Source organism: Crotalus tigris, unplaced genomic scaffold, assembly GCF_016545835.1.
Source record: "Crotalus tigris isolate CLP2741 ecotype Arizona unplaced genomic scaffold, ASM1654583v1 scf7180000017568.12009008, whole genome shotgun sequence".
Lineage (NCBI taxonomy): Eukaryota > Metazoa > Chordata > Lepidosauria > Squamata > Viperidae > Crotalus > Crotalus tigris.
This window is the reverse complement of record NW_024096478.1, coordinates 1482295-1770652: the sequence shown is the minus strand read 5'-3', so window position 1 is coordinate 1770652 and position 288358 is coordinate 1482295. Positions and strand designations below refer to the sequence as shown.

The 288358-nt window shown below is 38.7% G+C and overlaps 2 protein-coding genes across 2 annotated transcripts in view; one reads left to right on the top strand and one right to left on the bottom strand.

The window, feature by feature from the left end:
* Window positions 1-51361: 51361 nt before the first annotated feature.
* Window positions 51362-280061, bottom strand: KCTD16 (potassium channel tetramerization domain containing 16). Its single transcript, XM_039351516.1, has 4 exons — window positions 279804-280061; window positions 267243-267338; window positions 265854-267004; window positions 51362-57557 (listed from the first exon to the last, which is right to left on the bottom strand). Exons 3-4 carry the CDS (start codon window positions 266683-266685, stop codon window positions 57106-57108), a joined length of 1284 nt encoding a protein of 427 aa, XP_039207450.1. The 5' UTR covers window positions 266686-267004; window positions 267243-267338; window positions 279804-280061; the 3' UTR covers window positions 51362-57105.
* A 4393-nt stretch (window positions 280062-284454) lies between these two features.
* Window positions 284455-288358, top strand: part of YIPF5 (Yip1 domain family member 5) — a 9156-nt gene continuing 5252 nt past the window's right edge. Inside the window, exons 1-4 of the mRNA XM_039351502.1 lie at window positions 284455-284602; window positions 285928-286043; window positions 287238-287410; window positions 288032-288177. Coding sequence (XP_039207436.1) covers window positions 285934-286043; window positions 287238-287410; window positions 288032-288177 — 429 coding nt within the window. The 5' untranslated portion in view covers window positions 284455-284602; window positions 285928-285933. The remainder of the gene's footprint in view (window positions 284603-285927; window positions 286044-287237; window positions 287411-288031; window positions 288178-288358) is intronic.

The following is a 288358-nucleotide window of genomic DNA, read 5'->3' as shown; positions in this document are numbered from 1 at the left end:
TACGCAATCATCCTAGAAAAGTGGTAGCGGGGGAGGGGAATGAGCTGAACTGGTGGCAGCACCACACAAGCCTGAGCGAGAGATGGCTGGAACTGCAGGGCTGTCAGGGCTCAGCGGAAGTGCCAGGATCAGTGCCACTTTCCAGCTGATTGGCGCTTCTTCGGGGCTGTCAGGGCTCAGTGGAAGCACCAGGATCAGCGCCAGGCTCCAGCTGGAGCTCAGCGCTGATCCTGGCGCTTCTGCTGAGCCCAGAAGAAGCATCGATCAGCTGGAATGTTGCAGCATCATCTCCAAGGTCTTGTGATTTACATTCAGATGCTTGGCAACTGATTCATATTTATGAATTGGAATTGGATTCAGAAACAGAATTAGTTAAAGATTGTATGGTTAAATGGGCTCAAAATTTTGAAGAGCCGATTTTATTAGATACATGGGAGATAATTTGGGTGAGGAATGTTAAATTTACACAAGCTCAAAATTTACGAGAAAATTTTTATAAAATGTTTTATAGGTGGCACCTTGATCCACAAAAGATGTCTCGTATGTATTCAAATCTGCAGCCTAAATGTTGGAGATGTGGTTGTTTGGATGCAATGTATTATCATATTTGGTAGTCACGTAAAAATATAAAGGCTTTTTGGATTAAGATTTGGTGGAACATTCAAAAAATTTTTAATAGAAAGATAAATTTTACACCACAATTGTTTTTGTTAGGCATTATTGTTGATTGTGATGATAAAGAAATTATTTTAATGTTGAATTTAATTACAGCGGCAAGGCTGCTGATAGGGCAATACTGGAAGAAGGAGTTTTTGCCTACTTTAGAGGAATGGTTTCTTAAAGTTTCTTATTTATCTGAAATGGCAAAAATTTCGGCTTATTTGAAAGATCAATCGCAAGAGAAATATTTTTGGGTGTGGAAAAGATGGGTGGATTTTATACAGCACAAATATGAGATTAAAAAGTATTATTTAGCTTTTGAATAATTTATGTTTAAGGTAACGATTAGAACTATTGTTTTGTTTTTATATATTGGAGTTAAAGTATTTAAAATTTTGTTTTTTGAATGTATTTATAATTCTTTGATGTTTATTTAAGTCGTAAGGTTTTTTCTAGTTTTTATTAACCCTGTATTCAGCTCTGGGAAGGAGGGGGGAGGGTGATGGGGGGGAAACGGGGGGTGGGAGAAGGGGATTATTTTATTGTAAAACTGTAAAAATTTTCAATAAAAAGACAAAAACAAAAACTGATTCATATTTATGATGGTCACAGTGTCTCAGGGTCACGTGAAGTGACCAAAACCTGCTGCAACCACCCAGCAGATCGGGGGAATAAAAACCAAACACTCCCCCACCCCACCCCTGCTGCCAATCCTAGCAGAAATGCTCACAATAATGAAAACCATGGACAGGAGGAAGAGCACCGCCAGGTGGGCAGGCAGATGTCTTGCTTGGCTGTAGCTTGTGGGGCACTTTTTTCAGTGCTGTTGTAATTTTGAACAGTCACTAAGGGAACTATTGTAAGTTGAGGACTACCTGTACTTTATCACTTTTTTCCTTTTTTTTTTTTTTGGTTTGGTCATCAAGTATTTGACACCTTGCTAGGCGACTGGTGGTACTCAGATGTTGCCATATCCTAAAAGTGATATAATGGGTGAAAATGTTGAAAAGCCCTGCCCTAAATCATCTTGCACTTCCCTGAATCAGAAAAAAAAAACTATATCCAAGAAAAATTAAAAGGGCTTTACCGTGCGGTAAAGGGCTAGAGAGGGGATAGTGACAGACCCTTTTGAAAACATTTCTGCTAATGTTTGTTGGGATCCATCAAAGGTGAGGGTAAGTACAAAGTGATTATTGTGAATTTTCTAAAACAGGAATAGCATGGACAATTCAACATCACACAATAGTATCAGATGTTGCTTCAAATGACACTCCAACACCATGCTTTGAAGACCAGTACAGGTAGTCCTCGACTTACAACAGTTTGTTTAGTGACCATTCAAAGTTACAATGGAAAAAGTGACATTTGCACATGTACGACCTTTACAGCATCCCCATAGTCACATGATCAAAATTCGGACCCTGGGCAACTGACTCGTATTTATGGTGGTTTCAGGGTCCCAGGGTCATGAGACCACCTTTTGTGACCTCCTGACAAGCAAAGTCAATGGGGGAAGCCAGATTTATTTAACAACGGTGTTACTAACTTAACAATTGCAGTGATTCACTTAACAACTATGTCAAGAATGGTCGTAAAATGGAGCAAAATTCACTTAATAAATGTCTAGCTTAGCAACAGAAATTTGGGGCTCAATTGTGGTCGTAAATTGAATACCACCTGTACTCGTTTTAATAAAATAAATGTATCACAAGCCTATAAATATGTGGAGAACATATGAATTAATAATTCTATCTTTGAAGCTTGAAAACTGCTGGAGAAAAATATAGTTTCTCTGCCTGGCATTAGTCTAGATCAGTGGTTCTCAACCTATGGGTTGCGACCCCATTTGGGGTCGAATGACCATTTTACAGGGGTCGCCAAACAACGCAATCGGCCATTTCCCCCCCAGGGGGCGCCGCCGCGCATGCGCACCACGCATGGGGGTACCGCTGCGCATGCGTGCCGCGCATGGGGACGCTGCTGCACATGCGCATGCGAGCCACACGTGGGCGGCCCGCACATGCGCATGTGCATTGCGCATGGGGGTGCTGCGCATGTGCGCCACGCATGCATGGCACGTCCGTGTGGCCGGAGGTCGCCGTATGAAAAGGTTGAGAACCGCTGGTCTAGATGGTGTGGAGCAGAATGTGTGAGGTTGTGATAGCGCTTCAGTTGCATATGTATCATACAGTTTAGTGGAAGAGGGCATTAGTGCAAGAGCTCTTGATGATTCTGTGGGAATAGGTACAATCATTGCCTCTTACACTTATTCTGCTAGGGTATGCTGGATCATCTATTGTCCAAGCAAAGCTTATAGTGACTATTGATTCGCACGTCAGGTAAATTTCCAAGTGAAGATGCTATAAAATAATAGCCTATTACATAGTGAAATAGATTATAAAAAAATTATAAAAGGCACCTATGGATAAAAGGAAGAAAAACAAATAGCAGGCATAGAAAATGCATAAATATTCCTTAATTTTCTGCAAAACTAGAAGATCCATTATCCTTAGTTAACACAGCTATGAAACATGGCAGTGGAGATTATAATCTCTGATACATCCATTATATCCCAAAATTCCAGGGAAGAAAAAACTGTTTTATATTATTTAACCAGTTCTTATTCTTTCTTCTTTCATTATCCAGGTTCCAAACAGGAAGATTAGGAAGTCCCTAAATCTAGGTATCAGTCTGCCATGAACCCCTGGAGAGTGTGAGAAGGAGAGGGAGTGCTTGGGTGGGGGGAAGTGAAAGTTACATTTTTGCATTTCAAGGTCACCTCACACTGAGAAGAATGCAGCTGCGAGCCAGCCTACAATCAGAGTGGCCATTTCAAAAACATCAGAATAGAATAGAATAGAATAGAATAGAATAGAATAGAATAGAACAGAACAGAACAGAACAGAACAGAACAGAATAGAATAGAATAGAATAGAATAGAATAGAATAGAATATTGTTATTTTAAATGTACACATTTAAGTATACATTAAAATAAAATTTCATTGCATTCAGCTCTCAAAAATATACATATATAACACAAAGAAACATCACAGTCTAGTTTGAATGTACACATATACATGGGGGGGAAAGAATCCTACAAATTTACAAGATGGATGGCGTAAGGAACAAAGTTGTTATCGAATCTAGTAGTCCTGCTATAAATACTTTGAATCCTCCTCCCAGAAGGGAGCAACAGAAACTGATTGTGAAGTGGGTGTGTGGGGTTTCTAACAAAGCTCTGAGTTCTAAACACATAGCACTTATAAGCAGTATCTTGAATAATGCGAAGCAAGCTTCCTATAATCTTCTCAGCTGTCCTTACCACTCTCTGTATGGACCTTCTATCTGAGGCACTGCTATACCAAACCAAACAGTGATGCAATTTGTTAAAACACTCTCAATGGTGCCTCTGTAAAAAGTGGCCAGGACAGAAGGAGAAAGATGTGCTGTCCTCATCCAATGCAGGAAATGCAAATGCTGGTTTGCATGCTTCACTAAAGATGACGTATGAAGAGACCACGTCAGATTGTTAGTTATCTGCACCCCCAGGTGCTCAATACTATTGATCACCTTCACAGCTGCAGCCTTGATACAAAGTGGAATATGACTATGCGAGCTCTTTCTAAAATCAGCAATGATCTCCTTTGTTTTATTAACATTCAAAACCAGGTTATTTTTATTGTACCAGTCCACAAAGCCTTCACCTCATCCCTATAAAATTGATTGGACAATGAGGTGGGGGGGCAGCAATGGGAAGTGCCTAAGGGGAAAAGGTTTTCACTTGGGGAATTGGCGCGCAAATGTTAGTTCTGGCTTTGCTTTACTCTCAATTCTCTTGACTTCTAATAAAACTGTACCTTTTGCAACAAATGGAGCCAAGGATTGTTTTTACTTAGAAGTGCAAGCTGAGGCAGGGCTAACACTGTATATATTAAACAAATAATTTTAAGTACCAAATGTCAAAGGGAAAAACATGACTATTTTTTTAATTTCCTCATCTATAACATGAAAGACTTGGCAACAATTATTTTAGGAAACTAACAAAATATATGCACTTTATTGTATATTTGTCTTATCCAATGATGCTCATATGTACTGAACCTTGCTCTTCATATTACCATTCTCCATCTACCATCTACACCAATACAAATACAAATTGTTACCACCAGCTGTTCTTCCTAAGAAGCATAAGCCTACTTAAAATTGTGGGAGCATTAGAATTCACAACACTGATGCAACTCACTTCTCAGCACCAAAAATACTGAAAAATTGATTTGTTGCCAAGGCAGGTTGAAAGGGAGTGTAAGGAAAGACAATTTAATTGTCCTGGAAGAACAGCTCTTTCCTTTCCTTCCTATTCTTATTCCTTAGAAAATCAAGTGCCAAATTCCATGGAGCAGCATTGTGCTAATCTGTCTTGACATGTTTTTGGTGCACTCCAAGCAAAAAAAAAAAAAAAAAAAAAGGAATGCTAAGATCCAAATGGGTTGTTTAATACTACTCTTGCTCCGTATGTGATGTAAATGGTTTGGGGGTCATGCAATACAAGAAAAATTTACTTAAGATGACTCTGAACTTGTTCTTAGGAATACTGAAAAGCCAGGTTTTTATCATAGATTGCTCCAGAGAGCTAATGGAGACTGCATAAAAAGAAAGATTAATTTAAAAATTACATCAAATCTTTGTTCTTAGGATCCAGGTCTGGTACTATATCTAAAAATAAGACTAAACTGCGAAGGGCAAGAATAGTGCAGAGTGTACTAGAGCAGGGGTCTTCAAACTTGGCCCTTTTATGAGTGTGTCTGGCTGAGGAATTCTGGGAATTGAAGTCCACAAGTCATAAAAGGGCCAAGTTTGAAGACCCCTGTACTAAAGTGTGCTACATATAGTTATTTATTTTATTAGTTATCCCTTCCCTAGATTGACAGTTAATTTCAGCTAATTTATACCTCAAGATTTCATATTCTTAATTTGATTTTAGTTGTTCTATATTTTTTCTGTAAAAATAAAGTAAAACTATATGAAACAGAGAAAATATAGAACAACTAAAATCAAATTAAGAACATGAAATCTTGAGGTATAAATTAGCTGAAATTAGCTGTCAATCTAGGGAAGGGATAACTAATAAAATAATTTTGGCTTTTGGAATCAAATTCCTTTATTGGATAGTGTAGATCAAATTCAATCTTTCAGATGGAGTCTTAGAAACTCTCTAAGACTGAACATTAAAAGTAAAATAATAAATTGCTAGTATAACTATATGTCAATCAAGCAAAACAGATTTATGTCAGCTGATATATAACTAACTGTTATTAATGTGGAACATTTGCTATTAGCTATTCAAAGCTAATGCTAACTTTCATTTGCTGAGGCTTGATTAAATGGTCGTTATGTCACTGTATTCATTGTGTCTGGAAGTCAAATTTATAAAATATCATTGTTTCTGTCTACCACTGTATGTTTGATTCAACAAAGCATTGCACTGTAACAGACTATGTGAGAAAACTAATAACACCCCAACAATTACATAACATTAAGTGTATATAAGCATCATGAATGTACATTTACATTATGTCTATATATTACTTGTTAAGATCCAATATATTTCTATGTGATCATTTTTGGGGATGTTGTTGTTAATTGCGAAGTCGTGTCTGACCCATCGCGACCCCATGGACAACATTCCTCCAGGTCTTCCTGTCCTCTACCATCTTCTGGAGTCCATTTAAGTTCACACCTACTGATTCAGTGACTCCATCCAGCCATCTCATTCTCTGTCGTCCCCTTCTTCTATTGCCCTCAATCTTTCCCAGCATTAGGCCCTTTTCCAGTGAGTCCTTCCTTCTCATTACGTGGCCAAAGTATTTGAGTTTCAACTTCAGGATCTGGCCTTCTAAAGAGCAGTCAGGGTTGATCTCTTCTAGGACTGACCGGTTTGAACGCCTTGCAGTCCAAGGGACTCACAGAAGTCTTCTCCAGCACCATAGTTCAAAAGCCTCAATTCTTTGGCGCTCAGCCTTTCTTATGGTCCAACTTTCACAGCCATACATTGCAACTGGGAAAACCATGGCCTGACTATACGCACTTTTGTTGGCAGGGTGATGTCTCTGCTTTTTAGTATGCTGTCTAGATTTGCCATAGCTTTCCTCCCCAGGAGCAAGCGTCTTTTAATTTCTTGGCTGCAGTCCCCATCTGAGGTAATCTTGGAGCCCAGAAAAATAAAGTCTGTCACTACCTCCATTTCTTCCCCATCTATTTGCCAGGAATTGAGAGGGCCGGATGCAATGATTTTGGTTTTCTTAATGTTGAGTTTCAAGCCAACTTTTGCACTCTCCTTCTTCACCCGCATCAAGAGGCTCTTTAGTTCCTCTTCACTTTCTGCCATTAGAGTGGTATCATCCGCATATCTTAGGTTGTTGATATTTCTCCCAGCAATCTTAATTCCAACTTTTGTTTCATCTAGCCCTGCCTTTCTCATGATGTGCTCTGCATATAAGTTAAATAGGCAGGGCGACAGTATACAGCCTTGCCGGACTCCTTTTCTAATTTTGAACCAATCAGTGGTTCCGTGTCCAGTTCTCACTGTTGCTTCTTGACCTGCATATAAGTTTCTCAAGAGACAAATGAGATGGTCTGGTACTCCCATCTCTTTAAGAACTTGCCACAATTTGTTGTGATCAAGGCTTTAGCATAGTCAATGAAGCAGAAGTAGATGTTTTTCTGCAGCTCCCTAGCTTTCTCCATGATCCAGCGTATGTTGGCAATTTGATCTCTAGTTCCTCTGCCTCTTTGAAATCCTGCCTGTACTTCTAGTAGTTCTCGATCTACATACTGCTGGAGTCTAGCTTGTAGGATTTTAAGCATAACTTTACTAGCATGTGAAATGAGTGCAATGGTGCGAACATTCTTTGGCATTGCCTTTTTTTGGAATTGGAATGTAAACTGACCTTTTCCAATCCTGTGGCCACTGTTGAGTTTTCCAAATTTGCTGGCAAATTGAGTGTAGCACTTTTACTGCATCGTCTTTTAAGATTTTGAATAGCTCAGCTGGAATACTGTCACCTCCACTAGCTTTGTTGTTGCTCAGATTTTCTAAGATTTTCTATTTTTGGGGATAGGGCTACTGTAAAAAATTAAAAGCTTTATTTTTAATTGCTCGTTTTACTTATGCCAACCCTCAGGTAGAATAGAATATCCCACAATGTATGAATTGTTTTTCTATGGAACTTATTCCTATGTCAACGTTTATTCTCCCAGCTGTGCATTTTATAGCTGAATAGAGAGAAAAGCTCAGTGTAGCTTCTTAAAGCATTTTTTAATTCAGGTCACAGCTCTTCAAAGTAACATTTTGGGGCCCATTTAAAACAAGCTTTGGTTACAACCATTGTTACAGGCAATCATTTCTAAGTCACAGCTAAGACTAATTGTTGTGACAAATTCTGGCTTCTAGTACATCTGGAAGCATGTAGCATCCTGCAAGCATACATTGTGTTTAGGTTTTACTCAATATAGAATTCAATTGACCCTTGTCATTGAGGGTGTTCTTTATCACAGCATCAAAAAGTGACCAGAATAACAATACTGGCTATTAGAATGCATAGCAGGCTGATTGCACTGATGTAGTAGTTCAAATTTTTGCTCTGATAGAGTTGTTTTACAAGCTGGATATTCCTGATAACAAATGTCCAGTAGGGCACCCAATTCTTTGATGTACTGTAGCCTCATCAAAATTAGCCAGTGCAAGCAATAACATGGAAGATCATCTGTTGAGGAGATTAAAGGCATCATAGCCAAAATCAAAGAGAAATTTCATTTTTCATTTTATATTTAAACTCAGTTGCTACATATATTAATGTTACTATTACAGCAGGTGAATTGTTTGTTAACAAACTAGTCACTTTCCCTGGCTATATATTCCTATGCTATTTATTATATATTCCACTTTTATTTCATTGTAATACCTGCATTTGCATTCAATACAATAAATAGTTTCCTGTTTTGTAAGTGTGGAAATGCAGATAGTTAGATGCTTCTATTATTTTTATATTTAATCAATAGCCCATTAGAAATTCTGGACAGGAATTTCTACAAGAATATAGACTGCTAAATGCTCCAAGCCATCCAAATATTATAAGGGATTTAGCTTTCCAAATTGTATAGTTTGATATGTCCAAATAATTTTTGGAACTTGTAACTGCAATTCCTTCCCCTATACCATGGTGTTTTAGACTGGCCAGGAATTATACTTTAAATCCATATGTGTAGAAATAAGTCCTACTGAAATCAAGAACATTGAAAGAAATGTGTACTCCAAAATATTGATCAATTTCCAAAGATTGATATCAGATTGGAGATAGGACTGGAATTAAAAACCTGTAAGTAGTCTTTCAGAGACAGCAACAACATATTTAGGTCTTGGTTTGTGACACACCACACTGTAGAACAGAGGTGTCAAACTGACAGCTCACAGGCTGGATGCATCATCTGGAAGCTGCACCATTGCCGGCAATGGCAAAACCCTCCCGATATATTGCGTGACATCACGTGACGTCGCGAGTTTGATATGTCTGCTGTAGAAAGTTATGAAAAAAATTACTAAGATTATTCATAAAAGTGAACAAACTTGTTTGTGTCTACAAACAAATCCATAAAGCAAGTTTATCTCTCTTGGTAATTCTACCACAATGTCCCAGAAATAAACAGATGAGTGATGAAATACCATTTGCTTCCTTGTTTTATGCTGTGCCTATGCTGGACTGTGTGCCTGGCTCTTCACGTTTTAACGACCTCTTTTCTTAGTTGGTTGGCTGGTTGGTTGGTTGGTTGGTTGGATAGATAGATAGATAGATAGATAGATAGATAGATAGATAGATAGATAGATAGATAGATAGATAGATAGATAGATAGATGCTATCATATTAGGTTAACTCCTGGTAGCTTTCTGAACAATGTTCAACCTCTTGTTCTATCTTTAGTAATAATTCATAGCCCTTCCAAGGACAGTCCAGTTATTTCTTTGACTTGTTCATCTACCTTGTCCATTGCTTTCTTGTTCTTAGACTTTACTTAAACTTGCCAAATGCAATTACGGTATGTATCAAGTCTGTTATCCATTTGCATTTCATCTCCAAATCTGCTTCCTGATCCTTGCTTCAAGAAAAGAGCAATAAACAATGATTTGGTCCAAGACTGGCTGATTGGTTATTACTGTATATCTTACAGATGTGGGAAGAATTAGTATTGGGAGCAAAGTCTGGACATAGAAAAATTAACTTCTTCACTGTGGATGATTCATAGGAGATATCTTTCTGCTTCATTCTATAATTCTGCCTAAATCTGCTTTTACTCATCACCATGATAGAGACTCAAAATGTAATGCATGTGAGACTGCAAACTTAGAAAATAGGGTTTGAAAGGTATGCCTTACAGGTGATACAGGGCATGATTCATTTCAAGCTATTCAACTTAGCCCTAAACATATTTCTTTCCATTCCCTGATAGGTTTTGACATACAAGGCTAATGATTACATGGGAAACATTTTTTAATGTGTAAAATACTCCTGCTAGTTACATCTTTAAGTAATATACCCAAATGGATTGTGACATTTCCTATAAAGTGTATACTAGATTAATTTATATCAATGACATCTGATTTATAGAGTAGATAAGATTCCATTTCTGTGAGACTGTTACGGAAATAATACTGTCTTTTGTTTTAGATTCGTTCGTTCGTTCGTTCGTTCATCATCACCTTCTTAAATAATAGTAATCTACAAACCTCTATAAACCACTCTCCTGACTTCAGATATTCTATGTTTTTACATGTTTATGTGAATCATTAACTGACTATGAATATTCTTCTTTATACTGCTACTGTATTGTAAAGCTGTAGCACAAGACATCCTGCAAAGAATTGTAGGTATTATTTTACAATGCAGAAAATATATTATTGTATATTCAAAGAATCGAGCTTGCTCCATCTCTGATGGCAGAAAGTAAAACTTTTCATTGGTTGTGTTAAATTTGCCACCCTTATATATTAGTCTAGCCTAGGTTAGTCACTCTATATATCTGATAACGTGAACTGCAGATCACAAAAACTTTTAATAGCATTTATTAGTCAGTAAAAGAGCCACCAGATGTCCTGATTTTTGTCTCCATAGATCAACAAGACTTTCTTCCTATAATCATTTATATCTGCTTACTAGTTTAAGGAGCCTCTTTTTCTGGTGATAGTTTGTGGCTCCTATAATAGATGTTGCCAACAGTTTTAGTATCCATTACAGCATTATTTTTTGGCAAATTCTTTAAAAGGAGATTTACTATTATTGCGCACTGATTTCCCTTCTGGTGCTTGTGTGATGGGAAATTATTTGGCACATCGGTAGCATAGATCACACCAAAACATGCTTTAGGGACATAAACAGGAAATAGGTCTCCAAGGAAAGAGTAGATGTCCACAAGTTAGAGATCAAGACAATTCAAGATTTCTAACATTAATGTTTGACATTATCTCAACAGATTTGGTTAGGGATCTGGTTGAAATTTTAACTCAGTATGGGAAGGTCTCTGGTTTCAAGGTAAATAATAATACTAAAATATTATCGAAAAATATGTCTATGAAGGAAAAGGATATCTTGGCTAAATTCACAGGTTTTGAAATAGTGAGGAAGGTTAAATATTTAGGAGTATATATTACAGCTTCTAATGTTAAATTGTATAAAAATAATTATGAGACATTATGGGTTAAAGTGCAAAAGGATTTAAATGATTGGAAAAAATTACAGTTATTTTTATTGGGGAGAATCTCAGCAGTTAAAATGATTATTCTTCCAAAGTTTCTTTTCTTGTTTCAAACGATACCATTTTTGAAAAAAGATGTTAATTTGGAGGAATGGCAGAAGGGGTTTAATGTTTATTTGGACAGGCAAAAAACCAAGAGTTAAGTTTAAGATTATACAAGATGCACGGGAAAGAGGAGGACTTAAGGTGCCTAATTTAAAATTGTATTATGATGCAGTGGCTTTAACGCTGAATAGTGATTGGCTCAACTTAACAAATAAAAATGTCCTTTCTCTTGAGGGATGGGATTTAGTATATGGATGGCATGCATATTTAATTTATGACAAAAAAGTAGATCAGGTTTTTAAATCCCATATTTTGAGAAGTGCTTTGTTTCGTGTCTGGAAGAAGTATTATTATAGGTTAAATTATAAGATTCCAATTTGGGGGATTCCTGGACACGCGATAGAGGGAATATCTAGGGGAGTGAATTTGGATAGGATTTCTTATAAGGAATTACTTAGTTTGGTAGGGAAGGATTGGCGACTAAAGTCTTTAACTGAGCTGAAGCAAGAAAATATTGTACACTCTTGGTTTCAGTATAATCAATTGTTAGTTAGGTGGAGTTTAGATCAAAAGGTTGGTATTACTTTAGAGGATGTGAATTTGGTAAAACAGATTAAAGATCAAACTCGAGCCCATATAAAGAGAATTTATAATGTTTTAATAGAATTGGATTCTGAAATGGAATTAGTTAAAGATTGTATGGTTAAATGGGCTCAAAATATTCAAGAGCCGATTTTATTGGATACATGGGAGACAATTTGGGTTAGAAATGTTAAATTTACCCAAGCGCAAAATTTAAGAGAAAATTTTTATAAAATGTTTTATAGATGGCATTTGGATCCCCAAACGTTGTCCCACATGTATCCTAATTTACAGCCCAAATGTTGGAGATGTGGAAATTTAGATGCAACCTATTTTCATATTTGGTGGACTTGTAGAGATATAAAAGTTTTTGGGATTAAGATTTGGTGGAATATTCAAAAGATTTTTATGAGAAAGATAAAATTTACTCCGCAATTATTTTTGTTGGGTATTATGGTTGATTTTGATGTTAAAGAAATTAATTTGATACTGAATCTTATAACAGCTGCAAGATTATTGGTGGGGCAATATTGGAAGAAAAAGTCTTTGCCTACTATGGAAGAATGGATACTTAAGGTGTCTAATTTAGCAGAAATGGCGAAAATCTCCGCCTATTTGAAGGACCATTCACAAGAAAAATATATTTCGGTCTGGAGAAGATGGATTGATTATATTCAAAAGAAATATGAGACTGAAAAGTATTATCTTGCTTATGAGTAGATTTTAGATTATTATTGATAGTTTAATATGGTTGAATTTATATTATTTTTAGTGTTATGGTTTAATTATATTATTATTTTTGTTTTTAATTAGTTAACATTTGCTTTGAAAAGGAGTTAAAATATGTTGTAGATTGATTGATAGTACAGTTGGGTAATGCTTGTTAGATTATGATTGTTTATTTGTTACCCTGCAATCAGCTCTGGGAAGTGGGGGAGGGGGAAGGGGTGGGAGGGGTTTGGGTTATATTGTATTAAATTTGTAAAACTTTTAATAAAAAAAAGATTTCTAACTAAACGTACAAATTTGTCAGCTCTGCCAAGAATTTAATAGTCATTAGGCTTAGACTAGAAATATGAAAAACTGCTCAGAAGGAGGCATAGAAACTATTTCCAGATTGCATAAATGTTTCAATGTAAGTCAGTAGGAGTTAAGCTTGACTTGATTACTTTTTTGGAGGGGGATAGATCGGGAAATAAATGTCCAGACCATGCTTGCAGCCTGGTCCCATTTGTTAGATTTTATTCAAAATTACAGTCTGCACAATAGACCCACAGTAATTCCATCGTATCTTTTTGGAAGCAAATAATAAATCAAATCACTTTCAGCAATCTATCAATCAGAATGACCTTGAAATTACTTACATTCAGACAGCTCATCATAGCTTCCTGGGGAGCAATTTCTCAGCAAAATAAAACTAGTTTCATATGGAAGAAGAAAAAAAACACTCAAAAGGTGGTGTTGCTTTTTTTGTTGTAAAACTATTACTTAACTGGGAATTGATTGTAAAGATTAATTTGAAAACCAGCATTAATATAAGAATATATATATATATATATATATATATATATATATATATATATATATATATATATATTCTTAAGAATATTAAAAATAAAAAGGTGATTCCTGGGTAAACTCATGTTTAGTTAGCAATAAATGCAAGAACATCAGGAAATTATAAAACTATAAAAAGTTTTAATAAATTTAAAACACCAAGCTTTCGCCGGCAACTGCTGGCATCATCAGAGTGGTTTCCAGTCGATGGGAGAGGCTATTTATGGCTGTGGCATTCTTTGCACCCAGCTCATGGATCTCGTCATGGGCCCCAGCCAATCCATCTGCACTTTGATCCTAGTTTCCGTGTTACTGATCATTGTTTTCTTGCTTTCCTTTGTACCAACATTCTCATCCTTTTTCTCCTCATGTGGTCGTGGGTTGGGGGAGCTTGCACGTTTTCGTTGTTTGTTTTCCTTATCCTCCTTGTTAACAGGAAGGAGGATAAGGAAAACAAACAATGAAAACGTGCAAGCTCCCCCAACCCACGACCACATGAGGAGAAAAAGGATGAGAATGTTGGTACAAAGAAAGCAAGAAAACAACGATCAGTAACACGGAAACTAGGATCAAAGTACAGATGGATTGGCTGAGGCCCATGATGAAAACATGAGCTGGGCGCAAAGAAAGCCACAGCCATAAATAGCCTCTCCCATCGACTGGAAACCACCCTGATGATGCCGGCAGTTGCCAGCGAAAGCTTGGTGTTTTAAATTTATTAAAACTTTTTATAGTTTTATAATTTCCTGGTGTTTTTGCATTTATTGTTAGCTAAACATATATATATATATATATATCCCTCTTCACCCAAGTGCCTATCAAAGAAGCCTTGACAGCTATCCAAAACAAATATAACCCCCCCCCCCCAAACACATCTTAGATCTGACCAACCACTGCCTATCCAACACATACTTCATCTATAATGGACAAAAATACAAACAAACAGAAGGACCACCCATGGGATCACTCCTCTCACTTGTCATTGCAAACCTCTACATGGAACACTTTGAAACCCAAGCTCTAGAAAAATCGGATCACAAACCCAAACTCTGGCTCAGATACGTAGACGACACCTTCATAATCTGGCCACATGGGAAAGAAAAACTGGACAACTTCCTCACACACCTCAACAGCCTACACCCCAAAATACAGTTCACCATGGAAACATAAGCTAACAACCAACTTCCCTTCCTGGATGTCTTAGTCTACAACAAATCCAATGGCTCCCTAGGACACACCATCTACCAGAAGAAAACACACACAAACCGCTATCTGCACGCTCTCTCACACCACCACCCAGCACAGATCAACTCTGTAGCCAAGACACTCATCTCCAGAACAAAACGCTTAGCTGACGAACAACACCTAAAAACCGAACTACACACTCTCACCAATGTACTAACATCCAATGGATTCCATAGAAATAAGATTACAAACCTAATCCAAAAAGAAACCCCCACTAAAATCCAAGACAAAGAACAAGAAAACGGCAAAGCCCTCCTCCCATACATAAAAGGCACCACAGACAGAATCAGTAAGATCCTCCATAAACACAACATCAAAACAGCATTCTGCACAAACAGAAAAATATCCACCATCCTTAGAAACCCCAAAGATAAAATTGAATTAGAAAATCAAGGAGTATACGAAATCCCATGCACCACTTGTCCCACCACATACATCGGACAAACCAACAGAAGAATAAGTGCACGCATTGAAGAACATAAGAACTCAGTCAAAAAAGAGGAACCAACATCTTCCCTGGTCCAACACCTTAAAGCCACAGGACATGAAATTGACTTTAAAAATACCAGAACCATTGCCAAAAGTGAACATTTTAATAACAGAATAATCAGAGAAGCCATCGAGATAGAAAAACGCCCACACAGCATGAACAAGCGAGATGATACCTCCCGCCTACCAGCCATTTGGAAACCCGCCCTTATTGACAAACGACTCCCTAACATAAAAAATGATACCAGACCCACACTCACAAAAACCACACAGGATGTCACCACCACACATCCACGCAAAAAACAAACCCAAAGCCACACCGATGATGAGGCACGACCACAAACCAGAAGCCAGACCACAGCTGCATCATTAGCCACTTTAAACCCCTCCAATCCATACATGAAGCAAACTGACACCCTCCATGAAGATGAGGCACGACCACGAACGCGAAGCCAAAAAATAGCAAGGCAGCCCAAAATCTTAAACCCCCCTGCAATTCAGACTAACCTGAGCACAACCAAACAGAACACTCCCCCAGCCAATCCAGCCAACCCCAGCCAATCAGAGCACAACCAACCCCCCAGCCAATCAGAGCACAGCCAAGCCCCTAACCAATCAGAACACACCTCCACCCAATCAGAACACAGCCAAGCTCCCACCCAATCAGTTCATACCCCCACTGGCAGTTAAAAGGAAGAAACAGCTAAGACCACACATTGCTGCTCGAAGCACGAAGCTGAAAACACCAGCCTGAAGATGACGAATGGGACTTCGTCGAAACATCGCCAAGACACTTCCAATTTTACGCGGGAGAAAACCCGAACAACCAAAGACCTACATATATAATTATATATATATAATTAATATAGCCGACATGGCTTCACATTTCAAAAAAAGTAAAACTTTTTAAAGAATGTCTACATAAATCTTTAGAAAATGCACATTAACAATAGATCATTAACTTCAAGTTAAGAGTGTGCTAGACTAAACAATTTTAGAATTCTTGAAAAGAACATTGAGTAGACTCGTGAAGAACAAGGTTCTTGGTGGCTACTTGTTATGTCCATAGTTGGCTAGAATCATAAGCAAATTATATTTAAATATAGCTTGTGAGGAACAAGAGTGGAGTGTTTTCATGCCGTACTTCATGTCAGATGCAAGCAACCAGATCCACATATATTGAGTTCAGGCTAACTGTTTTCTTATATTCTGCCTATAATACAGGAATCTCCTAAGACTGCTTGCTTTCCCTTAGGAAGAGATAGATAAGGACCTATGGAGCTTGGAGGAGGGTGAGGATGTCAGTCCTGGATCTCTTGAGACTGTGCAATGATCCCAGATTAATTTACACCTTGATTCTTTCTCCCTACCTGCCTGGGCATTCCCCATCATCCAGGACTTTCCATGGTCATTCATTCACTATGGATGTCTTATTATGGATCCTACCAAAGAACTGCACTTACTATCCTGATTCTCTTAGGAACTTTTGCAATGAAGATTGTTTGGTAATATACAAATAATGGAAATCGCAAGAAAACAAACTATCTCATTTTATTCCAATCTGAATTAAGGCTTAATTATGGGCCTGAATCTGTTTTGATCACCTTGAGAACAAGGAAGAGGAACAGAATATTTGTTAGATTTTGTACAGGTAATCCCCCAGGTATAAACATTTTTTTAGCAAATTTTCACAAAAATGAATTTATTCAGAATTTAAAACTGTATACAAAAAGAGGCCTCTGTAGCCATGTGTCTTGGATTCAGTCACTGCTGCAGCGGTACCCATTTTTAACTCTGTGACTTGCCTGGGCCTTCTTGGGTTACAAATACAATTTCCTGAAGCCAGCAGGGTTTTTTGTTTTTTGTCTCTGGTCACATGGCCAAACAAGAGCTGGTGATTTTTGCAGCCAGTGCCAAGTTGATTTTTGCTTTTTGGTGCTGTGTGAAGGATCTGCTACCTCGGCTTGAGGAATGGAGTGCTAGAATTGCTTCTGTAAGTATTTGAAAATATTCTTTTTTGTTACTCTATAGCAGTGATGGCGAACCTTTTAGATACTGAGTGCCCAAAAACTGCCCCACCCCTGCCCCATCCCTGCACTGCCCTGCCCTGCTTCAACCCTGCCCCGCCTCCACTCACCTGCAGGGCCACCAACCACCTCCACGGCCCATCAAAGATTGCCCAGACAGCCCAGCAGCACCACGGCGACCACACCCTCCACCTGTGCCCCATAGTACCATCTGTTTGCGACGGGGCATAAGGGTGGAGTCTTGTCCCCACTGCCTGGCTGCCATGTCCTTGGGTGCGCTGCTACAGGTGGGGCATGCCTGGGGGGATGATTCTCCTCTGGGGGGACTGCTAGTGTGGAGGGACCATGGGGCTGGGATGACAGCATGTGTGCCCACAAAGAGGGCTCCGAGTTCCGCATCTGGCACTCATTGTCAACGCTGCTAATATTGGATATTCTTGCTTTGACAAAATATGCAGAACTGGTATTTTTAAAGTTAATTTAGATGATGCTGGGAGGGTAGGAGAAAGAATGTGTGTAGAGAGTAATTATGCGGGCTTCAGAATGGAAGTGAACCTTTGCCCCCAAGCTGATTGGGGAACGTGATTTATGACAGCAAAATAAGGGAGGGAAAATGCTAGCAAAATAACTGCTCAGGGGAGGAGATTTCAGATCTTGGCATCCCATTCATGGCGTGCCGACATTCTGTTAGACAGATTAGAGACTTTTTAGAAAAACAATGCCTGGAAGTTCTTTGAAGTGTTTCATTAGTTGGAACCTTGACACTCGTGCCATAGGTTCACCACCATTGCTCTATAGTACTGTACTGTTTGTTTGTAATCACTTTGGGAACTGCTCTGCTTTTTAACTACTGTACTTTGTAAACTTTGTAAGTACAGTACTTTGCAAAGATAAAGTTTGTTTGCATTTGCCTTGAAACTGCTTGTAGGAATGCTAGCCAGCATCTACCCAAAGCATTCTGCACATTGTGTTTCCTTGCTTTTATTTTAGAGACTATTGTATATTATTGGATAGGTATTTATTAGAAATACTCTCTTGTGAGACCAGTGGGTTAGACTAGTTTCTTTCCATCTCTATTACTGAGAGTAACTCTGTTATTCTATTCTATTCTGTTCTGTTCCATTCTATTCTGTTCTGTTCTATTCTAGTCTAGTCTATTAACAAATTGGAGGAAATACAGGTAGTCCTCAAGTTACAAGTGTAATGGAGCCTGCCCATTACACTCGTAAATCGAAAACTCATACAGTGAATCTCGTTCAAGGTATGAGATCACTCCATTGCTTGTTAAAACGCACATGGCTCATTAAGCAAACATGAGGTATATCAAGGTGGGGAAGGCCATGGGAGGCCGAGTGCTAGAACAGGCCCTCAAGGCCTCCTCGACCCACTAAGATACCGCATGCTTCCCCCTCCTTTCCTGCCATGCCAAACTCACCTGGAAAATATCTGTCTCCTCTCTGCTGTGGTTCCTGCTGCCACCCGCATTTGAGGCTGGGGAATGCTTTGGCACATCCCACGTGGCCCGATCTGGGCTCTGGAGGCCCAATCCAAGCCTTGGATGCATTTTCCTAGCCGTTTGCACCAGGAATGGAGGTTGGGGGGGACTTCTGCACGCATCCTTGGAAGCTCCATTCCAGGCAGCAGCAGCTTGGAGCAGGGCTGGATCCAGCCTCGGGAAGCATGCAGAAGTCCCTCCCAACCTCTGTTCCTGGTGCAAACGGCTAGGAAAACCCCTTCGAGGCTTGGATCCGGCCCTTGGAAGCTCTGTTTTTGGCAGCAGCAGCTTGGAGCAGTCCTCTGAGGGGTGGATCCAGCCTCTGGAGGCATGCAAACATGTCCCCCAACCTTAGTTCCTGGCGCAAACACTAGGAAAACCCCTCTGAGGCTTGGATATGTCCCTTGGAAATTCCATTCCAGGTGGCAGCAACTTGAAGCAGTCCTCTGAGGGCTGGATCCAGCCGCCGGAGGCATGCAGAAATTCCCCCAATCTCCATTCCAGGCTGCTTGGAGGAAGGCTCTGGGACAATGGGGTCACTTTCTTTCCCAGCGCAGCGAGCTCCAGCGGGCTGGAGGTGGGTGCAAAGGGCCTGGCCTTCTCCCTCAGTTGAAGGCTTCGGGCTTGCTGTCAGACAGAAAGGAGTTGGGGGCAGGAGCAGGAGACAGGCACCTTTTGCATAGAGAATGAAAGTTTCTGAGGTTCGTGATTTAGTGCAACTTCAAACACTCGTGCAAGATCACAGACTCCAGAAACTTCCATTCTCAGTGGAAAAAACATTTCAAAGCTGGCTCTCCTCTCCTTCAAAGGGAAAGAAATCACAGCAGAGAGGTGAGTCCAACGTGGCAGGAAGGGAGGGGGAAGCAATTGGGAAGAGTGGGGGGATAATAGGGTGAATGTTGCAATACCACTGAAGTAGCTCGTAAGAGCAAACGACTGCCATGGTGCTGCAATATTTGAAACCTCGGGACTTGCTCGCAAGCAATAGGGGGCGCTCATCATGTAACTTTGAACGAGTGTTAAGTGAACACTTGTAACTTGGGGATTACCTGTGGTAAGTCACATCTTCATTCATTTAGTGACCCATTTGATTCAATTAATGAATTTTATTTTAAAAATTTGTAAAATTGAGTTTGATTCATTTAACAATTTTTTTGACTTTTTGGCAGGCTCCATTAGGTTCCTACCTTGAGGACTACATGTATTGAAATTAGATCAAAGAGTCAACTCAATCAGATAGGCACATGTCTAAGCACACATTCAGCCAGATTGTTCAATTCATTGAATAACTTTACTGACTTTGTTTACTCAATTCAAAGGTATGAAATGAAGAAATCTTTCTCAAAGCAATTCAAATTAGAATAGTTGTGCAGCTCTTTTAATAGGTAAATAATTTTCATTTAATTGAAGTATATATAAATAGAGTTACCTAGAAGAAAATACATATTGGGATAGTCACAAAAATTCCACAGAAAAGTTGCTTGAATTGCAAAAAATAGATATAAAATATGGAAGATAACAAATCTGAGGGCGGGGAAGTATTTTTTTTAAAAAAAAACAATTGTCAAATCTTCAAATGCTCTGAATTCAGCCATGTTTTTTTTGCTTTTCGATTGCCACAGAAATGGGAGGGGGGAGATGCATTCTTTTAGTTTAGTCAAAACAATAGCTTTCTTGTGGGAACCAAGGCCAAGCAGTCTAAATGTTTGGTGGGCTGGAGCTACCGTTAGGAAGGTGTTAATTGGGGATTGTGATTTATGACATATTAAGAGGTGGGGAGTTCAACTTTTACTTTGTAACCTTTTTGGGAGGTAACTTTCAGTCTTGGTTTCACCTATATTCATGCTGATATTATGTAGCCATTAAAAGTGTTCTTTGAGGAAAGCAATTGCCTCAGAGTTCTTATTTCTACTGGTCTCATTTATTGGAATCATGACATCAATTTACTGGAAAAAAATATACAAAATGATTAATTTTGAATATGTAGAAAAACATTTCCTAATGTTTTCATCACAATCTATTAATAGTATCAATTCTAGAATTTTCAAGCCAGACATGACCTTGAATGATATGAACCTGGGAAGATGCACATTCAGATCTTCCGGAGTGGCCCTCAACATATCAAAAGTTAGCCAAATTATCTCCATGATTTTCCAAAAGTTCAGCATTATTGTTTTGTCCTCAACAACTTTTCACTTTTCTAGAGAAGGATTCGATGGCATATATTGCTTATTTAACTTGGTCATAGCCCTGCTAAGATTATGGAATTTCTGTAGCATGTTTAAATAATTTTATGTTATGAGATAGTGCTTCGAGTTGGAAGAGAATATTGTTGTTCTTTTTAAGGAAAAGCAATTGACAAATTATAAAAACAGTGTAATCTATGTGTGCCACATTGCTTCCAAGAAGTCCTTATTTTTATATATTAGTGGATGATATCAAAGGGAGTATTGTAACGTACATAATGATAGCCTTTTCATGTCATTTTTGTTTTCAGTATAGTATATTTATTATTCATATCAATCTGTCCTTTAAATCATCTCTCTCAGACTTTCAAGATTAAATTTTCTTCATTATCATTACAGAACTAGATGAATAAGTGGCACATCTGTTCATGAAGTGGTTTATTATCTGTTTTGATGAGATTTGAGATGAAAAGTAGGAAGATCTAAAATACAGAGAAGATAAAGGCACACAGTTTTAAGTACAATCACAAATTCACAAGTGACTATGCTAACCTGTGATATCTGATAGAACAGTGGGAAATAATTATTAACCAACAATCTGAGCTCAGCTACATAAAATCAAACAATGCTGCAAAAGCTCAGAGAAATTGAAGGGCAACTGATGAAATAGAATAAATAAATTGCATTTATCATGTCATCAATGTAAAATATATTCCAAAATAGCATATAAAATATGGGTTTTTTCCCCACTGATGGACCATATAAATCTAAAATGCATCCAGAATTCCATTTATTTAATCAAGAAACTGAATGAATTAACCACTGCACATTCATTTCTCATGGGTGTTGGCTATTATTTAGCAAAGTAGTAAAATGAAGATGACTCTACTTTAAGAATTTGGCTTTCCCAGAAAAGTTCTCCATATACACATTGATATTCCTCTGGAGAACTGAACTGAACAAACAAGCATTGCCATCAGACTTGGGTAAGGAGGAGGCATGGCTTCCTACCCCTAATGCTTTTACATAGGGAGCACTTCTACAGATGTTCCTGCTGTAAGATAAATTTGGGATATTTTTTTTCTCCTTTGCAGCTATTCCGGTCTTCTGAACAGGATTCAGCAGTCAATGTAAAGTCTCTCATGAGTTAAGGTTTAAAAGTTCAAGAAAATACATCCTTCACCTTCCTGATTTTGAAGTTAAATTCCTATGAAGGATATCATGATGTAGCTTGAATTACAGGGCCATCCTACATGTGTCTAAATAAATGGTACCTCATTGAATGGATCTGGGATTACAGCTTTCATTCAATCATTTATTGACTCCCTCCATATGCTAAAATGTAATCTAACCCTTTACCTCAACCAGATTGAATTAATAAAATATACAGTTTAGACGGAGCTTTCCACTTCATCATCAGAAGGATCTGAAAGAAATTAATAAAACTCTCCATTTGAATTACGGCTTTCTCCTTAAATAGGGATGCTAATATGAAGCAAGATTAGCTATGTCAAGCCCACTAACCCGCCTTTAGCAAATCAAGAACTCTAATATGATTCGCAGTTCATATGTTGGGATATTGAATATGTGGGAGAGCCTCATGGTTGCCATAGTGACTGTGACATTCTCAAGCAAAATCTGATGAGTGTTCTTATCTCAGATGCTCAGCCGTGCTTTGCTAAATGATCAGGAAGTCTTGTTATAGAATAGGAGTAGCAAAACAACTGTATGTCCTAAATGCTCTGGCAGTGAACGCTACAGAGAAGATTTGCTAAACCAGGTTGACAGCAGTCACAACATAATAAAATGACAATGCCACCATTTCTACACCAAGTGATACCAAGGCAGGTGAGAATGTTGCAAACAACACCATCCACTTGTTATTTTCTTACTGGATAACATGCTCTGAGGAGATGCAGCCATCCAGACAGTGTTAACGCTGGTTCTTGACAGAGATCTCTAATGGTAAGATTGCATACCCAGTGAATTGCTACCTACTTTTCAAAAACAAATGGCCTTAGTAGTTGCCGTTACCCTTGGAACATCAAACTTCAAAACTGAATAAATGCATTGTGTACTGTCTAGATAATAGATAGCTAAATAAATGATAGATAATTTTAGTCAATTAGATTGATGCAAAAAAAATATTCATATTTCCCATAGTACACATTCTGTATAGAAACCTCTTGATATTCTAATCTTACCCATATGATTCTCCTAATAATGGCATAGTACAACATCTTCTGAAAGAAATTAACTTTAAGCAGCATTTATCTTGTACTACAAGCAATGGCACAAAGATGACATTGTATTGGAAAGTCTGGCTGTCAAATGCATATAATTCAACTGCTCTGTCTTGCAAGGTCCTTAAATAGGCATAAGAAAAGTGCAATATATATACATACATACATACATACATACATACATACATATATATATGACAGAGAAGAAGAAGAAGAAGAAGAAGAAGAAGAAGAAGAAGAAGAAGAAGAAGAAGAAGAAGAAGAAGAAGAAGAAGAAGAAGAAGAAGAAGAAGAAGAAGAAGAAGAAGAAGAATAGCACTTAGACTTATATGCCTCTTCACAGTGCTTTACAGCCCTCTCTAAGAGGTTTACAGAGTCAGCATATCACCCCCAACAATCTGGCTTTGAACCAGTGAGAATTCAACTGCTGGCAGCTGGCAGTCAGCAGAATTAGCTTGAAGTACTGCATTCTAACCACTGTGCCACCAAGAAGAGGAAGAATTGTGTTTTCTATATCTCTCCTTCCACAGCTCCCGTTTTGTATCTATCTCCTTGCCTCCAGCATTGAAAACTAGGCTCAAAAGCAGGGCCCTTGGCCAATACAGGAGAGAAGTCTGGAAGGAGCCTTGACCTGAGGTAGATTGATGCCATTTAAACAGCGTCATTCAGATGATTTGAATGGCCTTTTCCCTTTGGAAAAACAAACTGCATCATCATAGCAAAATGACTTTGATTCTCACTGAGCTAATTTACACATTTTGAATACCAACTGTACTGGATCCCTTCATGAGTAAAAATATAAATATTTCCTTGAAAAAACACCATGGGGTGGTGCTATCCAATATCTAATCAGAATAAATTCAAAACCATCATCCTTATCAGCAATTCAATTGCATGGTACAAAATCTTTGCAGAACTTAAAGTAAGAAGTCATCTGGATAACATTTCCATTCATTCTTTTGATTTAATTGGAGCTGAATTTGCAAAAGCTGTGAATTCCACAAGACTTTTAAAAAATATCTCAGATGATAAAGCTGCTCTTCCTGAAATCATGACTGTCAACTTTGATTACATGGAGGGAGGCAGTTTCTAGGATACACACACACTCACCTATGCAAAGTGAATCCTATTTGCAGTACACATATTCTTGGCCAGCCAATCTTCACAAATATATCTCCATGTTGTATATTCTTTCTCTTCTGTAGTTGGAGACTAAAGTCAAAGATGAAAATTGAGTCATGAAGTCAGAAAAAAGAGCACAACAGTTTATAAATGATAATAAAATCCAAGTGATTTTTAGGACAGAATTCCTCAAATTGAGAGCCTGGATGAAATATAGTTTCAAATTGTTTGCTATCTGTAAATATAACAGGAAAAAAATCACATTTGTGGATAAAATTGTGAAAAATGTACTGTGATAAAAGTTCCTTTTAAAATGCTAGTGGCAAATCAGTAAGATAACCTGAGCTGTTACAAAACCCATGGCAACTGAAACAATAATCGAAATGACAACCTTGTATTACATACCTGTTCATCTGTGATTCTGGAAATAAGGTTCTACCAAAAGTCTAAGGGGGAAATAATATGGCCTATATTTTTAAAACACAGTTTGAAATAGCAATAATACTTCTATTATGGGTCATTTAAAAATGGCTTCTATTGGTCACATTTGGCCAAAGGATTAGTGGTTTTATTCAGTATGTTTGTTGTTTTGACTGTGGTAACAAATAGGTTAGTAATCAATGTTATCTGTTATCTTCTCAGCAGCAATTATATTAGAGAGGTGTATGGCGTAAGTGATATAATGTTAAAAATGCAGACCAAGAGGCCAACTGTGGAAAGACTGGAAAGTTCAAGTTTCGTGTTTGATCTAATATTGTTAAGCAATAGTAATATTGGGGTTTCCAACATTAACAATTTATTGCTCCCTCTTAAATTACAAATAGGTATGTCTTTATTCCATACCTCACCCATTTTCTATAAAGACATCTATAAAGCTTATTTACATCCCCTTATTAATCAACAAAAGTCCAGTAAAAAGTAACAAAAATATCTAACAACATATTATATAATCTCCCTTTACACTAGTGCAAATCCCTGTCACCCCTCTCTTAGCAGTTAAACATTACAAAATAATAATATTGATAAAATCACCATCAGTCAACTGCAAAAGGCAGCTTTACTTAGAACTGCTTACATCCTGAGACAGTACATTTAATACCATCAATACTATGTTTATCTGTTGGACTCAATAGGTGGACAAAAATGCCAAATCCAGCCTAAACATCTGGCTGACTGGGCAACCAACCATAACAATAATAATAATAATATTGAAACATTTTATTTTGATATCCAAAAATGATACTATAAATATTACAACAAATATTACAATCCATTGAATATTTCCAAAACAGAAACTATCCAGTCCAGACAACCATTAAACATCACCAAAGATAGCACCTCATTATTTAATCAGTCAAATAAACCAATTTTGTAGGGTTTTTTTCCTTCTCCCTCCTAATCATGCATATATCCTATAGATAACAATCTGACCCCTGTTTTCTTAGTCTCATTGCCTGTTTTCTTGAAGTTCTTATCATCTTTTTCCAAGCCCATTTGTACTTTACATAAAGCAACTCCAATACATTTTAAATATTTTGATTTTAAAGGGTAGCCCACAATGCTCTGGGTACATTGTTCGTATGCCTTATTTGGTTTTTAAATGATCATCCAATTCCACTTGTTGATCCAATATTTCAGTCTCTTTCTTGTAAGTTGTAATTTTTAAGTCCACCTTAGAATGTATTTTGGTTGTCTTCAAAGAAGTTGTTCATCTTCAGTAACATTTAGTTCCAGTAAAAAGTTAAACAGCTCGAGCACTTCATATTCCCACAGATAAAAAAAAATTCCTTTAAAGCAGCCATTGTGTGTTTTAATACTTTAACCAAAGTATGCAAAGAAACTGTTCCACACACAGAAAGTAAGCCTAAACTCTTAAATTGCTGGGCAAAGTTACTAAACAAAAAACAAAATATTGGAGAAATCCAATTGGAAATCCACCTCAAATTGGAACTTACCTGTATCTGTTCCTTCTAAGTTCACTCAAATATTTGATACTGTTTTTTTGTCTTGGTCTGAAATAAAGCAAATGATCTCTGTGATAATGTTTTGTTTTATCTTTTGAGCAAAGCATGAAAAGAGCAATTGAGGTCAGCTATTTCACAGGCAGCACATTAAGACCTCATGGAAATGGGTCTGCTTTCACTTTGCTAAAATCAAGCAAATCCATTACTGACATGGTAAAATATTAGTAGAAACTTGTTAGTAAAGCTTCAGAACATTTTAATAAAAATTTGAGTGCCCTAAGGTAACACTGCAAAGTACTGTAAAACAATATATTTTTTTCTGCAAATATATATACTTTGTGGTCTGAGAGAAAATATGAAGGCACAGCTTTAATCACACTAAATCAAGGAATCTGATTTATGATTTTTTCAAAACAAATAAACAAACATAGGAAAGCAGCAGATCATTTATTTCTTTGAAAGTTTGGTTTGTTTGTTCTGCATTAGTGCAAAATGACAGTGGATGCAGACATATGTGGAGATAGCTGGCAGCAGTTTTTAAAGCAGTCATGCAATTCCGGGGGGGGGGGGGGGAATGGCTTTTTTAACAACTTGAAAACAAGATAGGCTTTGATGATTTTTGTGCATTGGTTTCTTTTAAAATTCTAAGAATCATTATGATTACATTACAAGTAACAACAGAACACATAATAGCTTTTACATTAACTCAGTGTTTATCATACTTGGCAAGTTCAAGATGTGTAGAGTTCTACTCTCAGAATGTCTCAGTTTTGAGAGTTGAACACATATCTTAAAGTTGCAAGTTTTGGAAAAAAAAATGCTGCATTAACTAATTTTAAATCAAGTCATTTACATTTCCTTATCTCCAGTCATTTATTACAAGGAGGCATTTTGGATGTCCTCTCCATGTTCAAAGCCCTTCTTTCAAGGATGTGCACAGCCCTTCTATCCACAGACGGTTGTCTACCAGAGGAACAGCCATCACGGTTAAATTGATAAGCCCAAATCATTCACAAAAAAGTGTTTATTTATTTAGAAAATTTATATGGTTGCCCAACTTACTCACAGTAACTCTGGGTTGCTTGCAGAAATCAAACCCCAATAAAAATCCAATAACCCTCACCCTCCTGGCAACAACAATCAAACTAACACTTGATGGGTCCAGACCCACTGACAAAACGTGTCTTCTGGGTCTTTCAAAAAAGTGTCAAGATGAGAACCAACCTTATTTACAAAGAGATGATGTTCCACAGGGAGAAAACCACCTCTGAGAACATCCTCCTTGTTGGTTCCACTAGATGGACCTCCTTAAGAGAAAGATACACTCTGCATCCCGGTTTGGTGGGTTGGGTAACTGTACTTGGGAAAAGATGTTCCTGCAAGAGAGGGTTGCAATGGAGAGGGTTATTTCTTTCCTCTATGATTTCAGCTTACCTTTCTTTTTTCTCCATTTGTAAATAAAAGAACAAATGCAAAAAGGGGAGAAATCTAACGATTAGTGTTGGTATTTTTATTTCTTTTTCCAATCGACATGCACCTCTCTTAAACAAAATCTAAATCTGTGGCAGCTTCATCTATCTTTCTCTTTTGGGGTTTTGCTGATGGAGACAATTATCTTCTGTTATTTTTCTCAGTGATTAAGCTGATTGACCAGTGAAAAATAAAGAAATCTCACCAGCTGCATAAAAGGTCCAGTGCCCTATATTGATCACCCATCTGTTGAGCTATATATAGATTTCAGGTCACAGAGTAAGAAAGCAACAGCTGCTGGTGAATAGCTTTGAGATTATGGGTGAAAGAGAAAGTTCATATGCAAGAAAACATTCCCATGGAAGCTGCCAGCCACTTGTCTGATTTGGATGTATATTTTTTAAAAAACAGATTTAGATATGGCTGTCTATTAGCATTGTTATGATTGCCATGGCTATATTTTCATGTACTGCATCTTTGTGCTCTCTGCATAAAGAAATATTTGATTTTTGCTGCATTACTACACAAGGAGTTCAATGCTTCCCTCTAGAAGCTAGGAGGTGGCTTATCATTCAGGCATAAAATGAGTTTATCTGGTTTAGCCCTGTCTGCTTTCCCTTCCTCCCCTTTCCTTCCTTCCTTCTTCCCTCCCTCCCTCCCTCCCTCCCTCCCTCCCTCCCTCCCTCCCTTCCTTCCTTCCTTCCTTTCTTCCTTCTTTCCTTCCTCTCTCCCTCCCTCCCTCCCTCCCTCATTCTACCTTTCTGTCTAGTCTTTGTGACAGAAATCTTTCCCAGCCTGTCCTAAGAATAGCCAGAGACCAAACAGGAAGTTTTGGTTTGCGAGAATTTCCTCCATTACTGAGCCAAACACATTGTAATGTATTCATTCTAAAATGCATACTTAACTGAAGATGCCATAGTACAAGTAATAATACAATAAGAAATGCAATGACATGGTAAAAACACAGTCAACAAGAGAATGTAAGATGTTGTTTATGCCAATTGATGTAAATCTAGCATAGGGGCTTCCAGTTTCTGCTCTTGTTTTGAAACCAACATTTGCTCTTTTTGTCATGCCTGTTTTACAATATCCATCACAAATCATTCTGAATCGAACCGCACCAGAAAATTTCCGTGAGAAGAACAGGAATTGTCTTAAAAATGAAACGTATCTTCACTATCTAGTGCACTCAGAACTGTTTAATATTTAAGTTTCTAAAAGATATATTTTTTGTGGAGTCCTTTGTTCTTGGCAGGCCTTCTCAGGGGCTACAGAATATTGAAAACTTGTCCCTGAGGTGAAAAGGAAGATTCACGAATAGAGAAGGTGGTCTATCATTTGAGATTTCTTTATTGTAGCAGCTGACATTTCTCTTTTTATCACTTGTCTGCCAATTGAGAAAAACAGGATGTTGGATCAAGGGAAGACTTGGTCACAGGGCCCAGAAAAGCCCCTTTCAATTTCCTTATGTGCCCAGACATGGCCTAGAAAATAAATCACATCTCTATACTGGACATGTATTACAGTACATTTTCTACCCTGGTTGCATGGATTTTATCTTTCCTCCTCTTAGAGCCACTTTTTCTGGAAGATCCAAAGAAAAGTAAGTAAACTTATGAAAAAGAAGGATAGGGTTAGACAGTTAATTATCAAAGCCTATCCTTTTACATTTTTTGATAATATATTCGTCAATTTAAAATGTATAACCTAGATAAATGTTTAGAGAATTAATATTGTTAATTGTTGTAATGAATCTTTGATGGTGCCATTTTTTACAAACTTATCTTGAAGTCTAGCTGTCATATTGATGAAGTTAAATTAAACTGTACTTTATTTGATCCAATGAACTTTAAAGATGTTATCTGTATCCATTAATACTTGCATCCATTATCTATGTATATGGTTTGGCACACTATTTCAAATACAATGTGTTTGATCCTTCACCATTTATGTAGCTAATGGACACTTTTGAATGATTGTAACTAGCTTTAGAATGTTCATTTTTATATGTCTAGAAGTGTGAAGATTGAAACTACAAAAAAGCATCAAGAATATAATGTATTTGATGTGCTAAGAAGAAACACCTCTGAACATGGGAATTGCATATAACTGTATTACTACTTGTATCTGTGTATCATAAATATCTTTAGAAAGGTGGAGAGTTTATTTTCTTTGGTTAAACATTGAAAATAAAATTCATAAATTGTTGTTGGAACATGAATTTCTACCTAATCTATGAAGAGCTGAGCCAATCCCATTTTCATGTATTGTAAATTATGGTCTCTCCATCACTGGAGATTTTTAAAAAGAGGCTAGACTGTCACTTGTTTGAGATGGTATAGATTCTCCTGCTTGAGCAGGGGGCCGTGGGGTTGGATAATGACCAGATGGGGGTGGCGTCTGTGGATAGGGGAATGCATTGCAAAAAGGAGGCGGCATACCCCGGTCACACTTACAAGGGACGGATAAATTTGATGGTAGGATCAAGGCGTATGGTGGGATTAAGGGAGAACTTTGTTGTTGTTAATTGCGAAGTCATGTTCGACCCATCGCGACCCCATGGACAATGTTCCTCCAGGTCTTCCTGTCCTCTACCATCTTCTGGAGTCCATTTAAGTTCACACCTACTGCTTCAGTGACTCCATCCAGCCATCTCATTCTCTGTCGTCCCCTTCTTCTATTGCCCTCAATCTTTCCCAGCATTAGGCCCTTCTCCAGTGAGTCCTTCCTTCTCATTAGGTGGCCAAAGTATTTGAGTTTCAACTTCAGGATCTGGCCTTCTAAAGAGCAGTCGGGGTTGATCTCTTCTAGGACTGACCGGTTTGAACGCCTTGCAGTCCAAGGGACTCGCAGGAGTCTTCTCCAGCACCATAGTTCAAAGGCCTCAATTCTTTGGCGCTCAGCCTTTCTTATGGTCCAACTTTCACAGCCATACATTGCAACTGGGAAAACCATGGCCTGGACTATACGCACTTTTGTTGGCAGGGTGATGTCTCTGCTTTTTAGTATGCTGTCTAGATTTGCCATAGCTTTCCTCCCCAGGAGCAAGCGTCTTTTAATTTCTTGGCTGCAGTCCCCATCTGAGGTGAGATCTGTCACTACCTCCATTTCTTCCCCATCTATTTGCCAGGAATTGAGAGGGCCGGATGCCATGATTTTGGTTTTCTTAATGTTGAGTTTCAAGCCAACTTTTGCACTCTCCTTCTTCACCCGCATCAAGAGGATCTTTAGTTCCTCTTCACTTTCTGCCATTAGCGTGGTATCATCTGCATATCTTAGGTTGTTGATATTTCTCCCGGCAATCTTAATTCCAACTTTTGTTTCATCTAGCCCTGCCGTTCTCATGATGTGCTCTGCATATAAGTTAAATAGGCAGGGCGACAGTATACAGCCTTGCCGGACTCCTTTTCCAATTTTGAACCAATCAGTGGTTCCGTGTCCAGTTCTCATTGTTGCTTCTTGACCCGCATATAGGTTTCTCAAGAGGCAAATACGATGGTCTGGTATTCCCATCTCTTTAAGAACTTGACACAATTTGTTATGATCCACACAATCAAAGGCTTTAGCATAGTCAATGAAGCAGAAGTAGATGTTTTTCTGGAACTCCCTAGCTTTCTCCATGATCCAGCGTATGTTGGCAATTTGATCTCTAGTTCCTCTGCGTCTTCGAAATCCTGCCTGTACTTCTGGTAGTTCTCGATCCACATACTGCTGGAGTCTAGCTTGTAGGATTTTAAGCATAACTTTACTAGCATGTGAAATGAGTGCAATGGTGCGATAGTTTGAACATTCTTTGGCATTGCATTTCTTTGGAATTGGAATGTAAACTGACCTTTTCCAATCCTGTAGCCACTGTTGAGTTTTCCAAATTTGCTGGCAAATTGAGTGTAGCACTTTTACTGCATCGTCTTTTAAGATTTTGAATAGCTCAGCTGGAATACTGTCACATCCACTAGCTTTGTTGTTGCTCAAATTTTCTAAGGCCCATTTCACTTCACATTCTAGGATGTCTGGTTCGAGGTCAGTGACCATTTCATTGTGGTTATCTGGGACATTAAGCTCATTCTTGTATAGTTCTTCTGTGTAGTTTTGCCATCTCTTCTTAATCTGCCTCTGTTAGGTCCCTGCCATTTTGGTCCTTTATCATGCCCATCTTTGCATGAAACATTCCCTTCATATCTCCAATTTTCTTGAAGAGATCTCTGGTCCTCCCTATTCTATTGTTTTCTTCTATTTCTTTGCACTGTTCATTTAAGAAGGCATTCTTATTTCTTCTAGCTACTCTCTAGAATTCTGCATTCAATTGGGTGTATCTTTCTCTTTCTCCTTTGCCTTTCGCTTCCCTTCTTTCCTCAGCTATTTGCAAAGCTTCCTCAGACAGCCATTTTGCTTTCTTGCATTTCTTTTTCTTGGGATGGTTTTAGTTGCTACCTCTTGTACAATGTTGCGAACTTCCATCCATAGTTCTTCAGGCACTCTGTCTATCAGATCTAATTCCTTAAATCTATTTGTCACCTCTACTGTATATTCATCAGGAATATGATTTAGTTCATACCTGAGTGGCCTAGTGCTTTTCCCCACTTTTTTCAATTTAAGCCTAAATTTTGCAATGAGAAGCTTATGATCTGAGCCACAGACAGCTCCTGGTCTTGTTTTTACTGACTGTATAGAGCTTCTCCATCTTTGGCTGTAGAGCACATAGTCAATCTGATTTCTATGTTGACTGTCTGGTGATGTCCAGGTGTAGAGCCGTCTCTTGGGTTGTTGGAAAAGAGTGTTTGTTATGACCATCGTATTCTCTTGACAAAATTCTATTAGCCTGTGCCCTGCTTCATTTTGTACTCCAAGGCCAAACTTGCCTGTTATTCCGGTTATCTTTTGGCTTCATACCTTAGCATTCCAATCCCCCATGATGATAAGGACATCATTTTTTGGTGTTAATTCTATAAGGTGCTATAGGGCTTCATAGAACCGGTCAATTTCATCCTCTTCAGCACCAGTGGTTGGGGCATAGATTTGGACTACTGTGATATTGAATGGTTTGCCTTGGATTCAAATTGAGATCATTCTGTCATTTTGGGGATTGTATCCCAGTATTGCTTTTCCTATTCTTTTATTGACTATGAAGGCTACTCCATTTCTTCTGAGGGATTCTTGCCCACATTAGTATACCTGATGGTCATCTGAGTTAAATTCACCCATTCCTGTCCATTTTAGTTCGCTGATTCCTAAGATGTCGATGTTCAGTCTTGTCATCTCTTTTTTGACTACGTCTAGCTTGCCTTGATTCATGGATCTTACATTCCAGGTTCCTATGGAGAAAAAATCTTTACAGCATCGGACTTTCCTTTCACCACCAGAAAGGAGAGAACTACCCCCCCCAAAGAATGGTGCCATATACAGGAGGATGAGGGGGAAGGGGGACAATCACCATTGGCAAGTAAAGGGAAAAGAACCTCCTCTGGTCTCGGAATCAACAAGGAGAACACTTACAGCAGAGTACGGAGGAGGCATGGGAAAACGCCATGCATTGACGTAGGTGGTGTATCTGAGATATGGCACGATCAGCTGAGTCCAATAACATGTTCTAGAAGCTGGATACAGGCTACTAACATCGTATAAAAGCTCCTTCCCGATGACTACTTTTAGAAACCCTGATGATGTTGGGTGGTCCCAACGAAAGCTTGGTTCATTAAAATTTTTTACTACTTTCCCTCTTGGTGATTGATATTTATTGACTGTATTTATATCTATATATACATGTCTACAAATAAACTTTGGAAAGTTTAATAAAAGGTACACAAGAAATTGTTTCCAGGTGGAAAAAAAAATCCAATCTTACATGTCCAGCAGTCTTTAGAGCAATTTATGATAACATCAATGAAATCCAATAATTAACTGTGTGCAAAAAATTACTTGCATGACATCACAGTAACCTTGGATCCTTTTTGGGCCATGATTATATTTATACTTACTTGCTAAACTGAGTTGCACTATTTCAACAGAACAATGTCTCATCATCCAAAAAGATTTAAAATGGAAACTTGGAAGAAAATTTTATTACACATTTTTCACCCACTTACGTTTTTTGCTTTAGTCATTGCCATGTTTTGGATGGTTCAGAAGTTCTGTTATAAAACATATGACATTTACAGTGAAGAAGCTTGTTTTCAATTTGTTAGCAAACCAGAAAGCAATGGAAACACCTGCACTAAATTTAAATATGTTGTAAATTGTCAGCTTTTTGCCTAATATAGCTTGAGATTTCATATATATTTTTAATGGTCAGCCAGCTAGATACCCAGTTTTGGCTGTGCCTGACAAATTACCAAGAACTCTTCTCTGAATTTGCTGTGGACAAGTAATAGTTGGAAAAGACACAATGTTCTTCATGACTTAAGACAGAGTCTTGTGGTACCTCACTGCTTTCTACTCTTCATGTGGATGTAGTACCATTAAGGACTACTCGTTGAGTATGGTTTGTCAGCCAGCTACAAATCCATCTGGTGATGATGTTGTCTATCCCACCTTTTTGTAGTTTACTAAGCTAGATGCCTTACTGCAGTGGTTCTCAACCTGTTGGTCGGGACTCCATTTGGGGTTGAACGACCATTTCACGGGGGTCGCCAAACAACGCAGTCCGCCATTTTTCCCCCTTTTCCTTAGCTGTGCTACTCCCTTTTATTCTATTGGCTTTTGAAAGCCAATAGAATAGACTCTCTTGAATAGAGTCTAATTCTATTGGCTTTCAAAAGCAAATAGGAATTGTCCAGGCTGTCTCTGCCCTGCTGAGCCCGCCAAAAGTCCCATTCTGCAAACGGTGCTGCACCAGTTGAGTAGTCCTCGACTTACGACCGGTTGGGGGTCGCGGCATTAAAAAGGTTGAGAACCACTGCCTTACTGAAATCTAAATATATTATGTCCACAGCATTTTTCTGGTCTACTAATTTAGTCACTTTATCAAAGGAGAAAATAAGATTGGTTTGGCATGATCTGCTTTTAACAAACCTGTGCTGGCTACTAGTTATAACTTTCCTTCTAGTTGTTCACATATCAGTTCTTTTATAATCTTTTCCAGGATCTTTCCAGGTATTGATGTTAGACTGATTGGTCTGTAGTTTCCTGGGTCTGTTTTTTTTCCTTGTAGTTTTAAGTAAATATAGATCTTGTTATTTTTAATGGATACCATATCCTTTTGTTTTTCATAATTTCAAGGTTCATTTGCATAAATATAGAATTTACACTTAAAATGTGAAAACTTTGGGCACTGTATTTGTTTGGTAGAATTTTATTACTTCTTTTAGTGCCTCTCTCTTACCTGTAAGCCACAGCCCATGTCTTTCACTTATAACAGAGAGCAAAGAAAGGAGAAAAAGAGTTTATCTTCTTCCACTCAGAAGCTTACATCTCCATATAATAGATGTTCAGACAACTCTTCATTATCAAACACAGACAACTATGATATCTTATAACAGGTTTCTATGGTTGTGACCAGTGCTTTTTTTGTCATAGAACACAGCGTTCCAGTACCTTTTTTTGAAGGGAAGAACTGGCTCCTTCTAAGCCACCAGCGTGAGTAAAGCTCCAGCTCGGTGAAAGGAACTGCCCAGGGAAATCAGGGCATTGAAAGTCAACTCGGAAATACTTCCATGGCCCTGAAAGCAGACCCTCTTCTCTGCCTTGGTTCACGGGGTTCCCCCCACTGCCACCGCCTTTAATGTGGAACATTTCTTTACCTCTGGGCAGAGGTAAACTGGATATTCCATATATTTCTGTAAGACAATCTGGAACTGGACACTGAAACCAGCAGTGTGCTGCAGCTGCCAAAAAAGCCAACACAGTTCTAGGTTGCATTAACAGAGAGATAGAATTAAGATCACGCAAAGTGTTGATAGCACTTTACAATGCCTTGGTAAGGCCACACTTGGAATACTGCATCCAGTTTTGGTCACCACGATGTAAAAAAGATGTTGAGATTCTAGAAAGAGTACAGAGAAGTGCAACAAAGATGATTAGGGGACTGGAGGCTAAAACATATAAGGAACGGTTGCTGGAATTGGGTATGTCTAGTTTAATGAAGAGAAGGACGAGGAGTGACATGATAGCAGTCTTCCAATATCTCAGGGGTTGCCACAAAGAAGAGGGAGTCAAGCTATTTTCCAAAGCACTTGAAGGCAGTATAAGAAGCAATGGATGGAAACTAATCAAAGAGAGTAGCAACCTAGAACTAAGGAGAAATTTCCTGACAGTTAGAACAATTAACCAGTGGAACAACCTGCCTCCAGAAGTTGTGAATGCTTTAACACTGGTAGTTTTTAAGAAGAGACTGGACGGCTATTTGTCTGAAATGGTACACGGTTTCCTGACTGAGCAAGGGGTTGGACTAGAAGACCTCAAAGGTCCCTTTGAACTCTATTATTGTTATTGTTAAACACCAATTCAGAAACATGATTTGATTTAGTATCAGCCTGTCATTTCTTTGGCAAGACTGACAGAATATGGAAGTGACTGCTAAGAGTGGCTCAGCAGTACATCTATGGACATTGAAAATGTTAAATGCTATTAAATTGCTGGTTCTGTGCAGATTATCATTATAAAGGTTTCTGTTTTGCTTTAGAACTAAGGGTGGAAATAGTGGTGGAAATAGTGCAGAGAGCAGAAGAAGGCTGAGAATTGCTCCTGCTGCAAGGAAATTTACAGGACTGATCTGGTGTTGGAAAGTAGCATGTGTCAGCTTCCATGTAACTAATGCAGATGACACGCTGGAAGAGGAAATGTAACCTTTGATTTTTCTAAATATTGCTACCTAGCAGCACATCAGAACAATTTATGCTAGCAATAGCAATAAACGTAGACTTATATACCACTTCACAGTGTTTTGTAGCCCTCTCTAAGCAGTTTACAGAAACAGCATATTAACCAACAATTTGGGTCCTCATTTTACTAACCTCAGAAGGATGAAAGGCTGTGTCAACCTTGAACCTGTCAGGATCGAACTGCTGGCAGTGGGCAGAATTAGCTTGCAACACTTCCATTCTAACTACTGCACCACCATGGCTGTTAGGCTATGGCTAGAGAAGGTATAGAGCTGCAAGATCCTCAAGATATCTGCAACATTATTTACAAAGCCCCTATGGGTTGGGATCTGGGTGAAGATGGGGGGGGGAGAAGGAGCTAGTTAGCAAACATCCTGGTCCTGATTAATCACCCAGCCTGAGGAAATATATGGAACTCCAGAGGACTGAGCAAAAGATATCTACTTGGCTTCTTGAGAAACAAGAGTGCAAATACCTGTTTGGGCTATATTGGAGCAGAGCCAAAACCTCTTGTTAGGAAGAACCACTCATCTCTGATTTGTTGGTTTGTGTTCTTGGTTCTTCAGTCTGGACTGACTAAATAATTTCCTTGGCAGTTGGAGTTCTGGGCTGTTGCAGATTATATCTATTCTCTGAACCCATCTTCATTTTGGATTGAACTCACTAGTCAAGCAACTCTCAAACATGATCTTGCTCTCCTGTGTAACTTTCTGGAGCTCATGCATTCCTTCACACATACTGACTCTGCTTGACTTATATGTGACTTCTTACTACTCAAGAATAAACTAATTGATTTCTGTGTATGTGCAATCATGTTATTGAATTAATGCAACCAATCAAGATAAATCTGTCCCACATCAAGTACCTTGTGAAGTAAACCATGGCTAATCTGCAAAAGCCTAAAAGAGATTGCTAGGTTCAGAGAAATGTTGAAATCTTTTGTTGTTGTTAATTGCAAAGTCATGTCCGACACATCGCGACCCCATGGACAACATTCCTCCAGGTTTTCCTGTCCTCTACCATCTTCTTGAGTCCATTTAAGTTCAAACCTACTGCTTTAGTGACTCCACCCAGCCATCTCATTCTTCTATTGCCCTCAATCTTTCCCAGCATTAGACCCTTCTCCAGTGAGTCCTTCCTTCTCATATGAGATCTTATATGAACTTAATTTAGTGTTTTATAACTTAATATTATAACTAAAAATGTTCATCTAACCAGCTCACTATATGATTTGAATTTTTAGAATCTCTAGAAAAAAAAAACAGAATAAGTCAAATTATGTCAAATTATGAGCACAAAGAATGCTGTTCAAATGTTTGCCTTCCTTTCATATGAAATCCACATATTTGTGTCCAAATAACTCATTGGCTGTTTCAATAGCGTGTATAGATATTACATTTTGCTTTGCTTTTTGTTTTTGTTTTGTTTTATGGAAAATTAAGGGGCCCCTATTAGTTGTTTAGAAGCTGCAGTTACATACCTCCAACTGATTTGGCTTCTGTTGCAGTGGGAAAAAACCCAGGTTTACTAGGCTTTGAGCTATAAAATGTGATTCCTGGGTAAATTTTATTCTCCAATCCCACTACTGTTAGAGTTTGCATGATGATGACTGGCACTTTATTGGCTAGTGACATTTTAAACCGATTCGGTATTAATGCCATCCATTCTTTGGTCAAGGTCCAGCACTTTGCCAAAGTCCAGCACTTCGGTGTTTCTCTTCTGTGCCCTCCATTTAACCTGAAGCTGCCACTTCCAAGTTCATGTGACACTGCTCCAAGCGCATATTTAAAATTTGCCTGTTGCTTCTTGGACACAGCTGCTTCAAACAGAAAGTTTGATGAGTGGGGGGGGGGAAATCCGTTCCCTTGGCATTTAGCCTTAGGATATTCTTGTATCTGTCTCCTTTCATGAAGTGGAGATACACAATATTCCATATAGCATGACAAGGGTCCTTCTGAAAGTCACTCAGCCCTTTTTTTCTTCAACATGGCCTAACCTCTCCTTTAAACAGAATAAAATTCACTTGTCAGTTCTGAGAGCTCAATATGATGTATATGTACAAGTGTATTCTCACTGTCTGTGATGTTGTTGGGGGGAGGGGAGAGATGGGCATTGGTTGGCATTTTAATCAATAGGGTTATGTTGTTTGGTTTGATAGAAGCTAATAATGCTGTGGGCACTAGCAAGATAGGAACTATTGCAGTTACTACTTTGAGCCACAGGGGTATAAAAGATCATGAGGAATACATATCCAATTAGCAAAGGGATAAAGAGCAGCCAAATGGCCAAATAATTCTTGGTACTATGGGAAGATGATTTGTTAGTGGATTCCCTTCACATTTGAGAGGACTGAGGGCCAGAATAATAGGGGTTGATAAGTTCAGCTACAAATGTTCAAGGAAGGAATCCTAAAGTCTTGCAATAAATTGCCCATATCTATCTGCCAACCTCATTGTAATTTCAGTAATGATGAATCATGGCTGATTTTTGCCATGATTTCATTGGTTTTATTTTATCTTCATTAGATAAGTTGCCCAATGATTTAACAATCAACTTAAGATTGTTCATTTGTGGCCAAAGTGTAAATTCTTTTATATCTGGTTGTTGTATTGGTTTATCATTTAGATATCTCTATGAAAATTTAAGGTTGCATTTGTGAGTGGGCAGCCATATAAATTATATGAATGGATGGATGAATAAATGAATTGTGTGCATCTTCATTTTTTTAGAACATTCATTTTCATATGCACCTACCTAATGTATGCAATGATCCAAATAAATTTCCCTAGCATAATGCATTTTGCACTGTTCCTCTAGTAGGTGATTGATGCGCAGATTTTTCCCTAATTATTTTTAAATTGGCAAAATGAGTCATCAAATTTGGAAAACTGTGAATATATAGTTATACTTCCATTTTTTATGGGTCCAGGAAGTATAAACAATAGAGAGATCCAGTAAATGTAACTAAATTATTTCAGTTTTTCCTATATATGAAATCACAACTAAAGATTAAAAAAATATATAACTGCTGGTAGACCCATGGATAAATCTTAAATGGAAAGCCATAGGCAATGAAGGCCAAACTCATATTTTCATATGACAAATTTCAAAGACTGTTTTATATCCCGAAACTGTTTTAAATATATTGTAGTAATATAGATCTGAATCTGGTTTTATTGTCTAACAGCCCTGCCCTTATTAATTTATATTTATGGATGGTCCTCTTCTTATTTCTATCTAAATCTAAATCTGGATATCACAAGTTTATTGATTGTTTGTTTGTTTGTACTGTGTGACTTTTATTTCCCAATTTATGTTCTTACTTTGATTTTAAAAAATGAAGACAGGTTTTTTTGCCTAACAATACAGGGTATCCTTTCTTTATTAAGTCATAATTTCTCTCTCTTCCAAGAGAAAATGTGTTTGAATTTCATCACTTTGAGATACTGAAAAGCTGTATTGAGTTTTTGGTAACCTTGACATTTTAACTGAATAAAATAAGTACAGTAATCATTTGAAAGATAGATTTCTATTAAAAATGTTTAAATGACAATCCTAGTGAACTGTATCAGATATTGAAGAAAAACAAACACCAGCAAGTGACTTACTCCATATATTTTCATTTCATATTACAATACTGTGCCCCTTGTTGTTCCTTGTGGCATTCAATTCTAATCCACCTAATAGCCTGGATTTTATGTCAAGTTGAATTTAAAATTATGATCACATTTCTCAGAATGCTTTTTCTTTTTTAGCCTTGATTCATATTCTTTGGCAATAACATTCTTCCCCTTGGAAGTAACAAATGGGAAGGTAGTTCATCTCTTTTATATGATTTTTGGCAATAACATTTTTTTTGGCAATAAATAACAGTGTTCAGTATTCAAACTATAGCCTGCAGAAACAATGAAATGCAAATGACGTCCTGCCTTAAAAAAATCCACTGAGCTTCACTGTCCAGCTGTGCAAACCTGCCTGCAGGAGTGGTGAATTCCAGGCTAATGCAGCAATATGTATTTCAGAAAAGCTGAGCACTAAATTTAAATCATGATGTCCTGTGAAAATGAAAGGGTTTGCAGTTGAAGTGCTCTCTAACAAGTGTGCTTAGGCTGCACAGTACAAATGAAATGAAGGAGTCAATTTGGATAGATCGACAGTAGGATTTATCTCTTCTGGAATGCCAAAGTGAAGTTTATCACTACCAGCTTGGTTAAAAAAAAATCATTAGATTTAGCAGGAGAATTTAGTTTGGGTTTGATCACTTGAAGCCCTTCCAACTCTATCCTGTTTTCATCAAGCAAATAAACATTACTGTCATGTTTGAATATTTCCTTAGCAATCTAACTTCAAGATGTTTTTATAGTATATACAATGGCGGTTTAGTTAGCAGGGTAAGGAACCTATGTAAGAATAGAAAGCTAGTGCAGTGTGATATAGTAATTAAAGCCTTGGACATTCACTACTCTCCACTCAATTGCAAACAGTGGGTATTCATTACTCTTCACTCAGTTGCAAACACAATCAAATTACTCAAGAATTATCTATTGATTTGCTTCTCTAAAATCTTGTCAGGAAAGTCATTGTGCAAAAACCCCAAGGAAACCCCTTCATATACAACATAGTTTGGAACTAGTTTGGTCTTCATTAGAAGCCCTCCATTATGACTCACAATGGAAAGAAAGTTCTATAGATCTAATTCCTCTTCTTTACTTTGTGACGGGGAGGTATCCTAATGTCACTCAACCCTCAAAAAGAATACTCAGATTCTGTTTATTGTTTGAGGCCATTAGATTCCCTTTCTTCTATACAGTTCTCTGCTTTTTTTTTTTTTTTTTTGCAGAGAGTCATCAGAATCTTATTTTATTGGCCTACAAAGGCCAAGGAAACCACCAAGAGATCAATCTCATTTTAGTTTCCTTATCATAACTTTTCTCCTAGTAATCTTGGATAACAAGTCCAACCTTAATGTTGAAAAAAAAGTAATAAGGAAACCATAGGAGAATTATCCAAGAAACCATAAACAACATCTTGATTCATAGAAAACATCAAAAGGATCCCCTTCTATTACCCTCCTTAACCTATTCCTAATCTTTCTAATTCTCTTTTCTTTCTCAACTAAATAAGATGTGAGTTTGATAACATTTCATTTACTCTCTAATATAATTCAACTTTCAATGTGTCGATTAAATATCACTCTTACATCTCCTTTTTCCATCATCATGTTCCTATGAGGCTGATCTTTTCCAACTCTTTTACTTTATATATCCTGGTCTAATTTATTTGTTACCTAAATAATCTGAATAATCTATCTTGCAATAAACAGTGGGTTTAATTACTCTAACTCTTTCATTGAGCAACATAGCTCTTTATCAGAGATCCTCAACTATTACTTTGTCTCCTCCTTTACTCACATATACAAATACACATGTGTATCCCCCAACATTGACTTTAGGGATTTATATATGTACTGGTATATGTGGGTAAATAAAGAGACACAGTAGCAGTTGGATATGAGATATAGATTGAACTATATTTATTTAAAAGTAGATTCCATTTGCAGAACTTATATTAATGCAAGTATGGCTACAATCAGAGCATAGTCTTTCAACTAAAAGAAATGGTTGGTTGTTCGGTTGCATTCAAAACTATTCAGTGCTAGTTGCCTATGTGAACATGTCCATCAGATCCTTCTCTAAGGGCAGAGATCTGATGAAATGCACCACTGAGATGTCCTTTCAGAAGATATATGAGATGATTTTTGTTCCAGTAATGAAATATATGGAGAGTTGCAACTTGTAGTTCTCTAGTTTCATAATGTTGTTGCTGTCATTAAGCTACCATGGCAGCAATAGTGTTGCTTTTGAATAGCTCACTGGTGGATTTTTTATATATATATTGAATGATTCAAAAAGAAAATAGCATTTCCTCCTCACTGGTGGAAGAACATTTTACATCAGTATGTGGTTATAACTAGGAAATGTATCAAGTTAATGGTTTAATACATTACATATTCTACTTCATTTGTGGAACTTTTTTCACTCAAGATTTTATCACTGACAGGGAAATACAAAAATCAAAACCCACATTCTATTTTTTTTTACTTAATACAATTTAAAATAAAAACAATGACTTATATTTGTCAGAGTCACAGCAGTTTTTTATGTATATTTTCTATTCACACACTGCAGAATATTGCCAAGTAACCTCACTGGGGAGACTGACAACATGTACGTACATGCATTCATGTGAGACCATATTGAATGAAGTCTATACTGCATTAAAACATTCATTTTTAAAACACCTCCCAGTAAAATTGATCCATTTTGAAACTTTTTCTTCTTTTCTTCCCCAATGTTGGTGTTTTGAGTTCATTCAAATTTTTTCTTTAAATCCACAAGTACACAAAAAATAACCTGTAAACAGTTTTGACATGACACTTATATACAAAGTGAACCACGTAAGAAAAAAAGTCAAAGAGGTAATTCAGTGGGTATCACTTGATACAGAGCAAAGTGCAACAGATCTACTCAGCCCATCAAATCCATGAATTGAAATGAATTGAAGTGGGGAGGGGGGAGAATTCATAACATGAGCAAGGCCCCGTATAGATCACAATATCACAGAAGTCACAAAATAAACATCAATTCCTGTGTCCACTGTGAAAATATTGCACTGTATATGCATTTTTGTATTTGTGTATAAATACCTATGTAGGAAATATCAGTCACCAATATATGATTAGAGAGCATTCTGATTTTTTTAAAAAAGAAAAGATTCATATTTTTTCTTTCTTCTCCATGTGAAAGGCTTTCACCTTATGTCAAAGTCTACCACTTCAGATGAACTGTAGCAGTAGAAATGCCAATTGGATGTATGAGGAAAATTGAACACTGAAGATAACAATTCTAATGATCCAGTCCTTCTTATAATGTAAGTTAGCACTAACTCTATTCTTTACAATTCATTCTAAATGTTTACACAGATCTTATACAGACAATCAAACCTTCCATTCTTTCAGTGGCCCATTATTAACACAACCTGGTGATACTTGCACTTTTTTGGGGTTTGTTTGCTTTTCTTTTTAAATTATGGTAGCATCTATCATTCCCATCTTTTCATCTGATCTTATGAGAATTTGAAATAAATTGAGAAGTGTTTATCCCAAAAGTGATTGTACATATGATTGAAAGCATCCAGAAAACTTTGTTATTGGAATGTTAAGCTGTGAGAGATTGCTTATGCTATCAGTCTGATACCATGAAATATCTCTGGTTTAAACCCAAGTGAATATAGTGGGAGTTAATCCTAATTAGTGATTCTTAAGATTGGACTATGAAGGACACATCTGCATTTCATAATTTCAACCAAAAGGTGTCAAGGTCTACATTAAGATCATAAACTGTCAGCGTACTTATAGAGTTTATCTTGTTGATAAGGTAGAAAATGCCATGCAGAAAAATTAAAAGTTCAGTATCGATTACAAAAGCACAGGCGTTAGTCATGCTAAATTTAGGAGGATTCATTTCCACATAAAATCAGCTGTCAAAGAAACATCACTTTTAATCATTTTCACTTATTATTTCTTAGTTATATTTTGACTTCCCTCGAAATTCTTCATATTCTTTTCCTGAGCAGTAGCACCCATTTTTTTGTGAATTATAATTGCTGTGAACTCAAATGGGAGTTCTAGACTCACATATTATCAATCTTTCCTACAGCGTAAAGGGTTTCTTCATCATCCTAGTTTCTTGTTAGGATGACAAGAGCTACAGAGAAGAAATGAGATTTATTTGTAGATCATTTGACAATTTGCACAAGTAATCTATGGCTTTTGAATAATCTAACCCAACTTTGGCAACTTTCAGATGTATGGACTTCAATTCCCAGAATTCCTCAACCAGCATAGAGAACGGTCAGTGGTCTAATCTGATCTAAGCCTTCACTGATCTAATCCTTCCATGTAATCAAAACTTGCAGTTGTTCAGTTAGGAATCTGCTACAAAACTTCCTTTTATGTAGAACTTCATAATAACTCTACAAATAAATATTCTAGTGGTAGCTTCCCAAAATAGAGCTGCATATTCATGACTGACAATGGGAACTACTGAGAAAGAGTCAGAAACAGAAAAAAAAGAGAGACATTTCCTCTTATTTCTCTTGCTTTCTTAACCAAGGTATCTAATTCAATAAAAAAAAGTGTGCAGCAATCTAGCCTGGCTTTACTGATTTTCACCATCACATTCAAAAATGTTCTCTGAAACCTTTAATAAAAAGGAAACATAATAAACTCTTAAATAATGTCTCTGATTCAGAAGAGTGAATGCATAACAGCCGGATATGAAAAATTACATATTGCTTACCAGCCCTCTCTTAGCAATGTGGAATAAAATCTTAACAAATGCTAAGAAGCCTGATAGATAACAGTTTACCAGAGAAGATTGACAGCAGTAGATCCAGCTTCTGCTTTCTTTCCTGAATTAGATGATCAGATGTTTGAAAAATATGTATCAGAATGCTCAGCTGGTAGTTGGATTACACTAGCATAAATCTGAGCTGGCAGTTTTCCAGATCACAAATTATACATAAAATGATCTCCCTAGAATTTCTCCTTAGCTCAGCCTACCAGGTAGCCTTCCTCCAACATTGGCAATATCCAAAGGAATCAGTTACATTTTTTTAGCACAGAATAAAGAACTGAATTAGGCCTAATTGTTGCCCTAATTTGCATTTACTGGTACAATGAATTCTTGTTATTTTATTTGGCAAAGCAAATTGATAATGCCTGTCATGGAAAGCATCTCCAAGAGATGGCTCTTTTAATCCAACAGAATTGGCTGCCTGAACACACACACATATACACATCAAGAGTCAGTTGGCACGGAAGTAATAGGAAATAAATAAATCAAAATGTGATACAGAAATTGGCAAGAATTTTGTTTTGTGTACTTAAAAAAGGTTCAAAAGTTGAATATGAATGGAATAAAAAAATATAGGAATAAATAACTAATAGGTGCATCAACTTGACAGAGGTCTTTGCATCTTTAGCTCTTAGTTTAATACATTTTATTTCCTGTGTAAATCTCTCTCTCTCTCTCTCTCTCTCTCTCTCTCTCTCTCTCTCTCTCTCGCTCTCTCTCTCTCCCCCCCTTCAACTTTAATACTGTAGCGCAATAGATGCCTACTTCATTTTGTTTGTCAGTCTAGAAGTGAGAGTACAAGGAGCTGGAATTTAAGCAGGCAAATGAAAGCAAGCGCAGTATAAAACAAATCTAACAAATTTCCCTATTACTATCAAAGTGCAGTTGTGCATTTTTCCAGTTTAGAGATTCATAATCATTTTCTTTTTAGTCATGATTTGCGAAAACGTCTTTGCTTTTTGAAAACTTCAAAACTAAACAAAGAAAGATTCATTTGGAAACTGAAATATATTTTTAAAAATTGTTATTTTTACCCCTTTGGATCAAAGTGAGCACTATGAGAGAAATAACAACAACACAGCCTAAAAAAAGAAAACTGATTTGTTTCTGTCATACCAAAACAACAACAACAAAAAACCAGTTGGACCCCTTTCTAACTACTGTATCACTTGAACTAAAGTTTTACTAAAATGGGATCATCATTTACTTCACCCAGAATTTAGCTGATGCTTAAGGAGAACTACTTAATATTACAAGAGGAAAAATAGATGAATCTTCTAATATGTTTTCCTAACATTAAATTGGGAGATCAAGAATAAGCAGTCTCTGCCAGGCTGGAACACTCATAGCCTTTGGCATGCATGGCTGACAATTTTGGGAATCATATTCTCAATGCATATGAAAAGCACTAGGTTAGAGAAGCTTGATATAAGGCAAGAATTGGTATTTTCAACTATGTCTAAAATTCCTAGCAACCTACAAAAACTAGATATTTCTTCGGATATGATTATTGGGTATATTAAATTATAGATTATATTGAAAAACACATGAGCATTTTTCCACTCACAAAAAGGGCTTTTTCGCCCTCTCTCTTGTGATTTCATTATCACTTTTCCTCTATAGAACTGGCATTTCATGATGTGAGTAAGAACTCACAAATCTGGAACTGAGCTGTATGGAGAAGAAGATAGGTGACACTATATGTGGTTGTTTTATAAGAAATATTATTACACCTGTCAAATTAACTAACATTTCCTTTTCCTTCATAATCATATTTTTAGATAATATTTTAGTCTTATTATTATTTACCTTAAAACCAGAAACTTTCCCATACTGAGTTATAATTTCCATCAAATCTATAACCGATTGAATCGGTTGAGATAGTGTCACAATCAAGTCATCCTCAAAGGCTCTCAACCTATAATCATTCTTTTTTTGACAGGTTTTGAAATAGTGAAAAGGGTTAAATATCTGGGAGTATATATTACAGCCTCTAATGTAAAATTGTATAAAAATAATTATGAGATATTATGGTTAAAAGTACAAAAGGACTTAAACAATTGGAAAAAATTACAATTATCTTTGTTGGGGAAAATTGCAGCTGTTAAAATGAATGTTCTACCAAAGTTTCTTTTCTTGTTTCAAATGATACCTATTTTGAAAAATGATGCCAATTTGGATGAATGGCAGAAGGGCATTAATAAATTCATTTGGGCGGGGAAAAAATCAAGAGTTAAATTTAAGATCTTACAAGACGCACGGGAAAGAGGAGGACTTAAGGTGCCTAATTTGAAATTATACTATGATGCGGTGGTTTTAACACTAGTTAGTGGTTGGCTTAATTTAACAAATAAAAGTATACTTCATCTTGAGGGATGGGATTTATTATATGGGTGGCATGCATATTTAATTTATAATAAAAAGTTGACCAAGCTTTTAAATCTCATATTTTAAGAAGTGCTTTATTGCGTGTCTGGAAGAAGTATTATTATAAGTTAAATTATAAAATACCAATCTGGGGGATTCCTGGACACGTGATAGAGGGGGTATCTATGGGTGTGAATTTGGATAGGATTTCTTATAAGGAACTACTTATATTGGTAGGGAATGATTGGCAATTAAAATCGTTAGCTGAGTTAAAGCAAGAAAATATTGTACAGTCTTGGTTTCAGTATAATCAATTGTTGGCTAGGTAGAAGTTAGATCAAAAGGTTGGTATTACCTTAATGGATGCGAATTTGGTAATACAGATTAAAGATCAAAATCGAGCGCATATAAAGAGAATTTATAATGCTTTAATAGAATTGGATTCAGAAATGGATTTAGTTAAAGATTGTATGGTAAAATGGGCCCAAAATATTCAAGAACCGATTCCATTGGATATATGGGAGGTAATTTGGGTTAGAAATGTAAAATTTACCCAGGCCCAAAATTTAAGAGAAAATTTTTACAAAATGTTTTATAGATGGCATCTGGATCCTAAAATGTTGTCTTGTATGTATCCTAATTTACAGTCCAAATGTTGGAGATGTGGTAGCTTGGATGCTACTTATTTTCATATCTGGTGGACTTGTAGAAATATAAAAGTCTTTTGGATTAAGATTTGGTGGAACATTCAAAAGTTTTTTACGAGAAAGATAAAGTTTACTCCACAATTATTTTTATTGGGTGTTATTCTAGATTGTGATGTTAAAGAAATTAATTTGATGTTGAATCTGATAACAGCTGCAAGGTTACTGGTAGGGCAATATTGGAAGAAGGATTATTTGCCTACTATAGAAGAATGGACACTTAAAGTGTCAAATTTAGCAGAAATGGCAAAAATTTCTGCTTACTTGAAGGATCATTCACAAGAAAGATACATTTCGGTCTGGAGAAGATGGATAGATTGTATTCAGAATAAATATGGGACTAAAAAATTCCATCTAGTTTATGAGTAAATTTTAGAGTATTATTATTATTAATAGTTTATTATAGTAGAATTTTTATTAGTTTTATTATTATTTTTAGTATTAGTATTGTTAACAATTTGGATATTGTATTGTTTAATAATATCGACTTGTTTATATTATTATGTTTATTTTTAATTTGTTTATACCTATGTTAAAGGGGAGTTAAAGCGAATTATGGACTTGGTTATTTATATAGTTGGTTAATGTTAGTTAGAGTTTGATTATTATATTTGTAACCCTATACTCAACTCTGGAAAGTGGGGGAGGGAGGGGGGGGTTAGGGTGGGTGGGTTTTGGGGTGTATACTGTAATTTTTATAAAACTTTTCAATAAAAAAATTATTATTACAAAGCTCTGCTATTGCTTGGCTTTTCCACAGCTTCAAAACTAATGAACGGTTCCAGAGAAGTAGTTCCAAACAAAATTTGAGCTATTGATTACATCCTGTCTGCTTCATCACAATCTCTTTATAATAAAGCTACAGTGACCTTCCTAAACTGAATTTTCCATTTCTAACAGTTCCAATAATTCATCCTGTCTTATATTTATGGGAATTTAAACTCCCCATATCTGGGGAGCATAAAGGGTCAGGAAGGTCAAGTTACAATATAGGAAAGGATCTGATTATTACATTATTATTATATTACATATTATGTAATATTTATACAACTATATACATATTATAGCCAATCATTTGACTGAAGATGTTTAATTAGCATGGGTTTTATATACATTTTTTTATGAAGTCATCTTTGGCTACAATCAGTGTTTCTCAACCTTGACAATTTTAAGGCATGTGGACTTCAACTCCCAGAATTCCACAGCCAGCAATGCTGGCTGTGGAATTCTGGGAGTTGAAGTCCACATGCCTTAAAATTGTCAAGGTTGAGAAACACTGGGCTACATGGAGATTTCATTTCAACCCAATTATTTCTTCCCACACAGTTTTCTTGCCTATAAGGGTTTACCTGTCTTTTTAGTACAAAGAATAGATATTACATTCATGTGCCTTATCTTAAGACATTCATGTAGAGCTCAAAGTATGCATGAAGTTCTTGTTTGCATGAGCTATATTTTCCCTATATAATTTTGGTAATGCTGAATACACAAACACACAGCATACATACTGAACACATAAGTCCCAAGTTAAAATGAGAAAACTATTTGCTTAGTTTATAGCTGACTGAAAAGGTAAGCCAATTTCACAATTACAAATCAGTCATACGAACCACAAATAAAATTACCATTTGGAATTTGCACATTTCTAAATGTTACAGTGCATTTCAATCTATTAAATATTACATTAGATAAAATTTTGGATAAAATGAATATATTCATTAAAATAATGTTCACATCTCCATTTTATCAGGGGTAATTGTTTGGATAATCTGTGAATTTTAAGCAAACCTTCAAACAAAATGCATGTTTGGAGAAATGCACAAAAATACTTAAATCTATTAGAGCATTTTAAAAAAAAAGTAATATTTTCAAATTTGATAAACAGAGCTTCGGAGTTTTGCTAATGTGAGGATCTATTTAACTCTGAAACTGAGCCATTCATCCATTCCTAACACACATTTTTGGACTTGTATATTAAACTTTAAAATCATTTGTGAACTGGCCTTGGTATAGGACAATAACTATTTCATCTAAGGTTGGGTAAAAAGACCCCATAAATCAAGTCAGTCACAATCTATTTCATGGAGCTTCTTTTTTTCCTGTAGGTATTAATAACTTTACTATCTTGTATAAATGAAACCCAGTTCTATTCAACTTCAGGAAAAAAAAATTCTCACTTCTTGCTAGATAATATATAGTACCACAATATTCTGTGAGCTTGTCTTTTTTTCTTTTTTTTTAACTGTAAGAAAAATCTTGCTCCAGGTGAAATTTCAGAGTTTCAGTCATAACAAGGTTCAGAAAAAGAGAAATAATCTGTGCCTCATTGACAATCCAACATATAAAATGCAAGATAAATCCTTTTTAAAGTGTTGCTGAGTGAAATAACCACACATTCATTTTTTCTATATAATTTGCTATTAAGATGAATTAATGCTAAAATGTGTTCTTTGAGGCTTGCAATGGGAAACTCTGGGACCAGATAATCCTAAAAACCACTGATTCTTATCAAGAGCATTTAATAATAGATTAGACTATTTTTTTTTTGTTTGTTTGTTTCTGTTGTTCTTCAATGTCTGCTGCTGTCTGATTTGGAACAGAAGAACCACAGTTTCTTCAAAATGGAAGAATTAAAGACAGCCCTGCTTATGCTCAGGAGGATTCACCAAAATCACTTTATATACATTTCTGTTTTCAGTTTAGAATCTGGTTCAGATCTGTTGATTTGGCAAAAATTGGAAGGAAGGAGGGCAACAAAAAAAGTGTGTTTAACCTCCACTGTTATATGAACTGGCTGAGAATTTTATTAGAAGTCAGCATAATCCAGTAAATGCAGTAAATTAACCATCTGGACAAAAGTTCAAGGTGGAATAAGATGAAATTAATTGTTCATCAAAGATATGGGAAATTATGGTTTGGTGCAGCCAGCAAGATGTTGAGACTGGATTTGGCATTTTTGTTACCTATCGAGTCCTTTCCTGGAGTGGGCAAATGGTATTAGAAATATTATCACAGTATGTAAACTATACCAATAAAGTTGCCTTGTTGCAACTGACTGATGGTAATTTTGTCATAGCCAATGGTGTTCAAGTGGTGTTCCGGATGTTTTGGGATTGCACCCAAGGCACCTATCACTACTGACATATCTTTGCTTTCTTTTGCCACAGTCATTCTACTTCTATTTGTGGGTCTTTATATTTTGTAATTTTTGTAATTTTATTCAGTTCTTTTTCTATTCTGCTGTCTCCAGGCACTGCCATGTTCACTAGTCAGATTTTTTTTCCTCTTTCTTATTGACAGCTGTTAATTCTGGGTGTTATGTGTCAGGTACTTGAATTCTAAAGTCCCAAAGCACTTTAGCTTCTTATTTTTCTACTATATTGTCTGTCTTCTGGTCCCACCAGTTCTTGCTTGCAGGCAAATTATATTTCTTGCAGATTTTCCAATGCATCATTATTGCTACTTTGTCTTGCTATTGTTTGTAGTCCATCAGTGTGATGTTTTGCAGCAATTAACTTAATTTTCCTGCTCTTAGCCATTATTATTATTTGCTTGGCCTGCTAGCTTTTTAATATATTGGCCATGTAATACTTTTTCTTGCCATGTCTCTTTTCCATTCTTCATTTGGTCTTTCTTTTAGGGCAGATTGGTCTCTCCGGTACTCAGTAAGCCTTCACAGTATACTAACTTTGGTGCATCTTTTTCACTTTCCTTCAGATATTTTACAATGCTCTTTTTTTCTTTTTCTTCAACTGTCCGGTGCACTTGCAACATTCCATACCCACCTGTTTTCCTTAGCAAATAGAATCAGAATAACAGAGTTGGAAGGGGAGAGGACCTATACCATTACCTATACCTATATCATTTCTGACAAATGGTTGTCCCATCTCTTCTTAAAAACCTCCAGTGATTGAAGCCGCCACAACTTCTGAAGGCAAGCTGTTCCACTGGTTGATTGTTCTCACTGTTAGGAAATTTTTCCTTAGGTTGGTTCTCTCATTGATTAATTTCTATCCATTGAAAACTAATCTGTCAATATTACTGATGGATGAAGGCACGGTTCATTGTGATTATCTTTCTGGTCTTCGTATTCAGGGCTTTTAGTTCTGCTTGAGTCCAGCTCACTATTCCAACTGTGTATCTAATGGCTAGAATTGCTCAGGTTTTAATTGCCTCAATGATATTTCTTTCACTAAGTTTGGGCTTTAAGTTCTTATTCTCTCTATGATGTATTATTATTGTTGTTACTGTTATTTGTATAGCTAGAGGTAGAAACAATGGCATTAGGAGTAGAACAGACTTGCAATTTACAGAGACTGTTCTTTTTGAAGAGAAAAATGCTTTAGACCAGGCAACTCTAAGTTTGCCTAAATGCCTGTGGATAGGTCCAAACCCCATAGCAGTCAATTAGATTTATTCCATTACAAGATTTTGTTTATAGACTTCATTAGAAGTCTCCTGTGGGTTTGAACATTGATCATTAAGACAAGGGCACAGTTTGCTACTTTGACCTCATATCCCAGCAGTCAAGATTAATTAGAGGGGGAAATCCAATACTGCCCCTCCTCAGTCCAAACTTCTTAATGACCTCTTAAGCTCAAATATTAACGAGGCAAATATGGAACATGAATATGTAGATGTCAAATCTCAGTTTGTTACTAAAGGTTTGGGACTCTTGTTCCTGGCTACTGTTTTGGGACAATTCAACTGCCCTCTTTCCATTTGCAAACTAACCTTTATCGATTTCTTTTCATAGCTTTCAGGACTTCCATATGCTTATTTTTAAGCAATTTATTTCTTATTCTTGCTTGCTGTTTATGTTGTCATTGATTTTGTGAGCCAGTTTGAGTCCACACTTGGGGGGGGGGGAGATGCGGAATGTAAGCTTTTGAAAACTTAGCATTTCATTTATCTATTTCACGTATGCCCCCAACCCAAATGGTGAATATCAGTGTATTGATGATTTTAGTTTTTTAATTGCTCCCATTTCCACTTTAAATTTGAATACCTTTACATTTTAAAGGATTTTTTTTTTAATTTGTAAGCTGAAAATGTGTGTGTGCATGTGCTGCACATCTGAATTTTTCCTGTGTTGCTATACATTGGCTGCATTCTTTCTTCTCTGATAAAATAATATATAAACTGCATTCTTAAATAATGAGGCCAGGTATGTTATGATGCATTATTTTTCCCTATCATATTGATATCACGACAAACTTTCCTGGCATGCCTTTTATCCTAATGTTACTCTATTAGACATGGCTAAAAAATGCTAACATTAGCTTAGCTTAAGTCCTTTATTAATTGGGCAGATTCATATAATAGAATCCCCCAATGGTGCAGACCCCGAAGCTTGCAAATATGTATGTAAGAACCTTCAGCCAAAATAGCACTAATGAAAAAAAAAAAAAACAATAATAAGAACACCATTCCAACAATGGTGAGTGATCCAATGTAGATGGTATAATGTACTATTGAAGAAGTAGAAGTATTGTAGAACTACAGTCCCTAATACCCTATCCAGTATAGCTAACAACAGAAAATGCTGACAGCCTTAGATCAGCAACATCCAGAGATCAGCAATGTCTCCATCTTTGCATAAAAGTGTTAGATTATGAGACACAAATTCAAATCTTCCTTTGTGTGGCCAGTCCTCATCTCCCAACTTACCAAAGGATAGAGGGAGATGGAAGAACCATATAATCTTTACTATAATATTTAGATGTAACTTGATGGTATTAAATCATGGTAGCATTTTTCCACTTTGCAACATTTTTATATCTGTGTATGCATTCATGAGTGCACCTGCATGTTGTGCAAGAGAAGTTGAGATGGCTCACAAGAAAAAGCTGTTCAGTTTAGCTGCTCCTAGAAGCACTGTCTTTTAGACATTTACCTGGACAAACATAACACTGAACTCAATGGGATTTAGTTTCCAGTAGGTTTGCCACTGTTAGTGTACCAGCTATAGAATACAGCTGTGTTCTATATGCAGAAAAGCTACTACTATATATTTGAGTAAAAGGCATGTTTGACCTAGCTAATTATCCTTTCAGAGTCTCTCACAATTTTCCCTTCATCAATAATTTACTTGCCAAACTGTGGAAGAAAAATTATACTTATAAAGCCAGGAGACATGGTTTAAGCCCTGCTCAAAATAATTTATAAATCTATATAGTTTAAATTAGCATTGTAGACATTCTATAGAAAACCATTTCTTTATATGATGGAAGATATTGTCCAAAGCATAATTATATCTTAGACTTTCCAGACAGATTTGCAAGAGAGAGAGAGACAGACAGACAGACAGATAGACAGAGACAGAGACAGACAGAGACAGAGAGAAAGTGGTTTCCAGAATGCCTAGACTTAACTCACTTTAATCCAAGTATCCCCCAGTTAATTAAATCAATATATATCTCTGGTATGAATAGCTTCTTTAACATGTTGTTAAAAATGTTGTTAATGCTAAATATTGCTTCCACAAAATTACAAGGAGAGAGAAAGAGAGACTTAATTTATGACAGAGCTCAAATGGGGTTTCCCTAGAATGTGGAAAGTAAATTCAGATCCCCATTAGTCATGAAACTTATTGGTTTACCACAGAAGTAGGGAATTATCATATTCTTACTTGATAGTGTCAGCTTTTTTGAACAAATCTGGGATAAAGTAGCTAATAGCAACAATTACCAGAACAAACAATCTAAAAAATAAATCTATTCAAGTCCATGGGATAATTTACATTTGATGGATTTCATTGGTTTAAGGAAAGAAGGACTACATATGTATCTAATCCTATCAGGATTATTATTCAAAACTGTATTTGTGTCACAAAAGTATTGATGAGCAGACAAAATAACAGGCATCTGCACCCATATAATACCATTTAAATTTCCATGAAGAAATTGCTACTTTGGAAATTAGATGAGAGTCAGCTATATGTTTGAGCTTTCAACCCTGTTCTTATAGAGGAATTTCTTCCTAAAATCACACCCACTCCCACAAAAGAAACATGATTAGTACCTTCCTCTCCTTCATTAAATGCTCTGGATGCAGAAGATGCTCATTAATGAACTTTTGTCTCCTTCAAGGGAATTTCTAGAGTGCCAAGCAGGCTGCTTCCATTAGCTGAGTGCATGTGGACTCTTTTCAATCTTTAATTTCGTCTTCAGATGAAGGCAGCCAGAGTGGTATGTTGTCTGTCACTGGGACAATCAATTTCCTGCAGACCACAATGCAAAAATGCACCTTGTAATGTTAGGCCTGTGATTTTTTTCTAATGACATCTGTTTTGAAGGGAACTGAGAGCCTGCATTTCCCACTTTAGTTTTGTTTTTTTTTTTTAACTGCAAGGCCTGACAAATTTATATAAATCATACTGATACTTGCTCCAGAAAGAGAAGGAAAATAATCCACATCCTTCTATTCAGTAGTCTGCCTTCTTCTTCATTTTTTTTTTTAAATCACCCTTATATATAGAATATATGAGAAGCCTTTGTTGAAAGGAAACATAGCTAGTCAAAAGAGCCTACAATTTATAGAGATGTTAGCCACTGAAGCAAATCAATAAAGTACAATTATTGGGCACAAGGTGCGCCACTCTTTTATCTCTACCTGATACGCATATGAGTAGGAGATTAAAAGATCTCCTGCTTAATTTCTGTATGCATATTCACTTTCTATTATAAAACAGGACCAAGGCTAGCAAAAACAAGCTGGCAATTCAGAAAACGCATAGATCATGTCTGTATATATTCTAGAATTCCCACCAATTTCTTGTCAGCCATTGCCCCCGATGATTCCCAACTGAGTTTTAAACTTCTCTGAATTTCTCAATTTTGATCTGAGCTTGTAGAAAAACAGCTAAAGGCAAAACAGGAAAAAAAAACCTCATTACAGTTGCACATAAATATCCCATTTTTGCATGCCCATTTCAACTGAGTGCAGAAGCATCCAGCAGAAGGCCATAGGTGGTCTCTTTAAACTTTAATGATAATTTTGAATGTGAGAAAAAGGGAAATTAGTAAGTACTCGAGGAAGGGGACATCGTATTAACTATACATGATTTTATTTAAATATAAAGAAATCCAATTTGGTCTGGTTCTCCCCGTTCCTATTCCAAAAGACCAAAGGCTGAGCATGACCTTCAACAAGGAAACATAATTGTGATCACCTGCCTGCAGCTGGATTTCAGATGTTTCTAAGCTGACAGACTCCTGTACCCAGAGATGTTCATGGTATGCAGACAAAGCAAATTCAGAAGTATCCCCAGGTAGCAACCACAGACTGCTTTCACACATACAAAAATTAAAATATCCAAAAGAACAAATCAGCCATCAAGAAGAAGAAGAGCCCAAGATAAATTGGTCACCAAAGGATTGTAGGCAATATTTTTCAGAGAAAGCACAGTTAAAAGGTAAAAACAGTGGCAGAGAGACAGACAAGTATACATAGTGTCTCCTATTGTAAACTGGAACGACAGTTTCTTAATTTCAGAATTCTTGGCCTCTGCCTATCCTGGCTGTGGATAAATAATGTTTTGAAAAGATTTCAGGAGTGCATGCAGCTTAAAAAAAATTACCACCTGCCAGGATTCTGCCTTATTTTAGATTTTTACCTCTCTAATTGATTGGTGCTGTCATAAATCATAGTGTAAATGATCTTTAGCATTTGATTTCAATGTGCAGATAGCACTGCAAGCATTTGATGTATGTTAACAGCCTAACAAATGAGTGCATTGTTATTCCTCCTATCTCATTGTTTACATGAAACTAGAATTGCTTTGGTGAAATAGGCAAATTAGGCAGGACATAGCAATGGGTTCTTTATGTGTGACTTAGGTTATTATTATTCTTTCCCATCATCCTATTTCTAAAGATGCACAGGTGATTTCCCTTGGCGTAACCCCATTCCTATAGATGATATTTCCGTAAAAGTTCAGATTGCCAGGGATGTTTTCGTTCTGGAAACCTGTCTGGTATTTTGATTTTGAGGAAATCCTGGATGCATTTTTCTAATTCTTCCTCAATGGAGAGCTTTTCTTTTGCTGCTTTTTTTTTGCTAGAGTTGGATTCTCTAGAGCCAGAAGTTAGAGTTCGGAGCAGGTCACTTTTCCTCCGGATTTCAGACTGCTGAAGGAGCTGCACGGGGCCTTTCTTGATTGGTCGATCCAGAGTCTGTATATTGGATTGGCGAGTGACTGGGCCACAGATGACAGTCTCTTGAGGGGAGCTGGCTTCTGATTGGCTGTCACAGCTAGAGGTGGAGAGTTCATTGCAGGATGTGCCACTTTCACCTTCTTTATCACCTTTGCCATTTTTGCAACAGCAGTCACAGTGTGAGGATGACCATCGGGATGGTTCACCTGGGAGAACAAACAGAGGGAGCTTAGAGTTGCCAAGAAGCAGCCATGAAATGCTTTTCTTCTCTTTTTTAACCTACTGTGTTTGCCCCAAAGTAAGGCCTACATGGAAAATAAGCCCTAGTTTTGGAGCGAAGCACAAACCTAAAAATCAAGTTTGGGCAAGGGTGAGGGTGTGGGGCTGCCCCACGTGCCCTGCACCCACTTACCTTGCAACCAGGCCTCTCCTCTCCAGTCCACTTCTTCTCCAGCGTCTTCTGCAGCCAGGCCTACATTTCTCAGTCAGCCTTTCCAGAAAGCCTCTGCAGCCAAGGACTGAGCTATGGATTCAATCTATAGCTCAGTTCTGCAAGATCTCTGCAGCCGAGGACCAAGCTATGGATTGAATCCATAGCTCGGTACTTGGCTACAGTGGCCTTCCAGAAAGGCCTGACTGCAAAATGCAGGCTGGAATGCAACTGCAGAAGAACTGCTTCTTCAGCCACAGAAGAAGTGGGCTTGCTGGGTGGGGCTGTCGGTGCTGGAGGTGAGTTAGACATTCCCCCAAAATAAGACATTGTGCCTCTTTTGGGGGCAAAAAATAATAAATAAGACCTGGTCTTATTTTCAGGGAAGCACGGTATTAACACATTTGGATTATACAGCATTGGGTTCACCTAGGATTTTGGAAGCAAGATAAATATTAGCAGTGAAAGAAATGGTGGGCAATGAAACTTCAAAAGTGTTGGAAGGAGGAATAAAGATTTATCTGGAGGGCTAGAAAAATTGGCTCATCCATCTTATTCTGGAATATGCCAGATGGCTTTCAGGTTTTACAACTGTTTGTATTAGATTAGTACAGAAAGTCAGAAACTTTGGACCATAATCAAGCAAAGGACTTTTTCTCCCCACCAATATCATCCATTAATATCATTTCTCTTAATGCTAATACTTTCACTAGTAATATTTCTGGATACCTTTGGTGGTATGTCAGATTTAAGATAAAGTCTGCATTGCTACAAGGGAAGTTCTTAGTGGTTTACAAGAACCTATGTATGGCAGGTACTACATACAAGTTCCATTTCATTTAACAGAGTTTATCTAGCTGCTATATAATCATAAACAGAATTGCAGTCAGAAGCCCTAAACAGAACTGTGAAGTTTTGTTAGCAACATTAAAAGCAAAGCATAAATAAAAACCTTCGTTTCCTGCAATTTCTATGGATTAGCAGCATAACTAGATTTCCTCCTGGATGAGATGCTAAATTAATTGTGGATTTAAATATCACCTATAGTTAAACAACAACATTTTCATTTCCCAACATGTAAGGGTCATAAACACAGATTAAACCAAAATTAATTCCAGTTTTTGAATATAGAGGGCAGTTAGGGCACAGGTTTGATAAATGAAAATTGAGGAAGGTGAGATCCAGTAGTGGGATTCAGCCAGTTCGCACCACGTCAGCAGAACCGGTAGCTAATTTTTTGTTGCCCAGAGCCAGAATGGACTTCCAGAAGCAGCACCCACACAGAGAACCAGTTGTTCACATATTTGAATCCCACTACTGGTGAGATCACTTTGCATTCAAAGGCCACTTCAATCATTCTGTAACATTCAGTGTGATTTACATAAACAAACCAACCAGAATCAGATATTGTGAAAAAGTGTACTTCTAACTACAAAAAAGCAGAAAATGAGTTCAATCTACTCCTTAGCATCAATTTTTATTTTTTTATATGTAAAAGGAGGAGGAATAGGCTGGGGCTTTATTTGGTAAAGGAACAAATATGCTTCTCAACTTTTGATGTTAGAGTTGTATCCTTTGTTGCATATAGCCACTAAAAGCTTTGTGTCAGCTCCTAAAGGCCCCCAAAAGTTGTTATCAAAATGCAATACACACACACACATACATGCATACATACATACATATACATATATATATATAATTTTACCCAACCTTTCTATCCATTGTACATTCAAAACAGTTGAGAGTATAAAAATAAAACATAAGCAATTAAAAACACATATTATTAGTTGTACAAGTCAAAAGACCTGATCTTTCTGTTTAACCTGAATAACTACTCTATCCCGTCACAGCAACACAAAATGTAAGCTTCATTTGTATGGATAAGGAAAGGTGAAATCCATCACCATGGTTGTGTTGTAGAACCACAAGAACAGCTTCTATACACCCACAGTATACGCTCCCAAAGGTTCCCCCAAGGCGTCACAGCAGATGGTAAGAGCATATTGAAGAAGAAAGTTTGATGATGCAAGTAGAATTTCACTTTTGTGCTATCAAATTCAACTTTGGCTTCTTAAATTAAGAGTGTTAAAAACTTGTCAACACTTAAGAGTTTATCTCTATCTTTTCTAGAATAAATGCCTTTCATTCAAGGAATTTTATTCCATAGGGAAGGGAAGTAATACAGGAATGTTCTCCTACAGTGAGAATTTTTATTTTGAGGGGATATGCTCGGGAATATAAAATTTTCCCTTGTCTCTAAGTGTGTTTGCGTACAATGATGGAGATTTTTTTTTTTAAAAAAAGGAAGAATAACTGCATCACCTGTCTGTGCTCTGGATGCCATGCTGTCTTCCTACTGGTTCCACTCTCTGCCTTTTGCTCAGCTATAAAGTGAGGCACCTGTTGGCCCAGAGTTTTATGTCGGTGGTTGCATGGGATTCCCAGTAGACCTAAAACACTTTAATCCAAATGTTCCATTTTAGATCACTGTGCTTCAACAGGATTTACTGAAGAGGATTTACAATAATTATTTTAGACTATGTAATTTAAAAGCCTATGCAAGGCCTTGGCATACAATAAATTCCAAGTATCTTATTCTGCAGAATCAATTATTTCAAGTAACCATGTCTCTTTTTATATTTTTAGAGAAATTTTATGTACTTGCAGGTATTAAGTATATACACATAAAAAACAAGTCAGGTTTGTCATTATTCTTTCTCTCTAGATCATGCCTATCCCATCCCTTCTCTTAAAACACCAACCTTGCAGGAGAAAATGCTGACTTTTTCTGGATACAATATATACTTAGAGAAATGGAAAACTTGTGGAGAAGAAATTATAATGTCAACGCTGCAAATACTGTACAGCCCCAGCCGTATTTATGCAGTTGACAATGTCAACCTCTTACAAAGAAAGCTTATATAAAATGTTTTACAGATGGCACTTGCAACTAGCAAGAGTAGAAAAAACGTTTAAAAATATGTCAGATAGATGATGGAAATATAATCACAAGTCAGTTACCTATTACCATGTATGGTGGACATGAGTTAAAGAAAAGAGATATTGGACAAAAATACGTACTTGGCTAGAAAAGATGTTGAGAAAACATCTAGATTTTAAACCTGAACGTTCCTTAGTAGGTATAATGCCAGAAAAGCTTGACAAACAAAGTGTATACACTTGATTTTACATGTGATAACAGCAGCAAGAATCATAGTCTCACAATATTGGAAAAATGAAGAAATACCATCAGAGGAAGAAATAATTTAAAAAAATACTAGATTGTGCGGAAATGGAAAGTCTAACGTTGAAAGAAAAAAGAAGAAACAGAATACTTTCAAAGTTGGGACTTATTTTATCAATGGCTGGAGAAAAGAATAAGGGATTAGGAATTCAATTTGTATTAGTGAATGATAAACTCAGACAATACCTTTCCCACTAACACTGTCTGGTTCTCTGTGGCTGTGACACCTGTTAACAAAATATCCATAATTTACAAAAACAGTTGGAAAACAACTCTTGCTACTCATTTTTTCTTATTTACAATGAAGGAAACTAATAGTCTGTGAATTGCATTGCTAATTTAATTGATAGAGTTACTTTGAAACTCCTTCACTATACAGTCTATGAGAAAAGTCAATAATGGTTAAATTGGATTTTTAATTTTTTAAAAAATAAATCTTACACGATTGGAAGAGATAGTACATAGAGAAGCTTAGTTAAAAGTAGATCATATAAATTTTTGAAAAATATATTTATGAACCTTATTGATTCACCAATCCTTAGTTCAAAGATGACATTTTTACTTAGTTCCAGCAGGAGAAAACTGCCACTATCTAGTTTTTACTTGCAAAAAGGAACTGATTTAGAACATCAGGTAAGATTTATTCCAGAAAGCAACCAATAAGAAAAGACATTATTATTTCAGAAGAAAACAACATAAAAGGTGGATGTGATCGGGTTTTTGACACATAAAAAAACATTAAAAAAATCTCTGTTCTGTTTCTCTGGAATCTCACACCCCACAAATCCACAACGGAACAGAATGAATTTTATTGGGTTTATTTTTAATCTATCTGCTTTCCAACTCAAATTACAAACCTAGAAAGCTCTACGAAAATCATTTCTTTGTGGACCAGTTTCCAGAATCAACCTTCCCAGGTAGATCAGGCAGGAAACAGACCAGATGATTTATTGTAAGGCTACATTAATCAGAACCTGTCTGAAAGTACAAATTTCCCACTGTCTCTTTTTACTGCCTTATAAGTTAGGGTGCATCCTTTCTAAATTTCTTTCTCTGCTCATTATGCAGTTGTGGGCTCTCCCCCATCACCCATCTGACTGTTCCCAAGGTGGCCTTTCCCTCATCTCTCAAAATCATTCTCACATACCATCACACAGCCTCCAGATTTGGTAAAGAATGAAATATCCGAGGCTGACTCAGCTAAAAATCAAAAAGAGCTGATGAGGGTCCAGATCCTGGCTGACCACCCATCTCAATGATGCATCAGGAATTTCAGAGCGCTAAGTAGAATTCTCTGTTTGGCTCCTTGGCGAACAAAGTTGTGAAGTCCCTTAACTGAGCTACACCTGTTGCTAAACTATATTAGAACAGCCACCAGTAGCTGCCCTCTTTTGTGGAATAACCTTACCATGGGGTTCCTATGTTCCTTGTTCCTAGGCCCTTGATGCCAGCTTTCAACCTAACCTTCGTTCTTTGACTCTGACATCTTCCTTGCTACTGGAAGATGTGGATACAATTATAACCTCTGATCTTGCGCTCTATTTTGGATTAAACTACTGCTTTGTAAACCCATCTGAAATTTGTGTGCATTTGCACAAACCAGGCATCTGCCAGCCTTGGTTGTGATTGTTACTTGTACATTTTTTGCAAATCAAGCCAATGTGTACAATGGGATAACCTGAATTGAAGTAAGCTATGCAAATGATTTCTCCAGTAAAGAAAAAAGGAACCAAACATCCTGTAGCTTGAAACAGTTTGTTGTTCCATCACTCAGTCTCTTCCAACTTTTTGTGACACAATGGACACTTTAACTAGATTATGGCCCAAACCCTTCACAGCACGGAGCCATATAATCTGAGGTATCAGCTCGCTCCAATGTAATCAGCCCATCTCATCAGTCTGGCAGAAGGGGCATGCTACAGACCCCATTGGCCAAAGGATTTCAGTCAGCGAGGTCTAGAAGGAGCGTCTATTCTTCCATGGTCCCCACCCTATGGTAAGGTCTGCCACCACCCTTTTGGCCTTCCAAAAGAGCATTTAATCCCAGCTCCGCCAGTTAGTCTAGGTTATCAGTAGTGGAGGTGGTTGGTGGATTAACTGAAAAGGGGGCTACCCCTTTCTGAACTTGCCTTTTGTATTTCATAGCAACAGCAATAGCAGATTTATATACTGCTTCACAGTGCTAAGCAGTTTACAGAGTAAGCCTATTGCCCCCAACAATCTGGGTCCTCATTTTACTGACCTCGGAAGGATGGAAGGCTGAGTCAACTGTGAGCCGATGAGAATCGAACTGCTGAACTGCTGGCAGCTGGGAGTCAGCAGAATTAACCTGCAATGCTGCATTCTAACCACCGGGCCCCCATGGCTCTTTCATGCTTTTTAATATTTTTTTACATTTATGATTTTAATTGGAAACTACCCAGAATTGCTTTTCAAAGTGAGATGGGCAGCATTTATTTGTTTATCAAATTTTAAAACTGGGCCATCTCTGTCACAGAGGAAGAAAATGTTAATAAATAAATAACAGATAGATAATCTTTTAACAGAATAACAAAAATAATGTTAATCTGCTAACAGAATTATCTGTTAATACATGTTTCTTTGTTTAATTGTAAATGCATGCTTAAATCATCTGGGATAGTATCTTGCTACACTGCCTTCTGGGAGCCTTTTTTTTTAAAATGGTGTTCAGTTTTTCTAAGCATCGCTGCCTTGCCACACATCTTTAGCTTCATTATTGGTCTTTCAGTAAGAAGTCAGATTTTATTTCACCTAGTATCAAATGACTACCTTCTGATTCTGCTGAACGCAGGGTCTGGTTTTGTTCCCAATGATTGTAGCTGTGGTGCAGATAATCATTCTCCCTCCCCAGCACTTCACTAACTGCTGATTGGCAGTGCCGGGAAAGCATTAGTGCACTTGGAAAGTTACTTCCAGCAGAAGAAAAGGAGGTGCTATCCAGCTGATTGGCAGGATGCCAGAGAGCACTATCTTGCTGGCAAAGAGACCTTTCTCAGCCAGGTGGCACAAATTTCCCAAAGCCTCCAATTAGCTCTCAGGGATGTGAGATGAAGCTAGAAAAGTGGACCTCCTCAATAGGAGGCTGCTCCCCAATTGTGAAGAAGCCCAGCAGAAGCAAGGCTGAGAGTGTGTCACCCTCTGCTAATGTTTTGAAAAAAAAGAGTCATGTAAACCTTGGAACAGGGAGTGCTGTTAATAAAGACAGCCAATGGTATGAAGGTCTGAATAAATTGCAAAATACACAAGGAGCCAAAGCCTCACAAAACCTGCTTGTGTAAGTAGTTTATGCAGGTATTTCTGGCATTTATTTCATTGTTCACTTTTGTTCTGTTTCTTTTTGGTGGGATAAGCAAAATAGTGAAACAATCTTTTCCTGTCTCTTTCAATATAAAATAGTTAAGCTGCATAACATAGTTTCAACCATGCAGCATACGATTTTTATGCATGTTCTTGTATCGCTTCCTTTATCTTATTAGATTCCCACATGCTAAATTCCATATTTTTATTTAGTTCTCTTTACCGAGGATTGTTAAACTAGTCCAGCGGTTCTCAACCTGTGGGTCGAACGACCATTTCATGGGGGTCGCCAAACAACGCAGTTCGCCATTTTTCTCCCTTTTCCTTAGCTGTGCTACTCCCTTTTATTCTATTGGCTTTTGAAAGCCAATAGAATAGACTCTCTTGAATAGAGTCTAATTCTATTGGCTTTCAAAAGCCAATAGGAATTGTCCAGGCTGACTCTGCCCTGCTGAGCTCGCCAAAAGTCCCATTCTGCAAACGGTGCTACACCAGTTGAGTAGTCCTCGACTTACGACCGGTTGAGTAGTCCTCGACTTACGACCGGTTGGGGGTCGTGGCATTAAAAAGGTTGAGAACCACTGGTTTAGAGTTTTATAGCTGGCCATATTAAAGAAATTGACAGCTGGGAAAATAAATGAAGCCCAACACAGTGTTAACCTTGTCACCCCAAAATTGCCCTGATGGGCAGTTTAATGAGGTACTAAAATGCATTGGCTGGCTACTCATGTCTGTGTCAGAGAACCTGGCCACACCTTCAGTCCCCTCAGTGATTCACCAACATCCTGTAATGTTAATCACAAATCTGGAAGCAGCTGGAGTGCCATCAGATCTGTAAAGCTCTGATTCAACTTGCTATTCCCCACTTTCAGTTCATGAATCAATGGGGTGATCAAAGCTTAGTCAAATCAAAGTTCCCTTTAAAGTGTTCATAGCTCTGTTGCTGTACAGTCCATATGCAGAGTTGTGTTGTAGGAAATCATTTCCTTCCCTCCCACCCACTTTTGACTGATGTGGGAGCTTATGCTCTGATTATACATAGATCACTTACTTGGCCTATATAAGCAGTGAAGTGTGTAGCTCCCTCTTTATATTATTTATGAAATCTGAGAGTTTCATAGATCTACAGCAAACAAAAAAAGAATCTCAGTCAAAGTGTTTTGTTTATCTTTGAGATAAAAGAATTTAGTCATTTAGAATTTAGAAAAAAGCTGTTACTGTACATGTGACTATCATTGTCTAGTTCAGTGGTTCTCAACCTTTTTAATGCCGTGACCCCCCACCGGTCGTAAGTCGATGACTACCCAACTGGTCGTAAGTCGAGGACTACCCAACCGGTCGTAAGTCGAGGACTTTCCCTGCCCGGGAGCGCCGTGCATGCGTGGTGCCGCCCCCTGCGCTGGCTGAGGCATAGCTAGCAAGCAGCAGAGATGGCGCAGGCCGACCACCAGCTGGGCCACCAGCTGGCCCAGCCCAAGGGAGGTAAGGCACCCGCCGGGCCTCATGTGCACCAGCAACCCTCCCTGCACCTGCCGGCCTCCCACCTCCCACCCTTGGTCTTCTTTTACTTACATTTTTAGTAGTTGCACAGCAGGGAGGGGTGGAAACTTCCAGACAGCTCGCCTTCGCTGCAGACAACTTGCAGCACCGTTTGCAGAATGGGACTTTTGGCGGGCTCAGCAGGGCAGAGACAGCCTGGACAATTCCTATTGCTTTTGAAAGCCAATAGAATTAGACTCTATTCAAGAGAGTCTATTCTATTGGCTTTCAAAAGCCAATAGAATAAAAGGGAGTAGCACAGCTAAGAAAAAGGGGGAAAAATGGCGGACTGCGTTGTTTGGCGACCCCCGTGAAATGGTCGTTCGACCCCAAATGGGGTCCCGACCCACAGATTGAGAACCACTGCGCTAAACTTTGCTGTCTTTTGTGCTAATGGAATCTTACATTTCTAAGTTGGTCTTGCAAAGAGAATTCAACAGTGCAACTCTGAACATGGGCTCAAGATTTCTGCTCAATCAGGCAGTTTTCAGTCTCTTGACAATCAATGAATGGGTGCCAAACTAAGGCTCATCAGCACTGACTTGAATGTTTACTTTTTCTGAGCCAGCTTATTTCTTTGTGGCTTTATGTAGCTTACTCCACCATTTTTCTTCTGCATAACGAACTACAAACCCTGACAAAACCAGAACATGTCCTTGATGTGGGGTTCTTTTTAGAAGAAGCCAAGCTTTGCCAACCAGCCTGAAAAAAACTCACATGATATACACAACAGAAGGGGCTGGCTTTTACCAAGTGCGTCTTGATTGTTTTGCAGTAAAATCTTCCACTGAGTTCAACAGATTTACTCTCAGGTAAACATTCTATATCTGCCCATCTCAATGTCTAGGCAGCTCATAATACACAAAGCATAAAACATAAGCTACCACAGAAATATTACAAGATACCTCCTTGCAATCTATGTTCCAGGCAGAGAACTAAGACTAGCATCCTTCAGTAATGAAAATTCCCTGAAGGACTTTGGACTAGTCACTTCAGTCTAACTTACTTTGTAGGATAACTGTTGAGAAAAAAAATGGAAGAATAACAGAGTTGGAAGGGACCTTGGAGATCTTCTAGTCCACTCCACTACACAAGCAGGAGATCCTATACCATTCCAGACAAGTGGCTGTCCAGTTTTAGGAAAATAATGCTGCATGCACTTCTTGAATCCTTCAAAGAAAGGCAGGATATAAAACATATTACTGAACTAAACAAACTGGCTTTGATCCGCAACAGGATCACTGAACAAGGGAAGGGAAAGTTTAATACTTCTCAGTAAAGGTGTTTGCCTCTTCCAATGCCTCCACAGTTCCATCAGTTTAAAAGAGAGAAAAGAAATCCAAATGAAAGTTAACAGAGGCTTTTCCCGTGCAAAACCAAATAGAACTGCTGTATCAGGAGTGAAAAGGCTGAGAAGAAGTTTTAATCCAAACTGAATGCCCTGTATGGACTGCACACATATGTCAGGGAGTGGCTCATCTTTGATTCTTGCAAAGTGGCTTGATCCTTCAGGTACACAATGCAGAAGGTGCAAAAAGGTTGGGAATAGACCTAGAGACTAACCTTTAACTCCTGCTCAGCTATGGTTACTCTCAATGATTGCTCAATACATAGCTGGCAAACTTAAGAGGAGCCACCTCCTAGACTGCATGCATAGTCCTCATCACATCTTTAAATTCACACTGAAAACCATTCTAAGCAAAAAGCAGAGCAGAACAGCCACGTATAGTTCATGAGAAGTAAAATAATAACAGAGAAGATCATGAAGAAACTTTTGTAGAACAATGACATGCAAACTGTTTGGTTGTCTTTAAAATGGATATAAAGTTCTGAAAATCTGTGATGATCTTGCGTAAGTATGATATTTAGTCTACAACGCTCCACGCACTTATTTGAAAGGAGAGGAGAGGCAGTCTGATAAATGTGTGTACTTTAGCCCCTTGTTTCTAGAAGACTTGAATTTCATGTGAGTGAAATTTTCTCCTTTCTTACTACTGTTGCTATGTGAAAGTCATCACTTATACCATGACAACCTCATTATAAGATAACTAAGTGAGTTAACTGGGATCACACATTAAGGAAACTTCAAGGAAAGGAATAAAGCAAAAGAAATAATAAATGATAATGTGTGAAAAGGATCAAATTAACTGCAAATCACAGAAACTGGAAGTGCAAGCAGTAGTTAAATAAGTAGCACTCTCCACATTGATCAAAAATCTCTATGTTAAAATGCTTCCATGTTGGTAACATGCTGTCAGGCCTATTTTTAAATAGCATTCATGCTCCCTCCCCCTTTTCTGTCAAAGACCTTATTACCATACTGACAATATAAAAGCAATAAATTTGAAGGGAAATATTTCTACCGTAGGCTTCTTTTCATTATTACGTGCAACAACATGAAAACCAGATCCTGTTTACAAGGTCTTAATTGGCTTATTATTTATTTAAAGCACCGATATCCCATTTTTCATTTGGGAAGAGCAGGTTACAGGTTAATAGGAACAAACAACCTATAACTTAGGTCAGACTGAGAAACCAGTGTCATAGAGGCCAGGCCTGCTTTTATTATAACATCTTTAGCAAGCCTTAGTGTACTTTCCCTCTCCCTCCCTATGAACTAGGGCAGACATGTCAAACACAAGGCCCGGGGGCCAGATGTGGTCTGCAAAGTGGTTTCATGTGGCCTGCAAAGCCATCCTAGAAACAGTGAAGGAACGGCCCCCACTGCCTTGGCCCTGGCCCAGGCCAGCTGGGAGCCAATGAACAATTTTGTGGTGGCCATCTATGCTGAAATGCATCCAGTCTTAGCTCCATAACCCCCCCCCCCCCGCATGGCCTGAGAGGAACAGTGAGGCTCCTCCAGTGGACCACCCCCTTCTGCCAGAGACCCTCAGATCTGTCCCACTCCTGCCCAGGCCCCCACAGGCACCCTTGATGTGAATGATGTAGAGCTGGCCACACCCACCCAGTAGGCCACACCCACTCCATCTGTCTGCAAGCAATATAAATCCTTCCACTCCCCATTATCTAGTCAGAGCTGAAGCAGCTTCTTGGACGAGAAGTGAAACATCTTCAAAAGAAACACAAGGAAGTCCAGTTGCCTCCTGAAAAAAAAAAAAGCAACTTTGGGACAACCATGCCTGAGAATCTCTATTGACAACCAGTCAATCTGATACTTAGATTAACATACTGTATTGACATTTGACACCCAGTGACCCTGGGCTTCTAGTAGTATGTAAAAGGGCAATAAGTAAATCTATTTTTACACACAATTCATGTTCAGAAAAGAACATTCTATCTTGACCACATTAACAGCATGTGGAAACTTATTTGGGGGAAATTATTTCTGAATTCAATAGGACTCACTTCTTGAAATAAGCCTGAACAGAGTGACAATTATTATTCTAAGCTAAAGAGAACACAAACAGTTTAACTTTTCCTTTTCCTTAGTTTACTTGCGCTGTATCTTGACCAGTTGCTACAAAGAGATGGGGTGAGTGAACTATAATGTACTGAGTGTGTTTTTGTTCACTGTGATTTGTATAAACACATTATGACACTGGAAGCTCTTACTGCTTTTTCTCATAAACCATAGAATGGGCATTTCCATCTTCATTGCCATGGCACACTGAATAGTTGTTTTCATTTCATTATCCACTACAAGTGTATGTTTTCTTGTCAGGCAGATCCATTTAGCATATATATGAAGTTATTCTGCTGTTGTAGATGCTTTTGCTTCTCATTCAGTCATTTTCAAGATACTATTCTCAAGTTAGTTGTGTCCTCTTTTAGGTTTCTCCATTAAGAAAAAATAAGTATCAGTCTGTACCATTGTTCCCTCGAGGATCTGATAGCAGATCATTCTGGATTAAGTTAACCAATTAAAATGTTTAGGTGATCTTGATGCTTATATTTCCAATATCTTTTGTCATTTACAGAAAGAGCGGCAAAACAAAAAACAAAAAACTAGCAGCAGCAACCACAGCAGTGAAAAAAAATAACAATGTGCATATAGTTTCTCCTCAGCTTTAATCATAAGTGGATTGTGATCATTTTTATTACAGAAATTTTTAACAAGATAAAAAACAATACAAATTTTAGAGAAAAAAATAAGAAAAATGGTGAATAGATAAAAAAGAAAAGGAAAAAAAATACAATTTACAAATTTAAAACACACTTTCCAAAAGTTTTAAATTGGCTCATAAGTATTAATTATATTTATTTGGCACATTCCCACTAAATCATTGTATTGGTGAGCACAGTAAAAGAACGGGTACTCATCACTGCCTTAGGATAGTTGTTGCATCCTCTCCATCTCTGAGGCTGATCGCTGGACCGAAAAACTGCCATCTTGAGCCTTAGGATTGACAATAAGCCTATCAATGGCTTCTAATATTTGGGGACAGCATTGTGGAAATGTCCCTTGAAGGCAAAGAGGTGGGGAGCTGACTCATGAGTAACAACAACTAACACTGGACTTCAAAGTTGTACTTCATCTGAGAATGCAGAGTCTTTGGAACAAGACATGGAGAAATGTTGACTGGGGGACCTAAATTATCCTGCAAGTGTGTTCCTTCAGACCTGCAAAGGGCTAATAAAATCTTTTCCCATGCATTATTGCGTCCAAACTCATGCAACCATCATAAGAGACTGCACAGAGCAATCCTTCTCCTTCATGAATAAATAACTTCCTCACTTCATAACATTCTGCACTGCAAAAGCTGCAGTCAGTTTCGTTGGGCAATGAACATCAATTATCAAATGCACTTTGCCCTTCACAGGCAAGGAAAGCTATGCTCTCTTAAGGTAGACCTGCACTTTCTGTATGGCCCATCATCACTCACTAACTTCTGAGGGCAGGGGTAGATGACATTGTCCTCCTTCCACACCTAGCACATCGCAAATGCATCATACATTTGTATTTTCTAGCTCCAATTCATACTGCTGTGTTTTGGCTCAATTTATTTTAAGACCTTCAGAATCATTGGTCTCCAACATTTCATTCTATTCCAGCAGCAATCCCATCTACACTGCACTGCATTATCTGGCACACCTTCTCCCATCTAGCGCAACTAGTTCACACTAGGCTGCTTTCTCTTCTGTATTTTTTTAAATAATGTTGTGGTTGACCCAGCAATAAACTCTTAAATCTATGGCCTGTCCTGAACCCATGAATCACTCAATCCTTACATCACCCAATGTGTATCCTTTCCATTTTCCCACAGATTGAATAAAGTACATTCCTCTTACTTTTCTGTTACCTTTTCTATTAGTGATCACTGTACTACAAGGGTTGCCTTTATTTTAGTACATACTTTTAAGCTGTAATGTAGACACATTGTTATTTTATTTCTATAAAGCTGAAAAGTTCTTCCTCATTTAAAAGCTCCTACAGGGGAACCTTGAAACAAAAGAACAATCTGCGGGGTCATTGGTGCTTTCTGAGCTTGGTTGTCTTCTTGCACACATTTCATTACAAAACTAGGCAACATCATCAGTGCAATCTATTCCCCTTGATTTGATTATTTGATTATTAAGTTTTGATTATTGTAGCATTGGAACTGTGATGATTCCATGGGGAAAAAAAGAATGGATCTTCCTTTGTGTCAAGAGAGATGATGTGGGAAGGGGATGAAGGCAGTAGTGAGATTCAGCCGGTTCGCACCATTTCACCCGAACTCATAGCTAATTTTTTGTTGCCCAGCCCCAGAATGGATTTCCAGAAGTAGCATCTACACAGAGAACCGGTTATTCACATATTAGAATTCCACCACTGGATGAAGGCATCCATGTGTGCAAACATCTGAAAAAGCAAAAGGGCAAGGCATGGGGACTAGTGAGGAAGAAGCAACCCTTAAAGAGAAAAAGGCATGGATGGGAAGGTCAAGAAGCAGAGGACCAATCAATAAGGTCTTGCAGTAGTTGTAGTCTGAGCACCAGGCCAGTTCTATTGTAAACCTAAAATGTACTCAACTTTCTGAAGTTGGCTTAAGAAACACATAGGAATAAAAAAGAAGACAAGTCATTTAAACTGTGGCATGGAATTGCCCTAATTGTCTGTGCACACAGAGAAAATGGCCATTTCTGGTGGCACAGAGCAAAGCCAGTTCTTTTAGGAAGAGAGCAAACTAGTAAAACTGATCTATCTCTTCAAACCATCTCCCTAAGAGCACTATGATGTGATACTTCAGAGAGAGTATTACAGTGGGAGGGAATAAATGTGCCTTGTTGACTAGGATTATGCTTGTTGAAGTGTCCAATATCTGAAGGTCACCAGCCAAGGAAAAGCTACTCCAACTCAATATATGATAACATAAAATAATAATTCCCCTAGGATTTAATTGAAGGTTACAAAATCCTGGAGAGATGATTGTCCAATAAAAGACAATGGATCTGCACATCATATTTGATCCTCTTGTAAATTTTTAAGTGAAAGAACATGACATTTTTCTCTCCTTCCTTGAAAGATTTTTTAAAACGGAATCCTGTTTCATTAGACTGAATGAGCTGATAACAGAAGAAAAGGCAGGAGGATTTCTCTAGTTAACCCTTCCAAAAGGCTATAGCTTTGAAATGCAGTAGCTAAAGGCATTGGATGAGCATGTCTGTGTACGTGAAACAAGGAAATAATCAAGAACCTAGCCCAAACTTTGGAGATATTAAACTTGATTTTAGCAGTTTCATACACATTCATAATCTGATTCCCTAGCTCAAAGTTTTGATAATTACAGGTAGTCCTTGACTTACAACCACACATCTATTGCTAAATGAGACCATTGTTAAGTGAGTTTTGCCCCATTTTATGACTTTTTATTACCTTATTTAACAGCTGTTAAATGAATCACTGCAGCTGTTAAGTTAATAACAGGGTTGTAAGGTGAATCATTGACTTTGCTTGTCAGAAGATGATGATCACATCGCTCAATAGCAAGACACTGGTGAAGCAGGCACAGCAGCACCTACATTTTCTACATCGCATGAGAAAAGCACATCTTCCTTCCCCTGTCCTTACCACTTTCTACAGGGGGATGATTGTCATACAGCATCACAGTCTGGTTTGGAAGTATCACTGCTTCAGACAGGAAGGCAGTGTAGAGAGTGGTGAGGTTGTCTGAAAAGATCATTGGCAGTTCCCTCCCTCCCATCCAGAACATAGCACAGAAGCGTTGCTTGAGCAGGGTCTGTAAGATTGTCTGGGACATGACACATCCTCATCATGACCTGTTTTCCTTGTTACCTTCTGGGAGGAGGCTCCGTGGTATCTGAAGCAAAACATCTAGATTCGGCCACATTCGTTCCATACAGTATAAACCTTATGAACTCTCAAGATTCTTCCTTCCATTATATATTCAAGATGGACAGTGTTTAATATTCATATGTTATGTATATGTAGGGGTGTAGGTCTATACATATGTTGTATACAGTATGTATATGTTGTATATAGTATGTTTAGTTGTGTCATGTATGTGTTCACTTTGAGAGCGGGCAACTAAATTTCATTTTTGATGTCATTGTGCCCACAGTAAAAAATGGCAATAAAGGTTATCTTATCTATCTGTCAGTGTGCAAGAATTTATGAACTGGAATAGCTATAGCAACGAACCAGCCAATGAAAACTGTTATTTAATTGAGACACAGGATTGGCTGTTTGAGGCATGTGATCCAGGCTAGGTCTAGGCGTGTCTTAGTCTCTCCCTATGTCCTGATCTCTTGAGTTAGTTGTTGTTCCAAGAACTGAATGAAACTGTATGTATCATGTTTATATATATTTTATAGATAAAGTTTTTCTAAACTATGCCTCCTGCTTATTTTGAATCTGTGCTTATTTTGGGGGCTTATTTTTGTGTTGGAAATTTGTAAAACTCTAATACTACCGTATATGCCGGTGTATAAGACGACTTCCGGAAGCGCTAAACTCGGCGCCAAAGACGGGGGTTGTCTTATACGCTGAGTCATCTTATACACCGGAAATACTGGTAGTTCTAGGAATGTGGCTCGGCAATAAAGACGGGGGTCGTCTTATACGCCGGGTCACCTAATACGCCGGCATATATGGTATCTTATCTTATCTTATCTTATCCCGGGACACTGCAACTGTCATAAATACAAGTCAGTTGCCAAGCATCTGAATTTTGATCACATGACTATGGAGGTGCTACAATGGTCATAAGTGTGAAAAACAGTCATAAGTCACTTTTTTCAATACCATTATAACTTTGAACAGTCACCAAATGAACTGTTGGTGGTGGTAGAAGATATGAGTATTGGCTTCATCTGGCCTTTAAGTGGTGTGCCAGGATCCATACTCCAAAGAATATATGCAGCTAGTACAAAGAAATAGATGGAAATAACTAAGATAAATGTTATTTAATTTAAATGTAATTCATATTTAATTTAATGCAATTTGATATAATTACTCTCTGTGACTTTCATGATTGTCTCTTTTTGTTACATTAAAAGTTGTGTTTCAATATCCCCAGGATCTGAAACTCAGCCTGGACACATCTGACTTAAATTCACAGATAAGGATTCTTGTTGCTGTTTAGTTCTACTTAATATCACCTGCAGATGGTCACTTGGATGAAGGCTGCTGAAAGGGACAACAGCCCAGTGGTATTAGCCAGTGATAGATAGCAAAACAATTTAGATATTTTCTTATAAAGGCTAAGGAAGAGAGTTTCCTTAATAAAGATATGTAGAGACCATTCCGTATGCAAAAGAGGCTGAAACATTTTTTTAAGCCTAGAGCAATGAGATAACACAAGGAAGCAGCTTAAGCAGGCACCTCCCTAATTCACTAGACTATGAGAAAGAGGTACAGTACAAACTTGCAACATTCTGTTATTATGGCCACTTTCAGAACAAGTACTTTTACCCTTGCTATGGAGTTGGTTCCTTGGTTTGGTCCATCCAGTGGGGCTGACATTTTCCCTCAGAAATATCCCACCTATTTTTCTATTTAGCTTTTACAAAAATATAATCATCCATCCATCCTACACTGGAAAGTGATGGCAATACAATTTTCAGAAATCTCAGCTAGCAAGACCAGTAATGAGTTGCTGGAAATTGTACCTCAGTCACTTGGGAAAGTTATACCCTCCATGCCTTGCTGTAAAACACGAGCAGTAAAATCTTAATAGCAGCTCACTAACACATTTTTCTACCACAATAATCACTGTAGTATGAGTGCTGTATTTATTCTAGCTTTATAGATTGACCAAGTTGCCAGTAGAGAAAATATCAACTCAGAAGAATGGCAAACAAATCACAAGTGTTCATATATTTTTTTCTCTCAAAGGCATCTCTCTAATATGAGATAGGTGTCTACATAAATGAAAAAGGAAGGAAAGAAGGAAGGAAGGAAGGAAGGAAGGAAGGAAGGAAGGAAGGAAGGAAGGAAGGAAGGAAGGACGGCAAGCAAATAGCACATCTTGGTGAACAAAATCTCCAAAGTGCTAATAAGCCAAGTATTTTCCCTACATAAATCAAACTCCCAATTCTTTCAGCAGCTGTGAAATTATTCATTTGTTAAGTCATGATATTTACATTTATAGATTTCAGTGTGGTTGTACACAAGTCATCTACTAGTCTCAGGATGATCTCTTTTTTTCATCTCACTTTCTTCTTTAAGTGCTGCCCATCCTGAGCAGTAAATATACCCTTCTTATTTTTTTGTGCAACGTTGTATTTTCCTTTCCCTTTTAATGTTCTGCTTTGCAGTTCAGAATTGCTGTACTGGTGGAGTGGAAAGACACACAAGTTCTCTGAAAGAAAAAAAAAATGCAGATGTCCTCAAATGAACTCTATTCTGTTAAAAAATGCAGACTTCTTTTTCTCTCATGAGGAGAATAAGACCATTCTGTGGTTCGCTAAGTATATGGCACTAACATTTGTTTTTGCCACTGGAGTGAGTTACAAATGTTTATCACTCAGTTGGAGCTCGAAGGTTTGAGACAAAAAGCGCCATCCAGAATAGCCATTTATGAAAGGCCATAGAAAGTCGACATTTTGCAAATGAGCTCATAAGACAAGGTATAGGCATCGTAGAAGGAAAATTCTTCCTCACTTTTCAAATGCCTGCCTTTCCTCACAGGTTTATTACTAGATTTGTGATATGCAGCAAAAAAAAAATCAGGTTAGCCATTTCATCTTGCTAGCATAATGGCACAGAAAACAAAGCAATTGCCAACTGATATATGGAGACCATCCTGCCTAAGGGTATCTTGGCTGCTGAACATGTGTTTCAGAGTATTCAACAATACCTTGGAAATATATTAGGGCGACCAAGGCTGTATAATTACTTAAATACTAGAATCTCCAGTTGGATGGCCCTACAGGAATGACTATGTCAGAACCAGCCTGCATCTGTATTTCTAAAAGTAGTTGTAAAAGAACAATGGGTAGACATGAAATGGAAAATAGTAGGTTTAAAAAGTTTATTCAGTCTCCTCCCCCCAAAAAAGGGGGGAGGCTTGTTTTGAATAAACAAAAAATTAAACCAGATAAAGTGGAGGAGTTTAGGATTTGCGGGATCTATAATTGGACTGAGATTTTAAAAAGAAAAAGAGAACATGTGAGTGTCTAGAGAATAAGCTGTAAATTTAGAACAATATGTACATACAAATGTTTACTGATTGTATATTACTGATACGAAACCCACATGTTTTTAATTTGCTATTTTCATGCTTCTGGTGCTTCAGTGAATTTCTAATTAGGCACTCTTAATCCCCTCATAATTGTCTAGTGTAGAAAAAGAAAAAGAAACAACCATTAATATTTCTCTCATATTAGTCAATAGGAGGCACATTATTCACTTCAGAGAGACCTCTGAATCACAGCAGTTCCAGTTCAAATTGAAGTGGGTTGTTTTTCCAAAAGAACAGCCTGAATTTTACTCAATACTCAGATCAGTATTCATTATTCATATCTACCTGAATATCTTTTGGCCACTTATAAATGGAGGTAAGATAATGGCAAATTGGAAAAGTATTTAAGCTCAAAATACAGAATTCTCTCCTATATATCAGATGTTATTATATAGTGGTGAGTATGAATCTGAAAATTAATATATTAAAGTCAAGATAGCAGTAATGGGCAGAGCAAATAGAGTATATGAATGCAGGTATAAATAAATGATGACAAATTAGGGCAAATAGATGACATTGTGTACGTATGTTGATAGAATATTTATTTGAAATGGGAAAATGGAGGCAGAAAATTTAAAGCCTTGCAAAGTTTGTAGAAAAATAATGGGTAGTATGTGATTTGTTATGGGGGAATGAATTTTTGTCTAAATAAGCTAAATATCTCTTCCAATTTGCTTTAAATATAAAAGTGAGTGACTGGTATGGCAGAAATATGTTAAAGTGATTATTTATTATTTATTTATTGAATATAAAACATGGACTAGCAATGTATATTAACATGTCAACTAGATTAATAGACCCCAATAAAATATAAATGTTAAAAAGGTCTATGTTCAAATATGAGTGTCTAGGCCAGTGATGGCAAACCTTTTAGAGACCGTGTGCCCAAACTGTAACCCAAAACCCACTTATGTATTGCCGGGTACTGGGTGGGTGTGGCCCACTTGGCGGGCACAGCTATAGTGGGTGTGGCAGACTGGGGGGCATGGCCACTGGATGGTTGTGGCTGCAGTACTCATGGCAGACTGGGTGGGCATGGCCAGGGTGGATGTGGCCACCTCAGTGTTGCTTATGGGGAGGGACACCTGTGGGAGCTAGGCAGGGCAGGGTTGGGGGAGATCCAGGGGGTCTCTGGCAGGTGGGATAGTGGGCTCCCCAATGGCGGCTCCAGGCTGGCTGGCTTAGGCCAGTGATGGCGAACTTTTAGAGACCACATGTTCTGGGGTGATGGCGCGTGTCCACAGAGAGGGCTTCATGTGGCACATCTGGCACCCGTGCCTTAGGTTTGCCACCACTGGTCTAGGCCATCTAACCAATGAAGCGCATCATCATTTATATTTTAAAAAATCAGGTACTGGACTGGTATATGCCCTCAGTTTACAGCTACTCACAATGTGCTCTATATTTTGGCATGGGACCCCACAGTAATACTGAAGGGAGGATAGTATGCCCCATTATACAGAGACTCCCAGAAGGTGCCATGTGAGGTACAGATCTTATTCAGGATTGTCCACTGCTGACGTGATAGTTCAAAGCCTGGCAGCTTTTTTCTGGAGTCATTTATATGTCCACTTATGTCTTGGCAGTCAACGACTCATTTGGCTTTCCATTGGGAATTGATGTTAAAGTTATTGGGAAGTGCCAGTGGAGGGTTCCTGGATTTGAGTCTTTCTGCTGATAAATGAGGAAATGGAGAACAAATGAGGACTGACTAGGAAAGGTGACATATGAAGGAAGAGTGAATGGATTGAGAGGAAGCACAAATCATTGTTGGATGCAGTTGATGGGATCCTCAAAACAGGAGCAAAATAAATTGCTATGAATTAGCAATAGCAATAGCACTTAAATTTATATACCTCTTCATTGTGCTTTACAGCCCTCTCCAAGTGGTTTACAGAGTCAGCATATTGCCTTTAACAATGTGGGTCCTCATTTTACTGACCTTGGAAGGATGGAAGGATGAGTCAAGCTTGAACTAGTCAGGATTGCACTACTGGCAGTGAACTGAATTAGGCTGCAATACTGTATTCTAACCACTGTGCCCCCACAACTCCATTCTCTCCCAATTGGAGAATGGATCTGGTAGAAGCAAAAATAGTTTACAATGATAAACAATTTTTGAAAGATATAGTGATGATGAAGCAAACTTGATTTAGTTAATTTCCTTTCCCCCATCTCCTATCTTTAATTTCTTTTACTTATTATTTCTTAGTCTTTTTTCTGAGGTTTGTGTAATATTGTTTAGTCTAAAAAGAAATACTGTGATGTGTGTGTGTGTGTGTGTGTGTGTGTGTGTGTTCCTGAAAATTCCCACATGATTTTATTTATATCCCATCATTAAATGGCAACAGGGACACCTGTTGCAATTGTGAAATAGTTATATTAAACCGAACAGTGCACTTTGGTTACCTAAGACAACTAACTCCTCTTCCAGTGGAAAATAAAATATACCAGAACTAATCTAAGTAAAATAATGATCTGAAATAGCTAAAGCACTAATTATGCCCATTTTGTACAAGATAAATTATTAGGTCTCATAGAAAATTTATAAGAAAATAAGGAACAAAATTAAAGTTCTTCAATACTGCCCTCATAAGGACCGTACAGCTTTTATTCTCTTTGTTTCCATCTGATTAAAGATCCATTGTTATTTTAAATTATGCAGGAACTTCTGCCCCCACAGCTTTGAGATATTGTTTGAGTGTCAAGATTTTACCACAAAAGCTTTAGTGCAGCAAGAACTAGTTTATTCTAAATACATTATACTAATCTCTGAGCATTCACTTGCTCTTTTAAGAGTAAATATTTTTGGAATCATCAACAATTTAAGTTCCCTGCAGTGTTGGTTCTCTTTAATCAAAAAGGAAGTAGAAGAAACAAAGAAAATGAATATAGAAAAACATATTGCACTTGAGTGAAGGCAAGCATGGTATAGATTAAGGATCAAATTACATGTATTGATTTTAACCCAAATCAGAATACTTAATATGGAATTTAAGAGTTAGTGATATTTTCAGGTGGTTTTAAGTTTTAAAAATTCCAATCTCTGAAATACAGAAAAAGAATTGAAAATTTTGCCTCCAGCCTATCTTACAATCTCACTATATCACTGCTATATGCCTGTCCCTATAAAAGACCTAGGGAAAAAAGATATTCACCCCAAATATAGGAGAAATATAGAAAGAAATTGCTTTCTTTTGCTATAAATAATAGAGTAACCAATGTGGATTAATGAATCCAAAATATGAAAGAATGTCATTATTTCTCATTTTACTATTAGGTCTCAAAGAATAAATGATAAATAATAGCATGTTTTCATATAAGCAGATAATAGTATATATCTTTGCTTGAGAACATCCCACCATTAAAATTGACTCAAAGTGAGAGAAAGCTCCTATCAGTTTATAATGAGGAAATGTTGAAAGAAAATATTAGACTACCCATAAATTAGGTTCTACTGTATGATATGTCCAAAACAATTCTCCAAATTTGCATTGCAATACACAATCCATAATTAAGTTCTTCTCAGCAATAGCTAAGCAACACGTTGCTCCTTTAGGTAAGAGTGATAGATCTACTGGAACAACCTGCCTCCAGAAGCTGTGAATGCTCACAGTTGAAGTTTTTAAGAAGAGACTGGACAACCATTTGTCTGAAATGGTATTATTGTTGTTGTTGTTGTTGTTATTATTATTATCTTTTATTCATTAAACATGAACCTCAGTCAACTGAACATTCAAATTGGCTGGCGCTGATGATTGACACGGGTTGCTACCAGCATCCTAGGTGTCAACCAGGTACCTCCTTAAAATATAAGATATTCCGAGTAGCACAGTTTTGTGTAAGATTGCTGGAGTTATTGCAAGAAGCTGCAGTTTCTTGATGTATTATGCGAAGTTTTTGGACATAGTTTCCAGTGCCCCGATGACAATGGGTATCACTGTTATACATTTCATCCATAATCGCGCGTATAGCAGTGATACTGTTTATTATTATTATTATTAATGTTGTTGTTGTACATTACTACATTATTAGAGTTAGTGCAATATTTCAATAGTAAGGATACACTCTAGAGTAATTTTCCACCAAGCTTTTTTACTAATTTCTTGAAAAACATTTCCATATTTTCTTACTTGTGAAGATTTAAAAATAAATAGGAAGCAGACTTGTCTTTGAGATGGGAGAGGAAAGACATTAGAAATTAGTTTCTTCGGCATATTTTTCACCGATAAGAACATGGGATTATAATTTCCTTTATGGATGTACCCACCAGCACTGTGTTTTTACAGCCTGGTGCTAAAATCACCAATCACTGATAGAAACTACCGTGGACTGAGAAAGAAATGGCTTTCAAATTTAACATATTGTAGGACTAACAATGGTCAAGGTTTTCCATTATTGTAATCTCCTCCAATGTACTGTTTTCTGCTGTTCCAGCTAAAGATGTTTAATTCTTTCCTCCTTTATCGTTCCCACATTTTCCACATTCTACTCCCCTCTCCCAAAACTGTGTGAGATAAATCAGAAATACTACATAACAATGCTAATCGTGAAGTGCAAACGCAGAGCACCTTATTCGGTCTCTAAATCTTGTACTTTACTGTCAGAATGGCAGTTCACATGATCTTTGCTACATCATTATCATGCTGATGCTTGGGTGAATCCAATTTTCAGAAGTAAGGACTTCCGGGACTAAACCATATTTCAGTCTCAGGAGGCTCATGCTACATGTTTAACACACCATAGAAAGTGCAATTTTTGTTTTCCCTGATATGAAGTTTTAACCATATAAGAAGAGGCACAGAGAGATCTCTTCTAAAGGAGAGTAAAATGCACTATAGGTTAAAATACAAAATAAATAGCAACCCTGTTCTCTCTTGGTGCAAACGCTACAAAGAGAAACAGAAATTCTGCCAGACTCTGAGTGTTTGTTCTCATGGCCCATGAATGTTGGGGATGACACAGTTAAAAAGTGGATTAATAAAATAGAAAAGGAGCATATTGAATGAGCAGATGAAGAAGACATATACTGTACTAAAATGAGTGCATCATGGAAGGCTTTTTATACCGTATCCAAACTTTTGAAAGATATTTTCTTGGGAGAAGAAATGACCCTTTACATCCACATGAATTTTGCCTACATTTGTCATTAAAAATTATGATTTTTAGACAGAGATTTTATTAACTTTGGTCAGTGAACAATTTAAATATTTAAAATAAAATATGAGTGTTCTCAAAATTGTATTAACAGTTATGGAGGTTTGGTACACATATCATAGAAATTAGTGAAAAACTAATTTTAGTTCAGCCCTGGGAAATTAAAAAAAAAGTTATCACAAACCTAGCAATGTTTCTGAGAAGCAAAGAAAATTTATGAATTTTCCCTTGATATAAACTAAAGTACTTTTCTGGCTTCTTTGAAAGAGGGGAAAAAAAGAGACACTTCTTTGAAATCTATCAAAAGGAGCCATTTTCAAAGGTAAAATCAATAACAAAGGCTTGCTTAGAGTTTCTTCTTTGTTCAAGGAAGTTTATGGGACTGGGCAGGAGGCCTTGTGTGTGGTGGCTCCAAATAATGAAATGTTATCCTAAATGGCATCTTCCTTCCTGCAGTGAGAAAGATCACAAACAGCTTCCCATTTCAAAAAGCTTTGACTCTAGCTGATTGGCACAAAGGAGTGCTGTTATGCATGTACAATTTTCTAATATTTTTGTCTCTTATTTTCTTCATGTATTATTTTAGGTTTGTTTCACTTTGTTGTACGAGCCCAGATGTCATAGATTTGGGTAGTTACACACAGAGCCATAAAACTGAAGTATTTAACAAATGTAGTTGCTGGAATTGGGTATGTCTAGTTTAATGAAAAGAAGGATGAGGGGGGACATGATAGCAGTGTTCCAATATCTCAGGGGTTGCCACAATAATGAGGGTGTCAACCTATTCCCCAAAGCACCTGAGGGCAGGACAAGAAGCAACAGATGGAAACTAATCAAGGAGAGAAGCAACCTAGAACTAAGGAGAAACTTCCTGACAGTTAGAACAATTAACCAGTGGAACAACCTACCTCCAGAAGCAGTGAATGCTCCAACACTGGAAGTTTTTAAGAAGAGACTAGACAGCCATTTGTCCGAAATGGTATAGGATTTCCTGCCTGAGTAGGGAGTTGGACTCGATGACCTCCAAGGTCCCTTCCAACTTTATTATTATTATTATTATTATTATTATTATTATTATTATTATTGTTGTTGTTGTTGTTGTTGTTGTTGTTGTTGTTGTTGTTTTGTTGTTATTGTTGTTGTTGTTATTATTGTTATTATTAAACTTTTTGCTTTGTTGTGGTGTAGAACAGTGTTTCTCAACCTGCGTTCTGCAGATCCCTGGGAGGCTGCAATATTGTCACAGGGGGTCTGCGAAGGCCTCAATAAATGTTATGATTTAAATCTTGAGTTAAGTCTTGGTGGTCCATGGACCATGGCCACAAATGGTATTTAAAGGGGGTCCATGGTGAAAAAAAGGTTGAAAACCATTGGTGTAGGATGTTAGGAAGGAAAATGTAGCACAACACCTACACCGCTTCAAGGGACCTGACTGAAAGGGTCACAAAGATTCCCAGTCCACCCTCCTCATTCCAGAGCTACCTCATTCTAGATTTAAGAAAAGGGTTTATAGAATTTAGTGGCAAGCAGCCTATCTTTTTCAGTCATAGAATAGAATAGAATAGAATAGAATAGAATAGAATAGAATAGAATAGAATAGAATAGAATGGGACCTTGGAGGTCTTCTAGTCCAGCCCCCCGTTCAAGCAGGAGAACCTATACCATCTCAGACAAGTGACTGTCCAGTCTCTTCTTAAAAACTTCCATTGATGGAGCGCCCACAATTTCTGAAGGCAAGCTGTTCCACTGATTAATTGTCCTCACTGTTAGGAAGTTTCTCCTTAATTCCAGGTTGCTTCTTTGATCAGTTTCCAACCATTGTTTCTTGTCCTGCCCTCTGGTGCTTTGGAGAATAATTTGACCTCCTCTTCTTTGTGGCAGCCTCTCAAATACTGGAATACGGTATCATGTCACCCCCTATTTCTTCTTTTCTTTAGACTAGCCAAAGCCAAGTCCTGCAGCCATTCTTCATATGTATGAAGACAATTAATAGCTGGTTTAGGTTTCACCTTGTCCCTCTGAAAGCTAAACCCCTTCTTCCATCTATCTTCTGCCACATCTACATTCTGCTGAATGCATTGGTTATCAATTTGTCCTCCAGTGTATTTCCTCTTTGATGAATCTTCTCCCAGATCTCATCCTCAAATATTTTACAGATTTCCTTTCTTTCAGGAAGCTATAAGCCAGCAGTCTCCAACCTTTCTGGCACCAGGGACTGGTCATGGAAGACACTTTTTCCACACATTGTGGTCTGTGTGTGTTTCACATGCAACCTAGATCCTGCACATTTGTAGATGAAGCTTCATTCACTCACCTGCTGTTTGAATGGCCCAGTTCCTAACAGGCCACAGACCAGTACCGGTCTGCAGTCCAGGTGTTGGGGATCCCTGCCATAGGCTTTTAGCAGTAGAGAAACTGCACAATCCACTTTAGGAGTACCAGCTCCTCTTTCTACGAATCACATGTCATTTTGAGTGTTTAAGCCTCCTTCTTTTCTCCCTGCCCCTCCCTTTTCCTTTTAGTGAGATCCTAATGATGAAAATCTCTTTTCTCAGGTCTTTAGAAGCAACTCAGAGCTCAGAAAGCTTCTTTGTGCAGCTGTATGAATGCAGGGATATCTGAAGAGCTAGAAGGAAGCTACAGTGGAAGGCAGTCTCATCATGGAGACTGTTGGCTACAGATGAATGCTCTCCCTGAGTCCAGAGCCGGATTAGTGACTGTTTCATTTTTATGATTGAAAGCGATTAACTTTCACTGTGCTGGAATGTAGAAAACAATTTCACACATTAGCAGAGCTAGATTGCCCACTGATGATGTTAGCAAAGCAAACCATAAATAAAGATATAAACATTTGTCCCAGTTTTCAGAGTCCTTAAAATTCAGGGCCAGCCATTGAATGAAACAGCATAGTAGTTGCATTGGGAGCAGAAAACATTTAAAATAGAAGCTTCAGTTAGATGGCAGACTTCATTCATTCCAGACCAGCCTCTTTATAACTCATGGAACTAATCCATGATAAAGATCTTGTTAAAAGAGTGTACAACGAGTATTAAAAGTTGTGCAATGAAACCAGGGGAGAATGTATCTACTTTAGACACAGATTTACATCCATGGGTTTTGTCAAATATAGTTTCAAATGTTACTAAGTCGGCCTTCAGAGATCTCTTAAAGAAGCAGGTAACTGTCTGGATGTAGACTCTACCTGTGGAATACATTCGACAGGTTGCTTGAACAGAGGGCAGTTTGGGGGCAGTTTGAAGCCGTTTCATCCATGACTCCTCTCTTGACCAGCACATCTGTGACTATTAAGGAAAAGTTATTTGTAAATTTCATGAAAGTTGCCCTTCTAATTAATAAGATTACAGGCTTAACTTGCTCTTTCAATTGTTTTGATAAGAATATATCAGGTTTTTGGTAGATGTAAAAACTCATCTTCTGTCATTCATGCATCTGTTGTCCAGAAACAAAACAAAACAAACACTTCTCATTGAACCATACAGCCTCATGGGTACTGCTGCTGTCATGGTAGCTCTTATTTTAAAGCTTGTTAGCTCAATTCTTTTTGGATTTCTGAGATACATATTTCCTCTGTGTTCTGTATTACATTTCCATAAGCATTAAGAACCAAATAAATATTTATGAAGCATTAAATTTCCATCCATATAAATAAAAAGCTCATTGCATGTTATTGCTCTTATTCCCTCTCTTGAGAAACAATCACAGATGTATGCCGAAAAGAAATATGTATATATTAACCCAAAACCTTGACAGGGTAAGGAAATCATTTCAGTTGCAGTATACACATTAAAAACCCACAAAGATCACCTGATGCTCTTGATTGCAAATACAGAAAAAGCATTTCCATTTAGAAATAGAAGTACACACTCTGTATTTCCTATTCATGCCTGAGTGATTTGTCAATTAGGCTGCTGTTCGGGGGAGTTTGGATGTTATATCTCAGGCAGTGTCAATTAGGTAGTGTAGGAATTCAGTCTGACAGCTTTGTACACACATTAATGTCACAGAACTTCTTCTTCTTCTTGGTTCATTTGTACGCTTAGAAATGTCGGAAGCTGCCTTAAAATGAATCAGTCCATTGATCCATCCCATCCAGTTTTACTAAGTCTAATTGGCAACAATTTTTAAACCCTCCAGAAGAAGCCATCTGGGAAATTCTGCATGGAAAATAAGTGTTCTCCCACTCTACTATTTATTTCCTGGTGGGGTGCTAAGCAGCTGATTCTCAGACAGTCCACCCTAAAACACAGAATTCAGAACAGAAAATAAATCTTTGAACTAGCCCTAGATCAAGCTAGCTATATGGAATTTATAGAACCTATTCTGGTGGCATAGGTTTAACCATTTAGCCTTAATAAAATATCTTTAGTGGACAAATTAGTTTCAAGGATGTGCAAACTCAAAAAAGAAATACTAGCATTTCAATGAAGGCTATGAATTCAACTGTTAAAAAATACTGAAGAAGAATTAAACCTCTTCATAAGCTTTTTCCTTACTTTCTATACTAGTGGGAATGAAATGTTACAGCCATAATCCTCTTTTTCCTTTGCCAGAGCAAGCCAACATTTTTTCTGGACTTCCTGCTACTTCTATGATTTGCATAAGATTCATACATTGTACTAATATGTGGTTATCATGGTTTAAACTTAGCTTGTTGTATGGACCCAGCCAATTGTGGCTTAAGCAGCAAAACATGGATAAACAGCCATGGTTTAACAGATATGGGAACCCATTCATAGACAATATGAATGAGAAGGAAATACTTTCAAAACTATTCTTCAGTTCACTGTATTTGTAAATGATATTCAATTAACATGGCTTTGGCATATTGTCAAAAGCATCAATTAACCTCATATTTTTTATATTATTTTAAAACATCGAGATACTCCTCCTGTCTCAAGTGCCTTCACTTGAAGAAAAGGCCTTTGGCATTTTCATAGAGACCAAAAATAGGAATGCATTAATTTCCAGCCCCTCACTTTCTCTTTTCTCTTGCCAGAAGCAATCTGTTGAAATTTGATTGGTTGGCTGTCTGGGATCGTACAGGGGTGGGTAGGATTTATACATGGCTATATCGGTAGCTTCTAAGAGCATTTCTGTCTCACCAATCCTTCAAGAACATTCAAAAGATGATCCTCCTTCATATTCATTTCTGCTGGCTTAGAAATACTAAGAACAAGGACTTAATATCATTGCCCAGCCCTGAACAAGAACACCTAAAAATTTTACATCTCTGTTCGATTCTAAAAGGAATTAAATTCTTTAAATTTCCCCATCCAGATGAATGAGAATAAGATTTTGCATCTGAGTCAGTGTTATAATTCTGCTTCCAAATATGGTGCTGCTATATTTTTCTTTAAGATCTCTCCTGTTACATGTTTAATGCTGATTTTTTTTATTACATTGACAATTTGTACCTTTAGTAACTAACTGATGGTAGAGTTCACAACTTGGAGAATCAAGAATTTATATTACTTTAGCCCCTTATCTCTTCTGGCTGTAAAATGCAGGGTCAGTCTGTTAAAATAATAGATAGGGACTTGGATCAACTTAAGTAATGTCTTGTAATAGTAGTAAAGTTGGAAGGGACCTTGGAGGTCATCTAGTCCAACCCCCTGCTCAGGCAGGAAACCCTACACCATTTCGGATAAATGGCCGTCCAGTCTCTTCTTAAAAACTTCCAGTGTTGGAGCATTTACTGCTTCTGGAGGCAGGCTGTTCCACTGATTAATTGTTCTGACTGTCAGGAAGTTTCTCCTTAGTTCTAGGTTGCTTCTCTCCTTGATTAGTTTCCACCCGTTGCTTCTTGTCCTGCCTTCAGGCGCTTTGGAAAATAGCTTAATTCCCTCTTCTTTATGGCAGCCCTGAGATATTGGAATACTGCTATCAGGTCCCCCCTTGCCCTTCTCTTCGTTAAACTAGACATATTGGGCTCTGTTCTGGGCCCAGTACTCTTCAACATCTTCATCAACGATTTGGATGAAGGGATAGATGGGGAACTCATCAAATTTGCAGACGACACCAAGCTGGCAGGAATAGCCAACACTCCAGAAGACAGGCTTAAGATACAGAAGGATCTGGACAGACTTGAACACTGGGCACTAACTAACAAAATGAAATTCAATGGTGAAAAAAGCAAGGTTCTACATTTAGGAAGAAAAACCAAATGCACAAGTACAGCATAAGTGGCACCATGCTCAATAGTAGTAACTGTGAGAGGGACCTCGGAATCCTAGTAGACAATCACCTAAATATGAGCCAACAGTGTGCTGCAGCTGCCAAGAAGGCCAACACAGTGCTAGGCTGCATTAACAGAGTGATAGAATCAAGATCACGTGAAGTATTAATACCACTCTTCAATGCCTTGGTAAGGCCACACTTGGAATACTGCATCCAGTTTTGGTCACCACGATGCAAAAAAGATGCTGAGACTCTAGAACGAGTACAGAGAAGAGCAACAAAGATGATTAGGGGACTGGAGGCTAAAACATATAAGGAACGGTTGCTAGAATTGGGTATGTCTAGTTTAACGAAGAGAAGGACAAGGGGGGACATGATAGCAGTATTCCAATATCTCAGGGGATGCTATAAAGAAGAGGGAATTAAGCTATTTTCCAAAGCACCTGAAGGCAGGACAAGAACCAACGGGTGGAAACTGATCAAGGAGAGAAGCAACCTAGAACTAAGGAGAGGCTTCCTGACAGTGAGAACAATTAATCAGTGGAACAGCTTGCCTCCAGAAGCAGTAAATGCTCCAACACTGGAAGTTTTTAAGAAGAGACTGGACAGCCACTAGTCCGAAATCGTGTAGGGTTTCCTGCCCGAGCAGGGGGTTGGACTAGATGACCTCCAAGGTCCCTTCCAACTTTACTAATATGAACAATATGAACAACTTTGGGGAAGCAGAGCAAGAAAAATTGTTCACAATATTCTAAATATAAGCATACCAAAAACCTTACGACAGCAAACTTTATTTTCTGTTGGGTGGTTTGATGTCTTTATATGTAAAACAGTATATATATAATGTAGCATTTGGGAAAATGTTAAATGCATTTTCATTTTCAAATCTATTCTGTTTTGGCATGACATATTATATTGTTTAGCAGTTGATAGGTCCCAGAGTTGCTGAAGACATAATGAAAAAGAAGTAGGAGAATTTGCAAAATGTAAGAGTTTTTTTTTCTCCTGTATGAAGAAGATATAAAGCTCTGCCAAAAAAAGTGCAAGGCACATCACCAAAAGAGGACAAAAGGACAAACTGATTCATATTTATAGCTATAGATGTCTATAAATAATTATTTGTTTTTTTTCCAAAGGAAAGAGAGGAACTATGATCAGGTTACATTCTCTTGCTATGTGTGGATGTAAAATATAGATGGGCACTTATTATGTGTTTTTTTACATCTGGATTTTAATAGAACACAACAGTGAATAAGGGATTGTAAATGGTCACCCTCTTTCTATATCTAGAATAGAATAACAGAGTTGAAAGGACCTTGTAGGTCATCTAGTCCAACCCCCTACCCAAGCAGGAGTTGCACCATTTCTGATAGATGGCAGTTTAGTTTCTTTTTGAAAGCTTCCAGTGATGAAGCACCAACAACATCTGAAGGCAGCCTGTTCCATTGGTTAATTGTTGTCACTGTCAGGAAATGTCTCCTTATTTTCAGGTTGAATTTCTCCTTGATCAGTTTCCATCCGTTATTCCTTGTCTGGCTTTCAGGTGCTTTGGGAAACAAGTTCATCCCCTCCTCTCTGTGACAGCCTGTCAGATATTGGAACGTTGCTATCATGTTTCCCCTGGTCCTTCTCTTCACTGGACTAGCCATGCCCAGTTCCTGTAACCATTCTTCATACATTTTAGCCTCCAGTCCCCTAATCATTTTTGTTGCTCTTCTCTGCACTTTTTCTAGAGTCTCAACATCTTTTTAATGGTGTGGAGACCAAAATCTAGGAAGAGCATTTTTTAAAAGTGCATGATAAAATGATTATATTCTTACCAAAATCTTTATCAGGATTAGGCAGTGTCAAGCCTCCATCTATTTGGAAGCCATGCTGGCATTACAGGAAATCTTAGGGCCAATTGTTTCCACTTTTTTTAAAAAAAATGTTGAGCAGGATTAAGAACAGCAATAGGAGGACTTGTCCTCTATGAGGAATTCACTTAGCAAAGCACACAAACACATATGCTGCCAAGTGTCAAAATGGTCAAATTTCATCAGCATTATTTGGAACCATGGAAATAGATTTTTTTTGGGGGGGGGGTAAAATGTGAGCTTTCTAAAAGTGCTTCACTTCATTACTATTATTTTTACAAAAAAAGAAAAGAAATCCATTGGTTTCAAAATATTGGAAATAGTAAAGCCAGTGCAGCTTAGGATCATGGGTTGCCTTTCCTGTTCCGTATCATAATCAGAGTGATGGGCAAAAATCCATTCAACAGTGAAGTACAATAAATCAGAAATAAAGAGGCTCAATGTTCACTTCATATCATTGAAATATGCAATCAGAAAGCCAAAGATTAAAAAAAAATCTAAATAAGCCCTGAAAGTACCTTCAAATTTGCATTTGCTGGATTATCTGCCGGTTATATTTTTATAGGAATCTGCTATGTATCTTCAGATCTCCAGATGGGAAGAGAAAACAATGCTTTTGAATGCCAGCAGCCAAGTACAATCTATCATTAACCTTTAAACTAAATTAAGTTGCGGGAAAGATGCAGCCGTTTTAAGCAGTTGAGAAGCAGTCCTAAGCATTCTGAAGTATCTTTTTTTCTTGAATACAGAGTACTGCAGAGCTTATATCTTTATATATTCCCACTTGAATCTACTACAGAACCATGTCTGATATACATGCACAGGCTGCTCTGCCTTTCTCCTAGATCCCCATTACCTGCATGCAGAAGAGGCATACTACATACCCCATTAGTCAAGAAATTTTGACTGGTGCGGTTCAGGAGAAGAGCCTTTTCTGCCATGGCTCCTGCTCTTTGGAATATTATGTCCCCAAAGTGAGATCCACATAAACTCTTCTGACATTCCATAAGGACCTGAAGACCAGGTTCTGCCATTTGGCCTGGGGCCCCCATGGGGGCGCATCACACTGGAGCTGGCTGACAGATTAAGACAAGACCCTACCTGCCCCCATGTGCATTCTGCTCCCTTCCTCCCCATTTTTTTAGCAATAGCACTTAGATTTATATACCACTTAATAGTGCTTTACAGCCCTTTCCATATTGCCCCCAACAATCTGGGTCCACATTTTACTGGCTTCGGAAGGATGGAAAGCTGAGTCAACTTTGAGCCGGTCAGTATCGAACTTCCGGCAGTCAGCAGAATTAGTCTGCAATACTGCATTCCAACCACTGCGCCACATGGCTTCTTTTATGTGTACTTTATTGCTATTAGATTATTTATTGCTTCAATATTTTATTATCTTTTAATGTTTGTTAGCTGCCCAGAGTTACTTCTTGGCAAGATGGGCAGCAAACAAGACAAACAAACAAAATCTACTTCAGTAGAGGAGGGGGTTCTAAAATTAGTCATCTTTTTTCAGGTTTGAAAGCTGAAAGGGTAAGGCATCTAATAGGATGAAGGATTCATATAGAAAATAAAAAATGGATTGCCATTAGGCCTGAAGTAAGGTAATGCCAGTTTGGTGGCAATTTGATTTAGATCACTCACTCATGCATACACAATGTTTCTAACAGCCTCTTATATCCACACATGAATTAAACAGCATATGATTGATGATGGAAGAAGAACTAATTGGTGATTTAATAAATATACTCTAACTTGATAATATAGCCAGATTTATCAGCAGAAAATGCCCCTGTCTAAGAAAAAAATATTAAGGTAAAGCACAGGAACAATGACAAATGCCAAGGAAGTAATTGGCCATAGTATCAGCACCAGCAGTAAATGGGCAGAGTGTAGATTTATTTGCTTCCCAGTGCAGGAAACTTGAGTAAAATCTAGTAGACAAACAAAACCAAGAGAAAAGGATAGACTATTTTCAATTGTTAAAGACTGATGCTACAATTGTAGTCTTGTATGTTTCAGACTTTTATTGGAGTTCCTCCCCCAAGTGCGTACAGCCTTATCTAACTCCACCACATTTCCCTCATTCCAAACCAAAGGGCAAACTCTGCTAGTAATTTCATGTAGATGTGAAAAAGGAGAGGAGAGAGGGCCCTTGCAGTGACCCAACTGAACAACTTTCTCAAATTGTTGAGTGGAACCACCTATTAGAACATAAAATAATAGATTTAGAAGGGACCTTGGAGGTCTTCTAATCCAACCCCCTGCTTGAGCTGGAGTCCTATACCATTTCAGACAAATGGTTGTCCAATCTCTTTTTGAAAACCTCCAGTGATGGGGCACAAGGTCACTTCTTCAGACCTTATCCATGCTGAATCTACACCTAAATAAATAAAAATATTATTGGTAAAGGATTATGCAAATAATTCATAGTAGCCCATAGGCAGTGGTGGGATTCAAATATGTGAATTCTCTGGTTCTCTGTGTGGATGTTGCTTCTGGAAGTCCATTCTGGGCCTGGGCAACAAAAAATTAGCTACCAGTTCTGCCGAACCAGCTGAATCCCACCACTGCCCATAGGTCTTGCCTGGTCTTTCCTATGCAAGATTTGATCATTTCAAACAGAGCTTTGGGTAACATTTTATCGATGAAATAAGGATGAAAAATATTTATGCTTTCTACTCCTCAGAGTAGCCTTGAATATGAGTTCTTGCCTGTTCTCAGTCAGATTCACATTCAACGAATCACATCATTTCTATCATTTCATTTTCCAGACAACCTCAGGTTAGAGGTCAGTCAGGACAAATTGAAATCCAGTGCTCTGGCTACTTCATATTCCAAAGTTTGACCAGGCTGTCAGAGTAATCCTCTGACAGGTTTCCTGGGAAAAATCTCTCGGTATTTGCCAAAATCCATGCAGATCCATAAGTTCAAGGGCAGATCACCTTAATCAGCCCACTATATATCTATACCAGGGGTAGTCAACCTTGGCTCTTTTGTGACTCGTGGACTTCAACTCCCAGAATTCCTGAGCCAGCTAAGCTGGCTCAGGAATTCTGGGAATTGAAGTCCACGAGTTATAAAAGAGCCAAGGTTGACTACCCCTGCTCTATACAATGTGAATCATCTGTATCAAGAAATGATGCAAATACAGCAAAAGATTAATAGCAATGTCAATTATCTTTTGAGCACAAGCTAACTTCTAGGGGGTAAAAATATAATGTAAAACTGCCTATATGGATCCACTCAGACATTATCTGAAATAAGACTATGGAGGCCATGAGTTCATGGATCTCTTTATCCCATCTCACTCTAGGCTATAGAGATTAAAATCCCCAACTCTAGAAGTTGCAGCTGGCCTCACAATGAAATCCAGGAGGTCAGGAAAGACAAAGCAAGATCCTCAACATATCTTCAAGTACAGACACTCACATCCCATCCCCCATGGAAAGGTCCCCTAGTCTTGCCCAAGACACTTCATGGAATTATCACCCTCCTGCCTCCCCCAGACTACTGTAGCTATGGTTGCTGAGATGTAAAACCAAAGAAGGAAAGGGACATGTCCCCATCTTTACACAGGCAGATTTTTTTTTAGTACTCTTTATATAAAAAACAATATTTGAAAATAGTGTGATTTGGTGGCCACTATACAGCATTTCCTTAGGTCTTGCTGATGAATGCTTTTACATCTTTAACTCCAGTTCTAAGTACAGACTGTGGGACCTGCCATATATGCCCAGCTTTATTGTATTCCCATTATATTGTCCTCCCTAAGCAGCTGAGCCAATTGGAAAAGATGACTTTAATGTGCGATTTCCATTTTTCTTCTGTGTATCTGATGTTACGTTTCCCAAGAGAAATTCAATCTTTTTCTTCCTTCCCAAAAAAATCTATTTTCATTTTTCAACTCTCTCCTTAAAATTACCTTTTCTTTTCCTCCAGCTTATAATATTGATTTTCTTAGGCAGTGATGGTGAACCTTTTAGAGACCGAGTGCCCCAAAACTGCCCCGCCCCTCTCGCCTCCACCCCACCTGCAGGGCCGCTCACTGCCTCCATGGCCTGCTGCAGCAGATCGCCCAGGCATCCCAACAGTACTATGGTGGCCATGGGGGCACAAGGGCGGAGTCTTTCCCTCTGCCTGGCTGCCATGTCCTAGGCTGCGCTGCTCTGCACGGGCCATGCCTGGGGGCAACTCTGCCACCAGGGGAGGTGGGGCTGGGGTGATAGCACATGTGCCCACAAGAGAGCTCTGAGTGCTGCCTCTGGTACGCATGCCATACATTCGCCACCACTGTCTTAGGGGTTGCCTGTACAGTCTCATTTCCATAGAGGTCTGTCACTCAAAATGCCATCAGATGTTGGTGGAGACTCCTCAATCTGCCACTTTCTTTCTGCCACTGATTCTCTCTGATTAGCACTCCAGCCTATGATTACTTTGACCCAAATTTTATCAAAAATGTTCACCTATTCTTGATAGAAACAAATGTTCAAATACCTAGCTCTTCCTTTCTATTATTTCAACCTTCTGTTTATTTTCCTCTTAACTTTCAATAACTTCTTTTAGCAGGGAAATGTTAGAGGCAGTTTGAACTTTGCACAAACTAAGGTATTCTTTAGCCTGAGGAAAAGACTTCATTTGTTTTCCTTTAAGTTCCACAACATCAAAGTTATTTGGGTATGCAGAATATAAATGTCAAAAGATAAAGGGTTAAATTGTACACTATCTTGAAAAGTAAAAGTAGGTACTATGCACATGTGTGCATGTCTGATTACATATGGATGCATGCACACATGCACCTACAACCATGAACATATACAGGTGACATGAGATTAAATCAGCACCTTGATTCATGAATTTTGAAATTATCTAGTTCCAGATAATGAGAAGATGTAAAGAGTTCAGCAGAGGATACCATTTCAGGCATCTTCTTTATTCATATTTACAATTCCAGACATCATTATTGTAGATTATAATGGTTTGGAAAGGAGCAGTTGGGATTTTATTCCTGAAATTGCACTTATAGTGCAATTCTTTTCTGTTAGAGCTACATTTGATTAACTCTGAAGCAGCACGTCAGTTCTTTGTTTTTACCTGTACAGCATACTTACTACAACTGTTGTTCTTGAAAATAAGGAGAGGATTCTGTGCTTCTCTGGGTGTTTAGGATCCGCCCCACTGGAACTTCATGACTTTTTTTTAAAATCAAACTGTAGACTTTTTCCTGTAAACAATTATATTTCAAACCTCTTATGAGGATGACATTACTCTAGGAGTGTTTATACTTCAATAAATCCCTTAGTCTATAAAATGTCTCATGGTTTAAGACTTCTATACATTTAAACACCTACTTTTCATTTATACAGCATGTGTTGCAGTAAAATTAAAGACAACCTCATTCTGAGTTCAATACCTTTGTCCTGGCAACAGTATGGAGACAGTTTTTCCCATGTCTTTTGGATTTTTTTTTATCCAATTTCCCACCTCCAAATTTAGCCCACAACTCTTGGATTTATTGGTGGTCTCCTTTTCAAATGCAAACCCAGTCTTAATTACAAGTGCAAACTAGCGTTAATGACAAAGAAGTGTCAGAATCCAATTATATTTCATCTTTAATTATCAAATATAGAAACTCCCAATTCTGCCTTCTCTGGATTTTGCCATAAGAGGGAGAGAAGGGGGAGAACAAAGGGGCTTTATGGCCCTCACTTCCTTCAGTACACTTCAAAGAGCTGAATGCTGAATGTGTGTTTATTGTAACCTCACAGCGTTAGCATACCAAAGAAGGGTATTTGCCTTTCATGTAGTTATCTGAAGTCTCCATCCAGACGGAAAAAAGAAGAAAGGGGGTGGAATTGTGATACTTGAAACTATCACTGGAAGGGGGGTTGATTGGGTGGGACTACTGGGGAACCCCTTAAAACCTTGAATGGGAGAGCTTGGACCCCAAGTCCTGTCTATCATGCCTGCAACCATTTTCTCTTAATAAAGGATTCCTGTTGGAAGAATTATTCCAAGAGTTCTGTCTTCTTAAGATGCAAAGTGGGGTGGGTCCTTACATTAGACAGGATTTGCAAAATTAATCCACCTGGAAGGGAGACCCTTGCCGGGGGATTTTGCAAAAATTTACCATGTCAGACAATGGAGCAAGAGAGGGGGAAAACTCCCTGGAAAGAGAGCCGCTGACCCAGTTGGAACCTTGCCAGACGTTGGGATCCGAGAGGCCAGATTTCTCAGGAAGAAGAAGTGGTGGAGACACAGGACCACAAGCCTCGCTGGTCGATGGGCGTTGGAAAGAAAAGTGAGTGGGGAAAGGAATCAAGAAAGGTGACCCTGAGACGGGGGACCAAGCAACCAGAATGGAAGCAGGAGATGGAGAAATCCCTGCACGCAAGTGAAGAGGGAGAAAGCTGGGCACCGTACTCAGACTGGATCCTAGAGAAAGCTATTGACCTGATGAAGAGAACTCTCAGCTCCTAGGAGAGGAGAATCCTGAGCCCTACGGCCGCCCCAGCTCCTGGAGACGCAAAGGGAGAGACACCGAGGGGGACGTGGAACCTGCAAGTCCCAGGGACAACAAACTGCATCCAGGAGCCCCCACCCCTACCGGACATAGATGGCAATCTGGACCTGTGTGTGAAGAACACTACACCCACAACAGAGGCACCCGATCCATTCCAAGACGTCCACGTTGGAGGTGAAATCAAAGGGGAGCCAACACGATTGGGGTTTTTCCTAACCCAAGTCCTCAGCTACATGGAGGAATATGGGCAGGACATCCCCAGCGACAAAGCCCGCATCCGGATCGTGCAATCTGCCCTGGATGGACCAGCTGCAGATTGGGTGGTGAACCTGCATGACTCCAATGCCCCAGAAATCAGTAACTTCAACCGTTTCATGTCCTCGTTGAGAAGACGATTTGAAGACCCCCTGGCTGATCGCAAAGCCCGTGAAAGAATAACAACGATGAGGCAAGGCAAAACGCCCCAGTGGCTGAGTATACACAGGATTCCGGGCCATTGCCAGCAAACTGAATTGGCCAGAAGACATCCTCCTTGGCCATTTCAAAGACGGACTAAACTATGATCTATATGATGCGTGCCTACCCCGAGGGGACCCACATCGACTTGAGGAATGGTACGTCTTGGCAGAGGAAGCAGAGATCGACATATTGAAGAGGCATCGCCGAGGAAAACAATGGAGCCGCCCCCCGCCTGAGCTGACACACCAACCGGTGAAATCATCGGAGACAGCCAAGAAGCAGATGGGGTGTTTCAAGTGCGGACGAGACGGGCATCGAGCTGTAGAATGCCGCTCAAAGGCCCCCCAGCACAACCAGACAGATCCCCCAATCACAAACCCGGAAAGTATCAGCTAAGCCAAAAGAAACAGCCTCGAGAATGATGGAAATGCAGAAACCCCCACTTCTGCCTCACAAAGCGGGAAAGAATTCCAGCCTACCCCAAGGGCCGGTGGATGCCCTCAGATGACAGCTCGGAGGGCGAACCCCTGGTAAGTGGATGCATCACACCCATCTTCAAAACAGTGACTATATTAATCCCCCCCCATGCCCGAAGCTGGGAAGGTGAAAGCCTTAATAGACTCTGGCTGCACCCGCTGCCTCATTAGCCCAACACTAGTGGGGAATCTGGGCATCCCATCCAGGAGACTGGAACAACCAATCTCATGTGGCCAGCTCGATGGATCCATAGCAGGGGGGGTGCCAGCTACCCTAGCCACTTTGCCAATACATCTCTCCCTGGGCAACCATGAAGAGGACTTAACGTTTGTGGTGACCCCAGGTATGGAATGCCCAATGATTCTAGGGAGGGAATGGTTGAAAAAATGGAACCCCTGGGTAAATTGGAGGACGACAGAAATCAAATTCCCGAAGGGGGACCCTATGGACTTAAAACCCCAAGGGAGGCTACCAGAATCAAGAATAGAAAAAGCATCATAGGAGAGGAAAAAAGATTAACAGAAATACCAGAGGAATATAAGGACCTTGCTGAAGTCTTCAGTGAGGAGAGGGCGAATGAGCTTCCCCCCCCCCACCGACCCACAGACTGTACCATTGAATTCAAGCCTGGGGCAAAACTCCCGAAGCCCAGATTATACTCCATGAGCCCAAAGGAGAAGGAGGAAATGGAAAGATTTATAAAAAAAAACATGGAGAGAGGTTTCATTGAGCCAGCCAAGCCTAAAGTGGCTGCCCCGGTCCTTTTTAGAGAGAAGAAGGATGGCTCTTTACGTTTATGCGTGGATTATAGGGCCCTGAATACAATCAGTGAAAGCAACCTATACCTGCTGCCCCTCATGAAAGACATGCTGTCACACCTATCGAAAGGGAAAATTTTTTCTAAACTAGACCTAAGGGAAGCTTACTATCGCGTGAGAATCAAGGAAGGGGACGAAGGGAAGACTGCATTTAACTGCCCCATGGGGTGCTATCAATTCAAAGTCTTGCCATTTGGATTACAAGGGGGCCCTGCAGTCTTTATGCAATTAATCAATGACGTTCTAAGGGAGCACCTGTTTAAGGGGGTCCTTGTTTACTTGGATGACATTCTTATCTTTACTGAAACAAAAGAAGAACACGTCAAACTTGTCAGAGCGGTTTTAAAGAAGCTGCGAGCCGTTCACCTATATGCCAAACTCTCAAAATGCGAATTCCACCAGGAAAGGATCGACTACCTAGGCTATCGCATATCCCCACAGGGCATTGAAATGGACCCGGAGAAGGTCAAAGCAGTACTAAATTGGGCACCACCCAGCACAAGAAAGCAACTACAAAGTTTCCTGGGCTTTGCAAATTTTTACCGCCAATTCATCCCCTCATTCGCACAGATAGCCTTGCCCCTCACTAACTTACTAAAAACGAAGGGAACATCCTCAGTAAAACCTAGCCAGCCCCTAACATGGACAATGGAGTGCCAAGCAGCGTTTGAGAGACTAAAGAGACTTTTTTCTGCCGAACCAGTACTAAGGCACCCAGATATGGACAAGCCCTTCATAATACAGGCAGATGCAAGTGATGTGGCAGTGGGGGATGTGCTATTACAAGAAAATAATGATGCAGTATTGCAACCCTGTGCATATACATCCAAGAAACTCACGGAAACAGACCAGCGCTGGCCCGTATGGGAGAAGGAGGCTTATGGGATACGTTGGGCATTACTCACGTGGCGACAGTTCCTGGAAGGCACCAAAATCCCCCCAAGGTGTGGACCTGATCACAAAAATAGAAGCCCTGAAAACTTCCAGGAAACTCAATCCCAAACAAGCCCGCTGGTCCCAGCATTTTCACCAATTCCAATTTAAGCTCAAACATTTACCAGGAAGAAAGAAATTCCTGGCAGATGCTCTATCTCGCATGCCCCAATATAACAGCGCACGAACCACAGACTCTAGACCAATAATGGCAGAGTCACAACTGGCAGCACCAGTAACCCCAAGAACCCAAGCCAAAATAAAACCACAACTGGACAGCCAAACTGGGATTGAATTCAGAAAAAGTTTGGAAACAGATGACTGGTTCCAGAAAAACAAACATGTGTGCACAATGAGAGACGGGTTGCCTTGGGTAGGGGAAAAGTTATATATACAAACAACTCAAAGACTAACTTTCATGCACACTTTGCCATTGACACAAAATCAGCAGGGCATTTTGGATTTGTAAAAACTTTACACTTAATTAAACGGCAATTTTGGTGGCCATCAATAAAAAAGGACATAGAAAGTTATGTTGCCAGCTGCCCAACCTGTGCATCAGCAAAGAGGTTGCAAGGGAAATCGCCAGGGCTATTACAACCAGTGGCAAGTCCCTCAGCCCCCTGCAGGGAAATAGCCATGGATTTTATAGTGGAATTGCCAGAAAGCAATGGGAATACTGTTATCTGGACAGTCACGGACTTGTTTTCCAAACAGGTGCACTTTATCCCTTGCCAAAAGATTCCCACTGCAAAGGCCTTAGCAAGACTTTTCATCCAGCACATTTACAGATGATGCACCCCAACGCATCATCTCTGATAGGGGAGTGCAATTTACGTCTGCATTTTGGAAGGAATTTTTATCCCTCTTAGGGACCACTCAGGGACTGACATCTAGCCATCACCCTCAGACAGATGGACAAACAGAACGGTGCCATTCAGTACTTGAGCAATATGTGAGATGTTTTTTAAATTTCCAACAGAGTGATTGGACGGACTTACTTCCTTTTGCAGAAGTTGCCTACAATAATTCAGTCCACTCCAGCACAGGCTACACTCCTTTTCAAATAGCCAACGGTCAAAGTTTCAACCCCATGCCAGAATTAACCCCAAAAGAACCAACGATCCCTTCGCTGAAAGAATGGATGGAGAAATTACAAAACACCTGGCCAATAGTCAGAAAAGCACTAGATGAAGCTAGGCAGGCATACAAAACACAAGCCGATAAAAAAGGGTTGAGCCTACACCATTCATTATAGGAGAAATGGTGTACTTATCTACAAAATACCTAAAGTCCCTACAGCCCTGTAAAAAACTTGGACCAAAATATATAGGACCTTTTCCAATTAAAAGAATCATAAATCCAGTAACAGTAGAATTAGAATTACCCAAAAATCTCAGGCAAATACACCCAATTTTTCATTGCAGCTTGCTGAAAAGAGAGCATCAGTCACCTCTACGGCCAAAAATCCCCCCCCACCACCTCCAATCATGGTGGAGGGCGAACAACACTTCGAAATAAAAGAGATCCTTGACTCTAGGAGATATCATGGAGCAACTCAGTACCTAGTTGCCTGGAAACACCTCCCTCCCTCACAAACCGAGTGGGTCCATAAACGTCATGTCAGAGCCCCGAAGCTATTGAAGAAGTTTCACACAGAGTATCCTAACAAGCCTGACTAAGTCTTATACCTGTTTTGTTTTCTTTCAGGTGATCTCTCTTATTTTTAAGAGGGGCCGGATGTCAGAATCCAATTATATTTCATCTTTAATTATCAAATATAGAAACTCCCAATTCTGCCTTCTCTGGATTCTGCCATAAGAGGGAGAGAAGGGGGAGAACAAAGGGGCTTTATGGCCCTCACTTCCTTCAGTACACTTCAAAGAGCTGAATGCTGAATGTGTGTTTATTGTAACCTCAAAGCGTTAGCATACCAAAGAAGGGTATTTGCCTTTCATGTAGTTATCTGAAGTCTCCATCCAGACGGAAGAAAGAAGAAAGGGGGTGGAATTGTGATACTTGAAACTATCACTGGAAGGGGGGTTGATTGGGTGGGACTACTGGGGAACCCCTTAAAACCTTGAATGGGAGAGCTTGAACCCCAAGTCCTGTCTAGCATGCCTGCAACCATTTTCTCTTAATAAAGGATTCCTGTTGGAAGAATTATTCCAAGAGTTCTGTCTTCTTAAGATGCAAAGTGGGGTGGGTCCTTACAAGAAGTAAATTTTTATTGGACATCAAGAAAAAAAAATCTAATGACAGACATGTCATGCCATGGCCTAAGTAGATGGTAAATTCTCCATTGGATTAGTTTAGACAGTAATTGGATTAGCGTCTGTCAGAGATACAGGAATGAATGAATAAATAAATAAATAAATAAATGACATATCTTTCTAACCCTTACATTCTATCATTCTGAGTCTACTGAAAATAATAATCAATTTAAATTTATTTTATATACATTTCTCTCTCCCACTTGAATTAGCCAGGTTGTAGGAAATATTTCTCAGCTGCTAGAGGAGAAATTAGCTGCACTTGGCAGACCTGAGAACACAGATGTGCCCTTGATCTTACACAGTAATATGATACATGTTGCTATTACTAAATGAGATGAATTATCCCTTGCACATCTGGAGCATGCTATAGTTTCAGTAGAGAAATTCTAAATAATACACAATTTGGTAACAAAAGTCTTTTAAAATTAAACAGAAGAAATACTCATGATTTTTTTTCCAGAAGACTGGTATAAAGTTAAATATTTCCCTAACTTAATATAAACCAGTGGTAAATTTATAGAACTTTTTATAATGTGAAAGCATAGGTCATACAGTATATACCAGTGGTGACAAACCTATGGCACGCGTGCCACAGGCGGCACTCGGAGCCCTCTCTGTGGGCACGTACATTGTCACCCCAGCCCCAACTCCCTCCATGGCCCCCTCCTCACCAGCAGCCCCTTCAGAGGAGAGTCACCCACGGGCACGGCCTGCACAGAGCAGCACAGCCGAGGACATGGCAGCCGGGCAACGGGGACAAGACACTGCCCTTGCGCCCCGTCGCACACAGATGATGTTGTGGGGTATGGGCAGAGGGTGTGGCCACCATGGCACTGCTGGGCTGTCTGGGCAATCTGCTGCTGCAGACCGTAGAGGCAATGGGTGGCCCTGCGGGTAGGCGGGGCAGGGGGTGGAATGGGTGGGGCAGGGTGGAGGCGGGTGCAGTTTTGGGGCACTCAGTCTCTAAAAGGTTTGCCATCACTGGTCTATTCAATGCAACCAAGTGAAGATCACACTTTCTCCTTGGCCTATCACCAGGACAGGCCTTATTTCCTGGGTGGAAAAATGGATGGCATCCTCTTTTTCCTTTCCCCCTCTCCCAACCCATTAGGAATGCAATCCACACCTGTGTTTATAATTAAAAACTGCTTCTATTTCATCTAAACTGTACCATGCCCCTCATCAAATTGTCTCCAGTGTTTCATTCCATTCTAGTAGCATTCTAAGTTTTTCTTGATTGTGGTGTCTGATATGTCCTCTCCCCTCTGATACAAACATTTTATCCTAGGCCAGGGGAAGGCAACCTTGGCTCTTTTATGACTCGTGGACTTCGACTCCCATGCTGGCTCAGGAATTCTGGGAGTTGAAGTCCACGTGTGATAAAAGAGCCAAGGTTGCCTACCCCTGGCCTAGGCCATTTCTATTCTCTTTAGTTTTAAATAATTTTTAGTTAATCCAACAAGGGCCCATGAAGTCAATGAACTCTCTTCAACCTTAGCTGTTCATTATCTATTCAACATCTCACATCTTCCACTGGGCACCCTTTTGAAGGTCTAATTAGGCTGGGTAAAGCAAGCTTCTTTTTGTTTTTCCTTTCTTCCCTTTCTTTCTCTTTATGTTTAAAACATCTTTCAATCATAAGGTAAGGACAATGTTTCTCTGCTACAAGGTTCCCATGGAGCTGCAGAGGAAAGTAGGAACTGAACAATGGCCTGTTTTTCTGATTATTGTGGCATCAGAGCTCCAGGAAGGGGAAAGAAGAAAAAGCAAAGGTCTGCATTAATATCAGGGAAGATAACATGGGAAGGAAGTGTGAAGGCATCCATGTGTGCAGTGCAAACATCTGGGAAAGCAAAGGAAAGATATGAAAGATTAGTGAGGAATGATAAAGCCCTAGTAGGAAAATGCAATTTTTGCTAAATTGGTCCACATAGGAAGTCTTGCCTTCTCTTCATGGACAGGAAGGTTAAGAAGCAGGGAAAGACCTATCAGTTCTGGAGGTAGCAGTAAAGTAGATTTAACAGCTGCCCTGCCCTATTACCAATCCACTGCATTCTAGACTGGAATTTCTGACAGTGGTTTAAAACAATTGGAAACAGGCCAGGAGGAAAGAGGTTTAGATTGCAAGAAAAAATAAATTTAGTTTCTACTCTGGAGTTGCTGAGCTATAGAAGGGAGGATGAGCTTATTGTTTCAGTTGTGTATTATGTCTGTTGTAGAGCACAGAACTTTCCAATCTCGCTCCTAGCCAGTCTACACTTCACAACTATATCTGTATAATAAAAGGAAATACTGCTTGATACTCTATTGTAGAAAAAGATGTACATAGGTAGTTCTCAACTTACAAGCACAATTGAGCCCAACATTTTTGTTGTTAAGTGAGATATTTTGCAATGTTTTTTTTTTTTGCCACAGTTGTTCAGTGAATCACTGCAGTTGTTAAATTAGTAACTCGGTTGTTAAGTGAATCTAGCTTCCTCACTGACTTTGCTTGGTCAGGTCACCAAAGAGGATCACATGACTCCTGGACACTGCGACCATCATAAATATTGAGTCAGTTGCCAAGCGTCTGAATTTTGATCACGTGACCATGGGGATGCTGCAATAGTGGTAAGTGTGAAAAATGGTCCTAAGTCACTTTTTCAGTGCCGTTGTAACTTCAAACAAGTCACTAAATGAACTGTTGTGAGTTGAGGACTACCTGTATTTTCAAACTGATAAATACAGTAAGATGCAAGGGGAGTGATAGCATCAGACTGTGTAACTATTTATTTCATTGCCTTTGCCATACCGCATGCAATATAACAAAAAGCCTTAAGAGAATGTGCACACTATAATATAATAACCTAAATTTCACATGCCAGAAAATTCATGCTGACAGTCATGCAATGCAGATTAGAGTCCTCCATGGAAAGTGAAATGCCAGATGTTCAAGCTGCCTTTAGAAAAGGCTGAGAAATGTGAAACATTCTTGCTGAAGCATGCTGAATAATTGAGAAAGTGAAAGAATACCAAAAAGAAATCAGTATATGTTTAATTGATTATAGCAGGAGTGTCAAACTGCTGGCCTGTGGGCCAGTTTCATCATACTGAAGCTGCGCCCACCCCATTGCCAGCAATGGCAACACCAGCCTGATACATTGCGCAACATCACGTGACATCGCAAGTTTGACACCCCTGGATTATAGAAAGGCCTTCAATTATGTTGATCGTGTCAAGCCTATGGAATGTCCTTAAAAAATTGGGAATTCTAGAACATTTCACTGTCCTCATGGTAAAACCTATATACAGGTCAAGAAATCACAAATGGACAAAACGTGGAGAAACAGACTAGCACTAGAGGGGAAAAGGAATGATACAAGGTTGTATATGCTCCCCTTAATCATTGAAACTATATGTGGCATATATATTAAGGAACGTTAGACTGGAAGAAGAGTGTGGTTTTAATATTAGAGGGAAAAACATCAATAACCTTTCCTATGCTGATAGCACTACTCTAGTAGCTGGAAATGTAAAGGAACTTCAAGCTCTAGTAATGAAAGTCAAAGAGCACAATGAAAAATTCATACTGAGATTAAATATTAAAAAAAAACAAATTAAGGACAACGAGTGCAGCAACCAGCCTTAGAACTGATCACAAGGGTACTGAAGTAGCAGATAGTTTCTGCCTTTTAGAATCAACTATCAGCAGTAAAGGAATCAACAGGAAAGAACTATGCCACAGAGCAGCACTCGGTAGAGCACCCATGAAGTCCTTGGAGAGATATTCAGATGTTGGAATGTGTATATACCCACAACGATAAGAATTGTGCAGGCAATGGTTCTTCCTATGATATTTTATGGAAACAAAATACCACTCTATGGATGGGGGGGAACCTCCTAAGAATATAATGGATAGCCAAGAAAACAAACAAAAGGATCATCAAACAAATCAACTTAGGATTCTCACTCAAGGCACAAATGACCAGACTTCTTTATGTGAAAATTTAGCTCTCTGTTAAAGGCTCTAATGCTAGCTAGGAAAGGTGAAAGGGAAAAGGAACAGAATGACCAGCATTAGAGCAAGGTGGATGGATTTAATTACTACGGTAATGGATGTATAAATGGAAAACTAAGCTAAAACAACAGATCTTGCTGGAGAAATTCTGTATGGTCACTAAGAGTCAAACTGACCTGAAGGCACATAACCATTCAATCAAAATATCAGGCATGAGGATGCCTGCCTTATATCTGGAGCTAGAGAATTTCATAGAAGAGAAATTCCTGTAGAAAAGGCCCCTTGTGCAGGCAAGCCTAGTGAGGACAGATTCTAATTGAAGTAAGTGGTCTTGCAAATACTATAGGACTCAAGGTATGAAGGTGAGTGATAACCAATATTTTAATTGCCCCTGGAAACAAACTGGCAACCAAAGCATTTCCCACAATTCAGTATTCAAGTTAGATAATAGTTGGGCAGCTAGATTTTGTACTAGCTGCAGTTCTGGGTGATCTTCAAGGATCATCCCACATACAGTATATTGTCATAGTCCAGCTATGAAGTAAGAAACACAGAGGTGACTGCTACCGGTGCTTCCCACTCCAGGAATGATTACAATTGCTGGGATTGCCATTTTGTCTGATGAGCCTTTAAAAACATGTTTACATTTTTTGATACAGAAATGACAATTAGCATTGATATTGACAAAAGTACAATATAAGTACTCCTATCTAGTAGATTGTTTCCTTTTAAACTGTGATAGCTTACTTTTCAAGATAAGAATGTTTCGCATATAGCAGTGCATATCCCCTTCATCGAATTTCACTGCCTTAATGTTTCTTCCCATTCATGTTTATCTGCCTCACTTCCAATAACATCTCCATGTGGTCCCCTTTCCAAATTTATCTGAATATAAAATAAAAGGAAATATTCATATGCATCTTCCTCACATTTTTCATATGCACCACTGTTTGCAAACATTTTGCCAAATTGGCGTACAGTTTCTTACTGAGCTAAATCACAATATTCTCCCAGGTCTTGAAGCAGACTGTTGATTGAGCCCTTGAGTCCCTGTAGCATATTTTGTTGAGAGATGATAAATAGAGGGACACCTTCTGAACACCTATTATTAATCACTTCTCATGTAAGCTATATGGAGTTATTTGGGTTACCTTTAAATTGTATGAAACTTTTATCGATGAGAGAGAAAGAAAGAGATCAGTGTGTGAAAATTATATCCCACTATGAATATTAGCTCAAGAAAGGAAAATTACAATAATATATATTAAAATACTTCTTTAAAAAATCTTTGCCTTACCTTTAGCCTATACACTTTGTGCTACAAAAACTGCTGGAAGATACCTAGAAGAATCTCATCACATTTAGGACTTGCTATGGATAATATATATGTATGTTAATGAACAAGTTTTGCTGCTGGTGGGATTATGTCATGTTGTGTCTCAGTCTAAATTATATAACATGTTGTTTTATCTTCATGCACCTTACTTACGATTTTTGTGCTGATTAAATATTCTTGTCAAGTATTTATTCGCTAAACATCTTGATATTTTCGAGCACTTCGAATGTTTCAGACTACTTTGAACTTCACTTACAATGCAACAGAAGCATCCCTATCCTCCAATTAAAACTTTAGAAAATCACTTTTTGCTTCAAGGTCAGGTATGGAAAGACACTGAGAATAGAAGACATCAAAATACTTCAGATCTCAAACATTAGTTAGTATTTTCACTGCCTTAGGTTATTTATAAAAACAATAAAGGCAGGATGGATGGATGGATGAATGAATGAATGAATGAATGAGTAAATAAATAAATTTATGCACAAACCAAACAGAAGTATGAACCTACCATTTTGCTAGTTGCAAATCTTTTGGTGTCAATCCATCCCTCTTTTTGTATTTTTTTTCCTTTATAGTCCAGTGATACCTTGGTACTCATCATTAATTAAATGACTACCAAAAACGATGAGTAGCAAACAATTTTTTTCTATAAGAAATAATATACTGAGTCAAAAGGCAGCCGATGCTGACAAATTCAAGCTTATGCCTTGAGTACCAAACAATGAATAGCAGGACAAAACTTTTGCATCAAAATGAGTTGAGCACCAAATTCAATGAGTTCCAAAGTAGTTAAGTACCAAGGTACCACTGTAAAAAAAAATTGATAAACAAGAATAAAAGCTCCAAAGCAAGGAGATTTCATTAACCACTGGAATGGTTTTTAAAGGGGTAAAATAACGTAGCACAAGTTTACTTTCTGAGAGGTCTTGGGGTTTTTTTTGGGGGGGGGGACAGTGCTGCAAGAAAGGAACAAACATGAACTCACCATCCCTTAGAAAATAAACAAACAGACAGACATTTTTTTTCTGAAGGCTTCAGCACTGAGTTATCTGGAAGTCATGTGAGGAGTTTCCAACTCATTTCATACTTTATTTTTTTGGGGGGGGGGTGAAAGAGTAGAAGAAAAAAAATGTAGCACCATTTTCCAGAATAATTGAGTAAGGCTTCCCAATCTTTGTGCCTTCAAATCATAGTCCATCATCTCCAAACAACATGGCTTATAGATCACGCCATGTGATGAAGTCTGTAATGCAACAAAGATGGAGAATGTCAGGTGGGAAAGGCTGAGTTAAATGAACAACACCAGCCAGGGACCCTCCTTTTTGCTTGACCTTATACCATTTTCATTCCATGGAGAAAGAGGAAGAGAAGAATGCCCTTTCCATTGAAGAGGATTCTTTCAAAGACCGAATTCCTATTCATTTTCTCTTCAAACAAAGCAGCCTCTACTCCCACATTTTATGAGAATAAAGAATTGTGTACATTTAGGATGCATTCTTGGACATTTTTGTCTGAGAGTTAGCCCTATGGAATTTAGAAGGATTCATCTCTAAGAAGACAGCTGTAAATATAAACCAAACGTTTGTTACCAAGCATGGGACAAAGGATGCTTTGAGAAGTCACGAATAAGTTAAATGTTAAGAGTAAAATAATGAATATATTGGCATTTTTCCTTTATCACAACCCAAATCAGAAAATCTGAAAATGCTAGGATTTTTTTTGTCAGTGAGCTTTGGATAATTAGTCCTATGAGACATCCATTAAACATGATGTCGAAAAATGCTTTAAGGTATCGTTCATTTACCCATTTTATAAATGTGTTAGATTTATAACAACTTTCCTCTAGAAGCAAAAGGCATACATCACACTTTGTCTCTAAGTTTTCTTCCGAACAGCAACTCAGATTGGCCTCAGAGAGATAGTCAATAATTGCTCCAGGTCATCCTATGAGTTTCTGTGGCTGACAGTGGATTTAAAATTTGGATCTTCCCATCCAGGTCTAATGCCTTAACCATTGTAATCAGACTGGCTCTAGAGCTGAAGAAAAAAAAATCCAGAGAACCTCTGAACAGGGGCAAAAAGTGCTATTGCTGAGGGAGATGGGAGGTTTAAAAATGTGAAAAATAAATAATAAAGAAACATTTGTTTCTTATAACTGTATTCAGACTTTTTCTGTAGACCTTAAGGTGGCATGCATAGTGAATTGACACCCATTTTGTACTCATAACAATCTTTTTGAAATTGAATAAACTAGTTTAAAAGAAAATCAATCCTATGTTCTAGATATGGCAGAGGAAGACCCAATAGTAGCAATAGAACTTAGACTTATGTACCGCTTCAGAGGGCTTTACAGCCCTCTCTGAGCGGTTTACAGAGTCAGCATATTGGCCCCAACAATCTGGCTCCTCGTTTTACTGACCTTGGAAGGATGGAAGGCTGAGTCAACCTTGATCCAATGAAAATTGAACTGCTGGCAGTTGGCAGAATTAGCCTGCAATACTGCATTTTAACCAAGGTGCCACCACATTTCATTTAATACTAAAATGAGGCTCAACCTTGTCTTATTAGCAGTGCTACATATTCATGGGGGGAGAGGGAGAGAGATTTTTAATAGAATCCTCCCATGCACACAGAGAACACATTTAGGGTAGTGCTATATTGTGTGCACCACAGTATAAGCCAAAGTACTGTGAATTCTAGTCCTGCCTCAGGCACAAAACCAACTGGGTGATCTTGAGTTAGTCCCACTCTTTCCCAGCCCTAGAAAGATAACAAAGGGGAAACCACTTTCAAAAAAAGGCTGCCAAGAAAACTGCTGTTGCAAAAAGTCAGTGTTGAGCTGAATGCACAATTTTCCTCCTTTCACAGGTAGGCCTCTGCCCATAATTAAATGGCTGGTCCACATATGAGCAGCAGCATCCCATGTCCAGACCTGCCACCAACCTGATATCTTTGTAAGTACCCCTTTATTGCTTGCACACGCACACACACACATACCCCCCCACACACAAACCTTAGGTACTTTAATTACCCTGACATCAACTGGGAGACAAAGTCTGCACCAAGTGGAAGATCAAACAGATTCCTGACAAACCTAGCAGACAACTTTGTCTCCCCAAAAATAGAGAAGAGAACTAGGGGATTAGCCATATTGCTATTTAATCACCTGCAAAATAATCTACACCAAAACACCCAAGCAATGTTATTTTGAGAAAACAGAAAATAAAAACATTAGAACAATGATCCAAAATCACATGAGTCAGCAACCCACCTCATTTCCAAATGTGTCAACTCCTGAATAACACAGAAAATTATAAAACTACAATTTTGCCTTTTTGTGAATTCAGTTCACACCAGCCTCCATAAATGAAACATCCAGATGGTGACTCCAGTACATATCTATTCAGTCTCTCGTGCTGAAAAATATAATCAGAGCTACAAGAAATGTCCTAGGGGAGAATATATACCTGCCTCTCTTTCCACATGTTTGTTTATCACTTTCTTCCTGGATCAGTGTATATGTGTGGGATGTGCATATGTGCATGTGTACGGAGATATCTGAGTATTCTACTAACTCACTCCAGAGGGCCTCTTAGGATGGTGATCTACTGTAAGAAAAACCCCATCAGGTATTATTTAACACAAAGCCTAACAGCAACCAGGTTAAAGGGAGATATAGATTCAAAGACAAAGAGACAGAGAGATTTTTAAAACACAATAGTCATGTGGGTGACATGTGGTTTAGTACAACATATTTTGAGACTCCCTGAATCTTATCATATAATCTTGCTTAGTCTAATTTCAATTTACCTAAGACAGCACCACTGTTGATAACCTAAATGTACCTTTTAAAAAACTAAATGCAGATAGTCCTCAACTTACAGCAATTCATTCAGTGACTGTTTGAAGTTACAATGGCACTGAAAAAAGCAACTTATGACCGTTTACGGCCGTTTCAGCATCCCCACGGTCAAGTGATCAAAACTCAGACTCTTGACAACTGACTCATATTTATGACGATTGCAGCGTCCCAGGGACACCTTTTGGGACCTTCTGACAAGCAAAGTATAATGGGGAAGCCAGGCTCACTTAACAACCTTGTTAGCAACTTAACAACTGCAGTCATTCGCTTAACAATTGTGACAAGAAAGCTCCTCAGAGAAGATGAAAATCTTATTAAGCAAGTGAAGGACCAAAGACTAACTCATATTAAGAGAATTTATGGGGTTCTAGTGGAATTGGACTCAGAAACAGAATTAATTAAAGATTGTATGATTAGATGGGCACAAAATTTTGGTGAACCAGTCCTACTGGATACCTGGGAAACCATTTGGGTGAGAAATGTTAAATTTACACAAGCACAGAATTTAAGGGAGAATTTCTACAAAATGTTTTATAGATGGCACCTTGACCCACAAAAAATGTTTTTTATGTACCCTGACCTACAGCCTTAATGTTGGAGATGTGGTTGTTTGGATGCCACCTACTATCACATCTGGTGGTTGTGTAGAAATATAAAAGCCTTTTGGATTAAGATATGGTGGAATATTCAGAGAATTTTTAGAAGGAGGGTAAAATTTACTCCACAATTATTTTTGTTAGGTATAGTTACTGATTGGGACACAAAGGAGGTTATATTGATGTTAAATTTGATTACAGCCGCAAGGCTGTTAGTAGGACAATATTGGAAGAAGGAATCTTTGCCTACTTTGCAGGAATGGTTTCTTAAAGTGTCTTATTTGGCGGAAATGGCAAAGATTTCGGCTTTTTTAAAAGAACAATCGCAAGAGAATTTTTTTGCTGTTTGGGATAAATGGATAAAGTTTATACAATTTAAATTGGATATAAAAAAATATTATTTAGCTTTTTTATAACTTTTATTTTTATATACATACATATATCTTAGTTATACTCTTTTTTTCATATAACTCTTTTATTTTTATTTTTTTAATTAAGCCTATATTCTGCTCTGGGAAGCTCCGGGGGGGGGGAGGGAGTGGGTGTTCTGGGGGGGGTAGGGGAAGGGTTGTTTTGTTTTGTTTTGTTTAGTTTTTTGTCTATGTTGTTGTTGTATTGTTATTCTTTTGTTTTTTTTGTTAAAATTTATAAAAATTTTCAATAAAAAAAAAAGAAAGCTCATAAAATGGGACAAAATTCACTTAACAACAGAAATTGTGGGCTCAGTTGTGTTCATAAATCAAGGAGTACCTGTACAAAGAAAATTACAGCTCTGGTTCAGGTGAGTGACCGGCCGAGCTATAAAAGAAAGGAATGCAATTTTTGCCAATTTTATGTCCTCCTGATGACATAAAAAGAGGGGGTGGGTGGGAAAGACAATATCCAACTCTTGCTATGGCCTCTGGTATTTGAACCATTGTGCCAAGGCATGGTGGAGTACAGTCAAACAATATCAGTGCTAAAAGGCTAGCAGGAGACAATACACTTACAGCCATTAATTTAGTGACCATTTGAAGTTTCAACCCCACAGAAAAATGTCACTTACAACCAGTCGTTGTACTTGTAGCGTCCCCACAGTCAAGTGATCAAAATTTGGATGTTTGGCACCCAGCATGTATTTACAAGAGTTGCAGAATCCTAGGGCCATGTGATTGCCATTTACAACCTTCCAGTTGACTTTCCAACAAGGAAAAATCAATGGGGGAAACGGGATTTACTTAATGACTGCATGATTCATTTCACAACTGTGGTGATTCACTTAACAACTGTGGCAAATAAGGTCATAAAATCAAGCCTGATTCACTTAACAATCACCTTGCTTTTGCAACAGAAATTGTCATAAGTCGAGGACTACCTGTATGCCCCAACTGATTGTTGCAGAAATTGCAATTTAAACTAATAGAAACATCTGAATCTTTTTAGTACAAGTATCAGCCTAGGAAGAGAGAAGAATTCTACTAATACGGAGCATGCAGAAGATGAGACACTTGGAACAGCTGCAGCACATAATATTTAATTAAGTCATGGATGTGGCTTCCATATGAGCTGGTGATGGCCACCTACTGAGATGGTCTTAAAAGAGATTGGGGGGGGGGGTAGAAGATAAAGCTCTCTGTATCTAATCCATAGGTGGTGCTTATCTGAAGTATGTTACTGAAAACACAAGAATATTGACATCTTGCTTATGGGTTTGTCACAGGCTTCTGGGTGGATGCTGTGAAAAGGAGAAGCCTAGTCTATCATTGCTTCTTACATTTGTCTCCTTCCCCTAATTCAGGGATTATCAAAGGTTCTTACCAGTATTCCCAGAGGCTCTCCAAGCCTTCTCAAAAATGAAATAAAATGAAAGTGCATAAGATATTGGCATCTTGTAAAAGCACGTATGATGTTTTCAGAATATCATGAGAGGCTGTGATTTGAATATTTTAAACCTAGACAACTATGTGGGCAGAAAAATTTACCTATATGCTATTCAAAGTATGAAAGAGTTGGAACCATATTTTCTGTTTGGCTACTATTAGATTAAGGTCAGCCAGGCTCCTTATTCCCTTGTTTTTTTCTTCTCAATTGATGGACAATTAATCTTCAGGGGTGGGAGGAGATAATTCCTTTAAACCAGGGGTGTTGAACTGCCAGCCTGCAGGCTGGATGTGTTATGGCAAAACCATGCCACTGCATTGCCAGCAATGGGAAAAAAGTTGCAATACGTCACGACACGTCACATGATTTACGAGATTGACACCCCTGCTTTAAATGTGCCAAATCGCTTTTGGAAAGCATCAGAGAACTGGTAAAAGCTGGGGCTCTGCAAAGCTCTGATTCAAACTGATGCTTTCAGCTAAATCAGATACCTTTGGATCTCAATAGATTGTTGTGTATACACAATTTATTGAATTGAATCAACAAGCTGAACCAAATCAGTCTGAATTGGCAACTAAATTGAATTGATTTGGCTCATCTGACTGAATCAGGACTTGTTGAATTGAATCCATCCTTGCAATTGAGGTTTGAATGAGTGTCAAAGGTCAGTGAGATTCTTGAAAATGCACTTCAGTTCTGCAGATGTTCAAAGTGAACTATTTTGTTACCAACCTTGGCAGCAAGCATCCTATCAGTGCAGAAAAGTTTTAATTTCTGCTTATCTTTAGATCATAGAAATGGGCACTCAGACTTTTTTTTTACTTACTCTAGCATTTTACATATCATCTCTTGAAATATCTTACATTGCTCTCAGCAAGTCTTCAGATTTCAAAGCTGCTGAGGAGAGAAGCAAAATGACTCATACTGTATGCATATCAAACTGCCATCATGTCAAATGGCATCATAAACAATATACAGTTTGTGAATGTTCCCATTTGGAATTCTTCATTACTTGTGGATGCAGATAATTTGCATAACATTAGCAGGTCAAACAACACTAAAAAGAAACAGAGAAGTCAATGGTAACATGCCTATCATTATCATGATACATGAGTGACAGAAAAGAGACACTCTATAAGTAGCTACAAGTTCCATCTGGCAAGGAATGGCTGTAATCAGTGGCACAATGAAAGGACAGAAAGTTGCAGGTCAGACCAAAAATAAATTTCCCTTGTTTCACATCTGCAAGAAAGGGTATATGTCAATCATTTGTTTTAGAGGGAGGCTTGCCCAAATTTCCAACCACATGCAAAGCCATGTTTTTGTAAGTTTTTTTTAATCAACATCAAAATGAATCAGCCTGTTATTGAGCTTTAAACAAATGTGAGGATGAGAAGCAAACTGTTTCAAATTTGCACAGGTTCTGCAGAATATTAATATGAAATGAAATGCAGCAAACTCCAGCAAAATAAAGATTTGCACTCACTCTTCCACCATCCTAGCACTGTTTGTTTAAACCATTTATGAGATGGCTATCCAGCTCATTCTCACTGTTCAGAGTGGCTAACAACAGAGAAATAAACCAGCTGAACAATAATGTGTAATGTACTAGAGCCCACTAAAAATATTTTTTCATTCAAACCTCACTGGTCAGGCTCACATAACATCCTACTCCCAATACCTGAAGAAAGAGCCAGGTTTTTAAAGGTCTTACTAAAGACTAACAGTATTGAGCCATTTAGGTCTTGTAGACCAGGGCTTTTCAACCAGTGGTACATGTACTACCAATGGTACATTGGCACCTGGCAGGTGGTACGTGACCCTGCCCAGCCTAGCCAAGTGTAGCGGGGGAGGAAACAAGCCAAAGCAGCGCAGCGTAGGACTTGCTGTGAGAGAGTCCTCGGGGACTGCAGAGCTGCTGGGCGGAGACAAAGGCCCAAGAATTGGCACTTCTAGCACACCTGGAAGAGAAAGGAGGAGGAGGGGGATGGAGACAGGAAGGGATATAAAAGGAGGCAATTTGGGTGGGTGAGGGAGAGAAGAAAAGACTCTTGGGAGAAAGAGGAAGAAGAGAAAAGGCTTCAGAGAAGCGGTGTGTGTGTGTGTGTGTGTGAGAGAGAGAGAGAGAGAGGGGGGGGAGGGAAGGAGGGAGAGAGGGGGGGAGGGAGGAAAGGATTTTGAAGAGGTGTGTGCATGAGAATGGGGGATTTTGGAGGGACATGTGAGTGAGAATGGGGGGGGTTGGAGGGACATGTGGATGAGAAAGAGAGAAAAGGCTTTTTGTGAGAAAAGCAGTGAGGAGAAAGACAGAAGAGAAGAGAAGGAAGGAGATGAGAATGAGAAAGAGGGGAGAGAGAAAAGGAGCCTAACCCTAATCCTGCTAACCCCCCTCCACCAGAGACCCCCAGATCTTCCCTACAGGCACCCCCCCCCGACCTGAGCGATGTAGAGCTGGCCACACACCTTCACTCCCCCCCACACACAGTAACCACAATGCTTATGCAGCCCTCAATGAAATAAAGTTCGACACCCCTGATATAATAGGATAAGGGGGGGAGAGGAGAGGATATAAAAGGAGGAGGGGGCAGAGAGGAGAGGATATAAAAGGAGGAGGGGGACAAATTTGTTAGATGAGTTTTGCCCCATTTCATGACTTTTCTTGCCACATTTGTTAAGTGAATCACTGCAGTTTTAAATTAGTAACATGGTTGCTAAGTGAATCTGGTTTCCCCATTGATTTTGCTTGTCAAAAGATTGCAAAAGGGGATCACATGACCCTGGGACACTACGACATCATAAATATGAATCAGTTGCCAAGCATCCAAATGTAAATCACATGACCATGGGGATGCTACAAAGGTCATAAGTGTGAAAAATGGTCACTTTTTCAGTGCCGTTGTAACTTCGAACAGTCCCTAAGCAAACTGTTGTAAGTCAGGGGCTACCTGTACTTTATCACTTTTTTCCTTTTATTTTTGGTCATCAAGTTTTTGAAACCTTGCTAGGTAACTGGTAGTACTCGAATATTGCCATATCCTAATTGGTGAAAAGCCCTGTTGTAGACAATGCTGTTCCAAAGGGCACATGCCACAACTGAAAAGTCATATCTCCTGCATTCCATTAGATGACACTGCTTCATCAAGGAAATTCAAGGAATGCACATTCTGTAAAATCTAATGGGATGAGTAGATACAATCAGGAATAGACAGTCCCTCAAATATCCTGCTTCTGTGCCAGGTAGGGAGTGCTAACCAGTACTCCAAATTGTACTTAGAAGCAACTCCTGGATTCCTGGAATGCCTACATGGAATAGAAGACGATTAGCAAGAATTACATCTATCCCATTATCAACAATCCTTTTGCACATCTTATTTCATATAGTCATGATTTGATGATCATTTTCTTGTTTCACAATGGGAAAGTAATTATATCACTCTCATTGCCATTTTACAGAAAATGAATTAAGAGAGTGTATATGGCTCAACCCATTAAAGCAGACATGTCAAACTCGCGATGTCACATGACGTCACGCAACGTATCAGGATGGTTTTGCCATTGCCGGCAGTGGAGCGGGCATGGCCTCCCAGTGACACATCCGGCCTACGGGCCGGCAGTTTGACACCCCTGCATTAAAGTCTTGCTCAAGCAGGAATTTGAACCCATTTCTGGGAGCTGTAGACCAGCACATCAGTACCAGATTTCAGAACAATATGCTATTCAAAATGAGGTTACTTTTAAGTTTCGACCTACTTCTTAATAAACATAGATGGGACTGGCTAGAAGATTTAAATATAGATAATCCTATTTTGCCTTGCTTTGCTTTGTTACACTTAGTCCATTTTTCTTCTCTTCTGCCTTACTTTTTCCCAGAGGTTTCCCGCTGCACTTCAGTTTAAATTAGAAAGCCTTTAGAGAGTGAGAGCACTATATTAGAGAGAGAATCATACAGAAGAGAGCCCAGATTGAAGAAGGCATTCATGTAGCATGTCTCCCTTGGGACATGTTTTCAGGAAGCTAAGTCAAAGAAACACTGGATCATGTGGCAAGATGAGCATGCAAACTATCAAATCTGAACCCCTCAGAACTATGAACTCTCTTTTCATCAGCATGACAAAGCAAGTCATTTTAATTTTCATACCAAAGGGGGAAAAAGGGGGGGGGGGGAAACAGGGGAAAAAAAGAAGCAGTCCAATTACAGAGATACCAAAAAGGTTATAGAGGCATAGAGTATTGTATTGTTTCATAGGATTCCCTATGACAGAAATGTTCTTTCAACTTACTATTCATGTCAGAGAAGAAATAATTATTTTAGACTAACTACATTTACTGAGTCTTTTGAAGCACAGTAACATATAATTATCTGTAAAACAATAAACGATAAAATATTACTTCCCTTGGATCATTTTGTTGTAAAAGTTGATGCTGGTTCAAACCCCTTTATTTACACATGCAAATATATGCACTGAACACATATTTGCATATACAAATGTGCGTAATAAGTGAATTGCAAGAAGATACCATATTCTGACAAATAGTCCAGAGAACAAACTGTAGCTCAGTCATCAGTATCTTTTCCCGTGATGGATACTTCAAACTACAATTCCATATTTTAATGCTGGTTCTGCCAAACACAGGACTGCTTTTTTCTTCAGCTGATCTGCATGTATCAAATATCACAACTAAATGCCCTTATTCTGCCAGTATAAGAATCTTTCTTTCTCCAAGCCTTCTTTCTCGTATCTTCAGTTATAAGCCATCACCTTTCAAATGACAGAATGGCAACAAGTGCAGTGATGCACATTGAAGCATGTATCAACTGCCTCATCTGTTATAAAGGACAGATGAGATGCCATCTCCTTATCCAGGGAGTACTTTCAGCTTATCATCATCTCTGTTCTGCTGCCCAGATTCTTTCCTTGTATTGTCCTGAGTAACTTTGCTGTTCTGAAAGAAACTATATACTTTGCACCACTAGGTGCCACCAATGTTCACCGATCTATTGCTTCCTATAGAATTCCTCTATCAAACTGGTTTAACAAAATGAGTCAGCTGAATTTGGCTTGCTGAACTTTACTCTTTTCATAAAATAGTTATGGTGATTCAATCAAATAAGAGATTGTTTGCTTTTACTAACTTACCACTCTCATTTCACTCCGGATGTATAATTTTTTTTTTTTTTAAGAATAAGTGTCTAAGCAAATCTACCTACATCACTTTTCTAGAGACTGCTTTCTCTAAGAAGCTTCAGAGATACATTTGGTTAACATTCACAAAATCAGTGCTTATGTTCTCACTTATGGTGAAATAATTTAAACTGATACAAGTATCTAGAAACCCTTCCCAAATATCTCATTAATCTAGTCTATGTTTCTTTTATGGCATAAGCACAGTTAACTTGAAGAGAAGGACAAGGGAAAAACAACACCTGGGAAGAAGCTGTTGCTGGAATTTGATGTGCAATGAACCTAGAGCACATTTTTAACAGGATCAAATAAATGCTAATAACTATGCTTTTTTAGTCTGCTGAAGTCTTGGTGTTTATATTTCAATCGATCATAATGTTTGTGCAGTCATGCATTAAATGTATAACTACATTTAATATAACTTGGACTGCAAGGCGTTCAAACCGGTCAGTCCTAGAAGAGATCAACCCCGACTGCTCTTTAGAAGGCCAGATCCTGAAGTTGAAACTCAAATACTTTGGCCACCTAATGAGAAGGAAGGACTCACTGGAGAAGGGCCTAATGCTGGGAAAGATTGAGGGCAATAGAAGAAGGGGACGACAGAGAATGAGATGGCTGGATGGAGTCACTGAAGCAGTAGGAGTGAGCTTAAATGGACTCCAGAAGATGGTAGAGGACAGGAAGACCTGGAGGAACGTTGTCCATGGGGTCGCGATGGGTCGGACACGACTTCGCAATTAACAACAACAACGATATCTATATCCTTGAACTTTACGAAATAAACATTTTATTTTATTTTTTTTAAAGACAACAGAGGATTTGCTTGAGACTTTCTGAAATTCTTTAGGATTCTAACTGTTAATAGATGCTCTCCCATCTCATCTTAATGTTACATTGCGGCTGTGGTGGGTATATAACTCTTAAAAGACATGCTGGGGAGAGTATTTCATGCCATTTGTGTAGTCTTCCAGAGTAGATATTTTATCTGTGCCTTTTTTTTCTTTCAGAAAAAATAAGGGGTCCAGTCCCAAACAGAGCTTACTGCTGCAGCCACTTTTTATTTTTATTTTGTAAGAATAGACCAGAGGCATTGTATGAAGTAAGTATAATGCTGGTAGCTGGCAATTTCCTTTGGAGGTTTCTTCCTTTCTTTCTTTCTTTCTTTCTTTCTTTCTTTCTTTCTTTCTTTCTTTCTTTCTTTCTTTCTTTCTTTCTTTCTTTTTTTTTTTTTGGCCGTCAAGTCAGTGTTGACTTCTGGCAACTGCCACACCAGTCCCTGCTGTTTTCTTGGCAAGATTTTGGAAGTGCCTTGCCAGTGCCTTCTTCCTCTGACTTACAGAGAGAATGACTGGCACAAGGTCACTTAACTGGCTTCATACCTAAGATGGAACTAGAACTCACAGTCTTCTAGTTTCTAGACTGATGCCCTAATCCTAATACCAAATTGCCTCTCTTGGAGCATATACCAACTTTCTATTTAAAACAAACAAACCAAAAAAACAAAGTGAAGCTTCCATGTACAGTAAATCTGCTCCAGAAGATTTGGGGTTTTCTGGAATCGTTTAGGAAGTTGCATGGAGGACTGCTCAAGAAAGAAAAAGAGGAAATGTGAAATTATGGAAATATGTATAAGATAGGATTTGACTCAGTGATATTTTTATTCAGACATTGTAAGGATGCATTGGTCTGAGCCTATATCTACTGCACACAACAGAACTTTGTTCCGATTCAACACATAGGATCACACTACAAGTTTTCTTTTCTTCAAAGGTAATCTGATATTTTCATATCTGAATCAATAGTTAGCAAAGGAAGATGTGTGATTACCAAACAATTTAATTTTATTCATAAGATAGAAAGGGTTATAGGAGTATAGAAAGGTGTTTTATGGTTAAGATAAACTATTGGTCCATTAAATCTTGTACATAAATTTTAGGCAGAAGATTATCTAACCCTACTTGGGAAAAATAGAATTAAATTAAATCCAAGTTCTTCTACATGAAAAGTTGTATATTCCAAAACACAGAAACTTAACAAAACAAAGTTTATTAAATGTTCACAAAACATACTGCTTCCATTTAGTAGTTATGCCCTTTATGTATTTCTGCCATTTTTCATTTCACATGAAATGATTAATTTCCTTAAAATATTTACATACTGTCCCTCATCAAATGGGAGATGCGTAAGTCATACAAGAGAAAGAAAGAGCCATTTGAAAATGTTTTATGTTTAAAGAACCAGGAATGTGATTTTAATAAAGTTTTGCTTTAAAGACAATTATAGGTGACTCCTTCTTTATTGACCTGTTCCCTTAGTCCACAGGAAACTTGTTTAACTTATCAGTACTGCAAAACTGACTGGGTTAATGATGCAATTCTCTAAGGAGTGCTGGATACAACTTTATACAGCAGGTATTTGAGTAACTGTAACTCTACGACCATTATGAAGACTGCAAACTGCACAGAAGCCCTTAGGAGAGTGTTCAAAAAAAAAAAAAAGTCAAGATAGTGGCTGGGAATGCACAACAGAGTCTCAAACCCCTTTTATCAGTGTGCATAAATGAGCATGACTTTGATCTTGATTGCCCCACCCCAACTCTCCCAATAACCAGTTAGAAAAATATTCAGAATCTTATTAAAGTCAGTCTTATTTTTCTATCCTTTTTGGTTCACTTTACTGTTCTTAATCATTTTGTTTTTCACAAAATCTTACCTACATACCACAAACAAATTTGATGTGGTAGAATATATTGTTCAAAAAGTCCCGATACTGGCTGCTGACCAATAATTAGCATCTTTGGAAAGAAAGTTTTATAAACTGTCCCTAAGTGTTTTTGAGGCAGACAAGGAATAGCTACTGTAATCACAAACAATGATGCAAAAGGACAAGGAAAAAAAAATGACGAACTTGGGCTGAATTGAAAATTTTGAAAATCCTAAACTGGGTTGTAGTTTTTTTTAAAGTGAATGTTCTCACAATACTAACTTGAAACTGTACATCCCAAATAGCAAATTCCCTTCAGAACACCCAAGACCTTTTCTCTGATAAGTTAACCTCAAAATTACTTAAAAAAAAAAAGCAGGAAAAGAAGACTGAAAAAGGTCCATTAATAGATGCTTCAGTTTAATAGAGCAAGGCTAGCTTTAAAAATCTCGATGTCTCTTTTCTCAGACCTAAATGAATGAGACTGAAACATTTCTAGATACACTGCTCTAGTTCTGAATGGTTCTGAAGAAGAAAAAGCAGGTGCAAGAGTTCTACAGCTAAATGAATGGAAGGTTGCTACTTGAGTGGAGAAGAGAAAGCAAAACTCTCTTCTCAAGGGAGGATATGCAGCCATAGCAAGCAATTTTGAAAATTTCTTTCTTAGCAATTAAGACAGTCCTTAGATGACTCTTTTCTCCCCCTAGACACGGAACTTCATTAGGTTGCTAGGTATTAGTGACCATGGGAATACCTATTTGCCAAGAAGCAATGCTTACTTTCTCCATTTATTTAAAAAAAACCCTAAAAATAACTTTTAAGAAGCTCACTAATTTGACTGTACTATACTATATGTTTATATTTTGTGGGTAGGCAGAGATTAGACAGGTTTTATATTCTCGTTAGTAGCAGTTATATGGTGATGAAAAAGTCACCTCTGTATATTTTTACTAAAGCTAAAATTCATAAATAAAATAAAGTTTAATCAATCATATAAAGTCTGTTTAAATAATATTAAAATATTCCAGCAATCTATTCTTTACACATCAATATACTGTAATATAAAAAATATAAAACAAACCCCAACAACTGATGATATCTTTCTAATTGTGATTTCTTGAGCCTATGATAATTAAGAATATCACACAATATAATCAGTTGTTAGTTATGAGAACTATGACTGCTTTCAGCCAAATGTGTTCACAAATCCTCATCAAACTGTGTTGGAGTGGATAAAACAGAGATAGCACACATTTCTGTCTTCTTTGGATGTAGTTTTCAACAAAAGTTGATGATATGTGAAGAGATTATGATGGGCGTGTTGATAGTATGATTTCAACAGGAACTGGGTATCATCATTTACTGTAGAATAAATCAAGTGTGTGTGTGTGTGTGTGTGTTAATTCACCACAACATCCCAAGGTGATTCTTCTAATCACAAGCAGTCTTCTATAAATGTTAACTTTAGAGATGACAGCAGTTAAACTGGCTGTTATCATGTGATAACACAATGTCACAATGATGAAATTACGATGGGAAAAAGGGATCACAGAAAATATTCCTGGAGGAAATAATGACTGGCTGTCATTAAGAGCATAACAGCTGTCACCAGCTCTACTGGGTAATTGCAAACAAGCACAAGATGGGATTTCAAATTAATCTGGGCCATTCAGATGCGAATCCTACTAATACTTCAAAATAGCACAAAAGCAAATATCCTTGGATGAGTCGGATGAAGGTCAATTACAGCTCTGAATTTAAGATTACTTCCATTTCCAAAGCACTTACAGGGACATCAACTAATGAATATTAACAACACTCAAGCAAAACTGCATTATCCTGATATTCCAATGGCTGAAAGAACCTGGGTAGAATTGCATTCTGAGAAATGTTGATCAATCTGTAGACTAGAATCAAGGCTGATCCTGCCTGTGAAGGTAAATATGATGGCTTTGCTGTGTGAAGCTGAATTCAAACATAGAAAGCTGTCAGCAACATTGCCAACAATTCAGCCAAGTATAATTATTAGGATTCATACAGAATCACCGTGATTTCACAGTGCTATGAGACCAATAATTTTATAGCAAAGGAATAACAGTGCTGCATAAATGTTGCATATGCTCAACTTGCACACATTAGTCTACAACAGTGTTTCCCAAACTTGACAATTTTAAGGCATGAGGACTTCAACTCCCAGAATTCCACAGCCAGCAACGCTGGCTGTGGAATTCTGGGAGTTGAAGTCCACATGCCTTAAAATTGTCAAGTTTGGGAAACACTGGTCTACAAGTAAACTTGATTTTCCCCTCCTATTTAATCCAAAGTAATCATGAAGCACTAGATCAGGTGGGGGAGAAAGGGGAAATTTCCCTAAAGAGCCACTGATATCTGACATAATGTGGTCTTTTCACAGGAAGGCATGTTCTAACATTATTTATTTGAGGTTGTTAAAGGAAAAATGGGATTTTGAACAGACATGTTACAGGAAATTCAAGCATAACTAAAATGTTTGTGTTCATTTTTAAAGGCATGCATGATTTCAGATTGAAGGGTATGAAAGATCCATTGCTTCCATGCCCAACCTACATGTCCATTAATATATGTCTTTTGCTGTCCCTTCTGATGGTTTTCAGCCTTTCTGCCACCTTTTCTACATTCAATTAAATCATCAGAGAAGATATTATGAAGAAAATATTATAATGCAGATTCAAATATGAACAGAAAGGTTGAGTCTTTTCTATTGTTAAAACTAAAGTATCAATCCAGAGCTATTTGCTTGATTCTTGAGCAAGATTTCTATTTCTTGACCTATCCTTGAATAAAAATCTATATATATGGTCAGTAGGAATTGAAAAAGACTTGATGGCATATATCAGTCCATTCTTGAATATATCCTTCTATTTCTTCTATTGCTTATAGTATTATCAGATCTCTATCCTGACTCAATATAGTGTACGCACTGATTGTTACACCCTATTTTCTCCACAACACCAACAAACCTGTGAGGGAAAATGTGCTGAGACAGAAAGTGACTGGCCCAAAATAACCCCAAGAAATACTTGAGTTACACAATTACTTCTATTCAAAGGGGAACAGGCAAATTGGAAGGCGCGCATGTCCATGCACATCACACCAATCAGCACTTGCTTAAACCAAACTACAATCTTCCTTCCCCTTTGAAGCTACATAGCCCTAATAGAAACCACCTTCATGAGAGAGTTTGAAAGGCTTGCACAAGCAATTGCCTTTCCTGATGGTTTATCCACTGCAGCAAAGCCCCCATATCAAGTGTGGGCTTTGCCAATGCTAAAGATGCATGCCTTAATCCCAATACCAGCCTTGAAGATTTTTTCCAGTTCTAGAAGACTCCAAAGGCATCAATTTTACCAAAAGGTCAAAGTGCATAAGCTGGACCTCTTAGATAATATACATCAAAGAACTAATACTTTATGCCAGGTCTTCATATTTCTGGAAGAAAATCTAGTAGCCACAGAGGAGATCAGTCTCTTCACGCCAAATATTTAATTAATCAAGTGAAATTCCATTTCATGGATGCTTGCATTACTGCTATGATAAGTGTTAAACTGATGACCAATACATTATCCAATGCTGCCTAAGACAAAGCAATCATTTGTCTCCATTGCAGTCAAGCATACTGAGTAGCTAAGAATGATTTCTGCATAGTCTTGTAACATTTGATGCATTACTCTTTCCACACCCAGCCCAAATAATTTATGACCACAGGATCCATTCTTTATCCAAAAAAACAGAAAAGTTTGTATTTGATCCAATATAACAGAATAGCAGAGCTGAAAGGGATCTTAGAGGTTTTCTAGTCCAACCCCCAGCTCAAGCAGGAGACCCTGTTCCATTTCAGACAAATAGTTGTCAAATCTCTTCTTAAAACCCCCTCCAGTGTTAGAACACTCACAGCATCTGGAGGCAAGTTGTTCCACTGATAATTGTTCTAACTGTCATCACTGAAATATTATCACTGAAATATGGTGCCTCAAAGCATAAAATGTTCACTTTTTTATTTGCATTCTATTTCCGATATTGAGGCAAAAGACTCCTATTATTGAAAGTTGGCTGAGGAATGCTTCACCAAGGTGTCTCTATCTTCCTCTATTAAAAAAAAAGAGAGAAACAACTTTCTGACATGCCTCAATCTAAGATTTTTTTTAAAAAGCTGCACTTGATTCCCATTTAAATTATTGGCATCGAGTTAAGAACTTCTTGGCAGTCCTTCCTCATTGATTTGCTAGGATCTACTTTCAATTAACACAGTGTAGATTGAGGTCCATGTCTTTTTTATACACTATGCGTAATATATTTGGGGTCGGGGGTTCATGTACACTTGAAATCCATTTGAATAACACTGTTTAAAATAGTTGTTGTGACCTTAGTCCAGAAACCGTAGAACTAAGATGCATGCATTTGTTTACTTCTAATCCGTAAAGTTGCTGAAATTGTTAAATTAATCTGTCAAAACATTTTGAACACTTCTACAATGTTATATAAATGCTGAAAATTCATATGGCTAGAAATATAATTTTATGAGTGGGCTATGGAGTTTGTTTCATCTAATTGTGTGGATAATCATTTGTTGTTGTTGTTTGATTTTTATTTGGTGTATGCTGCCTGGAGGGGCAATTATGCACCTTCGGCAGCTATAATTTTTTTCTAAATAAGTACTCTTCCAAGTGAATAATTATTCAAAAATCCATGACAATATGTAATAAGGATCAGTTCAATATTCCAGATCAATTCTAAGCCATTTAGTCAATCAGTATAAATTCATCCAATAGTTTCTTGCAAGTAAAGTTGAGGAGCAGATCCCATTTATGGAAGACAGGTTAGTGGGGCCATAGAATTAATTATCTCTGCCTGTGTAAAACTCTGTAAATATTTCACACATTTCCTGGGTGGCCAACAAAAATGTCCATGCTTCATTCTGGTTGAATTAAGAGAGATTGGCCACCACCACTACCCATAAAATCTGAGATGAAAAGAGATGGCACTGCTGTACATGTCAATTATAGGTAGTCTACGACTTCTGAATCAGAACTGGGACCAGAATGTTGGTTGCTACACAAGTCATCATGTGACTAGAGTCTAATTTTATGACAATTTTGTTCATGTTTGTTAACTGTACCACTATGATTCTTAAGTGAATAATGTGATCATTAGGTGAATGACATGATTAAGTGAATACGGCTTCCCCATTGTCTTTGTTTTCAGAAGCCAACTGGGAAAGTCACATATCATGACCACTGGGGTGCTGCAATGGTAATAAGTTCCTTTTTTCAGTGTTAATCATAACTTTGAACCATAGTTAAATCAATGTTCATAACTCAAGGATTACCTGTGCCAGCAATGTCAGAGCTGGAGTAGATCTAATCAGGGCTTTTTTTTGTCATAGAACGCCCAGAACGGAATTCCGGCACCTTTTTTGGATGGAACCTTGTAGGGTAGGCAAGGCGGGTTGTATGACGTGTGTGAGTTCCAGCACCTTTTTTCTTTTTCTTTTTTTACAAAAAAAGCACTGGGTCTAATTACTGAACTTTAGGGACAGTGCAAGCATCAGCAGATGATACATCAGTGGTGATCATTTTGAAAGAACAAGTCCTTTTTCTGTGTCTTCGTGACTCTTTCACATACATATGTATATTCCTGATTTGATGGTCCCACTGTAAAATGATGACTTAGATTTGACATTTGTATGGTTCATATTACCAAACCTAAATTTTATTACTAAGGTAACTCAAGTTTTTCTTAATGAATGCTTTCACCAATCGCCTTCAAATTTTTTGGCTTCTAAAACTTAGGAGATTGTATTATGTTTGTAGCTCATTTTGTGATTGCTGAAGCAGAAATTTTATACCTGGTGTATTGCTATGTGAGGAATTGGGAAAAGCAACTGCAGTCAAGCAGAAATGCTTCTCCTCCCAATCCCCAAAGCTCAGCACAGTTTATGTTGTTTCTCAAAGGATCACAAAAGTTCACAGTCTGAGAAACCTAAGAGATAGTTTCATGCATGCATTCATTTACTCCCAAGAATCCATTCTAGGCATTCTAGCTAATTGACCCGAACTGGCATTTTAATGGACGTGCTGATGTCCAGAAGCAACTGTATCCCATCCAGACCCTTAGCTTACAAAAGCAAGTGCTAAGACAGAGTGTGTGGGGAGGAAGTGTAGGAGAAAAGGAGACAACAAACATTATACAGGTAAAGAAGTGGGAGGTGATGTCTGGAGATTGACAGCTATTACAGGCTGGCCAGATAACTATCAAAGCTGGTTTAGAATGGCCTGCAACTGCCCAGAGGCATCACCGCACATGTGTAGGGGTTGATGGGTAAGCAGAGGTTGCAGAGGGCTACAGATGGGCCAACACCTCCCAAATCCCAACTGCACATTGTGTGGAGGTGCATGCCCTACATGTTGATTGGTTGATCTGACTTCCTGTTTTATGCTGAGTATAACAGCCGAAACAGCCTCATCCCAGCCAGTGTAAGCAGTCTGGAAAAAGGCAAAGGTTTTATGCTACTTTTTAAGTCTTTGAGATTTTTGTTTGAACGGAGTATTAAAGGGCTAAGTAATTAAAGACATATAGATAGTCCTCGACTTATAACAGTTCATTCAGTAACCGTTACAAGTTACAACAGCACTGAAAAATGTAAGTTATGACCATTTTTCACAGTTACGACCTTTGCAGCATGCCCATAGTCATGTGATCAAAATTCAGATGCTTGGCAACTGGTTCATACTTATGACCGTTGCTGTGTCCCAAGATCATGTTGATCCCCTTTTGTAATCTTTTCACAAGCAAAGTCAATGGGGAAGCCAGATTCACTTAACAACTGGGTGACTATCTTATCAACTGCAACAATTCACTTAACAACTGAGGCAAAACTTACTTAGCAAATGTCTCACTTAACAACAGACGTTTGGGCTCAATTGTGATCATAAGTCAAGGACTACCTGTATTTACATGGCAGCATCAACTTGCAAAGCCTAATATAGGAGGGTGCAGCTGATCCAGGGCAATAGCCTGTTACTGGGAAAGGTATGTGCTGCATTTGCTTTCCTACACATCAGTACATCCTTGAAAAATACCAGGGTGTGCTTCAGTGGCTCAGAATCAAAATCACGTGAAGTGTCAGTACCACTTTATAATGCCTTGATAAGACCACGTTTGGAATACTGCATCCAGCTTTGGTTGCCACAATTTTGTGGGTGCTCCAACACTGGAGGATTTTAAGGAGAGATTGGGCATCTCTTTGTCTGAAATGATATAAAGTTTCTTGCCTGAGCAGGGGCTTGGACTAGAAAACTTCCCTTCTAATTCTGTTATTCTGTTATTCAGTTGTCACCAGCAGCTACAACACCAGCTTGAATGCCTGTGAGTAAAATTCTGAGTGAATGTATGAATGCACAAGGGCAATGGGGGGAGGGGGGCAGGCAGCTTTTCTGCCTGGCTGCAAAGTATCCAAAGCACAGGCAGCAATCCAAACTTCATTCCCTTAGACTCTAACTAATAAAATCATTTTTATATTTCATATGGTGATTTTATTCATATGCATCACTGCATACTTTCCCACATAATGTTGGCCCCAAATGAAGAATGGGCTCCTTGTCCTATTGAGTCAACCTCTGACTCAATAATATATTGTGATAGAAATTCTGGGAAATATTCTATTGAAAGATGAATATTCTGGACGGTCTTCAGTGGTTTGATATCATCTTATTTGTGTTGGCTGATTTCTAATTGTGTGATTTTCTTTTACGCTTTTATGTGCGATGAGCAACATGATATTGATTGCTAAATTAAATTACGTTATTATGTTACGGGGCTGGTATTGTTTGTTCTTTCTGTGAATATTGTAATATTACAATGTTGATCTTTAAAATTGTCAGTCTGTGTGGAATTGATACCATATAAAATAAATAATCTTGAACCTGTGATTCTCTTCCCAGTACCACAACTTAGGCATTTTCTTTGGCTACAAACTGCCAGATTAAACCATAAATAAAGATTAATATAATCTCATAATTAGTTATAGAGGTATAGTTTGTATCCTATCCTGCATCCTAAAAACTGATCTTCAGTTACTGCATCTCCTGCAACCATGTCATTATCCATAATCTGCTATTTGCCCTTTTCCATTTTGTCTTCCTCAACTAATCAATATTATAGATAAAGAATCAATTGCCATATATTTGGTTTTCACTGAGTTTCTTTTACCAGGCAAGAACTGATTAACCACTCAAGGCTATATATTGGTGTGTTATGTCACCTTCTCCTTCTACCAAAAGAGCTTAGGCAGTAATTCAACAGAGCAGATGTAACGAACTGCTAATTAGTTTTAGCAAATAACACAAAGACACTTTCTAGGGGGCTGGGAAAGATCCCTTAGCATACAAATATACTTTGAAAAGTACATTTAAAAAGGAGAGTGAGAAAGTAAGTATTTATCTACTTGGGAAAACCCATTACATGATTTATCATTGTATTTGATGAAAATGCAACATGGAAACTCTAAAGCAGAATCGAAGCAATGCCTATGAGTTCATGCTAATAGTAAAATATTTGACACTTAAAGTTACTGGGACAGCAAACGGTGTTCTCTGATTATGGTAATGCAATAGATCACTGTTTGGGCAATCATCCCAGAAGGAACCTTTTTCTATGCTTATATCAAAGATATATCACCACTGAAAGTTTGTTGCTGAGTGCACCCTGAGCAAATGGAAGGACTCCCTTGTGATACATCTACCTGGATTGAACAAAGAAATACTCAAGCCTCTACTAATTTTCCCTTTGATTGCACCTAGCATTTGTTTGTTTGTTTAAATTATTTGCTGTCTCTCTTGCTACTCTAGGTGGCTTACAATAATAAAAAGGAAGAAAAATGAGTGTAAAAAGAAAATAGAAAAATTAAATAAACAATGACAAAAGAAAACAATGACAAAGGAAAAATACATTGATATGGTGACCCCAAAAGAAGGATAGGTGGTGAGCAGAGAGAGAGGTGTGGGAGGGAGGTGAAGTCTGCCATCAATCTAGCAGCCATCTCTAGTAGGGAACTCCCCCATTTGGTCCCCAGGCCAATCAACAGAGCCAGGTTCTCAGGCTCTTTCAGAAATATGAGCATCGTATGATTATTCCCAGACAATCGTATATTGCCTTATTCCAATTGTTTGGCACCCAAGAAGCCCAGGAGAATGAAAATATGCTGCATAGGAAGAAAATCCTTCACCCTGAGTGAAAGTGAATTACTCCAAAAAGTCATAGGACTTCGAAGAGATGGTGAGATTCATACAACTACAACTTAGATGATGATGATGATGATGATGATGAACTAAGGTCACTGTGTGTAGCCTTCTGCCTCTACACAGTTTAGGAGCACTTCTGAAGGGAACTAATGGGTATGGATGAAACAATAATGGAAAAGATCCAGAGCATTTCCAAATCCAAAGAAATCTAAAGCCACAATCGTGGGAACCTAGCTTCCTGATGTCCCATGCTGGATCCCAGAGATATGTTTATCTGATCTTGTTCAATATGCAGTGAGAAATGGGTGGGAAATCTATACTCCTGTTGTCTTTGGCAAAAAGTCTGAAGAGAGCCTACTAGGCTACAGCTAATAAATATATGCATAAGCTGTTCCATTTCTTGCACTTGGAGGCCTTTTTTTTTTCTTTTTGGTTCAGCTAAAGGTCAGCATGTATCCTTCTACATTCAGGATGTGTTCACCACATTCCATCTCATCTAAAGAGGACTAAAAAACAGGAATATCATCCAAAAGTAATAAATATTGCTCCACAAGGTTAGATGAAGGCTTTCTGCACATTCATAGCTCATATGCCTCTTTGATGTACACATTATATGCCTATATAATTCTCTATACAATATATTGGACAACCATTTGTCTGAAATGGTGTAGGGTTTCCTCAGTGGTAGGATTCAGCCGGTTTGCACCAGTTCAGCAGAACCGGTAGCTAATTTTTTGTTGCCCAGGCCCAGAATGGACTTCCAGAAGTGGCCTCCACACAGAGAACCAGTTGTTCACATATTTGAATCCCACCACTGGGCTTCCTGCTTGAGCAAGGGGTTGGACAAGAAGACCTCCAAAGTCCCTTCCAACTCTGTTATTATATTCTACTCTGTTCTACTCTGTTCTGTTCTGTTTTGTTTTGTTCTGTTCTGTTCTGTTCTATTCTAATTGATGTACAAATCCAAGCTTCTGTCTTTCGCTTCTGTCTCATTCAATATCAATTTTCAGCTTCAGTTTTCTCCTTTTCCTGGATAAGAAGCTGATAGCTTAAAAGGTTTCTGGGCATATTGGTGTACTTAGGATTCAAAGATCACAGCTCTTCACTTAGCTGGCTGTGAGCCTATTAGCTAAGTACAAAATTCTGCATTCATCTTGATACAGCAAGATGTAATTTCATTACCATTACAAGGTTTGCATCAATTAGCCATTGATGTACAAGAGATCAGATCACTAGTTACAGGCTGATCTTAAGTTATTAGAAATTATTGTTTCTTTATCACCTTTATATGGCTGTCCCTCTCACAAGACGCAATACTGGGCAGCGTACAACACTCAATAAAACAACAATGTAAAAAGCTACCATAGTAAAAATGTAAAAAGTGATTAAAAATGAAAACACTATAAAATTGAAAACATACAAACCGTATGAAGAGTCTAAAAACATCAATCACAATGGAGCCATAAAAGAATGCATCTTGTTCCCTGAATGTAACCAGATCATGAAGAGTTTCTGAAGTGATAATAAGAATGGAGCTAACCCGACTTCAGGGAGGGGGGAGAATGTTCCATAGTGTAGGTGCCAGAGCAAATGAGGTCTGCCTCCTGGGACCCATCAAATATAGGTCTCTGGCAGATGGCACCTGCAAGATGCCCTCTCTGCCTGATCTAATAGAATGGGCTGGTGTAATCAGGGAGAAATACTCCCATGCAGTAAAGATTGAAACCAGCATGTTTGAGTTGGACCCAGCAGCAGACTGAAAACCAATGAAGTGTGTGGATAAGAGGTATAATATGTGCTCTCTTGGAGCACAAATAATTACCCATGCCTCTGCATTCTATACCATCTAAAACTTCCAGATACTCTTCAAGGGCAGCCCCATTACAATAGTCTAATATGAAAGTGACTAGGACAGGAGTGGGCAGAGCTTTTCAGTCCAAGAAAGGGCACAACTGGTGCACAATATGAGTTGTACAAAGGCCCTTCTAGCCATAAGCATTACCTGCTCTTCAAGCAGGAGTTGTGCCTCTAGAGGGCCCCAGATTGTGCATCAGGTCTGTCTTGGGCAGTGCCAATCCATGCAGTGCTAAACATGGTTTTATAGTTCTAGAACCAGGAGGACCCAAAGCCACTCAGTCCTGCCAAGGTTCAGTTGAAGTTTGTTGTCCCCCCTCATCCAGACCCTTATATCCTCCATGCACCAGAATAAGATATTCATGTTATTGCTTAATTCACCAAGAGCAAAGATGGGTATTTTGATGATATAGTTGGGAATCACCAGCATACCGATGATATCCCACCCCATGACGGATGAGCTTACCAGCAGCCTCATGTAGACGTTAAACAGGAGGGCACTTAATCCTGAAACACCCCAAACAGTAGGGGCCAAGGATGGGACCTCTCCTCCCTAATCACACCAACTGAAATTGACCTTGAGGAAAGGAGGCAAAGAACACAGCACTGTTCAGTCTGTGTCCAATCCTCTGAACCAATCTAGAATGATACCATGGTCCATGATATTGAAAGACACCAAGAAGTCAAGTATGGCAAGAATAGATGAACAACCTCTATCCTGCCCACATGTCAAATCATCCAAAAATGAGACCAATGCTGTTTCCATCCTATACCCATGTCTAAATCCTGTCTGAAGAGGATCCGGATAATCCACTTCATCCAAGATCCACTGAAGCTGTTGTGCAACCTCCTTCTCAACCACCTTCCTCAAAAATGGGAGGTTAAATACTAGATGAAAATTGTTCAATGTGATGGGGTCCAGGAATAGTTTCTTGAGAAGAGGTGAACCAAGGCCTCTTTAAGAGATAAAGAAATTACATTTCCTTGGCTTTTATTTGTAATGTTAAGACCTTTTTCCAGCTTAAGATATTCCATTTAATATTATTCATCTTCCAGGGTTTGATGCACAGTTTAATACTGTTTTAGCTGGAGGGAGAGAGAAAGAGAGATAATCCATTATTTTCCATTATTCTTCTGTAACCTTCAATGGAAATAGTATAAATAAAGACTTTATTTATTTATTTATTAATAAATAAATAAAACTTTCAAACTGAACTGGTGATAGCATCCATCAAGTTTCCTTAACAATATTATGGAAGTAATATTGCCTTTTTTCTGAGAAATACATATATACATACATATATACAAAACATACACACTTCCCAGTCTAACTTATAGCTTTGCAACTCCCAGGTAGTTCTCTCTTAAATACTATCCCAACTTGACTCTGTTTATCTTTTGAAATCAACCAAGATCAGTTAAGTGCTGCCACCTGTTGATGCTACATAGCCCAGAATATGCCATTTGACTGAGATTACTGTCATTCTCACTTTTAGGAAAAGTATTGTATAATGAGCAATGGCTTTATCTCTCTAGAGTGGTTTGAAAGCTTTCTGAGATTTCAGACTTCTAATTAATATCATCAGTACGGTAGTCATACTGGCTTGATAAATTTGAAATGGGGAAATCAGTAGACAGATGAATATTAATGTTATTGGAAGCTGATGCAGATAAATCCATCATAACTACAAGGATCCAGAAGGGGACATAAATGATGAAATGTTTGTCATTAAGTTGAGATGCAAACTTCACCCCTTTTGTATTTGCAACATGACATTGCAGACAAGTATGTAATGGGTACAACTTGCATTTTATAATTTTTTTTTACAAGCCCTCAGCCTGCTGTGGACACTCCTGATCATAACAACTGTTACTGAAACTTCCACAAAAGGAAACACTAACCTGAGAAATGGACATCTCAGATGCAGTATGGATTTAAGGTGCTCATCTGAAGATAGCGTAAGTATCCTTGGGTGCAGAGTAAGTTATTTGCATTACCTTGAGATATATCATGGATAACTTTCTAAAATATGAAGCCACTAAATGTGTTCTCTTTGGGAGCAGTGATAATTAATCCTAATTATTCAGAGATAGAAGCCCCAAAATAATGGACTGATGCAAGTAGCACCAATCAGCATTGATGAAGGACTCCATCTAAATAACACAATTCCTGTGCTTATGTCTAGTTGCTTTTGCAGAAAGAAGATTTCTCTTCAAATAATTATAAAGCAATTTCTTGCTGGTTTTCATTTTACTGAGTTTTTATTTAAGGTGTGCCAGTTAGAGTCTAATTATAAGGCATGGTTTTTTGAGCATTCCAAACTGTTCCAACAAGTGATAAATTATAGAGCTGCTTACCCCAATTATGTAATCAGACAAGCAGAAATATGCACTGTAAGTTTAATTACATATTAATAAAAGCAATAATACTTGCCTTTAAAAAGAAAGGGGGGGAGAAACACCAAAGTTTTCTTCATTGTGAGAGCATACTTATGTACAGAAGAGAAAGCAATGTTCCTTCTCATTCTTTGGGGGTTTGAGGCAGGAAAAGTCATCCTGACTAAGAATTCTCAGAGCTGAAATCCATCGTATCTAAATACCATGAGATTGTGGAAATGCAACTTCTTCCAGGACCCACAAAAAGCTCTGATTGGGCTATGAGAAAATAATGTTCTATATTCTGTAGATAAAAATTGCTTTGCAGCTTTTCTGCATGACATCTACTTTTCATTTCTGCAAATCCAGCAGCTGGGACTTTTATTCAAGCCTTGCAGGTGCACCCAGAGTAGGTCAAATTTCTCTCTTATGAAATTTCCATCCTATTTCTCTATAAAAATTAATTAACTGGCTTCCCAAAGAAGCAATCAAAATGGATTATTAATTTCTGATAAACATTCAAGTAGAATTTCCTTGTAAATTGTTAAAAAGGTGCTGAGTCAACCTTTTTCTTAGCAAAAGAAAGGCACTAGGAACAATTTTGGAGGACGGGGACAATATTAAAAGTGACTTAAAGGTACAGGTCAGATATTCCAGATTGCATCAATCTGATTCAGATTGCCCAGTGCATAAACTCAGACTCCCTATCATTGTAAGTTCCAAACATTTTTATTCTATAAAGAATCATATCATTTCTAGATAAGAGTTCTTAAGCAATGCAAACATAAAGTAATGAGTATCTACAACAGTGGTTCTCAACCTTTCTAATGCCGCGACCCCATAATACAGTTTCCCATGTTGTGGTGACCCCCAGCCACTTATACATCACCGGGTGCCAGGGGCGTGGCCAAAGAAAAGGGGGGAAAATGGCGGACAGCCTTGTTTGGCGACCCCTGTGAAATGGTCGTTCGACCCCAAATGGGGTCCCGACCCACAGGTTGAGAACCACTGATCTACAACATACAGACCTAAGCATCATCTTCAAGATGTCCAACCCCTTTTGATATGCCTTAGCCCTAATCCCTATGCACAAGCACATTGAAATTGACCAATAAAGGTCTTAGAGTGGATGGGCCATGCAAGTAAGTGCTTCTTCACTGAATAAATAAACCACAATGCTTACTAAGGTAGTGGAGCTAGGCTTTGCTCATAAATTCTTGGTGCACCCCATAGGACAAGTTGAGCCTAGTTCATGTATTGCATTATGGCAATAGAGTTAGTGATTTTTCTCTCCAAATCAGGAGTTTAGAAGCCATCCTTTCTGTTGTGTTCACTTTTGTTCAGCCTTTGACCTATAGCTGGTTCTGCTTCCTTCCATTCTGCTTTATTTTCTAGCCGCCATGGTACATATCTAAATCAGGACTTAGACAATGCCTCCCAGACAGGAATGGGTGAATCTGTCCAGTTTGATTTTATTCATTTTCTCATGTTTCATTTTTCAAACGTGAAGTGTATGCTATTCCTTTTCTGCCTCAATAAATCACTTTGAGGATTTCTTTCTCTCTCTCTCTCTCTTCTCTCTCAGAAAATTCATATACCATTTTGTGTGTACTTCTCTTGTTACTGTATGTAAAAATGGGTATGGGTTTTGCCCTTTCCATTCACATTTTCATGGGGTTTGGTACACGTTTTCTCCAATGTATATATATTTACACAGATCTTTCCCCCAGAAACATTTATTTGTAAATTAATTATAAATTGTACAGAACAATTTACAGTGGGCCATTGCATAGTCCATCTCCTCAAAAAGACAGCCAAAATTTATGAGCAAATTGATTGATAATTAATGCCAGGGTTTTTTTGTTTTTGTTTTGTTTTGTTTTGTCATAGAACACACCGGAACAGAGTTCCGGCACCTTTTTTCAACAGATTTTCCAGAGTTGCCTTGAACAAAATCCTAGTCTTTTAGATACACTAAAACTTGAAGGGTTTTTTTTTTCAACTACAAAGGTAAACCTTGTAGGGTAGGCAAGATGGATTGTATGACGTATGTGAGTTCCGGTACCTTTTTTTTTTTAACAAAAAAAGCACTGATTGATGGTATGAATTTCCTAAGCTGTTTGAAAAAATTAAATGGGCCTCTGAGGACCACGCCCATCTATTCCTCTCCTTTGAATTCCCTTTACAGCACTATTATCAATCTGACACAAAAGGCATTTTCACATTTGAAAGAAATGTCTAACCCTGACACAGATATTTAGGAAATATAAAAGGAATAAAAGTGCACTTTAAAATGTATAGAGGGGGGCATTTTGTATCAAACATCTGTCTTGCTCAGCCTATTCACAGTCTAGCAGTCTAACAATTAGACAATTATAGTCAAGAACAGCTTCTTCTTCAAATGGTGACAAAATGAAAATATGTAGAGCTCTGGTTGATGTGACTCACCATTATTACATAACTGCTATGAAACTAACAAGTTTTTACATTGTTTTGTGGTGGGAATGTAAACAACTAAGAGCCAGTTTGATCTAATGGTTAAGGTATGAGACTAGAAACCAGGAGACTGTGAGTTCTAGTGCTGCCTTAGGCACAAAAGTTGACTGGCTGATTTTGGGCAAGTCACTCACTCTCAGCCCAGTTTGCCTCACAGGTCTGTTGTAGGGGAAAAATGTGTTTATCTGTTGTGCTGTCTGCCCTCTGAAACAACTTCCTCCCAGAAATTGTACAGCTTCCATCCCGATCATGTTCATAAAATTCTTGGAAAGCTGATTATTCTCCTAGTCCTTGGAAAAAGGTAGATGTGAAGTCCCTGTCGAACATTTTATTTGTTAATCATTTGTCTTCTACCACACAGCCATGATTTTTAGTTTTGTTATTAGTGCTGTTCTGCTTTTAAGATTCTAAACTGCCCAGAGTTTTGCATAAACGAATGAACAAATTTTCACCATAGACTTAGATGAAAAGACAATAAAGTACATTCAACCATGATATAATTAAAATTCCAAATTAGGCAGCTAAGATAATAACAGATGGACTCATTCATTTATACTGTAAGTGTCATAACTGAGCCATAAGAATATTTTCAATGGATAGTAATTATGAGGAGTTTTATTACAATGATCATTTTTTTAGATATGTACAAGAATTACATTTTGGTGGAAGTTTTTGTAACAGTTAATTTATCTATAAATATTCAGCTGCCAGTTTATCAAGACGACAATCAGCATGATTCCTTATTTGTTTATAGCTTTTGTATTTAAAACTGTTTTAAATTGTCTGCCGCACAGTTTTTAAAACAATATAAATATCAAACATGTTTATGTTTATTTAATGTTGGGTTTTTTTTTAAAAAAAATCTTCCTTCCAGGAAGAGAAGTTGGCCTATGATGAAGTCCTTCTTTCAATGTGAACCCTACAAGATCTCTGGGAAGTAGCCCAGGCTAACAGCCCTTCAGTGAGCTTGCCTTTTTGACTAGGATTCTGCTGATCCCAGTCAATACTCTCTTACTCCATGGCCACTGCATACATAAGATACACTTTACATTTATATGTGTCCTGCAAATTAATCAAAATCAAATTAAAGCATCTACCTTTGGGTCAATATTAGATTTGATGAACATTTCTTTTCCCACAAAAATTAATAGGAAGACTCCAACTGTTTTTCTAAATCACTAACTTTATCTAATTCAAAAAGAGGAGAAATAAAAAGGAAATTCCCAATCTGGTTATTATACGAAAGTCAAGCAATCTGCTATTGTCCAAAAAACTTCAAGACCAAGTAGATCTCAGGTAGCTTAAGTAATGACCAGGAACAATATGGGTACATATATAGAGAGCCATCAAGTTGTTTGTAATTTGGGAAAATTGCATCTTGATTTCAACAGGAATGATTTTGTGTGCTAACAAGCCAAGGGAATGAAGGAAACCTTCTTTTTGGAATTAAATTTATGGACCTATTGAGAGAAATAGAAGTCCAACATTCTTTAAGCAATTGCTCCAACAAAATGTATGCATGAAAGAGTCAGAATGAAATAACCCATAGCCTAGAGCAATGTCCACCCTAATCACCTACCCTAGTTTTATGCTTTATTCCATTTGGGATCACCAAACTTCTCCTGGATCACTCCTTTGATTTGGAAAAGAAGAAAGAAATTCAAGCTACACAAAAATGTATCCTAAAATATGGATTTGACTTGTCTACAACAGCCGGGTGACATCCCCCTCTCCTCTTCATGGTTTCAGATTTTTATACCACATAGTCTAAGACAGTGGTTCTCAACCTTTTTATACCAGTGACCTCGGTCATAAGCATGCGCCACGCATGCGCAGTGCGCCACGCATGTGCGGTGCCGCCCCCTGCGCCAGCTGAGGCATAGCTGGCAAGGGGTGGCGGCAGGCAGGCCCAGACGCTCCCGGGCGGCAGCGGCAGCGGCGGTGCAGGGGGACCACCGGCTGGGCCACCAGCTGGCCCAGCCCAAGGCAGGTAAGGCACCTGCCGGGCCCCACACGCGCCAGCAACCCTCCCTGCACCCACCGGCCTCCCACCTCCTACCCCCGGCCCTCTTTTACTTACTTTTTAGTTGCTCAACAGGGAGGGAAGCTCTGCAGACTGTTCCCCTTGCAGCACCGTTTGCAGACTGGGGCTTTTGGCGGGCTCAGCAGGGCAGAGACAGCCCTGGACAATTCCTATTGGCTTTTGAAAGCCAATAGAATTAGACTCTGTTCAAGAGAGTCTATTCTATTGGCTTTCGAAAGCCAATAGAATAAGAGGGAGTAGCACAGCTAAGGAAAAGGGGAAACAAATGGCGGAAAAAATGGCGGATCGCATTGTTTGGCGACCCCCGTGAAATGGTCGTTCGACTCCAAATGGGGTCTAACATGCAACAAAATAGTTAAAGATGAAGAGTCTGAGATACCAAAGTTATTGCTACTGAAACTACTTTTATTAAAGAATTACAGTAAGAAAAACAATAAGAAAAACTTCTGAATGCGCATCTCCACTCCCTGCCTGTATCCAAAAGATTGAAAAAGATCAAATTTGAGACATTTTCTCAAATTACATTCCTGCTTAAGACTCAGATTTTTCTTATTCGACTATTGTCTCAGTTATAGCTTTTGTTCAAGGTTATTCTCACAGCCCATTAAAAAGGCTAGGAAAACCCTTCTCCTTTACTATGTGTCTGACTTCAAAACCTAACTTTGAAGCAGTAAAGCACTTTATGATACTGGTTGCTCCTATCCTTCAGAAATTAACTTATCTCCTTGCCTGTAAAGCAATACTTCTTAAAGACAGTGTATTTATTCCACAGGTAGTCTTGGGTTTACACTGGCAGTCAGCATTGGAATTTTCATCACTAAGTGATGTGATCAGAAAGCATGCTACCATGTGACTATGCCATTTAGCAGTGGCAATCCTGACAGTCCCAGGTTGCCATCACAATCCCAGGACTACATGGGTTGTAAAGTGAGGATTGCCATATAGGAAGAGGCAGGAGTCCCAGGCAAACAAGCTGGCAGGCGAGGCCTCAACCTTAGAGCTATGGGCGAATGGGTACGTGTCATGGGCAGGCACTACAGAGTGCAGACTAATGGGTAAGTGCCACAGGCAAGTATTACAGAGTTCAAGTGGGTAGGTAGGCAAAAAAAAGTGGCAGAAATAGGAGCAACTTGTCACTTCCTGCTGACTTCTCCTTTGACTTTGTGGAAGATTACAAATGGCAATCGTGGATCCTGCAAACTTTGTAACTGCAGTCTGGTTTCCAAGTGCCTGAATCATGAACATATGATCTGCAATGGCCACATGTTTGAGGATGGGTGATTAGACCCCCTAGTTTAGCACCATCATAACTTTGAAAGGTCACTAAATGAACAATCATAATCTGAGGACTACCTGTACAATTTAGCTCTACTAAATTCCTTAGAGTTAATAAAGGGCATTGATTACATTTAGCTGGCACTATCATGGGTCTAGCCATTCATTAATTGTCTTCTTGAATCTTTTTTAGATCTTTTTCCTGTCCAGTCAAATCAATATGAATCCTCAAATTTCATCCCTAAGCTTTTGCTAAACCCCACTGGAACTTGCAGATCTTCAACAGGCAAAGATCTGGCTTGGGCCATCTTCCTCTTCCTTTCCAATTATTTTACCTGCCCACTCATTGTACTTCCTTTCACACTTACCCTCAGTGTGAATCTTTTATCAACTCCTTGTTATTTTCCCAGGCTGAATTTATCACCTTCCAAGTACAGATCATATAGTATTTCAAACACCACCACTTTGTCACATTCAGAAAAATACTGAATTATTGGTCACTCAGTCAACTGCCTCATGTGTTGCTCCGAAAACATAATGACACATTGTGAGGTAAATCTGACAATTCCCATGCTCCCTTTAAAAGCCTCATCTTTAGAGAAAGAGGATGAGCCGGGGGAAGAATCCAAAACCAGTGAATTCACAAGCCTGGGTTTAAGTCATCAGGTATTTTGAATACCTTGGTTCCTATTTGGATTGAAGAACAAACTGGATAAAATTATCTTATGTTATCTTATAGTGATATGGGTGGAAATTAAAATTATTAAACTTATTAAACTTATTAAAATTATTAAAATTATTAAAATAATTATTAAAATTAAAATTAACTTTCTTAACTATTCTGAAAGGACTTTTCCCATACCAGGAGGGGATATTTTCCCTCTAAAGCAGACATGTCAAACTCGTGACATATCAGAGCTTTTTCCCCATTGCTGGCAATGGGGTGGGCGTAGTTTCCTCACGACACATCCGGCCACGGGTCAACAGATCTGCATGTTTGCAAGTCAGTGTGGTGGCTAGGAGTGTCTATTTTCATCTGCAAATGATTTGTCAGCTTCATGATAAGGGCTGGACTGGCTATCATTCTCCCAGCAATGCTACAGGGGCCCCCTGGTGAGGAGGGATCCTTGAAGAAGATCGTGAAATGGCAGCCAACACAGAATGTCACAACTGGGCTTTTGTCAGGGATACCTCATGGCAAATCATGCAAACTAAGTTGCTTGGCTCCCAATTGTTAATAACTACACTATAACATTAACTATAACATTAATTATTACTTTAAAGTTAATATTAACTCAAATAACATCAACTAATTAATGTAGTGCTGAGTTTTACATGTACAGCTTGAATCCCTCCTATTGGAAAGAATGACTTCTTTGAAATGTAGTTTCCTAGGACCTACACACTGCAAACAAAGGCTTTTCAAGTTTGCCAACTAGGAAAAGATAAAACAACATTACGTTTTTTTTATGGCCATGCCAACCCTCACCAATTCCGTCTCCAAAATATCCATGCAGCTCTTCCTTCTCACACTTCAAGAGAAAAAAAATGACATATTTTTACTCTCATGTTTTTCCGGTGTAGTGGCCATGTTTAGCTTCCTGCCAGATTTGAACTGCCAATGCCCTTTTAAATGATTTTTTAATTGATTTGGGTGTGCTATTGTCATGATGTTTGGCTATGATTCCTAAACAGCTGAAGATGAGTTTATATTTCTAACTTGGTTCTTTTTTACCTGAATTTTAATCAACAGCATCCGGACATGTGTGATGTCTGACAAATCAGAATTGTGTGTCATACCCATCCCTTTTGTATGTGCATCATGATATTATACACTTTTTTTTAGAAATGGCATATCATGCTCTTTTTATTTTATATTATTTTTAGTAAAGCAGCCATAGCTGACCTTAATTGTTATTTACTGTTTTTTTCATTAACTTGTGAAGTTTGACTTGCGGGTTGAAAATCCACTCTGTGTGTGTGTGTGTGTGTGTGTGTGTGTACACAACATGCATAACAAACATACACACACAATAGAAATAACTTGAATACTCTCTTAAGTAGTAATTTCACTTCACAGCCTAATGGTAGGCAATCTTCATTAAAGATAGTAGCAGAGTATAGGAGCTCTGTCTTAGCCTTTCACCATATAGAATCTCAGATTAAAAGAAAACAGGAACAGGTGATAGGAGCAAAAATGCCGCTGCCAGTTAGAAGAGATAAAATTGGTCAAGGCAGACAAATTGTCTAACCTGCTATGAGACATGTAGTGAGAGGGAAATGTTCTTTATGCAACTTTGATTTGATTAGCCATCTTGGCTAAGCAAACAGAAAGACAGAATATATATTTCTTGGCCAAATAAATAAAGTGTGATTACTGGAAATGGCTTTGAAACTACTACAAGGTGTTCAGAAAGCTTGATGTGGAATCTGCATCTATTTCATCTAGCAACAGATTGTTTGCTAATTCACAGAATGTAAGTGCAGATGCTACCCTTGGCTTGTCACCAATTTTGTGTCCTCCGTGTTCTGTTGGAAAAGGCTGAGATTCAACACAATTTCTGTCTAAAGAAAAACAGTGTTCCCAGTCTTCCTTTTCAGTTTTTATTTTCCATTTCCCCAGAAAGTAAGAAACTCCATAGCATTGCTAAAAGTTAGTTACAAACAAGTTATCAAATCAAGCCTTTGTTGTGGCTTTTGGGGCAAAAACCACAACAATAAAATACATAGACCTGTAATTATTGATAAGACTTTAAAAAGCAATAAAATGTCAAAAATACATTATTATAGTAACTGTACTACAAATAGCGTTGGCAATCACCAACATTCTAAAATGTCAACTTAAATGTCTAAATGTCAACCCTAGGTAGGACTGATACAACAAATGATAACATAAAATCAGGCAACCTGGAAAGATATGTCAGGGTTTTAGTTAGAAGCAGTAAATATATACTTCTGTTTTTTTTTTTTTTACTGGGATAGTTCTTTAAAATAAGATAAATATATCTCTTCTATGATTCCCTATAGAGAGAACACAAAGGAGTATGTGGCTTAGGGATTTCACATAGACACTGCTGAAAAGGGATGTTTTTTATTTCATCACCAGAGAACTGAAAAAGTAGTGCATCCAAACAGGTCAAGGTGAAAGCACGACAAAATTTCAGAATGAGAAAGGAAGCGAAGTAAGATGATGGCATGTGCCCATTTGAGAAGAATCCATAAACAGTTGGATCCATTGGGTTGGATACTAGGTTTGAAAATATCCCAGATACATTGTTTAAGATGACTTCTGGCATTTTCAAGCCCTAATGGACTGAGACTTTCCAAAGGGAAGTCCTAAATACCTGGAATTTGCTATTAGTTTTTGTTAAACAGGTTGATTTAAAAATCTGAGAACAAGTGGGCGCAAAATCAATTTAATCAAAAATTAAGGCAATAGATGGACACCAGACTGTTACATGCAAAAACCAAACCTGTTTATAATCATAAAACAGAATTTTTGATATATCTTGAAACTGGGAATATTGCTCTTATAAATTTGGACTGGACACATTTAATTACACATGAGTACCACTTTACCTTAAAACAAAAAACTGACAGTGTCTACAGTGATTTGTCCCAGTTACATGGGACTTAAATAAAAGAGTTACTGTTGACACACAATGTCAGTTATTATCACTGGCCTGTAAAATTTACCACAAACTTTACAGACAAATCTTTTCCTTCTCAATGTTCCCTTAGTCAACATGGTGAACTCTACTCAAATTACTGCAAAGTTTTCTGGAAGGCTGCATTATTCAAGTCAAAATCTGCAGCCTGCAATTCATTACAGAACTGAAGTTGCATTTACCTGTGTATGAATTTATATTTGGATCTAGAAAGACGAGTGGGAGCCTCTGTGCTTTGTAAGTTGGCATTGCCTAGCCAAACAACTCACAGCTTTTATTCAAATCTTGGAACTGGATAAGCTGGCAGAGATTCCAGCACTTCTAATGTAGATTTGGGATGATTGCTACTTTCCCTATAATTATAAACATGAGCATAAGCCATGTATAACATGTCAAAATCCAACATTCCATTTACACTTTGGCTAAAAACATGTGTGAGTAGCATACTGCACATAGACATCTCACCTAGCCTCTGCTGGGATCCCTGTCCCATCAGGCTATTAATTTTGTTTTAGATTGTACTGATTAATATAAAAACAATCAAATGGAAATACTGCAAAGCAAAGAAACACCTTCTATCATGTCAATCACACAGACCTCTTAGACACATAGTTTATATATAGTTTAGAGTGCTTTGTTGGGAAATGCTCATCTATTTATGAATAATGAAGAAAATAAAAAAGCGAATAGATGCAAAAACTGGTGTGGTAGAGAAAAAACGGGGTCATTAAAAAGAGAGGAAGGTGAATAGGTACCTATTTACCTATTTCTGGTAAATAGGTAAATTTAAGACTAAACATGCAGCCCCTCCTAGCAAAAGCTATTTTATAAGAGTACCTTCAAAAACCTAGATAAATCCGCTGTTCCAAAATATTTCCTGGTCCACTCTTTATGCTTATTAATTCTGACAGTTACATTTTCTAGATTATTTTGTTTTAAAATTACTGTAATGGTGTGATCTTTTTGCTAGAGGGTCTCCCATATTCTCTGAAAAAAAAGATAATTTGCCATATATCACATGCATGTCCACACAATCTCATTCCCATGAGTTTATGCAATAATTTCTATCTCTAACTGAGTTTCTCTTGAAGAACAGTCTGAAACACCAGAGGCAGCTCCTTCACTTTCCCTGCCTTTCATGTAAATTAAATTCTCTCAACAGAGTGCTAAGAAGCTGGTTGAAACATCTGTCTGCTGGTGCTAGTGCTGATGGACACCAGGCAATTCAACTAAGCAATCTTGGAGTATTCTGAAGGTGAAGGTTAAATGGTTTCCGTCTTAGTCCCAGAGAAACTTGGAAAGTATAAATTTATCAAATCTTTTGCACTAAGCTCAGAACCATTATGCAGGAAAGAGAAGTTTTGTATGATTAGCTACACAGAGTTTTTTGCTAAATTGGTCACTCAGCAAAGAGGCAGCCTTATCATTTCATGAGATATGAACAATTATGTAATCAGAAAAGACCTTGAAAATCATTGCAGTCAATCGGGTTAAATGCAGGACTGAGCTCCAGCTCCAGAAATACTTCCAGGAATGAGAAGCCATTGTTTCCAGAAGTAGCCTGTTTATTGTTTAATAACTCCTACCTCTAAGAAGCATCTCCTAAATATTTAGTCAAACATTGCTTCCCTGAAATTCCAGCCACTAATTCTAATTTTGATTTCTGATGCTTATTATGAATGAGCCTGCTATATGGTATACATGGCAGTTATCATATCTCCTTACAATAGTCACACCTTCATACTGCACACAATCATTTATTTCAACTGTTTTTTATTGGATGAAATGTTAATTCTTCTTTCCACCCTGGTCATATTTTTGTCACATCCCATCATCAATGTCTTTTTTAAATTCTATTAGAATGGTATATGTGGTCCACTTTCCTTTAGGCTCTCACAGCATAAATATATATCAATGTTACATTATATCACACTCTCACATATGTTTTGTTTTTCATAACATTCACATTTTCTTCTATGCATTTCCAGAGTGCTGAGTTTCAGAACTTGGATAGCTCCTCAAACTATTGCAATGTTTATACAACAGTTACCTAAAGTGCAAAAGTCCATAAATTGAATTCCCAGTAGAGGGCTTGATCCCCATAGAATAAGGTCTGGCTATGTACATCTGAAGAGTCTTAATAAAGGAGAAAGTGATTATATACTGCCTCCTGTCACTGTAACTGAAAACGTGATAAACAGTGTAGTGTAAAATATAAAGAAATTTCCACTCCAAGAAGAGTGACAAAAGTCATGGAAATCCTTTGCACGGGGTATGACCTAATACACTGTTTGTTTGTTTGTTTGTTTAAAGTTTACATGGCTGCATAGCTCACTGTTATGACTCTGGGCAACTAACAGCAGTTAAAAAGACAGCATAAAACAATATAACAACACATTCATAATCAGCAGCTGAGATAAAGTTGCAGACAACCACCAACATAACATCTCAGGGATTTTGCCATGCCCAGGGACACAGGCAAGTCTTCTTTTGTATTGGTTTTACAAAAGGCCAAATAGGATAGGAGCTAATCTAACTTAATCTAGCTAATCTAAAGGTGTTGGTCCTATCCTTACCACTTTCTACAGGGGGACGATTGAGAGCATCCTGTCATATAGCATCACAGTCTGGTTTGGAAGCATCACTGCTTCAGACAGGAAGGCAGTGCAGAGAGTGGTAAGGATGGCCGAAAAGATCATTGGCAGTTCCCTCCCTCCCATCCAGGACATAGCACAGAAGCATTGCTTGAGCAGGGTCTGTAAGATTATTTGGGACACTACACATCCACTTCATGACCTGTTTTCCTTGTTACCTTCTGGGAGGAGGCTTCATGGTATCCAAAGCAGAAGGAGAGTTGGCTTACCTGAATGCCTCTTCTCAGCATGATGATGAAGAATCCACCAATGGGTTATTTCAGTCCTGCTGCCCAATCAGACTAGGTTGTCAAAGTTGTCACGCCCATCCTTGCCTGGTACTTCCCAGTTTCAACGACGATGGAGCCAATGACGATAGTCCGACGTGATGACTCCCAAGAGAAAGAAAAAAAGAAGCAATCCCTGACACGGGGCCTAACTGATCTCTAGAGGGATGGGCCTGGATTCTTCATCATCATGCTGAGAAGAGGCATTCAGGTAAGCCAACATTCCTTCTCCAGAATAATGGATGAAGAATCCATCAATGGGACTTACCAAAGCCCCCATTGTCCCTATGGGAGGGAGTCAGTTAAAACCCGTGTCCCTGGTCCTGGCACTACCTGTTGCAGTATTCGCCTACCAAAGGAAGCCTCAGCCGAGGCAAATTTGTCTAGTCGGTAATGCCTAATAAAAGGGGAAGGTGAAGACCATGTCACCGCCCTACAAATATCCTCTATAGATGCTTGTGTTGCCCACACCGCAGATGTGGCAGCACTGCAGGTGGAGTGTGCCGTCACATGACTTGGAACTGGCAGGGAAAGCGACACATATGCCCCTGCTATGCACGCCCTGATCCACCTGCCTATGGTAGAGGCGGATACCTTCTGCCCCATGGAAGAAGGTTGAAATGAAACAAACAGGGCTTCTGATTTACTAAAGGCTGCCATGCGCTTGATGTAACAACGCAAGGCTCTATGTACCTCCAATGTGTGCCATTGGCGTTCCAGGTCATGCAACGGATGGGGGCAAAAATTTGGGAGAATAACCTCCTGTGCCCTATGAAACATTGTGTTTATCTTAGGGATAAAGGAAGGATCTAACCTGAGAACCACCCTGTCCTTGTGAAACATGCACAGGTCTTTCCTGATAGATAAAGCGGCCAGCTCCGAGATATGTCTGGTGGAGGTAATGGCAATCAGGAAAGAAACCTTGAGTGGCAAGTATCACAAGGAACAGGTTCTAATGGATTCAAAGGGTGAGGCAGTTAGGGCCTGCAGAACCCGGGGTAGCTCCCAGGAGGGATACCTGTGGACCACGGGCGGTCTGCTATTCCTGACTCTTTTGAGAAAGGAGTGGACCAAGGGATGCTGACTAGATCTGCGAACCACGGTCGTCTCAGCCAGTGAGGTGCAATGAATGTTAGCTCTGCCTGTTCATCTAGGATTTTCCTGACCACTGCTGGGAGCAGAGGAAGAGGAGGAAAGGTGTACAATAGGCCCTGTGGCCCTGGGCTGCATAGTGCATCCATCTCCTCCACCCCCCGAGAGGGGAAGCATGAAAAGAATCTGGGAATTTGAGCATTCTCTGGCGAGGCAAACAGGTCCACAATCGGATGGCCAAACATGTCTGTGATCTCCTTGAACAGATCCGGTTGCAACCGCCACTCCGAATGGTCCACTATTGACCTGCTGAGGAAGTCCACCTGCCTATTTGCTTCTCCCGAGATATGCTCAGCCCTGATGGAAAGCAGGTTGGTCTCTGCCCAGGAGCCCAACGCCCGAGCCTCCGTCATGAGGGACCTGGAACGAGTGCCCCCTTGCCGGTTCACATGAGCCTTTGCAGTTATATTGTCCGTGAGGACCAGCATATGTTGTCCCCCAATGTCAATGTGGAAGTGTTGGAGAGCCAAATGGATCACCCTGAGCTCCAACCAATTGATGTTGTGCTTCAGGTCCAACTGCGACCATTGACCTTGAGCCATCTGAGATTGGAGGTGCGCACCCCAGCTGAAGAGACTTGCGTCTATGCTTAGAAGAATTCTGTGAGGCTCCTTGAAGACAGTCCCCTTGCGCATGGCTGAGGATGTCCACCAGCCAAGGGAGCAAAGGACTTGATGGGGAACCCTTACCAGTTGATTGGAGGAACTGGTACAGAGTCTCTGGTACAGGAGCAGGAACCATTGGAGGGTCTGGGCATTTAATCTGGCCCAGGGTACTATCACTATGCAAGATATTAATTTCCCCAGTAACTGGGAAAGCAGAGCTACTGTCACTACCCGCTCCCTGCGGACCCTGAGGACCAGGTCTCTGATGCTGTTTCGACGGTCTTCTGACAAGAACATGTGACAGCAGTCTGTGTCTATTACCACACTCAAGTGTAATAGGCAGGTTGAGGGGACCATCTGGCTCTTGTTGAAATTTATCGAGAACCCATGGTCCTGAAGAGTCCTGCTTATAAGGGCCAGATCCGACTGGGCGGTTGGGATGGAGGTTGATTGGATCAGGATGTCGTCCAGGTAATACTGGATGCGTACCGGGGCCAATCTTAAGTGTGCTGCCAGAACCGCCAGAATCTTGGTGAAGACCCTGGGGGCAGAGGAGAGACTGAATGGTAGGGACCTGTATTGGAAGTGGTGGTTGAGATGACAGAACTGCAGGAATTGGCGATGATCCGGGAGGATGGGGGTGTGTAGTTATGCCTCTGTGAGATCGATTGAGATCATGAAATCCCCTCACCTGACGCTGCCCAAGATGGAGTGGAGTGTCTGATTCTTGAACTTCCAATACTGGAGATGGAAGTTCAGGCCCTTGAGGTCAAGATTGCCCTCCATCCCCCTGAGGATTTTGGGACTACAAACAGGATGGAGTAATATCCCTCCTGGCCCACTGGGACCTCCTCTATGGCCTTGATGCTTAATAAATGCCGAATGGCGTCTAGCATGAGACCTCTTTTTATTGGGTTTCTCAGGGTTGGAAAAGAGACAAAATGGTCTATGGGTCTGGTTATGAACTCCAGGGACAGTTTTCTCTTATGGTCTGTAGTACCCAGGAATTTGTGGTTGTGTTTTCCCATTGGCGGATGAAGAGAGTGAGTCTGCCGCCAATGGGAGGGGTCCCCCCTAAGTCACTTGGAACGATGGAAGGGACAACCCCCTCTGCCTTGAAAGGAAGACCTATTCTGGGTCTGGTGTCGGGGCAGTCCCTATAATTCGTCCTGTCAAATGGGCGGTCTGCCTTGGGAGTAGAGGGTCAGTATGTTTGTCTGGCCTCTGCTGTTGTACCAGACCAAAAGGACTGGCAGTGGCCATAGGGAAAGAACTGCCTGTTTGCTCTCTTAGCCAGATGAGAGATCACCTTCTGCTTTTGTTTGTTCTCCACCAGATAGGGTGTTAATGCCTCACCAAATAATTGGCCTCCCTTGAACAGAGCCGTGGCCACCTGCCATTTATGTTTATTCTCAACCCTCCAGTTCTTAAGCCAAAGCAGCCTCCGAGCAACGACGTTGGATGTTAACGCTGCAAATACTGTATATTCTTGCTTTGACAATATGCAGAACTGTCTGGTATCTTTAGAGTTAATGCAGAGCAGAAGAGGGTGGGGGAAAAAACTGGGGAAAAAGAGAGGAAGGAAACCTTTGACCTTCACACTGATTGGATAACGTGATATATGACTGCTAATTTAGGGAGGGAACATGCTGATAATTTAATTGCTCGGGGGAGGAGAATTTAGATCTTGGCATACCTCCGTTATGCCTGTGCCGATATTTTGTAACAATAAATGACTTTTAGGAAAATCAATGCCTGGAAGTTCTTTGAAGTGTTTCATTAGCCAGAACCATAACACTGGAAGCCATTGCTCAGGCCGAGTGTCTAGCAGCATATAAGGACACATCCGCCATGTACTCAGAGGTCACTATCAGTTTGGTCAGGTCCTGGTGGACTCTGGCCTCCTCCAGGGGAATCCTCCCCTGAAGTTGCCTAAGCCAAGTGAGGGAAATTCTAGCAAAAAAGGAAGTGGAGGTTGCCACCTTCGCTGCCCATGCAGATGCTTGATGAGCTTTGCGAAATGCTAGTTTGGATTTTTTATCCTCCACCTTAAGGGCATCAGATACATCTGCTGGTAACTTGGCGGCTGAGAATAGTGGGGCTAGGGATTCATCCACTTTAGGCACCTCCAATAAATCCATTAAATTTTGGGCCATATCTACTGTCTTATGTTCAGCTCCCCCCAGGGAAGGTTGTGCAGTCGGGGATTCCCATTGTCCCTGAACATTCTTAAGGAATAAAGGGGGACAGGGGATTTGCTGATGCCGAATTACCAGTTCCGAGAACAGCGGATTTGTGTTTTGGCCAGCGGAGGACTCTGGGGTGGGAATAGGGTCAGAAGTGATCTTACTCGCTGCGCATGTCCTGCGAAGTAAGGATGGAAAAAGCGAAGCGTTAAAGAGCTCTGCCATGGGATGGGAGTCTTGTGGAGGCTCCTCACAATCCGACCACTGGTCTGCCATTCTGTCATAATCAGAGGACTGGAAGAGACTGATCCTGGTGAATGGGGGGGGGGTGAAGTAGCACTAGGATGTTTGAGCAGTGTGGGTTGAGTTGAGGCGCTTGGCAACGATGAGGACCTTGGCAGGGATGAAGGTTGGTGATGACCTGATGAGACCATCGCCTGAAGGACTGCCTGCGATATCATGGTCTGCAGCTGATGAGCAAAGGAAGGCTCATGTAAAGGACGAAGCCCTGCTGCAGTCGGTGTGAAAGTTACCATGAGTTCTGTGGCAGCTCGAGTTCCTCCCCAAAGAGGGGTGGGCCTCCCTGACCAAAGATCTGTACTGAGACCTGCTGAAGCTCCCACTCTGGGAACCATGCCCTTGATGAAGTAAGCAATTGTGGGTCCATCTCAGGAGCTGCAAGCGGGGCAAGTGGTGATTTATGCCCTTCCCCAGCTGACAAACGTTGGGCCCAAGAGAATTGCTTCTCTAGGGCTCAGTATGTGCGATCGGCCTTCTTGTCAGTTGACTTACTTGACCTCTTGACAAATTTAGACTTAGCTTTGGCCTTTCCCTTAGCCACGGCCTCTTGACCAGGAGATTTGTGACTGGGTTGCTTGTTTGTAGCTGAAGACTGTGGTTCAGTGATGTCTGCCATGGTTAATCGAGAAGGTTTCCTGATGCGGCCCTGGAACAATCTCACTCTGCGAGAGATGTCAGTTACCCACCTTGATGGGGCTGACTTGCATGTGGATCAGTGTGGTCTGGCCCACTGGCCAAGCAGGATTCACGCTGGCCACTTCGAGGCACTCGTCACCAAGGCAAAAGGCAAAGTTAATGTGTCCGTTGTGCACAGTCCTGTGGCCCAAATGGTGACAAAATCTCATGTGTCTCACTATAGTGGCGATGGTCAGGTCCTAGTAAGCAACCACTAGATGCAGAGTGGCAGAAGGCTAAGGTGAAGGAGTGCTAAGTGACAAGGTCTTGCAGTGTAGAATTGTGTTGAGACAGCTGTCAAGTAGATCTCAGTCAGGGAGCAATAAAAGGGTCCGCTGAGTTTAAGCTGTGAAAATTCCGAATGAACTTGGCTGTCAACTGTGAGTGTCTAATTCCTAAGGAGTGAGGCCCAGCCGCCGTGTGAGCTGATCAAAATGGCGGCCGCACGAGAGGGAGAAGTTGGTGAGAAAATCCCAATTGGAACTAACAGCTTTAGGGCGAGGAAAGTAGCTCTGGCCGACCAATATTGCTGGTGGCCTTTTATGGGCGCTACAAGTAAGGGACTAATACAAGTAATATCTCCTTCCTACCTCTCCAAAGTTCTAGCTGTGAAAGTGATTGTCAGAGTCAGCCAACGGTCACCTCGCCGCATGCCAAAATGGAGGCCGCGCAGCCGATAGCGGGAAAGGGCAAACCCCTGAATGAGGAACAAGGCCTTGAAATGGCCGGTGCCAGTTCCCAAAAAGGGCTGGGAGACACGCATAGAGCTGTCTCCCTCTTCTCCAGTCCTCTGTAATTTGTCCAGCAAGTTCTGACGGTTCGTGCCAAACAGCTGAGAGGCACAGCATCCGTGGCACCTCCCAGCAGCCTCGGAAAGCCAGCAGCCTCGGAAATCAGCAAAAATACAAGCTCCGAGGAATGCTGTGGTAAGCAGCAGTGAGGTTTGAGGCCTCGCGCTGAAATAGTCTCCTCTAGCTGTGATCTGGATGTTATCCACAGTCCCTGAAGCTTCTGACAATATAACGGCCACCAAAATGGCAGCCGCAGCACAAGGCTCCAGAGCTGACAGCTAAGGAAGTCTTCAGGGGACAGAAGCCTATAGGATTACAGAGGGGAGTTGAATAGAAGCCAAATAGCTTCTGGCTGCCCTGTCAAAACAATCCTAATGGATACCTAAAACACTAAGGAATTTTTTGGAAGGACAGCATTTCCAGTGGAAGCAACAGTCCTGTGGGCCTGACAGTTGGGGGGGGGGGGGTTCAGATGGCAGAAACCTAAGGATTTTAAGAGGAAAGTGGGACAGAAGCTGTTAGCTTCTGTGTCTTTCCCCTAAAAGAAGAATCCACTAATGGGTTAGAAGGAAAATTATTTCCCCTGGATCAAACCTGTTAGAAGTCAGAATTTGGGAGTCAAAACTGTCACGTCCTCATGGGCGAAAGACTAAGTTGAAACTGGGAAGTACCAGGCAAGGACGGGCGTGACAACTTTGACAACCTAGTCTGATTGGGCAGGAGGACTGAAATAACCCATTGGTGGATTCTTCATCCATCATGCTGGAGAACATCTAGATTCAGCCATAGTTTCATTCCATACAACATTAATCTTGTGAACTCTCAAGCTTCCTCCTTCCATTATATATTCAAGTTGGACAGTGTTTCATATTTATTTGTTATTTATATAGGGGTGTGGGTCTATACATATGTTGTATATAGTATGTTTAGGTGTGTGTCATGTATGTGTTCACTTTGAGAGTGGGCAATTAAATTTCATTTTTGATGTGTGCCGTTGTGCCCACCATAAAAAATGACAATAAAGGTTATCTCATCTCATCTCATCTTGCCTCGCCTCACCTTATCTTATCTTATCTTATCTTATCTTATCTTATCTTATCTTATCTTATCTTATCTTATCTTATCTTATCTTATCTTATCTTATCTTATCTTATCTTCTCTTCTCTTCTCTTCTCTTCTCTTCTCTTCTCTTCTCTTCTCTTCTCTTCTCTTCTCTTCTCTTCTCATCTTATCTTATCTTATCACTTTAAAGCCCTTTATGGCATAGTCCAGGGTACCTGAGGAACTGCCTTACCCCAGTGGGACTAAGCCACCTCTCTTCTTCCAAAGCTTTAGCTGAGACTCAAGATAAGCAATAAATGGTATGCTTTGTATCTTTGAAGCAATCAAGTTTCTTTCTTTTCTTTTTTTTTTGCATCAAATAGATTGTCAGTTTTAATTGCCTGACATGTCTTTTAAAGATGTTGCACAGATATCTTTTAGGAAAAGGGAAATGGTCCCATAAGTAGAAATGCTCATGCTGAATGCAATACTTTTTCCTGTGAGAATTCACTAAATTCTTCAATTATTTCAGCCCCGTACCAAAAGAAAAGTCAACCTTGCGCTATATAAGCAATTTCTAAAGCTTGCATATTAAAGTTCTTCCCATGGAAATTAATTTCATAATAATTCATCGTTTGAAGAAATCTGCTATATTTTGCAAATAGAAAACATATGTGGCTATGATTAATCATTGATTTCCTTATACATGAAATTATCTATATCCAGTATTGAATTCTGCTTTCACGTAGTTTCCAAAAATGTTACAAAATAAGGCAATATTTCTAAATGAACTTATGTCTACCATTATTGTAATTGTGACCATCTCTCTTCAGGTTTCTATATTTTTAAAAAGTCTCACTGAAATCAATGAACACAAATGAAGTATCTATAGTAAGTATGATTTAATTATATTCTTAGGTTTAGTATTTACTTAGATGTGTGTTAGAACTATGGCTATAATTTATTCAGTGAAGAGAATGAAACCTAAAAATGAGAAAAGGACAGGAGTATCATTGTTTTCCGCAGCCTCAGATAAAACCTAGCCATCTTCGCAGAGTAAGAAAAGTTCAGAAAAGGAAGTAGAAGATTTTGCTTTAGGAAACACCAATTTTTGTTAAAATAAGTAAACAGACCTAGCCAGGAACTTGCGCTAGGGTTTTAATTTTTGTTTTGATGTGTGGTGCTAAAGTCTCCCAGTCCACACTACAGCCGCGTTTGCACACGGTTGCTGTTTATTACCTATAAAGCTCTAAATGACACAAGGCCAGGTTATCTGAAGGACCATCTCTCCCTGAGGCATTCTTCTCCAGAGGGGTGCCTGTCCTATGGGACAGATTCCTGCCTTCCTACTCTTGAGGACCTGGCTTTTCCCCCAGATAGAAGGAAAAGTTTCCTTTCTCTTGCATTTTATTACAACAATTTTATTACAACACCTCTTCTGAGAAGGTAGCCAGTCTGTATCTGAATTTTGTTGATACAATTGTTGCTAGCCTCATTATCAGTGTGAAAATCCTCTTACTTTTTTTTTACGGATGCTTTAGTTTCCATTCCTGCAGTGAGGAAGAGTTGGAAGAGCTGATGATGTAAATTCTGTTCATGTCAATTCTAATACAGAACTGTAATTTAATTGATTCCCCTGATTCTACGAATCTTGTGTCCTTCAGATAGTCCCAGCCGTCGTGTTCATTAGCAAAGGATTCTGGAAACTGTTGTGCAAAACTTCAGGAACATGCCACCTTGTCTGCAGTAATATTGTATTTAAATACCTGCCATTTTAAAAAGAGGGGTGCGATGGCTTAGTGGTTAAAGATGCTGAGCTTGTCAGCTGACAACCTGGGTTCAAGACCCAAGGGTCGTGCAATGGGGTGAACTCCCATTCCTGATTCATCTCCTGCCCACCTAGCAGTTCAAAAGCATGCAAATGCAAGTAGATTAATAGGTACCACTTTGGTGGGAAGGTAACAACATTCTGTGCACCTTTGGCACATAGCTATGGACATTGTCTTCAGACAATGGTGGCTCCCTCGGCCAAGAAATGGAGCTGGACACAACTTTACTGTTACCATTTGAAAAAAAGTAAAATTATTCACCTATAGTGCATTTATGATTTTTTTTTTAAATAATTCTTCTAAATAACAAAGTTAGATCTGAGAGGGAACTAGTTGTTACTATCTGTAACAGAAGTTCTGTGAATAGAGTTTTAGAGTTTTACAGCTTTCCAGAATAAAAATAAGCCCCCAAAATAAGCACACATTCAAAATGAGCAGGGGACATAATTTAGAAAAACTTTATCTATAATATATATATAAACATGATACATAGAGTTTCATTCGGCTCTGGGAAACATCAACAACTCTTAACTTGAAGATCAGAAAAAAACAACACAGAGAAGACTAAGACATGCCCAGACCTAGGCTGGATCACATGCCTCACATAGCCAATACTGTGTCTTAATCAAAAACAGTTCTCATTGGCTGGTTTGTTGCTATGGCTATTCCAGTTCATAAAATTTTTTACACAGTGACATATAGACGTCTGTGACTTTATACGTGGTGCCAGTATAGAACCTTCTTCTGAAGAAATTTTTACAGCTTTCAGAGTTGTTTGTATCATGTCATGAAATATAGTTCTCACACCTTCAATTCCTAAGACTGACACAGCAGATTGAAACTAACAGTGAGACCACCTGAGAGCAAGTACAGTAAGAGGGTGTCCGTATGAGCTCAAAGAATTGAAAACTACTTAGATAACTTCTGTTACAGGTGGGCAATCTGTGATTCATCTCTTTGTTGAGTCACAAGCTTCTAAGTGACTCTAACTTAAGCCCATAGATCTGTTTAAGGATGACCATAGTTTGTTAAGTACCTGTCAGAATCCAATTATATTTCATCTTTAATTATCAAACATAGAAACTCCCAATTCTGCCTTCTCTGGATTCTGCCATAAGAGGGAGAAAAGGGGGAGAGCAAAGGGGCTTTATGGCCCTCACTTCCTTCAGCACACTTCAAAGGACTGAATGTGTGTTTATTGTGGCCTCTAAGCGTTAACATATCAAAGAAGAGTAATTGCCTTTCATGTAGTTATCTGAAGTCTCCATCCAGACGGAAGAAGAAAGGGGATGGAATTGTGATACTTGAAACTATCACTGGAAGGGGGGTTGATTGGGTGGGACTACTGGGGAACCCCTTAAAACCTTGAATGGGAGAGCTTGAACCCCAAGTCCTGTCTAGCATGCCTGCAACCATTTTCTCTTAATAAAGGATTCCTGTTGGAAGAGCTATTCCAAGAGTTCTGTCTTCTTAAGATGCAAAGTGGGGTGGGTCCTTACATTAGACAGGACTTGCAAAATTAATCCACCTGGAAGGTAGACCCTTGCCGGGGGATTTTGCAAAAATTTACCATGTCAGACAACGAAGCAAGAGAGGGAGAAAACTCCCTGGAAAGAGAGCCGCTGACCCAGTTGGAACCTTGCCAGATGTTGGGATCCGAGAGGCCAGATTTCTCAGAAGAAGAAGTGGTGGAGACACAGGACCACAAGCCTCGCTGGTCGATGGGCGTTGGAAAGAAAAGCGAGTGGGGAAAGGAATCAAGAAAAGTGACCCTGAGACGGGGACCAAGCAACCAGAATGGAAGCAGGAGATGGAGAAATCCCTGCACGCAAGTGAAGAGGGAGGAAGCTGTATGCCGTACTCAGACTGGATCCTAGAGAGAGCTATTGACCTGATGAAGAGAACTCTCAGCTCCCTAGGAGAGGAGATTCCTGAGCCCTACGCCCGCCCCAGTTCCTGGAGCCACAAAGGGAGAGACACCGAGGGGGACGTGGAACCTGCAACCCCAGGGACATTTACTGATCCAGGAGCTCCTACCCCCCACCGGACCACAGATGGAAATCTGGACGGAAGACACTACCACCCACAATGGAGGCACCGATCCATTCCAAGACGTCCACCGTTGGAGGTGAAATTCAAAGGGGAGCCAACACGCTTGGGGTTTTTCCTAACCCAAGTCCTCAGCTACATGGAGGAATATGGGCAGGACATCCCCAGCGACAAAGCCCGCATCCGGATCGTGCAATCTGCCCTGGATGGACCAGCTGCAGATTGGGTGGTGAACCTGCATGACTCCAATGCCCCAGAACTCAGTAACTTCAACCGTTTCATGTCCTCGTTGAGAAGACGATTTGAAGACCCCCTGGCTGATCGCAAAGCCCGTGAAAGAATAACAACGATGAGGCAGGGCAAACGCCCAGTGGCTGAGTATACACAAGAATTCCGAGCCATTGCCAGCAAACTGAATTGGCCAGAAGACATCCTCCTTGGCCGTTTCAAAGACGGACTAAACTATGATCTATATGATGCTTGCCTGCCCCGAGGAGACCCACATCGACTTGAGGAATGGTACGTCTTGGCAGAGGAAGCAGAGATCGACATATTGAAGAGGCATCGCCGAGGAAAACAATGGAGCCGCCCCCCGCCTGAGCTGACACACCAACCGGTGAAATCATCGGATACAGCCAAGAAGCAGATGGGGTGTTTCAAGTGCGGAAGAGAAGGGCATCGAGCTGTAGAATGCCGCTCAAAGGCCCCCCAGCACAACCCAGACAGATCCCCAATCAACAAACCCAGAGGGTATTCAGCTAAGCCAAAAGAAACAGCCATGAAAATGATGGAAATTGCAGAAAACCCCACCTCTGCTCACCAAGGGGAAAGAACTCCAGCCTACACCACAGGGACGGTGGATGCCTCAGATGACAGCTCGGAAGGCGAACCCCTGGTAAGTGGACGCATCACACCCATCTTCAAAACAGTGACTATATTAATCCCCCCCATGCCCGAAGCTGTGAAGGTGAAAGCCTTAATAGACTCTGGCTGCACCCGCTGCCTCATTAGCCCAACACTAGTGGGGAATCTGGGCATCCCATCCAGGAGACTGGAACAACCAATCTCATTTGGCCAGCTAGATGGATCCATAGCAGGGGGGGTGCCAGCTACCCTAGCCACTCTGCCAATACACCTCTCCCTGGGCAACCATGAAGAGGACTTAACGTTTGTGGTGACCCCAGGTATGGAATGCCCAATGATTCTAGGGATGGAATGGTTGAAAAAATGGAACCCCTGGGTAAATTGGAGGACGACAGAAATCAAATTCCCGAAGGGGGACCCTATGGACTTAAAACCCCAAGGGAGGCTACCAGAATCAAGAATAGAAAAAGCATCCATAGGAGAGGAAAAAAGATTAACAGAAATACCAGAGGAATATAGGGACCTTGCTGAAGTCTTCAGTGAGGAGAGGGCGAATGAGCTTCCCCCCCACCGACCCACAGACTGTACCATTGAATTCAAGCCTGGGGCAAAACTCCCGAAGCCCAGATTATACTCCATGAGCCCAAAGGAGAAGGAGGAAATGGAAAGATTTATAAAAAAAAACCTGGAGAGAGGTTTCATTGAGCCAGCCAAGCCTAAAGTGGCTGCCCCGGTCCTTTTTAGAGAGAAGAAGGATGGCTCTTTACGTTTATGCGTGGATTATAGGGCCCTGAATACAATCAGTGAAAGCAACCTATACCCGCTGCCCCTCATGAAAGACATGCTGTCACACCTATCGAAAGGGAAAAATTTTTCTAAACTAGACCTAAGGGAAGCTTACTATCGCGTGAGAATTAAGGAAGGGGACGAATGGAAGACTGCATTTAACTGCCCCATGGGGTGCTATCAATTCAAAGTCTTGCCATTTGGATTACAAGGGGGCCCTGCAGTCTTTATGCAATTAATCAATGACGTTCTAAGGGAGCACCTGTTTAAGGGGGTCCTTGTTTATTTGGACGACATTCTTATCTTACCGAAACAAAAGAAGAACACGTCAAACTTGTCAGAGCGGTTTTAAAGAAGCTGCGAGCCGCTCACCTATATGCCAAACTCTCAAAATGCGAATTCCACCAGGAAAGGATAGACTACCTAGGCTATCGCATATCCCCACAGGGCATTGAAATGGACCCAGAGAAGGTCAGAGCAGTATTAGAATGGGCACCACCCCGCACAAGAAAGCAACTACAAAGTTTCCTGGGCTTTGCAAATTTTTACCGCCAATTCATCCCCTCATTTGCACAGATAGCCTTGCCCCTCACCAACTTACTAAAAACGAAGGGAACATCCTCAGTAAAACCTAGCCAGCCACTAACATGGACAATGGAGTGCCAAGCAGCGTTTGAGAGACTAAAGAGACTTTTTTCTGCCGAACCAGTACTAAGGCACCCAGATATGGACAAGCCCTTCATAATACAGGCAGATGCAAGTGATGTGGCAGTGGGGGCTGTGCTATTACAAGAAAATGATGATGCAGTATTGCAACCCTGTGCATATACATCCAAGAAACTCACGGAAACAGAACAGCGCTGGCCCGTATGGGAGAAGGAGGCTTATGGGATACGTTGGGCATTACTCACGTGGCGACAGTTCCTGGAAGGCAACAAAATCCCCTTCCAGGTATGGACTGATCACAAAAATTTAGAAGCCCTGAAAACGTCCAGGAAACTCAATCCCAAACAAGCCCGCTGGTCCCAGCATTTTCACCATTCCAATTTAAGCTCAAACATTTACCAGGAAGAAAGAACTTCCTGGCAGATGCTCTATCTCGCATGCCCCAATATAACAGCGCACGAACCACAGACTCTAGACCAATAATGGCAGAGTCACAACTGGCAGCACCAGTAACCACAAGAACCCAAGCCAAAATAAAACCACAACTGGACAGCCAAACTGGGATTGAATTCAGAAAAAGTTTGGAAACAGATGATTGGTTCCAGAAAAACAAACATGTGTGCACAATGAGAGACGGATTGCCTTGGGTAGGGGAAAAGTTATATATACCAACAACTCAAAGACTAACTTTCATGCAACTTTGCCATGACACAAAATCAGCAGGGCATTTTGGATTTGTAAAAACTTTACACTTAATTAAACGGCAATTTTGGTGGCCATCAATAAAAAAGGACATAGAAAGTTATGTTGCCAGCTGCCCAACCTGTGCATCAGCAAAGAGGTTGCAAGGGAAATCGCCAGGGCTGTTACAACCAGTGGCAAGTCCCTCAGCCCCCTGGAGGGAAATAGCCATGGATTTTATAGTGGAATTGCCTGAAAGCAATGGGAATACTGTTATCTGGACAGTCACGGACCTATTTTCCAAACAGGTGCACTTTATCCCTTGCCAAAAAATTCCCACTGCAAAGGCCTTAGCAAAACTTTTCATCCAGCACATTTACAGATTGCACGGGGCACCCCAACGCATCATCTCTGATAGGGGAGTGCAATTTACGTCTGCATTTTGGAAGGAATTTTTATCCCTCTTAGGGACCACTCAGGGATTGACATCTAGCCACCACCCTCAAGGAGATGGACAAGCGGAACGGTGCCAGTCGGTACTTGAGCAATATTTGAGATGTTTTTTAAATTTCCAACAGAGTGATTGGACGGACTTACTTCCTTTTGCAGAAGTTGCCTACAATAATTCAGTCCACTCCAGCACAGGCTACACTCCTTTTCAAATAGCCAACGGCCAAAGTTTCAACCCTATGCCAGAGTTAACCCCAAAAGAACCAACGATCCCTTCACTGAAAGAATGGATGGAAAACCTACAAAACACCTGGCCAATAGTCAGAAAATCACTAGATGAAGCTAGGCGGGCATACAAAGCACAAGCCGATAAAAAAAGGGTTGAGCCTACACCATTCATTATAGGAGAAATGGTGTACTTATCTACAAAATACCTAAAGTCCCTACAGCCCTGTAAAAAACTTGGACCAAAATATATAGGACCTTTTCCAATTAAAAGGATCATAAATCCAGTAACAGTAGAATTAGAATTACCCAAAAACCTCAGGCAAATACACCCAGTTTTTCATTGCAGCTTGCTGAAAAGAGAGCATCAGTCACCTCTACGGCCAAAAATCCCCCCCCCCACCACCTCCAATCATGGTGGAGGGGGAACAACACTTCGAAATAAAAGAGATCCTTGACTCTAGGAGATATCATGGAACAACTCAGTACCTAGTTGCCTGGAAACACCTCCCTGCCTCACAAAATGAGTGGGTCCATAAACGTCACGTCAGAGCTCCGAAGCTATTGAAGAAGTTTCACACAGAGTATCCTAACAAGCCTAACTAAATTCTTTACTTGTGTTTTCTTTCAGGTGGATCTCTCTTATTGTTAAGAGGGGCCGGATGTCAGAATCCAATTATATTTCATCTTTAATTATCAAACATAGAAACTCCCAATTCTGCCTTCTCTGGATTCTGCCATAAGAGGGAGAAAAGGGGGAGAGCAAAGGGGCTTTATGGCCCTCACTTCCTTCAGCACACTTCAAAGGACTGAATGTGTGTTTATTGTGGCCTCTAAGCGTTAACATATCAAAGAAGAGTAATTGCCTTTCATGTAGTTATCTGAAGTCTCCATCCAGACGGAAGAAGAAAGGGGATGGAATTGTGATACTTGAAACTATCACTGGAAGGGGGGTTGATTGGGTGGGACTACTGGGGAACCCCTTAAAACCTTGAATGGGAGAGCTTGAACCCCAAGTCCTGTCTAGCATGCCTGCAACCATTTTCTCTTAATAAAGGATTCCTGTTGGAAGAGCTATTCCAAGAGTTCTGTCTTCTTAAGATGCAAAGTGGGGTGGGTCCTTACATTACCATTATTCTTAGATTGTGTTATTGCTACTGTGCTGATTTTCAACTGTTGTACCAAAGTCTGTATGGCATGGATGGCCTAAAAATACTGTTAAATAAATAAAATAAGCTCTACTAGAGAAATGTGTTGAAGGAAGATTGCAATCATGCAGGCTAGCCAGACAACTGGTACTTTCAGGCTTGTTTGTGTTTGGTCTCCTCAAGGCAAAATGTTATAATTTTGGATGGGAAGAGGCTTTTCCTTGGAATGAGACATGTGCCTTCCAACTATATTCTCAAACACAACATCAAAATATACAGAGAGAGAGAGAGACTTTGTACAGGTAGTCCTCAACTTACAACTACAATTGAGCCCCAAATTTCTATTGCCAAGGGAGACAGTTGTTAAGTGAATCCTGCCTCATTTTACAACCTTTCTTACCACAGTTGTTAAGTGAGTCACTGCAGTTGTTAAGTTAGTAACACCATTGTTAAGTTAATCTGGCTTCTTTATTGACATGGTTTGTCAGAAGGTTGCAAAAGGTGATCCCATGACACTGGGACACTGCAACCATTATAAATAGGAGTCAGTTGCCAAGATTCTGAATTTTGATCACATGAGCACAGGGATCATGTGATCATGTGACCACAATTGTAAGTGTGAAAAATGGTCATAAGTCACTATTTTCAGTACAATTGTAACTTTGAACAATCACTAAATGAATTGTTATATATCAAAGACTGCCTGTAGTTATTTCATCATTTAAACTGATTATTATAGAAATGACAAATCAATAAATCAGAACAGAGCTGGAAGGGACCTTTAAAGCCTTCTAGTTAAACCCTCTGCTCAAGCAGGAAACCCTATATCAGTGGTGGCGAACCTATGGTACGCATACCAGAGGCGGCACTCGGAGCCCTCTCTGTGGGCACACGTGCCGTTGCCCCAACCTTGTCTCCCCCCATGACCCCCTCCTCACCAGCAGCCCCCCTGGAGGAGAGTTGCCCCTGAGTGTGGGCCATGCAGAACAGCACAGCTAAAGACATGGGAGCCAGGCAGTGTAGACAAGACTCTGCCCTCACGCCCCGTAGCGCACAGTTGATGCTGCGGGGTACGGGCAGAGGGCATGGCCGCCATGGCATTGCTGGGCAGGTCTTGGAGGCAGTGAGTGGCCCTGCGGACAGGCAGGTGAGGGCGAGGCATGGGATGGAGCAGGGGCGGGGCCAGTTTTGGGGCACTTGGTCTCTAAAAGGTTCACTATCACTGCCCTATATCATTTCAGACAAGTGACTGTCCAGTCTCTTCTTAAAAACCTCAGTGATGAAGCACCCACAATTTCTGAAGGCAAGCTGTTCTACTGTTTCTCCTTAATTCCAGGTTGCTTCTCTCCTTGATTAGTTTCTATCTGTTGTTTCTTGTCCTGCCCCCTCTTCTTTGTGTCAACTTCTCAAATACTGGAATTCTGCTATCATGTCTCCTCAGTCCTTCTTTTCTCTGGACTAGCCAAACCCAAATCCTGCAACCATTCTTCATATGTTTTATTCTCCAGGCCTTTAGTCATTTTAGTTGCTCTTCTTTGCACTTTTTCCAAAGTCTCAACATTTTTTTTGTAATGTGGTGACCAAAACTGGATGCAATGTTCCAGGTGTGGCCTTATTAAAGCGTTATAAAGCAGTACTAATACTTCACGCGTTTTTGATTCTATGCCTCTGTTTATACAACTAAGGATTGCATTAGCTTTTTTGGCTGCTGCCACACACTGCTGGCTCATGTTTAAGTGATCAGCCACTAGGACTCCAAAGTCCCTCTCACAGTTATTGTTTTTGAGCCAGGTTTCACCTAATCTGTACTTGTACCTTTGGTTTTTCTGCCTATGTAAAACCATGCTTTTCTCCACATTAAATTTCATTTTGTTGCCTAGGGCACATTGCTCAAGTCTGTCAAGATCTTTTTGGATCCTGAGCTTGTCTTCTCAGATGTTGGCTATTCCTGCCATCTTAGTGTCATCTGGAAATATCATCATCTATCATCTGATGAGTCCCCCTTCTATTTCCTCATATAAGTCATTTATCAAGATATTGAAGAATACTAGGCCTAGGACAGATTGATCTTTTCCAGTATGTTAGGCTGATTGGTCTGTAGTTTCCTGGGTCTGTTTTTTTTCCCTTTTGGAAGATGAGAATCATATCAGCTCTTTTCCAATCCTCAGGTAATTCCCTGGTGCTCCAGGATTTTTGAAAGATATGGTGCAATGGTTCTCAGATAACATTAGCCAGCTCCTTCAGAACTCTGTGATGTAATCTGTCAGGTCCTGGTGATTTATATTTGTCAAAGTTGAATAGTTGTTCTCTAACCATTTTCTTGCTTATTTTAATTTTTATTTCTAATCTGTCTTTCAGTTATTTTTTTGGTAGATTGGGCTATAGTTTCTTTTTGCATGAAGACTGATGCAAAGAATGAAAGAATGAGTTAAGCCATTTTGCTTTTTCTCTGCTGCCTGTTACTTCCTTACCATCTTCTCTCTTAAGTGGACCTACTGTCTCCTTTACTTTTTTTCTTGTTATTTATATGGAAGAAACTTTTTTTTATTACTTTTGACTTTTGAGGCAAGTCTTTGTTCATTCTGAACCTTTGCTTTCCTGACTTCATCTTTGCACATTCAGGCTATCTGCTGATACTCTGCCTTAGTTATGTGTCCCTCTTTCCATTTTTTGTACTTGTCCTTTTTGTCTTTCCATTTATCAGAGAGATCTTTGTGCAACCATGCTGGTTTCTTCTTGGATTTCTTGTTTTTCTCTTTCAGTGGTATTGTGCTGGACTGGGCTTTTATGATCATATTTTTTTAGAGTTTCACACATTTCTTGAGTTGTTCTCCTCTTTAGGATTTTCATCCATGGAATTATTTGCTAGAAACTGTGACTGAGTTCTCATATGACATTAAGCTATTGATGAGTGCTAAGTTGCATGAATGCTAAGCTATCAACTATAATATGTGGTTTATTGAATACTGGTTCATCATCTGAATTTCCATCAATGTCTTTTGTAGCAACTACAACATGTTAAAATTCTCCCCTTCTCTCCACAAAATAAGTGTGGTCTGCTACTGGTGTCATCTGGGATTTTTTTTTTGTGGTGTTTTTTTAAAGGAGGGTTAATGCATATTTATACACCACAGAGCTTTTCTCAGACCAGCTGCTTTCAATTTGTTGTTTAGATTTTTGCTATATTGCTCAAGAATTTCAAAATTATTGTGTGCCATACATGAAGAAGTCTCATGGTGTTCTTTGTGAACATCAAAGATCAGCATTTGCAGAGGACCAATTCTGAGAGAACCTGTTATTTACTAGATATAGCAATCTATCAGATAAAGCATAGACTGCAGGCCTGGATAACATAGTTTTTGCATTTTATGCCCTATAGCCCTCAGCTGTGATGACAACCAGAGAGCTTTTGTTAAGAAATATGATAGTAACTTGTCAGACATAATTCCTATAGAATTGCTCTTGTTATTTAAATCTAAGAAATTTGGAATAAATAAAGTTGTTATGATAGAAATCTGTTTTCTTCTCTCAAGCTAAAATGAAGTCTATCTTGCAGGCTTGCTTGTTTAAGCCATACCTGTGACAGTGGCAGCTTGAAAAATGTCATTATCTAAACTCACAGCTTTTTGAGAAAATAAATCCTTATGAAACAAATCAACATGTCAGAAGACCACTTCCTGAATGAGAATAAATATGCCAGAAAATTAGATATTCCAATGATAATCAATATACTGTATTTACAAATGAAAGGCTTGAAAGAAAAACCTTTGAATGACCCTTTACAACTCTGCTTCCTTATCCTCCACTGCACATGTCTTAGGGTGATACTGTGTTCCAATAATTGACCCAACTGGATCCTTCAAGTTGTGCTTGCTCTTATTATTGCACTCCATCCATGCTCCTTATCTCAACTGGCATTTTTAAATGTAAAAAAAACTACTATTTACATTTATTTTAAGGTGATTGGCAGCTAAGGTTAATGTTTATGCCGAAGGCGATCAATATGTGCTCTTGTTATCAGCATGCTTGCTATGAAGGCCCATCTTATTTTCTTTGCCAAAGGCCCATTTCATCCTAGATGCACCCTGCTACCTCCATTAGAAGAGATTAATCAGGGTGTTTATGCTATGACCATAGAGCCAGTTTGATGTAGTGCTTAAGGCACCAGCTTAGAAGCTAGGAGACCATGAGTTCGGTTTTCACCTTAGGCTCAAGGCTAAGTGGATGATCTTGGATCAGTCCTTCTTTCTCATCCTTAAGAAAGACAATGGGAAACCACTTCTGAAAAAGCTTGCCAAGAAAACTGCAGAAGCCTATCCAGACAGTTGTCATGAGCCAAGAGTGGCAAAGGGAAGGGGAGGGGAGGGGAGGGGAGGGAAGGGAACAAGAGGAGAAGAGAAGAGAAGAGAAGAGAAGAGAAGAGAAGAGAAGAGAAGAGAAGAGAAGAGAAGAGAAGAGAAGAGAAGAGAAGAGAAGAGGGAATAAGTGGCAGTGCCAGGCCAGTCATGGTGTAAATAGTGAAAAATATGTTAAAGTTTGCATGAAATGTCTTATTAATGAGTTAGAAAAAAGAAATTATCACCCAATAAGAGAATAAGACAGAAACCCATTTGGCACATATCCTAAAGAGAGAGGCAAGCTTAGCTTTTTCAAATAAAAGGAGAAGAAGGATTAAACTGCTGTTCCCATATGATATTCTCAAATATTCCCATTTACTGAATATTTAGCAAGGCTTCCAAGTCTACTGTATGACTATCACTGAGGCAAGGAAGAGAGGATTATGCCTATCCACAGGGGCCCTAGCAGCTGTAAGGCTAAAAGCTGGATGTCTACAACAGGAGAAAACAACTCTATGGATTTTTGAAGAAGACCTGAGAGTATTTAAATAAACTTTAATGAGAAAAAAAGGCAGAATAAAGAATTTCAGTAAAAGAGGACAAACAGCTGTGGACAAATATGCTAACACAAAATAACTAAGATGTTTGTGCTTGCTGAGCTATAGACAGTTTGGAACTGGACTCAGTACAGACAGATAGCCCTATGAGGGATTCACAGCAACCATGATGAAAAAGTCCTTTCTCTCCCTTTTTTAATTCAATAGAATCTCAGCGTTCGAGCCACCCAGTGTCTTTCACTAGCTTTTATTTTCTACTTTGATTTAGCACATGGAGCTCATCCTTGCCCTGGCTGTTTCAAACCTGCATCTGTGGCTTGGTTATCCAAAATTTACTGTCACAGCAGCAAAAGGAGGCACATGAGAGACATGGAAAGACTTTACTTTCCTGGGTTTGCATTGGTGCACTAACCTTATTAACAAGCAGGATCTAAGAAATACAAATAAGTAAATCAATGGCATATCAGAAAAAAATGTTTAGCAATTTTCTATGACAGTGATGTTTTAATCAATCATAAATTTTATTGGCACTCGTGAGACCTTCTGAGAAGAAAATGTAAAATAACTATGATTTTCAGACAATGGCAGCAGCAATGCATAAAATGCACATTTTTTTGGAGAAATATCTGTCATTAATCACTAATGTAAGTTTCAGAAGCATCCAGTGGGATGTAATAAATATGGCTATGACACAGAAAAAAATATGGCTACTAGGAGAAAGCCATGATTGATTTTTTCCCCATAGTAGGAAGTTCTGGGGAGAACAGCATTGCTGTAAAGAACATCTTCATTTTCTTAACAACATCCAAACTGTTTTCTTAGAAGGCTTGGTATCTAGAATAGAATAGAATAGAATAGAGTAGAGTAGAGTAGAGTAGAGTAGAGTAGAGTAGAGTAGAGTAGAGTAGAGTAGAGTAGAGTAGAGTAGAGTAGAATAGAATAGAATAGAATAGAGCTGAAAGGGACCTTGGAGGTCTTCTAGTCTAGCCCCCTGCTCAAGCAGGAAAACCTATACTGTCTCAGACAGGTGAATGTCTAGCCTCTTCTTAAAAATCTCCAGTGATGAAGCCCCCACGATTTCTGGGGGTAAGCTGTTCCACTAGTTGATTGTCTTCAATGTCAGGAAGTTTCTCCTTAATTCCAAGTTGCATCTCTCTTTGATCAGTTTCCAACCATTGTTTCTCGTCTTTTCTTCTAGTGCTTTGGTGAACAAACTGGCCCCCTCTTCTTTGTGGCAGCCCCTCAGATACTGGAATACTGCTATCAGGTTCCCCTATTTCTTCTTTTCTTTAGACTAGCCAAACCCAAATCCTGCAGCCATTCTTCATATGTTTTAGTCTACAGGCCTTTGATCACCTTAGTTGCTCTTCTCTGAATTTTTTCCAAACTCTCAACATCTTTTTTGTGATATGGTGACCAAAATTGACTGCAGTATTCCAAATGTGGTCTTACTAGGGTTTTATAAAGCAGTACTAATACTTTTTCTTTCTTGAAGATGGGGACTACATCAGCCCTTTTCCAATCCTCAGGTATTTCCCTGGTACTCCAGGATTTATGAAAGATGTGGTACAACAGTTCCGAGATAACATCTGCCAGCTCCTTCAGAACTCTGGGATGTAATTTGTCAGGTCCCAGTGATTTATATTTGTCAAGATCAGATAGGTGTTCTCTTACCATTTTCTTGTTTATTTTAATTTTTGTTTCTAGTTTGTCTTTTGCAGTGGGTTTTTTTTTTTGTATGTTGGGCTATAGTTTCTTTTTGTGTGAAGACTGATGCAAAGTATGAGTTAAGCAGCTCTGTTTTCTCCCTATTGCCTGTAATTTCCTTGCCACCTTCTCTCTTTAGTGGGCCTACAGTTTCCTTGACTTTTTTTCTTGTTGTTAATATGTTGGAAGAAACTTTTTTTATTGTCCTTGATTTCTGTTGCAAGTCTTTGTTCGTTCTGAGCCTTTGCTTTCCTGACTTCATTTTTGCATGTTCTGGCTGTCTGCTAATAATCGACCTTAGTTATGTGACCCTCTTTCCATTTGTCTTTCAGTTTGTTAGAGAGATCTTTGTGCAGCCATGCTGGTTTCTTCTTGGATTTCTTGATTTTCTTTCTCAATGATATTGTGCTGGTCTGGGCTTTTGTGATTGCATTTTTCAGGGTTTCCCATGCTTCTTGGGTTGTTTTCCCCTTTAAGATTTTCATCCATGGGATCTTTCCTAGGTTCTCTCTGAGTTTGTTAAAGTCAGCTCCTTTGAAGTTTAAGACATTGGTTGGATTGTTTTCTATTGCTAGTGTTTGCATTATATTAAATCCAGTATGACGAGATCACTTTCACCCAAGGTACCAGCAATTTTGATTCCCTCTATCACTTCTTCTCTATTTGTTCTATTTGTAAGGATTAAGTCCAGTATAGCTTTATGTTATTGGCTAGGTTGGTTAGGAATCTGTTTGATCTCCTGCTCACTGCAGAGTTTGTCTCCCAGTTGATATCTGGATAGTTGGTCTCCCATTACTACTGTGGTATGCTTCCTACATGGATTTGTTAACTGGTTGGCAAAGAGTTCATCTATTTCTTCTGATTGGTTGGATGGCCTGTAATATACACCTATGGTAATGTCATTTTTTTCTCTTTTAGATTGACCCATATACATTCTGGAGAGATTTTATCTTTGATCATGTGCATTTCTGCAGATATATAGTGTTCTCTTACGTATAGTGCAACCCCCCTCCTCTTTTTTGTAGATCTGTTTCTTTTGAACAATTTGAATCTATCTATCAGTCCATTCCATTCATGGGTTTCATCCCACCAGGTTTCTGTTATGCCAACTATGTCATACCCCGCCTCGTGTACTATTGCTTCTAATTCACCCTGTTTGTTGCCCAAGCTTTGAGCATTTGTATATAAGCTTTTAAGACTTTTATGCCTGCCCACGGGTATGTTTCCTGTATCTCCTGATTGTTGTTTGAGGTTTTTTTCATCATTGCCTACCTTACTGATTGATTTGTTTTCTTGGAATTTGTGATTGATTGGGGCTCTAGAGATTCTAGAGATTGGTCACCCTCCCTCCTCAGTTTTAGTTTAAAGCCCTCCTGATGAGTTGGGCCAGTCTTTTTCCAAGTACATTTTTGCCTGTTTTTGTGAAGTATAGCCCATCCCTTGCCAAGAGTCCTTCATGTAGGAAATGCAGTCCATGATCCAGGAAACCAAAGTTTTCTTGGTGACACAAACCCTTTAGCCAATGGTTTATTTATAAAATTCTTTTTTCCCTCAATGGCTATTGGCCTTTCATTGGGAGTACTGATGAGAACGCTACTTGTGCTCCTAGCTTCTCAACTTCATTGCCTAGTTGTTTGTAATCCCTCATTATTGTACTTAGGTTGTTTGTTGTGATGTTCATCTCAATGTGGAGAAGGAGGAGGGCGTAGTAATCTGTGGGCCTAATTATTTTGGTTAGGTTCTCAGCCACATCTTTGATTTTTGCTCCAGGGAGACAGCATATCTCCCTGGATTGTATGTTTGGTCTGCAGATGGATGGTTCTGTTCCTGTGAGGATAGAGTTTCCTATTACCAACACTCTCCTTTCTTTTTTTTGGGGGGGGGGTGAAGTCTGGGTGCTTTTCTGTTTATCTCAGGTGTGTTTGTTGATGTGAGTTTTTTAGGGATATTTTAAGTTGTTTCTTTGCTAGGTGTCTGCATGTCTTCTTTGAGGGGGGTTGTGGGTCTGTGTGTTTCCTTCTAAGGGGAGAAATTGATTGCTTAATTTTAATGGGGCTGCTTCTGGTTGGGTAGGATTGGGCAGAAGGGGTTTGTCTGTTGTATGCTGTTTCTTTCTTTGGGTATTGTGTTTCCTTCTCTGTGTGACATACCTCCATCTGTCTTCCTCCAAAGGTTTATCGTTAGGGTCATGTCTTCTGGGAGTTATTTGTTCATTATTTGGTTCAGTTTGGGGGGGGAGTTTTCTTTCATACATTGGGGTTTGGCTAGAGTTGCCTCTAAGTTCCTAACCTTTTCCTGTAATAGTTCACATAATTTGCATCTAATGCATGTATAGTTCATGTTCTACCCAAGCTTGATTTACATAATACAGAGAGCAAAGCCATTTTTTTTACAAATAATTCTTTTTAGAATGCTACAAAGGTTGCAAATTACCTCCATACCTTATAGCAAATGCTTCCATGCATTTTCTCAGTAGGGATAAAGCCTTTTTGTCAACTTAGTGTAAATGGAGCAGGGGAAAATGGGTATGTTTTAGCACTGGATTTTGGAGGCCAAGTCAGTCCATCAGCCAAATTAGCTCTGTAGCCCTGTCATAGTTAGCAGCTCTCCAGAGTTTCAGGAAGAAGGTATTCCAGCTCTGTTTGAAAGTATCAGGGACTAAAGAGGATCTCCATGGAAAGGTGGTGACTTACGAATGGGCTATGATCTTTCTTTCTTTTTTTAAAGCAGAGATTTCATTCATACCATCCAACAAGTTTGAGCAAAATTAACAGAATGTTATCTTTGAAGGCTGTCAATAGTTACTTCTCTGTCTTGTCAACAGAATTCAAACTTCATCACCCTCTCAGCTCTAACTCTTAGGACATTTTTCTGTTCCAATAGTTTCCCCAGGATATGAAGCCAAGATCAGTGTTGATATTTGGCTGTCCACAACTCTGGTTTGATTTCAGCACTGTCTATTTTTGTTCTGAAAACTGAGCAAGGGAAATGAACTTGCTGATGGCAGAAGGCTTTGTTTGCACTTCTAAAGTAAAAGCACCAAACATGATGCTACTTCTTCTAAAATCACTGAAGAAAATCTCTTCCCACTGTTACATAAAAGTTCCTTAATTTCTAGAATTAAAATTATTCAATTATTCAAAGCTAACCTCTGAAGGCTTATCTTCATAAAACTGAATTGAATTTCTCAGTGATTCAAAAATAATTAATCTCAAAGGAGACTGAATTCATTTTAATTCAAAGAATTATGATCACTTGATAATTGATGAAAGTCAATACTTGGAACCTAATGGGGAGCTAATTGTAATATGTGATTGTGAATAAATAATTTATCTTTCAATATATGTATGTATGTATGTATGTATGTATGTATGTATGTATAATAATGGCCTACTTGAAAAGAATATACTGTATAGAAGTCATGGGCAACATTAATAAAGGTTTGAATTTATTAACTTTTTGAATTTTTATCTCACTTTCCATCAGACAGGTTGATTAAGTTGTTCTTAATTTTCACATGAGGGCTATAAAATCACTTCATATTAGTTGAAGAAACTTAAGAGAGAAATGGTAAGGAGAACAATCTCTTTTTACTTGTTCTGAAGGAAGGATTCAGCTAAACAAGTCCCAAAACTAGTAGTTAGCAAAGCTAAAACATGAGCAGTTCTATAGAAAACACTGTATTTATGTTGCTCAGTTGAGCATGGAATTCAGCCAAGGTTTATTTTCTCACCCCAAAAGAAAACAGCACCAAACTGAATAGCAAATGGCACATTAACCCACTTCCCAGCATTATAGAAACTTTAATAATTTTCATTTTTCATACTTTGTTTAAGCAGCTTATGTACAGCATTGCATAAAGATTTAATTATAATCAGCTAATAAAACCATTTTGAGCTAATAAGCACCCAGAAGGAGTGTATACAGATGCAAGGAGGCATAGTTTTCCATATAAATGAAATACAAAGACAATGCATGTACTCTAGGTAAAAAAATTGACTGTCTTTTAAAATAAATTTATAACATTAATTAACTCCTATTCAAGCAATTATTAAAATGCTTCCATTTTTTTTTCTAAGCCCAGGGGTTGCTCTTAGAATTATATTATCTGAATGTATTATTTTTTCACTCCTTTCTACACTACAAAGCAGAGATTTTTCTAAGTAGACAACCTTTTTAAGGAACAGACAGATGCAGTTCTTTTTTTAATATGTCACAAAGATAGGCAAACTTTCACAAAGTTAGACAAATATTCTTGGAGTCAGAACAGTATTGCTACCATCATTCAATCTGGACAAGGTTTTTCTGATTATATTTTCAAATGTTCATTGCTCAAGAAATCATGCACACTTATATATTTACATCACATTTCTTTTTGGGTAAGCAACATTGGCAAAGCGCAAAAATGAAATGAATAACACTTAAAAATTTAAAGGAAAAGATATGTGTTGAGTCTCCTCCAGACTGTAATAAGGACAGAGAGAAACAGATAGCTGAGTCTGACAAAGCTCATTATGTCAGCTACTTGATAGGTGCAGCTGCACATGCTATGCACAAAATTCTTCAGAAGAAAATGGAAGAATTAAGAATTACTTTACGTGGGCAATGGGTAGGAAAACTCAAAGTAGACAGGGGGTTGAATGAAATTCTACTCTAATTAGGCTATTGCCAGCCTGAAATGATATAGACAGATAGAATAAAATAGATACAGTTGATGGAATTTAAAATAACAGCCAAGAATTTTAAAAAAATTACCATTTTACCATCATTTAAAAATGATGCTTAAAAAGTTTTATATCACAAATTGACATAGGTAAGATAGGATATAATCTGAAACAGGTGTTTGAATAATGTGCTATGTATAGCTTAAGGAAATACAGTAATGTTTTAGATTAAGATAACATTATTCTGTAATTACAGTAGAACACCCAAAAGGACTGAAAGTGATGCAGGAAAACAATCAAAGGGCTGGAATCATATATACCAGGGGTGTCAAGCTCGCAACGTCATGTGACATGTTGCGACGTACCATGACTTTTTTTTCCATTGCCGGCAATGGGGTGGGTGCGATTTTGGCATGACGCATCTGGCCCATGGGCCAGCGGTTTGACTCCCCTGATATATACCAAACAAAGTGTATTTGCCTCCTCCCCCTCCCCCCCCCATTGCTGATAGAGGCAAATATTATAGCCTCCTATTCCCATGGCCCTTTTCTTCCTAGATGCCATCAAGAAGAAAACCAGTGATCATGAGTTTTTAAGAAACTTGTCTGAACACTCTACTATTATATCCCATAACATGTCTGAGCTTTCAAAGATTAAGCAGAGGGGAAAGAACAGCTGGTGAAATTTAATCAATTAATTGCTTACAATGTAATCAGCATTTGAACGGCTTCATGTACAGAAAGAATTAAGCAAAGGAAGAGTCATCCATCTGCCAAAATTACAGCCAGATCTCAATGCCTTGCAGTGACTAATGGAGGGCTGAGTGCAATGTTCATGGTTCTGGGGCCACCTCCCATAATGTACAGGCAGTAACCTAGCCCTCTCTTTCAGTCCTGGGAGTCAATCCTCCTAGCTTCAGTGTGGTATCACATATAGGCCAAGTAGCATTCATACATTTTTCAAAGACATCTACAATTGTTTTGCCCACATCAGATGCAACTTCTAGATGTTAAATGAAGGCTCACACATTCACCTTAAATTATCAGATGAAAACAACAAAGGGAACTGGGTATCTTAGTTGCAGAGATGTGCATGAAAACTTGAGCTGGCTTTTCTCAGCAGCTTTATGTAATTATTTTTTTAAAAAAGGCCAGAATCATAAAATCCATAGTATTACCAGTCGCTGATGTGTTTTGAAGGGATCTTCTATGGAGTGCTGGGCAGGCTGGTGTTTCCCTGAATTCCTTTGAAGTGCAAGTTAGCTAGCTATCAAGATATATCTTGTTCCTTAAAAACAAGTTCCTGATATCCCAACAAAAGCTGTGTGATACACTGTAAGGAACACAGCACCAGTCAAGACTGCAACTTGCTCTAAACTGCATTCTTCTCAGATTGAGACGGGAAGTAATTTCAATCAATGGGAACAATTTTGTATCTTCCAATTCATTCATGTGATTGAGAAAGAACAGCTATAAGGACACTCATGCATTTATATTCCCTGGGAATATAAGTATGGATGGGTGTAACTTTCAGATGGGCTGCTCTGAAGTGAAAAAAGATATCTTACTTAAAAAACAAAATTAAATATCCTGGTACAAATAATAATAAAGTAAGATAATATGAAAAATAATATTAACTGTGAGTGACCACTAACAAGATAATCCATTAATGAAATACCATCAAAAGCAATATACAATGTTCAAGGTATGCAGGATATAGATAACTCATCACCTTCGAGAAATAACTTTAACGGGCATTAGGCAAGAAGAGCCAAAACGAAGATTTAATGAGACTAGTAGTAAGGAAAATAAGGTAATTACGCTTCTAACAGAGGATGTAACTTCCCATTATATTAAGTATATATTTTCCTTTCTTCATAACATGACTGAAGATTGCCCTGGTAATATATGCATATTTCATATCTCTGAAATACAAACTCTGAAAGTACACTAATTTACGGAATATTCCACAAATGAGATCTTCCTTGGCCTGCCACACTTCTCAAACAATAGCAATGCTTATATTACTTGTAAGCTTAGATCTGGATTATTTCTTTTACTGGAATACTAATTGTGTACATTTTTTAATAAGGCTGGGTAATGCCTGAGGACAGAGGCAAAACAATGCTTCAGAGCATGCAGAGTACACATGAAGCATCTGTCTGTAGCATTTTAAGCAACAGTGATCACACAGTTGCACTCTTCTGTGCTCTAACGGTTTCCATAGCTCTGGTATATGCATATATATAGACACACACACTTTTTTCCTTATGCATTTTTGTTAATACCTTGTGATTGAAGAAGCAGAACTAATTCTGAACTCAGGTTAAAAACAAAGCAAGTGGTTGCTATTGTTATTTATAGATCCAGTATTATATATGCCCTCACATATATGACAATTAACACCCTAAATAAATACCCTAATTTATTTTGCATTGCAGTAACACTAGATTGTTGGAAGTTTTTACCCTCTAAATCTACCCTAGTCAGTCCTTACAGAAGCACTGGCTCTGAGCATTATAATTCAAAAAAGGCAGAGACAAATTGGAATGAATTCAGAGGTGAAGGGTATGGAAAGCAAGCTTTATGCCAATGGTAAAAGAATCCGAGTTGTTTGGCATACAGAAAAAAATTACTCCAGGGAGAGATGAGACAGCATACAGAAGTAGAGTTATTATTACATTAGATTTAGATTAGATTTTTATCCTGCCTTTATTATTTTATAAGTAACTCAAGGCATCTAACATACTTAATACTTCTTCCTCCTTCTATTGTCTCCACAACAATAATTCTGTGAGGTGCGTTAGACTGAGAGAGAGTGACTGACCCAAAGTTACCCAGCTGGCTTTCATGCCTAAGGCAGGACTAGAATTCACAGTCACCTTAATCACTACAACAAATGTGCTCTGTTGTTTGTTGTTGTTAATTGCGAAGTCGTGTCCGACCCATCGCGACCCCATGGACAACATTCCTTCAGGTCTTCCTGTCCTCTACCATCTTCTGGAGTCCATTTAAGTTCACAACTACTGCTTCAGTGACTCCGTCCAGCCATCTCATTCTCTGTCGTCCCCTTCTTCTATTGCCCTCAATCTTTCCCAGCATTAGGCCCTTCTCCAGTGAGTCCTTCCTTCTCATTAGGTGGCCAAAGTATTTGAGTTTCAACTTCAGGATCTGGCCTTCTAAAGAGCAGTCGGGGTTGATCTCTTCTAGGACTGACCGGTTTGAACGCCTTGCAGTCCAAGGGACTCGCAGGAGTCTTCTCCAGCACCATAGTTCAAAGGCCTCAATTCTTTGGCGCTCAGCCTTTCTTATGGTCCAACTTTCACAGCCATACATTGCAACTGGGAAAACCATGGCCTGGACTATGCGCACTTTTGTTGGCAGAGTGATGTCTCTGTTTTTTAGTATGCTGTCTAGATTTGCCATAGCTTTCCTCCCCAGGAGCAAGCGTCTTTTAATTTCTTGGCTACAGTCCCCATCTGAGGTGATCTTTGAGCCCAGAAAAATAAAATCTGTCACTACCTCCATTTCTTCACCAAAACGTGCTCTATTATTGTCTATTATTCTCTATCACCCCACAGGACAAGAACTTCCTGATTATAGAAGCTGGTAGTCAATGGCAGACAAGTTGCCATGTGAAGTGATGAATTATCACATGAAATTAACTGAACTCATAAACACCTATCCCATATTATAAACTTGATAAATTTTAAGACTCTTCTGATTGCTGGCTACCATAGACTAACGGGGCTCTCCTCCAACATATGAAACATAAGGAGGATTTTACTACTGGCACATAAATATAATTTCATTTCAAAATCAAGAGAGTAAGAAAAGTTATAATCATATATAAAATTAGTGCCGTAATACTGCCATGCAAATACAGATTATCAGGCTAGACTTGTATAGATTAAAACCATACAAAAGTAAGATTCAGGAATTCCTTTCAGTGTTCGTACCAGGAAATTTCTCTCTGTGGTGGCATTTACCATCTATTAAGATTTACAAAACAGATGCTGGTTCAGGAAATTGGGATGCTCCTTAAGAAGAAATCATCTCCATGCTAATTAGCAGCATATGTAATTATTAATATGGAAAGCTTCTGTAAGAGATGAAAACTTTTAGCAGAGACAGTAAACGATCTGAGAAGGGGTGGGTTTCATTTATCTGTTTAGAATTCCGACATAAAACTGTGTCAAGCACTTCGTTTTTTGGTATATAATTTTTATTAAAACTTTTAAAAACAAGAAGATAAAACAAAAACAAACTAATATGAAGTAAGGAAGAAAAACAGAAAGAAATCAAAGAAAAAGAAAAAAGTACAAGAAGAGAAAAAAGTTGAAGAAAGGAAACAAAAAAGAAATAAAGAAATAGCTTCTTCACAGCAGCTATAACTACAAATATATTTTTATTTCTCTAAAGTTACATCATATTCTTTTTTCTGTAATGTATCCTATCTAATCATGAAAGTCACAAATCACAAGTCCATAACAGACTTCCAGTCACCAATAAATATAGATTATGTCTTTTCTCTAATCAAAGAAGTCAATTGATCCATTTCAGAAAAATTTGTCAATTTCACCAGCCATTCCTTCATAGTGAGTAGTGTTGAATCTTTTCATCTCAGTGCATACAGTGCATACAGTTATCATATAATGGAATAATCTTCCACTGCCTTTTTTCTAACTGTAAATGTACATTATGCATTTCAGTTGCATATCTGATTTTTTTTTTTATTTTAAGCATCTATGAAAAGGATTGACATTTTAAATATTAAAATACTGGTTGGCTGAAGAAAGATCATTATTCTGTCTGAATTACCAAGTCTCTTCTCAACCATTCTTTCCCTCAGAAAGCATTCTATCTATTCAAAATAAAAAGACGCCAAAATAATTAACTATATAAGACTTCTGCAGTATTGATGAGTCTTCCTTGAGGAATACATGATGTAAATATTACATGTTTTTTTCTGCCTGTTACTTTGAAAATAAATTGTATAGTTTGGGGGCTTTGTGTGGAAACACAAACAAGCTGGTTTAAAAGAAAATATATTGTATGTTACATTGTTGATCAGTATGCATTAAATATGACTATATTTCCTGGCAATGGAAATAGTAAAAAAAAAAATACTCTGTGACTTCTATTTCATATCATTTTCAGAGAAGCAATTTGGAGCTGAGGAGGATAGTGAAGATAACCAACCGCTTGACTGCAAATTGTATCATTCTTTAGTTTAAAAAGAAAAAAGACAGAAACTAGGAAAGTTAAAAATGAGAAGCAGAAGATTCCCTCATGAATGAAAGATCCAGTCTGGATTGGTCACCAGTTTAGACTTCTAAGCTTTTGGACTCATGCTGGAATCCATCCGCAGGAAACTCTTTAGCAGAATCCCTCTAGCAGAAGATTCCCTATTGTAGAACCATATTTATTTATTTTAAAAATTAATATGTCCACCTATCTCCTATAATTGCTGCAGTTGACAGAAGCAGCTTCAAACCATATCACCAATCTGAGATGACATAGTAACAGATTGCCTTAAGATGACATCTGGGTCTTAACCCTCAGGCACAGTTTTTAGATTGATTCCCAAGAATGACATGCCACAAATCCCCTGTGTCTATTTTCCTAATTTCTGCCCTACCTATCACCAACAAATCAATTATTTCAATACTGAGCTTCAAGCAGCTTCCAATCATTCAGGTGCAAGTATCAGCTTTGCACTGAAACAGCATGGACACAATGCTATCCAAATCTGAGCCCATAGATTAGAATATAAAGCTGGATGTCACCAATTACCACAACCCATGAAATTTAACAAGATTTCCCAGTGGTTGCTCTTACTATTAAATATGAAAAGCGTGAACTGCATAAAATATTGCAGAGACAAAGCCAGGGAACTGTTCATCTTTACTTACGAGATCTACTCCTCCAGCATGATAGGAATTGGGCAAAAATCTGGCCAACCCATGATCAATAGTATTGAGTGCCATCAGTGGATCTGACAGATGGCTTCTGTCCACTAAGCAAAGGAAGTCACTAGGTTCTAATCCCAGACTGATGTTGATTGAAAAATCCAATTCAGATAGATCTGAGCATCTAAACACCATACAGTATTTACATTTAACTTCCCTCAAAATGGGGTAGAGGTGGTGTAAACATTTGCTGCTGAGCTTGAGTATACAGACAAATCTGTATGTGGTTTCTTGCTCAGGAACTTGCAATTTCAAACCAGAGAGAGAGAGACTATCCATCCTTAAACGAAGCATTAATCTCTATCCCCATGAATAGATCAATCACCTGTCAAGTAGACTGAAGCAGCCAAGATCAACCTGAGATACGTCAGAATCCCATCTAGTTCTATTAATCAGTCTTGCCTGAAACAGCCCAAAGAAGGTCCAATTCTTCTGCTTTTCAGATATAAATCTGTAATGAGAACTAGAAGGAAGCAAGTTGTAATCTGACCTTAACAGCAAAGGAGGAGGCAAATTCTCCAAGCACTGAATGGATAGCTTCTGTTTGGGTTATTTAACAGATTGAATTTAGTAGACTGTGCAGAACTCTAAAGAAGCCTTCTAAATGGTTCTTCATCATGTTTATAAGAAAATCTTCTTTACCATCACAAGAACCCTAACATATTGCAAGCAAAATGCAATAAGGCATCCACAATAAGCATAGGAGCAAATAAATCTCCAGAACACTTCAGTCTTTATTGCTTCTATTTCATTTTTCAGAGGTCATCCAACTAGAAAAGTGATTTATGAAAATATCCTTGGGTAAGAAACTACTTGGGAACCAATCAGCTATGATGTAATAGGTAGAATACTGGCCAAAAGGCTGGGACTCTTGAAGGCTCATTGAATAAGGGTGAAAATTGCCACATCCAACTTGCTTCTTGGGTGAAGCCAATGGAGAATTTTTTTTCTCATACCAGACACTGCAGTAGATAAGATTAGTCTGCATTCACCCACTAAGAAATCTGTTGCCAAACCACATTTAAATCACTCCAAATATGAGTACCTTTTCTGATGTTCTGTAAGAACTGTAAAGAAAATACAGTCTCCCCAAAATGCATAATTACAGGTTACAACTGTCAATCATATTCATATTGAAAGTACCCAGGACCAACAACCCTGGGGACTCCAGAAGAAGGTCTAATAACACTTTGTTCAATTTAGGGGTAAAGTATGCTGAGTGTAAAAATATTCAAGTGAGAGTTTGATGACATAATATTATTCTGGCAGGACACCATGAGGTTCAAAGAATTTTGTACCTGATTTATAAACCAATCAGCAATACCAAGCACTCTCTGTTCCACTGGAGCACCAATTACCTGTTTGGAGTAAGATGAGCCAATCTTCATCTAACCTCACTGATGACAAGTAGATCAGAGCACACATTCATGATCAAATAATGGATAATAGTAGTTTTATGACTATTCACCAAGCATTATCCACAATCAGGAAGAGACAGAAAATTACTAATAGAGTATCATGAACTTCTTGGACTTTGAACTTGGAGATTGCCAGCCTGTAACAAGGAAGTCAATGAGCATTCAGCCACTTGAGGCAGTTTCTATAACTAATGAGTTTGATTCAGCAAAGGTGAGGGCTGACTCCAATAAGGGAAAGACAGATTCAAACTTTGGCCAAGTGCCCAGCCCTGAAACAAGATGGCAGTTAAAATGAGCCATATGGTCCAAATCCTTGAAGGTAAGTGTGTTAACTTCATTAAACAAACAAGGCCAGGGAATCTAGCTCAGGGGTCCTCAACCTTGGCTTTGCTGGCTGATGGATTTTGGGAACTGAAGTCCACAAGTCTTAAAGTTGTCAAGGTTGGAGACCCCTGATCTAGCTGTATAAAGACATTCTGCAGACCTTCTTCCTCGTTGGAAACAGTTGTCTCACTTTCAACCTGCTTTTTTGCTGACCGAAAATTCCTAGCTCTTCCTGGCTCTCCCCCCCTGTGAATTTGCACCCTTAAATTCTGTTCCTTAAACTCCTCTAGCTCTGAATGTGGCAATTATCAGCTAATGGCTCAGACTTTATCTCCTTCAGCTACTTCTATGGATTCTCTTGTTCTCTGCTCCAGATTTGAAACAAGAACTCTGTGACAAACTTTCTCACTGTATGTACGTCCTTGTCTCATTAATAGCCTTCAACCTACATCTTGAACTGATGTATTAGTTAAACTAATAAAGCAATTAGAACCAACAGGTGAATTCCCCTTCCTGCCCATTCACAGCTGATGGCAGTAGTGGGGGTTGCAGTAGTAATAGTAACTACTACTAGTAGTAATGGGTTGGAGTAGTAGTAGTAACAGTTTAACACTGATAACTTTGCTCAGTATGAAATAAAATATCACACCAAGAGATGAATACAATACATTCATGTTTGAATGACAACTAAAAGATAGCATCTCGGCAATTTGAATGTTTTAGAACTAGAATTAGAATAACTGCCTATCTGTGCCGGAAGATAGTGCAGCAAGACCAAAAATCTCTGCTTCTGCTCTTGCTTGTTCTACCTCCTGGCAAAATGACTCATTCTCCATCTCACAAATGATGCAATTGGTTGCTGATAGCCAAGATTTAGTATCTTTAGCCAATGTATATAGTTTGCACCATACCAGGCCTATGCAAATGACTGACACCCACCCTGTCTTAGTGGTAGGTCCTTGTTGCTGAAAAAGCATGGCCCTTCTCTGAAAAGAAAGGCAAGAGAGCTGGGATATAGAGTTTAAATCAGAGTAACAACTGAGTAGGCACTTCTCACCAGCCATGTAATAGTGATGACAATAGTGGGGGTTACAGTAGTAGTAGTCACAGTTTAACACTGATAACTTTGGTCAGTAGGAAATAAAATATCACATCAAGGGATGAATACAATAACACTTCAGTTTTGAATCACAGCTAAAAGATAGCACCTCGACAATTTGAATGTATTATAGATTTTAGAACAAGAATTAGAACATCTGTCTGAATAAACATGCATTTCTCTATAAAGCATTAATGATTAAACCAGCTCCACAAAAACCCATAAAGTAGAAACATTTTAGCACCTTTTTTAAATGTTGGCAGTTGATGCCAGAGGACAGGCATTAGATGGGAAAAAGCTCTCAGCTGTGATGTGACTCAGTCAGCCTTGCCTAAATAACTGGCTCCAGTTAACTTCAGCAACTTACTATAAACTAATCCTTTTCATCAGAGGTCTTCAAACTTGGCCTTTTTATGACTTGTGGGCTTCAACTCCCAGAATTCCTCAGCCAGGCATGCTGACTGAGGAATTCTGGAAGTTGAAGTCCACAAGTCATAAAAGGACCAGGTTTGAAGACCCCTGCTTTTCTTGGTTCAGGATTGGCAATACAGGGAGGTAAGGATGGTTTGGACCTAGATCAAAGGCAAAATGTGGAACCGGTAATTCAAGCTGCATCTCTGTGGGATTGGGTGGAGCTGGCCCTGAATCTTCCCATAAAGGTTTTCTCTTTGATATTTCAGATTTCCAGTTTGTGGATGTAATGCCTTCATTTAACAGACCTGTATTTTGAAGCATGTTGGGGGGGGGGGAAGCCATTAATGCCCACTGGGGCAAGAACAAAAGCAATGCCATCTGATAGGAAGTAGGATCCTTTTTTGAGATAGATCTAATAGGGAGAGACATGACTCAAAGTTTCCACCTTCTAATTTTGTCGAATTAAGCCAATAGGTAAATGAATATTTAATTCAACAGTAATATTTTTGCCGCCTGATCCCCAACAGCATTTTTAAAAACTGTAACAAAAAAAAAAGAAAAAGGAGAAAAAGATATTGGAAAGACATAAATGTTTAAACACTTGTCTTTGGTTTTGCTTCTTTTTTAGTATCAGACTTTGTAAATGAAACAAAATGTAATTTATTCCTGACATCTACTATAAGAAAAATGTTAATGACAGCAGATTATTTAACTATTAGTCATTTTGGAGAAATACAATAATCCTCTGATAATGTATCAACTGCTCAAAGTAGCATGTTGAAAGCCAGTTCAGTTTTAACTATGCATATGTGATTTTTCTATCATCTGAAATTTAATCTTTTGCTTCTGCAAAATATAAATCTGCTAAGATTATTCCTATATTTAATGAGCTGCAACAACACAGCAGTTTATTTTTCCAGATGTAATTTTGCCATATGGGATTCAAGCTTGGATACTACTTGATTTCAAATGGCCCGTTAAAATGATTGAAGATAGAACAAGAGACAGAGATCAATCAACCAAATGTCAATTGGAAGCCAACACATCTAATTTTCATCTCATCATGCCATGATCATACAGCAAAACATCTACCTGTCTGTCTGTCTGTCTGTCTGTCTGTCTGTCTGTCTGTCTGCCTGCCTGCCTGCCTGCCTGCCTGCCTGCCTGCCTATCCATCCATCCATCCATCCATCCATCCATCCATCCATCCATCCATCCATCCATCCATCCATCTATCTATCTATCTATCTATCTATCTATCTATCTATCTATCTATCCACCCATCTAACAGCAAAGAAATATTATTTGCATATCTAGCATTGCTGCCCTAAAATGTCAAGAGTCTTGGTGGATCCTTAGAGGAACTCGTATAGAACTTTAATGAGAATTTATTCCAAGCTGCTGTAGGTGCAGTATCATTATTACTACAGCAAAATGTGGCAATAACACTCTGGCTTGCAGTAGATGAGGGTTTTTTTTGGTTGTTTGTCTGTTTGTGGATTATATGGAAAATCCAAATAAGAAAGTGCAGCATAATTTGTCATGTCTGCTACCTTCACTACATCTCCTAGCAAGCTAATCCCTGGCTTTTCATCTGGTGTCTTGAAAGTATTACCACTTATTCCAAGCTGGAAAGCAAATATTATATAAGGTGAATTGTTGAATAACTGCAAACATAGTTGAATACATTCAGTCGAATACACTGTGGCTTCTTTTCACACCTCTTTTCCAAAATTTTAGGCAGATGTTTTTATCCCCTAATCTACTTTAATTGCACAATTTCTGACACTTTTCCCAAGCCTGCTTCAGAATCATTCTCCCTAGAGTTTAGAAAATCAAATTAGTGGCTGTTGCTAAGTATTGAATGATGTTCTTGAAATATGCTACAAATGCATTTGTCCATTATTATCTAGGTCACACTGATTAAGCAGGTTGATTTTTGTAAACTGAATTGTTTCTAATACATTGATATGGATATTCCTCAAAAGGAATAAGATAGCATCCATGTTAAAAAAACAAAGCCATCTAGAAATAATTGATATGTTCTAGTTGGTAGAAATATGTGTGTGTGAATAAAGCATTCTGAATTACTAATGAGTAAACCAGAAAGAAAGCAGATAATTGTCTGCATCCAGATTTGCCTTAAAGAAAACTAAGGTGCAGTAGAAGAGAATATATGTAGTACATGGTTGAACTGTGGATTTCTTGGTGCTCTCTGAGTGTGGTTGCTTTTGTGAAGATATTTCATTACCCATTTAGGTAACATCTCCAGTGTTGGAAAGAAGTGAAGTTTGTTCTCTGTTATATACAATAGCTTCTCCTATCAATGTTGGTGGAGATAATGTTTTCTCCTTGGTAGTTCCTTGACTGGGCTGTTGTTTAATGTTTGATTGCTTCTCTGGTCTTAATCCTGACATTAATCTCTGCTTGTCTGGGTATTGATTGCTTGCCAGGAGGTATTCTGGTCTTTTTCTTTCCTTTTTAGCATTTTTATTGTACTGTTTTAAAATGTATGCAAATGTTGCTTATCTCTAACCCTAACCCTAAAGAGAAAAACAACCCAATAAGCATGGGAAACTCTGAAAAATGCGAGCATAAAAGCCCATATCAGCACAATACCATTGAGAAAGAAAAACAAGAAATCCAAGAAGAAACCAGCATGGCTATACAAAGATCTCTCTAACAAACTGAAAGACAAAAAGGACAAATACAAATAATGGAAAGAGGATCACATAACTAAGGGCATTATCAGCAGACAGCCAGAACATGCAAAGATGAAGTCAGGAAAGCAAATGCTCAGAACAAAGACTTGCAACAGAAATCAAGGATAATAAAAAAAAAGTTTTGTTCAACATATTAACAAGAAAAAAGTCAAGGAAACTGTAGGTCCACTAAAGAGAAAAGATGGCAAGGAAATAACAGGCAACAGGGAGAAAGCAGAACTGCTTAACTCATACTTTGCATCAGTCTTCACACAAAAAGAAACTATAGCTCAACATACCAAAAAAAAAAAAAAACCCACTGCAAAAGACAAACTAAAAACAAAAATTAAAATAAGCAGAAAATGGTAAGAGAACACATATCCGACCTTGATGGATATAAATCACCGGGCCTTACAGATTACATCCCAGAGTTCTAAAGGAGCTGGCAGATGTTATCTCAGAACCATTGCACCACATCTTTCAAAAATCCTGGAGCACCAGGGAAATACTTGATGATTGGAAAGGGGCTGATATGGTTCCCATCTTCAAGAAAGGAAAAAAAACAGACCCAGGAAACTACAGACCAATCAGTCTAACATCAATACCTGGGAAGATCTTGGAAAAGATAATAAAAAAACAGATCTACGAACAACTAGAAGCAAACAAAGTTTTAATTAGTAGCTAGCACGGCTTTATCAAAAACAGCTCATGCCAAACCAATCTTATTTCATTCTTCGATAGTGACTAAACTAATAGACCAGCCAAATACTGTGGATGTAGTATACTTAGACTTCAGTAAGGCATTTGATAAGGTAGACCACAACCTACTCCTTGGTAAGCTAGGAAAAGGTGGAATAGACAACATCACCACCAGATGGATCTGAAGCTTTCTGGCAAACCATACTCAACAAGTAGTCCTCAATGGCACTATATCCACATGGAGAGAAGTAAGCAGTGGAGTACAACAAGGTTCCATCTTAGGCCCAGTACTCTTCAATATCATCATAAATGATTTAGAAGGGGAACTCATTAAATTTGCAGATGACACCAAACTGGCAGGAATAGCCAATACCCCAGAAGACAAATTCAGGATCCAAAAAGATCTTGACAAACTTGAACAATGGGCCCTGTCCAACAAAATGAGTCTCAATGGTGAGAAAAGCAAAGTTTTACATTTAGGTAGGAAAAACCAAAGATACAAATACAGACTGGGAGAGACCTGGCTTAAAAACAGTAATTGTGAGAGGGACCTTGGAGTCCTAGTGTACAATCACCTGATCATGAGCCAGCAGTGTGCAGCAGCAGCCAAAAAAGCTAATACCATCTTGGGTTGTATAAACAGAAGCATAGAATCAAGATCACGCAAAGTATTAGTACCACTTTATAAAACCCTAGTAAGACTACACCTGGAATACTGCAGCCAATTTTGGTCACCATATCACAAAAAAGATGTTGAGAGTTTGGAAAAAAATTCAGAGAAGAGCAACTAAGATGATCAAAGGCCAGCAGACTAAAATATAGGAAGAACAGCTGCAGGACTTGGGTCTGGCTAGTTTAAAGAAAAGAAGAAACAGGGGACTTCTGGTTTATGTCACAGTGGAAAGGGATGCAGGAAGGCAGGGCTCTGCCTTCTGTGCCTGATTTTGCCCCTGATGGGGGCCTTTAAAAGGGCCTAAAATCACCCCAATGAGGTGATGAAAAGGAGGGGTGCCTTATCAATCATGGTCAATTCAAGAAAAGCCCTCCAAACCAGCAGGGGAAAGACCGGCTACTTTCCTGTAGCTGGCCATTAGCTGCTGAAAACCAAAGAAAACAAAAGCACCAATTAATACATTGTAAACAGCATGTTTGGAACTGGGTGAGAATATTGATCCTCTCTTTACTATTTTGCAACTGAATTTCCTGGGAAAGGCTCCCAAGAAGCTAAAAACCTCCAAATGTAAATGGAAGCGGTGTTTTAAATTTTTATGAGGGATAGAAACATACAATGCTGAAGTGAAAGTAACATAAAACTACAATTTTAATAAATTGGAGAACATAGATAATTGTTAAGATTTTCTCTTTGAAAAAAAAAACATTGAGGCGAAGTACAAGAAATCAATCCTTTGCTTTAAAGAGTGAAAAATGGACTTTGCATAACATCTAGTGGTGGATTTGTGTATAGCACCATAATTTGCTTCTTGGCTGCTTGTTGATTCCTAGCTCGGGAGAACAGCTGGCAATAAGGGAAAATATTTTGGCATACTTATCATCCTGACCTTCTTGGATTATAAATACGTATTGACTTTGGACTTTTAACTTCAAGAGCTAGTGAGAGAGAAATAAAAATTTGACCGTGGACTATGCCTGGCTGGGAGAGACTTTTGAGCTGTTTTCAGAGAGATTGAACATTTTGAACACTTTGAACATTGTGGATTACAACCTTGCCTGATTGACAATTTTTGGATATAAAAAGGATCACTATAAAATATTGCTTTCAGGACTGAATCTATACTTTGGAATCTATTGGATTATAAAGGATACATTTAAAGACCTAAAAACTAGAGGAAACTTTGATCTACTCTTACTGACACTGGTGATATTAGAGGATCTCCAGGAATGATGCCTCAAGAAAAAACAAACACCTTTCAGAAAGAAATATATTCTATGCTACAACTAATTCACCAAACAATTGTTGAATGCAGAGAGGACATAAAAAGAAATCATAATGAGACTAAAAACAATTTAGACAATATAAACGAGCAAATCTTTAAATTAGATCTACAACTAAAAAGTTCTCAGATAACAACTACAAAGTATGAACAAATAATCCAGAAATCAGAAGACGAAACAGAACAAATGGATTTAGAGATGGAAGAGATAAAAGAAGGGAAATATAAATGACTTTATTCAAACAAAATACTGCAAGACTTAGCTATAACAATGAAAATGCAAAAGACCTTCTATCCCTTAGGTCTGCAAAATATATCTGATGACAAGGGAAAAGATTTTTAAAAAAGGAAATAGAGCTGTTAAGGGAAATGTCACAACTTGGGACACAGGGAATGAAAAGAGAATTTTTACAAAAATGGAAAGAAAATTCCTGGGCGATCTATTTGCCCTTGCTCGGAAAGCTACTTGGCAAAGAAATAAATAGAGAGTCAGATTTAAAAGATAGAAGATTTGACCTTTTAGAGGGGGCATTATATGTTTAAATACTTGTTTGAATAATATTAAAAGAACTGATGACCCTTAGATATAATTAGATTTTTATAATGAAAGATATGATTTAGAATTAAGATAGCATTTTTTCCTCTTTTTTGATATGGGAAATATAAAGATAAGAGGAGGATTGATATGAATAAAACTTTTAGCTATATAAATGTAATTAATATTGAGAAAATCATAACTGATAAAGTATATTTCAAATACTGATGGGAAATCAAACCTTACAAGAGCACAAAAAACAGGATATTGATTAATGAATTGATATTATTGATTTATGAATTAATATTATTGTTATTTGTATGATATTAGTAAAATATGATGAGATGCTTATATTTAATTCTGTATACATTAACAGTACCAAAAATTGTAACAGTATAATGAGGGGAAAATGGAAAAAATATGGAGAAGAAAGGAGGATCAGGGAAAAATACTGGATTGTGTAATATTGAACAGATTTATATTGAAGAAGTTAATGTTAAATATTTGAATCCAGATAACATGTTGTTTACTAAGCACTAAAGATTGTAATTCTTAAAAATTAATAAAATTAATAAATTAAAAGAAAAGAAAAGAAAAGAAGAAATAGGGGAAACATGATAGCAGTATTCCAGTATTTGAGGGGTTGCCACAAGAAGAGGGGGTCACGTTATTCACCAAAGCACCAGAGGGCAGAACAAGAAACAATGGCTGAAAACTGAACAAAGAGAGATGCAACCTAGAATTAAGGAGAAACTTCCTGACAATGAAAACAATTAACCAGTGGAACAGCTTGCCTCCAGAAGTCGTTGGCGCTCCCATCACTGGAGATTTTTAAGAAGAGGCTAGACAGTCACTTGTCTGAGATGATGATGATGATGATGATGATGATAGTAATAATAATAATAATAATAATAATAATAATAATAATAATAATAATAATAAAGTTGGAAGGGACCTTGGAGGTCATCGAGTCCAACCCCCTGCTCAGGCAGGAAACCCTATACCATTTCAGACAAATGGCTGTCCAGTCTCTTCTTAAAAACTTCCAGTGTTGGAGCATTCCCCACTTCTGGAGGCAGGCTGTTCCACTGGTTAATTGTTCTAACTCTCAGGAAGTTTCTCCTTAGTTCTAGTTGCTTCTCTCCTTGATTAGTTTCCATCCGTTGCTTCTTGTCCTGCCTTCAGGTGCCTTGGAAAATAGCTTGACTCCCTCTTTTTGTGGCAACCCCTGAGATATTGGAATACTGCTATCATGTCCCCCCTCGTCCTTCTCTTCATTAAATCAGACATACCCAATTCCAGCAGCCTTTCCTTGTATGCTTTAGCCTCCAGTCCCCTAATCATCTTTGTTGCTCTTCTCTGTACTCTTTCTAGAGTCTCAACATCTTTTTTACATTGTGGTGACCAAAACTGGATGCAGTATTCCAAGTGTGACCTTACCAAAGCATTGTAAAGTGATATTAATACTTCACGTAATCTTGATTCTATCCCTCTGTTAATGCAGTCCAGCATTGTGTTGGCCTTTTTGGAAGCTGCAGCACACTGCTGGCTCATATTTAAATGATTGTCCACTAGGACTCCAAGATCCCTCTCACAGTTACTACTATTGAGCAAGGTACCCCCTATACTATACCTGTACATTTGGTTTTTCTTGCCTAAATGTAAACCTTACTTTTTTCACCATTGAATTTCATTTTGTTAGATAGCACCCAGTCTGTCCATGTCTTCCTGTATCTTAAGCCTGTCTTCTGGAGTATTGGCTATTCCTGCTAGCGTGGTGTCATCCACAAATTTGATGAGTTCCCCATCTATCCCCTTGTCCAAATCATCGATGAAGATGTTGAAGAGCACTGGGCCCAAAACAGAGCCCTGGGGCACCCCACTACACACTTCCCTCCATGTAGATGCAGTTCCATTGAGGACCACATGCTGAGTATGGCTGGTCAGCCAGCTATGAATCCATCGGGTAGTGATGCTGTCTAACCCACATTTTTCTATCTTATCGAGTAGTAGGTTGTGATCTACTTTATCAAATGCCTTACTGAAGTCCAAGTAAATTATATCCACACCATTCCTCTGATCCACTAATTTTGTCACTTGGTCAAAGAATGCAATAAGATTTGTCTGGCATGATCTGTTTTTGACAAACCCATGTTGGCTTCTAGGTGTTCGCTGATTCGTTGTTTGATTATCTTTTCCAGAATCTTCCCAGGTATTAAGGTCAGGTCTGTAATTTCCTGGGTCCATTTTTTTTTTCCTTTTTTGAAGATGGGAACTACATCAGCTCTTTCCCAATCCTCTGGTAGTTCCCCAGTGCTCCAGGATCTTTGAAAAATATAGTTCAATGGTTCTGAGATCACATCTGCCAGTTCCCTGAGAACCCTGGGGTGTAATATAGGTTCTCCTGCTTAAGTGGGCAGCTGGACTAGAAGACCTCCAAGGTCCCTTCCAGATTCTATTCTGTTCTATTCTATTCTATTCTATTCTATTCTATTCTATTCTATTCTATTCTATTTCTATTTCTATTTCTATTTCTATTCTATTCTATTTGCCTGTCAATGGTTGATTTGTCTCACTGCCAAGTTTCCAGGAATTTCCTACCATTTTTGGATATGCCTTGGTCTAATTTTCTGTCTGTCCTACATAGTGGTTGTTACAATCCTTACACTGTAAGTTGTAGATGATTCCTGCTTTTTCTTCTTGGGCTACTGGATCTTTTGGTTTACTTAAAATATTTTGGAGGTCTTTAGCTGGTTTGTGTGCTATGGAGATGCTATGTGGTTGAAATAGACTGTTGGTGATTTCTGAGATGTTTTTGATGTATAGCAGTGTTATCTTTTCATAGCTTGTGTTGGTTATGCTGTAGTGGTTGTGTGGTTGGATGCTTTTTGATAAAGTTGTGTGGGTATTTATTTTGTTAGAAAATGTTATATAGGCAGCCTGTTTCCTCTTTCTGATTTCTGGCTTGCTACACTATGTTTGTGCTCATCTGAATAATGTCCTTGTACACATCCTTTTGTAGGAGGTTGGGTTGTTACTTTAGTAGTGGAGCACTTGGTGAGTGTGGGTGGTTTTCGATAGACTTGTGTTTGTAATTTGTCCCTATTTCTTTTGCTGATGATGATATCCAGAAAGGCTAATATGTTACTGTTTTCTCCAACTGTTGTGAATTATATCCCTTTGAAGGTGTTGTTCATAGTTTTCTTTTTTATTAATATCTACATACCATATCCATACTTTTGGTTGTATGTGTAGGAGTGCTATATTTTCTAGACATTGCATTAGAGTTTCTGCTGAGTCCTGAAAATGGTGATCCCATGGATTTTTTTTAATTGTTGGCATATTTGTCCATCAAACTGAAAGTAGGTAGTGAGACAGAACCTGATGAGGTCCATAATTCTGGATATTTTGATCTTAGTGTATTTGGTAAGGTTAGGTATGCTGTACAGTGCCATGGATTCTTTTGTTAGTTCTGCCACTATAAAGAGTGCTATAACATTGACCGAAACCATAATCTCAACTTCTATTATAACTAAGATGGTTAATATAGTACATACTATTTACTGGGGAGACGTGAAATATATATTTTTAGCTGACAAATAATTACGATCATAGGAAGATGATAAGATATTGATAAGGCCTGACATCAAAATATGCAGAGTCCAGATTTCAACAGATTATGACAATCCTGCAAGTTCATTGTCTTGATGTACCCAGAATTCCCACATGACATGACAAGCTGGGTGGGAATTCTGAACCAAGTATCTTAGCACAACTTAAGAAAGCAAGTTGAGTAAGTCTAAATTAACTCACCCATTAGACCATGTTTGTTTACTATCATGAAAACTTCATGGGATGAAAGTATCAAAATATAATTAGTAAATTTGTCAGTGTATGTTCTAGTGATGCTGTCAGAGTAAAGGGGCCACAGGTAACAGGATTTTTAATATCTTTAATGCCCATGAAAAGACCTTGCCCTCTTCAGTTCTCCACCCCGCCACTATTCTCTCTCTCTTTTTTTTTCTTTATTACTCCCCACACATGCAAGAGAAATCCACAGAAAAGCATTTCACATCTTTTCCCACGTGAAGCTACATTTTCACTTGACATACGTAAGGAGCCATGGTAGCACAATGGTTAAGTTCAGTATTTCAGGCCAACTCTGCTCACAGCCTGGAGTTAGAGCCTGATGAGGCTTGAGGTTGACTTAGCCTTCCATCCTTCTGAGGTCAGTAAAATGGGAACCCAGATTGTTGGGGCCACTATGCAAATAATGCTTACATTCTGAAGCACCCAGAGAGTGCTGTAAAGCACCATGGGGAGGTATATAAGTCTAAATGCTATTGCTATTGCTGTATGGTGATATATAACCAATTCCAGGGTATGAACATCTTATGTACATTTAATTTTTCAGATTATATAAAAATGTTGAGATGGTGGTAGGACCATGAAGATATTTTTCTTTAGGTTCCATGAACATTCCCAAAGCAGTTTTACACCTGATTTTAATAATGTATTGCAGTTCCATTTGCAGCATTTCCCTTCTTGAACTATACTTTTACCCAGCAAATGATTCTGAAGTAGAAAACCATAAATTATGGCATTATTCATAAAGGTTATCCATGGGTAGAAATGGTGGGTTTTCTCTGAATAATACAAATAAAGTGGCTTAATACCTTCAAGGTCAGTGTGTGTATATAATTTCTGTTTTGAAAGGAGCAATTTACACACCTGGTTGCCTGTTCTAAATCATAGTGTGTAGATACACATTGCATTGGGATGCCAATTCTTCAGTTCTAAACTATTGTAAGAAGTAGAAACTGAAGCTTATGACACTGTTAAGATGCAACCTCAACACAGGACATCTTGACTGCATATTACCTCATTGTAGCTAGAAAAAAAATAGAACTACCATTATTATTAGTATCCCTTAGACATTCTCAAATGCTTAATTCAAACAGATGTTTGCTAATTCTATTCATGTTATTTAGACAAATTATATTTTACATCTTCCAGAAGTTTGGAAATGAACTAGGGACCACAGTAACAGTAACTTTGATAGTCACAACTCCTCATTCACCCCTCAAGTTGCAAGGATTAAAACTCCCAGTGCCCTCCCCATACAGATAAACATTTAAGATTCCAAATACTTTGTAAAGTTAAGTTTGAGCTATGAATGGAAACATCCCCAGTTCAAATAAATCCTGGACCATGCTGGTCTGACAATAGTACCTACTGAATACAGTTAACCCACTTCAAAGAGCCAACATTGTTACTGAAAAGCAGCATTTGCCTGTCTTGGCATACCACACTTCCTAAAAGGACTCACCAGTTGCTTTTCCCAATTCAAGCTAGTAAACACAGTCCTGAAGATGGCTTGTGCTATAAAGGGCTTTTTAGATTACCACACAGGTACATAGGTTCAGAAGGATTCCCATGTCATGGGCCTGTATTTCTGGGGCAGTGCTTCTCCATCAACAGGTGTTGGAGAGGCAGAATCTCAGTGAACAAACAATAATTATGCCTTGCTAGGATTCAAATTTAGCATGCTCTCATGAGTCCAGATCTGTACAACCACCAAACACCAGGATATTACCAGCCAAACCCAGAACAGATGATGTAAAACTGATTATTATTATGACATTAATGGTACTGCTAATCTCACCCATGGATTTCACATAGATACTAAGCAGTAGGGACAACAAGATTGACCACTGTAGCCCCCACAAGAGAGCAGTGACTGAGTTTAACCTCTCCTATCATCATCCACTGCAACTGACCTACATGGTTGGAGGGGTAAAAATCATTGTAAAACAGTTCTTGAAGTCAGATCAGAAGTATTCTGTGGTCCATTTTACTGAAAGCCACTGAGAAATCTAAGAGAAACAAGACAGGTACACTACCCCCATCTAGTTGCTGACAAAGATCATCCATTAGTTAATCTTCTGGTATCACAGAATAACAGATATAATCAACTTTGGTGACACTAATGGATGATCTTTGTCAGAATCTAGATGGGGTTAATGTACCTGTCTTGGTTCTCTTAGATTTCTCAGTGGCTTTAAAAAGAGAGAGAGGAAATTGCCACTCTTTATTTTGCTTCTTTGTTAACCCTATTTGGCTTTTACCATAAGTGGGCATTATATATCCAACTTATTTCTTGACAAATAGATTAGATGAAACCAAGTACAGGGGGTGCCTGATTATCTTCTTGATATAGTTCAGTTAATCTAGTAGAAACCTCCCCCCCCCCCGTCTTTCTTGTTCCAGTCTTGCGTGGGAAGACTGCCAAATAGACTGAAATGTTCAACTGATTCCCAAAAAAAACCCCCAATATTTTCTAAAAGAAATTCAGACCATTTTTTAAAATAAGTTTGAACATGTCAATCGAAACTTCACTAACAATCCCAAAACTTTTTATAAACAGAATGCTTCAAAGAAAAGTAGGCACAACAGCATTCTTCAAGTTCACAGAAATAGACTGCATGTCAAAAAAAAATATAATCAGCCAGTGAATATTTTAATAACTGAGAAAATGTATGGCAAGAAACTGCTTAAAGGACTTGTCTATCATAGACAGAAACAAGTTTTCAAAGTGAAATGAATCAAAGAAATTTGTAGACTGATGCCATTGCTGTCATAAAAGACATATTCAGCTTTGTGAATAGGGCAAATAATTATTTTATCCCTGCAAAGAAGTTAAGGAATAATTATTCTCTTATTAATGTAAGGTATTTTTTCATCTCTTTGCTCATTAAAATTAGCTTTTCTGGAATTGTTAGAAGTGATCATCATCGGCTTGCATTTTCTTTACTAAAAATCTTTTTGGCTTCCAGTAGTCAATATGCTTGGTTAGGCTTACTTAAGTGCACTAAACTAGAACCTAACAAAGTAAAACTAAATATGCCTATGTAGAAAGAAGCTCTATTGAGTTCAGTGGTTAGCTCCTAATGTTATTTTTCTGGCCAAGAATTAAGCTGGATAAGACCATATAGTGTATAGAATCAAAGGGTTGTTTTGCAGGTATATTTATTTACTGAAATCCAAGGACTCTCCCTGCTGTTAAGAAATAAGGATGGAAAATTTATCCTAAGCAGATAAAAACAGTATGTCTAAAAATAAGGACATCTCTACATATCTGAAAAAAAGAGTATAGATACTTTGATATACTAAATACAATACAGGGATAGGGAGAATAATGCCATAAATATCTCACTTGTGTCTGACTTTTGCTGACACCAGGAAGATCAATTGCATTAAAAAAAAAAAAAGAATCTCATATGCATATTGCCAGAAAGGAAAAGATTTGTGCTTGTTTTCAATTTCCTAGCTTTTACCTCTTTAAGTTACAGATCCTATATTAAGAATTACATTCAAGGGCACATAAAAGGCACTCTTTCCAGAACTCAGTATCTTTGGGTAATAATGCTACTTCTGTATACTGGAAAAAGGTACAGGGAAATTTAATGTAAAAAATTAACTTTTAACCACACAGTTCCAAACGATGATCCTCATATCCAGATCACAACACATAAATCACACAAGTATTTGTAGTATTTGAATAATTCCCTATTTGCTTTTATTCCACGTTTCAGTCCCAGGCTACCTGCTCATAAATGGAAAGTCATGGGCCAAAGCTTGTTAAAGAGAGTTCCAACTTAAAAGTAAGAAGAAATTTTTCTGACAGTAAGAACAATTAATCAATGGAATAGCTTGCCTGCTGATGTTGTAGATGCTCCATCACTGGAAGTTTTCAAAAACAGACTGGACCACCATTTGACTGTGATGGTATAAGATCTCCTGCCTTGAGCAAGAGGTTGGACTACAAGACCTTTGAGGTCCCTTTCAGCCCTATGATTCTATGTTCTATGAATCTGCTCATAGAATGAATTTGCTCTGTGTCATTCAGTCTTCAGACATCCTTGCACTATGAAGTTGGGACCTGTGGGAGTCATTATGGATGATAATTAGTCATGCAAGAAGCTGCAAGTCAAAGATAGGGGTGATTCATAACTTCCAGTTTAAAGCATGTAAAGGGCTTTTATACACTTGGGTATTTAGATTCATGGTTTCTACTCCTACCCTTGGGAATTAACAGATTTTTGGTGTAGAAATTAGTAGCTTAGAGGTAAGAGGTTGTTGTCAATTTATATAACTGACAGGGAAACCCCTGGTTCTTATCTTACTCTTGCAGATCAATAATCCTAATATCAGGGCATGATTATGATCATCATGTTACAGATAATTTATCCTCATCTGTATTTACTTAGCTATGTACATGTATATTTAGATATTTAGGAACTTTAACCAACTTTATATAAAAAACAGCATGTTCTATAAGTATTCCTGTAGAAATTGGCTGATAAGTAATATAGACCTACATTAAAATAACCAAAAAGTACATTGAAGACAAATTGATTTTCATGAGGTACATGGGACATTATAAGAAGTGATAGTAATAAGGACACAAGAATGAGAAATAAAAATCATTTAATTAGTACAACTAGCCAAAGATTGGTGGGCAGATATATGTTGTACAGCATGATTCAAAAGAGTTCAGAGCTCTTCGTGAAATTGTTCCAATCATGATTTGGAATAATGGTCTGCAAAATATATCTGATGGCAAGGAAAAAGATTTTAAAAAATGGAAGATAGAGCTGTTAGGGGAAATGTCACAACTTGGGAGACAGGGAATGAAAAGAGAAATGGAGGGGAAAAGGAACTAGGAGCTGTTTAAGGAATATAAATGAGTGGAATTCCTCTCCCCCATTCATCCAACTGATGTGGAAAATACCTCTTCCTGCATCATTGTACACGCAGAGACACCTGGCCTTTGGCTATTTAGGTGTAAGTGTCAAGGAGGCCTCAAGGTAAGTTCCTCTTTCTATTCCCTTTGTGCCAAAAACTCTTGTAAAGCAAGTACAAAAGAATCCCTTTTTTCATAACAATGATCAGTACAGGCCACTTTCTAATTAAGCAGCCATCTTACCCAACTGTAGGAATATGCTCAAGAGCTAGAGCATATAAGGGACCAAAAGGCTACTTAGCCACAGCAGATCACACTATAACTGTAGAATCAGCTAATATTCAAGAGCAAACTGTCAAACCCATGGCTCACCTAAATTTCACTCTGATTTCAAAGCAGCCCTACTAGCAATATGAGTACCCAAAACCCATATCCAGAAATTTTCCATAATGCATTGAGAAGCTATTCTTTCTGTTGCCAGCTGTTTGATATGAGTGTCTCCAGAGAGAAAGCAAGCAGTTTCCATGAGTGCTGGAGCTCTGCACAATCATAGATCCACTTTGCAAGAAACTGTCTGTATATAGAGTTGCAAATATCTGTACCCTCGACATAGACATTCAGATAGTTAACTGACACACAATAATTTAGCTTCCAAACAGACCTGTGAAGGATTGGCTGAATTACCTAGTCTCAGTTCAACTGACTGCACAAGTCTGTTTTGAGAATCACATTGCATTGCTTACATGAATTATTGTCCTGAGACTCTTAAAGGAAGATGAGATATCAATGTGACAATAACTGTGAAATAGACCTTGAAGCTCCAGCTCCAGCTAGCTCTAGGAGCTATGTGCTGTAATAATTGTTCTTTTAAGCCAAAGACCTCAGGAATGCTGCCAATGGCAAACTGTTTCAACCTACCTCTCCTCTTCACTTGTTACCCACCGTGACTGGCACCCTCCCTGGTACTACTGTTCAAACAGAGACAGCTGTATATTACCATCAAAATCTTACATAAACAGTAGTATCATTGATAAGGCACTGCTGCATTCTGCTCCACATATAATACCAGGCAGATAAAGGCAACTGACAGGACTCCACACATCCTTAATTTCCCTCCCACAAAGATAGGAAGCATTTGCTTCTTTTTTGAAAAGTATCTGTTTTCTTCCAAGAGTGGGAAAGGTGCAGGGGCTCCGGGACTTCCAAAGTCCTCTAAAAGATTTGGAGGCTTTTGAACATCCTCTTTGCAGAGGATGGCGTTACGATGGAGATTGGTGTAAGATGGAGGATTCTGGCTACCAGATTCTGAATTAAGAAGAAATCTTTGAGATAGTCCTTGTGCTTTCTTACAGCAGCTTCTCATGAGTAAACCACAGGAATCCACCATTTTGTGGTTTGTTTGTGGGTCGAGCAGCTGGGAGTCAAGGGAGGAACCGTCCTTGCTCACAGTCATTAACATATAGTCTATTTAAGGATGTTAAGGGAGGTGAACCTCAGTTATGAATCACTTTGGATCTGTGGGGTTTTTTTTCTGTTGTTTTTTCCATTGTACTATGTTCACTAGGTGAGTTGACTTCTTCCTAGAGAATTTTTTTTAAAATATAATTTAAAAAGCTTTTGAAAAATAATACTTTGGCGATTAAACAACAAAAGGCTTGCTTAGAAATATGTTGAACCCGCTGTCCTCCAACGGAACCCTCCTCAGGTAATGGCAAGCCCCACAGGGGCTTGACAGGAATAGATTAAAGCCCCAGATATACTTGGAAATTGCAATGGAAGAAGAACAAAGTACCTTGAAGAAGTTTGAAATTAATCTGGATATGGATATAAATATGGCAAGCAAGGCAAAAGATGCAGAAAAAGGATATACTGTTTCAGATGAAACAGGATGATGCTTCAATACAACTTGAAATCAGAAAAGGGAGATGACTTTTTTTATGGCATGTACAAAAGAGATCTGTTAAAGTTTTGAAGGACTTTTTGAGGAGTTACAAAAAAAGGAGGAGAAATTTCTTTTATTGGATTTACAAAACAGACTTGCTAAAGGGCTGAAAGATCTTCTGAGTAAAGATAAAAAAAGGATAACAAGAAATCAAGCTGTGGGATTTTATTTGAGGGGGTCAAGAATTAAGTTTGTTAAAAGGATAGGGACGGAATACCAGATTAGCATTTGGGTCAAGGTAAAGATAATTACTTATCTATGAGACCTCTTACTCAACTTTTGCTGATAAGGAATGAGTGATGAGGACTTAGATTTTGTTTTTGGTTAAGACATGAGATCTGGGATGAAGAAAGTATAGGATGCAATTTAAGAGAAGGTGATAAATTTACTTATATTGTGTGTATTGTATTTGTTGGGAAGACAGGGAAAAGTTACTTCTGTTTCACTTTATTTTATATCCTTGTAATTTGTATAGTTTTATTCTTTTTGTTATAATCTCTAATTAAATTATATGAAAAAAGAAAAGCACCAAAGGTCTTCCTTGGTTCTCTTCTCGGCTGCCCAAAATAGTTAGGGCATCCAAGGGAAGGTGAAAAGACAATGTTTGAAAACAATGATGAGACTGAAAGTCCAGGTTTTTCTAGCTCTTATAGGGAAACCATCACAGCTGAGGTCTGTAGGAAACAAAAGTTCTTATATAGTGGGAAGCTGGTTCTTAAACTGCCAAGAGACTCAAATTAAGCATTATAATCTCAGCTAGATTATTTGGGGAATGGAGATCACAGTATTCTGTAGCCAGTTTAATCAGTGACTGAATAATAACTCAGAGAACTTGGGAATAGCTTGCAAATGGTTGCATTTTTCACATTTAAAGTGCCTGTCAAATTATCCTTTTTGTATCCTAATATTCCCTTTCTCACTACTTGTTAAAAAAAAAAAAAAAATCCAGTATTCAGTCAAATCCCTCTACATAAAATTCTGTTGCAGAGAGGTGCTGATGTCTAAGGGGAAATTGTGTTATCAGTTCTCCCTAAGAAGAGCATCTTTTTAATTAACTGAAGGATTCATAGTCTTCCGGCCAGATAATTCAAGGGCAGTGGCTCTCCGTATTTAGTTCTATTTCTAAGAGTCAAACAACAAGTTGGAATTCAAATATGTTTTCCAAACTCTATATTATAAAAGATTAATATTCTGAATTTTCTACTTTATATAGTCTGACATTTCAGCTTTTCAGATATTGCTAATCCTTTCAGTTACAACATGCATGGCACATAGCTCTAGCATAAGATAATACAATGGTAAATGTTATGGTCTAAATGCTGTTTATGTTATGCCATCTGGGGATTTGTATTACCAGGATATAAACCAAGTACCAATAATGAGAGAGACCAGTAAGCAGAATCTCATCTTTGCTGCCTTAGATTAGCTTTGTCTAGCAATGTGCTGCATTAGATAGTCTTTATGAAACATACAGATTGTGGTTGATAATTATCTGGATTCTTCATATTCACCAATTTCCTTTGTTATCAAAGACCACCAACTGATCTTTATAAGAAGTCCAGTGTTTCTGCTATCATCTCAAAACTGCTATCCCCATCCTAGGATGACTAAGATGGAAGAAAAAGATGCTCATCTTTGATGCAAAACAACCACAGAAACTGAAAGGGATAATAATATTTCTCAGGAAACAACAGTATCTCAGCAGAAAACCCAGCAGAAAACTCATTTACCAACTTCCGTTTTTACCAATACATTTTTTTTTTTTTGCACATAAGAATACAGTTTCATTATCAGTTCACTTAACAGAATATCAGAGTTGGAAAGGACCTTGTAGATCAGGAGTTTTCAAACTTGGCCCTTTTATGATTTGTGGACTTCAATTCCCAGAATTCCTCAGCCAGGCACGCTGGCTGGGGAATTCTGGGAGTTGAAGTCAACAAGTCATAAAAGGGCCAAGCTTGAAGAGCCCTGTTATAGATCATCTAGTCCAACCCACTGCTCAAACCGGAGACCCTATACCATTTCTGACAAATGGCTGTCCATGCCAGTTTCTTCTTGAAAGCCTCCAGGGATGAAGCACCCACAGCTTCTGAGGGCAAACTGTTTCATTTGCCAGGAAAGAACAGATTGTGGAGCATCTCAGATTGTGCCCAGCAGGAAACCATTTGCCAACTTCCATTTTTACCAATACAGACTTTTTGGCATATAAGAATACATTTTCATTATCAGTTTACTTCCTATTAAGTGACCAGGGTACATATGCAAGACATTTGCTAATCCGTTTCTCACACACTTTCAAGTTGTTTGCTGATTTTTTGGAAAGTAGAATGCTTCTCCATTTTAATTTTCAATATGTGGCTTGATTTTTAATACCAAGTCTGCATTTCAGCAATTTGCATATAAATACATTGTCCGGAATTTAAAGAAATATTTAATAAAGCCACCAATTTGCATTTTAATGTACACTTTAACAATTTCTTGAGAACATGTTTTAATGGAAACACCAAAGTATCATCAGAGGAATGTTCACATTTTGAAGAAAAATTAGCATTGTTGCTCCTGAAGGAAAACATGGCAAACAAAATTAATTTTCTCAGATACCATAGCTTTATTGGATTGTGTTGAAAAAACCCAAGTACTGAGGAGAAGAAAGCATCTTATATTTATTAAAGTTTTTATGTCACTCATCCCAAGGATTCAGAATGATAACAATACTTTGCAGAAAAATTCAATAAATCAGAAGTATTTTTTATCTTCAAATTAAAATGAAAAATATAAGTTTGATCTAGAGCAGGGGGTCTTCAAACTTGGCCGTTTTATGACTTGTGGTCTTCAACGCCCAGAATTCCTCAGCCAATGTGCCTGGCTGAGGAATTCTGGGAGTTGAAGTCCACAAGTCACAAAAGGACCAAGTTTGAAGGCCCCTGGTCTAGAGATTAAAGCACCAGGCTAGAAAGCAAGAAATAGTGAGTTCTAGTCCTGTCTTAACCCTGAAAGATAGTTGGGTGACCTTGGGCCAGTCACTCTCTCTCAGCCCAACTCACCTTACAGAGTTGTTGTTGTGGGGAAAATAGGAGGAGAAGGTGTGTTGGATATGTTCGCTCCTTGAGGGATTTGTAAAAATAATAAAAGCAGGAAATAAGTAAGTAAGTATCTGAGGGACTTCCCCGCTTATTTCAGAAAACCCCATTAGATCTGGCAGAGAAGGCATGCTATGGGTATCATCAGCTAGGGATCTACATTTCATGGGTCCCAAGAAACATCCCTTCTTTGCTGTAGTGCATGCCTATGAGGCTTTCTTCCCCCTGAAATTAGATGAGCTCCTTCCCTTTTGTCATTTCACAAGGTCTGCAAAATCTGTTTATGTTATCAGGCATGGAGCTTTCAGGTAACCAGAGATGACATCATTGCTGAGATGGCCATTTTTGTTCTCTTTTTGTGTATGGATTTGCATATTTGTTTTCTTATAGTATCTATTTTGTAAGGTAGATTTCTATATTTCTTATATCTATTGCTTTTATGTTTGTGATTTTTATCCAATTATTGTTTGTTGCTCTTTGGTAAAGTGGGTAGCTATGTAGATTTGATGAATGAATAAATAAAATATTGTGTTACACTTTCCCTGCCTTATCCCCAACTTCAGATTAGGTTAATTCCAAATTCAAAATATGATATTTAACTTTTCCAAAAATGGCCTGTCTCTGGCCATAATCATCAAGGATATATCTTTGAATACTCTTCTTATAATAATTACATCCAAGGTTATATAAGATAAGGATTATCTTCCTAGTTTATCTCAATGTTGTGCAAATAATAACTTTATTATATTATCTCTGTGGTGGTAAAAGAAAAAGTTGGGCACCCCAAGCAACATGAAGTCAGTTGATTTATCATCTCAAAAATGCTAAATATTTAACATTCAAATGTATATGCCACTGGACCACATTGCTACCTAATTACTATTGAAAATAGGTTCCAGATAGTGATACTTCCCACTTCCTTTCTGTAATTCAGAAGGATGACAAAGATGGGGGGGGGAGTTTGTAGACTAGTTGAATTATATTGGCCTGAAAAAGAGACAATGTCATTGCTTTCTTCAAAGGTCTATTAAGATGATGGTGAAGTAAAATTGTTTCCTATTGGTTCATAGAATAGGACCCAAGTCAAGAGTTTCAAAGAGAACTGAAGTCCACCTTGATGCTACAAAGCGTTTGACTATGGAATCAATGGCTAAAAGACCAATTACAGCCTAATTCAGAGGAAGAGGAAGCTATTTTTTTAGGGCCAATAAGCACCCCAGAAGCTATTTTTTATAAATTGATTTCCATCAGAGAAAATTATACATTTACAACAAGTTACCATAGTGATGTGGTCAGTCACAAAGCAGCCACCTCCAAAAACAAACTGATAAGATGGTTCCTTGCCCCTCTGAATGGACACATAGGATACTCTACATCATTTAAGCTTATTTTAATCTTTTTTTTTAGGCACCCTTTCAAACAAAGGATGGACTGTAGCCATCCGTCATTTTTATTTCTCAGGAATGGGTTATGTGCAGCTCAGAGGCATTCTTGAAAATCAAGAAGACAAATGTTCTTTGCTTTGCAACTTGCCAGCCTCCCATTTTATCTTCGGATGGGTCAAAAAGCCTGGAAAATGCCAAGGGAAATATCTACAGTTATATAGATGCTCAAAGGCATTGTGTTCTATCCCCTCCTCCACCTGCCCCCTTTTTTGAGAATTGCCTTCATGACATTGATGTGCTCATAAATGATTCTGTATTGCATGCATATGTAAGGCTAAATTATATTTTGGATAGTACTCATAAGACCTCTCAATATTTTGGTAGAACCTTTCAAACTTCTAAATAAAAGCAGGACAGCATTTTGTCTCAGCAGACACATCAGAAAATAAACTGCTTAAAACTTTTCCTCATTCTCAGTTTTCTTGATTCGAACTACCACTAATATTTGTCGCTTCTCTTTCTCTTGTCCAGCTAATTATTATTTTTTTCCTTTAGAGCATTATATATTTATTTATTAATTCATTCAATATATATGATTACCCTTCTCAAATGCATGTTCAGGGCAGATAATAATTAAAAACAATAAACAAAACCATATATAACATAAAAAAGCAGCCAAGTGATGACACATAGCAAAAAGCCACAATCAAAGCAAGCTTGCCCACATTACTAGATCCCACCAGACTTGATGAAAGAAAATCAAGTCTTCAGTGCCTTGTGAAAAACATTGACAGTAGATTCAGCCATGGCATTTAAATTTGGTAAAAGAAAACATGAAGACAAGTGATTAAATGTCATCTGTTCTTCAAACTACTGCTTCCACTACATTCAGAGTTTCCTCCAGCTAGTTTTCCTTTTATTTTTATTTTTTCTGAATAAATACGATCTGTTAACACATTTTTTGCATAATGTATCCTTTGGTCAATTAATTAAAGAGTACATTATCTGATTAAGAAATAAGGAAAGGGAAAGGAACAAACCTTACACTCACAAGCACTGATAATGTTACCTAGTAGGGTACTGAAATGTCTACAAGCAAATAACCAAGCTGAGAGAGCACAAGGACTCCACAGTTCAATACTGAGCTAAAAATATTCTCTTTTATTGGAACTTAAACTCATCCTTAGCTGACATTCCCTAGCTGTATCAGACCATTGTGCCAACAAAAATAGTTATGCTGGGTTATAAGGTTTATAATCCAGTATTATAAGAAATGGAGGTTGTGAAGCTACGTAAAAATATCAATCTACAATTAAAAATTGTGAAAGGATTTGGATAATAAATGGTTATTCTACTTGGGTTGAAATGCAGCTGTTCCCTTCTTTCTGTCAGCAGATTACTCAGTCCATTAATGAATCCATGGAGTTAATCTTTATTTTCCCTCCACAGTAAACTTGTCCCCGAGCACCTGAATGCCTGGAAAGAAGCCCAAATTGTGTATTATGTTTGGTTGACTGCTGCAACTCTCACAAATCATGCAGCAACATCACATCTCATAAAGGAAAAATAACAGCCCTCAAAAGAAACCAGCATGGCTGTATAAAGAACTCTCTGATAAATTAGAAGATAAAAAGGATAAGTATATAAAGTGGAAAGAGGGGCACATAACTAAGTCAGAATATCAGCAAATAGCTCGAACCTGCAAAGATGAAGTGAGAAAAGCTAAGGCTCATAATGAACTAAGGCTTGCAACCAAAGTCAAAAATAACAACAACAAAAAAAGCTTCTTTCAACATGTAAAAAACAAGAAAAAAGTGAAGGAAACGATTGGTCCATTAGTGGGTGGAAGTGGCAAGAAGGTGACAAGCAATAGGGAGAAAGCAGAACTATTTAACTCATTTTTTGCATATGTTTTACACAAAAGGAAAAAACAGACCAACCTATCAAACATATTGCCAAAAAAACAGAATAGAAACACAAGTTAAGATAGGCAAGAAAATGGTAAGTGAGCACCTGTCTAGCCTAGATGAGTTCAAATCATCAGGACAAGATAGATTACACTGCAAGGTTCTCAAGGAACTGGCGGATGTGATCTCAGAACCATTGAACTATATTTTTCAAAGATCTTGGAGCACTGGGGAACTACCAGAAAACTGAAAAAGAGCTGATGTAGTTCCCATCTTCAAAAAAGAAAAAAAATGGATCCAGGAAATTACAGACTATCAGCCTGACCTCAATACCTGGGAAGATTCTGGAAAAGATAATCAAACAACGAATCAGCGAACACCTAGAGGCAAACAAAATCACTACTAAAAGCCAACATGGGTTTGTCAAAAACAGATCATGCCAGACAAATCTTATTGCATTCTCTGACCAAGTGACAAAATTAGTGGATCAGAGGAATGCTGTGGATATAATTTACTTGGACTTCAGTAAGGCATTTGATAAAGTAGATCACAACCTACTACTCGATAAGATAGAAAAATGTGGGGTAGACAGTATCACCACCAGATGGATTCATAGCTGGCTGACCGGCCATATTCAGCATGTGGTTCTCAATAGAACTGCATCTACATGGAGGGAAGTGTGTAGTGGGGTGCCCCAGGCTCTGTTCTGGGCCCAGTGCTCTTCAACATCTTCATCAATGATTTGGACAAGGAGATAGATAGGGAACTTATCAATTTGTGGATGACACCAAGCTAGCAGGAATAGCCAACACTCCAGAAGGCAGGCTTAAGATACAGGAAGACATGGACAGACTGGGCACTAACAAAATGAAATTCAATGGTGAAAAAAGCAAGGTTCTACATTTAGGCAAGAAAAATTAAATGTACAGGTATAGTATGGGGGTACCTTGCACAATAGTAGTAACTGTGAGAGGGATCTCTGAGTCCTAGTGGACAATCACTTAAATATGAGCCAGCAGTGTGCTGCAGTTGCCAAAAAAGCCAACACAGTGCTAGGCTAAATTAACAGAGGTATAGAATCAAGATCACATGAAGTATTAATACCACTTTACAATGCCTTGGTAAGGCCACACTTGGAATACTACATCCAGTTTTGATCACCACAATGTAAAAAAGATGTTGAGACTCTAGAAAGAGTACAGAGAAGAGCAACAAAGATGATTAGGGGACTGGAGGCTAAAACATATAAGGAACGGTTGCTGGAATTGAGTATGTCTAGTTTAACGAAGAGAAGGACGAGGGGGGATATGATAGCAGTGTTCCAATATCGCAGGAGCTGCCACAAAGAAGAGGGAGTCAAGCTATTCTCCAAAGTGCCTGAAGGCAGGACAAGAAACAACAGATGGAAACTAATCAAGGAGAGAAGCAACCTAGAACTAATGAGAAACTTCCTGAGAGTTAGAACAATTAACCAGTGGAACAACCTGCCTCCAGAAGCAGTGAATGCTCCAACACTGGAAGTTTTTAAGAAGAGACTGGACAGCCATTTGTCCGAAATGGTATAGGGTTTCCTGCCTGAGCAGGGGGTTGAACTCGATGACCTCCAAGGTCACTTCCAACTTTATTATTATTATTACTATTATTATTGATCATCGCAGAGTCAGCCAGATGTTCAGACTGGATTTGGCATTTTGTCTACCTATCGAGTCCTTACCCAGGACCTGGGATAGGCAGATGTGGATGTTTGATGGTATTACAGATATCGTCGCAGGATGGAAGCAGTTCCTAGCAAGGCCGCCTTTTGCAATTGCCTAATAGCGAATTTGTCAATGCCAATGGTGTTCAAGTGGTGCTCCAGTTGTTTTGGGATTGCAACCAAGGAGCCTATGACTATTGGTACTACCCTTGATTGCTTTTGCCACAGTCTTTCTATTTCTATTTGTAGGTCTTTGTATTTTGTTATCTTCTCCAGTTCTTTCTCGTCTGTTCTGCTGTCTCCAGGCACTGCCACGTCCACTATCCAGACTTTTTTGTCTTTCTTATCAACAATTGTTAAGTCTGGGGTGTTATGTTGCAGGTGCTTGTCTGTTTGAATTCTTAAGTCCCAGAGCAGTTTAATTTTATCATTTTTATGATTTTCTCTATTTTATGATACCACCAGTTTTTGCTTACAGGCAAATTATATTTTTTGCAGATCTTCCAATGCACCGTTGTTGCTACTTTGTCATGCCGCTGCTTGTAGTCAGTCTGTGCAATCTTCTTGCAACAGCTTACCAGGTGGTCCACTGTTTCTTCAGCTTCTTTGCATAGGCGGCACTTACTGTCTATTGCTGTCTTCTCAATTTTGACTTTATATGCATTTGTCCTTAAGGCTTGGTCTTGTGCAACCAGAATTAGTCCCTCGGTCTCTTTCTTCAATTTTCCTGCTCTTAGCCATTGCCAGGTTTTATTATTATCTGCTTTTCCAGCTATTTTTTTAATGTATTGGCCATGTAGTGCTTTGTCTTCCCATGCCTCTATTCTGTTCTTCATTTGGTCTTTCTTGTAGGCCAGTCTGGTCTCTCCAGTAGTCAGTAAGCCTTCCTGATATACTAATTTCAGTGCATCTTCATCATTGTTCTTCAGATATTCTTCCAAAGCCATTTTTAATTCTTCAACCATCTGATGTACTTGTAGCATTCCACGCCCACCTATTTGCCTTGGTAGATAAAGTATTATTATTATTATTATTATTATTATTATTAATAATAATAATAATAATAATTATTATTATTATAAAGGTTTTTTTTCTCCAAGTCTTGCTAAGAAGTAAAATAGAAATGAAATTTATCTTCCTCTCCATCCCAGCCATCAGATTTTGACTGCAGCTTTTTGAACTTGGAATACATTCATAGTTTGGTAAGAGACAGAAGTATATCTCATAATATTTTAGAAGCATAAAGGTAAGTGACTTGCCTGTGGTTCTTTTTGTAACTGATAGGATGCTTATATATCTTGCATTATTGACAATAGGCCTCTTTTGAATTGAGCATGTTTTAAGTCATGCAAGTAGAAAAAATAATTTCATAAAACTCCTAAGTTCCCTTTTAATATGCTGATTGCTATAGGAAGAGAAAGGGATATCTGGTCACAATGTCTGCATCCCATTTAAGTTTCAGCAGTGGCTCCCAAGTTCTCATTTTACATATAAATTAGCTATATAAATTAGCATACATAAATTTCAGGCAAATTGATGTTCCCTTCTGTCTTGGATTGTGGTGTGTTTTAGAATCCTTTTTTTCCTTTTTTCTTTTTTGATCGTCATGCAAGATACTGTCTAAATGCAGTCTGATCATTAGAAGCAATCATTTGTCTAATTATTCTTGTAAAATACAGGATTTATTTTCCTTGAAATGAAATGTTTTAAGAATATGTTATGTAGGCTGTGAAAGGCAGTTAAAAATATAGTTCTATAAACTGGAAATGAAAAAAGGGAAAGAGAGAGACTATCAAAAGCACGACTGTCATTGGAATGAGATCAATTCTTGGAGACTTTAATAAGTTACTTGAAAGACAATGCCAGTGGGTTGTATGGTACAGGATGAATGTTTACCAGAGAAATGTGAGAAAAAGCTGAAGCATTTATCAAAAATAAATGATGAGAGGAAACTAAGGTGCTTATTTTTAGAAAACAAGTCCTTCCTCAACAATGTTCCTTTTCTTTCAGATTATCTCATTTCTATCAGCTGATTGGTGTGTTTAATTTACAGCTAATTCTCCGGTAGACTATATAATTCTAGAATAATCTCCTCCTCCTCCTCCTTCTCAACATTTGAAGTATGTCATATGTTGACTCCCATAATTTCCAGATGGGTTAGCTGAGGAAAATTTGAATTGTACATTGAATTGTACAGATTCTGACGCATCTGGCCAAAATGGGTAGTTGAAATGATAAGAAACATGGATATCAAGACACAAACATAAACCTCTGCATTTATAAAATCTTTCATCAGGAATTTATCAGCTAGGTTTAAATATTTTCAGGTAATCAGCTGGGTTTTGTTTTCTTTTTTTTGCCCTAGAAACGTGGTGATGGGAGTACAAATTTCAGCTAGAGGCTTTAGTGTGATTTCCACATAATGAATATATAATCAGCAATTAAATAACCCAGATATAAAATTACTTTCAGCAAACCACAGTTCTCTGGAATTTTCAGTCATATATCTTTGATATGACATTGAATATATTACATTATAAGGTCTCTCTTGGCACGCCAACCTGCAGCAGATTATTTCAAGCAGTCTTTAAATCTCTACTTGCTTGTTCTGAAAGATAGCTAAAGCAATATATTTGGAATATTATTTATTATTATTTTGCCTAAATGAACTAAATTATTAAATGTAAGAAGTATTCCTCTAGCTGGTATTGTCTCCAAACTTTCTGTTAAAAATTAGAACTTTGCAATTTTGCCTTTCTTTGTGAAAAAGGTTGCATCATATATCTGACACATGCTTGCACTGTATTATTTCAAACTAAAATTTACTCAAAATGGATAAAGATAAATACTGCCCATGGAAAACACATCCCTGTTATTTGTCTTCTTTTTTTTTTTTAATTCCTGAAGCACATCTGGTCAGGCAAAGAAGCAAGGCCATTTAGATCCAATATGTAGACCAGGCCATAAAAGAATCAAGAAGCTCTCCCTCTGGTTGTCTTCTCAAGATTGATACAATCACATTTCATTAGATGGTTATGTTTTATTTACTTGAGCTTCTTTGATTGTGTTTTACAGTATATGGTATTGTTATCTGAAATAATAATTTCAATGCTTTAAGATACTCTGAGTAAGACACATTATAATGGAGGCAATCAAGAGCAGGCTATCAGTGGCTCTCCCAATGTTGCTGATTACAACCTTCAGCATTCTTCACTACTGACCATATTTCCTTAGATGCTTAGAATTACAATTCAGCAACATCTGGAGACACACACGTTGCTTATTCCTAATACAATCAAAGCAACTGCTTTCCTTTTACCCAGGATTTAATTGTCCTTGTTAAAAAGATATAATTGATGATTTATGTTAAGTCAACATTAACTTGATCTTAAGGATTTATGCAGGTTCTTAAGCTATTCCACTGTTTTAGTCCAGGGGGCTGGACTAGAAGACCTCCAAGGTCCTTCCAGCTCTATTCTATTCTTATTCTAATGGTTGCTGGAACTGAATATGTGTCTAGTTTAATGAAGAGAAGGATTAAGCGGTGACATGATAGCAGTGTTCCAGTATCTCAGGGTTTGCCACAAAGAAGAGGGAGTCAAGCTATTCTCCAAAGCACCTGAGGGCAGGACAAGAAGCAATGAATGGAAACTAATCAAGGAGAGAAGCAATCTAGAACTAAGGAGAAATTTCCTGACAGTTAGAACAATCAATCAGTGGAACAACCTGCCTCCAGAAGTTGTGAATGCTCCAACACTTTTTAAAGAAGAGATTGAACAATCATTTGTCTGAAATGGTGTAGGGCAGTGGTTCTCAACCTGTGAGTCGGGACCCCATTTGGGGTCGAACGACCATTTCACGGGGGTCGCCAAACAACGCAGTCCGCCATTTTTTTCCCCTTTTCCTTAGCTGTGCTACTCCCTTTTATTCTATTGGCTTTTGAAAGCCAATAGAATAGAATCTCTTGAACAGAGTCTAATTCTATTGGCTTTCAAAAGCCAATAGGAATTGTCCAGGCTGTCTTGGCCCTGCTGAGCCCACCAAAAGTCCCATTCTGCAAACGATGCTGCAACAGTTGAGTAGTCCTCGACTTACGACCGGTTGAGTAGTCCTCGACTTACGACCGGTTGGGGGTCGCGACATTAAAAAGATTGAGAATCACTGGTGTAGGGTTTCCTGCTTGAGTAGGGGGTTGGACTGGAAGACCTCCATGGTCCCTTCCAACTCAGTTATTCTATATTCAATGCTAGAATGAAAAAACTCATGCAGACCACCAGTAGGACTATAAAATGCTAGTTGTATGAAAATGTCTACCTGAGTAATGTTTTAATTTTCAACACATTTCCAAAATCAATCCTGGGGCTTAAATCAAAGTGACTTGCATTCAAATGTTAGACGTTCTGCTCCTAAACTCAACAGGATACTGATAACTGATTTAGTTAACATTGTGTTGAAGAAGATTTGCAGTTTCTCAACTCAATGTACAATATGCTTGTTTTATGTTTGGGAAGAATCTGATTCTAACAGACAGAATCTTTCAAAAGAATGAAGCACTATATAATCCCATTGTAAATTAGTTTTAAAATACTTCTGGCATCTGCCCCAGAGCTATTCTACTATTTCTAATCTAATTTTAAATCACAGTTGAAAAATAAGTTTATAATCTCCGATATCACCGTATATCTCTTGGCTATAGTTTCAGCACAGAAATAAAATATTATTAGTCCTCTAAAGAAATTTCCCTTTTTATTGTTTGTTGAATAATGCCCTAGAAATAATTCTACTGTAAGTCAACAAGGTAAACATGACATCCCAATGCCCTCTTTCCAGTGACTGGTTTCCTTTTAAATTATATTGAAAAAAAATATTGTTTTTCAGGCTTGGAGAGTTCTTAAGTCTCATACGGAGTTGAGAATTATTCTGGATATAACTTTTCAAGGAAAATATTGAGCTGGAAAGAATTCAGGGAGAAATTCCATGGTTGAGAGACCAAAATGGATATATGGCAAATTGAAAGAAAAAAACATCTGAGACAGAGAGGGGATCAAATAAATGTCAATTGGTAGGAGTCTCCCCACCCCGCCCCCAGCAGAGAGGCAATAAAGGAAAAAGCAAAAGCACTCCTTTAACACATCAGTGTTTGAAGCCAATACTTACAGTTGGTTTTTGGATCCCGAATCATTAAGGAACCAAAGTTCAAATTCAGAGGCAGTTATAAGCTTTCTATGGTTGGTAGATTTCTAATTACTGTTAAGGGATGCAGTGGCACAGTGTCTTAATGATGCTGGATCTGCCAGCTAGAAATGGTCTGCCTTTCGGTGGTTTGAGCCCAGCCCCATGAGATGTTCCCTGGCTCCTGCCCATTTAGCAGTTTGAAAGCATCCAATATTATAAATAGATAAATGGGTATCACTTTGGTGGGAAAAATCTAGCTTCATTCGTGTGTGAGGAGAACGGAAGCAAGTGCTGCACCTGGCCAGGTGCAAGGCAACGCAACACAAGGTGAGGTGAGACCAGAAGAGGAGCATGGAAGAACCAGCAACCTGGTATAAGCTAGTTCGCCCCCTGCATTGCACCAAGGACAAGCATACAAGTGCTGAACAGAATGAACTAGCAATTTAGGCTGTCAGGACTGCATTATGTCTAGCATTTGTAGACTTCCTTGACATTGTATGGCATACGCTAAATAAATAAATAATACTGTTTGCCCATGGAACCAATAGGACCAACTTATCACTGTGTGGCTGCGTGCTTGTTCAGTGCCAATCAGAAATATTAATCTCCTCTGTTCAGATAATGTAACCAGAGAATCAAATAACCAATATTTAGTATTTTGTTGTAGTTAAATAATGAAGTACCGTAAATAATGATTGTTTTCAATCTAAGTTAGGTGCTGGTATAGAAACTAGGAAACTGTGAGTTCTAGTTCTCTTTTAGGTATGAGTAGATTGCTCAGTCACACTGTGAGGAAGATGGGTGATCTCTAGATTTGGTAGATAGCTAGATCGATTGATAGATCGATTGATGTCAATAGATTGATAGACAGATGACTTTGGGCATATCTCTCTGTCTCAGCATTGTTTCATGGGAAAAATAGGAGGCAGTGGCATTATATATACCCTCTTGAGTTGTATAAAATAAAGGCAGGCTATAAAATTTAACAATAAATAACTTTACAAAAATTAGTTAAGATATAAAATATTTGCTACAAGATTGTTATATGGTTCATGTTAGTAAATGTCATTATGATTTAGCATCATATGCGAATAAAATATTGTAACTTTTCCATTAAACCAAGGTCATAACAAATTCTGACTTGGTGTTATGAGTGAACCAAACTATTGTTTTTATCAATAATGAAGTTTTATCTGCTCAGTAAGGACAAGAAAGATATATATATATAATTAGGATTGCCACTGAATTTTGGGGAGTAAAAAATATTGGTAAAAAGATCAATGGAAATACTCATGTATGAAAATAGTGAGTTATATTAAAATCAATATCAGAACTATTTCCAATTTTATTTCTCTCCAATTTTGTATAACTTTTTAACACTTACTGCAGTTGCACATTTAGCTGAAATAAATTCTCCAATGACTAATTAAGGCCTTATTTTTTTTTTTAAAAAAAAAGTCACATTTTAAAGGCTTTCTGCTGAATTGATGGAAGGAAGTGATTAAAAAAGGCAGGTAATGTGAAATGCCTCAAGTCAGATGAACTGTAATTTAGCAAGTGAATAATGAGGAAATTTAAAAGTCACATTGAGATGTTTTTAACACTGACCCACTGTTCAGATAATGTAACCAGAGAATCAAATAACCGATATTTAGTATTTTGGGAAAGGTAGCAGCTGTCCAGGCAGGAGAAATGCAGGAATATTTTCCCCCTGGAATTCAGATTTGTCAGCTGTTCAGAGAAGTCTCCAGAGAATTTCCACAAGCTTCTGATTCTACTACTGGCCACATGATTTATTTTATAGAAGATCTTAGGTGGAAAACAAAATAAAAAATAAAAATGCAGGAATGCAGAATCAGAAATGTTGATTATTGAAAAAAGCAAAGCAGCATCATTTGTAGCACAAGCTTTCAAACTGGATGTCATGTCAGTGATGAGCTAATGCACAAAATGTATTATATTACTTATATTGATGCAAGAACAGCCCATGTGAATACAGTTCATGGGTAGAGCAGGGCAGTTATCAAAAGCAATGGAATAGAAATAGTCTTATTGTATATAATATTAATGTTTTAATTTTGAGAGAGGAACTACTCGGGCATTTCCCCTGGACCGCATCAAGAGGGAGAAGAAGAAGGTGAGAAGTAAGTAGGAAGGTTGAGGTGAAGGAGGAGAGGGGGTGAGTGAAGAAAAAGAGGGAAAGAAGTAAGTTGGTTTGAGGTAGGATGCGGTTTGGGGGGAAATGGGCGGGCAAGACCGAAATGGGTGTGTATCAATTTGTTTTATTTTTTATCTAAAGTATTTGTAAGATTGTTATGTATTGTAAAATTGAAAATAAAAATTTTTACAAAAAAAAAAAAAAGCAATGGAGATCAGACATATAATCTGCCGGAAAAACTGCGAAACACCTCCCTCGTTAAAATAAATTGATGGTATATGAACAGAAACCCTGCTCTGTGCAGCTCTCATTCAGCTAACCGGGCCCTGAGAAACTTGTGGAACCATTATGTTGATCTATGCTTTATCCATGTCTATGCGTAGTGAATATCATGACTATAAAACACATTCACTGCACATTGCTGGAAATTCAGTTGCTATCATAAGAGCAACCCCCAATGCCTGCTATTTTATTTGGATGTTATTTTCTCAATCTTCCCAGCAATATCTCCCTCAGCTGTCACATTTTAAGTGTCACTTTGCTGCAGTGAGGAATGGGAGATGAGATGAGAATATCATATAAGGACTCATTGGAGAAACTAAGCCACTTCATTAGAGTAGTAGTCCTTTTGTGGAATGGCTGTCTTTCAAACTGATCGACATAAGAGCGTTTAGAGAACAAGCGCCTGATTTTCTGTCTTCCTCTTCCCCTCCCCATTTTGGGAAAACCGTAGCAACTCTCATTGACCTGGCAGTCTCTTCAACTAAAGAGGACTAAAAACACAACAGAACTTTAAATGCCACATCTGAAGTCATATTTGAGATGGGCTCAATTACAGACTTATTAAAAATGAATTGCTGTCAATTCTTTGGGGGGAATTTGGACTCACATTATGAGTCCAAAACTAACTGCTCATTCCTTTCCCATTATAGCTTGTCTGATAAGTAGAAAGTGCTTCCTTTTACTGAGCATCAATAAGAAGTGAATATGGGGAATTTAAACTATGTTTATATTGGCTTTTTAATAATTTAACTAATCATACTCTGTTATAGTGAACCTAGGAATCTGTAACTGTGATGAGAATTCTGTCACAGATCTCTAATCCTGAATTACCTTTTCCAAGTTTTAGATAATAGAGTAGAAGAGCAACTTTCAATTTTTAGCTGCTGGGATTCCTCTCTAATTGTACAACTTGAAATTCAGGATCTCAAAATACATATATGCCTGCATATGTGTGTACACACACAGAACGAGATACACATAGGCTTACAGGGATGTGCATACAATGACTTCCTTTACAAGCAAATGGGTTACTACAGAGGTAAAATTTATAGCATCCCAGCTATGACATACATTCTTCCACCTTTATTTTTTATTATTTTATTTTATTTTTATCCAACAAAACAAAATAAAACATAACACACATACACACACAGTATATACTCCACCCCCCTTTTTAACAGCGATTACATAACGGTAATCTTCTATTATTTACATATTCTTCTTTAGAATATTTGTCCTTATTGGGTCACAATAGAGAAGATGTGCACAGATGACATTTGCCATGCAGAAAAGAATCAAATCGGTGATTTTTTTTCCTCCCCTTTTGTACAATTACTGCCAATACAAAAATGTCACTTTGATTCATACACACCTTCTGGGTCCCCCCCCCCATTTTTTAAAGAAAAGTTGAATTCCACACATCTTAATGTTACCAAGGTTGAGAAACATTGCATTAAGCTGTATGAGTAACCAATGGTGTAGAAACTACGTGAAGAAAATAGAGTCTGCCAGCGTACTACTATTGATGCTGCTGAAGTTCAGGGCCCAAAATAAACTATTTTTATTTCAGAGGGAAATTTTTAACTGGGGAATAAGCAGAGGGATTTTTTTAGCAGCAGTATAATTCATTTCAATCTACTTTAGGCATCTTTTAAAATGGCAGTAAGTCACCCCCCTGGGTCCAACAGTTAAGACAGGCTAACAATCAAAATCCAATCGATATATGACATATTAGAGTTTGAACGGGAGGTGAGTTTTGAAGTGATGCACAGATGAAGCTGCAGCCATCACTTCCAACTGTAGGTTCCAACTGATTGCATCTCCCTCAGGACTGAGAAATAAATCACTCTGGTGCCAGAAGCCCTTTATGTTAACATTTTACCATTGGATTATTACTGGACATACATGGTTTAGTACTTACAGAAGGGTTTTCATCACTGCCTATTGATTCCTTGTCTTCCAAAGGAACAGGCAATTAAAATACAAGGTTTTCTATGCACAAAAAAAGCCTGAATAAAAGGTTTCAGAACTAAAAAAAAAAATCAACAGGGAAAAAAATCTGGTTTATCAGTTTAGAACAGTGGTTCTCAACCTTTCTAATGCCGCAACCCCATAATACAATTCCCCATGTTGTGGTGACCCCCAATCACTTATACATCACTGGGTGCCAGGGGCATGGCCAAAGAAAAGGGGGAAAAATGGCGGACAGCCTTATTTGGCGACCCCCGTGAAATGGTCGTTCGACCCCAAATGGGGTCCTGACCCACAGGTTGAGAACCACTGGTTTAGAACATTGCAGAAGATGGTTTTAACTAAAATTGTGTTATGTCTCCTAGTTAATAAATTGGTTCCATTTTTTGCTCTTCTCTTCAGAAAACTTGATAGGCATTATCTATTAGCTTCCTCAAAATTGACAGTTTGACTCCCCTGATTGTAGCTGTAAGGAGTATTTTGCCGTTGTCTTCTCTTAGGAGCTGTTTTCTTTTACTTCTTGGTCCTTTCCATTCTCCTGATATTCCCCAAGGATCTCTCACTCAAGCATGAACCATATTTGATGCCATTTAGTTTTTTTCTTTAAAATCAGTCAAAGTCAACAGGCATTGCCTTCTCCTGGGGCTGGTCACCTTGTAGTGAAGGAAAAGGCACATTACTGACTTACCTCTGGACAAACATACTCTTAATTATCAACCAAATCCCTTGGAAACTTTACAAGGAAAGTTGGTGGCTGCTCTTGGTGTAATAAAGTAAGAAGGAGGTAAACTTCACACAAGCATTGCTGATTTCGTTTTGCAGATGTTCCCAATTCAACCTACTGCCAAACATAAAAGATTATACATTTTTGCACCTCACTTTAGAAGCTGCACATCATTGTCATGTTGCTAAGAGACAATAAAATTGACCCAGAAGGTAAAATTTATTATTATGTTATAATGAAAATAAAAAATGGTTTCCTGACAAGCTTGATAAGTTAACAAGCGGGGTTCTGTGATTTTTCCAGAAGAATGCAGAATCTTAAAGCAACTTGTTTTGTAACAGGTGGCAAAGAAAAACTAGAGACCAGCAGCTTCAAAAGTAGCAACCAGCAGAGTAATTAACCTGTAAAAATAACACAGTATGTGGTACAGGATGCAATTAGTTTATCTTATCAGTTTATACAAACCCATAGACTTACGGCACTGGTTGTCTCACATAAGGCTGGCTCCCCTGATGGTAGCTGTACAGGGGCATTTTGCCATTGTCTTCTCCTATGAGTCTTTTCTTTTACTTCTCATATAATAAAGTGTGTTGTCTCACATAATAAGATACCACACCTTACATAATAAGGATTAGATTAATATCTCCAGTGGGTTTTTTGTAAGAAAAAAAATGCCGAAACGCGCATCTTGTTAATCCTTTATTATATATATATAATATAAAGCTGCATTAAAATGTTATTTAAGCGCGTTGACTCCCACTGCACTACGGATGAGTATAGGAATGAAGAGAGAAGACACCTCTTTCGCATATGCTGTTATAATGGTTACCCATTAAGATTCATCAGACGGCATAGCATAACAACCCATCTTCGGGCCAACCAATGTAGAGAAGAACCCTCCTTACAGAGAACACGCATCTCCCTCCCATACATTAACAATATCTCAGAGGCCACGGCCAGATTGCTGGCCCCCCATGGAATAGAGGTGGCTCACAAGCCAAACCAAACTCTACTGTCTAAAGTCATGCGCCCAAAAGACCCCCTACCTCCTATGGAGAAATCATCTGTTGTCTATAAGATCAATTGCAGGAATTGCCAAGGCAACTATGTGGGGGAAACAGCCAAATGCCTGAAGACTCATCTCCATGAACACCAATTGGCTATAAAACGGGGTGAGCAGCATTCACAACTTTGGATGCATATGGCGCAAGAGGGCCACCAATTTGACTTTGCTAATACCTGTATCGTAGCTAGTGATGCCATGAAGGGAGGCCGGCTACTGAAAGAGGCCTGGTTCTCAAATGACAGCTCAATTAATCGTCACATTGACTTGCATCCAGCGCAAGTCATTACATCGCAAGCAATCATACCAACACTTGTGGCGTTATGGACAGGAAGCTGTATCCCCCCACCGCCGGGAACACTTGCATATGGATGTAAATAACTATACCATAAACACCCCCTTGCCAGGTGACTGGCGCCGGACCGTGCAGCAAGAGAGTCTCCCACCCCAACATGTGGATGCTGGAATAGAGGCTACAGACTCCCCACGCATGGAAAAAGAAAGGAAGGGGGCGCCCAATATGGATGATCTACGCACCGCCCAACAACCCCACGTGAGGCCCACACACCCCCCCCAGGAGGGAGGAAGTGATACCAGTGGAGCCGGAACACCTAAAAGACTTGTTAAAATCTCGGAGTGTGCGGTTGCCCATAGCAATGAGGAGAAGCGTCCCACATGGAGAGGGGAGAGAAAGCATAGAATGACAACCCGCTCGATCAGTAAGGGGAGGAGTAATGAGAGCAGTTTGAGTGCCAAACAACGGGAGGGAACGGATGTAAGGAGAACTGGGGTGGGGAATAAAGACATGATTGCTGAGGCATACTATACTCAGATAAGAGCTGTTGACACGACAAAGGAGGAGAGAGGTATACAATTGGGAAGGGATATTAACCCACAGTTAGTGGAACCCTATCCCCATCATAAGATACAAGAAAACATCAGATTGAATCCTCCCCCCGATACGGCAGACGTTGGTATTGTCGGAAGAGGAGGGGATGCAAGGTTACCAACGCCTCCAAAAACCAACAGTGGAGGGATAGGTAGGGGCATCCGAAGAAAAGAACATAACGTTATGGACACATCTTGGTTATCAGCTGGCCAATCAGGGCCAGTAACACGGTCTAGGAGCCATGCGCAAACGTTACTTGAACCTACTTAAACCACCTTTATTGTAATGGCCTTTTAGCCCTGACGATGCTGAGGAGTTCACCCAGCGAAAGCTTGGCAACTTTTTAGTATAAGTATATTTTTAGTAAAGTATTCTTATTTTAACTCTCCCGGTGATCGTATTTTATTCTTTTATTCATATATATATATTTGTTTTCTGAGGTTTTCGCGGGTATTTGTATGTAGGTCTTTGGTTGTTCGGGTTTTCTCCCGCGTAAAATTGGAAGTGTCTTGGCGATATTCAGTTCTTAACATAAATTAAAAATTAAAAAAAGATTTTCAATTCACCAACAATTTTTTAAAATAAAGAAATTATTTCCCTTTCGCACTTAGTCAATCACTGTACACACACCCACACACGTCAGTTGTGTAACGAAACATAATGGTCGCTGCACACAGTAAGCACTCTGCATGCAACCACACAACCAATCACAAGCTGAGCAGTGCCACAAGCCAAGAAGCACCGTCACAACCAGCATGGACGAAGTACATATGCATCGGACTCGATACACAAGCAGCCTGCATGCACCATTTAATGATTATTATTAATAATAATAATCCACATGGACCAAACATCAAATTTTCAAAAGTTACTTTTAAAACTTGGAAAATCCATTGAAAAAAGGTGCCGGAACGCCATTCCAATGCGTTCTGTGACAAAAAGAGCACTAATTATCTCATATAAAGATTGTCTCACATAATAAGGACCAGACTTTTATTTGAGAAAACAAGCTATTGATGACAAGAAGGGAGGCGTTATTAACATTACATGGTTTGGGAGCTTTTAATGTATGATGCAGGACCAATGAGAGTTAATCCACAACCTCACCTGCCCATATATCAAGACCTTCCCCCTTTCTATTTCATCAGACAACATAAGAGGGAAAGAGCCAATTGCATTGAGGCTGCTATCTTGATTCCGGCAGTCATTTTCAGAATTAGAAATGGTGGATGCTTATGTCAGGTTTGGAAGGATTAAAAAAGAACTGTTCCTTCATGTAAAATCCGACCAGTCAGAATGGAGAAAGAGAAAAGAGAGCAGTTTTGTGGAGATTTTCATCCATCGTGATTTTTAAGACTTCCCCTCTGAAAGCAATAAAGAGAACTTAATGAAGCTCAAGTCAGACTAGTGTAAATCCAACATGGAGAAAGAGAAGATTCCATGGATCTCAGTAGGTTCTAACTTGCTCTCCTTACAATCTATCTCCAAAATATTCAGAACTTGAAGCAAAGAGGAAGGCATGGTTTTGGCACAGGAGCTAGCAGTTTGACACCCCTGCTCTAAATGGTTTACAGAGTTAGCACATTATCCCCAACAATCTAAATTCTCAGAAGGATGAAAGTCTGAGTCAACTTTGAGCTGGTCAGGGTTGACATCCTGGCTGTGAACAGAGTCAGCCTACCATATTGCATTCTAACCACTGGCCACCATGGCTCAAAATCATTTTTGCTAACTTCCAAGAACTGAGCTGTTGAGACACTCCATTTTCACCTCATTCCACCCTAATCCCTTCCTCTTATCGGCATGGGCTTTTTCAAATAGTTTCCCCAAAAATGCTAATTTTCTCCTTCCTTCCTCATCTCATTTTTCTTTTGTGCCAGGTCTATTGCTTTCATTAGTCATACTTCAGATGCAGTTGAAGCCTTTCTGGCTGAGTGGGCTTTTAATAAACGCATATCTTAATAATTTTTAGGCTGTGATCTTACATATGGGATTGTCAGCTGCTGCTGAAATCATAAGAAGCATGTTGATAAATATATAGATTGGGTTGCCCAATTTGTTCAAGACAAGTATATAAAATTTAAAAAGCCTAGTTTAAAAGGCAAGGCATTTTCAAATGATTCTTTGCAAATGTTATAGATGATTCTGTGTTATTTAAAGTAAAAAAGAAAAGTAGAAGGTAAATGTACCACTTGGTCGCTTTGAAGCATTTCAAAAAAGTGGAAATTGCCCTCTGGGACATGTGCTTTCTAAGCCTTTCCCTTTCTTCTCCCTAGATGCTGCTGCAGCTGCTTCTATTCTGTCTCTCTTGATTTCATGTTATACTGTTTTATGTCACCCCATTTTGGTTCACCTGGTCCCAGGGACCCTCCTGCTTTGTTTTACACTGCCTATCACTGCAAAGGGGAATTTTATTTCTAGTCATGGTTCCTTTCAATCTCATATCTCATTAGTTGGAAGCACTGAGGGCATCAAACAGAAAGAAGAGATGAATAGACCTTTCACTTCCTGCAGCCGGATGGAAACGATTGATAGAAAACTCTATCTATGAAAAATGAGCAAGTATTGACGAGGTGTTCTGGCCCATTATAAATCCACTTTAGGGTGAAATAATCAACCAGGTTGTACCGCAGTCAGCAAACCATTTGCCTCTACATATATCTTTGGGAGGGAACATTTTCTTTAGCTAGAACATAAACCATATAAATAAATAAGAAAATGTATAAAGCATTCCTAATAGGTGGGTTTTAAGATTCCTAGTCATCTCCAATCTAAGCCAGGTTTCTCAAAATTCTTTAGAGCTAACTAGGCAAGCCATAAAATAATTAAAATTAAGCATAAGCATTACTGTATGTTCTTCTTTTGCTGTCACATATAAATGCATGCGTGAAGGTGATATGAGAAACTAAATGGTGAAGCAAAAATGAGATCTAGTGGCCTCTTTCTAATAATAGAGCTAGTCTATTCATCATAGTTTATAATGCTCCCAAATGTGCTCTGGAAAGTCTCCTAAGTTCTTTGGTGTAGAGGGGAAGAGACAAGAAAATATTGATGGGGTGGGCAAAAATCCATCTGGATAAGGTCAGATTTCATTCCTATTTTTAGTTATGTTATTCACATCAATAAGATTATTTTTGAATGAAGGTGGTCTAGCTAATACATAGAAAAGGAAAAAAAAATACCAAGGGGTAAATGATCACCTGAATATTCAGAGTTCAACCATTTGTAACTCAGAAACTCATACCTTTGCTTTCTTCTAACAGAAAATGAACGTATCTGTTCCTTGTACAGATAACAAGTACATACTTGATTCCATGCAGTATTACTTAGCAAAATGAAATCTGCTCACTCCAAAGTAAAAAAAAAAAACAAGTTTCCATTGATTGCATTATATTTATAGCACCTAAGCACCTCCTGTCCCTAAAATAATTATTTTAAATAATCAAAGGACAAACTTGGTTTTAACAAGCAAACTTGACAATGGATGGAATTGTTCCTTATTAGTGCACCATTCAGCAGAAGTCAGCAATGGAATTGGCACCATGCTCTATTTATAATTGCCTTCCAATGTCTCCAGTCTCAAATCTAGATCCATGAGATCTGAAAAGATAACATTTTCTGGGTCTCCAGCAGAGATCCATTGGAATTAACATATTGACTTCCTAGTCTTTTCCTATTATAAGTAATCAGAAAGGGGCACCCAGAAAAAAAATTCTTCCTATTACTACTATGCTAAGCATTCAATTCACATGAAACTGATGGATTAGAATTATGAAAACCACAAGAAATGAAGACATCTCCTCCCAGTTTATCATCAACTGCATACATCTATCAGATTATAATATAAATTTGGGAATTCTTAATTTTGAGAAAGGAGGATGAAGCAGCGGGAGGAGGGGGGATAATAATACTCTTAAAATAACTGAAAGTATGTGACATGATTTCTGATTTCTGTCTTTCCAGAGCGTAGGACATGGAAGACAGTAACGGAATTAAACTACAAGAAGGTAGAATCCTTCCTAAGAGTAAGAAAAGTTTCATAAGAGAGCCAGTTTTCAAGAACTGAGTGGTAAATTTCCTTTCACTGGAAAATGCTAGACAATCATATTTTGCAGATACTTTAATTTGGATTCCTGCACTGAGCTAGAGGTTGGATTCACCAGCCTAAACAAACCCTTTCAACGCTATGATTGTATAAGTTGTGCTAGAATCTTGTATCTTTTTCAGCTTTCTGTTCCAAAAAGCCCAGAACAGGCAGAAGTACAAGATCATATATCCCAGCTTGCTTACATAACATTAAAACTTATCCTCTCTGAATTTGTCTCCTTGTTTTTAAAGGCTAAATTAAATCACTGCCTAGGGAATTACAGTTCTCTTAATAGCTACTGAGCTATACTACAAAATTTTCAGCAACATTGCAAAGTATATTAAATATGTCTCAAGATTTGTTAGGAAAAACCACCTTCCACTAATTTGGGGATATTTATTTATTTGGCTTAAATAAATAGTTGAGTCTGCTGTGCATACAGTATAGTTTTCTCTGGGGCTTACAGAGATCCACATTATAAACTTGTTATTTTTTTACTGTGAAACCAACCTTTTGAAAATATTTTTTCCTATTTCACAGAACTATGCATTTGTTTTCTGTTAATATTCTTTCTATATTAAAAGAAAACATTTGAAATTAATATTTTATAGCTATTTAACACAGTGGTTCAGAAACAGAATTTTAGCATTTCAAACATCCAGTACAAATTTGTGGTGCACTGAATTAGGTATATAATTTGTTATTCCCTCCAGATAAAATAACAATTAGAAAGAGTTTATAGAGGAAGTGAGCGAGATCCATATGTGTGTGGATGTTCATATACACCTTCAATCAGAATAGAGCTGGAAGGGACATTCGAGGTCTTCTAGTCCAGTGGTTCTCAACCTTTTTAATGCCACGACCCCCAACCGGTCGTAAGTCGAGGACTAAACTGGTTGTAAGTCGAGGACTAAACCAGTCATAAATCAAGGACTACCCAACCGGTCGTAAGTTGAGGACTTTCCCTGCCCGGGAGCGCCGCACATGCGTGGTGCCGCCCCCTGCGCCAGCCGAGACGTACCTGGCAAGCAGCAGAGATGGAGCAGGCCGACCACCGGCTGGGCCACCAGCTGGCCCAGCCCAAGGGAGGTAAGGCACCCACCGGAAAAAGGAGAAAAATGGCAGACAGCCTTGCTTGGCGACCCCCGTGAAATGGTTGATCAACCCCAAATGGGGTCCCGACCCATAGGTTGAGAACCGCTGTTCTAGTCCAATCCCCTGTTCAAGCAGGAGACCCTATACCATTTCAGACAAGTGACTGTCCAATCTCTTCTTAAAACCCCCAGTGATGAAGCACTCACAACTTCTGATGGCAAGCTGTTCCATTGGTTAATTGTTTTCATGTTAGGAAGATTATCCTTAATTCCAGGTTGCTTCTCTCCTTGATTAATTCCCATCCATTGTCTCTTGTCCTGTCCTCTGGTGCTTTGGAAAATAAGTTGATCCCCTCCTCTTTGTGGCCACCTCTCAAATATTGGAATACTACTATCATGTCACCCCCAGTCCTTCTTTTCTGGCCAAACACAAATCCTGCAACCGTTCTTCATATGTTTTAGTCTCCAGGCCTTTAATCATCTTAGTTGCTCTTCTTTGCACTTTTTCCAAAGTCTCAACATCATTTTTGTAATGTGGTGACCAAAACTGGATGCAGTATTCCAGGTGTGGCCTTATTAAGCTTTATAAAGTAGTACTAATATTTCACGTGATTTTGATTCTATGCCTCTATTTATACAACCAAGGATTGCATTAGCTTTTTTGGGCTGCTGCTGCACACTGCTGGTTCATAGTCAAGTGATCGTCCACTAGGACTCCAAGGTCCCTCTCACAGTGACTTTTTTTGAGCCAGGTCTCGCTTAATCTGTACTTGTACCTTTGGTTTTTCCTGCCTAAGTGTAAAATCTTGCTTTTTTCCACATTAAATATTTTGTTGGATAGGGCCCATTGTTCAAGTCTGTCAAGATCTTTTTGGATCTTGAGCTTGTCTTCTGGAATGTTGGCTATTCCTGTCAGCTTAGTGTCACCTACAGATTTGATTTCCCCTTCTATTCCCTCATCTAAGTCATTAATGAAGATATTGAAGAATGCTGGGCCTAAGATGGAACCTTATGGTACCCCATTGCTTACTTCCCTTCATGTAGATGCAGTACCATTAAGGACAACTTGTTGAGTATGGTTTATCAGCCAGTTACAAATCCATCTGGTGGTGATGTTAGCTATCCTACATTTTTCTAGCTTACTAAGAAGTAGGTTGTGGTCTACTTTGTCAAATGCCTTGCTCAAGTCTAAGTATACTATCTCCCAGCATTTTGCTGGTCTACTAATTTAGTCACTTGTCAAATAATGAAATAAGATTGGTTTGGCATGATCTGTTTTTAACAAACCCATGCTGGCTTTAATTATAACTTTATTTGTTTCTAGTTGTTCGTAGATCTGTTTTTTTATTATCTTTTCCAGGATCTTCCCAGGTATTGATGTTAGACTGATTGGTCTGTAGTTTCCTGGGTCTGTTTTTTTTTTTTTTTTCCTTTCTTGAAGATGGGAACCACATCAGCCCTTTTCCAATCCTTAGGTATTTCCCCAGTGCTCCAGGATTTTTGAAAGATATGGTACAATGGTTCTGAGATAACATCTGCCATCTCCTTCTGAACTCTGGGGTGTAATCCATCAGGTCTCAGTTATTTATATTCATCAAGATCAGATAGGTGTTCTCTAATCATTTTCTTGCTTATTTTAATTTTTATTTCTAGTCTGTTTTTTACAGTTATGTTTTTGGTAGGTTGGGCTATAGTTTCTTTTTGTGTGAAGACTGATGCAAAGAATGAGTTAAGCACTCTGCTTTCTCTTTACTGCCTGTTACTTCCTTGCCATCTTCTCTCTTAAGTGGACCTACTGTTTCCTTGTATGTTGCAAGAAACTTTTTTTAATTATCTTTGACTTTTGTCGCAAGTCTTTGTTCATTCTGAGCCTGACTTCATCTTTACAGATTTGGGCTATCTGCTGATACTCTGCCTCAGTTATGTGTCCCTCTTTCCACTTTTTGTACTTGTCCTTTTTGTTTTTGAATTCTTGTGCAACCATGCTAATTTCTTGGATTTCTTGTTTTTCTTTTTCAGTGGTATTGTGCTAGAATGAGCTTTTATGACCATATTTTTCAGTTTCCCATGCTTCTTGAGTTGTTTTCCCCTTTAGGATTTTCATCCATGGAATTTTGCTTAGGCTTTCTCTGAGTTTGTTAATATCAGCTCTTTTGAAATTTAAGACATTGGCTGGATTATGTTCTATTGCCTGTGTTTGCATTATATTGAATTCCAATATGATGTGATCACTCTTGCCCAAAGTTCCAGTAACTTCAACTCCTTCTATCACTTTTTCTCTATTAGTAAGAATTAGGTCCAGTATACCTTTTTCTCTAGTTCCCTCCTCTACCTTTTGGATGACAAAGTTGTCAGCTAGGTTGGTTAGGAAGAAAGGGTATTGGGAATGTTTGCTCCTTGAGTTATTTCTAAAAATAATAATAAAGGTGGAATAATTTTAGAATTGTAAGCCACCCAAAGTCACTTGGTTGAGTTGGGCAGCTATAGGACTTGCATACCCAAATAAATAAGTAATCAAAAAATTATAAAATAAATTAGGACATCTGTTCCAATCTTCTGAGGCTAAGTGAATGCATTAGACAGAGGGTGACCGCTCCTTTTTTCCCAAAATATCTCCATGAGTCTACAGATATTAAATAAAATTAATGTTTTTACTTAAATACAGGTGTAGTGTTACCAAAAGAAGAGAACAAAATGACAGCATCTTGTGCACAACGGGTCAAGAATCAGAGTCTAGCACTCTCTACAGTTAGAAGCGTTGCAATATATTTGAAATTAATGTACATCTTTTGATTTTGCTAACCTGACCAAAGACTGTAAAGAAAGATCTCAGTAAAGACAAACGTGAATGACAGTAGATCTCCAAACCCACAAACATGTGCCAAGTATCTCTGGATCTGAGTAACATTCCTTCCGTAACCCTTAGAGCAGTGGTTCTCAACCTTTTTAATGCCGCGACCCCCAACCGGTCGTTAAGTTGAGGACTACTCAACTGGGTCGTAAGTGGAGGACTACTCAACTGGTGCAGCATCATTTGGAGAATGGGACTTTTGGTGGGCTCAGCAGGGCAGAGACAGCCTGGACAATTCCTATTGGCTTTTGAAAGCCAATAGAATTAGACTCTATTCAAGAGAGTCTATTCTATGGGCTTTCAAAAGCCAATAGAATAAAAGGGAGTAGCACAGCTAAGGAAAAGGGGGAAAAAATGGCGGACTGCGTTGTTTGGCGACCCCCGTGAAATGGTTGTTCGAACCAAATGGGGTCCCGACCCACAGGTTGAGAACCACTGCCTTAGAGCTTTGCAGCTCCTTTCCAATCAATGATCGTAGCAATAGGGACATTAGATTATAGAGTCTACTATATCACTTGTTAGAAAGGCTATCCTCTGAACTCTGTCCTCCACCCAGCATTACCTTGAGGCAAGATGGGCAGCCAATAAGTTTTATAAACAAACAAACAAACAAATAATGCATTCCAGCCAAGCTCAAGATAGCAAGCAGTCAGAAAATAACAATTATTCTGATATATTTGTCCCTGCCACATTTCTTCAGATTTCAACTCCCGAAAGTGCTTCTGCATGCATGTAACAGCCATTAGTTTCACTTTAAAGCAGCTGCATCTTTTTCCAGGATTATGTTGTATAGCAACTACACTGTTCCTGAACACTGATATGAATCCTGGGAAAGACACAACTGCTTTAAAGAAGCAAAAACAGGTAGTAAATTCACACCCTATGTGTTTAGAAAAATCTTTTGGGAATCAAATCTAAAAATATTGTGCAACATACATACATACATACATACATACATACATACATACATACATACATACGCTGTGCTGTTTCCATACAATGCTTCCAGATTGCCATTATTTTCATCTATTCAGTGTTATGGCTCTGTTAAAAATCATATTCTGACAACCATTACAGTATGAATAAGTATTCAGCAGCTGTGACTCAGAAACTGCTGGAACAGTCAGAAACACTAATTAACAATTGTGTCAAAAGCATTTCTTACAAAGCTCAAGGTTTTAAAATCGTGAGAAAGTAGCAAATTCTGATTAGCATTTAAAGAGAATCTTCAAAAGGGCATTTAGAAATATTAATTATTCAATTGGCCTTAACAGCCCATTAGCAGTGCAGATTCTTATCAAAGGAAATTTAAAGAACTTTGTTTTTAACCCAATAAGTACTGTAGTACCAATCAACTACTTGAAGTTGTATGACCCAAGTAAGAAATCAAATATTACCATAATACAAGATAAAAAAAATTGAGTGAAGCAAAGCTCATGTTAAATTGAGGTGCTAAAAATTTCTGATGCTTTAAGATTGCTAGGACGGGGCGGGGGAGCCCTCTTTTGTAAAAATGCCAGGATACTACCTCCGCATGGGAACTTGGGTTTCCTATCAACCCTTGATGTCTCGTGAAACAAATTATGCTATTTATTACATCTGAATGAATGAACTCAGTTACAGTGCCAAGGGGAGCATCATTGGAAGACCTGAAAAACCAAGTTAGGGACTGATTATCATGGAGAAAATCTATGCGGTCACTAAGAGTCAACACCAACTTGATGGCAAATAATCAATCAGTCAATTGTACCTTCAGACCATACGCTGATTTACTATTTAATTCTGAATGAATGAAACCTATTCTGCTGCATAAAAGTTAGGTCTGACAAATTGTTGTAGAAGAAGAAAGCCTTTCAATGGTTATGTCTGAACTTGAAGAAGCTTACTTGATATCCACTGTGTCAACATTTAAACAGAAAAGGGCAACAAAAATGATAAGGGGGCTGGAGGCTAAAACATATGAAGAATGGTTGCTGGAATTGTCTAGTCTGTTGAAAAGAAGGACTAGGGGTGACATGATAGTACTGGTCCAATTTCTCAGGGGTTGCCACAAAGAAGAAGGGGTCAATCTATTCTCCAAAGAACCTGAGGGCAGGACAAGAAGCAACAGATGGAAACTAATCAAGGAGAGAAGCAGCCTAAGGAGAAATTCCCAGAACAATTAATCAGTGGAATGGCTTGCCTTCAGAAGTTGTGGGTGCTCCATCAGTGGAGGTTTTTAAGAAGAGACTAGATAGCCACTTGTCAGAAATGGTATAGAGTCTCCTGCTTGAGCAGGGGGTTGGACTAGAAGACCTCCAAGGTTCCTTCTAACTCTGTTATAAACCTGGTGAAATTTCCCCACTCAAATACATACACAAATTAGCCAATAAATATTGCTAGTAATTAAGTGAATCAATTTCTTGCTTTGGGTGTATGAGTTCTGTATGTCAGCCCTTTTAAAACATGCAGTAGCTACAATTAAGAACAGCTATACCAAGTGGAAACTCTTAATGAGGAATGGTGTATATTCGCTATACTAGGGATTACAGGACTCCAGTTTAATTAAGCTTAAATAAATGAAGTTGACTGTAAGGTTCTGAGCTTTCTCATTATATATGTGCACTGAATATTTATACTATAAGCTAGCATTTGGCAGTATCATTTGAAATTTAGTTTACCAACTTTTTGATGATTTTTTTTTTAAAAAGCCACATGAACAGAGCTCTATACTTTGTGTATTCACATAACAGAACATAGCTAGAACTTCTGTCTCCCTACTATCAGATTAAATCAACTGCAGCTCATTATTCTATCACTGCTGGAAGTTATTCCTGTTTCTTTCCACAGTTTTACTTGGATACTTGAGCACAAATGATTCAGGAGCATAAGGGTAGCTATTACTGTCCTTCTGCTGCAAGTAGTACAAGAGAATATCTTTTTGAAAAGCCAAATCCTTCATTCTCCCTTTGTGTGGTTAAAGAATATGGGACAGCAATTACTCTTTCTTGCAGTTGTGGAGGAAAAGCATGAACTGAAATAGCTGTATAGCCAATACAGAAGCAAAGCACTTTGCTCAAGACCTTACACAGTGAAGTAGTTCACTGTTGCTAACCTACTGATGCTATGATCAGTATCAGACCTGAATTTCCCAAAGCTCCTTTTTATATCTGATTTTAGATCTGCGAACTCGGCAAGCTGCTGAGGGAAAAAAAGGATGCCATGCACTAGAGATATGCAACAAGATTTCGAATTCAAAACAGTGGCTTCAAGTTCAAAATAATAGTCCCGGTAGAAATGGTTTGTTCCAGATACAGAGAAATCTTTGGGTCTGAAATGAGACATTTGAATTTAAAACAATTGGAAATTTGTGCACTGCAATTCTCATTTTATGTTTGCTCTGATCTCCAGCTGAAGACCACCTCCGTATAAAAACTCACCATGCATGATTTCATTTCATTTTCATCCCATATCAGAAAAGCCTTGTTTACACCTGTTTTTCCAGAATTTGAGATGTTTTTTTTCTTCAGTTGCAGCATCCTGAAAGTATTTCAGAAGACCTGCCAGGAAATTTGTTTTCCTTGACAATAAAGTATGGTGAGGTTTTTTTTCAGAAGAATGAAATAAATTACACCTTGAGAATTATGCCACTTCAAATGTCATAGGCAGATTCTCCTCTGTAGTTACCACTGTAGAAGTTTCAAACACTCCAGTGACAGAAATGGACTGAAATGGAAAGTTGTGTATTGAACAATATATTGTGGGAGGCTAAAGTTGGAGGAAGAGGTGAAAAAAAGTGTGTATGTGTGTGTGTGAGTATATAAATGTTATATATAAAGAAGAGCCATAAGACTAGATCTGCTGGATTGAACAAAGTCCCATCTTAGTCCAAAATTTTGTTTCTGACATGTCTCTGGAGTACTCAAAAACAAGAGATGGAAATATGTCTATTTTTCTCACTTGCAATTGGTATTTGGAAGCATAGAGCCTTACTATCGAGGGATAACACAGAGATTTAATGACTAACAATTCTATCAGGTTTAACCAATCCCCTTTTAAAACCCTCCAAAATAATGACCATCACCTTGTCGAATGGTAATAAATTCCATTAATTGGTGATTTATTCAGTTAGTTTTATAAACCATTTTAATTGCAAAGTACATTAAAGCAACAAAAGCTAATACAGTACAAATTCAGTGGTAGTAATAATCTTCATCTCCATCACCACAAAAATATAATATCACTCTTTATAGCATAACAATCATAATACAATGAAGAAACATAACAATAATATCAATCTCTGGAGACTTTATGAAATATTTATTATTTGTTTACATTTATTGGCTGCTCAACACTAGTGGAGTCTGGGCAGTGGGTAAATCTAAAAAAAATACGGAACAGTTAAACATAGCTTAGAGTAAAATGATCTAATAAACAACCAAATCAACAAAACAGGGAACATTAAATAAGTAATAAACATAAGCAACATCTTAGCAGCTTTTAAAAACACCAACATGATGATGCTGGACTAATTTTTGAGTAGAATACTTTTTCAAAAGAGAAAGTCACTAATAGAAGATACCCAGCCCTGTAGACCCTGCTAACAGTTTTGCAACTACGGGGCTCAAGAGTTCTCTGATTATATCTGTCTGGATGCCAAAGACCATAAGGAAAACTAGTTTGGTGCAATGATTATTTTAGGAATGAAGACAAGGGGATGACTTTAGGCTAGTCACCCATAGCCTAGGAAAGAAGCAGTGGCAAACCACTTGTCAAGAAAACTTCAAAGACCTGTTCAGGCAGTAGCCAGGAGTCAAGAAGGGGTGTTGTCTTACCTGAACGCCTTTTCTCAGCATGATGATGGAGAATACACCAATGGGTTGTCTTAATCTTCCTGCTCCAATCAGACTAAGTCAGAGTTAAAGTAACGCCTCTGTTGTGTCCCTATACCCAGTTTGAGACTAAGGCAATACCATACATTAGATCAATGCACATGCTTGCCTATCATGGAATCAGGGCCAACTGACCCTAACTGGGAGGGAGTGTATTCTCCATCATCATGCTGAGAAAAGGTGTTCAGGTAAGACAACGCCCCTTCTCCAGCATGATTGGATGGAGAATACACCAATGGGACATACCAAAGCCCTGTGTCCCTAAGGGAGGGAGTCAGCTTGGACCTGTGTCCCGCAAGAAGGCAACACTCGTTGTAGGACTCTGGGACCAACGGCACAGTTAGAGATCATGCCCTGTATGCCAAGGCAATGCAGGAACTAATCTAGAGATCGTGCCCTGTAGGCCAAGGCAATGCAGGAACTAATCCATCTCCCTATTGTTGATGAAGAAGCCTTCTGTCCCCTGGTCGAAGGGTGGAAGGAAATAAACAATGCCTCGGACCTGTGGAAAGTCAAAGTCTGATTAATGTAATGTGCAATGCTCTGCGGACGTCCAGAGTGTTCCATTGTCTCTCAGGTCCTAGGACGGCTAGGACAGAAAACTGTTAAAAGCACCTCCTGTGATCTATGGTACAGGGAACTTACTCTGGGAATAAAGGAAGGGTCAAGTCTTAGGACTACCCTGTCTGGGAAGAAAATGCACAGATCCTCTCTGACGGAGAGAGCGGCCAGTTCCTAATTTTGTCTGGCCGACGTGAATGCCACAAGGAATGCCACCTTCATAGGTAACCGATCTAGTGGGCATGTCTCCATTGGTTTGAATGGAGGAGCAACGAGTGCCTGTAAGACCTGGTGAAGGTCCCCAAAGGGTATTGGTGAACTGCTGGTGGCCTGGTGTTGGATGATCCCTTTATAAAGGAACGAACCATGGGGTGGTGAGTCAGGGGAGAGGCACTGATACACTTGAGTATAGAAGTGAGAGTAGCAACCTGTCTACGGATAGCCTTCGGGAATAGCCCTTTATCTAACCTATCCATTAGGAACTCCAATACACTTGGAACCGTGACACCCGAGAGATCCACCTTATGTCCCGCGCACCAGGTGCAGAAGCTCCTCCATTTGGCATCATATATTCTATTCGTCGAGGGGCGCCTTGATTGTTGAATCACCGCTATCACCCTCAACGAATATGAGTCCTGGGTCAAAGCCTGCCTCTCAAGTGCCAAACGGTCAACTGGAGCCATTGCAGTTCCAGATGCTGGAGTTCCCCCTGAGTGAGGGAAATACAACCTGTCAGAATCCTCCACGGCGGTGAAACTGAGAGTTCCCTCAGGTCTGTGAACCACGGTCGTCTCGGCCAATAAGGAGCCACCAGGAGAACCTCTGCCCGTTCGTGCAAGATCTTGCAGATGGTAGCAGGAAGGAGAGGGAAGGGAAGAAAGATGTACAGGAGCACCCGGGCCAGGGCTGTAGAGGACATCTGTCCCCTCCGCTTCCGGAGACGGAAACCTGGAAAGGAATCTTGTAAGTTGGGAGTTGATTGGGGAGGCAAAGGTCTAAGGTTGGGGTACCAAACCTGTCCATGATCTCCCTGAACACCTCCGGGTCCAGTCTCCATTCGCCATGGTCCACTGTGGCTCTGCTTAGTGAGTCCGCCTGCTGATTGGTCACTCCAGATATGTGCTCCGCCCTGATGGAAGCAAGGTTCAACTCCGCCCAAGACCTCAACAGCTGTGCCTCCTGCATGAGAGGCCTGGACCTTGTCCCCCCCTTGCCTATTCACATGGGCCTTGGCAGTTATGTTGTCTGTAAGCACCAAGACGTGTTGGTGCTATTATGTTGCTGAAATGTTGTAGGTCCAGCTGTATGGCCCTGAGTTCATCAATTGTTCATCAATTTCCTTTGCGACCACCGACCCTGAGTCCAATGCGACTGGAGATGTGCTCCCCAGCCAAATAGACTGGCGTCTGTGGCGAGGACGACTCTGGCTGGTTCCTTGGATTCTGTGCCCCGTGACAGCGCTGGAGAAGCCCCCCATCGAAGGGAGTTCAACGCCAACCGTGGAACTCAGACCCTCTATCTGGAAGCGCTGATGTGTATTTCCTGAAACAGGAGAAGAGTCCACTGCATTTCCCGGGCATGAAGGCGCGCCCACTGTATGATTTGTACACAGGATACCATTTTCCCCAGGAGCTGGGATAATAAGGCTAAGGTGACTACCTTGTTCCTCCGAATCCGGTGTACCAAGTTCCTAATGCTGTCCTGCCGGTCTTGAGACAACTATACCGTGCAGTTGCTAGTGCCTATGATCATCCCTAATTGAAGGAGCCGGGTTGAGGGAACAGTATGGCTTTTCTGGAAATTAACGGAAACCCCGTGCTCCTGAAAGGTCCTGACAGCAAGAACGACATCTGCCTGGGCCTTCTGGAAGGAGAAGGACTGTATTAATATGTCGTCCAGATAACATTGGACTCAGACCGGAATCTGTCTCAGGTGAGCTGCCAACACTGCTAGTACCCTCGTAAATACTCTGGGACAGCAGACAGGCCAAGTGGTAAGGCCCTGTACTGGTAGTGATGGTGGGCATAGCAAAATCTGAGAAATTTGCGATGCCCAGGGAGGATAGGAATATGCAGCATTTTGAACTTCCTGTACATCGGAAATTGATTTAATCTCTTTAAATCTAGGATTGCCCTCCAACCCCCCGAAGATTTGGGAACAACGAACAGGCTTGAGTAAACCCCTTGTCCTGTCTGGTCTAGTGGCACTGGTTCTGTGGCCCGTATTTGCAACAGGTGGGATATGGCTTCTGACATGAGGGTTGCTCTGTTCCTGTTCAAGGGGGCAGGGCAATTCCGGAATCGGTCTGGTGTACTGAACCTCAACTCCAACTCTAGGCCCTGTGAGATAGTATTCAGGGCCCATGAGTCTGTGGTTGTGACTGTGTCATAGTAAGGGGACAATTGGCCTCCTATGGGAGGTGTGTCCGAGGAATCCCTTTCCTCTCCTGAAGGGGCGAGCTCCCGGTCCTCAAAGGGGCTGCTTGGATTGGACCTGTTGGTGGGATCTGATGCGGAACAGTCCTGTTGCTGGTAGTAGGAGCGATTGGACTGTGTGCAGGCCCAGTCTGAGGCCGGCCAAAAGGCTGTCTATGCTGGAAGTTCTGTGATGACCCAGCCCTTGAGCGCTTGTCTCCCTTCTTGTTAGTATTAACTAGAGACTTGTGCTTGTCCTTACCTTCAATCAGGTATGGTTCTAGAGCCGTACCAAATAGATGACCCCCGGCATAAGGTTGGTGGCGAGATGCCATTTGGCTTTGAGGTCTGCTCACAACTCCTAAGCCACAGGAGTCTGCGATCTGAAATATCCGCTGTTATGGCCCATGAGGAGTACCTGGCGGAGTATAAGGAAGCGTCAGCCAAGTACTGGGATGTTGGGAAACAAGGACATCAGGGGCTCATCGACCTGAAGAACCTCCAACAAGGAGACTTGGGAGGGGACCACACTGAACAAGCTCTTCTCTGTGGACCACAGATTGGGACGAGAACCCAGATTGTCCCACTGCTTCTGCACTGTGTTGAGGAAGAAAGGGGGACAAGGAACATGACTTTGCGGTACCACCGGTTCAGCGTATAAGGCATTGGGGCTCTTTGACATGGAGGGAGCCGAGGTCGCCTGTTCTGGGGTCAGGTTGCCTGTGGTGCACGCCTTGTGTAGCAAGAAGTTGAAGAGGGAATGGTTGAAGAGCCCAGTATGTGATAATGGATCCGTAGCTTGAGTGACCTCATCATCCGAAAGGATCAGTGGGAGGTGGGAGGAGTGTAACCATCCGATCCCGACTTCGATAAATCCTCCTCTGTGAGGCCTGGACAAGGAGGAGGATGTGGAGCTGTGGCTTGAGGGGGATGTTGAGGGTCAGAAGCAATTCCGAATTGAGCAAGAGCCTGAGCCATCATGGCCTGAACCTGCTCTGGTCTTAGTGCCCGAACCTCTGGAGGGTGAAACCCCGCTGCCGTGGCGTAAAGGTGGCTGCAGGGCCAGATGTGCCTTGAGTAACAGGACCTGTGTTCCTAACTCCAATGCTGACCTATTGGAGTCAATCTGCCCCCCCTCCCTAGGAGGAGACCAGGCCCCTGGGGCAGAATTAGAATGAGATGACAGGGGCTCGATTATGGACCTTCCAGCAGGGAAGGCCCCTGGAGTAGTTGGTTTTGCCCTGGATGAGTTCTGTTCCCACGATTGCTGAGGGACATAATCCTCCCTGCCGCCTGCCGTAGGCCTCCTGGAAGACCTTGTCCTGGGCTTGGATGTAGTCCAATGCTATCCTTGAGGATGAAGGGTAAAAATCCTCTGCCATAATTCCTGGAAGCCACCTACTGCTCTGAGACAACAGACCAGATTGCTGAGGTAACAGGCCTCAGGAGAATCAATTCAGTGCTGAAGCACCCCCCCTCGAGCGTTGTAATCAGTCACTGACTGTCCAAAAGGCGATAAAACATTGCACCCATGTGAGGGGGGGTGATGGGGGTCAGATAAAATGCAGTGCATCCTTGGAGGGACGAGCTTGCCCTCCCCAGGCCGGATTGTAATTGATGGTGAATAGACCCAAGATGGTGGCTTCAACAAAGAATCGTAAGAAAGCGCACAAAATCCCCGGCCGATCTTCCTCAGAGACTGTAACAACAGCTCAGTTGAGGCCTCTAGAATGAGCCCTGCTCCGTTAGGGAGCTTCTGGACCTCTTAAAAAAATGATGCAGCAATCTAACCTGTCCGATGAGGCCTCTAGAATGATCCCCGATGCAGCCTGCAGTCCTGCAATGAATGGCTGGGAAAGGGCCTGCTCTGCAGCTCCACGGCCCTGCAGGGAACCCTCAGAAAGTCAGGGAGGCCTCAGAAGCCTCAGCTCAAATCGCGCAGCTCGTCCGATTGATTAGGGAGGCTTCCGACAAATTGGAAAGCTTCCGACTCCTGCAACGAACGGCTGGGAAAGGTCCTGCTCTGCAGCTCCACGGCCCTGCAGGGAACCCCCAGAAAGTCAGGGAGGCCTCAGAAGTCTCAACCCAAGTCGCGTAGCCCGTCCGATTGTTTAGGGAGGCTTCCGACAACCGGAATGCCTCCGACTCACAGATATCGGCTCCGACGATCAGCTGGGGTCTCTGATGATCTGCGGTTGTTCCCAAAGGCCTCCGACAATCGCCAGCCTCCCAATGAGGCCTCTGACGACTTAAGAAGGCTCCAATCCTCTCTGGCCTCTGCCGACGCTGATAAGAACAGCTGGCAGTTGGAAGGCAGCAAGCTAGGTTGCAATCAGATCTGCTTTGATGCCCTGTCTCCCTAAGCTGATGTGGCTGGAAAGCCTCGTTTGCTCACAAGGAGCACAATCTTCGGCTGGGAGCTACTTAGTAATTGCAGGGCAGCTGGAAGCTGCAGAAGATCGAAGCAATTACCAGAAGATTTAGTGAAAAAAAGAAGGTAGGAAATATTCCAATTAACTAAAGTTTAAGCTATGGAAAAATAGGTCTAAGGAGCAAGAGACTAAGTCAAAAACTGGGTATAGGGACACAACAGAGGTGTTACTTCAACTCTGACTTAGTCTGATTGGAGCAGGAAGATTAAGACAACCCATTGGTGTATTCTCCATCCAGTCATGCTGGAGAATGACTTTGAAGGTACCAAAATCAAGAGTGTAATATTTTGTTACTATAATATTACAATAAAAATAGTATTAGCATATGTGTATTTTAAGTCCTGGTGGTGCAGTGGTTAGAATGCAGTACTGCAGCCTACTTCTGCTGACTCCTGGCTGCCAGTAGTTTGGCAGTCTGATCCTGACCAGCTCAGGATTGACTCAGCCCTTCCATCTTTCTGAGGTCAGTAAAATGAGGACCCAGATTGTTGGGGGACATATGCTGACTCTGTAAATTGCTTAGAGAGGGTTGTAAAGCACTATGAAGTGGTATATAAGTCTACGTGCTATTGCTATTTCTATTTCTAGATTTGGTCTGCCTTGGAGGGCTGATATCAGTCTTACAAGTCTGGATGTGCGTCCCTTTCCCTCCATTTATCTCCATGAGAACTTTTGGAAGTCATATCTGAGATGTTTTTTCAAATTGCATTTTTGTTCTAGACTCTTTTACATGACTGTTGTCTTAGTTGCAAATCTGTTCCTCGGAGTTATTCCTTCTGCCTACTACAGATCACAGCTGCTTTCTAAACTCATGTTGACTTACTGGAACTAAACCTGAGTTTGTTCCTCCTGTTCTAAATTCTCAAAGCCTCCAGACACATCGGGATTATGTAATTATCTGAAAGAACTCTTCTTTTTATCGGTGGTAAGTCTTCCTCCAATTAGTTGCTTTGGATGATTCCTTGTCCCAGTACTTTGGCTGAGGAATAAAACAATCCCCTCCCCACTTTTCCTTGCCCCATATAATTTTCATATAGACAAAAATCAGAAAATCATACTCTGTCAGTCTTTTGACACTAAGTTTCAAAGAAAAGGAATAAATTACAAATGTCATAGATTGGCAAGGACCACAATAATGACTGTATCCATCAACTAATTTATACCTAACCTGCTTGAAGTAAAAATAACAAGAACGTAAGTTCAGTGCCTGGGTTAACTACATCTCCTATGTGTTTAGTTAAATCCTAACACCATCTGTTCAGCTGAGATTTCCATGCAGTACCCAATATGCCAAATCACAATTATGTTACTAAGGACTGCAGCCTCCTCATTTGCAAAATAACTTGTTACACTGTTTGAATGAAAAGAGGAGCCAAGGGTGGCTAACTTGGTCCACAACAGCTTGTGGCCTATACAGAGGTGGAGTAAACATGGCACAGAGTTCTAGGGGAACCTAAAGTATCTGTCACCTCCACTGGGAACATGAAAACCAGTCAACTGGGTTAAGCAAGATATGAAAACAATCTAGCAAAATAAAGGACTCTCCCATTGAATTGATGATCATTATGCTCATGTCAAATGTGCACATGACTGATAGAAGGTGAACAAGGAACACTTTTTTCTTTCCAAGGGGGAATAGTGTCTTGCTTCTTTAAACAACATTGGTATGGAGGGAAAGCCCTCTTATTAAGCAGAGTAATACAGCTCCACAAAGAGAAGGTATGAGGTATAAGGAAAGAGCAACAAACTGTGTGTTATTTCATTTGATACTACTTTATTTTTACTACCTGAGACAGAAAAAGGTGCTTGTGAGGTTTTCTGCTTCATTGGAGAAAGATAACTTTAGTTACAGTGCTCCTTAACATGGGCAAGGAAGGAGGAAAAAAAAATAGTGTTCAGCTTCAGTCAAGAAAATGTGTTGGAGACGGACCTTCTCATACATCCCAGCGAGAAGAAACAATGCCAGAAACGAGCTTGATTGGCAACTACAAAGTTCCATCTGTGCACTGTGTCAGACAGATCACAAGCTACAAGACCTCTGCTCCCTCAAAAAGGAAGGAAGATCAAACCTGTCAAACAGGCAGCACAAGATGGAAGAACAAAGAAGTCTACTGACACTGTTAAGAAGTCAATGGAGAGAAGGTAGAAAGGTGGGAAGAGGATACAGATAGGATACTGAATTTCTACTTCTCTCTCCCCCTTTCTTTCTTCTCTCTCATGTATATATATATATATATATATATATATATATATATATATATATATATATATATATATAGAGAGAGAGAGAGAGAGAGAGAGAGAGAGAGAGAGAGATACAGAGCAAGGCAAAATATTTTACAATATTTTTAAAATGCTGTTCCAAGTTTCCTTTTCACTAATAATAATTATTTTTGCTGCAAATATGTTTAGCTGCATTCAATGGATAGCATAAAGTACTCATCGGTACCACATAGAATCACCTGCCAGCCTAATATTACTGCACAAAAGCCTATTTATTTGAACAATCCCTTTGTCAATTATATAAAGCAATTTATATAGTCATCACCATTTGGTTAAGCCCATTTATGAACTCCCTAATTATTACTATTTTTCAGTGACTATCTTCATTGGGTGAATTGCTGAGGCTTCTCTCTTTTGCAGTATTGCAAACAGTGGTCTTCCTGGAGCAAGTTCATATATTTTTGTTTATTTGCATATTTCCAAGGCCACCCTAAAGTATTCTCAGACAAATCAGTGAAGTTCTGAGCTGAGGCTTTAGTTCAACTAGCATTCTGTATATAAGCAAACAGAATTCCACATGATTCATCTGGCATCAACCCCCCCCCCAAAAAAAGCCCTCTTATTATAGTGCTATTTTTTTGAAATACCCATCCCCAAAATAATAATTGCACTGATTTCATTAGTATTAAAATGCTAAAAGACTTTTATTCACTTCATATTCAATTTTTCCAACACATTAAATGTGCCACTTATATATACTGCATTAGCTATAATGTAATAATATTTCTAGTACTTAACACTGTATTTAATGTGCATTTGACAGTCTGAATGATTAAATAAACAGGAATACACACATATATTTTTTTAGCTTTGAAGCCGCTAGTGGTTAAGGTAACAGACTAGAAACCAGGAAAATATAAATCCTAACACTGTCAGAGGCATGAAAGCTGGCTGGATATCTTTGGGCCAGTCTCTTTCTCATCAGCCCAACTCACTCCATAGGGTTGTTGTGAGGCAAAAAAGAGGAGAAAGGAGTATTAGATATATTTACTACCTTGGGTTATTTATTTAAAAAAATACAGGCAGGATAAAAAAAATCTAAATTAGTTTCTCTCAGATATTACTAACAATATTTTCCCAGAAAAAATGAGAATTGTTTTATCTTCTAAAAGAATTCTGAAAATTACACTTTTTGGAATTTTTTAAAAGGGGGAGATTAGGGGTTGATTCGGGGGAGTGCAAATATTTATGTGAATTGTCTTTCCCAGACATAGATGCAATTTCCCCTTTCATTTATAACTCTTAAAATCCTATTGCTTCTTCTTTTTCCTCCTTTTCACTTTTGGTCAAAAACCAAAGCACCATTTACCTTTTAATTGTTGGCACTAGGAACACTCCATCGGAGTAACAGTGCTAAGTTATTTTATATTCCTTATTTATTTGCAATAGGAAAACAATCATTGAATGAAAAAATAATACAATCAAGCATCCATTTTTTGTTTTCATTTTTACAAAAGCAGCTTATTGCACAAGGAATGACTGTCAAGATACAATGTCCCACAAAACATTAGTATACGCTTCCCCAACCTAGCACCTTCCAGAATTTTCATGCCCATTGAATATTCTGGGCATTGTAATTCCACAGACTTGGAAAGCCACCCAAGTCCTGAATGCATTAATGGTTACCAGACCTCCAGCCAAAGAAGATGTCCTCCATTTTGACCTCATGGCCCCATCTGGCTGACAATGTAATAATGTCGAGATTTCGGAGTTTCTCTTTCAAAAATAATTGACTCTTTTCACAATTGTCATTCAAATGTTTGTCTGCTGTGGCCTTGTATATTGTCTTCTTCTTTCTTTTCTTCATCAACAGACTCAACAGCCTATATTTATGTTAATTTCAGCAATCAGCTTCAATCCAGTTCCTTCCAATTTATGCTCAATATAGTCTGTAGTTCATATGCCCCTTCATATGTTTCTATGGTGAAATTGGAAAAGCACATCATCACTGATTCTATATTATCAGTGGCATATGTTCTTGAAAATAAAGATTTGTTGGAAAAATATTGCAACTGAAAAACCAGTCTTTTTGATACTGGAAAAAGTAATTTAATGTCTTGTACTCCTGGGTACATTTTTGCTGTAATCTTTGTCACAGATGCCAAAAATCTTACAAAGTTAGTATATCCTTTTTCCCACATTGTCTTCCTTTCCAACAATCCATATCATCCTTTGCCTATTCACATATCTGGTAACCCTATATGCATCACGTAATGATACATTTATCACATAATAAGATATAGTTTTCCTATGTTCATTATTTACCTTACAATGACTGAACATCATAAAGAAAAAAGGCTTTTTCATAGGCATTTACAATCTGATATATTTGCTGCTATATATCTGCTAACTTTGCTGCTAACTTGGCCCTCTTTATGTTAGCATTCATAGCACTATGCAGCTTCATAACCTAAGCAAGTTTTATTTTGTGCTTTAAGAAACTAGTATAAGTCAATTCAGCCCTGGGGCCTGGAGGGTTAATCAATTAGCAAATGTTTAATTTAAGGAGGGACTACAGTACCCAGAAATCAGTGAGGCTGGGACGTGTGTGTGTGTGTGTGTGTGTGTGTGTGTGTGTGTGTGTTAGAGAAAGAGCAAGGAATATATATGTATAGGATATACATTTTTAATGACTCTGTAATCCCTTGCATTGGGGTGGAGTCAAGATGCAAGGAAACAGAGCTCAAATGTTTACCGGCCAGATGCCCTTCCTGATGTCTATGTGGAGTTCACTGCAGACAATAACTCATTGCACCCAGAGACAGAAATATCTGTCACTACCTAGGATCAAGCTCACAGCCTCCTGATTGTGAGATGAAAGTTCCACCTCTAGGCAGTGGTGGAATTCAGATATGTGAACAACCGGTTCTCTGTGTGGATACTGCTTCCGGAAGTCCATTCTGGGCCTGGGTAATAAAAAATTAGCTACTGGTTCTGCCGAAGTGGTGTGAACTGGCTGAATCCCACCACTGACTCTAGACCACCACAATGCTCCATATAGGCTATACCAGGCATGTCAAATTTGTGACATCACGTGACGTCGCATGATGTATCGCGACTTTTTCCCCATTACTGGCAATGGGGTGGGCGTGGTTTCAGCTTGACGTATGTAGCCCACAGGCTGGCAGTTTGACATGCCTGGACAATGCAATCATCATTTTAGCATTGTCTATCTACTGCAGGATGAAGGCCTCTCTTTCTTTTGCCAGTTGGGCCTGCAATACAGTACTTGCTGATGTTGTCGATCCATCTTGTTTTAAGTCTCTTTTGTGGATGCTTTTTATCATGGGATCCATTCTGTGACTGTCTTGGTTCACCTGCCATCAGTTCTTCTTGCTATGTGATCAGTCCATTTCCATTTCAGTTCTTTTACTCTCTTGATGATATTGCATACTTTAGTTTGTTCTCTAATCCATGTACAGGTCTTTCTATCTTGTCTTGTAATACTGAGCATGTATCTTTCCATGGCTCTTTGCGCCAGTCGTAGCTTTTGTATCAATTGTGAGGTTAATGCCCATGTTTCACTGGCATATGTTAGAGCAGGTAGCACACACTGAACAAAAACATTTATTTCAGGCATAGGGGGAGGAGTTTCTGGAAAATTATGCTTATCTTGCTGAATGCCTGCCAACCACATTTAACATACTGTTCAATTTTCTTTATTGTATCACCTTCCATTGAGATCCATTGACCAAGGTATATGTAGTGGTCTACAACATCTAGTTCTTCTCCAGTTATAATTTTTTTATTATTAGTGAATTTATTAAACATAATGTGGCTCTTTTTCAGGTTTATTGTTAAGCCAAATGGTTCTCCTGCTTCATGCAGCTCTTGTGTGTGTCTTTGTAACTCTTCTGAGGAGAGAACAACATCATCTGCAAATCTTAAGTGATTTAAATAGGTGCCATTGATTTTTATCCCATATTTTGCCCAGTCTAGTTTGTGAAATACTTTTTCAAAGCGGTCTGAGAAAAAGATAGGTGATAGGACAGCTATACAATATACTGTAGGATACATCATATATATTTTTATTTGCTTAGTGACAATTCTAAACTTAACTTTCCTTTAAATACTGTAAAGTCCAAAAATTAATTTTTAAATGAGCATTCCCTGTGTCTGCCTGTGGGATCCCACCGAGTTATTTGTTGTCCCTTTCTTACAATTACTGCTTTTAAAGTCAAAGAAGTAGCTTGTAGTGTTAAGTGCTTTCTCTTCAGGAGTGAGGCAAATTCAACCACACACTCACCACCTGAAGCTCACAGCGTCAGACTGTTACAAAAACCTTTCAGGTGCCTGGAGGGAAATAAAGTATAGTCACGACATCTGTAGAGCCACCAATATCTAGCCACCGAGCCTACAAAACTGATGCCTCCTACCAGCAACTTTAGACATACTATACAAGTTATTTTTTTTAAAAAAAAACGTATGTACTCACTTTTATATGATTAAAAAAACACAAGAGATTGCCAGAGTTAATCAGTAAGCATCTGAAATGCTATTGCTTTTCAGGATAGCAAATTCAACAGAAGTGGGAAAGGTGGCGGAATAAAAGAGCAAGTTTTGTGAGTCAGATACTTGCAGTGACATTGAGATGCAAATATCAAAAGTTGGTATTTTGTCTCACAAAGTCCCAGTTAATCTCATCTTTGGGGGTGGGGGTGTCACTTTGTTTTATACCAAACGCCGAAGGAAATATATATTGTTAAATTGGGATCCACTTGGGGATGGATGAAATTTGCCATTTTTCCTTGCTATAATATTTACATGTCATTTCAGGAAGTATTTTTAAAGTCTTCATAAAATTTTCGATACATTTTTGTATATAGTTGTCTGAGTGAATATGTATTGTGTTGTATCTTTTGTTTTTAATTGGGGAACAGCAGTACCGCATTCGGAGAATGTTAAAACAGATGATTGCAAAGTGGTCCACATGAAAGTCAAAGAAATACAAATAACTGGGTTGGATGAAAATATTAAATCAAATCTAACTTGCCTTCATTCAAAATTGTTTAGTTCTTTCTTCATTAAAAATGTTTAATGTAGTTTGCATACAAAGTAAGCCTAATGCAAAATAAATTATCAGCATATATGTTAGTCTTTTGGCCTAAGAGCTTCCTACCTTTTCCCTTTATTGGTATTCTCCCTGAGCTGGCACCAGATTCCAGTGGGTTCTCTTGAATATGACTGTAGATAACCTCCCTCGTCCAGCAGCGTGACTGATTCCATTTCCATGATAAATGTCAATGGCTCAGTAGAGAAGCCATCTTCCCTATCTATTCTGCAATACTCAAACACCACCTAAAATACTGCATTGAGTTCCAGGCACTGCATGAGCGGAAGAACATTGATAAACTGGTATCTATCCAATAGAAAACAACTAAGATGATTGGGGACATGGAAGAAAAAACTTATGATGAATAATTGGAAGTGCTGTGGAAATTCATTGTGGAGAAAAGAAAATTACAGAGACATGACAACTGCCTCCCAGTTATTTAGGCTACTGTGAAGAAAATGGACAGAATTGTTCACAGTTGTTCCAGAGATAGGACAAGGAACAATAGGCTTAAAATAAAAGGATGTAAATTTCAATAGGATATCAGGGGAAAATCCTAATGCTAAGAGATGTTCAGAGAACGGGAGGCAATGCTCTTCTTCACTGGATGTGTGAACTGGATTGGATAACCTTGTGTTGAGGACACTGCAGTAGACGATTCCTGCACTAGGCATGAGTTAGGCCAGATCAGGGGTCTTCAGACTTGGCCCTTATGACTTTGGACAACTCCCAGAATTCCTCAGCCAGCGTGCCTGGCTGAGGAATTCTGGGAGTTGAAGTCCACAAGTCATGAAGGGGCCAAGTTTGAAGACCCCTGGGCTAGATAATCTCTAAAATCCTTTGGAATCCTTATAGTCTATGACAAGAATGATTCCAGCAATGATAGACGGTGTCTATCATGAGGAAGAATCTAGTCAAGTTAACATCATAGCCAACGACTCATGCCATAGAGCATGGCTTTTGGCAGCCCACCATTCTAGATAAGGACAAGGAATGTGTCACTCTCCAAGAAACTGGAATTGCAGAGTAACACAATTTGTTATCTGCTATAGTTCATGTTTGAGAAACAAACCACTGTGAACAGAGTTTTGAGGTTTTTTGGTTCTTAGGGAAATATGCAAAATGACAAGCTAGTTCTCTCTCTTATTTTTATCTTTACAGAGAGCAAGATATACATAGGATCCCCTGTGTTGTAAGTTGGTATAAAAGAACTTGACAACTATTTGTTCATTTCCAGCTTTCTTGATTTTTTAAAAAAATAAAATGACTCACTGAAATGTGGCATCACAGAATCTAGTGTTATTATCTCCTGCTAGAATCACAGTCTGTTCAATTTGATAGACATGTGACTACTTTTCTTCTTGGCTGCCAATCAAGTAATCTTATTCCTAGAATGAAAATACTTTATGACATGCCTGTTGTTGTAGAATGAATCTATATCTACATCTATATCTACATCTATATACAAGATACATAATTGATTTTAAGACCAGTTTTCAACCATTATTTATAGAATTGTAATGACAATTATGGCATTATTTCAAGTTAAGCTCAACTTAACTGTAATTGTCAAAAAGGTCTGGGCTTAAAATCAGTGAAAAAAACAATTAAAAAGTATAGTGTATTATATGCTGCTAAGCCATGTGTGTAATCACTTTGTTTTTTAAATGAAAACACAGTAAAAATGACAGAGGCATCTCATTGAAGTTTCTTTAGTCTGAAACTTCCCTAAATGTTTTTTTTTCTCCCATAAGTCACCACTTCACAATATGTAATTTAGCAAAAGTGGAGGGGAGCTTGTTTTAGGGGAGGTGACACGCCTACAGAGATACATCAGGTGACAATAAGGCTAAACATACAAATGCTAGACTTACCAAGAAATTCTGCTTGTGATCATTAATCTTCAGGATTTTAGTGGATCAAGTCATACAGTATATGGAAGACTTGTAGTCGAAGAGAACATACAGTGTCCAGTATTATTTTACTCCCCCAATCATAATCATATATCTCATTGTAATTCATCAGAGCCTTTTCATAGAAAGGCACTCAATAAGTTTCAGAAGAAACTGAAACTTGATTTTAATATTCAACAGATTATCCATCACACTATCATAACTTTCTGCTTAGAGTCATGAAATCAAAAAGCTATCGAATCTATTCCTATAGATATGCCATGTGATCCAGTTGTATGGATAGAGATAAATCATACATTTGGGGAAGCTTTTTTATTCAATCACAAGCTCTTCTGTCTGTCATCCCACTTATTTCTCTTTCTGGAACAGATCCTTTAAGTCTGGGGTATATACCCCATGTCTACCACATAATAGGAGGATTGAATTGCATGCCAATCCTTCTTTCTCCCATTCTCTTCAATCCAGGACATGCAGTATATTATACATATAGTGAATAGCCATTCTCTACGACATCCATGTGGGATAGCTTTTCCAGTAAATATATGAGCAGGATCATTTTTTTCACAATCAAACCATTCCAGTGCAGAAAATTACCAGAACTCAGTTTCAATTGACTCGGGGAAACTAAGCTGCAAAACTCCAAGGAAGTAACATAAATGTTCTTATTTAATATTTCTTGAATATTGCTATGAATTAGAATCATTTTCATCTTCCATTTAGGGAAATTCTACTCTGTATCAAGGGACGGTGTTTTGGTTCCATCCGTTCGCATCCTGTACTCAATCTGTCTTGCACTCTGGCACTGCATAAATCCAACAGCACTTGCACTTCCTTCCTCCCACACTTCCTCTCGTACACTCTGAGTACTTTGGAACTCTGGCTCTCATGAGAAATCATTACATTTTAGAACAATCAGCAGTTTGTGTCATCTTCTGCACAGCGCAATAACTTCAAAATGTGCTTTGCTTTTAGATAATAACTGGACCTATTAAAAAGGCAGTTGGAGATCTCAAGATGCTTCCCACATAAAAAAATGTAGCTGCAATCTCCATATCAAAGTAGTCCACTTAAGAAACAATCAAAAATCTGCAGAGTGGTCTCATGTCCCAACTCTCTTCTACTTTGGCTACCATATCCTAATTAATTACTGCCATATGTTGTGGAAATCAGCATCAGTATGTTTATCCTTTTGAAGGATTGATAGCAAATGCTTATTTTCAAATGGAGTCAACCGATATTAGTTTAGGTCACTTTGGAGTATGCAGACAGTTGCATTAACCATGAATTTGAGGCTGGATTTTTAGGATGAGTTTGCGGAGGGGTTGTTCATTTTATTTTTATTTTAGGGATTGTACTATGATGGGAAATGGTCACTTCGGTTTTCAGAGGAGGATTCTTAAAGCTACATAAAAGTAGACAAGGCCTGCCAGTTGCCCCCCTCTAAAGTAAGCATAAAACATTCAAGGCACAAACCATTCCAGGAGCATCTTCTCACAGTCACACAATGTCCCTCTTCCCCATGGCATAAGAGATTCTGCATGGTTCCTTCTTCATTGTGCAGCACGTCAAGGCTGCCAACTGCTTATAGTGTATCTAGAAAATAATATCCATATCTGTATATTTGTACCCAGAGTTCATCAGTAATTCTGCAATCAAGTGCTGTAGTGATATATTAAGGAAAAGAACGAAACTCTGCTCGGTAGTCTCATTTACAAAACAAGATGACTCACTCTAAACTTTGTTTTACATTTTTGAATTGTCATGAGATAAATAAATGATGGACTGCATAAATCCCAATGGTCAATTCTGCCCAGCTGAGAGTGCAAATAGGTAATGAATCATTCACCCATATCTCACATAAAGTTGCATATTACTGGCGATCACAGGGGCTGAATTACATTGCAATCCTCTCTGAATATGCAAGTTTGAGAATGTTTGACAAGTAGACTATGTTCTTTTCTGAAGAACATAATCTCTTTCTTTTCTGCTTTTCATCTGTGCAACAGAACTGCCTATGGAAAGCAACATGGGTTGCTATTATTGTGAAATTATTAAAGATAATACCAAAAAGTTTCTGGAACAATGTAGATAGGATTTCACACTCCTCCTAGTATTCGATTTCACAGCAAAGTTTGAATTAGTGGAACGCCATTCCTTTAACTAGGTGGCATATAGACCTCGGTAAATATATGTGAAAATGTTTTTCTGACACTATTTGTAAGACCTTTTTTAGTTTGTGAAAGTTGCAAAACTTGACCTTATAGATATATGAAACCTGCTTTTCCATCTGAATATATCAGCAGGAATAAAATATGCTTAATGGATTCAAAGCTCTATATTATCTCCTGTGTTTTCACTATCCTTTAGCCATGCCTTGTAACTTCGATTCTATGTGTGCATGGGTTATGTTTGTCTAGGCACATATGCTCACACACAGTACTTTCCAAGCTATTTGATAAGGTGATGAACTGACTTGGAGTCTACAAAAACAAACAACAATCAAATGCCACAATCAAAGTGCAAGGCCAGGTGACTATGTCATTTCTTTTAAAGATCATGATATTATGCTGACATTCCAGACATGCTGACAGAGGGCAGTAAAAGGCAAATCTGCCTCCACAAGCATTTGGGAAGTATTTCTGTGGTCATGTGTCCGTCACGTTATGATTCTCCATAAGCAGAGAATGTATTTTCACTGAAACCTCTGCACCTTATACCATAACTATTTCTTCATATTCACAGCAGATTTGAGCAGCAGAATGAAGAAGCCAAATACTTTGGTGAAAAGTAAGGTGAAAAATGGGGCCATCTCCTTGGGGGTTGAATAACGAATCAAAGTAGCTTTCTGAAGGCTCAGAAAGACTGTTAATTAATTTACAGCCCACAGCTATGGATGTCCTGGAGTTTTTTGGTGTGCATGTGTTTTGTTACCCAAAATCTTTATATATGTGATCATGAAGCCAAGGTAAGCCTGAAATAATAATAATAATAATAATAATAATAATAATAATAATAATAATAATAATAATAATAATACATTAAAAAATAGCTGGGAAAGCAGATAATAACAAGACCTGGCAATGGCTAAGAGCAGGAAAATTGAAGAAAGAGACTGAGGGACTAATTCTGGCTGCACAAGACCAAGCCTTAAGGAAAAATGCATATAAAGTCAAAATTGAGAAGACAGCAACAGACAGTAAGTGCCGCCTATGCAAAGAAGCTGAAGAAACAGTGGACCACCTGGTAAGCTGGAGACAGCAGAATAGACGAGAAAGAACTGGAGAAGATAACAAAATACAAAGACCTACAAACAGAAATAGAAAGACTGTGGCAAAAGCAAGCAAGGGTAGTACCAATAGTCATAGGCTCCTTGGGTGCAATCCCAAAACAACTGGAGCACCACTTGAACACCATTGGCATTGACAAATTCGCTATTAGTCAATTGCAAAAGGCGGCCTTATTAGGAACTGCTTCCATCCTGCGACGATATCTGTAATACCATCAAACATCCACATCTGCCTATCCCAGGTCCTGGGTAAGGACTCGATAGGTAGACAAAATGCCAAATCCAGTCTGAACATCTGGCTGACTGTGCGATGATCCATAATAGTAGTAGTAGTAGTAGTAGTAGTTGTAGTAGTAGTAGTAGTGGTAGCAGTAGTAGTAATAGGAAGACCAAAAAAATAATAACAATGAATCATGCCCTTCATCCACGCAGTGACATTGACAGACTTATCCACCAAGGCAAATAGGTGGGGGTGGAGTGCTACAAGTACATCAGAAGGTTGAAGAAGAAGAAATGGCTTTGGAAGAATATCTGAAGGACAGTGATGAAGATGCACTGCAATTATATATATATATTGCACTGCAATATACATCAGGAAGGTTTACTACTGGAGAGACCAAACTGGCCTACAAGAAAGATCAAATGAAGAACAGAATAGAGCAGTGGTGGCAAACCTATGGCACACATGCCTGAGGTGGCACTCAGAGCCCTCTCTGTGCGCACAAGTGCCGCTACTCCAGCAGAGTTCGCCAGAGTAGTGAGCACATGGCGTTTGGAAGTGACAGGGCAGGAAGTGAGCGAGCAAGCGGCGTTGGCCCCCAGGGATGCCCTGGAGATGGCAAGGGACTGCCAGGGCCACTCACCCAGTCTGCTGTGACCACTGCAGCCAAGCCCACCCAGTGGGCAACCCCCCCAAGGGCATCACAATGCTGATGCAGCCCTGGCACTTTGCGATAGATAAATGGGTTTTGGGTTGCAGTTTGGGTACTCGGTCTCTAAAAAGTTCGCTATCACTGGAATAGAGGCATGGGAAGACAAAGCACTACATGGCCAGTACATTAAAAAAATAGCTGGGAAAGCAGATAATAACAAGACCTGGTAATGGCTAACACCAGGAAAATTGAAGAAAGAGACCAAGGGACTAATTCTGGCTGCACAAGACCAAGCCTTAAGGACAAATGCATACAAAGTCAAAATTGAGAAGACAGCAACAGACAATAAGTGCCGCCTATGCAAAGAAGCTGAAGAAACAGTGCATCACTTGGTAAGCTGTTGCAAGAAGATTGCACAGACTGACTACAAGCAGCGGCATGACAAAGTACAAACAATGGTACATTGGAAGATCTGCAAGAAATATCATTTGCCTATAAGCAAGAACTGGTGGGATCATAAAATAGAGAAAGTTATAGAAAATGATAAAGTTAAACTGCTCTGGGAGTTCAGAATTCAAACAAACAAGCACCTGCAACGTAACACCCCAGACTTAACAATTGTTGATAAGAAAGACAAAAAAGTCTGGATAGTGGATGTGGCAGTGCCTAGAGACAGCAGAATAGACGAGAAAGAACTGGAGAAGATAACAAAATACAAAGACCTACAAATAGAAATAGAAAGACTGTGGCAAAAGCAAGCAAGGGTAGTACCAATAGTAATAGCTCCTTGGGTGCAATCCCAAAACAACTGGAACACCACTTGAACACCATTGGCATTGACAAATTCGCTATTAGTCAATTGCAAAAGGCGGCCTTACCAGGAACTGCTTCCATCCTGTGACGATATCTGTAATACCATCAAACATCCACATCTGCCTATCCCAGGTCCTGGGTAAGGACTCGATAGATAGACAAAATGCCAAATCCAGTCTGAACATCTGGCTGACTGTGCGATGATCCATAATAATAATAATAATAATAATAATAATAATAATAATAATAATAATAATAATAATAATCCCCCAGTGAGGCACTACCTTGACGTGGTTGTGGGGCTTGTGTACTCTGAGGAAGATGAGAGCTATGCCAGAGGTTCAACCATACTGGACAGGTCTCATCAGAGGAGTCAGACAAAGAGTGTCTCTCCCATAAAAAATATGGTGAGACGTAAATTTCAGAATGCCATACCGGCTCGGACGTTGCCCGGGTTAACAAACAAGGTCCGCACTAGATATTGGAGTTCCTGGATATCTGGTGAAAAATGGGTTACAGGACTCAGGACTGTTGGCTGAGCAACCAGGGCCAGCAGCTGCAGAACTACTGGAAGAAAAGGTGTTTACCCGTCGCAGATACACAGTGATGGAAAACAAAGAAATAATGATCTGTTACTACAGATCAAGTCCAACAAGACGAGGATATCTAAAACGAATGCACGAATTCTGGAAAGAACAACATCCAGAATCAGAAATAACAGAACAGAGACTAGCAGATCAACGCCGATTTATAATACGAAAAAAAGTATTTACAGAAACAGAATTGGACGAACTGCAAAGGTTTACCCCAGGGCAAAGAAATCAAAGCCTTACAAGAAGTAATTCAGAATGTAGAGGCAAACCAGGGGGAGTTGGCAGTGAAAGAATCTAGCAGAGATATACAACTGTTCTCATTTGGAAACCAGGCACCTCTACCTCAGGAAGAACAAAACCCTCTAACTAAAGAAATAAAAGAATTGAAACAAAGAATAATTGAGCATCTAGAACAGCACAAAAACAACAGAATAAGGCTGCCTGCATTGAAGCTTGTTCCAAAGAAACAGCTAGCACAAGCATTAAAAGATGCAAATACTGCAATAGCAAGTATAAGCACCAATTCACTGCAAGAAACAAACCAACTAATGTACAGCACAGCTGCAGTTATAACTGAATACCTGGGATGCAAAATCAACAAAGAAGAAAAACAAACAAACAGTGCACCACAAAAATGGAAGGTTAGACTAGAAAATAAGATCAGCAAGTTAAGATCACATGCAAGCAAGCTAGAACAGATGAAAGAAAAGAAGCTGAAGAACAAGAAGACCAAAGAATACCTAATCAAGAAATACCACTTAGAAACAAGGAAGATCAAGGAAGCACTGGAAATAATAAAGCAACAAATAACAGCTATAGCCAGGAAAATCAGTAGATATGAAGCTCGAATTGCAAACTATAGGCAGAACCTCCAATTTCAATCCAATCAGAAACGTTTCTACCAATCCATCAATGGAGAAACTGCAAGGAATCAGTCAGTACCTGACAAGGAAGAAACAGTGCAGTTCTGGAAGCAGATATGGGATAACCCAAAGAAATACAACAAGGATGCGGCTTGGTTAAAAGAGGTGGATGCAAATAAAACAGAAGTTGAAATGAAAGAACTAGTAATAACAACAAAAATGGTAGAAAAAAGAGCAAAAGAAAATCAAAAATTGGTCAGCACCAGGTGAAGATGAACTGCATGGGTTTTGGTTGAAACATCTAACTGTTATACACCCACTCATTTTCCAAGCAGTTCAACAATATACTACAAGGAGGAGAAATTGAAAAGTGGCTAACAACTGGGAAAACCTACCTAATAATGAAAAATCCAGCAAAAGGGGCAACACCAGGTAACTACAGGCCAATTACCTGCTTACCAACAACATTCAAATTACTAACCGGTGTGGTAGCTGATGCAGTACAACAGCATCTAGTTGAAAACAATCTCTTTCCACCTGAGCAGAAAGGAAACCGCCCCAATAGCAGAGGAACAAAAGATCAACTCCTAATAGACAAAATGATCTTGGAAAACTGCAAGAGAAGGAAGACCAACCTGAATGTGGCATGGATTGACTACAAAAAGGCATTTGACTCTCTGCCACATGACTGGATAATCAAGTGCCTAGAAATAACAGGAGTAAGTAGAAACATCAGAAAATTTGTGCAAAAATCGATGGCACAATGGAAGACACAGTTGCAGATCAATGGTGAAAAGCTGGGAGAGGTTAATATCAAGAGAGGAATATTTCAAGGAGATTCATTATCACCATTACTATTTGTTATTGCACTGTTTCCTCTGTCAACAATACTGAATAACTCAGGACATGGCTATCAAACATCAAAACATCTGCCAGACTATCCCACCTCCTTTACATGGATGATCTGAAGCTGTATGGAAAAACATCATCTGAAATAGAATCGCTGCTCAACACTGTCCGTATATATAGCCAAGATATTGTAATGGAGTTTGGCTTGGACAAATGTGCCACACTTACTATCAAACAAGGAAAAATAGTGAAAACTGAAGGAATCAAGATGCCCCACGAAAATAACATTAAGAGTCTGGATGAGGAAGAGTACTACAAATACTTGGGTATCCTTCAAGCTGACAACATCAAGCACACTGAAGTCAAGAAAAAGATTAGAGGTGAATACATCAAGAGAGTGAAGAAGATCTTAAAATCCAAACTCAATGGAGGAAATACCATAAAGGCAATCAACACCTGGGCAATCCCAGTCATTAGGTACACAGCTGGAATAGTGGACTGGACTCAAGCAGAACTAAAAGCAATGGATAGGCAGACCAGAAAAATAATGACAATGAATCATGCCCTTCATCCACGCAGTGACATTGATAGACTTTATCTACCAAGGCAAATAGGTGGGCGTGGAATGCTACAAGTACATCAGATGGTTGAAGAAGAAAAAATGGCTTTGGAAGAATATCTGAAGAACAATGATGAAGATGCACTGAAATTAGTATATCAGGAAGGCTTACTAACTACTGGAGAGACCAAACTGGCCTACAAGAAAGACCAAATGAAGAACAGAATAGAGGCATGGGAAGACAAAGCACTACATGGCCAATACATGAAAAAAATAGCTGGGAAAGCAGATAATAATAAAACCTGGCAATGGCTAAGAGCAGGAAAATTGAAGAAAGAGACCGAGGGACTAATTCTGGCTGCACAAGACCAAGCCTTAAGGACAAATGCATACAAAGTCAAAATTGAGAAGACAGCAACAGACAGTAAGTGCCGCCTATGCAAAGAAGCTGAAGAAACAGTGGACCACTTGGTAAGCTGTTGCAAGAAGATTGCACAAGACTGATTACAAGCAGCGGCATGACAAAGTAGCAACAATGGTGCATTGGAAGATCTGCAAAAAATATCATTTGCCTGTAAGCAAAAACTGGTGGGATCATAAAATAGAGAAAGTCATAGAAAATGATAAAATTAAACTGCTCTGGGACTTCAGAATTCAAACAGACAAGCACCTGCAACATAACACCCCAGACTTAACAATTGTCGATAAGAAAGACAAAAAAGTCTGGATAGTGGACGTGGCAGTGCCTGGAGATAGCAGAATAGAAGAGAAAGAACTGGAGAAGATAACAAAATACAAAGACCTACAAATAGAAATAGAAAGACTGTGGCAAAAGCAAGCAAGGGTAGTACCAATAGTCATAGGCTCCTTGGGGCAATCCCAAAACAACTGGAGCACCACTTGAACACCATTGGCATTGACAAATTTGCTATTAGTCAATTGCAAAAGGCGGCCTTATTAGGAACTGCTTCCATCCTGCGACGATACCTGTAATACCATCAAACATCCACATCTGCCTATCCCAGGTCCTGGGTAAGGACTCGATAGGTAGACAAAATGCCAAATCCAGTCTGAACATCTGGCTGACTGTGCGATGAATGATAGTAATAATAATAATAATAATAATAGTAGTAGTAGTAGTAGTAGTAGTAGTAGTAGTAGTAGTAGTAGTAGTAGTAGTAAAGTTGGAAGAGACCTTGGAGGTCATCTAGTCCAACCCCCTGCTCAGGCAGGCAACCCTATACCATTTCGGACAAATGGCTGTCCAGTCTCTTCTTAAAAACTTCGAGTGTTGGAGCATTCACTGCTTCTGGAGGCAGGTTGTTCCACTGGTTAATTGTTCTAACTGTCAGGAAATACCCATCATTAAAAGAAAAGAAAGAAAGGAGTGTCTATAGACTTCAAAAAGTGTCTCCAGGAATTATGGATAAATTTATGTAGATGAGTAGCAGAGTATGAATGTGAAGAACAGGAAAAAAAAATCCATTTATTTCTGCAATCCCTTTCTCACAATGGCTAACCATGTGCCTCCTTAATTTCTTCATGCATTTTTGGACTTGTCTTTGAAACTAGCGTTCATAGGGGAGACTCACTCATCTTGGAACTAGGATATCTTTGCCACCCCTAATCACTGGCAGCCTTATTTTTCATGATTTTGTCTTATTCCCTTTTAAATGAGCATATTGGTGGCCATCATAAGGCTTTGTGAAGATGAATTCCACAATGGTCATTTAGTTGAGCCTTATCAAATCTCTTTTAAAGTAAAAGGTAAAGATTTCTCTGTCCAGTTGGGTCCAACTCTAGGACATGGTGCTCATCTCCATTTCTTGACCAAGGAAGCCAGTGTTGTCTGAAGGCATTTCCCATGGTCATGTGGCCAGCATGGCTATGCACTAAAAGTACACAACACTCTGTTAACTTTCCATCAAAGTGGTACCTATTAATCTACTCGCATTTGCGTGCTTTCAGATTGCTAGGTGGGCAGGAGCTAGAACAGGAACGAGAGTTCATCCCATTGCATGATGCTTGGGACTTGAACCCTAAGCTGCCAGCTTTCCAGCTGACAAGCTCAGGGTCTTTAACCACTGAACCATCTCACTCCCTATTTTAAAGTCTTACATTGTTTTAGCATCTCTTTGTACTGTTTCATTTCCCCTTTCCTAAGTGATGGAAAATGTAGAATAAGATATAGAAAAGAAACTCATTTCTGGTCTGGAGCACATGCCTAGATTTACGAGTCTGCTTCATCCATTTCCCATATTAATGTGCATTTTTAACATGTGGGGATATTCCTCAGATCCTTGTAAAGCTCTTCCTGACACATCTTTGGAGCTCCACTTTTTCCAGCCCAGAACTTTAAGAGTTGCCCCAGTCATTTCAATATGCCACAATAGTTTTAGCTTAAAATAATAATAATAATAATAATAATAATAATAATAGTAGTAGTAGTAGTAGTAGTAGCAGCAATAATAATAATAATAATAATAATAATAATAATAATAATAATAATAATAATAAAGTTGGAAGGGATCTTGGAGGTCATCTAGTCCAACCCCCTGCTCAGGCAGGTAACCCTATACAATTTCGGACAAATGGCTGTCCAATCTCTTCTTAAAAACTTCCAGTGTTGGAGCATTCGCCGCTTCTGGAGGCAGGTTGTTCCACTGGTTAATTGTTCTAATTGTCAGGAAGTTTCTCTTTAGTTCTAGGTTGCTTCTCTCCTTGGTTAGTTTCCATCTGTTGCTTCTTGTCCTGCCTTCAGGCACTTTGGAGAATAGCCTGACTCCCTCTTCTTTGTGGCAGCCCCCGAGATATTGGAACACTGCTATCATGTCCCCCTTCGTCCTTCTCTTCATTAAACTAGACATACCCAATTCCAGCAACCATTCCTTATGTGCTTTAGCCTCCAGTCCCCTAATCATCTTTGATGTCAAGGCATTGTTGGAAATCCAAATCAAAGTTAGTCTGTGCTGCTCAGAGCATCATCACTAAGGCTATTGGTGCAGCCTTCTACCTGCACAAGAAAGAATAGAGGTGGTAAAAAAAATTGATGGGGAGAGACCCCCCCCCATACAGAACTTTTCCAGAATGCATTCAGATTTGGAATTGGCGATATCCTCATAAACTCCCATAAACAACTAACCTGCACCTTCAGGATGCCGCGATTTTATATACTGAGCGCAGTTTTTAGAGAAATTGTGGAGAACCAATGCAAGGGGCATGTCGAACACTGAAAGGGGGGAAAGAGGCAAAATGCACTTCTTCTCATGAAAAAGGAGCAGCAAAGGGAAAAGAAAGAAAATGAAGAGTAAAACGGGAGGGGGAGGGGAGGCACCCTAGAGAAGTAATAGGGGATCTACTGAATCCAGGGAAAGCTGAACTAGTAATTTGTTCAACAGGAAGCACAAAATCCTCTGTTTTAACCTTTATCGTGCAAAGAGACTGTAATCCACAGGTCTGTTCAACACATACACACATAGCCACAATCTTCTATCAGCCTAGTTCAGGGGTAGGCAACCTTGGCTCTTTTATGACTCGTGGATTTCAACTCCCAGAATTCCTGAGCTCAGGAATTCTGGGAGTTGAAGTCCACGAGTCATAAAAGAGCCAAGGTTGCCTACCCCTGGCCTAGTTTAAAACTGGAGCACAGCACAGCTACCCTGAACATGCAGAATGAATTTGCTTTTGCTTCCCAGCATCTACTTTATCTCCATTCACCCAGCAAAACAGAAATAGTTTTGCTGTGCTGGCTGCCTTTTAGTGCATCTGCAACTACAAACAAACGCAAGTCCCCTGTAGGAATTGGGGGTGTTTGCCTGACTCCTCCAGGAAGAGAAACAAGATCTCTCTCCATTTTGTGTTACTTCCCTGACATCAGCGCAGTCACTTAATCGAGAGCTTTTCTTACTCCATCTGAATATTGGGAATGCAGTATTTCCACCTTCAAAAAACCCCAAAAACTTCACAAAAGAAGGACTTTATAAAATCAAATGGTTTTTCCTCTTCTCCTTTGAAAAGTAAGAAATCTTTTAATCAGATGTTTTATCTTCCCCTTCCATGGATAGGAGGTCCCTACGTTGATCGGAAAGAAGGTCTTTGCTAACTAGTTGCTTTAGTAATACCTCCCACTGTTTCGGGCCATTAACCTAAACTCAACAGCTTGATGAATTAATGCTTATAGAGGCACAGTTGGCAGCTCTAATTAAATAATTATGGATATGCAGCTGTAAAGAAGCTGGAATGCCCCATTAGAAAACCAGCTGTCAGTTTTATTGGTCCTCAGAGTTTGTGAAATTTGATGTTAAGGGGCTTTCACCGTTCTATACATTTTCAAAATGAATTTCTAGGATGTCCAAGAGGGGATTCAAAAATATTCATATCAAAGATGCATCTCAGCAAAAATCAAATATTATGCAGTAAAATGTATGATGTATCCAGGTATAATTGCTTGAACAAATGTACCAGTCCCCAGTGTTGCTTTGGATCTAGTGGAAAAATGGGAGGTGTTATTTTATCCTAAGTTGCCAAGTAATTATTTACATTCACGAATCCATGGAGGGGATAAAAGAGGCTCTCATATGGAACAAGAGGCATTGAGAGTTGGGTGGTGTTCAGACTGAATAATTAATGAAAATAACATTTTTTTCCTTAAGAAAAGATACTACTTTTAACAGCAAGATCTCTGTGCAGTGACTTTTTATTTCCACCACAGGCACTACATCAGCACTTCACCAGCATCATTCTGTCACAAAAATTGATCCAGGTTAATGAATTTCACACACACCCCCACTTGTTCAGGAGACTTAACATCTGACTCAGGGCAGGATAAAACATTCCCCTGGATGGAATTGGTATGCAATTGGGGAGACTTAGGAAACTTAAGAAGGGTACTTCCTAAGGAGAATGGGGTTCAAGAAGTGACAGTTTCATGAATTTTCAAATTGGGAAGTTTTGATTCAACGGGCTCTTGACTTCACTTTGGGCTGGAGCCTGGATATGGATTTTCTTATTACATTTCCTGATCCAGCTGGCTCCTCCTGCTTTGCATCTGAGTTCTATCCAAAAAGTGGGTTCTTGGACACTCACTGATTTCATACGTGCCAAATTTCTGAGTGTCTACATTGGGGGTGTCAAACCGCTGGCCCTCAGGCCGGATGCATCATAGCGAAACCATGCCCACTCCATTGCCAGCAATGGCAAAAGAGTTGCGATACATCATGACATGTCACTGTCAACGCTGCAAATACTGTACATTCTTGCTTTGACAAAATATGCAGGACTGTCTGCTATTTTTAGAGTTAATGCAGAGCAGAGGAGAGAGGAAGGAAAAGCCCGCAAAAACAGAAAAGAAGGGAATCTTTGCCCTTCACGCTAATTGGTGAACGTATATCATGACAGCAAAGTATGGAGTGAAAATGTTAGCAAAATACTGCTCGGTGGGTGGGAATTTTAGATCTTATCATGATGTTATGGTTCCGGCTAATGAAACACTTCAAAAAACTTCCAGGCATTGATTTTCCTAAAAGTCACCTTCATTATACCGTGCCGACATTTTGTAACATAATAAATGACTTTTAGGAAAATCAATGCCTGGAAGTTCTTTGAAGTGTTTCATTAGCCGGAACCATAACAGTCACGTGATGTTGCGACTTTGACACCCCTGGTCTACATATTATATAAAGAAGAATTGGTCAATTTGGATCCACTGATCAGGTTAAAACCTAGTTGTTTCTAGCATGCTAAATGTCTCTGAATCAAATTATGAATTAAATTGATCCTCTGGACCTTTTGTGGAAGCTGGATAGAGGAAGTGCAGCCTTTGATGCCATTGGTCATAGCATCCTTCTGGGCTGCCTGCAAGGGTTGGGGGTTAGAGGTACTACTCTACAGTAATTCTGCTCCTTCCTAAGTACAGTAGGCAGTTCTAGTCTGGTCTAATAGGAGAGAACAAATAAATCCCTTAGATCATGGGTGTCAAACTCGCCACGTCATGTGACGTGTCGTGACATATCGCGACTTTTTTTGCATTGCCGGAACTGGGGTGGGTGTGGCCTCCGTATGATGCAACTGGCCCGCGGCCATCAGTTTGACACCCCTGCCTTAGATGCTCCCTCATGAGATACCACATCATACAGTATATCTTGTAGGTACTGTTCAGTTCAAAATAAGACTGCAAGAATAATATAGAAAATTGAAAGAAAATGTAGCAAATATTATCAGTTGAATTAAAAGGTATATTAAGACCAGGTCCCCAACCCCCAGTTCCATGGACCACTACCAGTCTGTGGATCCTTGGGAACCAGGCCACACAAGCAGCGGATAATGCTCAAAGCTCCATTTGCACATGTGCAGAATTAGGCTGCATGCTTGAAACCATCCCCTCCCCCTCCCACTGCCACTGCCACTTGGTGCTGCCACAACTGCTGGTCCTCAGAGCCAGAAAGGTTGGGGACTGCTGTATTAAGATATAAAATGGCTATAAAAGGATCTGTCTTCTGTTTAAGAAGTATGAAGTACTAAGATAACACTTAAGCCAGAATGTCAGTGTTCAACCCACCCTGAAAATTGGAATGGCCTTATGCTCATATTAAGGTAATATACAAATATTAGTGTTTAGTGTCCATCCACAATTTATCAATAAATAGAGCATGATAAGAGCATTTAACTCCTCAGTCCTGACAAACATCGAGTTCATTCAGAATTGGAATGATGAGTCAGAAAACCTTTATGCCACAAACAGAATTATTGGCACACAGAAACTGATACTGAGGCTTAGAATTTGATAATTGTTCTCAACAAATACACAAGCAGTAGCATTTTATATACGTCTCTCTGATCTACAAGGGTGAAAAGCCTACAGCACTTTTTATGACCCTCAAATCCCATTCTGGTTATTAATTTACTGACTGATTGATAAATGTGATGTATGGGCCACTCAACTCAAAGCAACTCTGGGTGGCATATGAAATATAAAAAAGAATCCAAAACAGTTGAAATAAGGGAAATGGATAACTAGGAAAGTAACATATTGATAATATTGTCACAGCAGCACACATTACCTGGCAACTGGGGGAGCAGCTAAGTCTTCAAAAGTAGCATGGCTGGGACAAGTCAGACCTTTGGAGGGATAGTATTCCAAAGGGGAGATTAGGTAGAGTAAAAGTATGCCACCAAAGTCCTATCAGATGACACTGATTTAAAGATGGGACCTGAAGCATATCCATTTTGTCAGAACTTATTGGATGGGCAGAATGAATGAGAGATTGGTGGTCTTTCAGATAAAGAGGTCCTATGCTAAGAACAGCTTTATACAGTAGATCACAACCAGCACCTTTAATTGCGCTTGGCAACTGACTAGGACGCAATTGCCCAGATGTTCCATAGATAACACCTCTGCCCACACCACTGTTCTGGATCAGCTGCAGCTTCCAAATGGCATCCCAATCTTGTATATTGCAATAGTCCACACAAAAGTTGTTGAAGATGTGAGTGACCACTGGATTGTATTCCCAGTCCAAGAAAGGATGTAACTATCACACCAAATGTATTCCAGCAAAGTCCCCACCCTACCCCAGCAACAGCAATCACCTGTTCTTTAAGTGGGGGGGTGGAGGGGGGGTTGAGTCCCAGCCCAAATGTCATACTAGTTGCATCTGAAGGAGTACTATCCCATTTAGAATTAAAAACAGCAAAGGTTTGATTCAGAGAACACAAAACATAATGTGACTTGGATGAATAATATCAAAGGTTGCTGAAAAGATAAAGGAGAACCAGAACAACTATACCACCACTATCTCATTCTCATAGAAGTCATCAATAAACACGATCAATGCTGATTCTGTACTATGTCCCCAGTCTGAGACCTAACTGAAAAGTTTTCCAACAGTTATGATTGTTATAAAATGTTCCTTGTCCAATGAAATATTGAGTGCTTAGAGAATTAGGCTGGGGTTAGATTTAACATGGAACCCTCTGGACTACCAAAACTTAGTCCCTATATCTCAACTAAACTTATCATTGTACAGATAAATTGTGAAGTCATCACATATATGCTACCTTAAGAGCCATAGAAGAAAAGAAAGATATAAGAGTAAGGAAAAAGAAAAATGAAGAAAAGTCTTAAATCCAAGTATGACTATGTCCTTGCATTGATGACCTGGGGGAGATAGATCAGTTGGAGAAAGCCCATCCCTTCATGACACCAAGTGACAAGTTGCAACAACAGCACCATCAATCATCGATGATGTGAATTATAGTACCAAATGTCCAAACGTACCCGTCTATACATGCTGTCTATGTAAGAGAGCACTGCAAAAACTGATCAAAACAATTATTTGTTCCACATATTTTAAGAAATGGGGGAAGAGAAGAACCATTTTTAACATTTAAACAGAAAGGTTATTATGAAATCTGTTAGTAAGTAAATCATACTTATGTAAGCATTGTTCTTCCTCTCAGAGAAGCTTTTGTTTTTGTATAAAACAAAACAAGCTCAGTTTTTTTATATATACAAAAACTTAAATAAAACAATCTATAGAAATATGCCTGGGTGATATGTTGTGAAGGAAACCAATACTTCCTTTAAGATAGTTCCATCAATGAAGTGATAGTATCTACTGCCAGCCACTAGTCTTTTGAATCACAAGTATCTGTCTCTTAGTTGATGTACTAGCATTGGAAGAAGTGATCTTTCAGATATTTCGGTTCTGAGCCATTTTAGGGTTTGGTGTGAATATTTTAAATTCACACACAATATACTGTATTGCTATGGATGCCATAACGAAAATATACTGTAGCTATGGGTGCCATAACTGAAAAGGCCCACTCTTGTGCCCATGTATAATACAATATAGTCTCATAACCAGTGCTTTTTTTGTTTAAAAAAAAAGGTGCCGGCCCTCACACATGTTATACAACCCGCCTTGCCTACCCTACAAGGTTCCATCCAAAAAAGGTGCCGGAACTCCGTTCTGGGCGTTCTATGACAAAAAAAGCCCTGCTCATAACATACTTAACAGCCCCATTGCTACCACCACCATCACTACCTACCAACTTATTATCCATGTACATACTATACTGTGAGAGGATTCTCCTTGGTATGAGTTCCTAAACTGTTAAAAACCTTGTACATCATTAAAATTTTGAAATCAGCTACAACTTTGCAATCATCTTCTAGAACCTATTGCATGCAGGTCCCTTGATGTATCATGAGTAATCTAAATGAAAAATTAACAAAATATGGATCACTGGGGAAAACTCCTGTTCAGGATTTAGGGAGGTCATAGCTGTTAAATCTGTCAGAACTGACCAAAAGGACTTTGGGTCATTGATGCTATTCTGAATGACAGAGATGAACCCAATGGTGCATCAAAGCTAGGGGACTATTTTGTGTTTTGAGGGACAGGGGTATACATCATCCAGAGTCATAGACCTATGTAAATCATGAATCTATGAACCAACAGTGTAATCTATTTCCATTTAATAGGATTCAGCCTTTGTTAATTGGCACTGAGACATTGTTCCATTACCAATACTTCCTCTTCTCCTGAATCTGATAAGATTTAGAGTCATCACTGTACTTCAAGGCTCTCGATAACCAGTGGTTTCATATAGATTAAAAAAACTCAATATTTAAAAAGAAGTCAGAAAAAGAAAATACTAAAATTTAAAACAACAATCCAAAAGGAAAATGAGAAGCTAATTAACAGCATGAATATCATTGATTTTAACTACATTGGCAATCCCTAATGTTTTCTCATTTGCCTAATATAGATACAAATAAGAAATCCAACTGTTCTAAAACAAGCAAAATCACCAATAATCAACCATGTACAATCATATACATATGTTTTTTGTTCATTACTTTCAAAAATAGAGTAGATCAGAGGATTTTAGCAAAGAAAAGCCTTTATATAAATTAACATTAAAGTACATTAAGTATTCTAATGTAAAACATGCCGTAAAGTTTCCCAACATAAGCATCCCTTTAAATTACATTTCCAATTAAGTTACTAATTCAAGTATTAGCATTTATTACTGAACCATAATAAGAACAACATTGCAATTTCTGTATTACTTTTCAATACTACAAGCACTCATTTAAATGCAGAATAACAGGGAAAAGCAATTCAATTTCATACTGTTATTCATAGAAATCGAAAATCTGATTTTGATGAGGATCAAATATATGCAGATACTTATATATATACAGTAATGGAATCAAACTATATTGTTGTCAGAAAAAAAAACAGCAAAACATTATATCAGATAACTGATGAGACCCCTTAAAGCCAGCAAAGTAGCAATGCTCCTTATGTCAGAATTATTATTGGAATATCATTCTTCAGCAACCAGTCACTATTTTAAAATGTGTATCTTTAAGAAAAAGGCTCCCTTTAGAAAAGGGATGGAAGGAGTAGATTTTGCTTTCCTCCGCTGTGTGAAAACAAGTTAAATTGTTGACAGATGGATTTTGCTGACTGTGCATGATTAGTCCAAAGCTCCCCCCAAATTAAATCATATTTGAAAATTTGCTGTAAATTAAATCAGCAGACCCTTTTTGTGAGCTCTGATCGCAGTAAGTGAATTCTCAGGTAACACATCAGACAATCCAATTAAATAGCTAACATAAAAGAGATAGTAGTGTCTCTGTCTTTGAATGTGCGTTTGGATGTAAGGAGGATCCAGAAATTCTGGCAGTCTGTGCTGCCACCTAGCCAAGACCGTACCACCGAATTTACAGTCAATCTGTGTGTTCAAAAGACTTGTTCTAAACTTATCCCCCTTGGACCCTGTTTTGCTAGAATAAAACTCAAATTAAAAGCACAGACAGCGAGTGATGTACAAACTAGACAGGGGGACCCTCAAAAGAAGCAGACTTCAAGCAAACTGAACCGATATCAAACTGAACCGATATCAGACATTGTTTGTACTTACGATAAAAGACATATTCTGTGTAGCTGGACCACACTTTATCATCAGTATACTGATTGACAAAAGAAGCCGTCACAGAGGAATTGCAGGCTACCATGTGGAATCCACATTCTGACAACATATCAAAAGCCCGTTCCAGGTGCCTGAACTTCAGGTAGAACCTAGAGGTGTATCTATCAGGAGCTCGGTCCGGGTCTCTGCTTTCATTCAAACTTTCTCCAAAAACTTCTTTGACGAGAGCAATCCTGCCACAAACCAAAATCCTCGGGACTCTTCTGAATTTGGCATCTGCTTGGGTCTCCCTGCCCACGGGGCATGAACCTCTGTAGCCAATGGTAACGAAGCCCCACTTTTTCTCCGAGGCCATGAGAGATGAAGGGGCACATATTCTTGTGTCACTGCTTTGGGAAACCTCCTCATAGTCACTATGGCAATAATCATCAGGGCTTTGCCTGATCTCATCGGGCGTCAGAAGTTTGACCAAATCTGGGAGCTGAAAGTACTCGGCTTCCCTCTTCAGCCTTCCTCGCTCTGGAAAATGATCGGGCAGGACCACCTGCTTGTCCCTGAGATAGTCCAGAATGTAACGGAATAGGAATCCATCTCGATCAATGAAAATCCTTCCCTTGGAATCTTTGGCCAGGTCATTGGCTGTCTCTCTTTTGGAAGTGAACATTTTCCACAGCAGGGAGTGCGGAAGGCCTGTTAAGGTGGAGAGGCGAGTGAAGTAAACCTGGCCCCCCACGTTCAGCTCTATCACCTCTGGGAAGGGTTGTGCAGCAGTTGCTTGTTCTCTAGGAGGGAGGTACGTTCTGCAGTTTCCACTCAAGGCCATGGTACTTTCAAAACCAACCAACCAAAAGTTATGGCAGAGCTCCCACTGACACCCAAGGTTTCAACAAGGTGCCGAGATCCGTTCCCCCAAGGATCTCCTAACATTTAAGGAGCTTGGGATCTGCGGGAATGGGGGGGGGAGGGAAAATGGAAAGGAAGATGTGGAATTATTGTTGTTGTCTTTTTCAGTTTTTCCTAGAAAGGATGATCGTAAAAACTGGTGGATGAAGAAAGCTCACGTCACAAGAGGCAATCAAATAATCTTCCACTAAAGCCCAAAATAGTATGACCAACTCACGATCCCTGTTATTCACAAGAGCCTGTTGAATAAGAAGAAAAATAGAACATCATTATCCCCCTATGCATGGAGAAAAAAGATTGAAAGAATAAAAAGCAATTGAGTTACGAAAGCTCCCCAGCCACCCCTTTAAGGGAACATTTGCTTATTAAATCCTTTTTCCTTTGGATTTCTTTGCCTGTCAGAAAAGGCATTAACTGGTCCCTGCACAGTTGATGTTGCCCACGATTCTCATTTAAAGGAGATGAGAATCTCCTTACCTTGGTTACGTTGATGCATGCTGTTCTTCCGAAGGGCAGCAACAACATGTTCTAAGCAGCTCCTGAAGCAGCACTGTGGTTGTGGCAGGTTGAAAACTAGAGAAGCAGCAAATCCGAAGAGGAAAAAGGGTCAGAGAAGATAAGCTGAGTCCATCTGGCAAGATCCAGGCAGAAGTTAAGAGTTAAACCCACACATGCAAAAGTTAACCAGGAATAGGCACTGAAGAGAAATAGAGCTGTGTAGCAAGAGACGAGGCAGAACAGACAAAACAACACAAATCCCAGGTCAGGATCCTTTAGGAGGGGAGAGAATGTGGTTTTGATGACTTGCAGAAAGCCCAGATGCTGAGAACACCCCCCGGCATCTTTCAGGGGCACCATCCCAGAGTGGTCCCCTTCTCCATCACTCTCCACAGAGAGCCTCTCATGTCCTCAGCTAGGCTGAGAGTGCAGACCTGCAGCAGTTTGAAAGGCTGCCCAGGGAAGCTGCTCCTGCTGCTTTCACTATCTAAGCTGCTGCTCTGGTTGCTGAGCTGGGTGGTTCCACAGTTCCCAGTGCAGTTCAGATGCTGTTGTTTCAGCAGTGCAGGGAAGAAACCATCCAGGGAAATTGCTATTACATCATCTTAAAGGAATATAGCTTTGAGAAAGCAGACCTAGAGTGGGTGGGACTCATTCGTTCAGTTCTCCTTCTTCGGTTTTTTTTTTTTTTTTTTTTTTTTTTTAACCAGCTGCAGAAGGAGAAACACACCACGAGACTGCCTCAGACAGCTCTTCCTGGACCAACAGCGATTCCCCAGGAAAGCTTACACTGCTCAATCCGCCGGATGAAAAACCTCCAAACTCCGCACCTTGTCTCCGGCGGCAGCAATCGCTGGTTGTGGCCATTCATTTAACTTTCACCCTCGTCCTAAACCCAGAGTTTGTTTGAGTAACTTGCTAAACGCTGCCTCTCTAACAAGTTCATTGTTGTCCTTAAGAGCAGTGCAGAATAAACTGAGCTAAGGTGAAAATGAGTTTTGTTTTACACACACACACACACACACACACGCAGAGAGAGAGAGAGAGAGAGAGAGAGAGAGAGAGAGAGACGGGAGGGGGAGGAAGGGGGGAATGCTAGCCTTTACCGATAGAATCAACTCACAGTGCTCTGTCAAAACAATGTAGGATAGGAAGAAAAGAGAGCTGAAAGGGGGGAAAGAGTCATTTTGAAGCCAAAAAAAAGGAGCCACATTATGTCTTTGCAGTAAAATATCCCATTCATGTTCATTGCAAAGAAATTTATACACAGCATAATTTTACCCAGGATTACACTAAAGTTCAGGGAGGCTTAGTCTCAGGAAAGAGCATTGAGGACTGCAACCTTTAGATAGAATAGATTAGAGTTGGAAGGGACCATGGAGGTCTTCTAGCCCAGCCCCCTGCTCAAGCAGGAGAACCTATACCATTTCAGACAAGTGACTGGCTAGTCTCTTCTTCATCTGATCTGAGTAATATAAAAACAGTTAATTAGTGCTACTACTCAACCTAGACTGCTCACTCCAGGCAAAAATAACCAGGCTCAAATTATTCAACTTCAGACACGTTATGCAAAAGCCCAGCTCTCTGGAGAAGACTGACGCTGGGAAAGATGAAAGGCAAGAGACAGAGGCCAGGCTGGGGACTAGGGTGGAGACTTGATGGCATATAACCAATCAGAGCTACTTAACGGATGGAGAAAATCCAGCAATAACAATAATCTGCAGCATGTCATATTATGCGTTGTTCCTGGATAACATCACTGATACATGCATTATAGGTGATAACGTTGCAAGGATTAAATGAAGCTGCTGTTTAATAGTTTCATGGCTCCATTACAGGAATAATTAGGATTAAGTAAGAAAGTTTTCCCCCATCACAAGCACTCTTGGTGAGCTATGACTGCTATTGTCATGATCTCCACACAACTGGGCTGGGCATAAGGGAAAAGCTGAGCTAAGCTTCCTTAGGAGTTTGTCATTTTAAACTCCTTGTTGCACAGTGTCAAGTACAATCATATTTAATTGCTACTCAGAGGATTTTTTTTTTAACAGACATTACAGACGGGAGGCGGGAGGGAGAGAACTAGCAATAGTTCCAGTTCAGCGTATTTTGAATTCCCAGACTGGAATCCAGGACTGTTAGCTCGAATTTCATGTTTGCGCTGTCTCAAGAGGATCCTTGGAGTTAAAAATATTTAAATAACTAGACTACTGAATATGGATAATAATTGATGTCTTTGTATTTATTTGCTAGCTATTCTGCTATAGAGCAAAGAGTACACAATATACTTTGCATTTTGATAAATGAATGTATAAAATAATAAACTTAGATTGCATTTAATTCAGGTCCTATTTTAGCTTAAATAGCTGTGATCTGGACAAATGTGCCCCGATTAATAAAAAAGTAGATTAAACCAAGTTGTAAGCAGTCTTCTTTTGCATGTTTATAGTCCCACCTAATGGCTTAAAGAAAGTATTGCATCGATTTAAAAATATTTTTTCACAGTGTTACAAACTATGACTACAGCAATAGGTTAATTTAGTCTGTTGGATCTTGAATATGTAATGGACAAAACAGATATTAAAAGCAGTCTTTTATATGAGGAGAGGACACCAAAGAGACTTAAATATTAGTTTTCTGTTCACAAATTTTGAATCAGAAAATGGCTAAATACTGACTTGCAAAAATATATTTTAGGGATCTTGTTTTTCTATAACTGTAAACAAGTTTAAAGATCTCCTAAGTACCGTGGTGTGTTTTTTACACTATTTTGATTTCACTTTATTGATTATATTTTATTAGAATCATCCAAGAAACTTCTTTCCTGGGTATTTTTATTATGGTTGGCCATACAGTCAACTGAATGTTTAGACTGGATTTGCATTTATCCTACCTATCAAGCCCTTCCCAAGGACTTGAAAGAAGCAGATGCTGATTTTTGATGGTGTTAAGAGGTATTGTTGCAGGATGTAATCTGTTCTAAGTAAATCTGCCTTTTGCAATTGACTGACAGTGATTTTGTCAATGCCAGTTGTGTTCAAGTAGGGCTCCTAATGTTTTCGGATTGCACCCAAAGCACCTATTACTGTCTTTGTTTCCTTTTGCCACAGTCACTCTACTATTTGCAGGTCTTAGTATTTTTCTTATTCTCTCCAGTTCTTTCTCTTCTACCCTGCTGTCTCTAAGTACTGCCACATTCACTATTCATACCTTTTTATTTATTTCTTATCAACAATGTATTACTGTTATTATAGTACATCACAGTCTGCCAAATCTTTACATTGGGGTTGGCATTTTATCCTCCTATTGAATCCTTCTCAAGGACCTGGGATAAGAAGATTTTGTTTGATGGTATAAAAGTATTGCCTTTTGGTCAGTCCGGTCAGTCCTAGAGATCAACCCCGACTGCTCTTTAGAAGGCCAGATCCTGAAGTTGAAACTCAAGTACTTTGGCCACCTAATGAGAATGAAGGACTCACTGGAGAAGGGCCTAATGCTGGGAAAGATTGAGGGCAATAGAAGAAGGGGACGACAGAGAATGAGGTGGCTGGATGGAGTCACTGAAGCAGTAGGAGTGAGCTTAAATGGACTCCAGAAGATGGTAGAGGCCAGGAAGGCCTGAAGGAACGTTGTCCATGGGGTCTTGATGGGTCAGATACGACTTTGCAACTAACAACAACATAAAAGTATTGTTGCATGATGCAAGCTGTTCCAAGTAAAGCTCCTTTTTGCAATTGACTGATGGTGATTTTGTCAATGCTGATGCTGTTCTAGTGTTCTAAATGCTTTGAGGTTGTACCCAAGGCACCTATCACTATTGGTACTATCTTTGCCTCCTTTTGACACAGTAATTCTACTTCTATTTGTAGTAGGTCTTTGCATTTTGTGCTTGCCTCCAATTCTTTCTCTTCTATTCTGCTGTCTCTAGATGCTGCAACATCTATTACCCAGACTTTTTTGTATTTCTTATTGACAATTGTTAAGTTGAGGTTAAGGTGTTATGTGATAGGGTCCTGCCTGTTTGAATTCTAAGATCCCAGAGCACCTTAGCTACTTCATTTTTTATTATTATTATTGGGTCTATTTATGGTCCCACCAGCTCTTGTTTGTAGACGAATGGTATTTCTTGCAGATCTTTGTCATGTGGTTATTTGTAGTTCGTCTATGTGGTCGTCTTGCAGCAGCTAACTAGGTGGCCCACTATTTCTTCAGCTTCTTTGCAAAGATGGCATGTCCTGTCTGTTGCTGTCTTCTCATACACATTTGTTCTTAAGGCTTGGTCTAATGCCCAGTGCTCTTCAATGTCTTCATCAATGATTTGGATGAAGGGATAGATGAGGAACTCATCAAATTTGCAGATGACACCAAGCTGGCAACAATAGCCAACACTCCAGAAGACAGGCTTAAGATACAAAAGGATCTTGACAGACTTGAACATTGCACACTATCTAGCAAAATGAAATTCAATGGTGAAAAAACTAAGGTCCTACATTTAGGCAAGAAAAACCAAATGCACAGGTATAGGTTGTAGAGCAGGGGTGTCAAACTGCCGGCCCGTGGGCTGGATGCATCATCCAGAAGCCGTGCCCACCCCATTGCCTGCAATGGCAAAACTCTCCCAATACGTCTCACGACGTCACGTGATGTAGCGAGTTTGACATGTCTGTTGTAAAGTATAGGTTGTACCTTGCTCAATAGTAGCAACTGTGACAGAGTCCTAGTGGACAATCACTTAAATATGAGCCAGCAGTATGCTGCAGCTGCCAAAAAAGCCAACACAGAGCTAGGCTGCATTAACAGAAGGATAGAATCAAAATCACATGAAGTGTTAATACCACTTTACAATGCCTTGGTAAGGTCACACTTGGAATACTGCATCCAGTTTTGGTCACCACTGTGTAAAAAAGATGTTGAGACTCTAGAAAGAATAAAGAAGAGCAACAAAGATGATCAGGGGACTGGAGGTTGTATAAGGAACGGTTGCTGGAATTGGGTATATTTAGTTTAATGAAGAGAAGGACGAGGGGGGACATGATAGCAGTGTTCCAATAACTCAGGGGCTTCCACAAAGAAGAGGGAGTCAAGCTGTTCTCCAAAGCACCTGAAGGCAGGACAAGAAGCAATGAATGGAAACTAATCAAGGCAACCTAGAAATAAAGAGAAACTTCCTGACAGTTAGAACAATTAACCAATGGAACAACCTGCCTTCAGACGTGGTGAATGCTCCAACACTGGAAGTTTTTTAAGAAGAAACTGGATAGCCATTTGTCTGAAATGGTATAGGGTTTCCTGCCTGAGCAGGGGGTTGGATCTCCAAGGTCCCTTCCAACATCATCATCATCATCATCATCATCATCATCATCATCATCATTATTATTATTATTACTATTACTACTACTACTATACCAGAATTATTCCCTCTGTCTCTATCTTCAATTTATTATTGTTTCTATCCCACCTTTTTTATATACCGTATATGCCGGTGTACAAGGCGACCCGGCGTATATGATGACCCCCGTCTTTGTCGCCGAGCTGCATTCCTAGAACGTCGTCTTATACGCCGGAAACTACCAGTATTTCCGGCGTATAAGATGACTTGGCATATAAGACGACCCCTGTCTTTGATGCCGATTTTAGTGCTTGCAGAAGTCGCCTTATATGCCGGCATATACGGTATATACAACTCAAGGCAATGAACATACCTAATACTCCAGCTTCCTGCTTTCTGTACAACTACCCTGTGAAATGGGTTGGGCTATAGTGACTGGCCCAAATGAACCTCTTGAATATTCAAAATCTCAAAGACAATTCTTGTGACCACAACCCCTATCCTAATTTTAGGACTTCTGAGCTTCTTCCTCCATATTTGCTCTTTAACCCAACTAGCTCAATGAATTTCAGAGAATTTAAAATGCAAAATGTTCCTTACAGCATTTTAACATGGCCTAATAAAGGTACTGATCAACAGCATTGCTGGGTATTTTTCTCATTGACTGAAGCCATTGTTGCTCTTAGTGTTTTAAATATTCAGTAATTTAAATGAAAGTATTAATGATACAATTTTGAAAAGCAACAACAGCTAAGTTGAGTTTCTTTTTCTTTAGCCTCAATTCGCTGATCCTTCTAGTTAAGCCCATTTGGAACAAAGGAGTATTTTTCTTTAACTATAATTTATTATGACTAATTCAGAAGAGTCAACTATCCAGTTTTCCCCATTCCCACATCTTTATGTCCAAGCTATAATAAGGAGTGAGAAAATCTTGCCTTTTAAGTTTAAATATCCATCATTCAAATACAATCAAACTCTAACTTGTGAAGTACATTGGTTGAAATAGGCTTGATTCAACCCATAAAGGAGCCTGATCACAGTTTGCTTAGTTCAGATAAAATGACAAGTTGTGGTGAATAAAAAAAAAAGCAAACGCTTCCAATTTCCTTCTCATATCTGTATATTAAAAAGGACAGGAGGAACATACAAGTTCAATGCTCAGGTAGGTTCATTCCTATCAAGATAAATCATAGTTCATTGTGATAGCCAAAGGCAGCTGCCGGGTTAAAATCAATTATATTTCCTTTACTAGAAAATATTTTCCACCTGTGGAAAGCCAGTTCTGACAGAACATAAGGGATTCATGCATGAGGAAAGATCCTAAATTCAAATAAGTGTTCTGTTTGCAAAAGATGTTTTAAAATAATTGCAAATGTTTTTTTTTCTCCTATCTTTTTGTGGCCTAGTAATTTATATCTTTGCAGCCTGTATCTTTCTTATTGACTGCTTTCTAAGCCTTAGAATAACTCTTAATACTTTGCAACACAAGAATGCACTGCAACAGTTTCCCATTTGTCTTTAGAGTAATGTTTCTCAACCTTGGCAACTTTAGGATGCGTGGACTTCAATCCCAGAATTCCCCAGCTAGTGCTCATGCTGGCTAGGGAATTCTGGGAGTTTGAAGCCCACATACCTTAGAGTTGCCAAGATTGAAAAACCCTGCTTTAGAGTGAATCCAACAGTTAATACTTTCCCAATAGTTTGTGATGTATTCAGTACAACTCATTATTCTAAAACAAGCTAACTGAATTTTTGCAGAAATAGCCAAAGTGGCATACAATACAGAGGCACTGCTCTTAAAAGCAGAATAGCCAGAGAATCAATACAAACTAAATGCAGAAACGAAACTTCTTGAAAAAAACAGAAGCAAGAAAAAGTAAAGATATGCTTTTAAAACATTTTTAATGTAAACAGCTAGCAATCAGAAAACTCTTATTTAAAATTGTATAAGAAATATTAGAATAAAAACCTTTAGATCAAATTATTCTAATTCAAGTAGATGCATGAATAGAAAAAAAGAACTTACTGTATTTCCATGTACTGTATGTATTCCTAGAGTGAGGCTGAAATAATGGGGCTAGAATGAAAACCAGATAATAATTGGTATTATAACAAGATCTAATCTTTTTCTGATTGATTCAGCTCCTTCCAGGTGCATTGAATCAGATATCCAGAATTCCAGAAGACCAGGTTAATTAGGGATTCCTGGAGTTGTTTCCCCAATCTATTCGGAGATTAGCAGGTTTGAAGACCCCTATTGACATCTATTCTCAATCATGGAGCTCACTGGATGGTCCCTCATTTTAACCTGTGTCCCAGAATTATTATTTTGGGGAGAAAATTAAGAGAAGACTAACAGAGGGAATGGATCAAGATCACATGATGTGTTAGTATCGTTTTACAATACTTGGAAAGGCCCCATTTGGAATATTGCATCAGTTTTGGTCGCCACAATATAAAAAGATGTTGAGATTCTGGAAAGAGTGCAGAGAAGCGCAACAAAGATGATTAGGGAACTGGAAGCTAAAACATCAAAATGGTTGCTGGAATTGGATATGTTTAGTCTAATGAAAAGAAGGATTAGGGATGACACGATAACAGTCTTCCAAGAAGCTCCCACAAAGAAGAGGGGGTCAAACCTATTCTCCAAAGTATCTGAAGGCAGGACAATAAGCAATAAGCAAATTAATCAAGTACAGATCCAACCTAGAAATAAGGAGAAATTGCCTGACTGTTAGAGCAATCAATCACTGGAACAGCTTGCCTTCAGAAGTTGTGGATGCTCCATCACTAGAGGTTTTGAAGAAGAGATCAGATAGCCATGTCTGAAATGGTATAGGGTCTTCTGCTTAAGCAGGGGATTGATTAAAAGACTTCAAGGTCATTTCCAACTCTGTTAGTCTAGTTTAGTCTAGTCTAGTCTAGTCTAGTCTAGTCTAGTCTAATCTATAAAGGTAGTCCTCTACTAATGACCAGTCACTTAACTAACCCAGAGCTCATTTTCAGAATTATAACAGATGCATACAAGCCCTTGGTCACATGATAGATTTATGACCTTTTTTTGCTAGTTTCCAGTTTTTACTTCCACTTTCCAGCAAAAAAGATTCACTTAAGACTCTAGTTAAAACAGTTGTAACATCGAAGCTGGTTATGAAATGTTCTGGCATATGACTGCAATGATTTATGGCCATAATCCAAGCTCCATTGTGGTCATAAGTCAAGGACTACCTGTATGCTGTTTGACTTGTATGTATATATAAGAATAAGCAATTCCCTTCCAGTCTCCTCTGATTCTTTCTTGTAAATCCCTCTTACAATCATCCCCCATTCTTTTGGCAACCAAAACCTTGGGAACACACATTTACCAATAGAGTCAATCTATCCTTCATAAAATAAGGAAGAATAGGCTTCTGATTTGATGGACCAAAGCTTTTTAGAGCTCTAGAAGTAATAACTGTAAATGATTCTAATAAATAATAATCAGCAATGGCCTGAACGGGCAATGAAAATTAATAGGGAGCCACAAAGGCTGAACAAGCATGATTTATCTAAGGCATTTACAGTCTTGCTTGTTTAGTGCATAAATCTGCTTGCAAATCAGTGTATATTAGGAATGTAAAAAAAAAAAACATGTTTTGGACTGGACATTCCAGAGAACTCTAAAATATTCAATTCACTCTCTAGACTAAGACATGTATGTTTGGAACATACATACATAAATACATACACACACGCATACATTTATATCCAAATTATATGCTACTCATCTTGTTATTCAAAGTCATCCCTATACATACTCTGAGAGTCAATTGCTGTTGTAGTTAATGCACCAGACTAGTACCATACGTTCTAATCCTGCCTTAAGTACCACACCAGCTGGGTGACCTTGGTCCAATCATTCTCTCTCAGCCCTAAGAAAAAGTCAATGGCAAGCCTTTTCTGAAATTCTTGCCAAGAAAACTGTATGGACTTGTCCAGGCATTGGCTCAGAGTCATGAACGACTCAAGGATTCACAAACAGGAAAGCATACTCTCTGCATCCATCAGAAACTACATAGCAGAATGAAGATTAATTTAATCTTCAAAATCCTATTGAAAGCAGTTTTATGTAGGATAAGCAAAGGACCATAATTTGGTAGTAAGAATATCTGCTTTACACATGCTGGATGTTCAATTCATAGTATCTAGATTGGCCTGGACAAATTCCAGCCTGAAACATAGGAGAGCTGCTGTTAGTCTTATTAATAGATCAAACCATAAAATGCAACATTTTATTTTATTTATTACATTTCTGTGATTCCAAAAACAATCAGAAATAGCTAATGGTGTCCTAGGGGTGATCCAGCCTGAAACAGATATGTTTCATCCAGAAAAAATCAAATAGCAGAAAGCCATGGTTTCTCATTACCTCCAAACCATGTAAAAAAAAAATACATGCTGCTTTGTTGCAATGGATTTTAATGTAAAGCTGCAGAAAGTGATTATAGATCTTTTTCCAGTTCTAAAACATCAGATGTCGCTGATTGGACATCTGCCCCATGTAATCTAGCAGTTTGTTTTCAGAGTGTCTATCCAAAGAAACAAGAAAGTTTCCCAATAGATAGATGTCCCAGGCAGTCACACGGCCGACAAAGCCAATGTCTTCCATGAATTGGTCCAACCCTATTTTGAATCCAGCTACGCTGGTTGTCAGCACCAGATCTCTAGTTAGTGAATTCCAAGTTTAATTACATATTGTATGAAAAAAGCATTATTTTTGTTTGTCCTGATTCTTTCAAGATTCAATTTTCATTGGTCCTAGGATTTTGTACGCATTATCAACATCATGCCTAATCCTGCACATCCCAATCATGTCTCCTCTCATTCATTTTGACAGAACTTCAGAAATAGAAAACTGAGAATATTTAGTATGAACATCTATGCAGTTTGGAGGTACATGAATAAAATGATACGACTTATAAGAGGTGATAAATTTTCTTAGGTGTTGCAGTGCATATAAATGGAAAATCCTAAGAACTGTTAGGAAATCAAAGAGGTCAAACAACAACTTTATAATCGTATCCGTAATGGTTTTCAAACTAAGTAATTTATATTTAACAAAAAAATAGAAATCAAAATGTAAGTCCAGTAACAAAGCTGGAAATGAAAAAAAAATGAAACTTTCATCTTCATGTAGAGTTTTAATTTATATTAAGAAAATCTAGTGCCTCCATTTAATAAGAGTTTACTCAGTATTTTATTATTCTGTTTAAAATACTTAACAAATATTTACATAGAATCCCTCTGTATGTATATTATCAATATTGGAGTTACATTCATTTTATCAACATTTATTCTTCTCCATAAACTCATCAAATTTGTTAACCATCAATTTATATCACTATTGATACAAACAAAACCATTTGAAATGTTTATCTTTACAAAATGAAAAATTCAAGGAATTCAAACAATAAGTAATGCTTCATTTTAACAAATACCTATAGATCCCATAGTAAGAACATTAAACATTCCAATTATTTAAATGGTAACCAGATAATAGACCAAAATCTTGTGCCAGTTATACTGTACATTTGGTTTAAAAATGTAATTGTCAGTAAGTCATAAAATATCACCAGCATAATACCACAATTTGTATTCCGCTCTGACCATCTTAGTAACCAGAATATCTTTGTATTGTTTAATGAAACAGGACAATGATTTCAAAGTCAAACTAAATATAAAAAGAGAAAGTAGGCATTGTTTTACAAGTTCAATGCAACATCCTATTCAGAAAAAGAAATAATACCATTTGTGACAAGTCTACTATGTAAGAATATTATTGTTACATAGAACAATATTTAGCAAGATGTTCCCTACAAAATTAAGTTGAACCATATCAATGCCCTTCTCAGCATCTAATGAAATAGCTATCACCAAATCTGATTTATCTGATTGGATACCAAATATGTTCATTAATAATCTCACATTATCCAAGCCCAATGCCCTTTCTTAAGACTGCATGACATAAACTATTGAAGGTAATATTATAGACTGCAATCTTCAGTGCAAAATCACTGTAACAATTTTAGCCTCAACATTTAACTTAGAAGCCTTTGTAGCAGGGGTGACAAACTGCTGGACCATCGGCCAGATGGGTCACGTGGAAACCGTGCCCATCCCAGCTCTGGCAAGAGGAAAAAAGTCACGATATGTCACGACACGTCACATGACATGGCAAGTTTGACACCCGTGCTTTGTAGGATCACTATTACATGGCTTCATGCAGGTGTCTTTGTAAACTTCCTCTTTTGCCATTCTGAAGGTAAATATTCAATACACAAGACCCATTTTACAGGGAAAAAATGAATTATACAACAACAACACTATATGACAAGAAAGTAAATTCATTGGGGAGGACTGGAACTTTTGCTAGGCCATCTTGCAAAACAAAACGAGACAATAAAAGATAAGCAAATGTTCTTTTGAATAACTTTAAAATAAAAAGAATTGCTTCTCCTTATATTACAACCAATGAGAAAAAGAAAAGCATAACTCCACATGTATAATCAGCCAGCCAGGAATTACCTACAGCCCTCTCCAATAAATTTTGTATGATAATATCGCCATCGTAATTTCCAATTGCTTTTTATGAGCAGTATTTCCACTCCATAGTAAGCCACAATAGATGGTGTGAGTTGCAGTGAAGTTATTGTAGCTGACCTGATCTAAAGCACTCTCAGAACCACTAACAGCATGAACTGAAATAAATAACAGTGATGAAACACTGCCAGCGTTACAAGTTATTTGCAAAACAGGTTAGTTACGACACACGCCTGATGAAATGTCTTGGGATTAAAGCTTAGCAACAGAAAAGGATAGTAATATGGAGTGCAAGCATCTAAGAACTAATGGAAAAATAAGCTGCTGAGATGAAATTAGCTGAGGGCAATTCTCCATCAAGGGCCAGCCTCACTTATTTATTTAAATATAACATGAATTCCCATTCACTGGAGAAACCCTGAGAAACTTACAATGAAACAGACTTAAAATGGCAGACAGCCACTCACAAAAATTATTATTTTTTTGCAATGAAATCTCACTGGCCAACTGGGGATCAGCTACTCAACCTACCTAAATAAATAAATAACAGTAATAATACATATAATCTGAAAAAAAATCATAAGGATTAAAAGAAAGAATGTGCTTGTAACTTTGCTTACAAGCATACAAACCTTATGATAGCAGCATCCAATGTTGGTATGGCCTCCCAAGACAAATGAGGATAGTTTTTCCTTGTTCTGCTTTGGATATAGACAAAAAGCAAAGTTTCACAATTTGGGGAGGGGGTAGTTTTTGATCCTATGTTTGTTGGATGTATGGTAAGTAGCATTTTATTGGATGTTAATTAGAATTTGGTGGGCAGAAGGAGAGATTTATAAAGGACATAAATGGCTTCTAACAATATCACTGTTTGCTGTCCCACTGGTCATCAGTGGTATTGTGAACATATAAAGAAATTGAAAACAGTTGTCAAAACCTAAGTTTCTTTTAGTGTAAAATATGAAATATATGCCAAGTTAACTTTTCCAATACAATATAGACAGACTTTGATTTATAATACAGTTTAAATGGAAGGTAGCAACACTTTCATTGTCATTTGATGATTCCTCCAAATGGATTTGAGAGAATTTTGTCACAAAAAATTCCAAGAAGAATCATGTTTTCTCTTCATCTTGCAAGAGAGTTTTCTATGTCTAAGATAAGAATCTGTGCATCATGGAGAACATTTTTTTTTATTTTAAATGATACAAATATTTAGAATTTGGGAAATAGTGTCATTGTTCTTGAATCCCAAGATCATTTGAGCTTGGCATTGTCTGTTTGAAGCATCTTGGAACTTGTGTCTATTTTTCCATAAACTCAATGCTTGATTCATTACCAGCGATAAAATTCATTGTTCAATATTTTGTTTTCTTAATTCCTTAAAAATCAGGTGTAAAAACATAAAACATTTTTGAGACACATATTTGAATATGTTCTCATCCACATCTAATTATTTGCTGGGATCTGAATAGCAACAAGAAGGTAGAAAACAGATGTTTGGAAATGGTTCAACATCTTTAAGAGATTACTGCTCAATCCATGGGTGATTCATGAACAACTTTTAGAAATGACTTATTATAATTCTAGAAATGTATGATGCAAGAGATGATCTCAGTCCCAGTAGAAAAATGAAATCTGAAAATTAAGGCATAAAGTCAAGAGTTTAACCCAGGGATCTTCAAACTTGGCAACTTTAAGACCTGTGGACTTCACCTCCCAAAATTCTTCAGCCAGCCATATAGAACATCTTTGAAAAGTTACCAAAACAAATAGAAAAATGTATTGTCTTATTGACTATACACTCAAAATATGTAACAAATATATTCCATATGACATACCTATACTGGTCAGCTATTTATTATGGAAATGAATATACCTTTTATTCAGTCCCATTGTGATAGCAGTCTAAGATTAATAGTAATCTGAGAATACCAAATAAAGGATTATTTCTGATCAATTGCTGATTGAAGTTTGTCCCTACGGATAAATGTTGATCTGTTACATTTATATCGTACCTTTTGTACAGCATTCAAGGCATATATAGCGTTCTCTCCTTCTCCCCTGCCCCCCCCCCCAAGTCTATAAGATCAACTGTGCTTCCAAGAATGACTAAACCTCTGTGACTGAGGCTAGACTAGCATCTGATTCTTCCCTGTTCTGGTTTGACACCCTAGCCACTACATTATATTGGGTTCTTGGATTGGTGAGATGCTCAGAGAAAGGGGCAATAATAGAGCTTGGAGGGAAAGAGGGACCTGGGAGAAAAAGCAGAATCACCCAAAGAGCGCTTGCAGATTCATCAATTGAGGAAAGAATTACCGTAGACCATCATTTCCCTATGCTTGCCCTAGATTGCAGTTAGCAATCTTTGAACAATGTGCTAGGGAGCTCAATTCAGTATTCTTTATTTTCTTCCTCCCTTTCTTTCTTCCTAGATCAGTTTCAAGCCATTTGGAGAAGCTTAGGAGTTATGGGAGGGGTTGGAAGCAGCTGTATCCCAAGGCCTACCATTTCTATCCTTAATTTGTAGACAGTAACAGTTTGCCCCAAATCAGCCCATCAGCTGATTTCTGTTATACAGACTTAGACTACCCATCACTTTCTCAGACAGATACAGAAACTGTTTTAAGAGGTAACTTCTTGCCCCAAAGATTTCCATGTCGACAAGATAAGTCACTTAAATATCATGAGACATTGCCCCAATGAAGCACTCATAGCATGCATGGTGCTAAAAATCTTAATAGAACCATATTTTTATTGATTATCAGGTGTTTCATTTCATTTTCTTCAGAGGAAATATTTATATTTTTTTCAAATGTTTGCTGTTATTATTTTCAACAATTCCCCACATACCAACAGCCTCAAAATACATTGCTGAAATTCAGGGTAAAAGAATAAATCATGAAGATAACAAAGTCATATTTCATCAAGAGACAGTATTTTTGGTTATAGATAAAATGCAATACTGTAATTATTGACATATTGAAGGATAAAAGACAGACTGCTGTGATTTTGTATGATGCATAAAACATGCCAATTTTGAATCCAAAATTTATCTTCTGACAATGGAAGATTGAATAATGTATTAAAAACTGAGCAAAGCAGATTACTCACGGGGTATTCTACATTATGAATCATAAAGGGAAAATTAAAAAATACCCACTATATTTTGTTACTCCAGAAAATTCTACAAGCTCAAGTTCTATATATTATGTAGTAACACATGCACTTGAAGTTCTTAAATAACAATTCCAAATATTTCTGATCATATGCTAGAACTAATAAGAGTTAGGATTCAGCAGCTGGAAGAAATTCCCTGTTCTGCCTTATAGAAATTTTATTAAAAGTCTTGGAACTCTCATAAACGAAAAATAAATAATTCTTCTATTTCCCACAAAACTTGTCCACTGTTATGGCAAGTATTGTTAAAATGTGATTCTTCATCCAATCAGCCTTATAAGGTTTCTGTTTCCTTGACTGTCACTGTACTTCTTACTGATTGCATTTCTAACCTCCATAAATTGTACCTATAACCAGAACTGATATTAGTTGTAGAGTTCACCTCTGCATTTCTTTTAACAGAACTTTCAGAACATATACTAATCATTCAACAAAAGTTGAAAAAGAAAAATGAGGAAGAACTTGATACAATTATAAATATTTCACCTCCTTCTATTACTGCTACTGAGATCCAGTTTGTATAGTGGTTAAGGCATCAGGCTAGAATAAGGAGACTGAGTTTAGTCCTCCCTTGGCACAATGCCAGCTAGATGACTTTGGACATTTTCTTTCAGTCCTAGAAAACAGGCAACGGCAAACCACTGAAAAAACTTGTCAAGAAAACTGTTGTCTGGGACGTTTCTCAGAATCAGACATAATTGAATAGTTGTGGAGGCTATCGGCAATCTTAGATGCAAATTTCTTGGTAACCTTCAGGCCTGCCGCCAACTCAGATCATTAACCTCATCAGAAGATAAAAATTCTTACTGCTGGCAGAAAGCATTTATGTTTCATCAGTAACATGAGTTGTACATATTTCCAGATTAAACCACCTGCCTGATGTTCTGGCTATGGGTACAAGCAGAAAAGCTTCAGCAAGATCACGATTAGTAGCAGGAAATATCCAGCTCATTGGATTTTTTCTTCCTTGTAATTTATTTCTACATGAAGAAAATTCATTTTACTCTATATTTATTTATAGTAATATAAAGCACTGAAAACATCACCTTTGTATTTGAATATGTTATCAGAAGCAATATTATAAGCTAAACTAAGTGATAATGTATGAAGAGGGAATGAGTCTTTATAATGACCCACAGAGTAGAGATTTTCACTTTTGGAGAGCTACTGGGCACATTTGGAATTTTGAGTACATGTTGTTGGCACTCACACAAATAGTCTGTAAAACATTTTCTCATTCATACTACAACAGCCATGGGAGGTATTTCCAGTATTGTCAGCTCCAATAATTCCCCCTTCTGCATGATCTGGATTAACCTTCATTCTATTCAGGGCAAATGGACCTATTTTCAAACGAAGCATTGGACATTGTCAAAAATAAGGATGAGGCTGGAGGCTGCCAACTTGCTTTAAAGCATGCCAACTTCCATTCTGCAAAAATGAAAGAAACTTCTGAAAAAGTCTAAGTCAAGGATCAGAAGCCAGACAAGTGCCATCTGTTAATACTTTAGCATTCTGCAATATCAGTTTGGAAAATTAACGCAGAGAGTAACAGGTACAATATTACAAGAGCACAAAAAGTATACCACAGCCTAAAACTATTAAATAAAAGGTGCACAGATGGGGTGTTGATGGGGGGGGGGGACAAATCATGCTACATATCAGCAAAAGGTTTTCTACATATTTTACTGCCATCCAGATCGCAGCTTATAGTTACCAAAGCTGCACTATTTGTATAAAAGTAGACCATTTTTCCTCTTAACGTATAACCTCAGCTTGTACATTCATTTATATAAGCGGACCCACAAAAAAGCACAGGGTTCCAGGTAAGAGTTTGAAAGCCTCACTACGCATCCCAAAGGTGCTTTTTCAGGAGGCAACTGGACTCTCTTGTTTCTCCTGAAAAAGCACCTTTGGGACTATGGTGACCTGGATGACTGAGAATCTCCACAGATACTTCACTACGCATATGTTGAAAGCAATCCAGCCCTCTGGTGCTCAGCATCCCTATACCGATTGGAAGGTTTGATCATGGAGATGTTTGGAGAGAGAGTGGCTTCCGCTAGGAAACGTCTGTTGCGTTATGCCGCTTCGCGTCCACAACCCGGAAGTAATTCCTCTTGGGTCTCTGACACGTAGCTTCCCGGAGATCGAAGGTAAAGCGGGGAGGAAGAGCTTCGCGACGGTGTGAGAAGGGCAGGCGAGGGGAGGATCGTTGCCTCGCCGGGGAAGGAGGCTTCCAGGGAAGGTAAGCTTCGGGGAGAGGGGAGCAGGGTGGTGCCCGAATTTGTCAAGAGGATCCGAGTCTGTCGCGGGGGCTCCTTCAGGCTCCAGGGAAAGAAAAAGGGAAACCATCTATCAGGCAGCGAGAGTCGTCCCAGGAGCGTCTTTCTTCGCTTCTGTGTTTTTTCTGGCTGCGAGGACGGGATTTCGGAGTGCGTGGCTGAAATGCCCTAACATTGCTGGTGGTCTCTCGAAACCCAACGTTTTTGCATTCTCAGATCCTGTGTTTTTCTTGGTGGCAAGGAGGTGGTCAAGCTATTCTTCCAAAGCACCTGAGGGCAGGACAGGAAGCAACGGATGGAAACTAATCAAAGAGAGAAACAACCTAGAACTAAGGAGAATTTTCTTAACGGAACAATTAACCAGTGGAACAACCTGCCTCCAGAAGCAGTGAATGCTCCAACACTGGAAGTTTTTAAGAAGAGACTGGACAGCCATTTGTCTGAAATGGTATAGGGTTTCCTGCCTGAGCAGGGGGTTGGACTAGATGACCTCCAAGATCCCTTCCAACTCTGTTATTCTGTTCTGTTCTATTCAGCATCACCATGTTCTGTGCTGCTCCAAAGGTCTAATCCTTAAAGGCTGCCTGGCACCAACACTAACAAATGATGTCTCTGTGATAGAAAGCTTTGAAGAATATAGGTTTGAATATAATAATGTAGGTTCTGCTGTAGTCGGTCCAGGTAGTCCTTGACTTACAACAGTTCATTTAATGACCGTTCATAGTTACAATATCACTGAAAAAAGTGACTTATGACTGTTTTCCACACAACCATCACAACATCCCCATAGTCACATGATATTCAGATGCTTGGCAACCAACTCATACTTAAGACAGTTGCAGTGTCCCAGGGTCATGGGATCCCCTTTTGTGACCTTCTGACAAGCAAAGTCAATGGGGAATCCAGATTCACTTAATAACCGTGTTACTAACTTAACAAGTGCAGTGATTCACTTAGCAACTGGCAAGAAAGGTAGTAAAAATGGGGCAAAACTCACTTAACAAATGTTTCACTTAGCAACATAAATTTTGGGCTCAATTGTGGTCGTCCTACTTTCCTTAGGCAGTTTGAGGAAAATCAGATGCCATATTATAAAATGTTGTGGTCCTTTTCTCCTTTTGGGTAAATGACTGGATGCACAGCAGTGCAAGAGCCTAATAATTTAATGTTTGATTGCATTATTTTTTCCCCAAAAGATTGTTTTTTACTCTTGGTGACTGGTAGATGAAGACATCATAGAAGGGCCATACTTTGGTAGAAAATAGTAACAGAAATATTTATTTTACAGATAGCAATGTCTGGATTTGATAATTTCAATACAGAGTTCTATCAGACAAGTTACAGTATTGATGATCAAGCACAACAATATGGAGGAGATGCTGGAGGAGGAGCAGCATATAGCAAGTAATTTTTTTTACTGTTCCAATACCCAATATATTATTATCTGTTATTTGCATTTGGCTGAAGTGTTGAGTTTTATTTAATTTGACAATCATGCCATTTTTATATCTAAAGGGTTTTATTTATTTAGAAGATCACATTTCTCAAAATAACTTCCATCTACTGAAAACAAGAAAATCTTAAGATAAATCCATAGTGCAGGATCAGAAGAATTTCAGAAAATGGCTGTGTGTAAAAATTGAGTCAAACAGCAGCATTCACTGATGCTCAACCAAGATTACTTACTGTTGTAAGTGCACTTGGTTAAGCTAATACTAGTCGCATGTTGTGTTAATGCATATTGGTTTATTCTTTTATGCAACAAGGATGAACTGGCACAGTACTTTTTAATCTGTGGCACATTCACCAAATTTAGCTATCATTAGTTTATTGATTCAAATAAAATATTTGAATCCAAAGTTGCATGGGTTAATCATTCTTCAGTATAAAATTTTCCTTTCAGTATACATTATTGTTTACTTGCAAGAAAGTTTTATGAAAATACTGACACTGAAAACTCCTCTTAAGTCTGGCAATGTCCCTATATGTCACAATAGATACATGGTGACCGTATATGTCACAAAACCTGAAGTATGTTCTAGTATCAATTATTTTATATGGCAGTGATGGGAAAGCAAGGCAATAGCCTAGATTCTCTTGGAAGAAGGACTGTATTATAATATCTGAGGATATGAAGGTCTATATTATAATATCTGAGTTTTAATTGGTAATAATTTGAGAAAAGTGTTGGATAAGTTGGAAAGTTATAACAAATTTAAAGTGAAAAATTGTATTTTGTCATATTAGAAAGTAAGGTAAAATAAATTCATGTAATTTTAATCAGAATTATCCTGTAAATAATTTTGATATGTTTCAAATATTGATATATGTTTTCTTTATATAAATAATATTTATATTAATATATTCCATTAATTTTCTTGTGGTGAGGTGGGCAGCAAACAAATTTAATAAATAATTTTCTTCAACTATATAGAATATTTAGAGTTTGTACCAATGTGATAATCAGTGCACAATGATGCCTTTGTTATGGAATGGGCACTTCGGGACTTAGCTAATATTCTGGTGCCTTAAACGTGCTTCCATGGCAAATAAGATTCTGTTTTCATTTAATAAATATTTAAGTTCTGTTTTCTGCAGGCAGTACGGTGGCTATGAATATTCTCAGCAAGGTGGATATGTCCCTCCAGAGATAATGCAGCCTCAACAGCCGTACACTGGTCAAATTTTTCAGCCAGCACCAGCATACACACCATCTTCATCACAATCTTTCTATGGAAGCAATTTTGAGGATGAACCTCCGTTACTAGAAGGTTTGATTTTTATTCATTGCAGAATTCCATGTCAGCCAAAATATATGATCAGATCAATATAGGAGTAACATAGCTGATTATGAAGTGTATGTGCATGTAATATATGTTAATGTAAAGACAGGATTTTTTAACATTTAATTTTACTTCATTTTTGGCATTTAATTTCACTTCATTTACTTAGGTAGCATGATCTCTTAAGAAAACTAAATGAAGCAAAAAAAAAAAAACTATAAGAAATTGAGATGGGGTGACCTTTTACAAATTAAGATGACTAATGCAGCTAGTTATATACTTGGTCTCTGACTTTTGGTTATCTAAGAGGATCTCAAATTTAGTACATATATATTCTACAATCCAAGGCTTCTGCAAAGCCCTGAAGATCTCACTGTTTCAGCAGGTGTAGGGGCAGAGTGGGTTATGAGTCTTTTTTCTGATATGCTTTTTATATTTCTGTAATTGATTTTGTAGGTTTTCCTGATCTGGGTGCTTGGTTATTTTCTGTTGTAAATGATTATTTGAATTCTCTACATTTTGTAATTCACAAGGGATGCAACTATAATTGAGAAGGACTCTTTAAATTTGATTAATCCCTTAAATCTGTGTTCTTAATTTGTTCTACAGAACTAGGAATAAATTTTGACCATATCTGGCAGAAGACTTTAACAGTACTGCATCCATTAAAAACTGCAGATGGCAACATTATGAATGAAACTGATCTGGCAGGGCCTATGGTCTTCTGCCTAGCCTTTGGAGCCACCTTATTGTTGGTAAGATTTCATTCCTATAGATGTAGTCCTGTCAGTTTGAAAGTTACAAGATTAAAGCAAACAGAAATCAAGACTTGATCATTTAAATATCAATAATTTATTAAAACAATAAATAGGGTTGAATATAATTTCTATTGAAGAATGTGAGTTATAGTCTTATGGTCATTATTTGGAGCCTAGT

Bases quoted from the DNA above. Each gene is read 5' to 3' on its own strand.
- KCTD16 (XM_039351516.1), bottom strand. From the start codon at position 266,685: ATGGCCTTGAGTGGAAACTGCAGAACGTACCTCCCTCCTAGAGAACAA. The intron at 57,558-265,853 runs GTAAGTACAAAC...TTGTTCTCCCAG, and splicing joins CACAGAATATGTCTTTTATC to GTGAACCATCCCGATGGTCA.